The 288,358-nt window shown below is 43.2% G+C and overlaps 6 protein-coding genes across 10 annotated transcripts in view; 3 read left to right on the forward strand and 3 right to left on the reverse strand.

Annotated features, from left to right (window-relative positions):
* The first annotated feature begins 7,555 nt into the window (after positions 1-7,555).
* On the forward strand, positions 7,556-83,729 carry FAF2 (Fas associated factor family member 2). 2 transcript variants are annotated; one of them, XM_043985937.1, is made up of 11 exons: positions 7,556-7,791; positions 29,992-30,060; positions 40,851-41,033; positions 43,857-43,933; positions 46,095-46,233; positions 48,778-48,863; positions 48,957-49,048; positions 53,107-53,284; positions 54,119-54,290; positions 66,131-66,274; positions 80,442-83,729. In XM_043985937.1, the coding sequence occupies exons 1-11, from the start codon at positions 7,729-7,731 to the stop codon at positions 80,622-80,624; spliced, it is 1,386 nt and encodes a 461-aa protein (XP_043841872.1). In that variant the 5' UTR covers positions 7,556-7,728; the 3' UTR covers positions 80,625-83,729. The 2 variants fall into 2 exon arrangements, with proteins under 2 accessions (XP_043841872.1, XP_043841873.1); XM_043985938.1 differs by having other exon boundaries at positions 7,560-7,791; positions 40,851-40,985.
* Positions 83,730-92,059: 8,330 nt separating this feature from the next.
* Positions 92,060-124,322, reverse strand: RNF44 (ring finger protein 44). 4 transcript variants are annotated; one of them, XM_043983663.1, is made up of 11 exons: positions 124,135-124,322; positions 103,337-103,509; positions 102,483-102,699; positions 102,077-102,244; positions 98,227-98,400; positions 97,845-98,006; positions 97,609-97,745; positions 97,279-97,366; positions 96,941-97,062; positions 95,896-95,995; positions 92,060-95,482 (listed from the first exon to the last, which is right to left on the reverse strand). In XM_043983663.1, the coding sequence occupies exons 2-11, from the start codon at positions 103,441-103,443 to the stop codon at positions 95,420-95,422; spliced, it is 1,338 nt and encodes a 445-aa protein (XP_043839598.1). In that variant the 5' UTR covers positions 103,444-103,509; positions 124,135-124,322; the 3' UTR covers positions 92,060-95,419. The 4 variants fall into 4 exon arrangements, with proteins under 4 accessions (XP_043839598.1, XP_043839599.1, XP_043839597.1 ...); XM_043983664.1 differs by lacking the exon at positions 124,135-124,322 and adding an exon at positions 114,581-114,756 and having other exon boundaries at positions 102,483-102,651; XM_043983662.1 differs by lacking the exon at positions 124,135-124,322 and adding an exon at positions 114,581-114,756.
* Positions 124,323-124,717: 395 nt separating this feature from the next.
* CDHR2 (cadherin related family member 2) lies at positions 124,718-213,726 on the forward strand. The gene is given in 35 exon segments (XM_043980764.1): positions 124,718-125,124; positions 172,931-172,992; positions 173,879-173,950; positions 175,029-175,168; positions 177,954-178,007; positions 178,752-178,841; positions 181,211-181,300; positions 183,220-183,342; positions 183,585-183,716; positions 183,836-183,911; positions 184,328-184,443; positions 190,005-190,051; positions 190,053-190,208; positions 190,210-190,234; positions 190,662-190,817; positions 191,247-191,277; positions 191,280-191,324; positions 191,327-191,405; positions 192,359-192,602; positions 193,630-193,869; positions 196,847-196,916; positions 198,160-198,771; positions 198,935-199,006; positions 199,608-199,657; positions 200,154-200,305; positions 200,751-200,859; positions 201,011-201,099; positions 201,546-201,617; positions 204,055-204,132; positions 204,294-204,354; positions 204,589-204,713; positions 204,830-204,943; positions 207,493-207,573; positions 207,808-207,886; positions 211,542-213,726. Coding segments are annotated over 34 exon segments (3,858 nt in total). The 5' UTR covers positions 124,718-125,124; positions 172,931-172,946; the 3' UTR covers positions 211,674-213,726.
* A 25-nt stretch (positions 213,727-213,751) lies between these two features.
* Positions 213,752-229,401, reverse strand: GPRIN1 (G protein regulated inducer of neurite outgrowth 1). The gene is made up of 2 exons (XM_043984977.1): positions 229,208-229,401; positions 213,752-216,794 (listed from the first exon to the last, which is right to left on the reverse strand). The coding sequence occupies exon 2, from the start codon at positions 216,743-216,745 to the stop codon at positions 213,893-213,895; it is 2,853 nt and encodes a 950-aa protein (XP_043840912.1). The 5' UTR covers positions 216,746-216,794; positions 229,208-229,401; the 3' UTR covers positions 213,752-213,892.
* A 15,850-nt stretch (positions 229,402-245,251) lies between these two features.
* Positions 245,252-252,343, reverse strand: SNCB (synuclein beta). Its single transcript, XM_043988431.1, has 6 exons — positions 252,210-252,343; positions 251,094-251,225; positions 248,230-248,271; positions 247,884-248,002; positions 246,713-246,802; positions 245,252-245,953 (listed from the first exon to the last, which is right to left on the reverse strand). The coding sequence occupies exons 2-6, from the start codon at positions 251,212-251,214 to the stop codon at positions 245,921-245,923; spliced, it is 405 nt and encodes a 134-aa protein (XP_043844366.1). The 5' UTR covers positions 251,215-251,225; positions 252,210-252,343; the 3' UTR covers positions 245,252-245,920.
* Positions 252,344-284,680: 32,337 nt separating this feature from the next.
* EIF4E1B (eukaryotic translation initiation factor 4E family member 1B) overlaps positions 284,681-288,358 on the forward strand; it is a 4,863-nt gene continuing 1,185 nt past the window's right edge. Inside the window, exons 1-4 of the mRNA XM_043988740.1 lie at positions 284,681-284,701; positions 284,890-284,990; positions 285,370-285,465; positions 287,976-288,039. Coding sequence (XP_043844675.1) covers positions 284,681-284,701; positions 284,890-284,990; positions 285,370-285,465; positions 287,976-288,039 — 282 coding nt within the window. The remainder of the gene's footprint in view (positions 284,702-284,889; positions 284,991-285,369; positions 285,466-287,975; positions 288,040-288,358) is intronic.

The following is a 288,358-nucleotide window of genomic DNA, read 5'->3' on the forward strand; positions in this document are numbered from 1 at the left end:
GAAGAACTACTAAATACCCAGTTAAAGGTGATTAGATTTTAGTCACACCTGGCCTGCCTTGTTAGCCACCTAGTTTAAATTTAGCCAACCCTGAGGAAAGTGTGTTCTCAGAGGCTATGGACTGCGACATCAACAGGAGACCTCTCTCAGCCAATCAACTTGAAGAACCTTCCCTTTCTGGGGGGAGGACAGGAAGTAGGAAGCTAAGGCTGGCAGATGGATCTTTCTCTTTTGGTTCTAGACATCGGCTTAGTGGTGGAACTTAATGTGGGCTGTTAGGAAAGCTAGGATTTTCCATGCTATAAGGAATCTGTTCTCAATCTTTCTCTCTCTTTGCTATCTTATAATATATATTTTAATAAACCCTTAAAAGCCTAAACTATTGCTGAATTTATCAGTGATTTTAGCCAGTTTTCCCCAAAAACTAGGGGGACAGATTAGAACCCACATTTAGATTTTAAACACAGTATCTTAAACTTAACAAAGAATTTTCTTCATAATAGCCCAGCAAAGTAGGTACCATACATTTTGCCATTATAATCAATCATCATAACTATTTCCCTCCATCCTATTCCCTTCCCATGTTATTTACTCTATTTTCTATCTTCTTTTAACCTATTCCTCCTCAAAAGTGTTTTACTTCTGACTGTCCCCTCCCCATCTCTGTATTGCCTTTTTTTACCCTTCCCTCCTTATCCTCTTCACCTCCTACTTTCCTGTAGGATTACATAGATTACTCCTCCCAATTGGGTGTGAATGTTATTCACTCCTAAAGCCCACTCTGATGAGATTAAGTTCTTTGAGCTAATTCTGTGTTCTAAATTTTTCTTCCTCCCTCCTCAACCCTCCCTATGAAATCAAGCAATTCAACATGTCATACTTGGGCAGTAATGCAGAACATCTTCACCTTCCTCAAAAGTGTTTTGCTTTTTACTGCTCTCTCCCCCAATCTGCCCTTCATTCTTTCCCCTCTTCTTCCCCCACCCCCTTATCTCCCTCCCCTCTCTAAGGGCAAAAATATATTACTATACCTACTTGAGTATGTATGTTAATCCCTCTTTGAGCCAATTCTGATGATATTAAGGTTCACTCACTCCCCAACTCCTTCCCCCTCTTCCCCTCCCCTCCATAAGCTTTTTTCTAGTTTCCTTCATGTGAACTACCTCTCCCCAGACCATCTCTCCCCTTCCCCCTCCCCCAGTCTATTCCTTCTACACCTCAACCCTATTTTAAAGATTTATGACATTACATTTAAAAACTAAGTCAATATAGGGCAGGGATTTTCATGTTGAGATTAGTAGTCATTTCTAGTTCAGTTTGACACCACTGCCCTAAAGAACAAAAGACTTACAAAGCATGTGATAACTGTTTTCAAGTATCTGAAAGACTCCCATGTAGAAGAGGGATTAGATTTTTTTTTAGCCCTTGAGAAGAGGACTAGGAAGATGGAAGAGTGAAACCAGGAAGCTGCCTGAGTGCTCCTACATTTCCCTCAAACAATATTAAATTAAGCTTCTCAACAGATTCTGGAGCTGTAAAATCTGCAAAAAACAAACAAAAAAACCTAGAGTGAAATAAATAATCTTCTGATTTAAGATAACCTAGAAGATCTTCAGGAAAGGTCTGTTTTATCTGGGTAAAAGAGGAGTGCAGCTCAGTGCAGAAGGTGTCTGGATGAGCCAGCAAAAGGCTCTTACTTGCAGCACATACGAGCATCTGAGGATCCACTGTCCTGGCACAGCAAGCTAGTGGCACAGCAGGTCAGTTGTGAGGCCTGCAACCCCAACACATAAGGCAATCTGCAAGCTGGGGTATCAGCTACCCAACAAGCCCAAACAAGCTGCGCCACTCTAATGCAGTGAGAAGCCACAAGCTGCTGACATCTCAGAGCAGAAAGCTGGTGACTTGGCTCCCAACCCCCAGCAAAAGAAGCCCCAGACAGTGCACACTGTACCGTAAGAGCAGAACTCAACATTAAAAGGTGTGAAAGAAGCTTAAGTAAAAATAAAAATATGAATAAGAAACAAAAAAGAACCCTCACCATTGACAGTCATTATGGTGACGGAGAGGATCAAAACATAAACTCAGAGGAAGACAACAATGATAAAACTCCTACATGTGAAGCCTTAAAGGGTAAGAAGAATTGGTCTAGAGACCAAAAAGCCCTCCTGGAAGAGCTCAAGTAAGATTTTATAAACCAATTAAGAGAGGTAGAAGAAAAATTGGGAAAAGAAATGAGAGTTATGCAAGAGAGAGTCAATAGCTTGGAAAAAGGACAAAAATCGACTGAGGAAAACAATTCATTAAAAAATGCAATCAGCCAAATGGAAAAGGAGGCGCAAAAACTGATGGGAAAATGATTCCTTAAGAATCAGGATTGGACAAATGGAAGCTAATAACTCAATGAGATAACAGGAAGAAGTAAAGCAGAATCAAAAGAATATAAAAGTAGAAGAAAATGTAAAATACTTCTTCTGAAAAACAACAGACCTGGAAAATAGATCCAGGAGGGACAACCTACATATAATTGGATTACCTGAGGACCATGATCAAAAAAAGAGCCTAGACAGTATATTCTAGGACATTATCAAGGAGAATTGCCCCACTGTCTTACAACCAGAGAAAAATTAGTCATTGAAAGAATCCCCATATCACCTCCTAAATGAGCCTCAAAAAAAGAAAAAGTCAAGGAATATTCCAGAACTATCAAGTAAAGGAGAAAATACCCCAAGCAGCCAGAAAGGAACAATTTAAACATCAAGGAACAACAATAAGAATTACATGGGACCTGGGAGCTTAAACATTAAAGGATCAGAGGGCCTGGAATAGGATATTCCAGAAGACAAAGGAACTGGAATTACAACCAAGAATGTACTACCAAGCAAAATTAATCAGAATCTTTCAGGGGAAGAAATGGACATTTAATGAAATAGGAGACTTCAAAACTTTCCTAATGAAAAGTCCAGAACTAAAAAGAAAATTCAATCTACAAATACAAGACTTGAGACACATGAAAAGGTAAAAAGGGGGAAAAACATGTTATTCAGTAAGGTTAAAATGTATGCATTCCTACAGGAGAAGAAGATACTTGTAACTCTTGAGAACTGTGTCTTAATTAAAGCAGATAGGAGTACACAGGGGTGGGTATAAATGGATTCTGATGTGATGATATTAGAAAGAAACTTAAGGGGAAACAAAAAGGATTATACTGGGAGAAAAGTAAAGGGAAGACAGAATGGGATAAATCATATCACATGAAAAGGCACAAAAGACCTTTTATAATGAGGCAAAGAAGGGAGGGTTGAGCATTGTTTTGACCTTACTCTCATCTGATCGGGCTCAAAAAGGGAACAAGTACATACTCAATTGGGTATTGAATTTTATCTTACCCTATAGGGGAAAGAGGAAAGAAAAAGGTGGGGTGCTGATAGAAGGGAGGGTAAAACTAGGAGGCAAAAGGGGAAAGGAGAAGAGGACTAGGAGCAATTGAAGGAAACTTCAGAAAGACAAATTTCAGCTCAGCTTGTGGAAAATATTCCTAACAATTAGAGCTACCCCAAAGTGGAACAGGCCTCTTTAGTAAATAGTGGATTCCCTCTTACTAGAGGCTTTTTTTTTTTGCGGGGCAATGGGGGTTAAGTGACTTGCCCAGGGTCACACAGCTAGTAAGTGTTAAGTGTCTGAGGCCGGATTTGAACTCAGGTACTCCTGAATCCAGGGCCAGTGTTTTATTCACTGCGCCACCTAGCCGCCCCCACTAGAGGCTTTTAAGAAGAACTTGGATGAAGGGGCAGCTAGGTGGCACAGTGGATAGAGCACTGGCCCCAGATTCAGGAGGACCCGAGTTCAAATCCAGCCTCAGACACTTGACACTTACTAGGTGTGTGACTCTGGACAAGTCACTTAATCCTCATTGCCCTGAAAAAAAAGAAAAAGAAGAATAAGAATTTGGATGAGCCACAGACATGGATTTTGCAGAGGGAATTTCTCTACAGGAAGAGGAATCTGTACAGGATTGCCCTGTATAAGGAGGAGAAAAACAAGGAGATAGGACTAACTGTCCTCTCAGTTCCTTTACAAATGTAGCATTCCATGTCTTTTCTTTTTTTTTTTTGTGAGGCAATTGGGGTTAAGTGACTTGCCCAGGGTCACACAGCTAGTAAGTGTTAAGTGTCTGAGGCCAGATTTGAACTCAGGTACTCCTAAATCCAGGGCCAGTGCTTTATCCACTATTCCATGTCTTTTTTACTTTGTTAATCAATAATTATTTATTAAGTAGCTACTGAATGTGGGGCTCTGTGGTCATTGCCTGTTAAGGGAAAACTTTCCCATGCTTTCTCTTCCTATCCTCTAATCCCTATCCAAAGCAGCCCTATTCCTTGCCAGCTCCTATGCTTTCACTCCCCTTGGGAACTCCTATTTTACTGTTAACAAACTCCCCTTTATCCTGGAATCCCCCCCACCCCCCAACTTTCCATCTTCTTTCATTCACAGAAACATGGCTTTCTCTAGGAGACACTTACCCTGAGCTATCCTTTCCAGGGCTAATTACTTCATCTCTCATACTCCTCAATACAGTGGACCAGGAGGTGGCATATTCCTTATGTCCTACTTCCACTTCTAGACCTTTCTCTTCCACTGTCATTTAGTAACTCTTTTTGTGTTTCTCTACTACCCTATTTTAATCTACTAGCCTGCATGTCACCATCCTTCTTTCTCAAATTCATTAATCAGCCCACAGTTTTACTCTTTATCCCAATTCCAGCCCTCATACTTGAGGACTTCATTATAAAAATTGGTATTGCTTTGAGTATCCTGGCCTCTCAGTTAATTAACCTCCTCAACTTCTATGACCTATACCATCACTCTACATGTCACCCACAGGAATAATACCTTAGATCTGAGACTGACTAGCTATGCGATTCCGGGCAAGTCACTTAACCCTGTTTGCCTCTGTTTCCTCAACTATAAAATGAGCTGGAGAAGGAAATGGCAAACCACTCCAGTATCTTTACCAAGAAAACCCAAAATGTACTCATGAAGAGTTGAACACGACCGAAAAACAACTGAACTGCTGAACCTCAACTTGGCCTTCATGCTCTCAGAAGTTATTCTTTTAAACTCTCTCCTCTCTTGTACTCTCTTTAAGTCCCAATATCGTTTCTACCCTCAACTCCTCTTGACAGATATCTTTGCCTCCTTTTTTTTTGGTGGGACAATGAGGGTTAACACAGCTAGTAAGTGTCAAGGATCTGAGGCTGGATTTGATCTCAGGTAGTCCTGAATCCAAGGCCGGTGCTTTATCCACTGCACCACCTAAGCTACCCCTTGCCTCCTTCTTTACTGAAAAAAATGACAGTAGCAGTTGTGAGTTCTCTCATGTCCCCTATTCCATATCTCAAAATCTTTTTTCATCTTTACCCACCTTCTCTTCTCTTTCTTTAGTCTCTGAGGAAGAAGTAGCCTTTCTTCCTAACAAGACTAACCCCTTTTACTTGTGCCCCTGATTATCTTTCAGTATCTTTGTTCTTTAATCATTTCCTCTCTTCTTCAAACTTTTCTTTTTCACTGGCTCCTTCCCTGGAGTCTATAAATAGCCCCAACTCTTTCTCCCCATTTTCCAGTCCTTAGAAAATCTTCATTTAACCCTGGCAACTCTTCAAGGTATAACCGTATACCTTTCATTGCCAAATTATTATTATTATTTTAATAACAAACATTTTTAGTCATAGTTTTGAGTTCTAATTTCATCCCTCCTTCTCTCCCTCCCCTCACCCCTCCTTGATTCAGTAAGCAATCAGATATGGGTTATACAAATTCATTGCCAAATTCTTAAGAGGGATTTATACTTAATGTCTTCACTTTCTCATAACCCACTCACTTCTGCAATCTGACTTCTGACTTTACCATTCTATGGACATCGTTTTTAACTGTTAAATCCAATGGTGACTTCTTTGTAACACTTCATATAATTCAGTACTCTTGCCTTCTAAATATTCATAGGATCACAGGTCACAGCTTTAGAACTGGAAAGAGGGGCAGTTAGGTGGCACAGTGGATAAAGCACAGGCCCTGGATTCAGGAGGATCTGAGTTCAAACACTTGACACTAGCCATGTGACCCTGGGCAAGTCACTTAACTCATTGCCCCGCCTCCCCCCCCCCCAAAAAAAAAAGTGTAGGTTGGATTAGATGAACCATTAAGTTTTTTTCAGTTGTGAGACTGTTTTCCTTAGGAGCTAGATAAATTGGGAGGGTTGGGGGAAGGGGGCACAGAAGTGGGGCTGAAGGCTGATGTTAGAAGGAAGGGAAGAATACACTGGGGCTTATCCAGACTCCTAGAGAAGGAAACAGCAAACCACTCTAGTATCTATGCCTAGAAAACCCTAAATGGGGTTATGAAGAGCAGAAGAGCCAGACACGGCAAAAAGAGTTCACTTTGCTTGATGGAACGCCCATTCAATGATTGAGGATAGGTTAGATAGGCAAAGGAAGCCCTCTTTTACTAGTTAAAAAAAAGACCCTCAGGTTTTCTGACCTAAAGAGATACAATTGCTACTTAGGCCTACTCTGAGCCAAGAAGAGGCCAAACAATGGCAAAACAAGGGGAGGGCTGAGAGCTATATTGTTGGTGGATCAATGACGGACAGTTATTTAGGTTTAGGGAGTGGTCCTTAGATGACAACTTGCAGGGGGCAGCTAGGTGGGGCAGTGGATAAAGCATGGGCCCTGTATTCAGGAGTACCTGAGTTCAAATCTGGCCTCAGGCACTTGACACTTACTAGCTGTGTGACCCCGGGCAAGTCACTTAACCCTCATTTCCCCCCCCCCCAAAGAGACAATTTGCAGGTAAGCCCCAAGGAATCTCATGAGACTTCTGCAGATAAATTTGTATTATCAAGAGGCTGAAGAACTAGAGAAAGGCAAACTGGGGAAGGAGAGACAAATGCCCAGCCAACACAATGGAGGAGCTGTGGAGGTTGACTACAGCTGCTTTGGGGCATAGTACACCCACTTTTAGAGCAATTTAAAATTTGCAAAAAGACCCTACTCCACAACCATATATGAAATGTGGGGAGTGCAAGGATCACTATGCCCATTTTACAGATAAGACAACGGAAGGCTTCCCTCCCACCCCAAGTGAGATGCATGCGTCACACTTTCAAGGGTTGAGGCTGCAAATCTAAAACATATCTTCTTATTCCCACATACTGGCTAAAGCCAAGAGACACAGCTGGGGAGGAGGGGTCTGGAGAGGTTGGATAAGCCAGCGAGGCTGCAGTGCGAGGGACACTTCTCGGCCTTCCCACACACGTGGGATAGCCCTCGAAGAAAAAAAAAAAAAGGCGCCTCCAGCTTTAATGCGCTTCCGGTTCTTAGACGGCATCCAGGATTAGCCCAGAAGGACTCGGGAACTTCCGGAATCACCCGCGATCTATTCGGGTGATTGGGGGCGGGGGTGGGTGGGTAATGCGTTGAGCCTCGTTTTAGTAAAACAGTCACGTGGGCTACCCGAGGGCCTTCGGGAATTTCCGGAAGCGTAAGGGGCGTGCCTTTGAGAGGCGGCCTTCTGCAGCCGCCCCACCAGCTTTTAGGTTGCCGCCGCGGAATCGCGAGCCCGGGACTAGACGACCCGTGGTGGCGGCCCGGGACCGGAAGCGGGTACGGCTGAGGTAATTTCCGGCGGGTGACGGTGCGGACGGGTCAGAGGCGTAGAGGCGGCGGCAAAATGGCGGCGCCTGAGGAGCGGGACTTAACCCAGGAGCAGACGGAAAAGCTGCTGCAGTTCCAGGTATTTAGAGCTCGAGACCACCAACGCTGCTGCGGGTCGGGAGCGGAGCCCCGTGTCCTCCCTCGTTTTGCGGGGAGACGGCAGCACCTGTCAGTCACGGCCCACGGGGACTCCCCCCTCCCTGCAGCCAACTGCCCTCGGGTTTCCCGGGCCCTTCCACGGACCCTGCCGCGCCCCCTGGCTTGGCAGCAGCCTGGTCTTTCGTCGTCCCTTGGCCGGGGATCCCGGTGCTCCCCCGTCTTGCTCTCTCTAGCTTCTCCTTCCTCCCCGTCTCCCCCATTTCTCCCTCTCCCCTTCTTTCCCTCCCTTTCTACCCCCTTATCTTTTCCTCTCTTCCTCTCGTCTTTCCTTGTCTTCCTTCCCCACCTTTCCTCATTTTGCTCCTTCCCCCAATTTGTCGCTTTCCCCCTTCACCCCACCCCTCACACTTAGCAACATCCCACCCCCACCCCCCGCAAATATTTGACCCAGTGTTGTCAACCCTAACTTCTTGGTGGAGCCTACTCTAGTTTACATCCTGAATCTCTCTACCTGCTAGTTATCCCTCCTCCGTGGGCCTGTAGTGTAGGAGGATTTGTTCTTAAAGTGATCATCCAGCTAGTAGCAGCTAAAGGCATACCTACTTTATTTCCAATGTCCTGACACAGAAGGATCAGGGTGGTTTTCTTTGGGGGGGATTATGGTAAAGAGGCTGTTTAACTCTGAGCTGAAAATCTAAGAGGTGGAGGGTGGGAGTAATGAATGGTGTCCATTAATTTTAGAATGGTTTTCTAAAGCTAATAACACTTTTCCTTCCTAAATCTTAATGAATAGATTAGTGCCAGGTTAGAGGAATAAAAACCGGGTGACATTTGCCTAAAGGATTAACCATCCAAAATAATACTTCTAAGTGATTTCCATCAATAAATGTCGTAATTTTCAAAATAATTTTTAATGGGGTGATGGGTAAGAATTGTATAACTTGGAGTTCTCTGTATAGTTCACTTGAATTTTTAGACTTGGTAAATAAATAGTTTTTAGTTGTGAAATTAAAAATTATTTATACTGAACAGAAATATGAGCATAGAAATCTGAATATAATTTGCCTAAAACTTAGTAAGCATTGTATGTAAGCCTGAGTGAGGAAAATTGATGACACAGCAAACAAGAAAAAGATTAGCAAACAATGGTCACCTAGTCTCAGTTCTGAACTGGTCTGAAGTCACTAACTTTTCAGTGTGCTGTTTCTTTAACTTTGGTAAACCATCAAACCTCTTTGGAGGTAACATACCTGAGGCACTAAGCGCTTTAAGATGCTGTAAGTTCTTTTAAATTATTTTTATCTGTGAATCTTAATGTGGTACTGTGAAAGCTTGTGTATTGAAGTGACTGAGGAAGATAGTAAACCTATTTAGTTTGCTGGAGTCTTATCTGCTGTCTGAGAGTGTCTAGATTAGTAAAAGCCGAGTCAGATAGGGACTTTAGTGTAGGATGAACTTGGTTGGAAGCACTGTACTTCATTGTTATTTGTTCATGATCAGATTCACCACTTTCTGGTTTGTCTTATCTTTCTGTATTGTAACATTAAGCATTGATTTTTTTTCCCCGAAGCTATAATGTGCTTGAAAGTCTAAAGCAAGGTTTAGGTCATAAGAGAACTTCATTTCTCACATAATAGGCATCAGTTTCTGGTTTTTATTGTTTAGTATGATTTCGATATTTTGAGAAAGCAAAATATTTTAGATATGTTAGATTTCTTCCCTCCTACTTAAAATTTACAGTAGTTTTTTATCTTTAAGACATCTTGAAATATCTCCATCAAGTGCTATTTTCTCATACTTTTTCTGTAGGTATAGGAAACTAATTTTGAGGTCTAATGTATAGTATCATATTTGAAACACATTGCAAAAATCCTCCTTTTTCTCCCGTGACATCTTTTTAATGTGAAGGGAGAAAATGATAATTTTTAGATATTGATATCTTGGCTATTAGCACCATCGTCTCTTTCTTTTTTTTTTTAGACTACTCCAAAACATGCATGAGAAAAAGAAACCTTTTGAAAAAAAGATTATAGTTTGTTTACTTAGAAGTCTTCATCAGTCTGACAAAAGCCTGTGATTTGGGAATTAAATTGTACCAATTATGAACTTTGTAGGTTTGAAGTGAGATGTATTTGTTGAGCACCGAATTGCTGGGATTTGTGCCATTTAAGATGCCATTTCAGCATATGGTTTGCTGTTTGATGAAAATTAAATCAATTGTATTGCTATATTACTAGAAAATTTATGGTATCTTGTGCAAGCATTTACCAAATGAGAATTTGCCTATTTCCTTTGAGTGTTTTGTATATAATTTGTATTTCTTTGAATGGTATAATTAATGCATATCATTGCATTTAGGGAAAGCTATGTTCCTTGAAATTGTATTATAAATAAATTTTCCAACATAAGTAATGTTATGAAAGGTTTTGGCTTTCTGACCAATAGCTTTTTGGCCAGTTTTTATAGAAATAACTTCCAACATTATAGTCAGTTATTTAATCATACGTGATATACCTATATTTTCTTATAGTACACACTTTCTAAAGTATAAATAAACACATTTACATCAAACAAGGAAATTAATCACAAATTTTTATTGAATATGATAGTGTTCATTAAATATTTGAATGTATTCTAGGAATCAGTCATTATGTTTAGGATCTTAATATCCATAGCTGATAGGAACCTCTAACTCCTCTAGTCCAATCCCCTTATTTTATGAATCATCTTCTTTTTTTGTTTGTTTGGGTTTTTTTTAGTGAGGCAATTGGGGTTAAGTGACTTGCCCAGGGTCACACAGCTAGTAAGTGTTAAGTGTCTGAGGCCGGATTTGAACCCAGGTACTCCTGACTCCAGGGCTGGTGCTCTATCCCTGCCCCATGAATCATCTTCTTAAAACTAATTCTCTTGATCAATTCCCAAGTTTTAGTGATTCTTCTTCTGCAACATTTCTTATACCTGTCCCATTCTTTCTAATCATACAACCTTTTCCACTTGCCTGGACTATTATAGTAGTCTCTTAATTGGTCTCACTGCCTTCCTCCTCTTCAGTCCATTCTCCACAAAGTTACCAAAGTGATGTCTATGAAATTCCAGTTGTCATTCTCCTTCACAAAAAGCCTTAGTGTCCCCTTGCTTCTAGGATCATATGCAAATTCCTTGTTTTTTTAAAGCTCTTTAAAATCTGGCTTCAGTCTATCTTTCCAGTCTTACGACACATTACTCCCACAAATAGAGCTGCTTGCTAATCTTCCTCATGCATAGCATTCCATCTCCTATCATCATGCCTTTGCATAGGCTGTTCCCCATGTTTTGGAATACACTTTCTTCTGTACCCCTTAGAATCCTTATTTCCCTTCAAAGTGTCATTTCGTACATGAAACCTTTTGTGATACTCCTAGCAGCTATTGCCCCTTTTCCCAAAATTTCTGTTTGTAAACTGTGCACATAGTTTGTATTTACTTAAGTGTACATGGTGCCTTCTCTGGTAGAGGTCAGGAACTGTTTCTTTTTTGTATTTCCATCCCCAGCTCCTAGCACAGTGCCCAGCACACAGGTGCTTAATATAATGCTGTTTTTTTTTGGTTGTTGTTGTTTTTGTCTCACAGCTAGTTAAGTGTCAAGTGTCTGAGGTAGGATTTGAACTCAGGTCCTCCTGAATCCAGTGCCGATACTTTATCCACTGTACCACCTAGCTGCCCTTATATAATGCTTTTTAACTAATTTAACTAATGAGGAATCTGAGGCTTGTAGAGTTTAAATACCTTGTCCTAAGGTTTTTATAAATTCAAGTGGTGATTTGATTCCAGGTCTTCTGATTCCAAATTCAGTGCTCTTGGCACAACACTCTTTCCCCTCCAACTCTCCAACTTTCCTCCTTTGGGAAACATTACCTTATAGCATCTGGTTGTGTTCCTTATGTACATAAGTTCTCAGTATATTTTGGGGGAGAGATGTGTACTTCCTACCAGATTGTAAGCCTCTTGTAGGTAGTAACTTTTATTCATTTTTGTATTTCCCTTAATGACATATAAAACATCTTATATTCATTTCATTTAATTTATTCAGCTGAGTTTTCTACCACGTATATTAGGCATGTAGCAAATATCTGTTGAAAGCCTGCCTTGTATACTATACAATTATATTCTACGTTTTTGTGCTTCTTTGTGATTCCTGTCTTATTTTTACTACAGCAGATCAGAAGGTAAAGCACATCTTCCTCAGAGTCACAATGCTTTGGAGAAAATTCCAACATTCTTCTCCTTTACACCCCATTTCACAGATTTTTTGTTAAGTATTTGTTAGGTATGAGGAACTGTGATTAATTTTACATCAGATACATATATAAAAAACTATGTCATGATTGACTGGTATCCTAGAGAAAAGGTAGTGTTTTAGAATTGTGGACAGAATGAGCATTAAGGGAGGTTTTTTGACTGACACCTTTGGCAATCATTGGGGTAGAGGGAACAGGAATTAAAAGCCATCTTATGAAATTATTTATATAAATGTGTGTATATGCAATGGGAAAAGAAAACTGAAAACTTAATCTGTAGCAAACACAGGTCTTAGCAATCAAAAACAGTATGGTGTAGTAGAAAAGTGTGACGAATTTGGTGTCAGATTATCTGTGTTCTAGTCTCAGCTTTGTTTCTTATTACATGTGACTCTGGAAAAGTCACTTCACTTATCTACTGGCTTCACTTTCCACATGTGTAAAGTGATATGGATAGACTGGATGAAATCTGGGGTCTATTTATATTACTAAATCCTTTAATTCTAAGGTTTTGGCTTTTTTGCTATCCTAAATGTTAGAATTAGTGCCTGCAGAACTAGTGTGGAATTGAAAAAAGAAGGCTAATACTAAAGATACATAGAGAATTGATCCAAATATATGATGAAGAGCCGTACCCCAGTAGACAAAAATGGTCAAAGGATATGAACTTAAAATGGACATAGCTTGTTTTTTTTAAAAAGATTATTATCAGGGCAGCTAGGTGGCGCAGTGGATAGAGCACCGGCCCTGGATTCAGGAGGACCTGAGTTCAAATCTGGCCTCAGGCACTTAACACTAGTTGTGTGACCTTGGGCAAGTCACTTAACCCCTGTTGCCCCGCAAAAAAAAAAAGTGATGGAGAAAATATTAGTAATACAGATTAATCTTTTTTCTAGGAGAGCTGATTGTTAAACATTTCTAAGCATACCCTAGTCCCTAAGCCTTCCTTATCTACAAACAGTACAGTGACCCAGGTGTAATGGAGTTGTATTTGGGAAGGATGGATAAAGCCGTAAAACATTATTTCTAATGTGGTTAAGCATTACAAATTAAAGGTTAGTTGTTGAGCTAGCAACTTAATGGAAGATGTATTATAATTCTTGAGGAAAACAGGCTACCTTTTCTCTTTCATTAGGATCTTTATGGACCTTAATATCTCCTAGCACTTTTTTATGGACCTTGATATCTTCTAGCACTTCCCTTTTATTCCCACTGCCATGCCCCCCCCCATGTTACTAATATTGTGAAACTATTTTAATTTCCCCATATTTACTGTTTCAGTCATGTTATGATTGGAGATACTCTATAATTTCTTAAAAGGCCCCCTGAAGAAAGTTCAGATAATTCTTAAGAGATCAGCTCTTAATGTCCATTTTAAACTGAGGTTTAAGGTCATACACAGAAGGGGATAGAATGGGATAGATGGGTTTCTGCTGCTGCTGTCATGCACTGTTTTTCAGAAGGTTCATGTCATGGCAAAACAAAAGGCCACCCACCTGCTTCACTTAACTGTACTTGCCATTGGAAAAATACAAAACACACTTATGAAGTTAAGCTAAAACAGTCTTGGTAAGCTACCGTGAGATGGTATGATACCTATAATGGTGTATCATAGATTGTGAGATTTGTACTTGAGACCAGTTGATAAATTATTGGAGAACCTACTGTGATGTGTCTAAAGCAGCGTAGGGACTACCTCATGATCTTTTACAGATTACCAGTAGTTAGAGGGCCATATTTTGTCATCCATTGCCTCTGAATTCTGGAATAATGAGGTTAAAGATAGCATAGTAGGGGGCAGCTAGGTAGCGCAGTGGATAGAGCACCGGCCCTGGAGTCAGGAGTACCTGGGTTCAAATCCGGCCTCAGACACTTAACACTTACTAGCTGTGTGACCCTGGGCAAGTCACTTAATCCCAATTGCCTCACTTAAAAAAAAAAAAAGATAGCATAGTAGAAAGAATATTGGACTGGAATTTTGTTTGGAGGAATGTTTTAGGCTTTGCCACTAACTGCGTAAGCTTCAATAAAGTACTCAATTACTATAGAATTTAGTCTTTGAAATGAAAATTTTGGACTAGATAATTTCTGAGGTTACTCTAGCTTTAACCTTGTGTGATTCCATAATGTATGTTTTTCTTCTTCAGTAGAAAGTAAATTAATATCTCTTTCCAATTAAAAAAATCTGGTGATGGAAGATCAGTTTCCAGAGAATTCGTTTTTAATTGAGCAATATCTTGTTGAAAGCTTCTAAAGTCTGTTGTAAATGACCCAAGTGATTTTGGGAACACATAATTAAATGGAACTAATGAGAGTGAATCTTAGTGTAAGGGCCAGAATGCAGGTCAGTATCTGTTCGTAGACCCAGCTGTCCTGATTGGTGAACCCAGTGGGCATAAACTCATATAGCTTACTATAACTAGCCCAAGACCTACTGGGCTATGTTTCCAACAGTTCTCTCTCGCCATCTTGGAATTTTTGAGCCATTGTACCACTGGCCCTCCAGAGACCATGCCCTGAAGCACTTAGTCCCACTCAGTTCTTGAACTCCCTTTCTGGGGTTCAGTTAGCCATTCCTTCTCCCTTGTATCTAGGCGTTATCCCCTCCTCCAATCCTTATTATGGAAATACTACTAAGGTACTACCATTGCTTCTAGAAAAAAAGAGTATCATCAGACTATCCTATGTTTCTACTTACCTTCTCTGTGGCTTCTTAGGCCAAGACACCCTACCCTGGGTATCACTCCTTTATATGTGTTACTTCCCCCATTAGAATGTAAGGGTTTTGATGGCAGGGGCTGTTTCAGTTTTGTATCTGTCTCTTCAGCACGTTTTAATGGTGCTTGGCACGTATTAAGTGCTCAATTTTTTTCACTCATTCATTTCCAAGGGACCTTGAAAGTAATACCAGTTCTGCTACTATAGCCCTCAACTAGAAAGACTGTATTTTCCCATTGTGAAAAGCAAAGCCACAGAGAACAATGTTATTTTGCCCTTGTCAGGTTTCTTGTCAGAAAATGAGAAACATGAGCATTTTCAGTCAGCAAAGTAAATCCAGTGTCCTAGATGAAATTTAGAGTGCTTCTTCCTCAGTTGAGATTTGAGACCTGTCCCTTAAGTCTTTAATCAAAAGGATGAACTAGGTATATTTGGGTGGTACTACATAGCTCTTCTGAATTACCTAATACTAAAAATGCTGTGAGTTGTATACATGATATCTTGTTACCTGTAGTATATGTACTGTGCATCTGAATAATAGACCAGGTGTCAACAATGATCCGTGCTATTGAAAGTGAGAAAAGGGGTATCAGTAGAAATGGTTGGGACACAAGAAGACACCCTGCATATTCTCCCAACTAGGGATTTATTTGGTTGTGTTCTTTTGAAATACACATAGCCCTAATAGAGGGTTAGACCTTTCATTTGCCCATATTTTAGTGTGAATTAGTTTATTTACAAACTAGGATTTAGTGACCCTTCATTATAAGGAAACCGAGAGATTATGTGTTTTGAACCCAGGACCTGTGTCTCGGGTTTGATTTCAAATCTAGTATTCATTCTATAATGCCATGTCCTCATAATCTAACACCTAGCAGAGATCCATACCATTGTGTGAACAGGAATTAGAAGAAAGGTAATTTTGGAGCATTGTGAATTTGGGGAAATACAAACCTGGGTGTTTGGAGGATGAACACTTAGGACAGTTATATGACAGCAAAAGAACACAGGCATGGTGTATAGGGGATGTGGGGCCAGGAGGTAGGAGACAGAAGGATCAAAGAAAATTTTGTTGAGGGCCGTTGAAAATTACTAGGTCTAAATGTATGTGTTCTACTTTTAAAACTACCTCATAGACAGATTCTGATGTCAGTGCTTAGATTCTTTATTTTCCCCACTTCTACTCCATTTGACTTCCTTTTATGAATGGATATCAAATTATCTTTTTGAGAGGGATGTGTGGGTCAGGGAAGATTAGCAGCTCTGATGTGATGGCTTGCTTGAGCCCTTTTCATCCAGTGCTCATCCATTCATCTGGGGCTCCAAGAAGCTGTAGCGTGCACCATGGCCACACCCCAGTAAAACTGTCTCTGCAGTTGAGTTAAACCAGGTTGAGGATATTTAAGGCCTCAAATCTGTTAGTAAGTTGGGGGAGGGGGGTATCTACTCCAGCCATGTGACTCCCTCTGGAGGAATGAGTAGTTGAGAACAATTGTTTTTCAGTGGCCACAGAGATAGCTAAAGCAGGCACTATAGTACAATTAGAGCTTGGTCAGAAAGAAACCAAGGTTATCCACTGCATCCAAAGCCATCTCCAGTCATCCTGACTTTTGTCTTGCCACTGGACTTAGATGTTTCTGGAAGAGAGTGAGGCTGATCACTTTATGCAACTCTGCCTCACTTAAATCTAATTCATCTGAAAATCAAAACATCACCCTGTGATATCAATTGATTCTGTTTGAAACAAAGTGGAGGGGCAGCTAGGTGGCGCAGTGGGTAAAGCACTGGCCTTGGATTCGGGAGGACCGGAATTCAAATTTGGCCTCAGACACTTGACACTTACTAGCTGTGGTGATCCTGGGCAAGTCACTTAACCCTCATTGCCCCACAAAAAGAAAACAAACAAACAAAAATAAGTGAGAAACAAAGGATGGATAACTTTTATAGATTTTATTACAGAATAATTTACAAAATATTTACAGAATATTATTTTATGGAGAAAAAATATTTTAAATTCTCTCCTAAATAGTTGGATAAGGTCTGGGAATGCAGTTTTAGGAACCTACTATTGATAGCAGGCAAGAAATGGAAAAGTTGAGGAAGGATCAGACTTTCTTCCCTACTTCCCACTCCAGTCATGAAGTAGACTAATTTCTAAAAGCTCTGGAACCAGACAAAGTTCTCAAAAAATATTGTGAATTTTCTCCTAAATTGGTAATTGGAAAAGATTTTGGGGAAACAGTCTTGGGGACTCCTTCTATTGATTGCAGAAAGGAAATTTTAAAAGCTGCTAAGTTAGAAACAGAAAAATAGGCCAGTATTGCTCACTAGTTTGTTATGTGCAAATGTGTCCTGAAAGAAGAGTGTGAGCTTCTTGAAAGCAGGTACTGTCTCCAGTGCTTAGTGCAGTGGCTTGGCATATAGTAGTTGCTTAATAAAAGCTTTTTTCATGTATAGGATTTTAAAAATAGACAGGACCTTAGAATTCATTGTCTAAACCTTTATTATTTTAAAATTTTATTCCAAATTTTATAGCTATCGGCAGAACCAAATTCAAATAAAAGAATGATCATGTGTGAAATTGATGAATTATTATTTAGTGATATGTGTAACCTTAAACAATAACACCATTCTCTTTGCTTTTCCCCCCTTCTAAACTCTTACAAATTCTTTGGGGGTTTTCTGTATCTATATCCTTTAGTGTTGTAGTCAGGGTCCTCTATGTGTTATTTAAAATATTAGGGAACTAGGCTGGGTTTAGCTAAATTATAAATGAATAGCTATTACATCAGTTTAGGTATTAAGTATTTTAAAGTATATGAAATATTAGTAAACAGTTGATCGTGTAGCATTTCCCTAACTTCACTAGTCACAGCCTAAACAATTACATACTCAGTGTATTTGGTCAAGTGAGAGAAAGGAGAGGGCCTGTGGAGAGTTCAAGAGAGTCCCAGGAAGGAGAGGAAGCCTCCTGTGGTCCAGTCCTCTTCCTCCTTCTGATAGAGGCAGCTCTTTACCCACTGATCAAAGTCAATTGGTCAGTGTCATTCAATTCCATTGATTGGTGTAACTTGAGGGTGGTCCATATTAAAATGAGCTCTAGAACGATGACATCAGGGTCTAGTGGAAGACAAACCCTGAGGAGCAGGGGTGCATTGAAAAAGGTGTGGTTTTAATCTCCTTACTCACTGAGCTAGTCACAAAAAGTCTTAACTGTTATACCTTTGGGCTGGCTCTGAAAGAGACCCATTGTGGCTTTATTGTTAAGGATATAACAACAATTCTTTTTCTTTGTCATAAAAGTATTTTATTATTTTCTAGTTACATGTAGAGATAGTTTTCAACATTTGTTTTTATAAGATTTCTAGTTTCAAATTTTTCTCCCTCCCTCCCCAAGACATCAAGCAATCTGATATAGGTTATATATGTACAGGGGTAGCTAGGTGGCGCAGTGGAAAAAGCACCAACCCTGGATTCAGGAGGACCTGGGTTCAAATCCAGTCTCAGACATTTGACATTAGTTGTGTGACCCTGAGCACTTAACCCCAATTGCCTCACCCAAAAAAGGGGGAAAAGAGGTTATATATGTACAATCACATTAAACATATTTCTGCATTAGTCATGCTGTGAAAGAAGAATCAGAACAAAAGGGAAAAACCTCAAAAAAGTAGGAATAGTATGGTTTAATCTGCATCTAGATTCCATAGTTTTGTGTGTTTTTTTTTTCTGGATTTGGAGAGCATTTTCCATCATGAGTCTTGGAACTATCTTGGACTATTGTATTGCTTGAGAAGAATCAAGTTTATCACAGGTGATCATCACACAATGCTGTTGATACTGTGTACAATGTTCTTCTGGTTCTGCTCATCTCACTGGGCATCAGTAAGTCCATGCTGCTTTCTCTGAAATCTGCCTGCTCATCATTTCTTACAGCACAATAGAATTCCATTACATTAATATACCACAACTTGTTCAGCCATTCCCCAATTAATGGGCATCCCCATAATTTCCAATTCCTTGCCACCACAAAAAGAGCAGCTATAAATATTTTTGTATGTGTGGGTCCTTTTCCCTTTTTTATGATCTTTTTGGGGAAAAGACCTAATAGTGGTATTTCTGGGTCAAAGGGTATGTACAGTCCCATAGCCCTTTGGGCATAATTCCAAATTTGTCTCCAGAATGGTTGGATCAGTTCACAGCTCCACAAACAGTGCATTAGATAATGAACACAACAGTTCTAATCCCTCTTCACATGACAACTTTGAAGTACTTGAAGCCAATCCTGTCCCTCTTGAGTCTTCTCTTTTGTGGACTCAATATGATATGCAGTTCCTTCAGTCAGTTCTCATGTGATATGCTCTAGATCCATCATCTTTTCTTTGTATACTCTAGCTTATCAATATTCTTAAACTATAGTTTCTAGAGTTAAAACACAGTCCTCTGGATGGGATGATGAGGGCATTGTATTTTGGGACTATCATCTCCCTATTCCTGAAAACAGCTCCTCTTAAAGCAGCTTAAAGAATGCATTAGCTTTTTTGGCATCAGACTGCTAACTAATATTGAGCTTAGAGTCCACAACATTACCCCTTTAATCCCCATCTTTCAGAATATAACTGTCTCCAATGGTACCTCTTCAATTTTGTACTTTGAGTAAAAAAAAAATCACTTTCATAAGTACAGGATGGGGGAGGCACAGGCTCATATAAACAGTTCCTTTTTTGTTCTTTACATATTGAACGTGTTTGATTTCTAAGTTCATTGAAAAATGACCTGTGAACTTGTTAATTTAAAATTGTACATTTAATTTTTAAAATAGTAACAAAAATATGTTCCCTTTTGAACCGTTTTTGGTCAATTGCTGTTTTGAAGGATTTCTAAAATCCTTTTCAGATTTCAATTCAACAAGAGCCCTCGTATTGATTTCTTTACAGTGCTCATGATAACATTTTCAAAAAGACCACTATTAAAATAATTGCAGCTTATATATGACATCATTTTCCAAGAATGAGGAGATGAAGAAATTCTATGAAGAACTTGATAAAAACTGTTCAGATAAAAAAAAGATCAGTGTATAGTTTGATATTTGGTGTCTTAAGTGCAAAGGAGGACATTAGGAAGATGGTAAAAAAAGTTGGAAAATATCATTATGAGTTATCAACTTTTATGAGTGATGACTTATGAGTAAAGAATTGAAAGTAGCAGTAGAATACAAAAAAGCATTATGCTTATGGTACTTTCTTTGAGAAAAGAATCAGAAGGCACTTTACCAGAATAAGACCAAATATTTCCACAAAGCTTGAAATTGGTTAGATTTTGACAGACAGGAAGCAGTTTATTGCTGTTGTGGGAGTTATTCCTGAATCAGCTTTCTATACAGTCAGACCCATCAACTTGTTAGAACAGAGGACAAAATTAATACAAAATTAGAATTAAAGAAGAGAAGATAATGGTGTTGATTGAAAGCAATTCTAACAACCTCTTTAAGTATATTGACACTTAAAAATGGGAAACAAAAAATTTTTTTTTTTGGTGAGGCAATTGGAGTTAAGTGACTTGCCCAGGGTCACACACCTAGCAAGTGTTAAGTGTCTGAGGCTGGATTTGAAGTCAGGTCCTTCTGAATCCAGGGCCAGTGCTCTATCCACTGCCCCACCTAGCTGCCCCCAAAATGGGAAATGAAGAAAAGGTGATCAACATCAATTATAGCAATTTTTCTTACGTTTTAAACAGATCCATTGCCACATCAAGGAGAACAAAGACATAGCATTTCAGCCAACAAACACTTGAATTTGCCAAACAGACTGATTTGACAACATCAGTTGCAAGAATAACATTAATTTAGGATATAAACTTGTTGGTAAAATGTTACACAACAGTAAGGTAGAAAATTATGAGCAATGTCATCTCACAATAATAAGCAAGAATCAGTAGAAGGAAAAATAAGTTTAAAGAAATTTTGGTGATATATTCAACTCTGCAAAGTTAATATCCCAGTCTGTGTCTGCCATCTGAGGAAGTAGAAATGACACTGAAGAAAACAAAGATGGAATAAGTGGCTCTAGGCACACATGAGTTCATTCTGGGTCATTTTGAGATCACTGAGGGATCATTTTGATGCATATGAAAGAAGAGAGCATGTCAGAGGTGAGGAAAAAATTTTTGAACTATAAGCCACCCAAAAAAAGTGACAGTATCACCAGATGCTGATCCATATGTCTTCTGAAGAGGCAGCTGGGTGGTACCGTGGAAAGAATGCTGACGTGAAACAGACATGAGTTCAAATTCAATCTCAGACATACTAGCAGTATAACCCTTGGCAAGGCACTTACCTTTCACTTGCCTCAGTTTTCTCAGCTGTAAAAATCAGGATCATAATAGTAGCCTCACTCTTAGGGTGGTTGTGAGAATCAAATGAAAACATTTGTAAAGAGCTTAAGGCACAGTTCCCTCCTCCTTCCCTTTATCATTCATATAAAATTTTATGAGGCATATATTAATTCTTTCCTGATTAGGGCATTAGAAAGGGACAGGCAAGGTTTTCAGGTAATATTTCACAGACCAAATCCTCACAATAACACAGCTGATTGAAGAGTGTAGAGAATACTAGACAGCAGCATACATATGGCTTGTTGATTATAAAAAACAGTTGATTCAGTAGAGCAAATAAATACTGCCTTAAAGGTTCCTTTCCAATGAAGTGTTTTCCATATACATGCCAATATCATTTAAGGATACCTTAAAAGATATTTCATCACATAACTATAATCAACCTCATTAGAACTTTTTTGATATTACCATAACAATTACACTTATTAATTGCTTGCTTCACATGTTATTTCATTTGATCCTCACAACAGCCCTGTGTGGTAAATACTACTATTTTCCCCATTTTGCAGACGAGGGAACTGAGACTGAGAGGTAAAGTGTCTAGAGTCACACAGTAGGTAAGTATCTCTGAGGTTGAATTTGAACTTGTTGTCCTAACTCCAAGTCCAGCACTCTACCCATTGTACCACCTGACTGCCTTTAAGGGACACGTGCTCACCAAAGGTATTTCTCAGTATTATGGAGAAGGTTCTGTGCAAAGTCCAAGTTGAAGACAGTTCCTTATAGTTTAATGACAAGCTCCATTTTCTCCAGTTTAAAGATGACATTGTGCTGTTTACATCAGCTCTAGAACATTGTATTTTCCTGAAGATTATTCATAATCACTCAAAAGAATTTGGTCTAAATATCTACACAGGAAAAAAAATGATTGAAGAATGACATTTTGTTCATGCTATGATATGCAATTAGGTATACATAGAACTTTTTCATTACTACATATATGTCTAGGATAGACATTGTAAATAGCCCAGTGCCATAGGCCCAGAGTTGTATGGGAGCCTAGTGGGTTGGATTGCCTTTGGGAAAATGCTCAATGTTTTTAATGACCTCAAGCTTATTTCCCAAAAAAAGGCCCATCTTTTTTTTTTTTTTAAAGTACCATTTAGGGGCAGTTAGGTGGTACAGTGGATAGAGCACCCGCCCTGGAGTCAGGAGGACCTGAGTTCAAATCTGGCCTGAGACACTTACTAGCTGTGTGATCCTGGGCAAGTCACTTAACCCCAATTGCCTCACCTCCAATCCAAAACAAAACCATTTAATTTTCAATTGTATCTTTTCTTCTTAATCATCCCAGAGAGCTATCCCTTATAACAGAATAAAGGAAAGAAAAGAGTTAAGCAAAAATAACCAAACACATCAACTAGGTTCAACATTATATCCAGTATTCCACATTCATAATCCTTCACCTTTTCAAAGAATCATCAGGGTTGTGCCTTCTTTTAAGCTCTTTGGAACTAATTTTTGTCATTATAATTTCACAGCATTTGGTTTCAATTATGTTGTTTCAGTTTACATTGTTGTAATCATTATATATGTTATTGTCCTGGTTCTGCTTTACTTAAATTTTTTTTGTTGTTCAGTACTTAGGCACCAAAAGAACAAAAATGGCATTTCCAAATGGTAGAACAGGAAAAAAAAATTGTTTTATGTGAATCCAGGAATCTGTTATGTATAGCTTGCTTTTTTTTTTTTTTGGAGGCAGTTGGGGTTAAGTGACTTGCCCAAGGTCACACAGCTAGTATGTGTTAAGTGTCTGAGGTCGGATTTGAACTCAGGTCCTCCTGAATCCAGGGTCAGTGCTCTATCTATCCACTGCGACACCTAGCTGCCCCTATAGCTCGCTTTTTAAAAAAGAGTGTTCAATAAATTTACCATGTTAATTTTAAAGCTGTCCTATTTCTTTCCTTCTGAATTTCTTTCTGCTCTCTCCTGTGCATTTTCTTTTAAGTTGCTTTAATGACTTTTTAACTTCACTTTACATCCATTCATGTGTCTCTTTTCATGTGTCTTTGTGTTCTTCACAGACATTGTTTTCTTTAGTGCACTAGTACTTTATTCCGTTCCATAAGTTTAGTCATTCCTAAAATCAGTGGGCATCTACTTTGTTTCCAGTTTTTTTTTCCTACTGCAAAAAGTATTGCTATAAATATTTTGGTGTATATGGGACATTTATTTTTAACCATTGACTTCTTTCTTTGGAGTACATACCTAAGAGTGGGATTATAAGGGACATTTTAGTCACTTTTAAAAATTATAATTCCAAATTTCCAAAATGGTTAGACCAATTTAATGCTTTGCTAATAGTATGTTAATGTGTGCCTGTGTTTCCTTTGTCCTTCCAATATTGACTATTCCCATCTCTAGTTATCTTTACCAAATTGTTGGAAGTGAAATGAAACCTTAGTTTTCTCATTTTTATTTACTAGTGATTTGTAAATCTTTCATAGTTTGTAATTCTTTTGAGAACTGTTTATATCCTTTATTTACTTCTCTATTAGGAAATGGTGTTTGGTCTTATCTAATATGTTAATTGTCTATATGTCTTAAGCATCACAGATATTTAATGTAAAGAATTCTCTTAGGCTTCACCATGGAACACAATTTTCTGACAGACCTTTCCAAGCTGTAAAGGCTTTGGAATTGTGCCCAGTAACAAACTGGCCTGTCATCTAAGGTCTAGCTTGGCTGGTTCAGGAATGCTTATCACCATGTTGGATTCAAGGTAATCCTTGTTTCTGCCACAGAAACTCTCACAATTCTTAGGTGTGACTTTTTTCTTTTTTTTTTTTTCACAAGGCATTTGGGGTTAAGTGACTTGCCCAGGGGGCAGCTAGGTGGCACAGTGGATAGAGCACTAGCCCTGGATTCAGAAGGACCTGAGTTCAAATCCGACCTCAGACACTTGATACTTACTAGCTGTGTGACCCTGGGCAAGTCACTTGACCCCAGTTGCCTTACCCCCCCCCCCCAAAGTGACTTGCCCAAGGTCACACAGGCTGGATTTGAACTCAGGTCCTCCTGAATACAGGGCCAGTGCTCTTATCCACTGTGCCACTTGGCTGCCCCTGGATTAACTTTCACAATTCTTAGGGTGTTTGTTATAATCAGAATTGATGAAAGAGGGTTCTGTCCCTACACCTTCTTTATTTATTCTCCCTTCATAATCTCAGTGATATCATTAGTTCCCATGGGTTTAACTCATCTATGTGTAGATATTTTACGGATTTATATATCCAGGCCCAGGTCTTTCCCCTGAGCTTTAATCTTACATCGCCAGTTGCCAAATTGGACATTTCAAACTGAGATGTGTCTGAGACATCTGAAATTTAATATGACTGAAAGTGAACTCATTATCTTTCCATTTGAAACCCTTTACTCTTTCAAATTTCCTTATTTCTGTCAGGAGTACTACAATGATCAGTGTTGACATTCTGTACTCCTTACTTTCCCTTCCGTATCCAATCCTATGTCAAATTTTGACTTTAACATATTTCACTTCTGACCCATTCAGCTATAAGGGTAATTCAGGTAATCATTACCTGTCACTTAGATGATGAAAATGGCCTCTTAATTGTTCTCCATGCCTGAAGTCTCTCACTACTTTTGAGTATTCTACATACTGCTGCTAAAGTAATTTAATTTCCTTACCTGCAGATTTTCGAGGTGACTCCATAATTCAAGCAGCTAGAGTGGCTTTCTTTTGCCTCTAAGATAAAATGCAAATTCCTGTTTAGTTTTTAAAGCCCTATACAACTTGTTCCCAACTTACCTTCTAGCCTCAGTGGACATTACTCCCTCTTCCACACTTGGAGATCCAGCCAAACTATCCTTCTCCCTGTTCCTCATTCACTTCACTTCATCTCACTTGCCCTTTGGGTTAGTTGTCTCCCATTCCTGGAATGTCTATTCCATTCCTCCTTACCTCCAGCTCAGAGTTTCTCTCTTCCTTTAAGAAGCAGTGGAATTACCATCTTCTATACGAATCCTGAGTCTTGAAACTGATAGTGCCCTCCTTTCCAAACTATCTTGTATTTAACTACTTTGTATTAACTATACTTACGAGACGCATTTTAATGTATTTTTGTCTAATGGGGAGATCCCAATTAGAATGTGAGCTCATTGTGATCAGTAATTGTTTGATTCTTTGTATTTGTATCCTCTTTAGCACAGTAATGAAATCACACTCTTGAAGTGTGAAATATCGAAGTACTTACATGCCCTATAAACTTGCCGTGGATTTTGGGGTGAATATTTCTGTCCTGGGACTCATCAGGCTGAACCTGGGTCAGTGAGTTGAATCTTGCCTAATGGTGGCTCTAAGCACTGACCCCAAAAGAGAAAACTTGGAAATGTACAGGAAATGGGAAAGATACTTGTGTCAGAGCTAGGAAGAAGCACGAATCTGTCTTCTAAGATACAGCATGATGGTTGGCCACATGGAAGAGACAGGTCAAAAGCAAGTTAACTTAGAAACCTATTATGCAGTCCAATTTTGATTAGATCAATTTTGTGTTTAAAAATTTTTTTAAAAAAAATCTTATTCCCCCGAGTTTGCTAAGATTCTTTTTAAAAAATCTAGTGTCCTTTTGGAGAATATGAGGAAAGAAAGGGAAGATATATGCCCAGGCCAGCCATTGGGCTTTGTAGCAATTCTATAAAGACAGAAGGGACCAACATCCCAATAGCTCTGCAATTCAGAAATAGTTGGAGTAGGGGGCAGCTAGGTGGCACAGTGAATAAAGCACTGGCCCTGGATTCAGAGTTCAAATCTGGCCTCAGACATTTGACACTTACTAGCTGTGTGACCCTGGGCAAGTCACTTAACCCTCATTGCCCAGCCAAAAACAAAAACAAACAGAAATAGTTGGAGTAAAGAGAGGAGAGAAACCCAGCTACCTTGGCCCTATTCTTGCCTCAGGTCTTTTTCATGAAATTTACCTCTCTTCTCACTTCCCCCTAAATAAAAAAACCTCACACCCCAGAACAAAACAAATTTTATACTAAATTGAATAATCTATTCTCAGGTCTTTAGGTTTAGGTCTCACTAAAGCTGATTGTGGGTAACAGAATTGTCTGCTTTTTGACTTTGTTGTTTTATCATTTGGTTGAGGTGTTATTGAGTATGGGAGTGACTGAAAATCTATAGGGATGTAGAGAAAGAGTGGCCCCATTCTGGATACTTAACTATAGCATTCATGAGAAACATTCATGAGAACAATGAAAACTTATTTGTTGATTTTTCTTATTTATGATTCTTTAGAAGACAAATGTAGGGAAGAATTTAAAGCCAGTGTCTGAAGTAAAGTTGTTTGCTGTTTCTCTACTTAGAGTATAGGTATTGAAGGATAGATGTTTTGATGACACAGGGACCCTTGCCTTAATGGGTCTTGTGATGTAGTAGTGGAATAAGATGTGGACAAGTTTTCATGATAGAGGACTGAGCTGTAAACATGCTTCGTAAGGCGGAAAGTCATCACTATGTCATCACAGAAAGCTTTCTGGAGGATGCAGCATTTCAGTTGAGTAGGATGAGTTTAAATTCATCAGGGCAAGGAGGGGCTGGAAGACATGTTAGTTACCCAGAACAGTGTAGTATGAACAAATGCGTGGAAACAGAACAATAACACAGAGTATGTTTGGAGAACCAGAAAATAATGATAGGGAGTTATGAAATAAGGAGGAAAAGGTAAGATTATTCAGATTGTGGAGGGTCTTACATGCCAAGGAAAGGTATTTTAACTTTACTCAATAGGTAGTAGAGATCACTGATTTTTGAAGAGAGAAATGACATGATAAAGATGGATGTGTAGCTCTTATTGCTGGGGAGAGTATGAGAAGGAAGGAGAAGCTGCTAGCCAGTAACAGTACATTTCCTGGGCATAGTTTTTACTTGTACATCCCTTTGCTGAAATTATAGCAGAAAAATAAATACTAGCTTCCAGAAACCTGTAGCTTTGAATGTAGTAATCAGTACAAATATTGGTTAAAATTTTTTTTTTACTCAAAATGCAAATATTTTATATTGGCTTGTGCTGAGTATTTTCAGCATATTTGCTTGTTGCCTGTTTTAGGATTGGCTACTGGAAAGTATTCTGATCTGCATTAAGGCTGTGTACTATGGTAAATCTTTTCCCATATTATGTGTTGAGTAGTGACTTGCCTTTCTTTTTGGCCAGGACCTCACTTTCTTTTTTAATTATAAAAGTATTTTATTTTCCAGTCACATGTATTGACAGTTTTCAACACTTGTTTTTATAAGAATTCTAGTTTCAAATTTTTCTCCCTCCCCCCCTCCCCCCCCAAGACAGCAAGTAATCCAATATAGGTTATATATGTACAATAACATTAAACATATTTCTGCATTAGTCATGTTATAAGAGAAGAATCAGAACAAAAAGGAAAAACCTCAAAAAAGAAAAACAGCAGCATCAAAACCCAAAGAAATAGTATGATTCTATCTGCATCCATATTCCACAGTTCTTTTTTTTTTCTGGATTTGGAGAGCCTTTTCCATCATGAGTCCTTTGGAACTATCTTGTACCATTGTATTGCTGAGAAGAATCAAGTCTATCACAGTTGATCAACACATGATGTTGATGATACTGTGTACAATGTTCTCCTGGTTCTGCTCATCTCACTCATCATCTGTTCATGCAAGTCCTTCCAACCTCATTTATTTTTAAATACCTCTTTGTACTTGAAATTAATTTTTTCTACAGAGATGTTGTATTCCTGGGCCTGGGATCATAGGATTTTATGACTATATGATCTACTAATACACCCCCCCCCAATGTCTCTCCTGATATATGACTCTTCAGCCAAATGTCAACTATTTTCTTCCCCTACGCCTCTACTGCAATTGTTTTCTGATTGGTCAGTGATAATTAGCAATGGGCCTTGATCCTTTGAGCATTCTCCACTTATATTGACTTCAAAAGATATTTTGTTCTCAGGTTAGACAGTAATGTCATGGGGAAAAAATGGGGTAAGGGGTGCCAAAATGATATGGGGAGAAAGCACGTGGGTCCTTAGGATGCCTCTGTAAAGAATTACTCTCGCACAAGTCCTATTTAGGAATAAAAGAACAGGTTTATTGGGGTCCAAGAGAAACTGGCCAGGAGGAAGGTTTTGGAGAAACAAAACACTTTCCTCCCTGACTAACTTGGGGAGCACCCTTTTATAGGGTTCAGATGGCATGGGTAAGAATGTCCCTTATTGGGTGATGGGATAGGGGTGCTCTGGTGGTGGGCTGAGGTAGGTGATGATGGGTCTGGAGCAATCTTGGGATGGGCGTTAACGTTAACTCCATCCTGGTGGGTCCGAGCAGTCTGCTGGTGGGTGGTTCCAGGTGGTCTTCTCCTGGTGTAGTCATTCCCGACAGGATTACCTCATCCAAATGGTTAAGAGGGCTGGAATGGGGGAAGGAGGTGTCCTGGAGTACGTATGTCCTTGATTGAACTCAAGGAGAGGCCTCCTTGATTTCAAGGGAAAACTCCTGAGGTTTCAAGGAAAAGGTTCCTTGACCTCCCCAGACAACTTTCGGGGTAACCGGGGCCCATAATCTTCCCATAGCATTAATGAGTACTTAATTTCATCAAGGTTGCCTTAAGTTCTCCTTTATTTTGCTCATGACATTTATTTATTTGTTTACTTATTTTTATTTATTTATTTATTCATTTTTGCGGGGCAATGAGTGTTAAGTGACTTGCCCAGGGCCACACAGCTAGTAAGTGTCAAGTGTCTTAGGTCGGATTTGAACTCAGGACCTTCTGAATCCAGGGCCGGTGCTTTATCTACTGCACCACCTAGCTGCCCCGATATTTATTTTTTGTAAAACTAAAATAGATTTTAAACAATAGGACTTATTTAACAGTATTACCCTTGTTTTGTAGATGAAGCTACTAAAGCTCAAAAGGGTTTAAGTAATTTGTCAAGGATTATTCAGATAGTAAACTATCAGAACCTGTACTCTTGACTCTTAAGTTTAGGACCCTTTCCTCTGTATCACTTGGTGTCTCTGGACCTCAGTTTCTTCATATATAAAATTGAGGGAATGGGAGTAAATGATCTTTGAGGTTCCTTACATCACTTGCCTTTTGTGGACCTCTGTTTTCCCATCTGTTAAATAAGACCTGTAAAGTATTGAATAGATCCAGCAATGGGTTTTGCTCACTTGACTTAAAGCTAATCTAAATATAAAGGATTGATTATCTTATAGATTTTTTTTAACAACCCCATTTTACCAGTGTTATGTTGGGCAAATCATTTTACTTCTTTGGGCCTCAAGTTTCCTTATTTGTAAAACAAGGGGCTGGACTAGATGACCTCTGAACCCCATTCACCTCTAAATCTGTGATCCTGTGAACTCATAAAGGCCATTAAACTAAAGTTTGAAGGAAACTGAAATTTGCCCTAGTGATCAAGGAATACTCATACATTGAAATCATAGATATTTGAAATATTGAAAGTGGTGACTTGCTTTATTATAATTTATCATATCTTTATTTTTATTTTTTTGCAGGGCAATGAGGGTTAAGTGACTTGCCCAGGGTCACACAGTTAGTAAGTGTCAAGTGTCTGAGTTCAGATTTGAACTCAGGTCCTCCTCAATCCAGGGCTGGTGCTTTATCCTGATCAACTTTTTTAGTACAGTGTACCTCATAGGGTTGTGATTTTTAAACTATAAAGCACTATATAAATGTGAATTACTTTGATATCTTTCTAATCATCTCCAGGTGGGTAATTACTCAATATTTTTTTCAATGTAGTAACTTGACTTTTTACTTTGTCCTTTAGGATTTGACTGGTATCGAGTCAATGGATCAATGTCGTCATACCCTGGAACAACACAACTGGAACATAGAGGTACACTGACTGGAGACTCTTGGGCAGGTTTCTTCTTCTCTAGTCTTATGAAGAATCAAAAACAGTTAACATTTCTCTATAATGCCTTCCTCAATGCCTTGTTTCCTTTCTCACACTTGGTAACATCTATTCCATAACTTTAATTCAACAAACATTTTAAAAGTATTTTTCCAAGGCACTCTACTTGGTGATGGATATATATTAAAACAATAATTAAATTAATTAAAATTTAATCACTTTTATCAAGGGAATCAATGAAAAATGCAAAAGAAGGTGGTCTAGCAGTACCGGATCTCAGACTGTATTATAAAATATTAATTATCAAAACAATCTGGTACTGGCTAAGAAATAGAGAGGTGGATCAGAAGATGTACAAATTACACTATAGTAAATGACTGTAGTGATCTAATGTATGATAAACCCAAAGATCCAAGCTTTGGGAACAAAAACTTTTGGGAAAACTGGAGAACAGTATGACAGAAACAAGGTATAGACCAACATCTCACACTATATACTAAAATAAGGTCAAAATGAGTACATGATTTACACATAAAGGATGATAACAAGCAAATTAAGAAAGCATGGAATAGTTTTTCTGTCAGATTTATGGATAGAGGGAGGATTTAGGACCAAAGAAGATACAGAGAACAATACAAAATGTAAAATAGATAATTTTGATTATATAAAATTAAAAGGTTTTGCACAAATAAAAATAATTTAACCAAGATTATAAGGAAAGTAGAAAACTGGGAAAGCTTTTGAAACAAGTATTTCTAATAAAGGCCTCATTTCTCAAATATATAGAGAACTGAGTCAAATTTATAAAAATACAAGTCATTCCTCAATTGATAAATGGTCAAAGAATATGAACAGGTAGTTTTCAGGCAAAGAAATCAAAGCTATCAATAGTCATATGACAAAGTGATATACATCACTATTGATTAGAGAAATGCAAATTAAAACAACCCTGAGGTATCACTTCACACCTATCAGAGTGGCAAATATAACAAAAAGTTGTTTTTTTTGTTTGTTTGTTTGTTTGTTTTGTGAGGCAGTTGGGATTAAGTGACTTTGCCCAGGGTCACGCAGCTAATAAGTTAAGTGTCAAGTGTCTGAGGTCGGATTTGAACTCAGGTCCTCCTGAATCCAGGGCCGGTGCTTTATCCACTGCATCATCTAGCTTCCCCTGTGCATAGCTTTTGATCAATACCACTGCTAGGTTTATATACCAAAGACATCCCCAAAAAGAGGAAAAGACCTATTTATACAAAAATATTTATAACAGCTCTTTTTGTGGTGGCTAAGAATTGGAAATCAAAAGAATGCTAATCAATTGGGAAATGGCTAAACAAGCTGGGGTATATAATTGTGATGGAATATTATTGTACTATAAGAAAAGACAGGCAGCTAGGTGGCGCAGCGAATAAAGCACTGGCCCTGGATTCAGGAGTACCTGAGTTCAAATGTGACCATAGACACTTGATGCTTACTAGCTGTGTGACCCTGGGCAAGTCACTTCACCCTCATTGCTGCCCCCCTTCCCCCCACAAAAATGACAAAGCAGGATAGCAGGATGATTTCAGAAAGGCCTGGAAAGACTTAGATGAATTGATATATAGTGAAGTGAGCAGAACTAGGATAACATTGTGCACAGAGACAGCAATATTGTTTGATGAAGAACTGTGAATGACTTAACTATTCTCAGCAGTACAAGGATCTAAGACAATCCCTAAGGACTAATGATAAAGCATACTATCCACCTTCAAAGAAAGAACTGATATTGACTGAACACAAACTGAAGCAAGCTATTTTCACTTTCATTGTTTTCTTTTATTTAAGTTTTCTTATGCAGAATGACTAATGTGCTTTTAATGTGTTTTACATAATTGCACTCATACAACCTATATCTGATTGGGAGGGAAGGAGAGAATTTGGGATTCAAAACTTTAAATAAAAATGTTTATTAATTTTAAAATCACTTTTCCTCTCAGAGGGTTTACAGTTACTTATAATACAGGGAATTAAACATACATAAATGTATACGACATAATAATAATAATATAAAAGTATAGCAGAAAAAAACTATAAGAAATGTGAGGGAAGGAGTTTCTAGCTAGGGGTATTTGAGGATGATTTTATTGAGAAGATAGCATCGGTGTAGTATTGAAGAAACAGAAGGATTTCAGCAGGTACAGTTGTGAAAAAATAACATTCCATGAATGAGAATAAGATTAAAATTGGGGAATGCCTAATAGTCCAGTTTGGCTAAATTGAAGAGAACATCAAAGGGGAATAGGCCAATATAAGAATGAAAAAGTAGTTTGGTACCAGATTGTACAAGGGAGGGTCTTAAATTTCCAGCAAAGGAATCTTTATTTTATTTTAGTGCCATTAGGGAATCACTGAAGATTTCTTTCTTTTTCTTTTTCTTGTTTTTTGTGACTTGCCCAGGGTCACACAGCTAGTGAGTGTCAAGGGTCTGAGGTCAGATTTGAACTCAGGTCCTCCTGAATCCAGGGCCGATGCTCTATCCACTGCGCCACCTAGCTGCCCAGGAGATGAGATTTCTAAGGGAGACAGTGTAAAACAAATGAGTTGAGTCCAAAACCTTGGGGAACAACTGTACTTTAGGAATGAAAAGAGAGGGAAGATAAACCAGTAAAGTAGCCCGAGGACTAGTAGACAGGTTGAAGGAAAATCAGGAGAGTGCAGTTCCATGGAAACTGAGGGATGAAAGGGGATATGTTGGTTGACAGCATTATTTGCTGCAGAAAAATCAAGGAGAATGAAGCTAGGAAAAGATCATTAAGAGGGCTCTGGTGACATAAAAGGGGATCAATATCAATGCCCAGAAGTCTGGAGACTATAGGGCATGTGGAAAAGCCCAATAGTTTTCCATCTTAGTGTGGAAGTATTGTAGTTGTTGATTACCTGCTTATCCAAGCGTTGTGAGCAGACATGTCTGCCTGACAAAGGTTGGATCTAGAAGGTCCTGATCTGCCCCTTTTGGGAAGGGGGAAAGTGTGGGGTTTTGAGGATCAAGGTGGAAGAGTGAGTTGGTGGGAGATCCTCAAGCAGGGATGAGAATGTGAAGGTGCATCATCCATAGTGGAGGGGGGCCGGGGGAGGTAGGAATGGGGAAAAGAGTTGGGTAGAAGAACTCCCTCCAGTACTGGCTTGGTTTTTTATTGCCTTGATGGCTGGAAAGTAGACTTGGAGATCCTAGGAATACTGTAATCTCTGTGAAGGGAGGACACCTGTTTTATCTATATTTTATGCTTACCACAGTGTTTTGCATATAATAAAGGCTCAATAAATGTGTGTTGAATTGAATACCTAGTTAGATTGGGGGGGGGCAGTGAGGGTTAATTGACTTGTCCAGGGTCACACAGCTAGTGTCAAGTGTCTGAGGTCGGATTTGAACTCAGGTCCTCCTGAATTCAGGGCAGGTGATTTATCCACTGCACCACCTAGCTGCCCCCTCCCAGTTACTTGTAAAAACAATTTTTAACATTTATTTAAAAAAAATTTTTTGAGCTCTAAATCCTCTTCCCCCCCCCATTGAGAAAGCAAGTAATTTGATATAGGTTATACATGTGCAGTTATGCAAAATATATTTCTATATTAGCCATATTGTGGAAAAAAAGTAAAGAAAAAATATGCTTCATTCTGTTTTCAGACACCATTAGTTCTTTCTCTGGTAATGGATAGATAGCATTTTCCATCATAAGTCCTTCAGAATTGTCTTGAGTCATTGTATTGCTGAAGATAACTAAGTCATTCACAGTTGAGCACCATATAGTATTGTTGTTACTGTATACAGTATTCTTCTGATTTTGCTCATTTCATTCTGCGTCAGTTCATGTAAGTCTTTGCTTTTCTGAGAGCATCCTGCTCATCATTTTTTATAGCACAATAGTATTCCATCACAATCATACCACAACTTGTTCAGACATTCCCCAGTTAATGGACATCCCCCCCCAATTTCCAGTTTTCGACACCACTAAAAGAGCTATTATAAATAGTTGTGTACGTATAGGTTTTTTGTTATTTTTTTTTAGCTCTATAAAATAATTTTTAGGTAGTCTGATCGGTGGTATAGCACTGAATAAGTAAATTTAGGTAGAATTGTCATTTTTATTATATTAGCTTGGCCTATCCATGAGCACTTGATAGTTTTCCAATTATTTAAATCTGATTTTATTTGTGTAGAAAGTGTTTTGTAATTGTGTTCATAGAGTTGCTGGGTTTGTCTTGGCAGGTAGACTCCCAAGTACTTTATATTGTCTACAGTTAGTTTAAATGGATCAGCTTGACATTTTCAAGTCCTTCACAATCTTGCTCCAAGTTCATTGTCCTCTATTCCATACCACATAGTCTTATATTCCAATCATATTTGCCCAATTGCCATTCTTTGTACATGAAATTACATCTTTTCTCTGTCTTTGCCCAGGCTCTGTGCAATACCTATAAAACACATCCTACTCCCTTTTACCTCTTAGAATTCCTCCCTTCAAGGCTTAATGCCCCAGGCCTCTCCTTCCAGAAAGCCTTTGTTGTTCTTTTGAGTTGTTCTCTCTCTCTTCCTCAAATTATCATGCATAGGTTTTTTGTTTTGGGGTTTTGGTTTTTTTGGTTTTTTTGCAGGGCAATCAGGGTTAATGACTTGCCCAGGATCACACAGCTAGTAAGTGTCAAGTGTGTGAGGCCAGCTTTGAACTCAAGTCTTCCTGAATCCAGGGCCGGTACTTTATGTACTATGCCACCCACCTGCCCCTCAATAGATTTCTTTTTATATGTCGTTTCCCTGAAGTACATTGTAAGCTCCCCAAGTGTAAAGGGACTTTTTTTGTCTTTGTATATACACTGCCCCACTTGTATTTCTACATGCAGTGCAGTGGATCACTCAGAGCCCTGAAAGTTCAAACAGCCTTTTACTATGTATATTCCAATATCCTAGAGAGTTAAAGCAATTCATAAAAATCAAAACAGATAACTGGTTCTCAAGAAGGTTAAAAGGAGGTTCCCTGGGGTCTCAGGAGCTCCTCACCAAAGATCTAAATTTTCTTTAAAATTCCTCTTGCTCAAAAGGCCTAAAGATGAATTTCATAGCTAGCCACCTGACAGCAAAGTTAACCTAGACTGCCCACAACTCCCTTGCTTAAAATTACAAACTATGATATCAGAGATCCCCACCTCCTGACAGAGAGGTGAAGGACTAAATAGGTAAAATGAGACACACAGTTTTGGACATGGACAATACAGGAATTTATTTTGCTTGACTGTGCTTTTTTTTGTTTTTCAGTAGGAGGGGAGATGGAAAGAGAAAATAAATTCTTGTTAATTGGAAAATTTTTAATGGTCATTGTGGGGAGTTAACTCACACTTCCTCAGTTCTACCATATTCTTTTTTTAATTTTGAGGGTTAGTGAGGGTTAAGTGACTTGTCCAGGGTCATACAACTAGTGTCTGAGGCCGGATTTGAACTTGGGTCCCCTGAATCCAGGGCTGGTGCTTTATCTACTTCCATCTAGCTTCCTCCAGTTCTGCCATATTCTGGCCCATAACACTTAATGTCTCACCATCAGTAACATAGATGTCAGCTTTATAGCATATAACAACCCACTCCATCATCCTTGTAACAAAGCTGAAGTGGGCCCTATCAAAGAGCAAAAAGAACCTGCATGAGTTAATCCCTGTGCCTAGTTAGCTGACTAAAATACTTTTTCTGCTCTTGGTCCACCTGGCTGGCTAGAGGCTCACTCAGGGTACTTCTAGCCTGCTTGACCCACACACTTCTTGGCTGCCTTCCCACATAAGCTGGGACCTGCACTCCTGTCCCCAATGTGGCTATAGTCTGTAAACTAGGGTGCTGCTGTCCTTTTCACTGTCTCATCCAAGGTGCTATTGGAGCTATTACCTGCAGGCTGGGTGTTGCTTCCAATATCACCATCCCACAGTTACCGGTATAAATCATGCCAGTGTGTCATTGTTTTGTCATTGTTTTCCCATTATTCTGCTATCATCTACCCAGTGCCTAGTATATTACCCTGCACATGGGTGCTTAATAAATACGTATTGCAGTGGATGACAGATTTATCTGGGCCATGGACCTTTACGTTCCCAACCCTTAGTATGTAAAGAGAAGAGAAGGCATTGGCATAAGGATAAAACTTCTAAGGAAACCTAAAAAGAAGTATAAGGTGGACGTGAGAGAGGAATTACTGAGGTGGGGGGATATATAACATATCCGGTGTCATATAAACCAAATGACAGGAGAATTGCAGAAAGGAACTTTGGTTTGACTAGTTATAGTCAGAAAGGATGAAGCTTGAATAAAAACCACTTGATTTTAAGAAAAATAGACTAAGGTGGGCCAGGAACATAAAGAACCATTCAATTTGATTGGAATGGGGGGGGGGGGCGGCGTGTGTGACAAGGTCAGACCAGTACTTTAGGAAGATCAGTTCATAGAGGTAGAAAAGTGCAGAATGACATTTAGGGAGTGTCCAGGAGTCTAGTTTGGCTAGAGTGTGGGATGGGATGCATAGTGTGAAAACTAGGCTTAAAATGTAAGATAAGGGGGGCAGCTAGATGGCTCAGTGGATAGAGCACCGGCCCTGGAGTCAGGAGTACCTGAGTTCAAATCCGGCCTCAGACACTTAACACTTACTAGCTGTGTGACCGTAGGCAAGTCACTTAACCCCAATTGCCTCACTAAAAAAAAAAAAAATGTAAGATAAGGTGTGTGTGAAGGTAGAAGGGAAAACAGCTGTGAAGAGGGAGCAATTGAAGAGGCTAGAGATGGAAGGGGTTTAATTGTGAACCAAGTTCAGAATAATCAGGAAGGTCTGGTATTAGCTATGTTGAAGTAGCACTGTGAAAGTGTGGGTGTAGATAAACATGTGCTAGATGGCTTAAATCTTTTATGAAGACTAAGAGTCCTTGAAAGCCCTTGTAGGAAAATCTTTGTTCAGAGGGAACTGAAATTGTGGAAGATTTAATTTCAAGAGTTAATGCCAACAAACAGCACTTTAGTAAAAAGGGAAAATATTTAGAAGTAGAAAAGCTGAGTTTTATCCTTATGTTTGCTACTTACACCTGTATGACCTTGGGCAAGTGACTTAATTTCCTTAGGCCTCAGTTGTAAAATAAAAAGACTGGATGGGGGCAGCTAAGTGGCGCAGTGGATAAAGCACCAGCACTGGATTCAGGAGAACCTGAGTTCAAATCCAGCTTCAAACACTTGATACTTACTAGCTGTGTGACCCTGGGCAAGTCACTTAACCCTCATTGCTCTACCTCACGCCCCCCCCCCCAAAAAAAAAGCTGGATAAGATGATCTCTATGGTACTTTTTAGTTCTAAATCTTCTGATTTAGATGTATGTATTCCATCTTTTCTGTTATGTCTGTTGGTTTTGTCTTACTGTTTCTTTTTATTATGATGAAGGGACATTATTAGGAAGTGATTCAGTTTAAAAAAAAATCAATAGATAAAATACCTAAAAACAAGAGAACCTACCAAGATTTATAGAACCTGTTGATTTCTATCCCCTGATGCATGGGGGAAATACTATTACCAGAAGAAACCTAAACTGACTTTAATCAAGGACTTGGAGACACAGTGTTTTCAGCTCTTCCAATTAAAGTGTGGAACCTAGGAAGGTAAAAGAACCTGTGGGAAGTGAAAAATTGCATAAACTAATAACTCAAGAAAGTAGAGTACACATTTGGCTAGGGGTAGAATGTCTCATGAGTACTGAGAGAATTCTTTGTCTAGAAACTTACTGATTAATTCAGAGAGGAATATGAAATAGAGGAAACTGGATATATATAAAGACAAATTCATGCCCAGATAAAGCTTTAAAGAGTGTATAAATTATGTGGAGGGCAAGTAATTTGACCTAAAAGGAAGAGTAATGGTGAAGGAGCTAACCATTCATAGTAGAAAATATCTGAGAAGAGGGAAGAAAAAAATATAGTCTCACGTAATCTCTGTACGTAAAATATGAGTAATAGATAAAAAGAACATGAAATTTTAACTCAAGGAGATAAATATAACTTTATAATAATTTCTTCAGGACCTGGTGATATGAAACCTTCATGACGACTATGCCAGTGTTCAAAAGACAGTTTTCATAGTAGTGGCAGCAGAATTTACACACATTTATACTGGCGTGTAATTTGGGGGAGCATCCAAAGAGAGAGAGAGATGACATGATACCGTAGTAGAGCCTGGACTATATAGACTGCTTAGCCACAGCTAAGGCACAAGACTGTTTACTTGATACACATCACAAAACTGGCACAAAGGCATTGATATAGTAGTGACTGGCGGGGGAGTGGGGCTGATTAGCTGTTGAAGTTCTGTTCTTTTAAAAGTATAGTATCTAATATGTACTCACTTACCAAGCAAACATTTTCATCTCAGAAGACAGAGGAATTGACAAAGGGAACAGCAATTCTGTGCTCATTTCTAACCAACAAGGAAAGTATTCCATGAAGTAGAAGCAATGGGGAACCTTGGGATAAGGTGACCATGTTATCTTAGAATTTTTACTTTAGAGCCAGGAAACTGAACATCATGTGTCTTAGACTTTAGGAAATCTGACTTCAAAAGGTTTAAAGAAGCAAACATGAACTCGATCAAAAAACTAAATTGAAAGACTCATTTAGAGGAATTTTTTATTTTTAGCATTAAAAAGAAAAATATTGAGGCCAGTAGGACTGGGAAGGGGAAAAGTGTATAGATTATTTGCACAAGAACTACAAAGAAGGTAAAGTCCCACTGCTAGGGGGCAGACTGTATAATGTTAACAAAGTGAAAGCAGAGCGGCTCAAGTCTTATTTTGCTTCTGTTTTCTCTGTCAAGGAGAATGATCTTCACACTGGAAAGGGTGAAACAAACATGGTTAAGGGGGAATTGAAGCCCAAATTTAGGTAAGGTGGTAGGAAGAGAGCACCTGACTGCTTTAAATCAGTTCATGTCTCCTGGTCCAGACAAATTGCATCCTATTGTATTGAAAGAATTTGTCAATGTGATTACTAAATTTTTGTTGGTAATATTTTGACGACTGGAAAATGGGGAAGGTGCTAGAAGACCAGAGATGGGCAGTGTCTTGATTTCCTAATTCCAGAAATTATCAGATAGGTTTGACATCAGTTCCCAACAAAGTTCTAGAAGACATTAGATGGATTGTGAAGATGTCAACATTAATTTTTTTTGTTGTTGTTTTTTTGGGGTGAGGCAATTGGGGTTAAGTGACTTGCCCAGGGTCACACAGCTAGTACGTGTCAAGTGTCTGAGGCTGGATTTGAACTCAGGTCTTCCTGACTCCAGGGCCAGTGCTCTATCCACTGCGCCACCTAGCTGCCCCTCAACATTAATTTTTACCAACAAGAAGTTATGTCCAAAAAAATCTCTTTTCCTTTTCTCAGAGGGTTATTATTGCCTGTTAGGGAAATACTTCCATACCAGTCATATCTGTATTTTATCAATACATTTGACAAAGTCTTTTGTGGCATTCTTTAGAAAAGGATGGAGAGATGGATTGTGTGATCTTTTTTTTAAGTATTCTAATTACATATTAAAAAGATAATTTTATATAGGTTATATATACACAGTTGTTCAAAACATATTTCTATATTAGTCATGTTGTGAAAAAAATACAGACCCAAAACACAAACCAAGAAAAATGAAGAAAGTTTTAAAAATAATATACTATGATCTGCATTCAGACTCATCATTTTTTTTCTCTGGAGATGGATAACATTTTTCATCAGGTTGCACACTCTTTCATTTAATTTGATTTGAAGCTAGAGGAATGTCTAATCATACTAGAAGAATATTAATAGTTCGTGTTAGAAAGATAGATATTGATTGGAGGGTTTCATGGCTCTATATCAGTCTCAGACAGATACTATTTGAATAGATGGAAGGGGAAAGGGTACTTGGCCTTGTCTCTAAGATTTGTCATTGTCTTAAGTGAAAACTTAAAGTAGTACTGCTTATTCAATTTTTGAATGAGATAAGAACTAGGAAGAGTGTGACAATTAGGATTTAACAATATCTCAACAGCCTGGAACAAAATTAGTTTGATAGCGCTTTACATGTAAGAAATTTAAACATTTTACTTTATTGAAAAGTCATCAAGAGTCAGTAGTGCAATATTGATGGTTCCTAAAAAAAAATTATGCTATAAGTTTAAAAAAAAATGTAAAATACATTAAGAGAAAGTGTCCCAGGAAAGGGATGTAATAATCCTCCCCTTTTTTCTATTCTGGTTAAAACAAATTTGGAATATTGGGTTCAGTTTTAGGTACTACATTTTATGAAGAACATTGACAAATAAACTGGAGGATGTCAGCAGGCATAGCAGAGTGGCACTTGAAATCATGTCATATGAGGATGGTTGATTAAACTAGAGACAAGTTGTGGATAGGTTGTAATATATATCTTTAGAGGGAATACTCACACTGATAGTATTAGAGATTCACTGAAGTATTGAAGGGTAAATTATTTATAAATGTGTATCCCACTTAATTTTGTTTTAAAAAAGTCAAAAGACAAGGCCAAAAAATGCGTTTTAATTGAACTACTTAACTTCTGTGTTGTATACTTTATCTTTGAATGTGAAACAAGTTGTGTTTCATAAAAGAAAAACTTAGGTATCGTTGTTAGCTATTGTAATTTGCATCCTATTTTGAAACCTGAATCCATGATGGCTTCACCCTTCTGGGTTGACTAAATTATTGAGACTTTTCCTTTGCTTTGTGTTTTCCTCTTCAGGCAGCTGTACAGGACAGACTGAATGAGCAAGAAGGTGTACCAAGTGTCTTCAACCCACCTCCGTCCCGACCCCTGCAGGTTAATACAGCTGACCACAGGATCTACAGCTATGTTGTTTCAAGACCACAACCAAGGGCAAGTTATTTTGCAGCTGGGGATATTCTTTCTCCTCCATTTCACAAGGTCATTCATGTAACAGCATTTGTTTGCTGTGTGACAACCTTGGGGAAAAACAGCCAAAGTGTATAATAATGGACTTTTGTTGATTTCCTCAGTATATTTTTTCTTGTTTGCATCATGAATTGATAGGAAAACAGTGTAGCTGTCTAGTTTAAATTTTTCTTCAACTTTGATATGTCTGTTATTTTGAGATATTTTCTTATCCTTTAGGAATATACAACTGGCTTATTTTTATGTGCCTTGTAGTTTAGCCATGATAAAAATGTTTCTTTTGTTTAACAAATCTTCAGAAGTATAATGGGAAGAGAGCTGTGAACTTGAAATCAGAAGACCTAGGTTTGAATCCCATCTTTTCATTCTTCCTGCATATGTGATTTACTTCTTTGAACATTAGTTTCTTTATCTCTAAAATGGAGATAATAATACTTGCAAAATAGAGGGGCAGTCTTGGAGTTAGGAGAAACTGGGTTTAGGTCCTATCTCTGCTATACTTATACTACCAATGCTCCAACTCTTTGAGACTGTGAGTTATTGAGAGATGCTGATCTTTTTTTTTTTTTTTGGTGGGTCAAGGGGGTTAAGTGACTCGCCCAGGGTCACACAGCTAGTGTCAAGTGTCTGAGGCCTGATTTGAACTCCTGAATCCAGGGCCAGTGCTTTATCCACTGCGCCACCTAGCTGCCCCCTGAGAGATGCTGATCTTCCTTGGTAGAGATAGTTTCTACACTGAGAGCTCCCATACAGTGAAATCATAGGGCTGGACCAAAAAATAAGAAAGCTCTGAGATTTGTTGTGACGAAAATGCTTTTAAAATATTCTTCAACTTTGAAATGAGGAAGTTGATCTAAATAACCTAAAAAGTCCCTTCCATCTCTGAATCTATGATCTTATAAATTACTGTTAAGATTTAATTCCTTATCTGAGCCCTGTTGCTTCAGGTTTCTCTCCCCCCCCCTCTCCCCCCCCACTCCCAATGTCTCTTTAAGATGAAGTTACATGGGGCAGCTAGGTGGCACAGTGGATAAAGCACCAGTCCTGGATTCAGGAGTACCTGAGTTCAAATTTGGCCTCAGACACTTGACACTTCCTAGCTGTGTGACCCTGGGCAAGTCACCTAACCCCCATTGCCCTGCAAAAAAAAAAAAAAAAAGATGAAGTTACTGCTTGCTAAAAGTATAAGCATAAGACTTCTGTGTCTTTGGCCTGTCTGCAGTTGTTGTAGGGGGAAAATTGGAAAGCAATGACAGGACTTTAAGCCCTTGATTCAAATTAGGGTGTTTAAGAGTTTGTAGGGAATATGGAATTTACAATTCCAGTTTTCCTCTTCCTAGTGTGATGTGTCTGTCAGTGCTTTGCAATTTTGCAATGTGAAATTGTGAAAACTGAGGTTTTTTTATAGTAACTTTTGATATTTGGGATTGGTGAAGTCAGAACTCCTAGAGCCTCTGTGTAGTAGCACAGCAATATAGGGACAAGGCTATCATTTTCATTGAAATGGTGGGCCTTCAATAACAAACAAAAAAATGGATCTAGATTACCCCATTAGCCATGAGCTGTTAACCTGTTGAAGACAAAAGAAAATCATAACATCTTCATGTCAGCATTACTTTTATCATTTTATCTGTGTGCTAACTATAATGATGTCTGTTACTCATTTAATAATTTTATATGTATGACATAGGTCATAAATAAAAGAAAGGAAATATTTCAGGGCCATGTGAGAGAGGAATTAGATTTATTCTGCTTGGTCCCAGAAAACAGGCAGATACTTGGTTAATGTAACAAAAACTTACCTTACAATTAGAGCTGTCCCAAAGCTTTTGAATTAGAGCATATAGATAAAGGAACAGATAGGCACGAACAGGAAATCACATTCCAGGAGATGGAAATGGACTTTTATTGAGCAGGGAGAATACAGGGATCAGTTAGAAATAATGGAAAAGAACAAGGAGTATACATATTGTGTTGAGTCAACACTTTTGTTCTGAAGGTTAGGGGACAGTCCCTCAGAATCATAGAATTAGAAGACTCTTCATCTGGTGATCTAGTCCAATTCATACCTAAGTAGCAAACCTTTCTACAGCTTATTAAACAGGTGGTCATCTAGCCTTTCCTTGCAGCCCTTTAGCAAAGGAGAGGGCAGTGTGTCTGAAAGCAGCCTATTAAAGTCCTTTCTAAAATGTGGCATCCAGAATTGAGCACATTCTTCCAGATGTGTTCTCAGCAGGTTATACTTTCACTCTGGACACTGCTGCTTTTAGCGTATCCTGATCTTGCATTCACTTCTGATCTGCTTGTGCAAAAGCAGAAACAAAAGAGCCCCAATCCTTAAGGAACTTAAAACTTATGTATGAATATAAGGGGTTTTAGCCCAGATGGATGATTTCATTGGTGTAGGGAACTCTTGGTAAGGAAACTCTCTATCAGTGGCGATCTGCAAGTGTTACACAATTTAGTCTTAAGAGTTTGCTGCATTACTAGCTGTGTGACCCTGGGCAAGTCACTTAATTCTCATTGCCCTGGGGGAGAGGGAGGTGCTGTGGCATTGAAAGGTCAGTCGACTTGCCTAGCTAGGATCACATGCCTGGGATGGGTCAAGCACTTGAACCTATCTTCCTAACTCCAAGGCCAACCCTCTACTACATCTTTCACAAATACGGTACAAATACAAGATATGTATCTTGGTGATTCATATTTAGTCCACTGAAACCCTAAATTTTTTTCAAATAATCTAATGTCTAACCAATACCTTTTCTATCTTGTACTTGTAAAGTTGATTTTTAAAAAAAATTCAGCTTATATTCTTTAAATTTTTTTTCATTTCAGGGATTACTAGGATGGGGTTATTACTTGATTATGCTTCCATTCCGATTTACCTATTATACAATACTTGATATATTTAGGTGAGTACTTTACTGTGGTAAAATTTCAGATTTATATAAATAGGTTATAATTAATATGTGTACTGGTTGTACATAGTAAATGTTGGCTATAGAGTTTTTGCATTTTGAGTATCTTATAGTTCAGTACTTTATTTGGGCAGTCTTCTTAACAGTATACAAAAATATTTTATGGTACATGTATGTAATTATATATTATTAGAGAAATTCTTTAAATTTATTTTACATATAGCTTTTAGAGAACCATTAGCTTCATCTGCATCTCCCCATTGCCCTCTATTATCTAAATCACTATCTATTCCACCTAACCATTTTAAATATTCTTTAGTTTCTCTGACCCCCAGTTTTTCTACTTTTACCTAGTTCTCCTGTTATTCCCAAATCACTCCAGTAGCTCATCTTGATTATATTCACCTAGCTCAGATGATGTTCTGTTGCGCTCCTCCTAGACCACCATACTCCCTGAGCTATTTCTTTTGTCTCTCATCCTTACCCTCAGTCATTTCATAAAGACACAGCTTTAAGGAAAACTAGAAGTAGTGGTGATATCTGAACTGAGTGCAGAGCAAATAAGCTTTCTTAAAGGAAGCTGGGAATGACTGCCCGAGGTTGAAAGTAGCACACCCCATCAGTCAGTAAGTCACAGTGCACAGATTGTCTAAGATGGCACCTTAGACCAGGAAATATCAGCTCATTGAGCTCCTATTTTATAGGTGAGGAACCTGATGCCACAAGAGAGGAATTTCCTTGTTCAGGATCACACAAGCCAGTTGAGGGGCTGTGCCAAGGCTAAAGCCTTGCCTTCTTGACTCCTCATTTGTATGCTTTTTGGCTTCATGCTATTTCCTTTGGCAGTGATGTTTTCAAACTTGCTTGCTGCCATCCTTGTTTTAAGTAATTTTTTTCTCAGCCCAAAGTCAGCAGAACCTGTCACTTCTTATTTGATTGAAAACTAGTGTGTTTACCTATTTTTATCATAGACTCTGAGGTGGAAGGGGTTCTGGTCTAACCCATCACTAAGAAGGAATTGCTTTTACAGCCTCTTTGACAAGTAGTCAAGAAGATGTGAATTAATTATTTTCATTTTTAGGAAAGTTTTATCATTCTTAAATATTCTGCTTTGCAGAAATTTGCATGATGAATGTTACCAATTTTAATATTATTGCTTATCCAAACAATTTTGGATTTTATGTGACATACTGATTTCTTTATCCCTGACTCATTGATGTCTCAGCTTTTGCATAGAGAGGGTCTATTAAAGATTAGAAAAAGGTTGTAGACACACAGGCCTTTTAGAATCTGGTCTTTTATTGTATTTTATTTTTGGCGTGGCACTGAGGGTTAAGTGACTTGCCCAGGGTCACACAGCTAGTAAGTGTTAGGTGTATGAGGTCGGATTTGAACTCAGGTCTTCCTGAATCCAGGGCCAGTGCTTTATCCACTGTGCCACCTGGCTGGCCCAAGAATCTGGTCTTTTAAAAAGGAACTGCCACCAAAACAGTGTGTTTCAATAAAAAACTTTAAAAGTGCTACTTAAATGTCAGTGGTTGTTTACATTATGAATCCTTTTCATTATTTCCTCTTCCTCTGTGTGCTGTCAAAGACAATTTTTCTTCTCCTTTATGGAATAAATGAAGGAGTAATTGAAAAGCACAATTGGAAGTTGATGCTGCTAATAAGAAATTCAAATCAGTTTTTGACTGGATTGGATAATACATATATAAACCTTCTGCACATATTGTGCATATGTATACACTAAAACTTTTACAGAACAGAAGAAAAGCATGGGGGAAAGAGTGGAATAAACAGAAATAAGCACTTTTTTTGTTCTCCTGGCCCAGCACTGCTTTATCTCATTGTCTCGTCTTCCTTTTCCTTACTAGTTCTTGTAAACTGTCTTATTCCTACCAGTACCACTACTGTATTCACCCTTGGATACAGATTTTTCAGTGCAAAAATACATAGGGTATAGTGTTAGAATTTGTGATGCTAATTTGCTTCTTTGAAGGGACAGGGAAATTTATACTTGAAAGCAGATATTATGGTTCTAGGTCCTATTGAATGGCTCTGTAAGACTGGTTGATAATGTCTTTTGCTTAAACTGACTATATCATACAAAGGTTAAGTAAATGGGATTCATGTGACAAATGTCCTTCCTCCTTAGGTTTGCGCTTCGTTTTATACGTCCAGACCCTCGAAGTAGGGTAACTGACCCTGTTGGGGACATCGTTTCATTTATGCGCATATTTGAAGAGAAATATGGGAGGACACATCCTGTCTTCTACCAGGGAACATACAGCCAGGTCAGTGGCAGAAACAGTACAGAAGTTACTTTGATGTGAATCCTTCCTTGGAGAAAACTGAAGAGCTTTCCTTTTTTTTTTTTTTTAAAGTGCTTTTTCAGTGCAAAGTTTACAGTTCAGTTTGAGCATGGTTTAGATCTCATGCTCCAGGCATCCCTTTTAAGTTCCCCAGTCAAAAAACTGGTCACCATCATTACATTGTAGATATGTTACAGAATTCTGTATATGTAGATACCTTGGCATCTTTTTTTTTTTTTTGGTGAGGCAATTGGGGTTAAGTGACTTGTCTAGGGTCACACAGCTAGTAAGTGTTAAGTGTCTGAGGCTAGATCCGAACTCAGGTCCTCCTGACTCCAGGGCTGGTGCTCTATCCACTGCGCCATCTAGCTGCCCCCTCCATATTCTTTTACACCTGGTACAGGGTAAGGAATATCTCAAGATATTCTCAAGAATTTAATGTTAATACAAGTCAGAGTGGGGTGAGCATGGGGGCACTGATACAAGGTCAATTATTCTTCCCCAAACTACTTTCCCCAATACTGTACCTCACTGTCCCTTGTCACACATATCCAGTCAGTTGTCGAATCTTGCATTTTCTACTTGCATAACATATCTACCATCTAACTCTCTCCAACTCAAACAGCTACTACCTTTAGTTCAGATCTTCATTACCTCCCACCTGGACTATTGCAAAATACTCCTAATTGATCTCCCTGTCTCTAGTCTCTTTTCACTCTAATCCATAATTCATCTTCCAGTATAGTTGCCAAAGTGATTTTCCTTAAGCATAGATTTGACCTTATCACTCTCCTACTAAGTAAACTCCAATGACTCCCTACTGCCTCTAGGATAAAACACAAATTCTTTGTTATTTATTTTTTTATTTTTTGGTGAGGCAATGAGGGTTAAGTGACTTGCCCAGGGTCACATAGCTAGTAAATGTCAAAGGTCTGAGGTAGGATTTGAACTCAGGTCCTCCTGAATCCAGGTCCAGTGCTTTATCCACTGCGCCACCTAGCTGACCCCAACTCTTTGGTTTTTAAAGCCATTTACACCCTGGTCCCAATCTCTTTTCAGCTTTCCCCCTTTTCAGTCCAGCCAAATTGATCTTCTCTCTGTTCTTCACATGTGGTATTTCATCACTTGTCTGGAAGGCACTCTTTTCTCACCTCTTAGAGAATCCCCCTCATTTCCTTGAGTAATTTGAGCAGGGATGGTTTCTTTTGGTTTTTCTTGGTTTTGTCTTTGTACTTCCAGTTCTTGGCTCATATTGCTCACTTAACAAATGCTTATCAATTTATTTCTATGATAGAACTTTAAAAGATGAGTTCAAATCCCAGTGCTTCTACTTCATAGCTTTGTGGCCATATTAAAGTCACTTTACCTAATTGTTGGGCCTCAGTTCCCTCATCTGTAAAATGAAGAAGCTGAACTAGATGTTCTTTAGTGTTCCTTCCAGCTTTAAATCAAGCTAAGTGTGGTCATATTCCTGGTACATCTGGAACAGTAGAGAACTACTATTCTGTGCATTGGAGGAAGAAAGGTTACTCAATACTATGTACATCATGTGTACTTCATGATTTCCTATAGTCCAAATATCTGGAAAGGAAAAATACCTTCTTTTTCTCTTTTTTTCTCATGTTCCACATTTCTCTTACACTTTCACTTGATACCATTATCCTTCTTGATGGTACTTTTTTCTTCTCTGTGTAGCATTTAACAAGTATTTCAGCAGCCACCCTTAATTTGCCTGGCACTTTATTGGGAACTGTAGGAGCTACAAAAAAGTGTAACATGGTCTCTTACCTCAAGCATCTGGCAGTCTTTGCTGTTTAATACCTTCAGTGTATCCCAGAATATGCCCTTGCCAGGGGAGCTGCTTGGGTTATGCATTTAATAGCTTTGTTTTGATTGCAAGAATGGGACAGGTAGACTACAGCACAGTACTTACCACTTTTTCATGTGGCCAGAGAATAATTTTTTCTTCTTGATAGCCAATGATGTTACTAATGCCTCATGCGCTTAATAGATTGGAGTAAGTGTTCAGGAGTAGCTAACATGGCTTTTTAAAAAAATCTTTTATATATATAAATCTTGTTTGTACACAGTTATTTGTTGTCTTTCCATACCCATCCCCCTCACCACCCTTTCTTGAATTAGAATGTGAACTTCAGGAGGGCAGGGGGACTGTTTTTGCCTTTCTCTGTCCTGGCACATAATAGGTGCTTGTTGACAAATTGAAAAATTCTTGAGAATTTTTATTAGCTTTTTTTGCTTTTGTGTTCTTGGTGCAATTTAAAACCGTTTAGTGGCTTTTCTCATTAAGAAATGTTAAAAATTAATTCAGGAAGCAGCAAAACATGAGAAATAGAGGTGTGTGTTTAGTAGGAATTTTTTTAAGGGTCATGAAGGTAGATCACCCATTCTAGGTGTTTTTTAAAATTCCTTATTTTTATTCCCTTATTCATATTTGCCCTGAATTTTGTGAAGGATGCATTGGTACAGTGTCATGTGTAATTAGTTGTTCATTTCTGTTTCACAAAGGCACTAAATGATGCCAAGCGTGAACTTCGCTTTCTGTTGGTCTATCTTCATGGTGATGATCATCAAGATTCTGATGATTTTTGTCGGTAAGTAAAAATATTTCTTTTTTACCTATTTTCTGTTCCCTTAGTTTATGTTTTCAGTCAACATCTTTATATTTGTGTCTTTCCTCCCAACAGCAATACTCTTTGTTCACCTGATGTTGTTTCGCTTATAAACAATAGGATGCTCTTTTGGGCATGTTCCACAAACAAGCCTGAGGGATACAGGGGTAAGTTGAGCCTCTTGCTTTTTCTCATTTCTTTCGTTGAACTTACCAAATTTCTTCCTTTGGCATTGTCATGAATAGATAGTGAAGAGGAAATAATACCACAAATCCCTCTTTGTTATTGGTGGAGCCTTTTTTGGTTTTGTTTTCCCAGCATAAAATTATAGCTATCAGCTAGCTATAGTCTTAGTGAACTAAGTACGCCGAATACCTTGAGGGGTCATATTCATTAGGGATACTTAGAACAGGGACTCTTAGTTGGAGGTCTTCTTAGAACTCAGCATTTAATGGGTTGAAGAAAAAATGTTACTTTCAGGCACTTCCTATGAACATGCTCTACAACTGTGCGTTTAATATATTTATTTGTTTGTTTATTTATTTATTTTAGTGGGGCAGTTGGGGTTAAGTGACTTGCCCAGGGTCACACAGCTAGTAAGTGTTAAGTGTCTGAGGCCGGATTTGAACTCAGGTACTCCTGACTCCAGGGCCGGTGCTCTATCCACTGCACCACCTAGCTGCCCCCATTTAATATATTTATAATCTTGTTTTCTTATCTTCTGATCCCTTAGTACTGATTTCTTAACTACTTAACAAATTCAATGTACATTGGCTCTGTTGTGGCTTCATAAGGCCTGGATCTGTCATTTTTCCCCCCTTTTAAACCAAATGAACAAATGCAGATAAAATTCTTATTACAATAAAATCCTTGCTGTTCAAAGACTGTTACCCTTCTTCAGGGGCAAACAGCCCCTGAGCATCCAACAACAAAAATTACAACGGAGAAGACCCAAAGATTGTATCCAATATTCTATAGTTGAATGGTTACTTTGTCAGTGAAGTAGATAGAAGAGTACTATGATTAGCTTTTGATGTTTGTAGAAAACTTGAGAAGAATGGGGAAATTAACAGAATATAGAAAAGCAAATTTATAAAGCCGAAAGGAGAACAAAACGGATAGTGAAAAAAAGCAGCTGCTCTCACAGTAGCAAAGAAAAGAGTTAGCTGTGGAGAGACAGAAAGAATAACTTTTTTCTGGAATAATAGGAATAATAACCTGTTCTTTATCACTGTAATCCTTGAAAACAGCCCTATTGTTTCTCTGGAAGGAAGGACCAACTACCTGTTCTTCAGTGCAGTATTTGAAGGCATAAGAGATCTCTGCAGTGACAAATAACTATTATACTACATAGCACCATACACCTTACACTGACTGACACAAGCAGCAACTATAGGGTTAGAGGCATCAAGCCTTTCTTCAATATAAATTCCAGTCTTTTGGGGGGGGGGTTGTGAGGCAATTGGGGTTAAGTGACTTGCCCAGGGTCACACAGCTAATAAGTGTCAAGTGTCTGAGGTCGGATTTGAACTCAGGTCCTCCTGACTCCAGGGCCAGTGCTCTATCCATTGTGCCACCTAGCTGCCGCCTTTTTTTTCTTTTTTTTCTTTTTTTCTTTTTTTTAGTAAAAATGTATGAAGATTAAATAATCTTAAAAGAGAAATGTGGACCACTGTATGATTTGACAAGGGGAAGAAGTACTGATAATGTTGGTGGATCAGTACAGTATTGGTCCATCTACCCTCTGATATCCAGGGACTTAAGAAAAGACGACTGTTGAGATTCTTTCTAGCTCTCCTAAAATGCCATGTGATTCACCTGTCTAAATTAGAAGACCCAGGCCATGTTCTATATGAGTGGTTCTCAGTAAATAGTTCTGTGAGTGCTCTTATCTCTGCCATGATACTCATTAAAAATACATGTTTTGTATAAGTAAATAGAGTTGACTGCACTGGATATATTTTCAGAAGTGGTGCTTTTGGCATTTCAAACTAGGACAGTATTAGGATGTTCGTTGTTATGCAGGCATCAAATCATGGTGCTATAGAGTAATTATATGGCTTTTTCATTGTATTTGATATTCAGTATGGTTTTTCCACTAGTGAGACAGGTTAGTTTTGATAATGTTTCCTAATTTCTGCTCAGGCTGGTGGCAAAGAAATTGCTTCCTCTTTGTTTAAAGAGAGTGATAAGTTGACTGTTCTTACAGGTGCTGATACTACAGGTTCCCATAAAATAAAACATTTGGCAGTTGGAAAATGTCATTGCCCTATAGATTTCAGAGGTGTCACACTTTTATATGTTGTTAATAATACAAGCCAAAATGAATGGATGGATGGAATAATTTTTTTTATTTGTTTTATCCAACAGCCATTTATTAAGCACCTGCTATATGTAAGGTACTGTGCTTACTGTCACTGAGAGATTGTTTTGGAATTATAGTAGTCCAGTGAAAGCAAAACTGCTGCATTGCTAAACAGAGGTGGTGATCACTCTGAGTAAGCAAGATTAGTTTCTTAATAGAATTTTTAATGGTATTTTTTCCTGCATTGTCGTTACACTGATTCAACCTCTGGGCCAAGGGCTCAGTATAAGATATTATTACAGAAGAGATTTCATAAGAACAATGAACCATTCTGCTGATACTATGTAGAGTGTGCTAGCATAATGAATCAGCTTTCTCATGAAATCTCTTCTGCAATTACGTTTCAAAAAGGCAGAGTAGCGTAGTGGATAAAGAGCTAATTTTTGTGTCAGGAAAACCTGTGTTCAAATTTCTACCTCTCACTTGTACTGGCTGAGTAATCTTGGGCAAGTTAGTTAACCTCTAAGTGGTCTAGGCAGTTCTCTAAGACTTTAAGTTGCAAGGAAGGCGCTGCTCTGCATTAGTAGTTAGTTTCCTCATCTAGAGTTCTCAGCATTGAAGAAATCACTGTTCCAGAAAATGTAAATAACATTTCAAATACTGACCAATTTGTCCCATAGGTTGAATCAAAGATGCAGTTTGTGATGTTGCCTGTACCTGGAATTCCGTTCAACACCAAACATTGAGGAGTACTTATGTTCTTCATACACTACGAATAAATTTAGTGCAAATGGAGATAGAAGAGTGGGTGCGAGCTGACAAGGACCTTTGACTAATGACCTTTGGTCCATTGTTAGTGATGCAGCAATCAATGTGAATGGTGCTGCCAAGTCAGAGCAAATGATCAGTCAGTGTTTTCATGTAGAAAGCAATATAGGTGTAGAAGTCTGGAGACCTGGGCTCTAGTCCTGGTTCTGATGACTTTAAGCAGTTCACTCAGACTTCTTGTGCCTTAGGTTTCTCTCCTATCAAATAGGGCATGGTACTTTCCCACTTAGCTCCCATGATTTTTGTGAGAATAAAATGAGATCATAGATAGGAATATGTCCAAAAATTAGAGGTGTGAGAATATTAATAGTGTTTGTAGTGAGTAATGAGAAAGATCCTTTGTTATATAAGACTTGTTGCAATTGAGTTACTATAGTATTATCACAGGGCCATCATTCATGATGTGGAAATCATTTTATTATCCAGAGTCCATTTCTTAAATGAAATATTTACAAAGATGATCTTTGGAGGAAAGGTATTTTATAGTGTTTTGTTTTGTTTTTTATTTTTATCTTAACTAAAGCTCTTTTAGTCATTAAACAGAACCTAGGGGAGGAGTACAGTTCTTCTAGCCGATTAGTTTGCTTGGTTCTGAGGTAAATATTTACATGCATCTAGATCCCTGCCTGGGATACTGGCTTATCAGGATCTACATGAACAGAGAAACCATTGCTTTGTGATCTCTTAGACTCCTTTTTTAAATAGCAGAAATAAGCTTCATTAACTAAACAGTGGTGCCATCACTTCTCTGAGGAGAACTAAGCAAAGAGGTTTCACCAAGATTCTGCTTTTAGTTGTACTGTATGGGAGCAGAGTTCATTTAAGAGCTTGGATGGAATGCTGTGTACCTCAGAGTTCATTATTTGCTGGCTTGTATATTTCAGAATGGTGCTGCTTAGACCCAGGTTCTAGCTTCTGCTCCAATAGCCATGTGACTTTGAGGGCAAGTGACTGAAGTTCACTGAGCCTCAGTTTCCTCATCTATAAAATAAACTCTACCCTACCTCTCTCACAGTGTTGTGAGGATTATAAATGATATTACTTGTGGCAGTATTTTGAAAGTTGTATCCTTTTCTCTTTGGTCTCCTCCAGTGTCCCAAGCTTTGCGAGAGAATACATATCCATTCCTAGCTATGATCATGTTGAAAGATCGGAGAATGACTGTGGTCGGTCGGTTAGAAGGTCTCATTCAACCTGATGATCTCATTAACCAACTGACATTCATCATGGATGCAAACCAGACATACCTGGTTTCTGAACGCTTGGAGAGGTACTAGTTATAACCCCATATGGGCCAGCTATTGTACAGATCATTTTGAGCCACATAAGTGTATGGTAAATGTTGGCTACTTGCTTACTGTTGAAGTATTTGAATACTATTAAAGACCGTGGCTGCTTTCTCTACATAGATTAATATTGAGCAGTTCATGTTTTGTCTCTTTGGTGCATATTTACATATATACATGCTGTATATTCTATTTTCCCCTATATAACTTATGCTCCTTTAGGGCAGGGACTATTTCATTTTTGTCTTTATATTCCCCTTGACTTGCATGCTACTTGCCATAGGAAGGCATGCTTAAAAAAATGTTGATTGGTATTTGGCCATATTCAGTTTTCATGATTCACATGGTGGCATGAAATATTATTTTCAAACTATTTTGAAAAAGTATTCCTATTAAGATTACTTTTCTTTTGCTCTCAGTGTCCCCTCTGTTTAAAATGTAGATTTCTTCTCACCTTCCACCTCCTAGAACCCCTCACTTCCTTAGATGAGACTCAGGCATCTCCTTGAGCACCTTGTTCTTGTCCATTCACCATCCAGTACTGCCCTGCTTCTTAAGCCACCTCTTCAACTATTTTATATTAACTCACTTGACGTTTATGCTGTATATGCATGTATATGTGTGTGCACATGCACATGCACATGCGCATGCACACGCACACACACATGCACACTTGTCAGCTCCCTGTTAAAATGCAAGCTTCTTGGGAGTTGAAATTAATAGATTGTCTGTGCTCGTACCCCTAGCACTTAGCCCATAGTAGGCACTGATGGAGTACTTGTACATTCATTGACTAATGCCTTTTGACTTAACTTCAGGGAAGAGAGAAACCAGACTCAAGTGCTGAGGCAGCAGCAGGATGAAGCATACCTGGCTTCCCTTCGGGCTGACCAGGAGAAAGAACGGAAAAAGCAAGAGGAGCGTGAGCGAAAGCGACGAAAGGAGGAAGAAGTACAGCAACAGAAAATGGCAGAAGAGAGGCGACGACGGGTTAGGAACCTTTGTGCTCTTGTTTCTAACACTATAGTATAATACATCAGAAGCATTGTGTTTTTATCTGTGATGGCACTTCATATCTTAGATGATTTAATCAGTTGCTTTGTCTGAAAAAATTCACCTACTAGAGGTAAATCCTTTAGTGATAAGCATATCCTCTCTTACATAGTCTTGTTCTCATCTGACTAACACAAGTCTTTGGGCTTATGAAACAACCCACTTGATATAATCCCTGTCAGTACTCATACTACTGGGTACCTAGTAGACCTCTTAAACTCAATATGTCTAAAAGAAAACTCATCTTTTCCCCATAACCTCTCTCTCCTACATTCCCTATTACTGTAAGGAATAATACCATCCTCCCAGTTCCTTAGGTTCACAATTTAGGAGTCCTCCTGGATTCCTCACTATCTCTTATTCCCATGACCAAGCTGTTGTCAGGGCCTGTTGATTTCTTTTCTTTTTTTTTTCTTTTTTTCTTTTTGGTGAGGCAATTGGGATTAAGTGACTTGCCCAGGGTCACACAGCTAGCAAGTGTTAAGTGTCTGAGGCTGGATTTGAACTCAGGTCCTCCTGACTCCAAGGCCGGTGCTCTATCCACTGTGCCACCTAGCTGCCCCAGGGCCTGTTGATTTCATCTTTGCAAACATCTCTCAGACACGCCCCCTTCTCTCCTCTGACACTGCTACAACTGGGACAATCCTTCATCACCTCATACCTAGGTTTTGCTGGTACGTCTACCTTCTTCAATTCATTCTATGCTCCAGTCCATCTGCTATTCTGACACTAACGTGATTTTCCTAAAGCTCAGGTCTAACCATGAGTGACATAAATTCCACAATAAGGCAAGAAGTGGTAACTGTTTTGAAGGGCCTAGGAACCAAGCATAACTAGACTGCATTCATGTACACTTATTTCTTGCTCTAATGTCTCAAGTCATTTGCTTTCTGTTTGTTAACAGTGAAGAAACAGGAAGAAAAACTCTGTACTCTGTTTTATCCCAAGTCTCTCAGAGACAGTTTATTAAATAAACAAGAATTCCTGCTTGAGTTGAAGTCCAAACTCACAAAGTTTCCCCTCCTAATTTAGAATTCTCTCTGACCATTCCTTCCTTCCTTCCTTCCCTTCCTGTTTTCTTTTTCAGTTCAATTCCAATTTCTCACCATTCCCCCCATTTCCCTCCTCTACTCTCTTGAGACCAGAAAAACAACTCATCGTAAATATATGTAGTTATACAAAAAAAATTTCCACATTAGCTATGTTCACAAAAAAACTTTAAAAAGAAAGAATATATGCTTCAGTTACCATTCAAAGTCTCATATCTGGAGGTGTGGATAGCATGTTTAATCTAGTCCATTGGAATTGTGGTTGGCCATTGTCTTGATCAGTTACAATGTAGCTATTGTTGCACAATTTTTCTCCTGGTTAAAGGGACAGAAGACAGTCCCTGCCTCAAGGAGCTTACTATCTAATGGTGGAGACAACATGGAAACAAATATACACAAAGCAAACTATATACAAGATAAATAGGAATTGATGGAGGGAAGGCACTAGAAATAAGGAGGAATTTGGGAAGGCTTCCATTAAAAGATATGATTTTAGGGGCGGCTAGGTGACGCAGTGGATAAAGCACCAGCCCTGGATTCAGGAGTTCCTGAGTTCAAATCCGGCCTCAGACACTTGACACTTACTAGCTGTGTGACCTTGGGCAAGTCACTTAACCCCCACTGCCCCGCCAAAAAAAAAAGATATGATTTTAGTTGGGTCTTAAAAGGAAGCAAGGGAGGTCAGTTAAAACAGAGAAGGAAGAGCATTTTGCTTTTATAATCCAGGCATGGTGATGAGGTGTGAGATTTAAAATTGGATATTAGATCATAAATCTCCCCTACTTAACCCTTCCCTTAATTCATCTCCCAGACTAGTAAATGGAAGAAGCTTCTGGTTTTCTAGATAGAGCCTTTATTGTATATAAGGTGTTGTTGATTAGAAGGATAGGAAAACAGAAATACAGTACAAATCGTCTTAAATCTAGGCTTAGTCTATATTCCTTATAAAAACTCACCAAACCGATTTAGGCCACCTTTGGAGTGAGTCAGACCGTCTGTGCCGCGCCGCCCGGAGTCCCGCCAAGCCGGCAAAAAAGGCTACTCCCGTTCTCTCCACCCCGGAAGTCAAAAAACCCGGCAGGCAGTCTGACATGCGCAGCAGGCGGACTGTACCCGGCAGGCAGTCTGACATGCGCAGCAGGCGGACTGTACCCGGCAGGCAGTCTGACATGCGCAGCAGGCGGACTGTTCATCTCCTCCCCAAAAGGGTGGTCCTTGAAAAACTGGCGTCTTTCAGTTATCCTAACCGACTGTTAAAAACTTTCATATTTTACCACATTTCCCCCCTTTGCTTCCTCAAGAAATGGAATGTTTCCTTGATGGAACAGTAAAAAGAATATAATAACTTCTGCTGACTAATAATATGCGAACAACAATACAGAAAAGGAAGAGAGGAAAGTTTTGTCCAGAGGGGCGATTTTTTTTCTTTCCTCATGAACCGACGCTTTGACATTAGTCTTGCAAAGGGAGAGCCTCTGCAGAGAGTACATGTTACAGATAGTATATAACAGAAAGGAGATAGTAAAAGCTAATAAAGCAAAACAGTTCATATAAAGTCTCTGAGTTCTCTTGTCTTCTTGAAGTGGTAAGATATCATCAGGAGGAAACTGGATTCTGGTCTGGAAAACTGGATTCTGGACTCTGGTCTGGATTCTGGATTCTGGACTCTGGTCTGGAAAGCTGGATTTCTTCTTTAACTGTTTGAATTGCTGTATTTTTTTTTTTTTTTTACTAAACCTTAGCATAGCATTTTGCAATCAGTAACACTTTTTACCACCATGTGTCTGGATCAAAGTCAAATTTAGTATGTGTTCATGACACCTGAAAATGTTATGGAAAGGTTATCATACCATATCTCATGGTTCCGAGACAGCCAGTGATTGTGCTAGGCCACAGGTGAATTCAACTGAGTGAGATAAAAAGATAAGTAAGTTCAGTTAAATTAGGTTAAATTAGGAGGGAGAGAGGATGAATACTGGACTGTGCCTAGTAATTGTGCTCTACATAGTCACCATCATAAGCAAACCATGGACTTATGTATACCTGTCTCTCCTTTTGTTGCACATATATTCTCTCCAGGGCCTGAATCAGAGTTCACAGCAAGTTAGTCTCTGAAATGATAAGTTTCCATATTTCTGAAATCTCATTAATTTCACCAAAGACAATATGATGGTAAAAATGTGTGCTATGCTGCATAACTGAGAATATATTAGTGATATATACAATAATTCCAAACCATACCCAGAGTATAATGACATATAAATAATAAACGAATGTAAATAGCTGATTATATTAGACATTGTTACATAATCTTCTTTTAGACATTATTACATAATCTTCTTTTAGCAATTAGACCACATCATCTTATACATGAATTCTCTAGTATAACAGTAGCAGATACTTAAAGTGGTGATTAATTCATCAAAAAGAAATAAGACTTCAATAAGCAAGATTCAATATTCAATAGCATATACTTAAAATGCCTTTGAAAAGTCACTTAGTTTACAAAATCGGGTTTTTAAAGAAAAGCAAAAGAAACAAAAGTAAAAAAAAAAAAAATACAGCAATTCAAACAGTTAAAGAAGAAATCCAGCTTTCCAGACCAGAGTCCAGAATCCAGAATCCAGACCAGAGTCCAGAATCCAGTTTTCCAGACCAGAATCCAGTTTCCTCCTGATGATATCTTACCACTTCAAGAAGACAAGAGAACTCAGAGACTTTATATGAACTGTTTTGCTTTATTAGCTTTTACTATCTCCTTTCTGTTATATACTATCTGTAACATGTACTCTCTGCAGAGGCTCTCCCTTTGCAAGACTAATGTCAAAGCGTCGGTTCATGAGGAAAGAAAAAAAATCGCCCCTCTGGACAAAACTTTCCTCTCTTCCTTTTCTGTATTGTTGTTCGCATATTATTAGTCAGCAGAAGTTATTATATTCTTTTTACTGTTCCATCAAGGAAACATTCCATTTCTTGAGGAAGCAAAGGGGGGAAATGTGGTAAAATATGAAAGTTTTTAACAGTCGGTTAGGATAACTGAAAGACGCCAGTTTTTCAAGGACCACCCTTTTGGGGAGGAGATGAACAGTCCGCCTGCTGCGCATGTCAGACTGCCTGCCGGGTACAGTCCGCCTGCTGCGCATGTCAGACTGCCTGCCGGGTTTTTTGACTTCCGGGGTGGAGAGAACGGGAGTAGCCTTTTTTGCCGGCTTGGCGGGACTCCGGGCGGCGCGGCACAGACGGTCTGTTCATCTCCTCCCCAAAAGGGTGGTCCTTGAAAAACTGGCGTCTTTCAGTTATCCTAACCGACTGTTAAAAACTTTCATATTTTACCACAGAGGGTTTGCACTAGAGTGATGGGAGCATCTTTAAAGGAGAGAATGGGCTGTATATAAGAGATGTTAAAAAGATAAAAGCTTCTGGACTTGGCAACAGCTCGATTATAGGGGGATGAGAGAGAATGAAGAATGTAGGATGACTTCTAGATTTTGAGCCTGAGGGATTGGACTGGGAGGGTGGGGTTGTCTTTTACAATAATAGGAAAGACAGTGAGTTCAATTTTAAGCATACAGAGTTTAATATGTCTGCTGAATATTCAGTTCAGGGTATCTGAAATGAAAAGTTCAAAAGACAATTTTTTTGTTTTGGGGTGGGTTTTTTTTTAATTGTTTTTGTTTTAATCCTTAAGTAGTATTTTTTTCCCAGTTACATGTAAGGATGGTTTTCAACATTCATTTTTATAAGATTTTGAGTTCCAAATTTTTCACCTTCCCTCCCACCTCCCCAAGACAGAAAACAATCTGATAAAGGTTACATATGTACAATCACATTAAACATATTTTGGGGGCAGCTAGGTGGCGCAGTGGATAAAGCACTGGCCCTGGATTCAGGAGGACCTGAGTTCAAATCTGGCCTCAGACACTTGACACTTACTAGCTGTATGGCCCTAGACAAGTCACTTAACCCTCATTGCCCTGCAAAAATTAAAAAAAAAATTAAAAAACAAAACATATTTCCACATTAGTCATGTTGTGAAAGAAGAATCAGAACAAGGGGAAAACCTCAATAAGAAAACAAAAGAACAAGTAAAAATAGTATGTGGTTCAATTTGCATTCAGATTCCACAGTTCTTTTTCTGGATGTGGAGAGCATTTCCCATCGTGAGTTCTTTGGAGCAAAGTCTGTCACAGCTGATCATCACATGGTGTTGCTGTTACCTTGTACAAAGTTCTCCTGGTTCTGCTTACTTCACTTATCATCAGTCCATTTAAGTCTTTGCAGGTTTTTCTGAATCTGACTGACTGCTCATCATTTCTTATAGCACAATAATATTCCAATATATTCATATACCACAACTTGTTCAGCCATTCTTCAATTGATGGGATCAATTTCCAATTCTTTGCCACCACAAAGTGAGCTGCTATATTTTTGTATATGTGGGCCCTTTTCCCTTTTTTATGCTCTTCAAGGGACATATAATTTCTCAGTAATCAACAATCATTTTATTAATTTTGGCTAGTGAATAGTTAATAAAAGGATGGTAGTTTGACATTCTCTTGTAAACCGAAGAGGAATCATGGAGGAGGCTACTCACACTTACGTACCCTTGGAAGAGTGGCTGTTCCCAACAGGTGGAAAGCAACTCTAATTGGTTAACAATTAATGAGGGGCTGCTAGGTGGCACAGTGGATAGAGCACCAGCCCTGGAGTCAGGAGGACCTGAGTTCAAATCCGACCTCAGACACTTAACACTTACTAGCTGTGTGACCCTGGGCAAGTCACTTAACCCCAATTGCCTCACCCCAAAAAAACCCCCAAAACAATTAATGAGAGGATGAATATTATAATGAGAGGTAGGCCTATTCTAATGATACTCTGGAGGAAGTGACTTTGATTATGTCATTCTTACTCCTCTCTATCCAGGCTAGCCCCAGTGTTGGGCAATCTAGACAAAAGGATCTACCTCTACCCAAACTTGTTTGAATAGAACACAATGGGTCAAAATTCACCTAGATTAGGTTCTCTTTTGTATTTTTCTAGTTGGGTGGGTAAGAATTCTACCTACATAAAATGGTGCAGGTACAGTAAATTTTTGGTCAAAGTCACAAACTCCTTTAGAAACTAGACTTTGAGGAAATAGGAAGAAAAAAAAACGACTTGGATCTCCCCCACAAATTATTGGTTGTTAATACAAGAGAGAAATGATCCTTTCTCTCAGGGCAGGATAGATTTGAGAGTCATCAGTATAGTGATGGTGGTTAAATCAGGGGGAATTGATGAAATCACCAAGTGAAGTAATATGGAAGAAGAAGAGGTCCCTGGACTGGACCCTGAGAGACAACTACAGTTAGAGAATGTGATCTGGAAGAGGATCCAGCAAAAGAAACAGAAGTAGTGATCATGTAGGTAGGAGGAGATCCAGGAGAGAGAGTGTCCTGAAAAGCTAGAGAGGAGAGTATCAAGATAGAGAGTGCGAGGCCAAGAGGTCAAGGAAAATGATTGAGAAAAGGCCATTGAATTCAGCAACTAAGATCATCAGTAACTTGAGAGAGACAGCAGTTTCAGTGGAATGATAAAGTCAGAAGCCAGATTATAAAGGGTTAAGAAGAGAGTGATAGGAGAGAAAGTGGAGGCACTTATTGTAGATGGCAGAAGAGATGTAGAATGATTGTAGTAATAGAAGAACCTAGTGAGTTTTTTCAGGGTGGGTGAGACATGGACATATTTGTAGGCAGTAGGAAATGAATCTGTAAAGAGAGAGAAAATAATGAAAGAGTGGGGATGACAGATTCCTTGTAAGGGATGGTTTGAACAAGTAGAGGGATTAGTTTTGATAAGGAATAAGGCCATTTTGACATGTGAGACAGGGGTGAAGGAAGAGTTAGCTACAAAAGGCTTCTGAGTGATAGGAAATAAGGAAGAGGGAATTAAAATTGAATGGCTTCAATTTTTTCATAAAATATGAGGCAGGAGTTTCACCTGAGAGATTGGGAAGAAAGGGAGTAATGGAAACTTTGAGGAGGAAATGAAAAGGTTTGCTGTGGAGAGTGGGATAGTGAGTAAGATTGCCTACCCCCAGAAAGGGCCTATTTGAGGTAGTAATTTGTGGTGGACCCCATCAGAACAATTATGTAATTTTCTACATCTTCATTCAGTATAACATATGTAAGAATGAAGGTAGCTAATAGTGAGAGTGATCCAAGGCTGAAGCTTGGCTGGGTATAAATTGGTGATACAAGGGACTTAGGGATTCAAGAGAGGAAGACAGTATAGTGTTGAATTGGTTCACCAAAGGGTAAAGATGTAGAGAAAAGATTGGGAGAAGAGAAAGTGGCTAGTGCAGGAAAAGATAGCCTGGGAGGGAATTTAGGGGTCAAAGGATTGGAGATCATGGTGCAGAGGAATTGTAGAGTTTTGTAAGGGAAGGCAGAGGGAGAAGTAAAAAGCCAATAGATTATGGTTGTATATGGGGATTTCAGTATTCTTAAATGTAGAGATAGTACATTTGTGATCAAAGGTAGGACCGTCTTTGTGTGTAATTGAGGTGGGGTAAAGGAGTAGCTCATGGAAAGTGAGTAGGCAGAGAAACCCATTGGTTATTAGGTTATTTGAGAGAGAATTAATATGTATATTGAAGTCCCCTACTATTAAAGGAAAGGAGTTGTAGAAGAAAGAAAAATTGTGGGCCTGGTACTGGACTTGTTAAGGAAGGAAAGTGAGCACCGGCCCTGGAGTCAGGAGGACCTGAGTTCAAATTTGGCCTCAGACACTTAACACTTACTAGCTGTGTGACCCTGGGCAAGTCACTTAACCCAATTGCCTCACCAAAAAAAAAAACAAAAAAAGGAAGGAAAGTGACCTGGGGGGGGGGTCTATAAACAACTACAGGATTTTGATTGGATAGTGGATATATGAATAGTGTGAAACTCAAAGAAGAGAGGTTAGTGAGTGACGGAAGAAGGGGGAGAACCTGGAAGTGGCAATGGGGAGGAAGGAATGTTCCAATGAGATATCCCCCTGCCTTAACCAGTGAGCCAAGGAGAATGAGTAATGGTGCAACCAGTACAGGAAAGGGTAGCCCATCAGGCTGTATCATCAGGGGGATCCAGCTTTCAGAGCCAATAACCAGAAGGCATGAGAAAGGACAAGATTTAAGATAAAGAAAGTTTGTTGCTTATGGAACAGACATTTTAGGGGGCACAGAGGAGGGGTTGGGTGGAATTAGGTTCAGACTTTGGAGTGGGAAGGTTGAGGGGGATGAGAATGGGGAGTTGGGTATTGGTAGGTGAAGAATGAGGTTTGAATGATAATCTAAAGTAATTCAAATCACTGGATTATGACCAAGTTTGAGAATATTCATCATTGAGTGGAGGGCACCACTCCTCTTCCCTAGGAAGTAGGAGATGGGAAGTACACGGAGTCAGATGAGAGTTCATCACGTTTATATTGCATAACTTATTTAACTATTTCCCAGCTGATGGGCATCCCTACAATTTTCAGTTCTTTGAAAAGAACTGTTATAAATATTTTTATACATTGGGATCCTTTCCTTTTTTCTTTGGTTTCTTTGGGGTATAGTAGAATTTCTGGATCAGAGGGAATGCACAGTTGAATAGTTTTTTGGGCCTAGTTTCAAATTGTTTTCCAGAATAGTTGGACTAGTTCAAGGTTCTGCCAAGTAGTGCAGTAAAGAACCTTTTTTTAAAAAATTTAAATTAATAAAGTATTTTCTTTTTTTCCGTTACATGTAAAGATAGTTCTCAACTTTTGTTTATACAAGCTTTACAATTTCAGATTTTTCTCCCTCCCTCCCCCCTCCCCTAGACAGCATGTAATCTGATATAGGTTATATATATATATACACACATAATAACATTAATCCTATTTCTGCATTAGTCATGTTATAAGAGAAAAAATCAGAGCAATGATGAAAAACTTCAAAATAGAAAAAAACAACAGCATCAAAAACAAAAGAAATAGTATGGTTCATTCAGCATCTATACTCCACAGTTCTTTTTTTTTCCTTGGATTTGGAGATCCTCTTCCATCACAAGTTCCCTGGAACTCTTGTGCCATTGCATTGGTGAGAAGAATATAGTCCATCACAGTAGATCAACACTCAATGTTGTTGATACTGTGTACAATGTTCTTCTGGTTCTGCTCATCTCACTCATCATCAGCTCACACAAGACCCTCCAGGTTTCTCTGAACTCCTCCTGCTCATCCTTTCTTACGGCACAATAGTATTCCATTGTATTCATATACCACAACTTGTCCAGCCATTCCCCAATTGATGGGCACCCCCTCAACTTCCAATTCCTTGCCACCACGTAAAGAGCAGCTATAAATACTTTTGTACATGTGGGTCCCTTTCCCCCTTCCATGATTTCTTTGAGAAAAAGACCCAAAAGTGGTATTGCTGGGTCAAAGGGTATGCACAGCTTTATCACCCTTTGGGCATAATTCCAAATTGCTCTCCAGAATGGTTGGATCAGTTCACAGTTCCACCAACAATGCATTAGTGTTCCAATTTTCCCACAGCTTCTCCAACATTTATTATTTTCCTTTTTTGTCATTTTAGCCAATCTGATAGGTGTCAGGTGGTACCTCAGAGTTGTTTTAATTTGCATCTCTCTAATCATTAGAGATTTAGAGCATTTTTTCATATGGGAATAGATAGCTTTGGTTTCTTCATCAGAAAACTGTCTGTTCATATCCTTTGACCATTTCTCAATTGGGGAATGACTTGGGTTCGTAAAGAACCTATTCTCCCACATCCCTTCCAGCATTTTTTATTTTCCCTTTTGTCTTCTTGACCAATCTGATGCATGTGAGGTTGTATCTTAAAGCTGTTTTAATTTACATTTCTCTAATAATGATTTGGAGTATTTTTTCATGTGACTATTGATAGCTTGGAGTTGTTCCTCTGAAAACTGCTTATTCATATCCTTTGATTTTTACTTTGAGAATGGCTCTTTTTCTTGTAAATTTGACTTGCTTCCCTCTTTATCTTAGAAATTAGATCTTTATCAGAGCAGTTTTCTGCAAAGATTTTTTCCTCCAGTTTCCTGTTTGTCTTCTAATTTTAGCTGCATTTATTTTGTGCAGGGGAAAAAAGTTATGTACTCAAAACTGTTCTTTTTACCTCTTGTGACCCTCTCTAATTCTTGTTTGATCATGAGCTCTTCTACTGTCCATAGATCCAACAGCTGATTTCTTCTAATTTGTTTATCATGTCTATGTTATATACCTATTTTTGGCTTCTTGGTGTATGTTGTAAGATATATTGGTCTATGCCTGTTTTCTGCCAGATTACTTTCTATTTTTCTCAGCAGCTGCCCCAGTAACAAGGATCTTTGGGTTTACCAAACACTAGGTTACTGTGATCATTTGCTTATTGATATTGTGTATCCAGTCTGGTCCAGTGACCAACCTTTCTATTTCTTACCCAGTACCAGATTCTTTTGACAGTTATTTCCTTATAATATAGTTAGTTCCTTCCTTCCTTCCTCCCTTCTTTCTTTTTTCATCAATTTCCTTGTTTTTCTTAACTTTTTGCTCCTCCAGATAAATTTTATAATTTTTTTCTAGCTCTGTAAAGTAGTTCTTTGGTAGTTTGATTAGCATGGTACTGGATAAGTAAATGAATTTAGATGGTATTGTCATTTTTATCATATTGACTCAGCCTATCCATGAGTAATTAATATTTCTCCAGTTATTTAGATCTGCCTTTATTTGTATAAAAAGACTTAAAAATGTGTTTTAAAAATTTCTGTATCTTGACTCAAACAGTTTTTGTTTTGGGGTGTGTGTGTGTGTGAGAGAGAGAGAGTGTGAGGCAGTTGGGGTTAAGTGACTTGCCCAGGGTCACACAGCTAGCAAGTGTTAAGTGTCTGAGGCCGGATATGAACTCAAGTCCTCTTGATTCCAGGGCCGGTGCTCTATCCACTGTGCCACCTAGCTGCCCCGACTCAAGCAGTTTTAATTCATATTTTGCATAATCAAACAGAAGACAGAATTTTAGACCAAAGTAAAACAAAGGAACTTAATTTTAGTTTAGGTAGTTTACCAAGTAGAACTATAGTAATGCTCTCCTTGGAGAAAACACCTTTCTGAAACCAGTCACTTCCTCTAACCACTGTCTCTAAGGATTCCCCTGTTGTTGGCTAAATGTGAATGGATATAGCCTCTTTTGATTAGATTAAGCAAAAAGAAATTCCCACTTGTAATTTAGTTGCTATAAATAAGACAAACCCCAGTAATCTTAGTTTCAAAAAATTAATTCATTTGAGGAAAACTAATTGGGTCTTTGAAACAAAACCAAGAATCTCAGACCAGACTATCAAAATGTTATTTCTCCGGACAGCTAGGTGGCGCAGTGGATAGAGCACTGGCCCTGGAGTCAGGAGGACCTAGGTTCAAATCTGGCCTCAGACACTTAACACTTACTAGCTGTGTGACCCTGGGCAAGTCACTTAACCCTAATTGCCCTGCCCCCCCCCCAAAGTCATTTCTCAGTATTTTATAACATAGTGCTATATACTTCCATAGTAATTGAGCTAAATTTAGACAATAGCTTATGAATATGAGCAAATAAATGTTCATGACTTTTGTTAAAATAATCTAAAACATTTAATTTTTTCTGACTGTGTGACCAGGTTCTTTTGATCCTTCATTCTGAATGGCCTTCTTTAACTAAGAACTAACCTTTGCCCTTTCTTTTCCCAGAATCTACAGGAGGAGAAGGAGCGGAAGTCAGAATGCCTACCACCTGAGCCACCACCTGATGATCCTGAAAGTGTTAAGATCATTTTCAAGTTACCCAATGATTCCAGAGTAGAGAGACGATTCCATTTTACACAATCTCTAACAGTAAGCACCAGCAGGGCATTTTGGACTTAAAATTTGGGATATGGATTTGAAAATCTTTGTAATTCAAGGTAATAGAGCTCTTTTGGGGGTATTACAGTACCCTGACTAGCAAAGAGGGAGGAAATCAGATATGGTTACAGTGAAGAATCCCTGGCAGTAAAAATGCAAAGGCTCTTAGAATCATGCACAGAGTTAAAGTGTGGTAAAATTCCTTTCTCCTGACATCTTCAGAAGGCCTGCAATTGGCCTGATTGAAGCCATCTAAAAGGAAGCTTTGGGGTACCATGATGTGAACTTTTGAGAGTGTTTACTTTTATCCGGATAGTTCCCTTGAACATGAAATCTTCTAGTCTTTTCAGCATGTTTATTTTAATGAGCACTGTTTTGTCTCTAGAATCAGTGACAGAAACTCTAATTTCATCTGTCTTTAGTGCAGCCAACCCTCTCCTCACCCCAGTCTCTTTTTTTGGCCAAGACTGGCTGCAGGTTTAGAATGATCTTTAAATATTTCTTCCTTTCCCTGGATTTGTTATATTTTTTGAATTTTGAATCCCTAGAAAGAATTTTAAAAAAATATTTGTGATATTTATACTGGTTTTATTAATGTTTTTATTTTATATCACATTTGTTTCTAAATATATCCCTCTTCCCAGTCCTACACAGCAACATTTATTAAAAAGAGAGAAAAATAGTTGAGTAATCTGTGCAACACATCAACTGTGAATGTTAGTATATGCCAAATTGCACATCTTTAGTTGATGACTTCTGTAATAAGGAGAGGAAAGTGGATTTGAAAGGGTTTTTGTTTTTTGGCTAGGTGAGTAAAGGAGGTTACTGTAGCAATCTAAATGGTTGGTAATGAGGGCCTCTTTAAGGAAGTGGTGGTAGGAGGACAAAGGAATGCATTTTGTTTGTGTTTCTTAGTTGAGTTTGACAAGACCTGATACCTGATTGGATATGAAAGTAAGAAAGAAGGAAGAAGAGTAAAATATAACTCTGGGTTTGTGAACGTTATTGGATGACCCCTATCTAAACCCATCTGAGGAACTGGCTAGGGATGGTATTTGACTTTCTGACTGCAAAGATTCCTCCTGACTTTTTAGGTTCACAAAAACTAATTTCAAATTCTTTGCTGTTTTCATGGAGGTCCTTGGCTGCTGTTCATGGAAAAACCTGTTCTCACAGTCTCATTTCTTACTGCCACAATTGTTTTACCTAAAGTGTATATTCACTTGCTTGTTGTGAAGGCTGATTTCTATCCATAGGTGTAGTTCAACCGTTTTCATTTCTTGGCCTAATAACTGTTCTTACCAGTATTAAACTGCCTTTATGCCTACCCTTCCTTAAATGTTATTACTCCCTGTCAGAACTCCACCTAATTAGTTTTCTTTTCCTGTTTGAAAACCTATGCCTCTTAATGTATTTCCCATTGCTGCCCACTACCTATGTAACCTTGAACAAGTAATCTCGCCTGTTTGAGCCTTATTTTCCTCATCTGAATACAGCTAGGACCCAGTGTGTAAATGATGATTCCTCTGAAGTGGTTGCATTATTTAAGTTTGTGTTGCTTCTTTCCACCCGTCTGGGACCAATTACCATATTTAATATAGTTATAAACATCAAATAGTGCAAATCTGAATATGTCCAACTACTTTGGGGATTCATTATTTGCATTTATTGGGATCTGCCTGTTTGGTAAAGGATTTAAACTAGATCAGTGGTTTTCTTTTTTTCTTTTTTTCCTTCTCTCCTCTGCTCCCCTCTGCTCCCCTTCGCTCCCCTCCCTTCGGTCAGGCAATCAGGGTTAAATTACTTGTGCCCAGGGTCACACAACTAGTAAGTGTCAAGTGTCTGAGGTTAGATTTGAACTCAGGTCCTCCTGACTCCAGGGTAGATCATTGGTTTTCAAAGTGTGCTCTGGTGACCCTTGGAGGTCCCAGAAGTCAAAACTATTTTCATAATACTAAGAATTTAAAAATTTTTTAAATTAAAAAAAGAATTCTAATTTGGCAAATATCAATAGATTTTTCTTTCATAAACAATATCTCTTAGGGCTTAAGAGACCAAAAAGTTTAAGAACTCCTGGACTAGTTGGTCCATCAGATCTCTTCTTGGATCTCTGACTCCAGTAATCCCTTTATACATTTCAGGTTCTGGGATGCTTGCATCATCTCGCTTTAGTATATTTGCAGAACTGAAATAATGAAGACATCACCTGAACTCAATGAGTGACCATGACACAACCTCCTTTCCCCAGAATCTTTTGTTGCCTCACAATCCACATACTTGCCAGAAGTTATAGTGTGATGGAAAATTGTACTAAGCATAAGCCTTAGCTCTGCCCCACTTGGACCTGTTACCTTAAGCATGTCATTTGGACTTTAGTTTTATTATCTCATAGTATGGGGACAGGAGAGTTTGTATTAAATGTTCATTAAGGTCTCTTCTATCTCCAGTCTGATTCAGTGAATTATGCAGAATTATGAATATTTTGTGCATCTGTTTGCAATATAGATAATACCTACCATAATAAGGCAATAATTATAAGATTCAGAGCTGAAAGGTTTAGTACAATGCACTCTTTACTGATGAGGCAACCAAGGCTCAAAGAGGTGGTGATTTGTGCCTCACAGATAGTAGTACAGTGGAGACAAGAACCTCTGACTCCAAATCCTTTCTACTATCCTAGACTAGCATTTCATTATGAATGCATCTGAGAATTTTGAAGGAACTTAAGAGTGAAATAGGAACTCTTGGTCAGAACATAAAGCCTTTTTACTTCAAATGGCCACTGTTTATACACTTGTGGATTGCTGATGGAAACCCCTAATAAGGAAAGTAGTTCAGGGACACTGTAAACTATACATCAAAGAGTCTTATTTCCATGTTGACCAAGCTAGATAAAACTTTTAAAAAGAGTAGGATTACAGAACACTTAAAACATAAACTTTTGGGGGCAGGGGCTAGGTAGCTACATGATTTCTCCTAAGAAAAAGTCTTGCCCACCTGATCTGTTAAATTATTTAAGTGGGTTATTGAGATATAATATACTTTGTCATTCAAAAACTTTTTTTTTTTTTGGTGGGGCAGTAAGGGCTAAATGACTTGCCCAGGGTCACACACAGCTAGTAAGTGTCAAGTGTCTGAGGCCTAATTTTAACTCAGGTCCTCCTGAATTCAGGGCCGGTGCCTTATCTGTCCACTGCGCCACCTAGCTGGCCCTCCATTCAAAAACTTTTTGTTTGTTTGTTTCTCTTGTTGTTTTTTTTTGCAGGCAATGAGGGTTAAGTGACTTGCCCAGGGTCACACAGCTAGTGTCAAGTGTCTGAGGCTAGATTTGAACTCAGGTCCTCCTGAATCCAGGGCCAGTGCTTTATCCACTGTGATACCTAGCGGGCCCCCCCCCCCCAATTCAAAAACTTTAAACAAATTTCTGTACCAAAAACTGTTGTATTAAAAGAAATTGAATCATAATCCCTTTACAAGAGTCCAACTCTGGTGCCTCACCATAGCTCGATGTAACCCTGGTTTTTTTAAAGGCTATGCTAACATTTCAGGCTTTGATAAGTTCTCCCTTACTGGAAAGTCTTCGAGTATGTTTCTAGTCACAAACCTGTGTTAGCTGGATGGTTCAAGGAACAGCCCAGTTAAGTTCACAGAGCTAATCACAAATAATTTGATCACTAGGCAGGAAATTATCTGGCTGTGGCAGCCTGTGAATCATTATAATACAAAATGGCCCTTGAATGTGTATATTGTACTACTTCTGTTGTGAGAGTGAGGGAGTGGCAGAAAATGAAACATGAGTTCCTTAAAATTAGTTTTTAGGCTGCATATTAAATTTTAATTTAACTCTTAGCACTCTAAATGTTAGATCTTTGTCTAAAGAACTGGACCAGGGTCAACTAGGTGGCGCAGTGGATAAAGAACCGGCCCTGGATTCAGGAGGACCAGAGTTCAAATCTTGGCACTTACTAGCTGTGTGACCCTGGGCAAATCACTTAACCCCCACTACCCCATTAAAAACAAAAACAGAAAACTAAAGAACTGGACCACATTAATATCAGTATCTTCCATATAAATGAAAACAGAAGACATAAAGATGTGTCTCAATGGAAAGATGGCTCACGGGTTCTTAATAAGACAACTAAAGGAGATGATGATTTTTGGTTTTGTTGTGCGTACAAAAGCAACAAGAAACGTCATTTCATGACATGCTTGGGTTGTTCAGTGAATGTAAGCAAAAATACCATCATGAGAATAACTGAAGTATATATACCAACACTGCATATTGAAGAGGACAAAGAAGTAGAAAAATGCTGTGAAGAACTAAACAAGGTTCTCCAAACCAACTTAACATACTTTGAGTCTTTTTTCCTACATTGCAAAGATGAGCACAGGGAACAATGGTGGAAAATACTAGAAAATATATTTCATGATTAAGGAATTGAAAAGAGGCCAAAGGTTGGTATCATGGCTTGACTCTCCTTTCCGCACCTGCTGCACTTTGGAGAACTCTCCATACTGAGGCCCTCCTGTCCTGATTGGTGATTCCCTCCCTAGGGCTACCATTTTAGGTAGAACTCCAGCTGTGCTTCACTCACACCTGTACTGTCTTCTTCTCCAGGTGCATTATGCCTTTGCTACAGGTACCTCCCAGCCCTTTGCTTTCCAGCTCCCCTTTATGTGTTGCCTTCCTTCATTAGAATAAAAGCGCTTTGAAAGTAGGAACTGTTGGGCTTGCTTTTATATGTGTCTCCAGCACCCAGCACACTACCTAGTGCACAGTAAGTGCTCAAAATACTTTACCTCTTCAAGGGCAAGGACTGTCTTTTACTTTTTTATCCCCAGTGCTTAGCACAGTGCCTGGAACATAATAGGTGCTTAAAAAATGCTTAATGACTGACTACTCAGAAGACTCATGCTTACATATTATGAATAATTGCTTCAAGAAGAAAGAACTAAATATGATTATCACCAAAAAGCATCACAAAATTTTGTTGATTTTCAGCAGACAGGAAATAACTGGTTCCTGATATGGGAGTTATTTATGAATCAGCTGTTTGTGTTACAAACTACTGATTAATTAGAAGAAAAGTAAAAATCAACATCAAACTAGAAGAAAGGATAAAGATAAGAAACAGTATAATTTACAGTATGTGTAATTTAAGATTCTAAATGTGGATTCTAATATGTTCCCCCAGTTTTGGGGGAAACTGACTAAAATCGCTGATAAAACGAGTTTAGGTTTTTTAAGGGTTTATTGGAAAATAGAAAGAAAAAGATTGAGAACAGAATTCCAACAGCCTGGCATTCCTATCTTTCCTCAAATTTCCTGTGAAGTCCTCTGCCGCCACCACCACCATCAAGTCAGGAACCCAAAAACGCGAGGGCTCTCCCGTGTAGGCTCCCTTTCCTCCTTCCTGTCTCCTCCCAGAAAATAGGAGGCTCCTCAAGTTGATTGACTCATAGCCTTGATAGACAGCACCCATGAGCAAACATCATTTCCTGACGCCAAGGAAAAGCCACAGTGCCTCTGTGGCATTTTCCTCATGGCGGAGCTTTCCCACAGCAAGTCTCCAGTAGGTGGCGTCATTCCAATCATTACAAGTAGCTCCAACCAGATGTTTTAAGTGGTCTTTTGATGCCAAAAAAATGAGAAATTGATAAAGATAACTTTGATTATCATATCTCTTAGAAGCGTCAGTGATTTAAAGTAGCCATCAGAACAAGGAGTCCGAAAAAGCATGAAAATTGCCAACAATTGATCTCGTCAAGCAGAAAGATCCTGCAGTCAAGGACAACACCATTTTAGAAGACAAACTATTTGCGAGATACTATAAAGGTTGATATGAAGGGGGGGAAATCTTTCAGTAAGATTAGTATGAGACTAGACTGAGTCAGATCATCTCAGGACGTTTATTGATGAAACTGGAAGGAGATTAACAAATGGACAAAAAACAAAATACATTGTATATGCCCTGCCCCCAGATTTTAAAACAGTAATGAATAATGGGAGTGATGTTCCATATATCTCAGAGGTAGAGATGTCAAACAGTTGGGAAAGATGGATTATGGATACCAAAGAATATGATTGAAAAGACATTAGTAATTATTGACCCATAAGCCAAGTCTTATTTTTCTACAAAGTCTAAATGATCTTTACAAATATAAAGGGTGTCCTTGATTTAAAAAATGAGGAGGGCAGCTAGGTAGCACAGTGGATAAAGCACTGGCCCTGGATTCAGGAGGACTGAGTTCCAATCCGGCCTCAGACACTTGACACTTAACTAGCTGTGTGACCTTGGGCAAGTCACTTAACCCCAATTGTCTCACCAAAAACAAACAAAACAAAAAATGAGAAGGAAATTGATAAAACTTTAGAGATTATATTTATAGCAAATTATATCTGCATAATCAAAACTGTTGACTCAAAAGTCCAGCAATACAAGATATTAATGTGTGTGTGATTAGAAAAAAATTTGACTTGATAGACCAAAATGCAATAAACATTCTACAGGGTGTTTTGTGCACATGTGAAGATCATACAATATTCCTTGATCAGTCTACCCACAGAGATGAGATATCTTTTGTTTATTGGCCCTCTGATTACCAGTATCAAGTGAAGCATGAAACAGGGAGATATGTGCTTGCTTGCCAAAGGTATTCGATACTGTCAGCCAGGATCTACTGGGCAGAGTCCAAATGAAAGAGGGTGAACTCCTTTAATTGTTCTTAGCTGTAGATGATAGTGTGCCGAGAAAAATATATTTGGACACTACAGATGGGCAATGGACTGATGGGAGGAAGGTACATTCAGATCACCTTCTGCTGCAGAATGTGAAAGGGTTAATCTAGCCCTTAATCCTGGATTCCTGTTTTTGCTATCTTCAAGAGAATAATGAATCTTCCCTCTGGCTCTCTTTAAGCTTTGCATCCCCAGCTTTGTTCATTCACCCATTGCTTGCTTCTGTAGCACATACAGCTACTTTTCGGCTATAATGCTTAGCTGATTCTGATTAAACGTGACATTCTTCCCACGTTCCTTCAAACCAACTTACCCTTCCTGTGTATGTGCTTCTAAAAATTGTCACTGGCATTGAGAAGAAACTCAAATCATCAAAGTGGAGTCACCTATATAGAAACCTAGTATCTAGGAATTGTATGAACAGGCTCTAAAAACCATAAACATTTATAGACCATTAGCAAAATAAGCCAGTATGCACTGAGCTTTTTGGTTTTTTTTAGTAGATTTCTCTTTCATTTATCTTACTGTTTTTGAGTGTTTGAACCTTGCAGGCTATTAAGTTTACTCAAAACCTAAAGTATGAAAAGCCCTCAGTCATTCCCTAAAGGTTGTTCCTGTGAGTGGAGGTATTTGTTACCACCCAGTACTGACTGGACATTGTTAATATTTTTCACCTGTAGCAACATCATGACCCAAATAATCAAGGGCATAAGAAAACTCAGCCCTGGCTACAGAAGGTAGCTTCCATAAGCCAACAAGCTTCTGTAAATATTCCCACTTCTACTTTACTTAAAAGGAAGCATGGATGAAAGTATTTTATCATTTATGTTCATATGTGAGAATTGGTGACTTTGATTTGACAAGCATCCTTTAAATGCTTATCCTATGTAAGGCTCTGGACACTAAAGATACAAAGAGGGGCCTGCCTTCAAGGTGCTTACATTCTAGTGGGGAATACAACATTTATACAAAGAATAAATAGAGTAATTTCAAAGGAGAGAATGCTAACCAGACCAAGAAAGACCTCTTGTAGGAGGTGATACCTCAACAGTCTTTTGAAGGAAGCCAGGGATTTTACAAGGTAAGTGAAGAGAGAATACATTTTAGACATAGGAGGCAGGAGATCAAATTTCATGAATGGGAAATAACCAATGGACCAATTTAACTATAACGGGATAAAGTGAACTAAGACAGGATTTGTATTGTGGAGAACCGTAAATACCAGGTCGAGAATTTTGTATTTTCATTAAAGGCATAAGAAGCCATTGAAGATTTTTTCAGTAGGAGATGATGTGAATTTGTGTTTTAGGGATAGTAATGTGGCAGTTTTGTGGAGAAACTGCAGGCAGGCAGAACAATTAGGAGACTGTTGTAAATAGTCCAGAAGAGAAGTAATGAGAACTTAAATTAGGGTAAAGGTTGTGTGAGAAGGGAAAAGGAAATCAATGCAATATGTGATGTAGAAGTAAAATCAAAATTTTGGCTGTTGATTAAATACAAGAATTGAGGGAGATGAGAAGTGACTCTCAAGTTGTGAACCTAAGTGACTGAAAGGATTGAGGTGCCATTTGTCAACTAACAAACATTTATTAAATGCCTATTATATGCCAGGTACTATGCTGAGCTCTGGTAAAACAAAGCAAAAATGACACAGTCCTACCCTCAAAGACCTTACATCTTAATCAGGAGAGATAACATTCACACATAAGTATTTATAAGAAACTTTCAGAGGGAGAGGGGCAGGCAGGCAGGCAAGTTTGGGCTATGAGGAAAAGGTGTTTGAGCTGACATTGAAGGGAACGAACAATAGGATTCTTAAGAAGTGGAGTTGGGGGAAAAAAGGGGGAGGGCAGCTAGGTGGTGCAGTGGATAGAGCACTGGCCCTAGAGTCAGGAGTACCTGAGTTCAAATCCAGCCTCAGACACTTAACACTTACTAGCTATGTGACTCTGGGCAAGTCACTTAACCCCAATTGCCTCACTTAAAAAAAAAAAAAAGTGGAGTTGAGGAGGCAGTTCATTCCAAGGATGGTAGATCGTTTAGTGTTATAATCCCAGGAACTAGAATGTCATAAAGGAGGAACAGCAAGAAGGCTAGTTTGGCTGCAGAGTAGAATTCTTGAAAGTTGGTAATGGATAATATCTTTGGAAAGGTAGGTTGAAACCAGGTTTTGAGAGTCTTTAAATACCAAATACATGAGTTTGTATTTGAAGTAGAAGTTTGTATTGTAGAAATAGAGAAATAATTTGCTTGGTTCTATTCTTTAGGGGAACATCATTTTGGCAGTTGTGGAAATAAGATTGACAGGGCTTAATTTGTTGGCTATGTCAGATGAAGGAGATTGAGGAGCCAGTTATTACTCAAGGGTTATAAACTTGGATAAATAGAAGGATGGTGGTGCTCGCATCAGAAATAGGGAAATTTAGAAGAGAAGTGGATTTGGGGGCCTATATGGTGAGTTCTCTTTTTTTACATGTTCAGTTTAAGGTTCCTCTGGGACATCCAGTTTGAAATGTCCAGTAGGAAATTGTTGATGCAAAACTGGCTCTCAGGAGAGAAGAGACATGGGCTATATATAGAGAGAAGAGATATCTTGGTTGGTATCATCTGTTTAGAGATGATAAACCCATGGGAAGTGGTAAGTTCGTCAAAAGAAAGCTCTAGAGAGAAGAGAAAGTGTCTCAGGAGATGTCCACACTTAATGAATGGTTCCAGCAAAGGAGATGAAGGAGCTGTCTGACATGATGTAGTTGAAACAGTGGGGAAACAGTGTCACAGAAGCCAAGGGAGGGAAAGGAGCAGTGAACAGTTTTACAGAGGATAAAGACTGAGAAAAGAATTTAGGAGTAAATCCTTTGGAAATAGGATTTAGGAGTTGAAATATCATTGACCTTGAAGAAAGCAGTTTCATCCAGGTGGTGGTGCTTAAAATCCTGCACATGATCACTTTTATTTTGTGGTAGCTACCAGTTCAGCATGTTTACCACTTAGGTTTCTGAGGTTTTTCCCAGGCCAGGACCCTGTAGTCAAGTTGCCCAAGGTTGTTTACTGAGCCTATCAAGTCCCCATTTACTATGAATGGACCTCTGTCACTAAAAGTCAGAGGCAAGTCATTTCATCCTGCCAAACCTTTTTCTTTACCAATAAGGCAGGATATCTGATACTTGTTTTACTACTTTTCATCAGTATTGTGCCTTGGAAACTATAAAGTGCTATAGAAATGAATTGATATTAAGAGTAATATCATGGGAGCCAGCTAGGTGGCGCAGTGGATAAAGCACCAGCCCTGGATTCAGGAGGACCTGAGTTCAAATGTGGCCTCAGACACTTGATATTTAATAGCTGTGTGACCCTGGGCAAGTTAAACCGCATTGCCCTGCAAAAAAAAAAAAAATTTTTTTTTAAGTAATATCATGAACTTGGCCCTCTCCCATATGTAGAGTGCTGCCTTTGTGTAATACAGGACTGATAAAACCCTCCATTTTATCCCTTTTTCCAGGTACCCCTTAACCACTGAGACAATTTATGTTGGGTTTTTTTTCCCCCAGAATTTTGTTGGGTGCCATGGCTTGCCTTTATATCTTGTTTCCAAACTGGTCTCTCATTTCATTTTTTTATACTGGATTGTATTCTTTACTACTAAGAAGTTAAGTTTCCTCTTTCTACAACATAGTACTCTTATTTGGGCCAGATATATTAATTGCACTCTTAAGAAATTACTTAATTGCTGCATTATCAGAGAATAAAAACTCACCCTATGCTCTGCACTGCAAGGTAGAATTCTAGTGTTTCAGTCCTTGCATTCATTCAGAATACTAAATTCCTTACAAACTACAGCTTTTACACCCATGTTTTCTCTGTCTCTAATGACCTCATACTGAACTACTATTTTACCAAACTGAATACAACATGGATGGACATTTAGACCCCTCTTCAAATATCTGTGGCTTCCTACAAATAGACAAGGAACCTGTATCAGACTCTTTAAGAAATACTCCTGGGGCAGCTAGGTGGCGCAGTGAATAGAGCACTGGCCCTGGATTCAGGAGGACCTGAGTTCAAATCCAGCCTCAGACACTTAACATTTACTAGCTGTGTGACCTTGGGCAAGTCACTTAACCCCAATTGCCTCACCAGAAAAAGGAAATACTCCTGGTTGAGAATCACACAAATATATCTTGGTGAAAAGTGCACTGAATTTGAAATAAAAGAACCTGTTTAAGTCTCAGCTCTACCACTTCCTACAGATGTGACCTTGGTCAAGTCACCTCAGCCTCAGTTTCCTTATCTATAAAAATGTGGGGATCGAACTAAATGAACTTTCTGATTCATTCTAGCTCTGAATGCTTTGTTCTGCCCACTTACTGATTTAAAAGTCATACTTTTAGGCCCTTTGCCATCAGCAAGATGGTAAGCCTAATGGCTTTTCATTCTGCAAATCTCAGCATCATCTTGTATTCTTTTTTTTTTCCCCAGGGAAATGAGGAGTAGGTGACTTGCCCAGGATCACACAGCTAGTGTCAAGTGTGTGAGGTCAGATTTGAACTCAGTTCCTCCTGAATCCAGGGTTGGTGCTTTATCCACTGTGCCACCTAGCTGCCCCCCATCTTGTATTCTTGAATGCTCTGTTGTTCCTGCTTGCCTCCTTGTACACCTAGATGATAACCTTTACCCATCAGCTCAGCTCTTCTGCAACTACTGGCCAAAATAGATGTACAGGAAGTTTTATGACAGATACTGAATATTTAATGGAAATGTGGCTTACTCTAGTACTTCATTGATTAGAAAGTCAGTCTTCTGACTTTCATTGACTAGAAACCTGTCTTTCTGTGCTGATAGTGGTATGAATATTCTGCAAACAGTTCCTCAACAAGCATGTACAGACAATAATGGGGCAGCTAGGTGGCGCAGTGTATAAAGCAGTGACCCTGGATTCAGGAGGACCTGAGTTCAAATTTGGCCTCAGACACTTGACACTTACTAGTTGTGTGACCTTGGACAAGTCACAACCCTCTTTGCCCACCAAAAAAACCCATAAAGAAACAGACAATAAGTAGATAACCTGGGGAGGGGAAGAGTGCATGGATTCTGGTATCCAGTAATTATAGACATTTTGAAGATTTGGCCATGTAAATATTTTGCAGAGAAATGGTCTACTTGAATGATTGCAAACTGGCCCTCAATGAACCATTCCATCTCCTGTTTGATTTGATTTTCCTCATCTTTCCTAACACTTCTGACATCTTGTTGCTCAGCTTCTCCTGTTGTCTACTGAATCCAATACTCAGCCCAGCCTATAAACCTGGGCTCCTATTAGCTTCAGTGGCATAATGACTCAACTCTTTGACTCTTTGTATTTTGACCCTTAGCTTCAAGGTGGTGGTGGTGGTGGTGGTGGTTGTGGTGGTGGTGATGGTGGTGATGATATAGTGAATCATTTCAGTCATCTGTCTCTCCATGACTCCATTTGGGGTTTTCTTGGCAAAGACACTTGAGTGATTTGCCATTTCTTTCTTTAGCTCATTTTACAATGAGGATATTAACACAACTTTGATCTCTATACTTATAGCAAAAGCCTTCTCCCCTTCCTCCCCCCACCAAATTCTGTCTTATTTACAAATCTAGAACCCAGCTGACTAGATAGAATACCTTTTCATACTTGCTTTTTAGGATCTAAGAGAATGCATGATGACAGCTTCGAGAATGTCTTGGATGCTAAACTTTAAGGGATAACTAAAGCCACATCCATAAGGATGAACTGTTGGAAAGGCTATATCAAGCTTATGTCAATGGGCAGGAAAGGGGGGTAGACCATTAGGCAAATGCATTTGGGGGGAAAAAATCCCAAGTTATAAGACAAATTACTTTAAATTCCCAAAATTGTGGTATACCAACCTAGAAATTTGAGAGAAGAAAGTTAGCCAAATAAAGGCAAGTAGACTTCTGGATTTTTTTTTCCAACACAATATGGTATAGTGAAAAGGTTTGGGACTTGGAAGCTGGGTTGGGGGGATGTGGGGAACCTGGATTTGAATCTCAGCACCAACGTACTAGCTGAATATCCATGGGTAAATAACTTCTTTTATCTGACCCTTAGTTCCTTCATCTGTAAAGTAGGAATAACAAGTACTTTACCTACCTCACATTATTGTTGTGAGAAAAGCCATTTGTAACTTTTTAAAAGTTTAGAAATGTGAGCTGCAATAATAATTATTACTCCAGGAGAGATAGTTTGTTTTTGCATTTTTTACTTCTAACAAAAAACTCCAACCCAAATCCAGGAAGGTTTGGAGAAATTAATGAATGCTAATTAGTCTCATCTTTGGCATTATTACAACACTTACTTTTAGTTCTTCTTTTTTCTTTCTTGTTTTATTTTTTTGTTTGTTTTTGGCGGGACAATGAGGGCTAAGTGACTTCCCAGGACACACAGCTAATAGGTGTCAAGGTCGTATTTGAACTCAGGTCCTCCTGAATCCAGGCCGATGCTTTATCCACTGCGCCACCTAGCTGCCCTCTGGTTCTTCATTGACAAGACAGCCTGGCATATTGAAGAAGAGTGCTGGCTTTGGAGCCACTAGACTTGAATTGAAGTGTTGGTTCCCCTACCTCAGAGATGGATGACCTTGAAAAAGTCCATTAATCTCAAGGCTTAATTTTCTTCAGCTGTAGAGTGTACTATTTACCTCATGTGATTATTGAGGAAAGTGCTTTATAAACCATAATACTATATAAATGTATGTAAAAGTTATATTACTAGAAAAATTCTGAGCTCAGTGTACACAATGTTCTCACATCTGGAATTGAACAGCCTAAAGACATGGGATTAAACACTATTTGAAGTGCATGGTCACTTATTTACATTTTTTTTTTTAAGTGAGGCAATTGGGGTTAAGTGACTTGCCCAGGGTCACACAGCTAGTAATTGTTAAGTGTCTGAGGCTGGATTTGAACTCAGGTCCTCCTGACTCCAGGGCCGGTGCTCTATCCACTGCACTTATTTACATTTTAACATTTTTCAGACTAAGTACCACTGACATTCGATTCACCTCTTAATCATAATCTTCTCTCAAGATGAAGCACTGGGGCTCCAATTATAGTTTCATCCGTCTATGACACTCTTTTTTACCAGTATGTAAATTCAGAAATATTGAAGGCAGCTGTTAGAAGAAGAGCATTTTACTTTCATCATTTATATAAATAATGGTCATGGACTATCTTGGTAAATTTCCTGTAAAGTTTTCTTGAAGGATGGTTAGGACCAAGAGTCCTGAGGATGTTTCGTATTTTGAAATCATAACTGAAAGACCTTTGTATTTCCGAGTAGTAGTAGACATTGGCTACGTGTTGTCTTGAATAAATGAAAGTAATCCATGCTTCTCTCTCATCTCCTTCCCTTTTTCTGTGTAATTATTACAGGTAATCCATGACTTCTTGTTCTCCTTGAAGGAAAGCCCTGAGAAGTTTCAGATTGAGGCCAACTTTCCCCGACGGGTGCTGCCCTGCCTTCCCTCAGAGGAGTGGCCCAACCCCCCCACGCTGCAGGAGGCTGGACTCAGCCAGACGGAAGTGCTTTTTGTTCAGGACCTAACAGACGATTGACGCTTTTGCCCTCGGCCCCACTCCCTCTATCCCCAAAAGAAAACAAAATGAAAAAAAGAGAAATTCATATTATTATTATAATACAATATTTTTTTTAAAAGACTGCTGCATCCTAAGAGGGCAGGGGTGGGGGGACTGGGGATCAGAAACCATGCTGCCTGTATCAACCACAACCTGTGTGGTTCGTGAGAGAGGGAACCAGCAAGTACGTCTGTTCTACAATCCCATTGCTTCCCTCCTGCCTGTGTACCGAGCCCCTGCTTTCCATTCACAGGGAGGGATACGAGAGAGAATGCCTCTTCTGATCGACCCATAACTCTTTTGGTGGGATGGGACACTCCCTCACCAGTTCTCATTCTTTATAGCTTTTATAGAAAAATAATAAAACCACCAACAACCAACTATATCCCAACGTCTACTGAAGAATTGCTCCTCTTGCCTCTATGGAGAGGAGATTCAGGGAAGAGAAGGGACAGACAGAGGTGTTTCTTCAATTTCCCACTACATATAAATCTTTTTTTTTTTCTGTTGCTTTGTAATGACCAAAGGAATGGGGCTGACATTTTTTTCCCTTGATTTTATTTGCTAAAGAGCCAAGCGTTACCAGATAAATTTTTGTCCCGGGTCTCTTATGTAATAAAGGCTTAGTGGGTTGGTTTGTGTTGATGCCCACTCTTGTCCTCTACAGCTCTCCACAGAGGCTGTTGTAGTCTACATTCTTGTACTTAGAGCCCACTCCCATGCAAACACTGTTGTGTGTGAATCAATGGGTGAACTCTGTAGCCCACTCAGCATCTATGTAATACCACACAGAATACCACTACACACAAGTGTAGCTTTTTCAGAGGTCTCAATCAGATGGTTAGTTTGGAGTCTGAACCAAAGGATGTTAGCTTTTCTTTCCTGTTGTCATACAGGAATCCTCACTTCCTCCTACCCCATTCTCTACTCCTTTCTCCCCAGAGATTTCCGGTTACAGGGTTGAGCCTACAGAGAAACAGGAGTTACCCTGTTTGTGTGTAAGTGTGTTGCGGTGTAACTTTATTTTTATTTTTAAGTACAAAAGAAATAAAGGCCTTGAAGGGAATATGGGCAGGAATTATATGCCTAAAGTGGAAGGCATGTGTGTTTCTCCTGTAGATGCTTGCTTGAGGCAAGCAATTATTTCTGTCCCCTGAATGTTGTGTTGAAGTCATAGGGCCCTTGGACCAGAGATTAATAGGCTGTGTATTACATACCTGAAGCTCTAGCCCAGACGTTGAGTTTATGATAGTGAGAATCTAATTTAGGGCGCTGAGGTCAGTATGAGCTGATGGGTAACCCAAACTGTTCTGTAGTGAAACTAATGGCTACTGGGGATAGAGATGCAACCTACTGAGACTGCAGGCCCCAACGTGCTATGGGGCCAATGTATTCAGATCAAGATAGGACTTAATTTGTTGGACCTTCAGACTCCAGAGGCTGCATCTCTTATTTAACTTTAACTTAAGGGCAGCTATTTTATGTTCCACATTATCAGTGTTCAGTTCATCCCTCTCATCAGGGATGTCACCAGTGAGGGCAGAGTACGGGACCACTCAAAAGTCACCAGGAGTTCTGTGAATATCTCATTGGCTTTGACGTATGCAACCATATCTAATTCATCAACTCGAGTAGAGTTAATTTTTTTCCAAGGACTTATTACTTTTCAGCCTAATTTCCTACAATTTCAGGACTGGATTAAAAAACAAACCACAAGCATATATCTTAAAAGCTGTCTTCACAGGGACCTTAGAAAGACAAGCCAAGTTCTTCATTCAACCCTATATGAAGTCTGTTAGTGTCAGACTAGATAGGAGATAATTTTCAATTTAATCCTGAGCCACCCTCCCTGCTTGGAGTAATACAGGTATATCCTCTCAGCAGGACATGGAAGGTTAGTAAATACCTTAATAAATTCTCATGTTTTTCAAAGGATAGTGTTATGCAGAGATGGAGTCCATTTGATCTCATTTTCTTTTTCAGTCATTTCCCTCCAGTTCTTTATTAAACCTCTGACTTGGTTTAGAATGCTCCCCTCCTGTCTCTCTTGCTTTTTGATAACTGTGTGATTGGGTGGAAGGGATTGGGTTGGGGACAAGGCTCTAGATAGCTGCTACTTTGGGGAACACCTTGCCTGTTGTGTTTGCCTTAAGGAGACTACCTGAACCCCCTTCTCCTTCCTTTTCAAACTTAGCCTCTAATTGAGGTTAACACTTGTTCTACTGTCTCTAGGTACAGTCTCCTTCCCTTGAGTTTTACACTTGATGCCAATACAATATTACTAAAGTGGAACTCGGGGCATGGGGGTGGTGAGTGGTTGAGATGTTCATTGAAACCTACAAGAGAATGGTGAACAGTGTCCACATAATCTCTGAGGTCTTTGAGCAGTTGTTTACAAGAGTCACACTCAGCAGCTGGGGGGGCGGGGGCAGGAGAATGAAGTTCAGTTCAGGTCTAAAGAACTCCCAATTTTGAGGTTGCCGATTCAGCTGAACCTCAGTTGGAACATGACTAAGCAAAGATACCTGAATTGAAGTCTCTTGGATTTGTGCAGCTTAAGCATTCTGCCCTCCAAGCCTTTCCTTACATATCTGCAGAATATCCGCAACAGATTTTTCTTTCTCTCCCCTTGTTTGAACCTGGTCAGAAATTTGTGAGATGACATCGGAGAATCTTTCAAAACCAAACCAAACCCAACGAATGCAAGAACCCTAAAAAGAACTTGGAACCTTCGACTGAGCAGTCATTATGAAAATTGCAAATGGTGCCAAGGCCCAAGAAAAAGCTGCAGAAAGTGACCAAGCAGGGATTGAAACCTCTGAATGCAGAATTGATGGAATGGAGTGTTGCCATCTTGTGCTCAAACAAGGGGCCCCACTTAACATCTTTTTTCATCATTATTAAAGACTTGTGAAGAATGCAGCAATGGGAAACCTATCCTGAAAAGGATGTAATGACCCTACCTATACTGCACCTGAATAGTTACGTGGTCATTTACTGAATAAATCTAGTGTACTTAAAATTCTTTTCATAAAGTTTACATTGTATTGTAGGTTAACATTAAATGTTTTATAACAAAGTGCACAAGTAGCAAAGGATCCTTCTGTCTGGGAGGGAAGGGGTAGATGTGTTCTTTTGGGGGCAGTGGGAGGATGACTTAGATTCAGATTATCTGAGTTTGTATCTTAGCTCTTTTACTATCCTGTTGGCCTTTGGAAAATCATTTCCCTTTTCTGTGCCTCATTTAAGAAATCTTAGATAAGTTCATCTCTAAGGACCTTCAATCTCTAAGTCCTATGACAACCTACAGAAAGAGTACCTTCAAAAAATTTCATCTGCTCCTTAAATCATTCCCAGTAATGATGAACCTCATTTCTTTCCCTCTAATGAACTTTTTGATGGGATGTAATTTGTGTGTAGGTTAGTCCCCCATCATATATCAAATTAAAATCTGAATTTAATTTCCCCCACTTCCTTACCCCTTTGTTTCTATTCCTTGCAATGATCAATGAGTGCTGCCAGCTGCTAGAATGGGAACATGAGTTTTTTTGAGATGAGCTTGGTTGTAATCTCAGCTGGTGAGAATTCACTGCCTAGGACCAAACTCTTGACAACAAGCCTTGACTTTCTGAGAATAGTTAAACTTGCTTCTTTGCCTGGTATTCTTGTGTTTTCTCTTGTGCTGATGGCCTTGTGAAAGAAATTTGCTTGATTGAATCTGAGCTAACTTTTCCCATTGATACGTTATATATACACTGAAGGACCTGGGACCTTGATATTTTCTGTTAGTCTAAATCAGAGCAGGTAGCCCTCAGATTTATCATCTGGGAAGATGATTGATGGGCTTTCAGTAGGTCAAATAGCTAAACACTGTTATACCAATGTAAAAGCAATTTAATGATTGATGGCATTTTGGATTCAATGTTTGACATCCCTTTATAGGGCTTAATTTACAAAGCATACCCTCTAGAGCAGAGTTTCTTAACCTCTGGTTATGAATCCTTTTGACATTTTGATGTGAAGTCTTTGAACTCCTCTTTTAAGATGTGTAAAGCAAAAATTCTTAGGATTATAAGGGAAACCAAGAGTTATTGAAATAAAGATGTAGTTTTTCACATTCAAATTCATGTACTTCTTGAGAAAATTCCTACTCTACAGGCTGGTTGGTTCCTCCTGAAAATGGGGTTGCCACCAGGTGTTAGGGTAGCACTGATCCAGGTGAAGAGATTGAGGAGGAAAAAGCAAAACTGACTAGATTTTTAAAGAAAAAATATAGTATAAATACTTGATTAAACATTTGCCATCCATCTTTGTTATTCAGTACACAAAAGATCATTTTATCGGTGGGGTTACTGTACAGATAGAAATACATCATGCTGGGGGCAGCTAGGTGGCGCAGTGGATAGAGCACCGGCCCTGGAGTCAGGAGTACCTGAGTTCAAATCCGGCCTCAGACACATTATAAATACTAGCTGTGTGACCCTGGGCAAGTCACTTAACCCCAATTGCCTCACTAAAAAAAAAAAAAGAAATACATCCGTGCTATCCAAGGTAGGCTTGCTGAGTTTCTGTGGGCAAAAATAATCATAACTTGATGGTTCTCAGCACTTTAGTAGTTTGGTACTTCGGTAGGCTCCTTGAAACCTTTTCATCTTGATGAGCCTACCATACCTTGCTCTGCTAGAATGACCTTCAAAAATTTAGTTACCTCCACACCACAATAAGACATTGGAGTAGGACCTTAGGTGAGGATATTTGTATGTTTACTGTAAGAAAAAAATATTTGAAGTAAGATCAGAAGATATAGTAACTAATAGCTGTCTCATTTTTACTCATTACTCTGCTTAATGTATCTTACTTTTGAGTCCTGAAATAGCTCTACCTACTCATCTTATTTCCTTGTGCAGAGGTGATCCTGGGTGCTTGAAACCTATACCAACAGAGAAGGTTCTGGAAGGTAAGTCCTACAATGCTGGAAGGGCTCTCAAATATTCTGATTGCAGAAGGCTCATCACCAGAAGGTTTACTACCAGGTAACTTTTTGCCCATAGCAACTCAGGAAATACTGTCCTTTAAGGAGTGAAAACAGTAGTAACCGTACTGATGAAGTTATGGATCTTTCGAGTATTGAAATCATAGGTAAATGTAGATAATGCAGTGTTTAAGCAATATTTGTACATCAGCTGCTTGCCATTGCCCACTTCAGGCATCAAGCATTTCATTGGTCAGTGTCCTCTAAACTGAGGTATCCTGACCACTGCATGGTGATGAGCAGCAAATTATGGCCCTTGGAATAGTGTGAGAAGAAAAGAGACAAAGTTTTCAAGTAGCAGCTGAAATAAATAGCAGATTGCCCAGTTTATTTCTTTTTTTTTCCATTTTTTTCCAGTTTATTTCTAGACAAATCACTTTACCTCAACTGTACAGAGGCATGTGGATTTTGAACCTAGAAGGATTGTCTTCTTTGAAAATTGTGATCCTAATTCAAGTTACTGATTTACTGTTTGGCTTTATGTGAACCACTTCCGTTCTCAGGGGTCCTGTTTCTTCTGTAAAAATAAGAGAATTGGTCTCAACCAGGGATTCTTAACCTGTTTTGTCAAGAACCACTTTAGTACTCAGTGAAGTCTTTGGATCCATCTGAATAATGTTTGCAAATGAATGAAATATATAGGATTACAAAGGAAACCAAGTATACTGGAATACAGTTACAAAAAACAAAACAAAACATGGGCCCCAGGTTGTTTAGCTTGTTTATCTCAAAGCAACCTGGGAGCTGGGAAATTTTTTAATTTTAGTTGGGGGATGTGGCCAAGCTCAGGAACAAGTCCCAACAACTGCTACTGATGTGCTGTGTGACTCCAGGAAATTACTTTCTCTTTTGCCCTATTTCCTAATTTGTAAAACAAGGGTTGAGTTTGGACTAGATTTTCTAAGGTCTCTTCTGATTCTGTTAGGATTTTTTTTTTTTTGCATAATTTTAAGGGGTGGGGAGACAGCCTGTTTCATTATGAAGGAATTTGGTTCCCAAATTTGTTAATTAAGGTATCATTAATTGTATACTATGTTCCCAACACTTTGCTAAAACTGCACAGAGGAGCTGTAGTGCAGGTTCCAAACACAAAAGCTCCACATACCTGCGAACAAGTAATGAACAAGCTAATATATCTGTATTGCAAAATAGACTTTCTTTTTCTTCCACAGATAGGGCTTGGGGATTTCTGTATGGATAGTGGGGGTGCGGGGAGTAGGAAGACAAATCTCTCCCACTTGTAGCCAGCACAAGTCTCAAACTAAGCTGTTAACAATCCCAGAGAATGGGGGAAAGTCCCTTGGGTGGGTGGGGAAACAACTTTAGAAATTGAAGTTTCCAGTAACTGGGCAGTTCGGTGTCTTTGCCAAAATAAGTTATGAAAGTATATCTTGTATCTTTTGGATTAAAAAAAAAAACAACAAATCCGCACAACTATTAGACAATGCATGTGGGAAAATACCTGAAGGTTTTAGTGGACTGGAAGTTCTATTGGTCAGTGTATTTAATAGGCAGCTAAAATGGCTAATGGCACCTTAGGCTGCATAACTAGAAGCAAAATATCCCATACGGTCCCACTTTTCTCTATTCTGCTCAGACCACACACATCATCTGTATTGTAGTCAGTCCTGAGTACCACATTTTAGAAAGAACTGTGAAAAGGAGAGTGATTAGATAATAGGAAAACTAGAAAGTACATCTATGACCATCTGTATGGTGTAAAGAACACTGGACCTCAGTTCATTTTCCAGTTTTCTACCATTTAGTAGCTGTGTGACAGGCAAATTCATTTCTTTTGGTCCTAGTTTCCTCATCCAGAAAATAAAAATGTTGGGTTGGATCAGAGGTTCTTGACACTGTGTATGAGCTAGAACTAGAACCTCTATGTGAAACAGCACCAACCAGTGACCATCCCTTCCCCAACTTGTAAACCTCTTCACTTATAGCACACAATAGGTGGAGCTCCCACTGTGGATCTCTCAGTTCCTTACTACGCGTCTTCTTTAGGGACTCTTGCAGCCTTTCCTCCAGTCCTCAGTTTCCAACAGATGGTGCCAGACATCTTCGTTTTCTTGCATTGACCTGCCTTAGTTCATCTCTGCTTCTTCATTTGGCATTCTCAATGTCCTCCCCTATTACTCTTCACCAGTGGTGCCCCTGTCTGGCTGCCCCACAGGTCGGGTTTTGTCTTGGAGGTAGGGATATGCTTCCAGAGCTCCTTTGAGGCAGCTAAGCAGAGCAGTGGGGATAGAGTGCTGAGCCTCGAGTTAGAGAGACCTAAATTCACCCTGGGCAAATCACTTAAACTCTATTTGCCTGTTTTCTCACTTGTAAAATGGGGATAATAATAGCACCTACCTCTCAGTCGTTATGAAGAGCAAATGAAAGGTTGTAAAGTACCAGTGCCTGGAACATAGTAGGTATTTAATAATAAATGCTTGTTCCTTCCAGCTCCAAGACTGTGCTAATGGAAGACGCTGATCTAGTTTTATCTTTTATGCTTACAGTTTTGTCACCCTCTTGCTTCATGAGAATGAATCCAGTCTTCAGTACTACTCAATAAAGAGCTCCCTGTTTGTCCTGTTGTGTCTTGGGGGCCTATGTGTCCCTTTTCATCAACTGTTTAGCCTCTACTCGATCCCCTTACAGCTTCTCTCAACATTACCAAATTGGAGAATTGGGGTGGAAATGGGGATAGAGGTGGAGGAAATCCCTGTAATCCTGGGAAGCCATGTACAGTCCATGGAGCAGACAAATGGACGGGTAAGGACCAGCAAGGCTTCCTATTCCAAATCTGGCTATACACAACTTTGTATTATAGTTATTTTCATCCCTGTTCTCTCCTTTGCTAGACACAGGGAAGAGACTAGGTTTTATTCCTGTCTCCTTCCTAGTTTGGGCCCTGAAGAAGAAAGTAAAGCTATGATAAATGACTTTTAAAGGAGCTTGTTGAAAGGGATTTGATGAAGATAGAGTGACATTAAGGGAAGTTGGATGGTCTTAAATTATGGTTTTGTCCTATATGAGAGAAGGAAGAGTCTGAACTCTGACCATGACCTCTTATCCCCAGCTTGATTTAAGGGATTTGCAGACAAGTCTTCAACAGATTTAGATACTGAGCACAGACTCATGTCCTCGGGGTGGGTGGGGTGGGGTATGGGGTGATTTAAGGTTATAGGATTTAGAACAGGAGAGGCCTTAGAGATCCAGCTCAAGCCCTTCATTTTCTAGAACAAGTTGAGAACTAGAAGCTTAAATAGCTTTGCTCAAGCTTACAGAATGGCAAAAGCTTACAGTGGCAAAGCCGGGTCCTTTGATTCCCTTCCCAAATGCCTAAAGAGGTTGGTACTGGAGTCTCAAAGGCAGGAAGTCATCTGATGTCAAAACTGAAAGGGGGGCAGCTAGGTGGCACAGTGGATAGAGCACCGGCCCTGGATTCAGGAGGACCTGAGTTCAAATCTAACCTCAGACACGTAACACTTACTAGCTGTGTGACCCTGGGCAAGTCACTTAACCCCAATTGCCTCACCCCCCCCCAAAAAAACACCAAACAACTGAAAAGGGTTCTAATTTAGATTAATATCCTTATTTGATAGGGAGTAAACTGAGTCACAGGAAAAGTGTTTTCTCCAAGGCTGCACTGCAGATTTGCAAATGAGCCTAGATTTGAGCCCGTGTTTTCTGATTCTATACTAAGCAGCCAGAGGGAGAGATTATGTCCCCCAAAGGCCCTCCCTTGTGTGTACTCGAGAGTTCTCACGTTCTGAGAGGACAAATCTAGGTACCACAAGGAAGAGCCCTACCCACCAGCTGAATCAGGACCAGTGTTATGAGGCTTCTCCACCTATCCTCCAGGGTACCCCTGTCTTTCCTGAAGGCATCTGAGAGGACAACAATAGAGTACAGACCCATGGGGATGGGGAGAGAATTCAGTGGAATAAAATGTGGCTGACTCTACCAGATCAGCTCACAGAAAAGATACTCATGCTGGATCTGTGTAGGGCCCTAGGCAGTGCTCCCAATGGGAACTTGGAGGACTTCTAGTTAATGCCCGAGGCTATTTGTTTAAGTCACTTCCCCATTCCTTATTTCCTCCCTCCCCTTTCCCTTATTCTTCCAAACTGCTCTTTACCCTATGCCCTTGTACCCCACTCCATACCTTCTTCTGTTTCTTCTGTTCTCTCTCATCTCTTTCTTTTTTTTACAATATTTATTCTGCAATCTGTATTATAGGATAGATACCACGTATAGGCTTTTTTGTGTGTTTTTATAATACATTGTACGGGATGTTGGGTAGAGAAGCTCCCTGACGTTTCCTTCTGGCTGAGACAAAGGAAGTATGGTACTTAAAATGTAACCCTGACCCTTTGGCTGGAATTCTGAACTTCCATATAGCCAGGCAACCACCCTATCTCCTGGCTGCTGGGGCGAGCACCCTGTCTCCCAGAAAGTGCTGGATTAATTCAAACCAATCTTTTGTCACCAATCACCCTTTTTCTTCTCAGCCATCCTTTTAAAAAATATTTTGAAAAAATTTAAAATTCAAGAATTTACCATCCCATGTTCTCTAATGCGACCTGTTTGTTTCCAGTTTGTTTTCCTTTAAATTAGGATAGGGACAGAAACCAAACCTGTGATTTCACTGGGAGAGAACTCCCAAACAAGAAAACTATCAATTCAGGCCTGCAGCTTTGCTGCAGTTTACTTTTTTTTTTTTGGTGGGTCATTGAGGGCTAAGTGACTTGCCCAGGGTCACACAGCTAGTGTCAAGTGTCTGAAGCCAGATTTGAACTCAGGTCCTCCTGAATCCAGGGCCAGTGCTTTATCTACTGCACCACCTAATTGCCCCCTGCAATTTAGTCTTAAAGAAATTCAGGGGCACTGAGAAATGACTTGCCCAGGGTCACACTGCCAGCCCATACCAGAAGCAGCCCCAGTGTGTGGAGAGGCAGCCTCACTGGAATGCATCATTCAGGAAGCCCTAGCCTTATCAGCAGCCCATGTTACCTGACATCTCCCAGCAGGGTCACTTAAATCTCATATAATATTTCTTTTAAAATGAACACAAGGTAAGTCACTTTACTTTGAGGCTTCATTCACGTTTCCTCATCTGTAAAAAATGACACGGGGCCCAGATGATCTCTAAGGTCTTCTCCAGCTCTGACACTTGGGGATATTTGTGAGCTTCCATTTCAGTGGCGAGAAGGGGCTTCCTGTTCTCCAATCCCCAAATTCTGTGTGCCTCCAGCCTGGGAGTTCAGAAGAGTGACTTGAGAAATCTTTTTAGAGATAGGGTTTTAGCTGACTTGTATGCTAACTAAGTGTAGAATTTGGGGGAGGAAATGTGAAGACATTCTAAAGGTGGAAAGTGTGGGAAAGAAGGCAGCATGTGAATGAGTGATGGGAAGTGAGGAGGGTTGATCTTTTCACCTAGAGCAGGTTTGTGTAAGGGGGTAATGGGAGATAGGGTTGGGGCCAGACTGTGGCGGGTCTTGAGGAGTCAGATTTTATTGTAGAGGGAATGAATAAGCAGAGCATGATCAGAACTGGACTTTACAAAAGGTAATGGTAATCTTCACAGGATGGATGGATGGGGACACATACAGGAGATCAATAGGTAACAGCAATCACCTAGACATCACATCTCGGATGTCAAAGCTGATTCTCTCTCTCTCTCTCTCTCTCTTTTTTTTTTGTGGAGCAATAGGGGTTAAGTGACTTGCCCAGGGTCACACAGCTAGTAAGTGTCAAGTGTCTGAAGCCACATTTGAACTCAGGTACTCCTGACTCCAGGGCTGGCACTTTATCCACTGCGCCACCTAGCTGCCCGAAAAGCTGATTCTCTTGACCTCTGACCTGCTCAGCCATCATCTGGAGGGGGGTGTTCAATTTTAGGTAAATTTTTAGGGAGAACATACTGACTCATATTCAGAGAAAGGAGACCAAGTTGGGGAGGGGGCTGGAGACTATGATATCACAACATATAAATTATAATGAATGGGCACGTTTAACCTGAAAAGATTGGGGGGGGGGAGAGATGATTAAATCCCTGTTTCCAGTGCTAGATATATGAAAGGCTGTGATGAGGAGGTAAGATTAAACTTTCTGTTTGTTCCCAGCAGATCTTGAGGTCTGCTGGGAGCCAGATTTTCCTAATGAAAAATGGGTCATCTTGGGAGGTGAAAAGTTTCCTGTCCCTGGCAGTCATGGAGCAGAGGCATTAGAGACATCGAATGCCTATCCAACCCACCCCCTCAGTTTATAGACCAAGTTCCAGTGAGAGGTAACTGAATTGAGGTCAAACACCTAACCAAACTTGGACCCCAGCCACCCCTCCCAGTCACACACATACACACAACACACATTCAGCACAACGGGGACGTTCCTTCTGTATTGGTATACATCATACATTTATTAGTGAATATCCCTGTTAAATCAGCCACAACATTAAAAAAAATAATGATTGCACTACTTGGTCAAGCAGAACTAGCAACTTTCCTTTTAAAAAAAGTACAAATCTGTTAAAAATTTCAATCAGTATCCACATATATAATACAACATACTAGTTATGGTAAATGCTACAAACCAAGATGGGTCCAATGGAATGGAAGAGAACAAAATTGAAACCACACGTTTAGAGCTTTTTAAGAACCATTTTTTCTCTATATATTAGCATTTTTTTTTCAAATACATACATGGGGAAAATGAGGTAACTGTAAAATGTGCAAGTAACAGAGCCAAAAAAAATTATATATATATTTATATATATATATAGATATTTATATATATATATAAAAACTTTCTAACACAGAACACGGGCCCCAGGCAGGGCAGGTGGGCAGAAGGGCTGGCCCTCAGCCGCCGGGCCCGGGGGTGCGAGAACTTAAAACAGTAAACAATGCACCATCCCCACCACAGGAAATCATTGGTAACAGTGGCATCTACAGCGCGGTCAGCAAATCACAAACATCCTAAATATTGGTTTTTCTCTTTTTTTCCTCTTTTTCAAGGATCTCTTTTAAATTTTTTTTTGTTTGTTTTGTTTTTCTAGCTGCTCATCAGGATAAATTCTGCAGCCCCAGGAGCTGTGAGCCTTTCGATCCGCCTGCCAGGGAAACCGTAAGGGGGCAGGGAGGGAGTGGGTTAGACTCCGTGAGGGGCTTGCCTTTCGGGGTCCAGGGTGGGGTCAGGGGCGAGGAGTGAAACAGATGGGTTTCTCAACACTGTTGGCTATAAATATAGAAATGTCACCTGGCATAATATATATACAGTAAGACTTTGGGTTCTCTGTGGCAAGCGGTGGGGGTAGGGGAGGAGAGGAGCTGGTCCCAGAGTTCTGGGACACAGCACATGGACCCCACCCAGGCCAAGGGGGAGGGCCGCTGTGTTTAAGAGAACGCGGTGTTTGGGCCATTCCTGAGGCAACGGGAGCCTGGGGAGGGGGAGGCTGAGGAGGGACAGCCTGCTCAGATGTGCCAGGCCCTACACACAGTTCACTTTGCACGTGGTGTCCTGGTGAGCTGGGGGAGGGGGAGGTGGGGCTGAAGAGAGGGTCTGGGTTGGCTGCCATGGAAGACCCATCAAAGGGAGCCCCTAGAGGCACCATGCTGTTCCCCAAAGATGGTCCCCTAAGCCAGGAGGGAGACAAGCCTCCTGCCTCAAAATCCCAAGAAGAGCGGTAAGTTAGGCTTTCTTCCCTGCTCCCCCTAGAGGGAAGCTGAGCTTTCTCATCCCCCCTAACCATGGGGTCCTTGGAGCTGCAGGCCTGATTATGCTGGGGGTGGAGGGCATTGTGAGCCTTAAGTCTCAGTCACTAACCCTTCTCTCCCCAGGGCCTGGCACGCCCCCACCCTCATCCCTCTGTTTCTCCACCCTGGCTATGTTAAGAAAGGGGGAACAGGAGAATAAAATGCCCGGAACGGCTTGGGGTCCTGGTCAGGCGTCTGTGGACATGTGCAGTACAATGCATGGCAGTTATTGGCTGAGCATAGACACCCCGCCCTGGCCCCCGTGCCCCATGCCTGCCCCACAGTTGGCTGGGCTGGGTTAGGCTGGCCTGGGCACACACGCATGCATATTATTGGTGAACATTTACACAGGTTACAGGGTTAGGGGTAGGGCCTCCTCCTCATCTTCCTTGCACTAAATGCTAACACTTGGTTTTTGTTTTAAACCCCAAAAGAAACAAAAATGGGGGGGGGAAACAAACAAAAAAACCAACACCCCACACACGATTTTGGAAAAAACTGCTGCTTAACACATCATGCAAAAAGGCTGGGGAGAAATCTGGGAGCTGCGGGACAGCTCTCTTCTCTCCTCCTGCCCCTGCCTTGAGCCTCCTCTACACGTCCTGGAGGGGCTGCCAGAGGCCCCTGTGCCGGGCAGCCCACCCCATGCACCACTCCCATTCAGGGACAGGCCCAGGGCATACATTCTCCTGGAGATAGGGGAATCCCCTGGCTCACCTTGCGAGGAGGGGGAAGACCTGCCCTCCACTACAGTGCTTTGCTCTCTGTTGGTTGCCCCAAGATGGACAATCTTTCCAGCTGCCTCCAGAGCCAGCCTGGATTCTCTACTGCCCTGGAGCTGGGGGGAGGGTGTCAAGGCCAGGCTGGGCTGGAATGTAGTGACCGGAGAGAGGAGGAGGGAGTGAAAATGATGTTTAGCTCTCCTGTACCTTCCCTTCTCCGCCCCTTCCCTACCTCCCAACTGGGTAACCCTAGGGGTAGGGAAGGTGCTGAGGACCTTCCTGCCCTAACCCAAGGGCCCAGGGGAAGTGGAAAGATGGGTGAGAACAGGCTTCTCCTTTCTAAACCCAAGGCCATGCTGGGTGGAGGTCACTGGGGGCGGAGGGAATCCTCCCCAGCTGTGGCTGGTGCAGGGAGTGAGGAAGTCTTCCCCTGCCTACCCCAACACTGCCCTGTTCCAAGGGCAAGAGAGAGACAAGAAACTTCTAAACCCATCCTCTCTCATCCGTAAAACCCGGGCAGACGGGCAGGCAGGTGCTGGCCAGAATCCACCCCATTTCAGTGCAAAAGAAAGTTCATTGGGGCAGACAGGAACTCAGTGGCATTGACCCTGGCACACTAGCTTAGGTCCTATTCCCTGTGGGCCAGCCCCATACACCTGTCTGTCAATGTTTAGGGGGGGGGTGAAGGGAGGGGCGGCCAGCGCCCCATCTGGCCACCAGCTCCTCCCTGTTCTCTTGCATTCTTTGCAAGAAGGAGGAAGGGAGGGGAGGGAAGAAACCAGGTGCCCCTCTGGTGGAGTGGGGAAGGAGAAGCCAGCCAGGTGTGGGGAGGGGCAATAGCCTCCAGATCTCTGAGGATGCCCTGCCCAGAGGGAGGGAGGGGAGAGAAAGAAGAGGCAAAATGAGACAGACCCGAGCAGGAAACTCCACGAGTTTCAAATACTGAGGCAGCCCCGCGGTGGCGGCAGTGGCAGCAGTGGGCGGGAAGAGGCGGGAGGAGTCTTTGGAGGCTGGTAAACATGTGGGTAGCAGCTCTTCTCCTCCAGGACAGGGCTGGCCAGAGCCCAGACCCCGCTCTGGGGGAACAGGTGGCTGTGGCCCGGCCTGGCCCAGAGTGGGTGGGAGTCCAGGGTCTGACGCTGTCCGGCTTCTTAGCCAATCCAAGGAGGGGCTCCGGGGGAATGAGGGAGGGGGGGTACAGAGCTTGGGCCCTTCCCCCACTCCTGGGCCAGTGCCCAAGATCCTCTGGGCCTCCAGGGCTGTGGACCGAGCTCACTCGGCCTCCCGGTGTACTTCTGAGGCATCTGCCCGGCAGATGGGGCAGGTCCTATTGGCCTGAAGGGGACAGAGAAAGGCCAAGAGAGCCTGTTAGGGAGTGAAGGGCTGGGGGTGCCTGAGTGTCTGTGGCCTGTCCTGCCCACAGCATTAGGCAGGCTGGGTTGGCTGATCTATGCTGTCATCTGTCACTTCGGTCTGTCTGTGCCAATTTCCTAATGCTGCATTGGCATTCATCTGCCTATAGTCAATGTTTCCCTCCCCATGGCGAAGGGCAGTGAGAAAAGTCCTGGGTCTGGAGTCCAGACTCAGGTCTACACTTAGCCTTTCCCTTACACGGTCTTCTGGACACGAGAGATTAGACTCCATGGCCTCTAGGACCCTTTTCAGCTCATTCTCAAGGCCCTGTGGTCACATTTTTATCTGTGTGCTGAGGGGAGGTGACCCAGGGGAGTGTGGCCCCATGAATTCACCTTTAACCATTTGTCGACACACTTGGCGTGGAACTCGTGGTTACAGGGGAGGACTCGGAGAAGCTGCCGGGCCTCAAAGTCACTGAAACAGACGACACACCTGCAGGACAGAGAATAAAAGAGATCCAGTTTACCCTGAATTCAGAGACAAGTGGGCATGGAAGATGAGATGCCTGGGTTGTACTCCTGGACTTCGTCCATTCCCAGCTCCAGGCTTGTGGTTTCATGCTGAATGCCGGCATTTATTCTGGCTGAGGACAGAATCCGGGCCACAGGCTCAGCTAGCAACAGGCCAGACTGGAGTGAGGAATGAGGAAGAAGTGCCCCCAGCGGGAGTGCTTTGTGGCACCAATGACAGTGGGAGGAAAAGAGAGGCACAGTGCGAGCCCATGGTCCTCTTTACTCATTGGGCTGCCTTAAGGAAAGTGGGGGAAGAAGCATTTGTTAAGCACCTACTACATGCCGGGCACTGTGTTCAGCACTTTACGCCTCTCATCTCATTGATCTTCATTCACAAGCAGGGGACGAGACTGTGGCAGTGCGAGGTTAGGTCACTGCTCAAGGGTTACACAAACAATAAGCATCTGAGGCTGGCTTTGCACTCGAGGTCACCCTGATTCTAGGCCCAGTGCTGTTACTGTGCCACCTGGCTGCCTTCTCTCTGAAGGTTCCCAACAACTTGGAGACTCTTCATTCTACAGCCAAGGGTTCTTTCCACCACTAACATTTTGGGACTCTCAAAGCACAAATATTTGTCTCTACTGCACAGAAGGGACGGCCTAAGGAGCTCTGCTTGGGCAGATAAGGGAGAGATGAACTAGGGGATTTCTGAGTGACTTGCCCAGTCCCCCAGCTTTCCTGACCCCAGCTCAGCCCTGTCTCCCCCCTGCCCTGCGGACGACTCTTAGTGCTGAGGTTATAACCGCCTTTGTAGACCCCAAAAGACCCTCTCATAGGCCCATTCCAGGAAAGGAGAAGATGGGGGGCAGGGGCACACTCTGTGTTTCTTTCCATGGATACAGCCTAATAAAGATAGGACACTTACAGCGTCTGCTCTGACTGGTGGCTCTCAGGGTTGAATCGGTAGGACGGAAGTTGTTCTATGTCGGCTTTGGTGAGTCCCCTGGGCTTGGCCTCTCCCAGCCTCTCTGCCAGGTTCAGTAATGCCTGAGGGGTGGGGGGGGGTGCAACAGAGAGAGGAGAGTTAGCAGCCTCCAGACCCTTTCACTCAGGAAAGGTGACCAGGTGCAGATTGACAGGTATAAGCACAGGTCTGGCACACTACTTTTTGATTCTTCTCTATTCCCAGAGACTTGGGGGAGCCTACTGCATTCCCCCAACCCCACCCAGGAGCCACATGCACCCCAGGTCCTAGATCCAGACCTCATAATTCTCCATCTCCACATCATCCACATCTAGGTCCAGGCTGATCGTGGGGCCCACGGCTGTTGGGGACATGGGAAGCATCGAGCTGGGAAGAGAGAGACTGGTGAGTGACTAAGGTTTTAATGCCAAGAGATGTGAGTCAGGGAGGTGGCTGAAAAAGGCCTGTGAGGGCCAGAGGGTCAAGGCCAGTAAGAGCTTTCAAGGGCATGGGGCCCCAGGGGAAGGTCAGGTACCTGGAGAAAAGCTTTCCCTTTTGTGGTCCCAATTGGGTTTGCCCCAATGCTGGACTGGTCAGGGGGATCACTGGGGAAATCACTGGGTACTTACAGGAAGTACGGCAGGAAGCTGGGGTAATAGGTAGGTGGTGGGGGTGGCGGTGGCGGTGGTGGGGGCGGAGGGGGCAGAGGCTGCTGAAGTCGGTATCTCTGGGTGCTCAGCCTCCGGGGCATCATGTGAGGGTATGGCTACAAAAGAGGGAGCCAGAGTCACTGGAGACCTCTATAGGGAGGGGATGCCCCACAGTGCCGTTCCCTTCCCCTTTAGCCCCTTAGCATCCTACTCACCACACCAAATGGCAGTTCCTGGTGCAGGGGCTCATGAGGGAGGTAATGCAGGGGGACAGAAGGGGAGAGGGCTGCGGTGTGGTGGGAGGCAGGGTACGTGAAGCCCCCAATGGGGTGCTGATCCCCTCGAAGATCCACATCATTGTCTATCCTCTGCAAGGGCTGGAGAAAAACCAAGAGCAGGGGTTGGTGTGTGTGTGTGTGTGTGTGGGGATACAGTGAGAAAAGGGGACCACAGGGGAAGAAGGGGAAAAGGATGAGGCTCCCACTGAGGGGAAAACAGAAAACGGGGAGACAGAATGCAGGAGACTTCTAGAGGTCTGGGCTCCCTTGGCTTGAACTGTGGGCAAGGAAACTGCATCCTTCCCCTGCCCACACTTACCATTCGAGGGTGCTGGGCTTGGAGGGGGACAAACTGGCCCAGAGGAGCCATGTGGGTAGCCTGGTGGGGGGGCCCTGGCGGTGGTGGGTGCAGGATATAATGGTCACTGGAGATGAGGGGGGGGAACGCCTGGTAGGAGACGGGGAGCTGTTGCATGGCACACGCCTGGATCAGCTGAAAGAGAAAAAGACGGCTGCACAGAAGCCTGGGCTATGTGCGGGCAGGGGCCCTCTCCTCAGAACCCCACGCCAGGCTGGGTGGCGTCTGCTTCTACTGGGGGCAGGGGGAATTCTGGGATTTACAGCTGGAAAAGACCCGAGAGACCTTTTGGTTTAATCCCTTCATGTTTTTACTTAAGGTCCAGGTGATTCCCAACACCAGCTAACACATGGTTTTATCAATGAAGATGACATTAAAGAGGATGCATTACCATTCACCTTACTGCTCCACTCTGAGCACCACTGAGTCCTTTCTATCTGCCCTGAAGCCAAACCTCACAATACCATCTCCCCCTATTATACAGTCAACTTCCCAAGTACAGGGACCGTTTTGATTTTCTATCTGTACCCCCAGTGCTTAGCACAAGTAATCACTTAAGCCCTTTCCTTCAGTCATAAGAAACTTTAGGCCTCAAGAGAAAATAATTTGCCCAAAGTCAAGCTGCTATTTGAATCCAAGCCCTCTGGCTCTAAATGTAATGATTTATCAAATAAGGTTAGGTAGGCACCCCCAAGGACTGCCGGCTGCAGGGGCCGGAGCCATAGCCTGTCCACAGGGGAGATGCTGGAGCAGAAAAGACACAATGGGTTCCCATGGCCCAGAGCCACAGACTCTTCCCCACAGCCTTCTCTTCTCATCTGGACTCTCACTCTTCCTCCGCCATCCAGCCTCCAACCTCACTTAGCTCAAACTGCTCTGCCCAAAGTTGCCAATGCTCTCACAGCTGCCAAATCCAATGACCTCTCCCCAATCCTCATGCTTCTTGACCTCCGACGTGGCTGCCCACTCTTCTCTCTCCCTACTTGCCTACTCTTTTTCAGTCTCCTTTGCTGGATCTGCATCCACGTCACACCCACTGACAGTATTGATGCCCCAAGGTGAGATCTCTCCTGGGCCTTCTCCTCCCCTCCCTATGTTCTTATCACCAGGTCCTCGCTTCAACACACCCAGCTTCGACGATGGTCATCTCTCTGCAGACAATTCCCAGATCTCTGTATTCTGCCCTGAGCCCTCTCCCGAACTGCAGTCCTGTATCACCAACTATCTACTGGACATTCTGAATGAGAACTATCTCTTGTACATGTTCCCCTCTCTCCACATACAGTCACAGTCTAGTGTAGGCCCTAATCACCCCTCCCCTGGACTACACAACCGTCTCATTTCCTCCCTACCTCATTTCTCCTCCGACTTTAAGCCCTCCCTCCCACAGCCCCCAAAGTGATTTAGGTGAAGTGCCCGTGGGACCACATTACCCACCCCCCACGCCCTGCTCAGCAAGCGCCAGCAGCTTCATTGTCTCTAGGAACAAGCCTCAGCTCCTCGGGTTTGGACTGAAAGCTCTCTACCACCTGGCTTCCTTTCAACTTTTCTAGGTATCTTACTCTTGACTCTCCCCTCCAGCATGTCCTGACAAAAGCCAACCCTGCTGGCCCACCTGCTGCTTCTCACACTTGTGCCCTGTGTCTTTGCATTTAATACCCCCCATGCTGGAAGGTCCCAGAGCCTTACTTAGTTCTGCATCAGCTGCCTTTCGAATAATGCCACCTGGGCCAGCTAGGTGGCGCAGTGGAAAAAGCAGCGGCCCTGGATTCAGGAGGACCTGAGTTCAAATATGACCTCAGACACTTGACACTTACTAGCTGTGTGACCCTGGGCAAGTCACTTAACCCCCATTTCCCAGCAAAACAACAACAACAAAAAAAAACGCCTTTCAAATAATGCCACTTTTGGCAAGAGACCTTTGCTGGTTCCCTCAGCTGCTCTAAGGTTACCTTATGTCTACTTCATATGTATCTTGTGTGTAGTGTGTGTGCTCCACTGCCTGCCCAGCAGAATGTTGTACCCCAGTGCCTTTGTATGGTGGCTGGCAAAACAGCAGGTACTTAATCAATGCTCACTGATTAATTAGAGGGAATCCACCATCTCCTAAGATAGCCCATTCTACCTTTGGACAATTCTGATTCTCAGGAAGTTTTCCTTTAAATTGAGACAAAGTCTCCACCTGCAACTTTGTACCCACTGCTTTCAGTCCCCTTTGGCCCTGGGAGGCAGAACAACTTTACTCCCTCTTCTGACCCTTCAAATACTTGAAGAAGGGGATCATGCTCTCCCTAAGCCTTCTCTTCTCCAGGGTAGGTGTGTCTAGTTCCCTCTACTAATCCTCATATGGTGTGATCTGGAGACCCATATTATCCTGGTCCCCCTTCTCTGGCTGGTCCTGATCCATTGGGACTATAATTTATCAATGTGCTTCCTAAAGTGTCTGATCCTGGCAAAGGACTGGATGGGTCTCCCCATCTCATTTAGGATGCTATACTCTTTTTTGGGGGGCAGGGCAATGAGGGTTAAGTGACTTGCTCAGGGTCACACAGCTAGTGAGTGTCAAGTGTCTGAGGCCGGATTTAAACTCATGTCCTTCCTGAATCCAGGGCCAGTGTTGCACCCTAAGTTCTTATTAGCCTTGAGCTCATAGTGCATGAAACCCCCCAGATCTCCTCTGCCTCCCACTACCATTTACTTACCCAGCCCACCCTTGTGTAGGGGCTTTTCTGAAACCCAGGTGTAAGACTCTGTAAATCCCTATTAAATTTCCTCATTCATTGTATTGAATTCAGCCTGCCTTTCTGGCCTGTCTTCACTGCCATCTAATGTGTTAGCCAGCCCTCTTAACTTTGTCTCCTCTGCACATCTGATAAGTGGGCCAACTGTGCATTCATCCCAGTCACTGATCTAATATTAAGCAGAAGGGTTGCAACCAAGGAGAGGCCCCTGGGCCAGTCTATCAGCGACCCCACTCCATGCTGACATCTGTGGCCTTTTACTGAGGATTGCTACCCTAACAGTCTCTCTCTGAACTTGGTACTGGGGACCGGGCTCAATGAAGATTTGGCCCATGTCCTGTTACACGAGGTGCACTGAAGCTTTGAGATTCTGGCTGGAGGGGGCGGCTAGGTGGTGCAGTGGATAGAGCACGGGCCCTGGATTCAGGAGGACCTGAGTTCAAATGTGGCCTCACACACTTGACACTTACTAGCTGTGTGACCCTGGGCAAGTCACTTAACCCTCACTGCCCTGCAAAAAAAAAAAAAGAGAGAGAGAGAGAGATTCTGGCTAGAGGGAGGCGAGAGGGGGTAACAGGAAGCAGCCTCTGGCACTGAAGTCCTGGTAGCTTCTAGCTCCACCTCCTGCTCCCCTCCCCAGACTCTGGCAAAGGAAGGTTCCATCAAAGGATTTAGGGCTACAAAGCACTTTTCTGACAACACCTTGAGGGGAGTAGTAAATATTTTCTGGGCATTGAGTTTCCACTTTGGTAAAATGGAAAAACTGTCTTGCCCAAGTTCATTCAGGTAATAAGGGTCAAGGGTGAAGAGTCCAGCCCAGGGCCCCTGACTCTAAGCAGAGCCTCTTTCCCTTAAAGGACAATGCTGCCAGCTATAAAGTGCAACCCCCTCCCCCCAATCCCCTACTACTCCTTATACCCCCAAAGCTGTGCCTCAACCAAGCTCCGAGAGTCCTGGTGGAATGGCCTGGGCCCAGAGCAGCAGTCCTATGAGCTCCAAGATCAGACCCTACAGAGACACAGCTGGCAACCCCCACCCCCATCCCAGGGTCCTCTTTCATGTTCACTCACTGGGGGTGGGAGGCAGCAGAGGGGGTAGTGCTGCCCGCTGAACATCACGGAGCATGCTGGGAGCTGCTGTGTGTTGCAGCCAGGGATATGCTGGCCCGTGTGGAGGGGGAAACCTTGGGTCGTTACTGTGGTGACCGTGTAGGATAGAGGGACGGCCCCCTGATGCACCTGAAAAAGGAAGACAAGAAGCAACTCTCAGGACACTCTGCCCCAGGCAGGTGGAAATGACTTATTCACACAGGTCAGCCGGCTGCTGGTTCAGGCCTCTTCTACCACTGCTCCTTCATGGGCCTGGGGATGCCAGGGTCTGAGGTCAGAGATGGTCTCCTGTCCTCTTAGGGGATGGGATGGGGACAATGAGGACTCCCCATGGGGACCCTCCTCCCCATCACTTGTCCCAGCTTACCTGCTCGTGGAGATCAACCATGAATGGGGTCTGCTGGGCAGCTGGGTGGAGCATTCGGGGTGATGTGCCGGCGAGGGCAAAGGCGCGAGGCTCCTCTATGGGGAGGTGCTGAGGCTGCAGCTGGGGGGGGAATGCCGTCGACAGGAAGCTTTCATCCTGGGTGAGGAAGCTGGGCAAAGGGCGATCGCGTCGTCCCCACTGACGCCGCGCAGGGGGGCTGCACCAGAGACGAGGCCCCAGCTAGGACCGCCTCATCTCCAGGGGGGTGCCCAGGACAGGGGGATGGCAGTGGGTGGCTGAGGTAAACTGCTTGTTGGCTTCCCCATGACTCCTAAGGCCCCCCTCCTGTGGGGAGTGGGGGGCCAGTGCCTTTTGCCTCTGACCTAATCTCAGAGATTCCACCCCTCTTTCCTGCAAACTCAGGGCAGGAGGGGACACTGAGGTCACTGACCCCACTTGGGGGGACATCATAGATTCATGAGATTTTGAGCCAGCAGAAAACTTGCAGATTCATTTGTTAGAGAAGCAGACGACAGACCCAGAGTAGGGTGCTGACTTCTCTAAGACCACAAAATGAGTCAAGAGCAGAGTGAGGAGGAAAGCCCCGGGTCCTGCCTCCTCCTTCATAGGATTTAGAGCAGGAATCTGAATGCTTCAGAGGTCACCTGGGGCCCAGAGACTGGTGACTTGCCCGGGGGCACAGAAGCAGAAGAGCCAGGATTTGAACCTGGGTCTCGACTCCAAATTCAATGACCTGCTCACTACCCAGGGTCCCCTTTGGGTGCCCAGTCCTAGAGACGTGGATTGGGAAGGCCTCCCTGTCCTCCTGTGGTGAGAAGCAGCAGGGCTCTTACCTTCGCCTGAGGTGTGCTGGGCTACCACAAGGTCCCCCGGAGAATCGACGCTGGTTGAAGGGGGCTGAGGGTGGCCACCTATTCACTACCAGTTCCCATGGTCGCATTGGTGACGTCGGGAAGGAGGGGGAAAGAGCCGGACCTCAGTAGTGGGGCACAAGGAAGGGCCAGATCTGCAGTAAGGAAGCAGAGGGATCAGGTGAAGCCCAGCCCTGGCTGCTGGGGAGCACACAGACGAGGAGGAGCCTTCCCAGGATGCTTCTGGGTTAGAAATCTCAACAGCTCACAAGGAGGGAGGCAGCCAGGAGGCCTAGTTTCAAATCCTCGCTCTAGTACTACCTGTATGATCTTGGGTAGCTCACTTCCCTCTCTGCACCTTGGGTTCTTTCTCTGTAAATTGGAGATAACATTATCTTACATAACCGTGATGAAGAAAGTGCTTTGTAAACCACAAAGCATTAGAGAAATGGGTGCCATCACCGGCCTTCCATGGGAAAACTTGGCCAGAGGGAGCCCACTGGTCCTACTTTGCTCTCAGCAGCACATTCCCTGAGTCTCCCTAGTCGATTTATAAAGTGCTTTAGAGCTGAAAGAGGCCTTAGGGATCGGTGAGTCCAAACCCCTTCTTTTTCAAAAGGGGAGATCAAGGTCCAGAGAAGGGAGTGACCTGCCTGAAGTCACAGAACTCCTCAGGAACATAGCTGTGATTCAAAGCCAAGCCCTCTGAGATCCTCCTAACAGCCCTGGGCATGCTCCACTGGGAAAACTGAGATTCAGGCCAGGGAAACAGATCTGCACCAAGCTCACACATGCTAGAAAGCGCACACAGGAGGGACTAGGCCTCAGCCCATGTCATTCCCCCATGACAGGAGACAAGGCTCCCTACCCCACCAGAACGACTTCTGGTTTGTTTGGTCCCTCCCTATCTCTTATTTGTTTGTGTGTGTGTAGTTTGCCACTAGAAGTGGCTTCAGAGCAGGGTTAGCTCCACTCTTCCCTATGTCCCCAGCCTAGCACTATGTGCCTGTCTTGCACATAGTGGGTTGCTTAATGTTAGTTGAATCCCTAATTTAAAAATTCAGTTATTTTGGGGCAGCTAGGTGGCGCAGTGGATAGAGCACTGGCCCTGAAGTCAGGAGGACCTGAGTTCAAATCCAGCCTCAGACACTTGACACTTACTAGCTATGTGACCCTGGGCAAGTCACTTAACCCCAACTGCCTGACCAAAAAGCAAGCAAACAAACAAAAATTCAGTCATTGTAATTGAATCCACAGTATGGTGAAACAGTAGAGGGCAGCACTTCGAGTCAGGAAAACCTAGGTTCAAGTCCTGCCTCAGATACATCCTGGCTAACCAGACACGGAGCCCTGGAGAGCTTAACCCATTCATCTCTGGAACCTCCCCCACCCCCAACTGGTGAGAGCCTCAGTCCCATAGGACACCCAGGCCCAGTGCCGGCCAGACTTCACTACCATTGCCTTGTACGGTTCCCTCATCGTAAAAGGAGGAGCCTTCCAGTTCTGACGTTCTATAATCCTAAACCCAGACTCTTCTCTCAGACCTCAGTCTCCTCCTTCATCAAATGGGGGCAGAAATACTGGGAGGATCAAAGGTGGGAATGGGAAAGGGTCTGGGGAACTGGAGAAGGGGGCCAGGGAATGAAGGGACAGAGAGGAAAGGGACTGTCGTAGTTCCTGGGGAAATGGCAGACACTGAGGGCGTTATGCAGAACTCAGGACCTCTTCACATTAACTGGCCTGCAAGTCAACCAACAAGCCTTGTGCTGGGTAGTGAGTGACCTGGGTGTGAATCCTACCTCCTTCCCCCATTTGCTACCCCAAGTTTCCTTTGTATAAGGAAGGGTTGGGCTAAATGAACTCTTGGGCGAACAGCTCACTGATCACTTTTTTCCCAGTTCAATCTGTCCTCCCCACTCCTGACAGCCTGCTCTGGGCTGAGTGTGCTGTGGAGAAGCCAGGAAAGTTGTGTCCCAGTGCCTGTCCAGAGAATTCACCTGCCTGCCTTCCCAGAGGTCTCTGCATGAGAGAGTAGAATGGGAGAGTAGGGGAAGCATAGGCATTAACATCAAAGGCCCCAGGGGCAAGTTCTAGCTCAGCCCCAGCACTGTGTGACCTTGATTTATAAGTCATTTCTGGGGGGCAGCTAGGTGGCACAGTGGATAAACCGTCGGCCCTGGATTCAGGAGTACCGGAGTTCAAATCTGACCTCAGACACTTGACATTTGCTAGCTGTGTGACCCTGAGCAAGTCACTTGACCCTCGTTGCCCAGCAAAAAAAAAAAAAAAAAAAAAAAGGTCATTTCTTTGGATGATCTCTCCAGCCCTGATGTTTCTGGGTATTGTGCCTTAGTCCTAAGAGTCAGGAGATCTGAGTTTGAGTCCCCAGACTTTATACTTCCTGCCCTCATTCTGGCTAAACTGTAAAATGGGGCAAGTCATCCTTGAACTCTGGAGCTTCAAAAGGGCCACTGGGAGAAAAACCCTGTAAATCTTCAAATGCCAAAGCACAGGGCCCTGCCGACACTGTGACTGGATGGAAGCGAAAGCTGAGGTCAGAGGCAGAGCAGGGGTGAACAGCAAGGCTTCCCCCTCCTGTCGTACAGGCCCACGATGAAATGGGACAGCTTAATTTAAGGACCAGCTGGCGGTTGGGATAGATTCGGGCTGGGTTAGGGTCTGAGTATGGTGGGAATGGGGAAAAGATCCAGGGGCTAGAATGGTAAAGGCTCTGAGGGTGTGGGATGGGAGCGGGAGCCAGTCAACCCAACTCTAGGACAAGATCTTGGAGATCATCTATACCTGAGGTGTCCAACTCCCTTCCAGCAAAAGCAGATGAAAATGTAATTAGGAAATGTTTAACAAGATAAATAATAATATAATACAACATAATGAGACCAGCAGGGATCCACAATCATCCCCAATACACACACACACACACACACACACACACACACACACACACACACACACACACACAAATACACATCTGGGGTCCAAAGGAGGATGAAAGATGAGTGAAGTCTCTCCCCCCACCCCCTCCACAGGGTGAGAAAAGGCGACCTCAGCTTTAGGCCTTAACAACTTTCAAGGCTGGTTTCCAAAGCTGGAGGCTGTCTTGGAAGGTGGCATACTTGCTTGTCCTGGTCTGGGGCAGTGGTGTCAAAATCCAATAGAAAAGAGCCACTAATCTGTACATAAGGATCCCTGGGGGCTTCAGATGACTGAGTTTTAAATTTTATTACCTGTGTCTTATTGTATTTTTATTTATTTTTTTTGTTAAATACTTCCCAATTACATTTTTTTTTTTTTTTGGTGAGGCAATTGGGGTTAAGTGACCTGCCCAGGGTCACACAGCTAGTAAGTGTCAAGTGTCTGAGGCCGGATTTGAACTCAGGTACTCCTGAATCCAGGGCCAGTGCTTTATCCACTGCGCCATCCAGCTGCCCCCCCAATTACATTTTAATTCGGAGTGCAGGCCCCATCTCTAATCTAGATCAAGGCCCTATTTTTGCGTGGAGGACACGGAAGGCCAGAGAGGTGAGGGTCAGACCTCCCCTAAATTCAATGCTTTTTTTCTTGGAATCCCCTCTTGGCAAACTCAGAGCTTGGGTATACCTCATTTTCCTATTCCCTCTCTCCTCTCAACACAAGTGCCCGGGGCTAGAAATACAAACGGTGTCATGCTAGGTTTCAGTACGACCACCGCAGAGTGAGGGAGTGAGAAGGTGGCAGAAGGAAGCCCTGAGTCACCTGGGGATACCTGAAGAAATGTGTCCACCTCAGCAGCCTCCCCATTGACAACAGGAGTCTTGGGCTCCTGGTCAAGAGGGATTGTCAGGGTGACCCAGGAAAACAGTTTCTAAATGTTTCTTTGAGGGAAACTTAGGGGCTCATTTAACCTGTCCTAAGCATCAGAGGTATCCCAAGGTGGAAGGCTGACGTGGGAGGCCTGTCCTGAATGGAAAAGCTGGTTGGACTCAGAAATGGGCAGAAGATGGCTACTGAGTTACTAGGCCTTTAATGAGATCCCAGAGAAAGAAGCCCTTTAAGGCCTCAGGCAGAATGTTCCCACAGGGTGAGGGAGGTGGAAATGGTCACTCTTTGCTCCCCACCCCAGACCCTAGGTGTGTGTTGGTTGGGGTTGACTGTCAGGGCTCTGAAGGGTCCTTGGGAATCATCTGCTATAATCTTCTATCAATCTCCTTGGAGGACTTGAACCCAGATCTCCCAAATCCCAAGACAGTTCTTTTCTCAGGGGTTATTCTTTTTTTGCACCAACAGGGGAGCACTTCCTCCCAGGAAAGGGGCCTCGTCTTTTATTCATTTAATAATCAACAGGCATTTATTTATTAAACATTTGCCATATGCCAAGTACTATGCCACATGCTGGGGAGACACAAACCGGTGTTCTCAGCACTTACATTTTCTGGGGATCAGATACAAATGAGCAAATAAGAAGTAAATACAAAATACTTTTTAGAGGGGCTGGGGGAGGTATGGGAGGAGCAACTAGTAATTGGGAAGATCAAGAATAGTGTCGCATGCTGAGCCCAGAAGGAACCTACTGGTTTTTAGAGGCAGAAATGAGGAGACTTCCAGGTATGGGGATGGAACCCAGCAAGGACATTCTGGCTCCATAGCAGAGTACATGAGATTAACAAGCAACAAGCATGGACCAATAGGTTCCAGGGTCTTAAATGCCAAATGGATGAGTTTATATTTGAGGGAATACGTAGGAAGGGAAATCAGTGACATTTCTTGAGCATGGCAGGAGATGGTGAGATCTTTGCTTTAGGAATGATCACATTGTTGGCTGTGTGAAAGATTAATTGGAGAGGGGAGGAAACTGCAGGCATCGAGACCAATTATTGCAATAGTACAGGTGAGAGGTGATGAGAGTTTGAACTGAGTCCTGGTCACGGAAGTGGACAGAAGAGGATGGTTTTCTAAGCCACTGGTTAAAAGGAAATTGATGGCATGTTTGGGATCAGGGGCTCCAGGTGCCAATGTTTCACCATTGTTAAACGGAACCTAAATCCTAATGTCCCCAGGGACTTTCCTCTGCAAGTGCTGTCTTTGCCCCCTAAACTGAAAACCTACAAATTGGCCATGAGCCAGCAGTGGAAAACGTGCGAGACTCAGGGAATTAGAAGATGCAGTTAGGTTTGTGTCCCAGGTCCAGCACTTCTTGGGAGCTGTGAGACTCGTGCAAGTGCTTTTTCTCCAGATCTCAGGTGCCTCGTCGACAAAATAAATGACGGCTGAATGTGACTGAAAGTGGCTGTTGGGGCTCAGTGATCACAGAAGGCTTCCTTCTGACCATCTGTGAGTCAGTGGCAGAGGCCGGGTCTCCTGACTCCAAGGTAAGAGCTCGAGCTACCTAGTGTGAGCTCTTGAAGGTTCATTCATTCAACCACCACTGTTTGGGGAGGGGGGAGGGGCACGTTGGGGTGGGGGGTGTCGATGGGAAGAAGATACACTAGCCAGAGTCTAACAAGGAATGGCTTCATTAGAAGGAATGGTTAGAGAAACCACGGGAGTAGAGTAGCCAGGAGGAGGGGTGGTGACAAGGTCAAATGCTGCAGAAAGGTCAAGGAGGATGATGACTAAATGAAGAGTGGATAACCCAATGAATGGCTTCTCAAACACCGGTTGACAGGGTTGAAGTTAAAAGGGCGGGGGTGAGAAGTGGGAATACTGAGCAGTCTACTTTCTCTGAGAATCTGAGAGCAAAAGAGAATACAGGGCAATAGCTTGAGGGGATGGCAGGGTCAAGGGAAAAAGAGGTTTTTTTTAACAATAGGGTAGAAGAGGCATTGGTAGGCAGTTCCGGCAGCCAGGAGATAAGGAGAAACTGAAGATAAGAGTGGGAAGGAGTCACAGAGGGGCAGGCTTGCCCAGACTGAAAGGATGAGACAGAGGGCTTTAGCTTGGAAACTAGATGTTATCCACTAGTTAACTTTCTCTGAGCCCAAAGCAAAAAAAGGAAAGGATAGTTGAAGATGTAAAGAGATTCTAGGGCTGGCTAGGTGGCCTGATGGATAGAGCACCAGGAGTCAGGAAGACCTGTGTTCAAATCTGGCCTCAGACACTTCCTAGCTGTGTGACCCTGGGTAAGTCATTAAACTTCTGTTTGCTTGTTTCCTCATCTCTAAAATAGGGGTAATAATAGCAACTACCTCCCCATGGTAGTAAGGATCCAGTGAGACTAGAGTGCTTAGCGCAGCACTTGGGGCATATTAAGTGCTATATAAATGTTAGCTATTATTATTATTCTGAGCTAAGGGAATCTAGAAGAGGAGAGAGAATGTTAAGTATGTATGGCTTTGATTTTCTTAGTCCAATAGGAGGTAAAGGAAGCTGAAATTGTTTGCATTGGTGGTCACTTGTTAGGGTGGTCTAGAGCACAGAGGAAAAAATGGAGCAAACCGCCTATAGATAGGGAGCACAAAAGTCAACCAGGGAATAAAAAGACTGGGGTAGAACAGCTGTGGTCTGGACAACATGAATTCGTCATGGGTTCAGTCACAGCAGAGTGGGGACTTCCTCCAGTTGGATCCAGCAGCTCAGGAATAGGGGGCAAAAAGGAGACTAAGGGTGGCACAGGGTCCAGGACTGGTCGGGCAAATGACTCAAAGGCTGGAGGTTGAACGAAGATTAGCACAGGCTAAAAAACCCGAAGGCAAAAAACCAGGCCTGGAATCCTAATTCTGTTATTTCTTAGCTGTACGATGATGGCTAAGAAACCTACCCTTAGGGGCAGCTAGGTAGCACAGTGGATAGAGCACCGGCCCTGGAGTCAGGAGGACCTGAGTTCAAATCCGGCCTCAGACACTTAACACTTACTAGCTGTGTGACCTTGGGCAAGTCACTTAACCCCAATTGCCTCACTTAAAAAAAAAAAAAAGAAACCTACCCTTAGTGCCCTCCTTCTGAGATGACCTCTAATTTATCCTGCCTCTGTCTTGTTTGTGCATGGTTGTTGCTACAAGCATGTGGTTCCCCCCCCCCCCCTCTGACTGTGAGTTAGCTCCTTGACACTGATAGGGACTGTTTTGTTTGTTGATTAGTTTGTTGGGGGAGGGGGGGTTGCCCTTCTTTCTACCCTCCGTGATCAGCATAGTGTCTGACACATAGTGGGGGCTTAATAAATGCTTTCCTCTGAACCTCACCTTCCTCATCTGTCAAATGGGGATAATCGTATTTATACCACCAAACTCACAGGCGTTGCTGTGATGAAAGCTATTGGTAAAAAGTGCGACAGAAATGGAAGCCAGGACTAATATGTCTATTTCTAAATCCTCTCTGCTTTTTATTCACACTCAACCAACCTTCACCCCATGGCAACCAGGCTGGGGGAGGGAAAAGAAAGCTCAGAGAAAAGAAATCCACAGATAACAAGAGAATGCTATTTTAGCCAATGATTTTTCTTCCTCCTCCCACACTTCTCCTTGTGGCCTCGGTGGGAAGAGCCCTGGCCTAGGAGTCAGACTTCCAAGCTAGTCCTGGCTCTGCCCTGACTCACAGATCATCAGAGTCATAAAGGCCTTCAAAGATCAGGAAGTCCAACCCTCTCATTTTGCAGAAGAGAAAACTAAAAGCCCAAGGATGGAAGGGAATTGTCCAAGGTCACACAGTGGCAAAGCTAGAGCTTACTCTAAGGCCAAAGCTTCCTTTGCCAAACCGTGTTGCCTTACTGGGTGACATTGGAAAACCCAGTCTATCAATCACTAAATATTTATTAAGTTCCTACTATGTAGCATGCACCATGCTAAGTGCTGAGGATACAAAGTAGAGCAAAAAAAAAAAGAAATAAGTTTCTGCCCTCAGGGTGCTTACAATCTAATGGAAGGGGGGCAGCTAGGTGGGGCAGTGGATAGAACACTGGCCCTGGATTCAGGAGTACCTGAGTTCAAATCCGGCCTCAGACACTTAACATTTACTAGCTGTGTGACCATGGGCAAGTCACTTAACCCCAAATGCCTTACAAAAAAACCCAAAAAACAAAACAATCTAATGGGAGAAAAAACATGGAAACAACTATGTACAAACAAGATACACACATATAGGACAAATTGTGGGGTGGGGCCAAGTTTCAGAGAGAAGGCACTAGGATTAAGGCGGACTGGGAAAGACTCCTTACAGAAAGTGGGACTTTAGTTGAGATTTGAAGGCAGGAGGTGAAGATGAGGGAGAGTGTTGTAGGAATAGGGAGACAGAAGTGTCTTATTCAAGGAACAAGGAAACCTCTTTTCCTTTTGGAGCCTAAGCCTCCTCAATCTTAAAAAGCCAAGGGGGTGGACAGTCTTTTTTTTTTTTTTTTTGGTGAGGCAATTGGGGTTAAGTGACTTGCCCAGGGTCACACAGCCAGTAAGTGTTAAGTGTCTGAGGTCACATTTGAACTCAGGTCCTCCTGACTCTAGGGCTGGTGCATGATCCACTGCGCCACCTAGCTGCCCCAACAGAGTCTTTAAGAAACTTAAAGTCTGAGAACTCAGACAAAAGCCAGGAGAGTAGACAGATTGTTCTTTCAGAGTCCCACCTAGTCTAAAAATTCATCGAGAACAGGAGGATCATGCTCTGGGCTTGTCTGATTGAGAGATTTAAGCACCCTAGATGATCATACAGAAAGGCTCCAGCAAGGAGTAATCAATGAAAACAAACCGATTTGCTTTGGGGTTAGGTGGAACTGGGTTTAATTCCCAATTCTGGTGCTTACTACATGTGGGACCGTGGGCAAATTTTGGCCTCACTTTCCTCATCTGTAAGATGAGAGGGATTGACTAAATGGCCCGAGGTCCCCTTCTGCTCCAGATCTATGTCCCTGTCATTTGTTTCTGTGAATGCCCTGCCCAGACCTCTCTGTGGGTAACAGAAATAATACCAGGGAGTTTTCTAGTTCTACTTTGATTCTCACAACAAACCTGGGAAAGTTTGGGGAAATGTGCTCTTCCCATTGTATAGGTGCAGCAACTGAGGCCTAAGTCATGGAAGGAAGGGGTAGCAGAGACTAGATCCCAGGTCTCCTGACTTCTCTATTTCACAGAATAGGAAAGACCTTAGAAATCATCTTTTTGAAGATGAGGAACATGAGGACCAGACCAGGGAAATGATTTGTTTAAGTAACTAATATTATTACATAGTTGTCAAGTGGCCAAGTTAGAGCTAGTGACCCTCTGTACTCTTTCCAACCGGAGCCAAATGGAGGCTGGTCAGCGTTTCCATCCAGAGCAGGACAAGACAGACTAGTCCATATAAGTGACTGATGTGGTTGAGCAGCTGTCTGGGCCTTCTGGAAGAACTATGGGAGTCGCCTATGGTTCCTATGGGGAATCAGGATGCATGAGGGTCAGTCACTGCATGACTGTTTCAAAGTATGATATTGAAAAGTTTGTGTCTCAGGATCTGTGTTCCAACCAAGGTTCTGGCACTGACACTGCTTTACATGGGGCATTCTATCACTCTTCAAACCTCAGTTTCCTCTATAAAATGGACCTCATAATACTTGTCTCATCAGGCTTTTAGGCAGTATGAGTTGCTCATGGGAATCAGCAGACGTGGATTGAGCTTCCAGCTCTATCAAGCTCCTGACTAGGTGTGCCCTTGGACAAGACCCTTCCTTCCCTGGGCCTCTCCTCTGCTCCCTCAACAGTAAAAACCTGGGAGTTGGACTATGAAATAGCTTTGAAATGCCTCCCACCTCTGACATTTTGTGGATTTAAGAAAAAGGGAAGCAAAGTATCTCAATTACTGACTCATACAATTTCAGATCTGGAAGAACTTTGGGGCATTCAGTCCCAACTTAGGCAACCCACAAATCACCTCTCCTAGAGGTCATCTATCCTTTAAATAGACACTTCCAAGAATGGGGGAAGACCCCGGCACTACTAGGAAGCCCCATTCCAAGTTCTTTTAATTCAGTCTTAATCTGCCTTCCAGTAGCAGAGTCCTCCCAAAGCAGATCCTGGTTCTGACCCCTGGGGTCAAATATTTAAAGACAGCTAGCTATCAAGGCCCACACATACAGGATGTGGAGGCCACTAAGTGAGGTCCACAGAATGGGATTCTTATAATCCAGCTAGTTCTTCCAGTTCAGCCAGGAATTTCTCCCTTTTGGGGTTTTTTGATATAACAGTGAATCCGAACACCAACTCTGCCGAAGTTGGGTAGGAAAGAACGCCTATTTATACAGCCCTTCAAGGCTCCCGCAAGGCTTTTCTTTAGATTAGCTAGATGGAGTAGGTAATGCAAGCATTATTCCCCTATTTCAAATGAGAAAACCAAGAGCAAGAGAAGGAAAAGAACTTGCCTAAGGTCACACAGTGAGTTAGTGGCGGGGTCAGCACTGGAACCCAGGTCTTTTGACTCCCCCAGTCCAATGTTCCTACTACCGAATTGGAAATTGGCCTCGGGCTCAAAGTAGGAGAGAGAAGGAGTCGGGGAGCTTGGGTGTCTCTACTTTCTCTTCCCAAACTCAGGCCTTCTAATTCTCTGATATTAACGACCTCCACCCCCAGCCCCCCTCCCCGGGCTTCGGTGGCACAGATGCGGGGGGGGGGGGGGTGGCAATCCAAACCGCCTTCCCGGGGGAGGCGGCTCTCACCCGCCCACACCGGGGCCTCCCAGAGCCCAAGCCTTTGTGCTTGGAGCCCGGCAGAGCCTGGCTCCCCGGGACGGGGAGAAGAAGGAGTAGCAAAGACGCCCTGGGGGTCTGGGCCCGGGCTGAGGGAGCTGTGGCTTTAAGAGCCGCGGCTCGAAGACCATGTGCTCGGCGTCAAACAAAAGCAACAAACAAAGGAGCGGGAGGCGGCGGCGGCTGCGCTCCGGACGGTTACATTTCCTCACAGACCACGGGGGAGGGGGTCAAAGGGGGAGGGGGAGAACGCCCCCAACACTCCCTCTGTGCCCAGCTCCAGGGGCCGGAATAACTACAGCTTCTCCAGCTAGCCTCACTTCTGCCAGGGTCGTTGAAGAAGGGAGGAAGGGAAAGGATGAAGCGGGGATTCTCTACACACCCCCCCCCCGGGATGGGACCAACTTTGACTCTCCGGCCTTACCCCCCCCCCTCCCCGCGACCCACAGCGCATCTGGAATTAACCCCTAAAAGGCCAAGCCACTGTGCCCCCTTCTGCCCCGGGGCAAGGGCTCTAGGGGGCTGGGGCTCAAAGGGCAGAGGCGAATTGGGCAATAGGTAGAGGTGGAGAAGTGGGCGAACTCACTCACCTGCGGAGCGGAGAGGCCAAGCGAGGCGAGGCGAAGCGGCCGTTCAGCCTCCCGGCTGCAGCCCCGGGGCCGCTTCCCTTTGTTCCCGAGCCTGGACGGCTGGATCCGGCCCGAGAGTGGAGCGAGGCTGGGGGCGCAGCTCGGCCCCTTTAAGAACCCCCGCCCTGCGGAACAATGTCTACCGCCCTCCCCTCACCCCTCACCCCCGCCCCCCCGCCGGGCTTCTTCCGGCGACTCTTTGTTTTCTCCGACGACCGCGTACCCCCCTTTCCCCCCCACCCCGAGCGAGCCCGGGGCTGGGGCTGGGGGGGGGGGGCAGCGGGCCGCGGGCCGATCCCCAGCCGGGGCCGCCGCCACCACCGACTCCTGATCTCTATTCCGGGGTAACTGGCCCTTTAAGAACTGTCCGCGGCGGCGGCAGCGGGGGGATGGAACGAACCAAACATTTGATTCACAACATTCGGGGGCCGCGAGCGCAGCGGCGGGAGCGCGCGCTAGGGCTCGCGGGGGAGGGAAGACGGGAAGGACACGGGAGCGCGCTAGACTCTAAGACTTCCCCCCCTCCAGCTCCGCCCCTCCCACTGTGTGTGGGAGGGCTCAGGACCCCTCCCCCTCCCCACGGAGCACGTGATTCCTGGGCCCGCCATTTTGGGCAGGGGGAGATTGTTTTAAAAACCCTCCCCTCTCCGCCCCAACTCACTTTTTTCTCTCCCCCTTATCTTTCGGGTCCAGAAGTGAGCTAGGACGGGCTGATTATTCGTTACGCATTGAGCAGCCATTGGATCTAGCACTGGGAAAGGTTGGACTACATTTAGGAAACATCAGATCTAAACTTATTTTTACAGAGTGGGGAAACTGAGGCTCGGAGAACCGAGATAGGGAAACGGATTGCTCGAGGTCACACAAGTCAGTGGGAAGGCTGGGATTTAATTCAATTCACCAAATATTTTAAAGTATTTACTGTTGTAATTGGGGGCTCATTCCAATAAAAATCTCAGCTTTGCCTGAGGGTCAAGTGAGAGGAAGGAGGAAGCAGCCATTTGGGGCTATCATGGGAGTGGGGATTAATTAATTAATTAATTGTTAATTGTGGCACCTTTTTCTTGCAAAGCCCACCAGAGCAGAGGTTCCTTTATAACCCGAGGGCCATTGAAGGAAATTCCCTAGTTAATAGAGAGCTGGAAGAGACCTCAGGGGCCATCCTTCATTTTACAAACTAGGAAATTGAGACCCACAGAATTTAAGTGACTTAAATTTACTTGCCCAAGCCAGTAACCCACGAGATCCGAGATATGAACCTAACTCCAGAGCCAGTACTCTTTCCACTTTACATAGTTCAGTGCCTTTCTTGGAAATGCTTTGGAAAGAATCCTGATTACTTATTACTTGGGCAAGTCACTGTGGGTCTATCCTTCTTTCTAAAAGTAGTGGTATGGATTATGTGATTTCTGAGACTCCTTCAAACTATAAAAAGGTCAAGTCACTTGTTCTATCTTGTAATTTCTGAGTTCCTTCTAGCTATAACAACCTTTAAGGTTATAAAGGACAAGGAGTCCTTTAAGGCTTACACGTTCTTGGCACACAACACCCCTGTGGCAAGCAGTATCTCTGCCCCTTTTACAGAAGAAACAGACTCCCGAGAGAACTTGACCAGGGTTCACAGTATGTGTCTGACTTGATTCATGGGACCTCGAATTAGGACACATCTTAAAACACTGATCTCATTCAAAATGAGGAAGTAACCAAAGAAGGGACAGGATTTTCTCTTAGATCAGCCAGGCACCGGACCTCCGTAGGACCCAGGTGTCGCCCAGTGGGGAGTGGAAACTCCAAAAGCCAAGTGGCCTGGAAGAGCCATTTCTAGCGATGACGTCACTTTGGGCTTCACTGCACCGCGATGACGTCAGGCTCTTCCACCCAGAGTTACTTCTCCACCGTTTAGTGTTTACAACGGGGCCCCTTTAAGAAAAAGAACTTGGGGCACGGCCAATGAGAGGCTCCGGATGCAAATTAGTTAACGTCTACTTAGTGCCGATTGGCTGTACCGAAGATTAGGTCACAATCCTAGCTTCCCTCTCCTTTCCCTCCTCCCCTACCCCAGGTTTATAGTGGGCGATCCCAACAGCGAAGAGGAGGAGCCGAGAAAACTTTATGTGCCGATGCCCCAGGCAGAGGCGCGGGGGACGGCGCCCAGCTCGGCACGGAGAAGCGTGCTCGCTCGCTCCATTCCTCCCGGACTCAGGTCGGAGGCCTCTCCCCTTCGGGGGCTTCCGTGCACCTGCTGTGGTCACTCGTGGAAGGGACCTTACAGACTGTCTAGTCTTAGCCACAAATTTTTACAAAGAAAATAAACCGAAGTCCAGAGAGCCTGGGGCTCGCCCAGGGTCACGGAGCGGTTGGATGGCAGAATCCCGATTGAAACCCAGCGGTCCTAACGCCCGTCTGCCCTGTCCTGGGGCCCTCTCTGGGGAGTGGAGCTGGCCGGTGGCCATAAGCCTTGGCCTTACCCCCAGTTCTCAGAGCATATGTAGGAGTATGAAGCTTTCAGAGCAACCCCTCTCTGCACCTGCCAGCCCTACTCACGGCTTCTCAGGCCTTAATTGGTGAAAGAAACCGGCCCTAATCGTGCTGCTGCCCCGCCCAGCCTCCTCCTTCCCCACTTTTGGGATAATGGATTTGCAGTCTTGAATCTCACTAACCCGTAGCGGCTCAGCGACCAGACTAGTGACCTTGGGACAAGTCACTTCCCTTCTCTGGGGCAAACTTTTAACAAATGAGAGGAGTTGGACTACAGAGGATCAGCACCCCCTACCTCCGGATATTTTATGTCCTAAGGTTCCCTACGTTCTGAGGCTCCTCTGACCTCTGACTTTCTGTGTTCTATGTTCTGAGGTCCCTTCCAAGTCCCACTTTTCTGTGTTCTAGGATCTCAAGTCTTTTCTTGTTCTGTCTAGCGCTGACATTCTATGTCCCACTCAAATTGGCTTCCTCCATGGGACCTGGACCCACCTAGATCACTGATCAATTGCTAATGCAAATCCAAAGGACAGGGCCTAGTCCAGTGATTTCAATGGCATGTCAAACTCCCTCTACTAATGCAGATCCAGCACCTTCTTGTCCTAGTCTTAGTTGCCTAGGGCCCTGAGAAATTCGGTGACTTTGCCCAAGGTCATACAGCCGGGATGTGTCAGAGGGGGACTTGACCCCAAGGGATTCCCTGGATTAAGACCTGCTCTTTGTCCCCTTTTCCATACTGCCTTTCTACATGTCTATATTTAAAAATCTTAATCATTTTTTTCCTATGCCTTTGCCTAGGCTAGATACAATCTGAATTCTGATTGCCATTCAAGTCTCCACAGTCGGCCCCTTTCCTACCCAGCCAGCCTCGATTTGGCTTCTAAGTTACACTGTATACTCCAAGAGCCCTGAAGGGAGGGCCTGAGCTTAATGTACTCTAAGGGCCCTTCCAACCACAGAGCTTGCTACTGGCCTCTGCAAGCACCCACTGGGAACTGGAAGGCATCTCAGCTGAAAGGATCCAGAGGCACAAAGCATGACTGGATCTGATCTCAAAGCCAGCACTACTGCTTGCTCCCACATTGGCTGTGTGAGGATCCCAGAACAGCCAATCCTTGAAGCCTAATGAAGACAGACACCCATGAAGAGCCACCTGATGATATCACAGCCTGGGGATGATACAGGGGAAAGGGAGATCACCTTACTGAGCCTCCTGACCTTTTCTATTCTCTCCCGCAGTCATGCCAGGTCACTAGGACTTATATGTTCCTAAAGTGTGTGTTCTAACACTCTCCATACCAAGACTGGCCCATCCCACTTCATCTTGTGGCTATATTGCCCACTTCCTGGTGCCCCAAATACCCTGGTGGGCCTACTATAATCCATCATTCCCTCCTGAAATACCCCTTCAGGTGTGAGAGACATGGAGGGAATTTCCCTCTGCAGCATCTAGGAACTTAAGATCTCCAGCTGGGAGGCACCAGGAAGATCATTCAGTATAATTCCCTCATGTTACAAGATGGGGAACTCAGGACCACCTAGAGAATCAGACCGGGATTCCAATCTAAGGACTATCCAATCTCTAGCATTCAGTGTATAGATGAGGTTACTGAGGCAGGTCTAGAGAAGGGAGAGAAGTGATTTGTTCTCTCTGCTTGGCCCCCCTCCCCCCTCCTCCCGTGGCCCCAGGCTCAGGAGCTTCAGAAACACTTAGAGAGTTCCAGGATCGCCCTAAGGACTTCATAGGGCTAAATCCCTTCCAGGTCTGATATTGTACACTGGATTCTACGCTTCCTTCCAGCTCTGGCATTCCACATTCTATCTTCTAAAGTACCCAGCGACTCTAACATCCCATAAGTTATGATTTGCTACTTGCTTCCCCCCACTCTAAGCTCAGAGGAGTTTCTGTGGCCACGATCTAGGGTCTCATCTGAGCTCCCTTTATTGCCAGTGTTCATCATCACCCACCTTAAATACAAAGAGAAACCTCCTGTGTTACCTGGTATTCAGGAAGAGCCAGATGTTCTGGAGAGACTGGTGCCACTATTTACTATGAGTTTAATTTTGTGTGTGTTGGGGGAGGGGGAGGAAGGAAGGGTGCAGGGAGAGGAACAGCAAGAGGCCAGCCTGGTGTTAGAAGGAGCTAGCCTCCAGCAAGGCACCTCTGTGCAAGGACGGAAAGTGTGGGTGCTTGCAGAGGCCAGCAGCAAGCTCAATTTCCTGCTTTTGAACCACATCTGCCAGAGTGGGGACTGGGGATGGGTGGGGAGGCCACCTCTCCCTCTCCCCAGCAGCATCTACTCCCCTGAACTCAGAAAGTATCTTTCTTCCAGGGCCCCTTCACACCACCCCTTCCACACAGGCAATTTCCCCTCCATTTTCTCACTAGGGGAGCTGCTGCCCAGAGAGGTTAAGCGGTTGGCAGAATCCACACAGCACAGCAAAACCCAGCCAGAAATAGTTTTCCTGAAGACAACAAATGAGACAGCATACATGAAGCACTCTCCAAACCTTAAAGTGCTATATAAATGCTAGCTATTGTCCTCTGGGGAGCTCAGACCCCCAGGCCTCAAAGGAGAGGATGGGAAAACCTTTCTTCTAAGTATCCTTTGAAAGATCTGGGGAGGTTTAGAATGGAGAAGAGAAGACTGAGGGGAGATATGATTATTTTCTTCAGGAATTTGAAGGGCTATCACTGGGAAGATAAATTAAGTTTGTTCCACTAGGCCTTGAAGGACAAAACTAGGAGCACCAACTAGGGGGAAAAACAACTTGTAGACTGGCTGTGACTGAGAATAAGGAACAATGTCCTAATGGTCAGAGCTGTGCAAAAGGGAATGGGTTGCCTGAGGAAGTAGTAAGGTTCTTCATTGTCCGTGTGTGTGTGTGTGTGTGTGTGTGTGTGTGTGTCAATTGGGGTTGTGACTTGCCCAGGGTCACACAGCTAGTGTTAAGTGTCTGAGGCTGCATTTGAACTCAGGTCCTCCTGACTCCAGGGCCAATGCTCTACCCATTTTGACACTAGCTGCCCCGGATAGTAAGGTTCTTAAAACAAGAAGTTGGGTGACTGATGGGAATGTTGTAAAAGGGGTTTCTCTTTAGGCATGGGTTGGATCTCTGAGGACCCTTCCAAATCAGATTCTGTGACATTCAGTGGAGAAGAGTACATGCTTGTTGGGTGTTGGGAGCAGAAGGGTGCCTGTGGAAACACTTCCCTTCAGTCTAGGATCTTCTCTTCTAGGGATCCGACCCCCACCCTCCAACTCCCCTCCAGTTAGAATAACTAAGAGTTTCTTGGCGCTCCACCTAGGTCTGCAGTCTGCATTGTGTATATAGATAACTGTGCTTGCATCTAAAGTTCATACTGCCTAAAGGAGGAGACAGCTGAACTTCAACTTGAAGGTAACTAGAGGTTTCAAGAGGTGGAGGTGAGTACAGAGAGCATCCCAGGCACAGGACAGCCTTTGCAAAGGCAGGAAGGCAGGAGATGGGATGTCCCAAAGGAGCAACGGCTAGCAGAACACATACACGGACACAGTCTGGGAACATGGGAATACACACAAAATGAATAGAATGTGATTTCTGATAGGGGTACTAACACTTGGGGGAAATCAGAAAAGATTTCTTGAAGGAGGCGGTCTGAGCTAAGCCTTAAAAGGAGTCTGTGGTTCCGATGAAGGGCTAGCATCTGAAGCCCTCCCTAATCTGATACCACCTGACCTTTTTAGGCTTATCTCCAATCAAACCAAGAAGCTTCCAGCCCACCTTTCACAATGTATCCTGCAGCTAAAGGGTCACCTCCTTCAAAAGACTGTCTGATTCCTTCTGTTGCTATTGCCAACCCCCCAAATCACTCTGTGATATTTCTCTGTGAACGTGTTGTACCTGACCATTAGCATATGAGGGCAATCTCTTTTGTTTTTGTATGTTCTGTGTACAAAGTAGGTGCCCTGCACATAGTAGGAGCTTAGTTCATGGTTATCAATTGATTGTGTCTGTGCTATAGAGGAGGCTTTCTGGAAACTGGGTAGTCTGGACTTTTGATGTTCATCCCAAATGACTTTTTGCCTATCTATTCCATGATCATGCTTATAGGATCATAGGTTTGAGGGTTGGAAGGGATTTTAGAAGTTGTCTAGTGCAGTCATTAATTGATAACCTCCAGCAGCAGAAAAGGCACTACTTTTCAAGGCAATCCATTCCATTATTGCATAGCTCAGATCGTTGCCCCCGGGGTCTCCCTTATAGATCCCATGCAGGTAACAGTACTGGTGACACTACCCTTTTTTCTCCCTTCAGTGCCTGTAGGGGATATTCAGGAAGCACAGTTCCGTTTATGGGAAGAAGAAAAAAAATGAGGCATAGAAATGTATCTTAGAAAAAGTCCTGAACATAAAGTCAGATGACATGGTTTCAAGCCCTAGCTCAGTTACTTATTAGCCATGAGTTGTTTCTTCATCCTTAGCTGATTCCTATGGGCCTGAGTCAAATTTGTCCTGGCTTTCACAGCATCACTTTGTCTAACAGCTCATAGCTGGTGTTTGATAGGTGTCTGTTAGGATTGATTGTATCTCTGAGGGAAATAGTGAGACCTTGGGGACTATCTGCTCCAGGGAAAAGGATACAATATGTCCTTATGGATCATTTATCCCAGGAGTGGAAAGATGGTGGCTCTTTGGGGATTGTGTATCCCAGGAGAAAATTTCTGACAGACTCTGTTCAAGGAAGAGGGCTGCTGTGAACTCTTAGGAAGTATTTTTCTGGGGGAAGGGAGAGTGGGTCTTCAGAGACCATCTGTCCCAGAGAGAGTAGATAGCTTTTTAAGATCTGTCTGCCCCAGAAGAATAAAATAGTGGGCAAATCACAAATAACCACTCTGCTCCAAGAAATCCCAGGAGAGCAATTGCCCGGGCCCTTCTTTGGCCTGTGGGGTGTGGGGCTGAAAACCATCATAAGTTCTTCATCACAAAATTTAGAGCTAGAAGGGGTCTTGGGTGAGATTAGCTAGTCCAAACCCCTCATTTTACAAAGGACAGAACTGAGAGGTCCTCTGACTCCCCAATCCACATACGAAGCAACCTCTCTATAAATTGACGGAGAACTTCTTTCCTTCAGCTCAATGGAAGGTTAGAAGTGACTTCTAATAGCCTATGTTTTTCAGTAATCTCTCCCACCCTTCACCCAATGCAGGGCTCTTCTGCACAGCAGTCCTGAAAGAACTTCCAGCCTCTTCGGGAGAAGGCTGAACGGTCTCTCAGTCACCCCCCCCACACACACACACATTCTCTGGACAGCGCTATAGTTTAGGAAATTCTTCCTCCTATGGAGCTGAAATCCAGCTCTCTGTGATTTCCCCCTAAAGAAGAGCAAGAATAAAACAGGTCTCTTCCCCGCCCCCACTTCAGTGTTTAAATAGTTTTTCCCAAGCATTATTATCTGTTTTACAGAAGTGGACTCTGAGGACCCTGGTCTCAGAGAGTTAGGCTAGGGGCACACCCGCGACTCCAACTCGGCTGAGTCTGAACTCGGAGTTCAAGTCTCTTTTCGCAAATGCCGAGGAAGTTTGGGGGTGGGGGAGGAGGCCAGTTAGTCGGGAGAGCGCTCAGCCCGCGACCGAGGAACAGCGTCCGCTCTCAGTGTAGCCCGAGTTTCTCGATAGCGAGCGTGCTGCTAGGAGCGATGCATGCTGGAACTTGTAGTCCGGTAGATGGCGGAGTTGGTAGGAGGCACGCCTCCTTTGCCAAGCTATGTTGTCCCAGCACAGGCTGCAGCAAGTGGTCTCACGGGGAGGCCAGAGGCTGCGAGTCCGCGGGTAAGGGAAAGCGTCCTGAGGCAGGAAGGGGGAGGAGGGGCGGACTCGGAAATCCGAGCTCCCAGCGGAGCTTCCTCGCTCGGCTCTACTGGGGAAGTTCGCATCCGGTCCGAGTGCCCGGACAACACAACCGTCCGGCGCTCAACTTAGGCAGCACTCTATACTGGAAAGGGCGCAGAATTTGCAGTCAGAAGACTACGGTTCGAATCTTACCTCTGCTACTTACTTTGTGTGACCTTGGGCAAGTCATTTAACTGTGCCTCACTTTGCTCATCTATAAAATGTGGATATGAGACTAGATTGTTCCTAAGAGGCGTTCCAGCTCTAAATCCCGTAGAGTCTGCAGCCGGGCGAGGGGGCTCAGGTGCCGGAGTACGGCGAAGGGGGCGGCGCTACGGCAACGAATGGGAGGACAATCCCCTCCCCCTCCCCAGAGAAAGGGAGACCCAGCTGTCTTCCTGTCCCCAAGGCGAAGCTCCCACCCTGAGCCAGAGCCTGAGCCAGAGTCTCGCCCGGCCACCTATCTGAGGGGACCGCACCCACAAGCTCAATGGAGATATCCTACAAGGGGCACCAGAGCCCTTGAACGGCCCAGCATCCCTTCTCCCTGCCTGGGGGCACAGGGATACAGCGCGCACCCTCCCCTTGCTCCTTACGTAACCATCCATCCTGTCTGGTAGTCCCCGGAGCCTCACAGGGGGCCCTGCTTTTAGCTAACTTCTCTCCCGTCCCCTCCCCAAATAAAGCCCCTCCACTTCTGGCTCCCCCAGAGCAGAGCTCACCCCCATCCCCCACCCTTCAGTCCCCGGCAGCTTCCTCCGCCTCCACACCTTCCCAGCCTGGGGCCCGAACACCAAGCGGCCACTCCCCCTCCCCGCTGACCTGCCGACCTCGTGTATCCAGGACCCCGGGACTTAGCCCTCCTTCTCCAGCTCTTCTCTTCCTGCTGCACCCCGGAGCTCAACCCCCTCTCCTGCATGGTCCCGGGGTCTGGGTGGGTGAAGGCAACTGCGGGAGACCCAGCTGCTGGAAGGAGAGACCCCAGTAACGGCCACTTTCCCTTCTTCCTTTTCCCCGGGGCTAGGAGAGAGGCAGCCAGTCCTGGAGCATGGGTGCACCAGGTTCCCGGAGCTGCAGCTCCCGGGGCGCACGGGGCAGGGTCCGGGCGCAGCGCTCCCCGCCCCCCCCCCTCCTGGAGCACGGAGGCCAGGCTCGGGTGCCTTACCTGCTGCGGCTGCGGGCTCCAGTTGCACGGATCCTCCGGTCCCCAGTGCGTCCCTCGGGCTGTGTGCTCGCGGCCGCAGCGCCCCCGAGTCCCGGTTCCTCTCTAGCCCGCGCGCCACCGCGCGCTCAGCCTCTCGTCATGTTGCCTCGGCAGCCCTGTTGCCAGCCGCCCCCCCCCACCCCCCTCCCCCAGCAGCCCGCTACCTGCCTCCCTCCCCCCCTCCGGCCGCCGCCTAGTGGAACGGTCCGTGGACCTCACCATCTGCTCCTCGAAGCGCGGGGCCTCGGTTCCTGCTGCGCAGCCCCCTCAATCCCACCCCGTGCTCCCTACAGAGTGGAACGGTCTGTGGGCCTCACCATCTGCGTCCCCTGGGAGAAGGAGGGGGGCAGGGGAGGTCAAAAAGATGTTGCGCTTGGTCTCCTGCATACGGCTCCCCAGTCCCACTCCCTCAGCCCGGAGTTTGCCTGGATACAGCTGCAGAGGTCCACCCCAAAAGGGCTGGGCCGAGCTGGGAAAAGGGCAAGCGCCAAGGGCATCGGTGTAGAGCCAGTAATGGGGGCTGGGATGGACGAGACAGGGGGCACTGGGGACTTGCTTTAGAAGTAGATGAGGCCTGGAACCCTTTAGGGCTAGCACTGACCTCTGCAATACCCTAGATGGGGATCAGGTCAAGGCTGGCCAGCGTGACCAGGCACTGGGTATAGAGAAACAAGTGTGGCTCAAGAGCGGTAATCGGTAGGGAAAGACATTACATGATCATAGGATTTAGAGTTGGAAGGAGTTTTAGTCTCGCTTTAAAGATGAGAAAACGGGCTCAGAGAGGTACTGTGACTTGCTCAGAGTCACACAGCAAGTTAGTGGAAGAATTTGGATTTGCACCAAAATCTTTTGACCTCAAATCCAGGGCCGTTTGGGGGAAGCTGCTAGAACTTTATCTTTTACTTTCTTCGTCATCCCAGGAGAGGGCATAGACCCCAGCCACTCCTCCAGGTGAGCACTACAAGAGCTCTAAACAGAGTTCTCCCCTCCACTGCCCTCCCCGTTTCCAATTTAGGGGCTGACCCTTCGGCAGTCCCAGCGCTCAGATCCCACCTTCCTTTCGCCCTTTTCAAGGGCAAGCTCTTCATACTGAGGCCCGGGCCCTACTGAAGCCCCTTATCCGAAAAACCAGACAAATGCCCACGTTGGGCTGGAGAATCTTCGGGTGGCACCCAGGCAGCGGATAACCAAGAGAGGGTGTGGCCCTTCCCTTTCAGCAGTATCTCGCAGGGGGTGGGGTAGGGAGAAAGACAGCCTGGAGAGTCACCCGCCCCCAAGAACCTCTGCGGGCCAGAAGAACTACAAATTCTAGCGTGCATTGGGCTCCCCTCCCTCCACTCCGTCCCCCCCAACACTCCCGCCCCGCCCCGCCCCGCCAGCGCCGGCCCATTGCACACCGGGAGATGTAGTGCCCGCAAATCATACCTCGGAAGGGATCCGATTTAACGCTTCAAGGAACCTTATGAACGATCTAGTTAAACTCCCTTATTTTATAGGTAAACATATTAAGGTCCCTGGAAAAGGGGAAGTGATTTGTCCATGGTGACACAGAATTTCAGAGATGTTAGTGGGCAAGTTGTCCAATTACTAAATAGCCCTGACTGGTCCTCCGGCTATTCCGGAACCCACTGAGTCCAGAGGCAGCCCATTCCGCTTTGGGTGGGCTCTAAAGCATCGCAGTCTGTTCCTTACGCGGAGCCCAACTCTGACTCAATGAAAAACTTCCACCCATTGTTTCTAGTTCAATCCAATTTAATAAACCTTATTTACAAACCCCGAGTAAGACAAAACCGAAGCAGCCCTTGGTCCTAAGAGTTTATTTTGCTGTGGGGATACTACACGTACGGGATTAAAGACCAGGTAATCTGACACCAGAAAGTGCTAACAACTCGGGATGGAGGGCGGATCTGGGAAAGCTTCCTGGAAGAGCTAGCACTTGAAGCTTCAAGGAAGACGAATGTGGTGAGAACTGGAGAAGATAACGTGAATTCCAGTCTGCAGGACCGCTTGGAAGAAAGTACAAGGGTGGAAATTGGAATGTGGGGCACAGGAAGCCGCCGATATCCCATTCGGTAGGAATGGAGATCGTGTGAAAGAGAACAATGTGAAATACGGCTGCAGAGGTTGATTAGGGTCGGATTGTGGAGGAGTTTAAAAACCTGGCTGAGGAGTTTGCATCATAGGAGGCCACTAAAGATATTGGAAAAGATTGATTTCTGCCCTATGGAGCCAAACAGAACAGGTCCAATACCTTCCCATTGCAGTTCTTCAAATATTTGAATTCAGCAATCATGAATGAATGAATAAGCATTTATTAAGATTTGGCACTATGTGCCAAACACCATACTGAGTAGTGGGTGGGTGGGTGGGGAACAAAAGAGAAGATGGTCACTGACCTCACAGTCTTTTTTCATGTTAAGAAATCTCTCGGGGGCAACTAGATGGCGCAGTGGTAAAGCACCGGCCCTGGATTCAGGAGTACCTGAGTTCAAATCCGGCCTCAGACACTTGACACTTACTAGCTGTGTGACCCTGGGCAAGTCACTTAACCCCCATTGCCCTGCAAAAAACAAAACAAACAAAAAAAGAAATCTCTCTTTTTTTGGCCATTTAAAAATAATAGCTATTGAAAGTTCAGAAAACCAAATTACAAAGAAGAATCAAAGGGATCACTTGCTTAAAAAAATACAAAGCTTGCGATCTTGCAACAAGACAAGCACATATATGCAGTTGTATTTGGTTTAAGGTAGAAACCCTTAGTCACTAAATAAAATCACTAAACGTTTAAAATAAAACATCATCCGATATGTTTTAGATTCTCTCTTTACCAGGTTGTTAGAAAGCAAGCTACTGGGGGCAGCTAGGTGGCACAATGGATAAGGCACTATTGGATTCAGGAGGACCTGAGTTCAAACCCAGCCTCAGACACTTACTAGCTGTGTGACCCTGGGCAAGTCACTTAAACCCCATTGCCCTGCAAAAGAAAACAAAAAAGAAAGAAAGAAAGCTACTTCTTCAGTCATCTAGTGTCTCAGCATAAACCTTAGGAGATGGTTTTGTTCCTAAACAAGAACCCTCACTAGCGGCACTTTTGTGTATACTGGTTCAAACAACGTTGTTGATGTTCAATTGTTTCAGTTGACTCTTCCTGACCCTATTTGGGATTTTTGTGGCAAAGATACTGGAGTGGTTAGCCATTTCATTTTACAGATGAGGAACTGAGGCAAATAGCAAACAGGGTTAAGTGACTTGTCCAGGCTCACACAACCAGTATGTGTCTAAGGCTCCATTTGAACCCACGAAGATGAGTCTTTCTGATTCCAAGCTCATTGCTCTATTCACTGTGCCACATAGCTGCTGTGTGGTTCAGGAATACATAGCAACTAAATCAGAGAAATGAGGGATTTGATCTCAGAACTCAGTACAGCCAGAGTAGATACAATATCCAAATGGGATGCGGTGATTCCCATGGGAGCTGGCCTTCCTGATTTCTCTCCACTACCTTTCTTTGACAAGGGCAGGTCCTTTTGCTCTTCCACCCCAGAATTGTGTCCCTTTTAAGAAAGGTATAGAATTCTCAAGGATCCAGAGATTCATTCCATAAACTTGACTTATTTTTCCCCAACCCCCAACATCCTCAGGTTGGCTCTGTTCTAATCAGTTATTCTGACTGAATGTTAAGGCAGAGGTTATAACCAAGATGAGCTTTAGGATTGGGGCACCAGGAAAGAAAATGAATACTTTTCATCATGCTCCTGGCTGAGTCTCTCCTACAATGCCAGGCCTGATCTGGTATTGTAAAGGGTACAGGGAGCAAGTGAGTCAGTGCTGGGGCCAAGGTTAATAGTTTCCCAGTCAGGATATTAGGAAAATGCACCCAAGTTATCCTTTCAAAATCCACTTGAGGGTGATCATACATTGGGAATGGCCAAACTATGTTATATGAATAGAATAGAATAGCACAAGAAACTATGAAGGGATGGTTTCAGAAAAACCTGGGAAGACTTATGTGAACTAATACAGAGTGAGGTAAGCAGAGCCAAAGAACAGTGTATACAGTAACAACAGCATCGTAAAGACAAAACACTTTGAAAGACTTAAGAACTCTGATCAACATGATGAGCAGCCATGCTTTCAGAAGTTTCGGAGTGAAGTAAGCATGCTGCCCATCTCCTGACAGAGAGGTGACAGACTTGGGGTACAGATTGGGACAAATGGTTTTTTGGACATGACCAATATTTGACTGGATATTGTTAAGAGGGTTTTCTTCTCTCCTGGAGGAAGAGGTGGAAGAGAAAAAAATTTGATTTTTTTATTAATTGAAAAAAAAATTTAGAAGGATCAATTATTTTAACTTTAAAAATTACAACTTGTGGGGCAGCTAGGTGGTGCAGTGGATAGAGCACCGGCCCTGGAGTCAGGAGCACCTGAGTTCAAATCCCCAATTGCCTCACTAAAAAAAAAAAAAATTACAACTTGCATTGATATAATGTTTTGGGTTTTTTTGTTTGTTTTGGTTTTTTGCAGGGCAATGAGGGTTAAGTGACTTGCCCACGGTCACACAGCTAGTTAAGTGTCAAGTGTGTGAGGTTGGATTTGAACACAGGTCCTCCTGAATCCAAGGCCAGTGCTTTATCCACTGCGCCACCTAGCTGCCCCAATACAATGTTTTGAAGTTTGACAGTGGGGATTTGTGATGGTTCTTAGGTATTCCTCGGTAAAGAATTACACTCTCTCACACAGTCCAATTAGAATTAAAGTAGTTTTTATTTGGGGCTAGGGAAAGTGACTGATAGGCAAATCAAAGACTTCACCCCTAGGGAGGAGGGCTTAGAAACATTCACTTCCTCCCAGGACAGAGGGAAGGCAAAAGCTTTTATAGAAGATTGATGGGGTGATCACTTGAAACTGGAAAGTTCCCCTTTGGGGTGGGGTGGGGAAAGCTGATGGTCCTGACCTTTGAGGTTATCTCTGTTTCCTAGCTCTAAGCAGATAGTAGACATGCCTAATTAATGTTCCTGCTACAGAATTTTATCTCCACTTACTTCTTCCGGACATCTGTTCACATATCTAGTTGGTCAATCTAAACTTTAATAGTCCCTTGATTCCTTGATATGTCTCTTCTGTTATCTGATCATCTTTGGTTTTGCTTCTCACAAGAGAAATCCTTTCTGATTGATTCCAAGCCCATGTCATTCTAAGCCTATGTCAAGTTTATGAAACTTTCTTTACAACAAGCTGGTTAAGTAGGTCATGCAGTTATTACATAGCTTACATTATAATGGGGAAAACAACACATATGTCGAGAGGTGGATGGAGAGTACTTTTGTTTGGAAAGTTATAAGGATCATGAATGGAATTGTAGGGGAATAGACTGACACTCCCAGTAACAATGAATAAGTGAATGAAAAAGCATTTATTAAATTCTTGTTATATGTACCAAGCTTCATGCTAAGTCCCGAGGAAGTAAATACAAAAGCAAAGAGGCCTTGCCTTTTTAGCTTCCATTCTAATGGAGAAGACTACATATATAGGATAGAGAAATAGTGACCAGAGAAAGGCAGTTTGGTCCTCAGAATGTTACAAGGAGTAGGTTGACATGGGACAATTGACAGCATTGATTTGATCAAGGTTCCAGAAGCGCTTCAGATAAGGGGGTTGGAGAGGAGGGGGCGAGCCTGGCTCAGGGGAGAGTAGGAAGTAAAATGAAGCTTGGCTTTCTTGAAATACTGGGCCAAGAGAGTCAGTCATTAATCAAGATGCCCTGGTCTGTTGTATAATGGTTCCAGAACTGGAAAGCAGTGGGAAGGGGAAAGGATCCTAATCATGGTGAGATAAGTGGGGAGAAGGTAGTGGCGAAAATCATGTGCCATGTCCCCCAACCCAAATCTTCCCAAGAATCCTCAGTTTTTTTAAAGTATACTGGGGTAGCATAGTCTCCAGTCTCCTCCCCATTCCAGTGTCTTGCTCTGTGACATCCTGAGGACATTATTATATTGTCAGAGTTAAGAGTATTTGTAGTCAAACGTTGAGTCCCAGGAATCCTTACTGGGTGGATGTCTCATAGAGTCCAAGCTGGAAGGTCACTGAGCTGCCCTGTTCCCTGGAGTCCCCTTCTTTGACTGAAGCTGAAATCTGAGGCTGAGAGGGAAGATAGTGTGGGGACAGTGAACTTGGCCTTGGGAGTCAAGGGAATCTATGTTCTAGTCCAGAACAGTGATGTCAAATTCAAATAAAAATGGGGTCATTCTACCATACATGAGGATCCCTGCAAGTCAGATGTTGACTTGGTTTTAAAATGTAATGTTTTTTATGTTTTATTGTATTTTTATTTATTTGGTTAAATCCTTTCCAATTATATTTTTTTTTCCGGGGCAGTGAGGGTTAAGTGACTTGCCCAGGGTCACACAGCTAGTAAGTGTCAAATGTCTGAGTCTGGATTTGAACTCAGGTCCTCCTGAATCCAAGGCTGGTGCTTTATCCACTGTGCCACCTAGCTGCCGAGCCCCCCCCCCTCCCCCTCCAATTACATTTTTTTTTTAGTGAGGCAATTGGGGTTAAGTGACTTGCCCAGGGTCACACAGCTAGTAAGTGTTAAGTGTCTGAGGCCGGATTTGAACTCAGGTACTCCTGACTCTAGGGCCGGTGCTCTATCCACTGCGCCACCTAGCTGCCCCCTCCAATTACATTTTAATCTGCTTCAGGCTGTACTGGGAAGTGGTACAGGCTTTAAGAGGGCCTCATGTTTGACTCCTCTGGTCTAGAATCTCTCCTTGATTCACTGGGTGACCTTAAGTGAGTTGCTTTTCTCTAGGCCTCAGTTTCCCTATTTATAGAATGAGACTGGTGGGCTTGGCTAGAAAAAAAGCTTAATGACCATGTAAGTACAACCACTTCACTTTTTCAAGGTCTCCAAACTCCCAAACTGTTGCCCTTTCCATTTCATCATACCCCCTCCTTTCTTTTCTCCTATACCTTAGTTTTCCCACCTATGAAATGGAGACAGAAAGCACAAGGACATACAGGACTTTAGAAGTCATCATTTGTGGTTAATGTATTTGTTCCTACCAGTTAGTTTTTAAGTAAATAGTATTTTATTTTTTCCAATTACAACATTCATTTTCTTTTCTTTTTCTTTCTTTTTTTTCTTTTTTTGGTGGGGCAATGAGGGTTAAGTGACTTGCCCAGGGTCACACAGCTAGTAAGTGTCAAGTGTCTGAGGCTGGATTTGAACTCAGGTCCTCCTGAATTCAGGGCTGGTGCTCTATCCACTGCACCACCTAACTGCCCCCTCCCAGTTTTTTTTTTTTTTTAAGTGAGGCAATTGGGGTTAAGTGACTTTCCCAGGGTCACACAGCTAGTAAGTGTTAAGTGTCTGAGGCCGGATTTGAACTCAGGTACTCCTGACTCCAGGGCCTGTGCTCTATCCACTGCGCCACCTAGCTGCCCCTCCCAGTTAGTTTTTAATAGAGTTGATGACAGATAGGTTCAAGAATTCATCATAGGGTGTTGCTGTCCTGTCAGGTCAGGAAGGGTCATGGTGACTGAGGAGCAGGAATAGTCTGGCAAATAGATCTTTGGAAAGTATATCTCACCATCAGGCCCTTTTTTGTTTCTAGGAGCATAGGGGGAGGGGAAGTCACTTAAGCTCAGGTCTGGGGCAACTCTAGGCTTCATGCCAGAGTTGTGGGGATCTGGGAGAGCTCATAGTTCTTGCCTGGACTTTGTAGGGAAGAGGAGATAGTTGAACCCTGGTGTTTCTTCTGACCTTTGTCTGGAAGGCTCTGGAGATGGGGGAATCTCATAGTCCTGAACAGGCTTGTGTTGGGGTGTCAGGGATGATAGGATGGAGGGCTTCCAGTCACAGATTGGATTCTCAGGGAGGGGGAAGATAGGGAAGATCACAGCCCCAGAGCATGCTAGAATGGGAGTATTCTAGTCAATTCTATAATTTTATTAATTATCTACTATGTACAAACTAAGGACTATCCTTCATGTTGGATATGTAAAGATTAAAAAAAAAAAAGGACGTCCTTGCTGTCAAAGGGCTCAGGTTAGCGTAAGAGGATAGGGTACAGACAGAAATAGGAAATGAGGTAGGACAAAGAAGATATCTTAGAAAGGTGCTCTAGGAAAATTTGAAGGCAGAAATAAGGAAAAGGAGAGACAAGAACTAACATCTAGGAGTTAGACTTTAATGGGGTCGATGGCTGGTGGGTTCAAAGACAAAGGCACTAGAGAATGCCCAGGAGAGGGGGAGGAGAGGACTGTAGCCCTAGTCTGGGTTCTGATGGGGGAGGAGGGAGAAGGGGGAGAGAGATGAGGAGTGTCCTCCCCTGACCTGGGGGAGTGAGGGGAGCTGTCAGGGGCTGTACAGGACAGAATGCTGCATTTTGAGTCAAGTGACCTGGGTCTGACTCATTTCTCTGGCATTTACTACCTATGTGATCTTGGCTTTAAACTCTGTGACTTGCATTTTCTTCCTCCATGAAATGAAAAGGTTGGACTAGATGACCTCTAAGGTCCCTTCCCCGAGTTCCTATTTTCTGGGAGTGCATGGTCTTGGCTAGGTTGTGCTAGGAGTACTAGGGGTAAGGGCAGTACTAGGGGCAGGACGAGAGTTGGCAGGACTGAACTGGGCTCTGCTGGGGGGGTCCAAGTTGGGTGGGTGGGTGGGAGGACCTGAGAGACTTAGGCAAGTGGGGTTGCTGACTGGAGGCCTCGGGTGGAGGAATGGAGAAAGGCAGGACTTTTCTTCAGGATGGTTTGGTGGGTAGTGGGGGAAGACTTTGAAGAGAGAGAGAGACCGCTAAGCAGCTCACTAACCTGTCCTGGTTTCCTCCAAGGGAAATGGGCTACGGGGTCCAAGCCAAACTCCCAATCAACCAATCAACAAGCATTTATTAAGCACCTATTAAGTGTCTGCCGTAATGAAAGGAGCTGAGGACTCAAAGTCAAAGGCAAAACAGTTCCTGCTCTCAAGGAATTTACATTCTAATGATGATAGGAAATGCCCATTAAGTAGGAATACTGTATATAAAACATACCTGGGGAGGGGGGGTGGGGGTATGGGGGCTGAAGGCACGTGGTGGCAGGTTGGGGAGGTAGCCCTGGTGCTGAGTCATGAAGGAAGGCGGGGACAAGGCAGAGGGGAGGTTCCTGGGAGCCCCCAACCACAGACTTGTCAGTGCTGATAATGAATCATTCTGTGCTAAGGCCCCTCCTTTGACATTTTAGGCCACTTGGAGAGTCCCCCCATTCTCACCCTCTTTTCCTCTTCCTGGGAAGCCAGACTAACCCTAGATGAGCTGGGGCATGGGATGGGGCTGTTTGTCTTGGGTTGGCTTCTCCATTCCAAATAATGAGCAAACATTTCACAGTCAGAATCGCGGAGCTGGAAGGGACTTCAGAGTCTCTCGGTGTCTCTGGCGCTCTCTCCTTTGCCTCTTTTCATCCTCTCATGTGTCTCTTTTCTGCCTTTCTTTATGCCCCCATTCACTTGTTTCTCTCTCCCTCTCTTTTATTATTTCTCTCCTCGCTGTTTGCGTAACTCCCTCTTTCCCTTTCATTGTCCTCTCTCCTTAGCTTCTGCTTTTTTATAAACCTATGTACAGATGTTTATATATATCCATATACATAAACATTCCCTCCCTCCCCCTCCTCTCTGTCTCTCCCTCTCCCTCCCTCCTCTTCTCTTTCCCTTTCTCTCTCTCTCTCTCTCTCTCTCTCTCTCTCTCTCTCTCTCTCTCTCTCTCTCTCTCTCTCCCTCTCTCTCTCTCCCCCTTCCTACCTCCCTCCCCCTCCCTCCCTTTCTTCCCTCTATAGCATCCCTGATAAGGGGTCAGTCAGCCTCCACTTGAAAATCTATAGTGATAAGAAGCTCCCTCCTTATGAGGCAACCCTCATTTCACTCTGCTCCAGCTGCCATGTGAGGAAGCCTCTTTGGAAGAGAAGCCTGGCTCCCAATTTTCTCTGCAGTGCTCCAGAAAGTGCTCTTATCCTGGAAGTCTGATGGTTCCCCAGGCTTCACACTTTGGAAGTGCCCTGTACTCCTTTGGCTACTCTCTCTGATTGGCTAGGGACCCAAACTATCTCTGGTGCTTTCTCTGATTGACTGGGGGCCCAAGCCATCTCTGTCTTTATTCCTCTCCAGGCTGCATTTCTAACTGTCTGGGACTTTCTTTTTTTTCTTTCTTTCTTTTGTTTTTTTAGTGAGGCAATTGGGGTTAAGTGACTTGCCCAGGGTCACACAGCTAGTAAGTGTCAAGTGTCTGAGGCCAGATTTGAACTCAGGTCCTCCTGACTCCAGGGCCCGTGCTCTATCCACTGCGCCACCTAGCTGCCCCTGGGACTTTCTTTACAACATCCCCTCTGCCTTCCTCTTCCAACTCCCTTTGATGTGTTGTCTTCTCCCGTTGGAATGGAAAGTCTCTGAGGGAGCTGCCTATATTTGTAGTGCCAGCACTTGGTATAGTGCCTAGCACATAGTAAGTGTCTAATAAATGCTTAGATTCCTATAACTTCTCCCTGTTGTTTTTAGCTTTGGCCACTGTTGCCAAGTAAAACAGGTCTGATTTCTCTTCCCTTCAAAAACCTTTAAATACCAGGAGGCAGCCATCATTTCCCTCATAGGTTTAACATTCCCAGCTCCTACAAAGGACCCTTGTCTGACATGGTTTACTAGCTTCCCACCATCCTGATTGCTCTCCTCTGAACATTCTCCACCTTGTCAACAACTTTCCTATAATATTCCACCTGTCACTCAATAGCCAATAGTCAATAAGCATTTATTAAGCACCTACTATGGGCTAGGCACCGTGCTAAGCACTGGAATGTGGTAAGATATGAGGGTAGCTGCCAGATGAGTGTCCTAATTTTAGATACCCTACCCTTATTAATACAGGCAGCTGGGTAGAGCAGTGGATAGAGCACTGAGCCTGGAATCAGAAAGATTCATCTTCATGAGTTCAAAGCCAGCCTCAGGCACTTCCTAGCTGTGTGACCCTGGGCAAATCACGTAACCCTGTTTGCCTCAGTGTCCTCATCTGTAAAATGAGCTGCAGAAGGAAATGGCAAGCCACTGCCATATCTTTCCCAAGAAAAACCCAAATGGAATTGATATAGGATGGAATTAGGGTCAAAATGATCATGAGTCATCCCAAAAGAATTACAAGACTCAGTGACTCCGTTTCCCAAGTTTTATTGCAATACCGTGAGTGACCACAGGGAGAGAACTGGAAAAGTGGAAAGGTATCTATCTCTTGAATAGTGAAAGAAAAGACAGTTATATTTATATTATGGATAAATCGATTATCAGTCTCATTATAATAATCTCCACTTTAGGGAGGTACAGGGGAGGGGTTATCCTAATTTGGAGTTCCTGGGGTCCTAAGCCAACCCCTGAGGCAGGTACCTTTTTCTGTGGAGGTGTGTTTTTGAGGTTTACACAACATAAGGTGAATCTGGGGACAAATTTGGCCTTTTCTGCTCATGTCTCTTTCTGGTTCCCATGCTTAGTTTCAAAACATCTTCATTTATCATTTATTTCTAGTCTAAATTTCTTTTCTTTTCTTTTTTTTTGGTGAGGCAATTGGGGTTAAGTGACTTGCCCAGGGTCACACAGCTAGTAAGTGTTAAGTGTCTGAGGCCAGATTTGAACTCAGGTACTCCTGAATCCAGGAACGGTGCTCTATCCACTGCACCATCTAGCCGCCCCTAGTCTAAATTTCTATAGCCTGTCATTTAGTCTAAGGTCTTCATGGTCTCTCTCCCTGTGTTCCTGTTATGGGTACTGATTTCGGTGGGTAAGAGAACTTAGCATCCTGACTTATAAGTTATCCATTAACTGGGGTCTGAATCCCTCTTAGAGCTCATATCTGAATTAGAGCTTGGGTCTTAGGTTTTTCTGTTAACCCCTTTTTGCTTCCCACATCAGAATCTTGAAGAGGTAGACACAACTGAACAACAGTAACAACAACACTAATGATGCAACTTATGATAATAACTTCTTTTGTCTATAAGGCCTCACTGCTGGATGTGACTAAAGGGGCTGTGTCCCTTTTCACTCGAACTACTTGTTCTCTAGCTATCACTTCCATCTTATACTTATGATTCATATCGATATCAAAGTTCATGCTTGCCATAAACAGGGAGGGCCCTGTGGTAGTATATGGTGATGATAAGGTAAGAGAAGGATTAAGTTGATATGTTTAACATGATTGTAACATATAACCAAATCAGATTTCTTCCTGGCTTTGGAAAGGGGTAGGGAAGGGAGAAAAATTTGGAACTCAAAATCTTACAAAAATGAATGTTGAAAGCTATCTTCACGTGTAATTGGAAAGAAATAAAAACTATCCTATTAATAAATCACTATTCTTTCCATCCTCAAGCTACCAATTTGCCAGAGGGATGAGAGCATGAGAAACAGTCAGCTCAAAGGCAAATTGTGATTGGGGTGTGGATGGCACAACAGGAGTTAGAGAAAGGAAAAAGACTGAGAAAAGGTTTCTGGAGAATTGTTAGAAGGGGAGGGGTGGGACTCTAGGTTGGGGGAATGGCATGAATTAAATTAAAGTCAAGGGTTGAGGGGTCAGAGGAGAAGAAAGAGACCAGCCTGACCAGAGTACAGGGTAGGTGAAGACTACCAAAATTTAGCTCTTAGCTCTTAGCGCCCTTCTCCATTTCAGTGGGACCCATTAGGCTTTCATCACACTAACTGTGGGCCAAGCAGTACAAATATCATTATCTCCATTGTATAGGGGGAGGTAGAATTCCAAAATGGCATAATTAGAAATTACTTTAGAACCTAGAATATCAGAGATAAGAAAAAGCCTAGGACACAGAATGCCAAGAATGGATGGGACCTCAGAAAGCTGAATTTAGGACTTGAAAGGCATCTCAGAACATGGAATATTATCCCTCTAAGGGGCCTTAGAAAACAAATTGTAAAGAACTAGAAAATAGTCTTAGAGTGTGTACATTGCATGTAAGCTGTGGTTTTACAGATAGGAAAACTGAGGCTCAGAGAGCGAAAGAGCATGGCCACACTCATCTGTGAGCAGGACTAGGACTAGACCCAGGTCAGATTTCCTGACTCTTTCCACTACTGTGCTGGATGACTTTGTTTTTCCCCCGACTATTAGTTGCCCACAGTGGGCTGGGCCTGGGCGTCTCCTCACCGTCATTCTGAGAACTAGAGATAAGGATAAAAAAGATGAAAAGGGCTACCTGGGACAGTTCTAGGTGAGGAAAATGAGGGGTAAAAAGGTTAGAACCGTCATCCTTAGGTTAGTCAGGGTAATTGTGGCCGGCTCCAAAGGTCTGGGTGAGACAAATTGACCACGATTCTAACACGCTAATATGAGTCCAGAAGGTCAGCATATTAGAAAAAGATGAGAGGTCAAAAACTATGCAGCCCTTGTCCACCTGGGTGTCTGTGCTATAGTGGAAAAGTCTTTTCTGGGCATTCTAGGGGAAGGACTCTACATGAACAAAGGCTTAGAGGCAAGAAAATGCAGAATATTTGGGGAGAGCAGTGAGTTTGTACAGTTTGGCTAGACCGTAGGAAAGGAAGTCATGGGATGTGCAGCTGTAAGGATAGATTGGGCTCAAATTGTGGAAAAAGAACTAGTGATAGTTTAAATGCCTTCCAGCTCTAAATGGATGATCCTATTGTTATGGGGGGAACAGGTGGGGGTGTGGGATAGGGCTTCTTAGGAATTCCTCTTTAAAGAATTACACCCTCTTGCACACAAATCCTTGGACTTCTCATGGGGAGAAGGCATGACACAGAAGCGTGGCTCTGAGATACCTATCTCCTCTAGCAGGAGACAGGGAAATCCTTTTATAGAGAATTGATGGGGGTGATCATCTGACTGTGGAAAGTTCCCTTATTGGGGGAGGACCATCCCCCACGGGAGGTGGCTGGGGGAAGTTGGGTGAGGGGCAGCTCTGGCTCTCTAAAGCCATCTCTGTCCTCCTCATACCAAGAAGGCAGCAGCCACACCTAATCTTATCTCCCTGAGGGGTGTGGGAGACTAGAATGAAGGATGGTGGTCCTGGAGCTAGCTCAGTCCCGATCTGGTGCCGCTTATCTCTTTAGGTCTGTCTGTCCTTTGGTTTAGTTTCTCAAGGAGAAGGTTCTTTTGATTTACCCCACAAAACTTCTGGGGTACTCAGGGACATTCAAATGAGGTACCCAGGTCCATAACACTATGGCTCTGTGAAGATGTGACAGAATCAAGGATATACAGGAAGCAGTGAAACCTGTTAAGAGATAGCTGGTTGGGGCAGTGGATAAAGCACCGGCCCTGGAGTCAGGAGTACCTGGGTTCGGATCCGGCCTCAGACACTTAACACTTACTAGCTGTGTGACCCTGGGCAAGTCACTTGACCCCAATTGCCTCACTAAAAAAAAGAAAAAAAAAAAGAAAAAAAGAGATAGCTGGTTGGGGCAGCTAGGTGGCACAGTGGATAGAGCACTGGCCCTGGATTCAGGAGGACCTGAGTTCAAATCCAGCCTCAGATACTTAACAATTACTAGCTGTGTGACTGTCGGCAAGTCACTTAAACCCAATTGCCTCACCAAAAAAAAAAAAAAAAAGATAGCTGGTTATTAGTTTAGCTGGTAAGAGAAGAGCATCTCCACTAGGCTATTGTCTACGGAAGTGAAGAAGAGGGGCAGCTAAGGAATGAATAGGTCATGGACATGAAAGGTGAGGATGAGGAAGGGATATGAGAGAACTTGGTAGTTTTGAGAGTGAGCAACAGAAGGGATCATAACTGTAATTTTCATTCCTTCAGTCATTGAAGGTTTTATAACTCTATGAGGTTATGAATGAAAATACAATTCCTAAAAGGTTTGGAGGTTCCCTGAAGGACAGCTAAGGGGAGTCCCTTGGATTGCAGACATGTGGGAAAAGCTAGTCTCTCACATGTCCCTCGTTCCCAAACACCTGCAACCCCAGAGACTACAAAGAAAGGGCTTCTTTGCTGAGATCCATCTCTCCTTTAGTTGAGATATTGTCTTGCTCTTAACTTGAGTCCACTTACTCTTTTTTATTCTATCTTCTATCCTAATCAGTGGAACTTCAATTTCTATTGTATGGATAAATATGTTTCCTCATTGTTTTTTGTTTGTTTTTTGCAGAGCAATTAAGTGACTTGCCCAGGGTCACACAGCCAGTAAGTGTCAAGTGTCTGAGGGCTAATTTGAACTCAGGTCTTCCTGAATCCAGGACTGGTGCTTTATCCACTGCATTGTTTTTGGTGCCCAGTGAGAGTAAGCTATTACTTTTACTTTCCTGGTCTGGGACAGGACTAATTCCTACCCAGGGTGACCAAGGAAAAGGGCTTTAATCCTGGACTTCCAAAGAGCAAAATACTCCCACCTTGCAAATATATGATGGATAGAAGGTAGATATAATCCCAGCCTAATATCCTTCTTGGAGGCAAAAGGGTGGAGGAATGAGTGCCCAATAACTTTTGTCTTATTCCATCAAGAGGTGGAAAATCCAGTCTCCACTGGTGACATAAGATAGGGCTTTATAGGTCCTCTATCCTATTTATATATTAATAAATCCCTTTTGGAATGAAGTCAACAGAACCAGGAGAACATTGTACACGGTAACAACAACATTGTTTGATGATCAACTGTGATAGACTTGGCTCTTCTCAGCAATACAATGATCCAAGACAATTCCAAAGAACCCATGATGGAAGATGTTCTCCACATCCAGAAAAAAGAACTGTGGATTCTGAATGAAGGCTGAACCATACTGTTTCTACTTTTGTTTTTGTTTTCTCTTTCTGGGGGTTTTCCCCTTGTGTTCTGCTTCTTCTTTCACAGCATGACTAATGCAGAAATATGTTTAATGTGATTGTACATATATAACATATCAGATTGCTTTCCATCTTGGGGAGGGGGGAGGGAAGGGAAGGAGGGAAAAAATGTGGAACTAAAAATCTTATGAAAACAAATGTTGAAAGCTTTCTTTACATGTAACTGGAAAATAATAAAATAATTTTTATGATTTAATAAAAAAATTCCTTTTGACCAAGGTTTAGATGGTCATACTACTCAATACTATTCTACCAATATTTCCATTTTGTGGATCAGGAAACCTCAACAGAGGGAGGCAAAGTAAGTCATTCAGCATTGCACAATTGTTAAGTATAAGAATTGGGAGGGGGGTGGAATTCGGATCTTCTGACTCTAAGCCCAGGGCATTTTCCACTCCAGTGTCCTGTCTCCTGCTGATAATGGAGAGAGGATGTTGGCACCATTAAGAGAGAAGGAGGGGCAGCTAGGTGGCACAGTGTATAGAGCACTGGCCCTGGATTCAGAAGGACCTGAGTTCAAATCCGACCTCAGACACTTGACACTTATTAGCTGTGTGACCCTGGGCAAGTCACTTAACCCTCATTGCCCTTCAAGAAAACCAAAAACAAAAACTCATAGGAAGCAGAATATCAGAGCTAGAGGGTCACCACTGGAAAGGAGAAAGGAAGGAAGGAAACAGGCATTTATTAAATACCTATCATGTGCCAGGCAGCTAAGAGGCCTATCATGTGCCAGGCAGCTAAATGTTTCAAGGGATAGAGCTGTGGGCCTGTAGTCAGGAAGATTTGAATTCAAATCCAGCCTCAGACACTTACTAGCTATTTGACCCTGGGCAAGTCACTTAACTTCTGTTTGCCTTAGTCCACTAGAGAAGGAAATGGCAAACCACTCCAGTATCTTTGCCAAGAAAACCTCATGGCCAGTATTAGTGTGTTGTAGTTCACAGACACCACTGAACAACAACAATGAGCCAGGCACTGACCTAAGCTCTTCATAAATATCATCTGAGTTGATCCCTCATAACAACCCTTTGAAGTAGGTGCTATTTCTACTCCCCTTTTACAGAGGAGGCAGGTATAAGTAAAGTGGCTTGCCCAGGATCACACAGGTAGTGTCTGTGGCTGGTATTTGAACTTAGGTTTTCTTTGACTCCAGGCATAGGACTCTATTCATTGTGCCACCTAACTGCCTCTAAGAGGTAAAAGGGGTGAATCATTGATTTTTTGTGTGTGTGAGGCAATTGGGGTTAAGTGACTTGCCCAGGGTCACACAGCTAGCAAGTGTTAAGTGTCTGAGGCCGGATTTGAACTCAGGTCCTCCTGAATCCAGGGCCAGTGCTCTGGCCACTGCGCCACCTAGCTGCCCCGAATCATTGATTTTTTTATGGATTTGGAAACAAGCCCTTCCTGTGACCATTTTGTGTGTGTGTGTGTGTGTGTGTGTGTGTGTGTGTGTGTGTATGTATGTGTGTGTTGACCTATGATATTATCAATGTAGAGAATTCCCAGTGTGTGAACTTCTGCTGGTGCAGATTGCCAACTCATCTGTGACATCTAGTCTCAGAGAATTTCCTGGAACACTGAGATCTTAAGTCACTTGCCATGGTCACATAGCCATCATGGGTCAGATACAAACCATGAAGCAAGGTCTTCCTGGCCACAAGGCTGACCCTCTATCTGCTAGGCCATGTTCCTTCTCTTTCCTTACAGAGTCTTTTTTTAAAAAATAAAAGTATTTTATTATTTATATATTTATATAGAAATATATATTTATATATTTATTATTATTTATGTAACTGGTTACATGCAGAGATAGCTTTCAGCATTTGTTTACATAAGATTTCCAACTTCAAATTTTTCTCCCTCCCTCCCCCCCTCACCCAGACAGCAGGCAATCCTATATAGGCTATATATACACACACACACATACACATACATAACAACATTAAACATATTTCTGCATCTGTCATGCTATAAGAGAAGAATCAGAGCAATAAGGAAAAACCTCAAAATAGAAAAACGACAGCTTCAAAAACAAAAGAAATAGTATGGTCCAATCGGCATCCATATTCCATAGTTCTTTTTTTTTTTTCTTCTGGATTTGGAGACCCTTTTCCATCACGAGTCCCCTGGAACTCTCTTGTACCATTGTATTGGTGAGAAGAATCCAGTCCATCACAGTTGATCAACACTCAATGTTGATGATACTGTGTACAATGTTCTTCTGGTTCTGCTCATCTCACTCATCATCAGTTCATGCAAGTCCAGGTTTCTTCTTCTTCTTCTTCTTCTTCTTCTTCTTCTTCTTCTTCTTCTTTTTTTTGCGGGGCAATGGGGGTTAAGTGACTTGCCCAGGGTCACACAGCTAGTGTCAAGTGTCGGAGGTACTCCTGAATCCAGGGCCAGTGCTTTATCCACTGCGCCACCTAGCTGCCCCTACCAAGAGTCTACTTACAGAGTCTTTTATTGAATACCATGTTTTACCTGTAATCCTGAGTACTCATAAGTGCAATCATTGGGTACCCTAAGGATTGGTAGATACTGAATTTTTCAGGTTCCACCTGCGTGGGTAGAGGAAGCCAGAGGTTTGTTTCCCCATGCCTGGAATGCTCCCCCTTCTCATCCCTACCCTCTGACTTCCTTCAAGTCTCATCCAGAAGCCTTTTCCCATCCCCCTGAATTCTAGTGATTTCTTTCTGCTAGTTATTTCCTATTTATCCTGTGCATAGCTTGTTTGTACTTAGTTATCTCTTCTGTTAGACTTTTACTTTTCTTTGTATCCCCCAAATTTAGCACAGTGCCTGGCACATAGTAGGCACTTAATAAATGTTTTTAATCTCTCCTGACACCATATCAGTCTAGAGCCTCTGATACAAGGCTTATATATCAAAGGACAACTCATTCCCAGCAGCATCATGGCCAATGGGTTCTAGTCCTGCCTGGATTTGTGACTTCTCTTTTTTCTAGGCCATTCCAAGACCTCATTTTCCAAATGGGGGTAGCTCTGTGTACCTTTGCTTAGGTGATCCAAAGAGAGTCTCCATTATTTGGGGTATTAATGCTCCTTCTACCTTGACAGTTTCCTATTCCACCTCCTCTTCTTCATCCATTTCTCCTCTTTCTCTTCTGCACTGTTTCTAGGTGATTAGTGACTTCTCAGGACATTCATCTGGTTCCATGGTCTTAGGCCTCCTCTGGCCTCTCTCTGCTGACCTGTAGCATACAGAGTTGATCAGGAAGTGAAAGATCACTTGGATTGATCCTCCAGCTCCCTAAAACCTCTCTGAGCCAGTCTTGAATTCTACTTGTCAGAGGCAGAGATGTGTCCCCAGTGGACCTGGGGAAATGGAAGGAGCTCTGCTCAGGACATCAGGTTTGACTCCAATTTGTGCCATTTACTAGCTAATGCATCACTGGGCAAGGCACTTCTAATTGAATGCTAGTTTCTCTTCCTCTTAAATGAGGACTTCTGCCTCATTCTTCCCTACAACCCTTGGGAGATATTCTCTGCTATGGATGAGATGGAAAGGGGCCTGGATTTGAAGTCACAAGACTTGGGTTTGAACCCCAGTTCTTAAACTTATTGCCTGTGCAATTTTAGACAGGTCACTTAACATCTTTGGACCTCAGTTTCTTCCTCTGTCGAATGACCTTGGATGAGCATCACATTTCCTGGACCATAGGACATTTTTTGTTTGTTTGTTTGTTTTTGCAGGGCAATGAGGGTTAAGTGACTTGCCCAGGGTCACACAGCTAGTGTCTGAGCAAGTGTCTGAGGCTGGCTTTGAACTCAGGTCCTCCTGAATCCAAGGCCAGTGCTTTATTCACTGCGCCATCTAGCTGCCCCTCATCCTCATAGGACATTTTCAAGGGCCTTCATCAGGGGAAGAATTTTTGTCTCATCCCCTAAGGCAGTTGAAATTAGCATATGATCTGCATACAATTTGCTTGGAGGAACTGCCACGTGTACTCAATTACTTTCTCTCTCCCCTGAAATAAAGAGGGGGTGGAAAGAATCCAGGGCTAGAAGTTGGGAAACCTGAATTCTTGTTCCAACTCTCTCACCAAATTGCTAGGTGATTGTAGGAAGTTACTTTCCTTGTTCCCCATCTGGGAACTGAGAATGGTAACAGTAACAACGCTTCACCTTTAGATACATAGAACTATAGATTGCTGGTGCTGGAAAGGACCTTAAAAGTCAGTTAGGCTGATCCCTTCTTTTTTCACTTAAATAACATTTATTAAGCTCTTGCTATGTGTAGGATTTTGTGTAAACAAAAACCCCAAAATGAACCTGACCTTGAAGAGTTTACATAATTAATTTCCCTTTTTGTTCCCCAAAGCCAATTTATTTCTCAGGAGTTACCTTGTTGTTTGTTTGTTTGTTTTTTTCAGAGAAGGAAACTGAGTCTAATAGAGGTTCAAGTGACTTGCTCAAAGTCACACAGGTGGTATGTAGAATTCAAACCCAAATCCTTTGACTCAAAAAGATAGGGTTCTGGGGCAGCTAGGTGGTGCAGTGGATAAAGCACCGGCCCTGGATTCAGGAGGACCTGAGTTCAAATTCGGCCTCAGACACTTGACACTTATTAGCTGTGTGACCCTGGGCAAGTCACTTAACCCCCATTGCCCTACAAAAAAAAAAAAAGATAGGGTTCTTCTCTTTATAGTATGTTGATGTTAGAGCTGGATTCGACTAATCTTATTCCTTAATTTCACAGACAGGGAAACTGAAGACAGAGAGGGGGAATCATTAGTGCAAAGTAATGGAAAATTAGTGGCAGATCAGTAACTGGAACACCTATCTTCTGCCTTTCAGCCCCAGTCTCTTCCCACATTATCACATTGTCCCCACACCCTTTCTCAGTCCCTCTCACCCCTGCTTGTACTGACCCATGCTCTCCAGGGAGATCGAGGTGAATCCAGAGCCCAGAGCCTGGGGCCCATGTCCCCTTCTCTCGCCCTCAGTCTGCCCTCAGACCCTCAGCCGGCCTGCTTCCGCCTGGGTGCCCCCTGCACAATGCCCAGTCTGTCTACAAGAGGATCTAAAGGGCTGGGCCCCACACTCCCATTTCTAGACCCTGGGAAGTTCAGCCAGGTTGGGCCCAAGGCAAGGGGAAGAGGCTGGATCCTCTCTCTACCACTGCAGTTGACCACAGAAAAAGCTAAGGAATCCTGAGGTAAGCTCCCCTCCTAGCTCTTCCATACCCCACCTTGGTCCTCCTTCTCTTCACCAACCTTGGGCTCTTGTTTTCTGGAACACAAATGTGCCCCAGATAGGGATTTATGTATCACAGCTGATCCACAAATGGTCGTCGGATGAAAGAATTGAAACAAGGACGCTTGGACCTTTTTGCAGGTCCAGAGCTGGAGGGAGCTAAGATCACAGAACTCAGACTAGCAGGGCTGGAATAAACCTTAGAGATCCAGGGGTTCTTAACCCATTTTGTGCACTGGACCCCTGTGGCAGGCTGATGAAGTCTAATGCTCCTGTGGTTTGTTATCTACATTTCTTTCTTTCTTTCTTTCTTTCTTTCTTCTTTCTTTCTTCTTTCTTTCTTTCTTTCTTTCTTTCTTTCTTTCTTTCTTTCTTTCTTTCTTTCTTTCTTTCTTTTTTGGTGAAGCAATTGGGGTTACGTGATTTGCCCAGGGCCACACAGCTAGTAAGTGTTAAGTATCTGAGGTTGGATTTGAACTCAGGTCCTCCTGACTCCAGGGCCGCTGCTCTATCCACTGCACCATCTAGCTGCCCCAAAAAACCCTAATTTAGTCCAAACTCTGTTTATTTTTTTTATTTTTAAGGCAATCAGGGTTAAATGACTTGCCCAGGGTCACACAGCTAGTGTTTGAAATAAGATTTTAATTCGGTTCCTTCTGACTCCAGGGCCAGTGTTCTATCCACTGCACCACCTAACTGCCCCTCCAATCTCTTCACTTTAAACAGGAGGAAACTGAGGTCCAGAAAGGGATTATATGATCATTGATTGAGAGCTGGAAAAGACTTTAGAGAACATCCCGCCCAACCCCTTCCTTGAACTGATGAAGGTACTGAGGTTCAGAGAGGTTAAATGACTTCTCAGGGGTCACATAGCTGGAGTGTCAGAAGCAGGATTTGGACTCAATTCACTAGACCATGCTTCCACACCAGACATGCCCAAAGGTCAAATAGCACCAGTGTCAGACCTGTAACTTAGGTCTTCTGACTCTTAAGTCCAGAGCTTTTGCTCTATGTTACTCATCCCCAGACCACAGGGGAGGGAAAGCCACCAAGTTCTGGCCCCCTCAGTCATTCTCCTTCCTCCTTTCTCCTTTTTGGCTTTAGCCATGGAGCTGTTGGCCAGTTGGGACCCAAGACAGAGAAGTGGCTGCTGTATGGAGTTTTTTGGGGGGTTAGGATGCTGACTCTTCAGCAGAGAGTGTGGGGTAAGGGCAGGTATGGAGGTAGACAATCTTTACAGGTATTTCCTTTCCAGGAAGAGCTTGAACCAGGGGCAGGGCAGAAGCATGGTGAGGGCTGGCCCTGGGGGCTGGGAGAGGTGAGGCCTCCAGTGTAGTCTCTGGGCTTTTGTCTAAGAGTCTTTACCCCTTCACCATTTCTTTTTCTTTTTCTTTTCTTTTTTTTTGTGGGGCAATGAGGGTTAAGTGACTTGCCCAGGGTCACACAGCTAGTAAGTGTCAAGTGTCTGAGCCTGGATTTGAACTCAGGTCCTTCTGAATCCAGGGCCAGTGCTCTATCCACTGCACCACCTAGCTGCCCCCTTCACCATTTCTTATTAGGCCTTTCCTTTCAACCTCTGTCTTTAGCATTCAATCCCTACCCTTCCCAGAGACCCCTTTCTTCAGGGCCTGCTGTTGGTTCTCACTATTATGTCAAAAGTCCCAGGGTCTCCCCTATAAGTATTCTTTCCTTGCTCCTGAGAACATGGAGGGAGGGCTGAGAAGGGCCGGGCAGGAAAGAGGGCCACTGGCACTGTTAATGATTACCAAGGAAAGGAGTAGAGACAAGGAACCAAAGTCTGTCTGCTCACAGTTCCGTAGTACAAGGCAGGACCAACATCCACCAGAGCTGGGCCTGTGCTTCAGGTATGGCACGGACATGCAGGGGGGACTGATGGCCAGCTTCTTGTCTGGCTAAGAGGGCCATGGGAGAATTCCCAAAACTGACTTCCCAAGGCCTGGACTTTTAGGGGGCACCTGGGCAGTGATGGTACAGAATGGTGGTGTGAGGGCTGGCTGGGTGAGCTGCCTGGGGCAGGAGGAGTCATGGGTGATATCTGGACAGAGGCTGATACTGGCTTTAGATCTACAGGGATGGTGCCACAGGGCCATAGGCTGGTCTTTCCGGGGGGTCGAGGAGACGGTGCCCTCCCATAGTGAACTCTGATGATTGTACAGGGGTCTTTTGGTTTATTCTCTGGTACTTGCTCTTTTCCACCTTTGCCCTGCCGGTGATTCCTCCTCTCTTCCTGCCTTCATCAGGGAACCCTTCAGAGCATAAAGAGCCAGATGGGGCAATGGGAATGATAATAAATATGAAGTTAAAGAACCAGGTGCCATCTTTGCCACTTACCTAGGTGACTGAGCAAATCATTTTCTTTTCCTAGTAGACCTCAGGTTACTTTTCTGTAAAATGAGGAGATCAATGGTTCTCAAAATGTGGTCTGGGGGGAAAAAATAAGCAAAACAAAAAAAAAATTTGGTCTGGGGACCTCTGGGACTCCCTGAGACCCTTTCAGGGAGTCTGCTAGGTCAAAACTCTTCTCATAATAATATTAAGACATTTTAATTTCAAATATGGTTAATATCAGTAGATATAACACATGCAAAGCAAAGCTGCTTGGTGGGATCTGCAATAATTTTTGTATAAATATATAATTTAAAGGGGTCCTGAGACCAAAATGTTTGAGAACCACTGGATTGGAGGATTCTTAAAGTCCCTTCCTATGAATGAATTTCACCCCTGAGGTATAGAAAGGGTCAGGGGAGAATATCATAGGAAGTAAAAACTTGCATTTCTATAGTATTTTAGGGATTACAAAATGCTTTCCTCACAACCAGTCTGTGAAGTAAATGAAGCAGCCATGACCATCACTCCCACTTTGGAAATGAGGAAACTGATGATCAGGGCAGGATAGGATAGTTATCCCCAGGATAACACCATTGGGGTTAGACCAAGACTCAAGACTAGCACATTTTCCACTCCACCAAGCTACGACATCAAGGAGTGGGCAGGAGCCCTAGCAACAGCAGCCGGGATGTTTGGTTCTGTCCTTCAGCTGTGGGCTTGATAGTCAGAGAATCATACAACAACCCTGGAGAAGCCCAGTGTTCTATGGGAGGTGACTTTGGGCACCATTGGAGAACTGTTATGCTAGTAATATTTTCCCTGCAAATGTGTTAAATATGAAATCCAATCTGAATCAGAAATATTTATTAAGCGCAGTAGTTTTTTAGGAAAAACCCACCTGGATATATTTCTTTTATTTTATTCTAAAAATTTTCTGTGCTCCCTTTCCTCTCCAGTGAGCATTTGCAGACCGGTATTTATGACCCCTCCACATGTTTTTTGATTTGGGCTTATGCTTTCATTTTCGAAAAGGAAGAGACAAAAGCCCAGGAGAAGTAATTGCTCAAGATCATATAGCAATATAGTAGAGTAAGGATTTGAACCTGGATCTCTTAATTTCTTGGCTAAAATTCTTTCAGATTCAGCAAAGCTGCTTCTCTGTTTCTGAGTCTCCTGGTCTGGAGTATGTAATAAGGCACAGTAGGAGGAACACTGGGTTTGTCACCAGAAGACAGTTTAGACCTGTGTTTGGATCTCAGTACCTGGCTGGATGGCCTTAGGCAGGTCATTTCCCCTTCTCTGGTCTTTGGTTTTCCTCATCTGTAAATTGGAGACTGGGGGTGGGGTTAGTTGGATGATTTCAAAGGTCTCTTAATTTTGAAATCCCATCCCCATAGCCAGGCCTTCTCTCCTGGTCGTTGACTCTCCCTATCCTTTGGTAAGGTTGGCCAGGACACCCATAATCCCAGCCCTCCTTAATCTTAGTGCCTTCTCTCTGAGATTACCCCCAAATTATCCTGTCCACCTCTTGTCTGTACATAGCTGTTTTCATTAGACTGTGAGCTCCTCCAGAACGGAGACTGTTTTTTGCCTTTGTTTGTATCCCCAGCACTTAGATAGTGCCTAGCATGTAGTTGGTGCTTAACAAATGCTAGTTGATTGACCAACAGACAGCAGGGCAGGCATGGTCCTCCTGAGCTGACGGTCATCTAGAACAGTCTAAGTTTTCCTGGACCCTCCCCATTGTTCTAGGGGGATATAGTCCTGGACTTTCTGTACTTTGGTGGTGGTGGTAGAGAGGCCAGGGAGCTTGAATAGTCACAGGTCCCCGAGTAGGGGAGTGGCAGCTTCCTGTTGGTAACTGCCTTTAGTTTATTGCACTGAGGGTCATAAATTACTGGCACTACACTAATCTAAGGGGAAAAACAACATTATTCACCTGGCTTGAAGGTGAGGTATAGCTGTCCTCATTCACCAGGTCTTGAGTTGAAAGTTCCCAATGTCCCAATAGGTCCATCATTCCTGACTAAAGCAGCCCCCACAGTTCAGTGATAAGCATCAGAGGCAAAGCTCAGGCATTACTTTTGTAACGTTGGAGAGGAAGTTTCAGTAGAATGATGGGGTGAGAGGCCAGGCTGCAGGAAGTTTAGAAGTAGAGGCATTTAATGTAGATGGCTTTCCCAAGGAGTTTAGCTACAAAGAGGAGGAGTGATATAGGATGAGAGCTAACAGGGATGTGTGGGATCAAGTGAAGATTTTTTTTAAGAATGGAGAGAGGGAGGGGCAGCTAGGTGGCACAGTGGATAGAGCACCGGCCTGGAGTCGGGAGTACCTGAGTTCAAATTCGGCCTCAGGACACTTAACACTTACTAGCTGTGTGACCCTGGGCAAGTCACTTAACCCCAATTGCCTCACTTAAAAAAAAAAAAAGAATGGAGAGAGGGGCAGCTAGGTGGTGCAGTGGATAAAGCACCAGTCCTGGATTCAGCAGGACCTGAGTTCAAATCTGGCTCAGACATTTGACACTAACTGTGTGACTCTGGGCAAGTCACTTAACCCTCATTGCCCTGCAACCCCCCCCTAAAAAAAAACCCAAACAAAATGAAGATAAGAGAAAGCGTGATGTTATAGTGGGGGCAATCTTCTGGAGAACTTGGGATAGGATGGGATCAAGAAAATGGTCTACTTTATTATCTGAGACCTAAAGTATAAGATGGTGTGAGAAAATGTCTGAATGATGTGAGATAAAGAGTAGAAGAGAACAGGGAGCTTTGGGTGAATGACCTTACTTTTTTTCTTTCTTTTGACCTCACTTTTTCTAGTGAAGTTTTAGCTAAAGTTCTAGGCCAAGTGGTTGGGAAGAGTGAATGCTCAGGGAGGCTTGAGGAGAAATGAAAAAGTTTGGAAAAGTTCCTGTAGTGAATGGAAAAACTAATTGAGTTGTTTTTATTTTCCCAAACTTCCAGTATATACTATGGACCAAAGAGCACACAATCTTATTGTTAAAATGTTTGCCCTATTATATAGCAAGGGCCTAGCTGAGATTAGATGACATCAATTTGTAGTGGACCCAGTCAACACAGTTTTGTGATTTTTCTCCAACTCTGTCAGTAACACATGAAAAGGAGCAAAGTGGGTGGATGGTGGGAATAATCCAGAGGTGGGGTTTGGCAAAGTGTGAACAACAATGGAACAAAGGGATGAGAGATTCAAGAGTGGAGAACAGCATCAAACTGGTTCATCAAAGAGTTGAGATAGGGAAGGAAAGAGAGTGTAGTATGTGGAGGAATGATGACCTGGGAAAGAATTGAGGGGTTAAACAATGGAAGTCAAGGTGAAGACAAAAATAGGTTAGGAAGAGTAATGATACAATATTATAAAGGAATTTCATAATTCATGGATAAGGGAGTAGAACACTTATGAGTGATGGCAAGATCAAGATCAAGGATGAAACTGTTTCTCAATTTAGCTGAGGTGGAGTGGAGGAATAGGAAATGAGAACTGAAGGGATTAGTTGGGATGTCTTTTGAAGCCTCTTTATTATTAGTGAATTGGACCATTTTTTTCATATAGTTGTTGATTGCTTTTCTTCTGAGAAAGACCCATTCATATCCTTTGATCATTTATGTATTGGGGAATAAACTTTTGTTTTTATATATTTTAATCCATTCCCTCTATATTTTGGATATCAGACTTTTATCAGAGAATTTTTATGCAAAGTTTTTTCTTGTAATTGATTCCTCTCTACTTTTAACTACATTGATTTTGTTTTTATAGGAGGCTTTTCAATTTTGTATGTAATCAGAATTGTTCATTTTATCTTCTGTGAGTCTCTGAATTAATTTTTGGTTAAGAAATCTCCTATTTATGATTGTAAAAGGTATTTTAAGTTTTATATCTATACATCTATATACATTTGGAGCTTGCAGAATATGATGTTAGAGATTATTTACTTTTTTTCATCGTTACCTTGAAGATTCTTGATCTTTTGTTCTCCTGAGTAAATTTTGTTATTTTGTTCTATATAGGGTCATCCTTTGGGTTTTGTTTTTCTTTTAAAGTGGGTTGGAGGAAGTGGAGGGAGACAAAATAGGGAGTTTGTGAATTGAAAAAATAACAAATCTTAAAAAGTAGCCCTTTGGTAGTTTGACTCGTATGACACTGAGTAAGTAAATTAATTAGATAGTATTGTCATTTTTATTATATTATCATGCCATAGTCATGAGCAATCCATATCTTTCAAATTATTTAGGTCTTTATTTCCATAAAGAGTATCTTATAGTAGTATTAATAGAATTCATTTTGTGTATTTTTTAGTTATTTTGTATGAAATTTCCTTTTTTATATCCTTCCTGATTTTTAAAAATAATATACAGAAAGGCTGATGATTTATGTGGGCTTATTTTATATTCTGCTACTTGTTGAAGTAATCATTTCAATTAATTTTTAGCTAACTGTATTTGAATCTAAATAGACTATCATATCATTTTCAAAAATTTTGATAATTTTGTTTCTTCTTTCTTTATTCTCCTTTTTCTTATCTTAATACCATAGCAAGCATTTCTAAAACTATCACATAATAGTGGTAATAATGGGCATTCTTGTTTTGCCGCTGATTTTATTCGAAAGTCCTCTAGTGTTTTTCCATTAAATATAATGTTGATACAGTGGATAGAATGTTGAGCCAGGAGTCAGGAAGACTCATTTTCCTGAGTTCAAATCTGGCCTCAGGCACTCACATACTAGCTATGTCACCCTGGGCACAACCCATTTAACCCTATTTGCCTTACTTTCCTCCTCTGTAAAATGAGCTGAAGAAGAAAATGGCAAAGCACTCTAGTATCTCTGCCAAGAAAACAACATATGGGGTCATGAAGAGTTGGACATGACTGAAAAATGACAATAACAATAAACAACAAAGCAAAATTATATTAAAGAAAGACATATATATGTATATATACATACATATATATATATAAAATTTGGCTTTTTTTGCAGGGCAATGAGGGTTAAGTGACTTGCCCACGGTCACACACCTAGTAAGTGTCAAGTGTCTGAGGCCAGATTTCAACTCAGGTCCTCCTGAATCCAAGGTCTGTGCTTTATTCCATTGCGCTACTAGTTGCCCAAGACCCATATATTTTAATGCCTTTAAATGGTGGGGGATTTTTTTGTTGTTTGTTTGTTTTTGTTTTTGTTTTTGTTTTTTTTGCAGGCAATGGGGGGTTAAGTGACTTGCCCAGGGTCACACAGCTAGTAAGTGTCAAGTGTCTGAGGCTGGATTTGAACTCAGGTCCTCCTGAATCCAGGGCCGGTGCCTTTAACCACTGTGCCATCTATGCTGCCCCAAAGATGGTGTTTGTTGTTGTTGTTGTTGTTGTTGTTGTGTTGTTTTAGTGAGGCAATTGGGGTTAAGTGACTTGCCCAGGGTCACAACTCTATTAAGTGTTAAGTGTCTGAGGCCGGATTTGAACTCAGGTACTTCTGACTTCAGGGGGCCCGTGCTCTATCTACTGCACCACCTAGCTGCCCCAATGGTGTTTTTTTTAAAGAACAGAAATGGTTTGATACATTTTGTCAAAAGCTTTTTCTATATCTATTGATATGATATTGATAATATGTTTTTTTCTCTTTTGATAAGATTATTTATTGGTTTATCTATTTATTAATTTAAAAAAGAAATCGTAACTCCAATTTTTACTTAACAGCTCTTTCTATCTTCTTTTAATTTTGTTAATTTTTTTATTGTCAGAATTTCTATTTTTGTGTTTAGTTGCTTTATTATTTATTGGGTTTTTTTAAGTTTTTTTTTTAGTTCCATGACCAATTAAATGATCTATTCTTTCTCTCTTTTCTTGATTAAAATGTTTAGTGATGTAAAATTTTCTCTAAGACTGTTTTGGCTGGTGATGTTGTTCTTATTCATCTTTATTTCCCCATCAAGGCTCAGCACAATGCATTTCATATACTAGTTTGTTAAATGAATGTGAGAGTAAATGAAGTGAGTAAATGAATATAAAATAGACTTGTACATTAGGAAAATTTCTCTGGCAGCATGTGCAGGATGGAATAAATGCAGGAACACCTGTTTGGAGGCTGTTCTAATAGTCCAGGTGTGGTATGTGAAAGGGTCAAGTAGGGTAAAGATATAGAAAATTTGATGAGAACAGGACAGATGCAACAAATTTAATGAAGGTAAAATCAATAGTACTTAGCAACTAATAGGTTATGAGAGGGAGGGAAAGGAAAGTCAGTCAGACTCCTTGATATTAAGCTAAAATCTGCTTCTTTAAACTTCTGTCAACTATTCCTTCCTTTGCCCTCTGGCATCAAGCAGAACAAGTAGAATCCCTTTTCCACATAGCTCCTTTTTAATCTATAAAAGTATTTTTATTTTTCCAATTACATGTAAAGATAATTTTCAACATTTGTCTTTATAAGATTTTGAATTCCAAATTTTCTCCTCCCATCCCTCCCCAAGACAGAAAACAATCTGTTATAGGTTATATATGTACAATCATATTAAACACTGCATTAGTCCTGTTGTGAAAGAAGAAAAGGAAAAAAACCTCAAAAAAGAAAAAACAAACATAAAAAGAGTAGAAACAGTATGGTTCAATTCGCATTCAGATTCCACAGTTCTTTTTTCTGGATGTAGAGATCATTTCCCATCATGAGTCTTTGGAATTGTCTTGGATCATTGTATTGCTGAGAAGAGCTAAGTCTATCAGAGTGATCATCACACAATGTTTCTGTTTCTGTGTACAATGTTCTCCGGTTCTGTTCACTTCACTTAGCATCAGTCCACTTAAATCTTTTCAGGTTTTTTCTGAAATCTTCCTGCTCATTATTTCTTATAGTACAATAGTATTCCATTATGTTCATATACCACAACTTGTTCAGCCATTTCACCCAATTCATGGGCATCCCCCTCGATTTCCAATTCTTTGCCACCACAAAGAGAGCTGCTATAAATATTTTTGTACACATGGGTCCTTTTGCCTTTTTTATGATCTCTTTGGGATACAGACCTAGTAGTGATATTTACTGGGTCAGGGCAGCTAGGTGGCTCAGTGGATAGAGCACCAGCCGGATTCAGGAGGACCTGAGTTCAAATTTGGCCTCAGACACTTACTAGCTGTGTGACCCTGGGCAAGTCACTTAACCCCAATTGCCTCACTCCCCCCCCAAAAAAGATATTACTGGGTCAAAGGGTATGCACAGTTTTATAGCCCTTTTGGGCATAGTCCCAACTTGCTTTCCAGAATGGTTGGATCAGTTCACAACTCCACCAACCAATGCATTAGTGTTCCAATTTTTCTACAGCTTCTCCAACAATTTATTATTTCCTTTTTTGTCATATTAGCTAATCTGATAGGTGTGAGTAGTACCTCAGAGTCAAAACACTTCTGATATGTGAACACAGCACCATGTTCCCCAACTCTTTCCTTTTCTAGGTTAAACATTCCTGATTCCTACACTTTTAATGCTATACCAATCAAATTACCAGGAAGATAATTTACAAAACTTGATAAATTAACAAAATTCATTTGGAAAAAACAAGAGCTTGAGAATATCAAAGAAATGATGAAAATAAGTAAGAATGGGGGCAGCCTAGATGGCGCAGTGGTAAAGTGCCGGCCCTGGATTCAGGAATACCTGGGTTCAAATCCGGCCTCAGACACTTGACACTTACTAGCTGTGTGACCCTGGGCAAGTCACTTAGCCCTCATTGCCCTGCAAAAAAAAAAAAAGAAAGAAAAGAAGTAAGAATGAGGGAGGAATAGTACTTCTATACCTCAAACTATATTATAAAGCAGTAGTCATTAAAACCATCTGGTACTAGTTAAAAAATTATAGAAATAGATCAATGGAATAGATTAGATAAGGGAGATTCACAAGCTATCCAACTCAATAACCAGTGCTTGATAAACTGGAAAACATAAGTTGTCCATGGAAAAATTCCCTATTTGATAAACTAGAAAGGCAGTCTGGCGAAATTAAGTTTAAAACCAACATCTTATTACCACACTTTACAAGGACATGTGGCCTCAAGTAAGATCATGCTATTAAAAATTAGAAAAGAAACAGATCATGTGCCTTTCATATGAATAGAGATGTATTCTTAACCAAATGAGAGATAGAGGCAATTACAAAAGATAAGAAGATAACTTTGATTCCTGAGACTGAGAAGCTTTTGTACAGACAACATAAATACATCTAGGATAAAAAGGAAAGTTGTTGAAGAGGAAAAAAATCTTTGTATCAAATTTCTCTGATAAGGGTTTGGTATCAACATATGTAAATGACAAATAAATAAATAAACAACAAGTAAACAAACAAACACATAAATAAATAGACTAATAGGTTATTCCTCTATAGATAATTGGTCAAGGAATATGAATAAAATAGTTCCAAAAGAACTATGAAGTATTAACAACCACATGAAAAAATGTTCCAAATTATTAATAAGAGAAATGCAAAATCAAACAATTCTGTTTTACCACACACACTGAAACTGCCAAAAATTACAAAAAATGGTAGCAGTCCATGTTGGAGGAGTTGTGAGAAGGTGGGTACATTAAGACCTTGTTGGTGGAGTTGTGAAATGGTACAATCATTTTGGAAAGCAATTTGTAATTATGCAAATAAGGTGACTAAAATGTCTATACCCATTGAACCAAAGATCCATGATGGGCTTATATCCCAAAATCCATCAATAAGAAGTCATATATATATGTACACACACACACACACACACATATATACTATATATATATTTACTCCAAAATATTTATAGTAGCACTTTTGTGATAGCTGGAAATTTGGAACAAAGTAGATGTCCATTGATTGGGGAATGGCTAAACAAATTGTTGTATGTGAATATAATGGAGTACTATTGTAAGAAATGATGCATGTGATGAATACAAAGAAACTTGGAAAGATCTATATGAATTGATGCAGAATGAAGTAAGCAGAGCCAAGAAAACAACATACACAGTAACTACAACAATGCAAGTGGAAAGAATGACCAGCCAAAAAATCAAAAGTAAATGTAACAAAATTATAAAAATCAGCAGGACTCAAATGAAGAGGAAAAGTAGACATCCCCAACTATCCTGTTGTGGACGTGGGAAGATCCATGGGTGTTACACATTGCACATGTTTTCAGACTTTCTCAATGTATCAGTCATTTATGCTGATTTTTTTCCTTTCTATTTGTCTTATGGGATGACCCTCAGGGAAGGAGAGGAGGAGGGATACTGGGATACTATGTTGATGTAAAGAATCAGAAAATATCAATAAAACTTTTTTTTAAAAAAGTACATTCCCGGGGCAGCTAGGTGCACAGTGGATAGAGCACCGGCCCTGAGTCAGGAGGACCTGAGTTCAAATCCAGCCTCAGACACTTTACATTTACTAGCTGTGTGACCTTGGGCAAGTCACTTAACCCTAATTCACACACACACACACACACACACACACACCACACACACAGAGTACATTCCCAGTTTCTTAAACTGATTTGTGCATGAACATAATCACCCTCCTCTGAATATCCTCCAGCTTATCATACAATAGGGCAGTTAACTGGAAGGTCACATTTGAAAAGAAAGACAATGAGATCATTTTGGGCATGTTAAATTTATGTAGGATGTTGGACAGTAAAATCCATTGATTTTAGCCCATAGGTTTCTTAGAACATTTTTGGTGGAGTGGTGGGGGCAGACACTAGATTTCAAGGGGAAGTATTGGCTGATTAGGAAATGAAAGCATATGCTTGGAAAACTCCTTTAGAAAACAAAGTGTTTGTTTTTTTTTCTGGCAATGGGGGTTAAGTGACTTGCCCTATGGTCACACAGCTAGTAAGGTCAAGGGTCTGAGGCCAGATTTGAACTCAGGTACTCCTGAATCCAGGGCCGGTGCTTTAACCACTGGGCCATCTAGCTGCCCCGAAAACAAAGTTTTAAAAAAGAGTTTCATTCTTTTTTTTCCCTTTTGGTTTTATTGATGCTTTTGTTTTTACATCTAGTTTTATTTATATATATATATATATATATATATATGTATGTATGTATGTATATACTCCACTCCATCCTCTGCCCAGTGAGTCTTCTCATATGAAAAAGAAAAACAACTGAGTAAAATCAACTGACATAGCAACTAGGTATACAGTCAGTCAACCAGTATTTGTTAAGAGTTTACTATGTGCTAGGCACTGGTAATCTGGAGTACAAATACAAGCAAAAAGAAAGGACAGTCCCCCTGCTTTTTCTAATGGGGACGATAACTCATAACAGAAAAACTAAAAACGGGTGAGAGGATCAAGGTGCCAGGTGTGTGTGTGAGGAGCAGAATATGGTAGAGTAAAGATGAAGTGTAGCCTGGTGAGAAATGAAGGCATGGCTAGTCTATGTGCTCTCCTTAGATGGAAGTTCTGGGAGCTGCCATCCAAATCAGAGAAGAGATAGAAGGTCCTTTGAGGTATGAATCCAGAGAGCAGTGATCTTCCAGGGTTAAGAGGTTTCTGGGGGAATACATGTACAGACCAGGCAATTGATGCCTCCTGTACTCTAGGACCCCAATATCTTTTCCCTTCTCTTGGTGTCTTCATGCTCCCATGGGCACAGTGTCTCTTCTGGACAGGTTGTTCAGCTAGACTCCTGAGCCTTCTTTTTCCTATGGCTTTAACTCCCAACTACCAAGACTAATTCTCTGTTAAATTCATACTTGGCTCTCTTTGCAGTGCAATTGGGTCACTTTCCTTGGAATTGCTTCCATTGACTGTAAGTCTCTACTGGATGTGTCATCTCTTAGAAGATGAATAGTTCTGATGAAATGTTGGGGGAGGGAAGGAAGAAATTCCCTTCCTCTGCTCCTCTGGTAGAAGGACCAATATAAAAGGCTAAAAGTGATCCTCTCTCAAGAGTTGGGTTCTTCTTCTCTAGCTGGATCTCCTCTAGATTCGAGAAAGTCACATTCTTTAAAGATGGACCAATCCCAAAGATGGCAAGCTAGCTTTTCAAAGAACATCCTATCCTCGGTCAGTTCAATTTCATTAAATAGCACTTGACACTCATACCCAATTATTTCTCTTACTGGTCCCTATCAGAATATCCTAATGGAGGGACCATTTTTATTTCTAGGTTTGTGTTCTCAGTGATTAGCACAGTGCTTGCCACATATTAGACCCTTAATAGATGCTTATTGAATGAATGAATGAATGAAAGAAAGAAAAGTCTTCTAATGTTTCTCAGAATTCTTCACATTTGTCATTTCTTGTGGTGCCATGATATTGCAATATTGCATTATATTCATGTAGCACAATTTATTTTATCATTCTGCAATCAATGGATACTTCTTTGTTTCTAGTTCTTTTCTCCTTCTTTCTTTCCTTCTTTCTTCTTCTTTCTTTCTTTCTTTCTTCTTTCTCTTTCTTTCTTTCTTTCTTTCTTTCTTTCTTTCTTTCGTGCTGGGCAATGAGGGTTAAGTGGCTTGCCCAGGGTCACACAGCTAGTGTCAAGTGGCTGAGGCTGGATTTGAACTCAGTCCTCCTGAATCCAGGGCCGGTGCTTTATCCACTGTGCCACCTAGTGTCCTCTATTTCTTTTCTATAAAATACACTGCTATGAAAATTTTCCTAAGCACAGGACCTTTCTTTTTGTTTTTGAACTCCTTGGATGATGTTCTTGGGGAATGAGATCTTTCAGGCAAAGGTTATAAACAACTTAGTTACTTTTCTCAAAAATTCCAGATTGTTTTTTCAGAATGATTAAATCAATATGCAGCCCCACCTACTGTGTTTTAATTTTCTTTCTTCCTATGATGCCTCGAACATTAATCCCATCTTTTTATTTTTACAATTTGCAAGGTGTGAGTTAAAACCTCAGAATTTTTATTTGCTTTTTCTTATTATTAATAATTTTAAGCATGTTTTTGAATGATCACAATAGTTTTAAAATTCTTCTTTTGAAAACTGTCTTTACATCTCTTTTGACTGCCTATTGTTAGCAATGGCTTTGCCTTATATTATTCTAATACCGACATATTTTAGATATCAACTTTATCTGAGATATTTGATATGAAGATTTTTTTCCTGATTGATAATTTCCTCTATCTTAGCTGCACTGATTTTGTTAGTGCAAAATCTCTTTAGTTTTATATAATAGAAATTGTCTTTTTAAAACCTTTTAAAAATTAGCTTTATTCATTGTTTAGTTCAGAATTTTCCCCTTACTAATAATTTTGAAAGATACCTCCTTCCATTTTCTTCAATGTTTAAAAAATTATGAGACCTTTTATATTTATTTTGAGCATGTATATTTGGAATTTATTGTGATATATCATGTAAGATACTAGTTTAGATTCCCCCCCCCCCCCGCCCTGCCACCAACTGCTTCCCAGTTTTCCTACCAGGTTTTTGGCAACTTTTCCACCTGCAAGTATGCAAGGGTTTATCAAATGGTAAACCACTGATTATGATTCTTTTTGATTATGGTTTATCTAGTCTGTTCCATAGATCTACTCTTTTTTTCTTTTTAAAGTAGTACTAAAATAGCTTAATAATTACTGCTTTATAATATAGTTTGAAGCCTAGAAGTGCTATTCCCTTTTCATTCCCTGCTGTGGAAGTATATATTTTAAAAACCTCATTTTTTAGTTTCTCTAGAAATATTAAGAAATAACATTTCTTTAAGACACTTTTCAAAATTTTTGGAAAAGCCCCTAGGAAAAGAAGGTGATAGTTCCAGAGAAAAGAATTATAAAATTGTCTAGGAAAATAGATTATATAACCAGTTTAGCTATTGCCTTGGTCTTGTTTACATCTTTATCTTCCTCCTACCCCTGAAATGATATTGGTAATTGACCCATCTAAAGGCTGGCAGGAATCCTCTCTTCTCCATTGAGAAAGGATTAAGATAGAAATGGAAGACAGTCTTTTTGCTTAATTGCTAGGGAGTGAGGAGAGCTGTCTGGGAGGAATGGGATTGTGACTTTATTGTTCAATTATGGGATACTAACTCAAGAATATAGGGGCAGCTAGGTTGTGTGGTGGATAAAGCATCGGCCTGCATTCAGGAGGACCTGAGTCAAATCCAGCCTCAGACACTTCCTAGCTGTGTGATTCCTGGGCAAGTCACTTAAACCCTCATTGTGTGCCGAGAGAGAGAGAGAGAGAGAGAGAGAGAAGAGAGAGAGAGAGAGAGAGAGAGAGAGGAGAGAGAGAGAGAGAATATTAGAATATCCTTCCCTTGTTCAAGATTCCTAAAACTATATATATTTTTTTGAAATTGTCTTGTATAAGACATATAGACTACTGTTAAATAAAGCTGTTTCTGTAGGTTGGTACCCACGTGAAGAGTAAAATGTTAGTATTAATTATTTTCTTGAGATTCTAGACTTTTGGTTATTCCAGATAAGTTTTGTTGTTATTTTGCTAATTCTAGAAAGTAACATCTGGGTAGTTGAATAATAAAACACTGATTTTTTTTTTTTTTTTTTTTTGGTGAGGCAGTTGGGGTTAAGTGACTTGCTCAAGGTCATACAGCTAGTAAGTGTCAAGGGTCTAAGGCCAGATTTGAACTCAGTTCCTCCTGAATCCAGGGCTGATGCTTTATCCACTATGCCACCTAGCTGCCCAAAACACTAAATCTTTAAACTAATTTTGGTGATATTGCCATTTCAACTATATTGGCATGACCCCATTCATGAACAATGACTACTCCTACAATTATTTATCTTCTTTTGTTCTTTAGAGATTTTTCAAACTTAAGTTGGCTCTCATTACAGCTAGGCATTCTACTATGCCTCCCTGATCAACTCATTATTCTACTCTTCTCAGTGGCTTTTCCAAACCTTTTTCGTCCCTCCTCAAATTTCTCATGACTCCCCCTGCCCCTACTCGGGGGGAACCTTGTCTCAAATTTTAAGAAAAAGATTGAGGTAATTTTCTGTGACCTTCCTTTTCTCCTATCATCATCAACAACAACATCACCACCATCATATAAGCTAACATTTATATAGCACTTACTATTTGACAGGCACCTGTACTAGATGCCTTTACCAATTAGTATCTTATTCTATTCTCACAACAGCACTGGGAAATAGATGCATTCAAAGCCCTTCACAGCCCAGCCCCCTCTTATGTTTCCAGTCTTTTTACCACCTTATTCCCACATGTTATTTTTTGATCCTGTGAAATTGCCTCTTGGCAATTCCACAAATAAGATCTTCCATCTCTATGCATTTTTCTGACTATCTCCCATGCCTGGATACTCTCCCTCTTCTGATCTACCTACTGACCCTCCCTAACTTCTTTAAATCCCAACTAAATCTCTTCTTTTACGGGAAGGCTTCCCCAGCCCCTTTTAATTTTAGTGCCTTTGTTCTGTTAATTATTTCATATATAACCTGTATTTAACTTGTTTTTATATATTTGTTTATATGTTGTATCCCTTGTAAGCTCCTTGATGGCAGGTGCTATTGTGCTTCCTTTTGTGTTCTCAGAACTTAGCACAATGCCCAACACATAGTAGGCATTTAATAAATAATTATGATTGATTGATGGTACTTTAATTTATATTTATTTTGAGTTTGACTTGGTAGATGACTCTAGACATGTTATCTTTTCATAGATTTTTTTGGGGGGGGGTGAGGCAATTGGGGTTAAGTGACTTGCCCAGGGTCACACAGCTAGTAAGTGTCAAGGGTCTGAGACCGGATTTGAATTCAGGTCCTCCAGAATCCAGGGCCAGTGCTCTTTCCACTGCACCACCTAGCTGCCCCTCATAGATGTTTTAAATAGAATTGGGGTTTAAGTGACTTGCCCAGGGTCACACAGCTAGTAAGTGTTAAGTGTCTGAGGCCAGATTTGAACTCAGGTACTCCTGACTCCAGGGCCGGTGCTCTATTTCACTGTGCCATGTAGCTGCCCCAAATAGAATTTATCTGAAATAATTTTCTCTTGATTTTTGTTATTGCTATTTAGAAATGCCAATGGTTTGTGGATTTATTTTGTATCCTGATATATCAATTTTTTTTTTTTGGTGAGGCAATTGGGGTTTAAGTGGCTTGCCCAGGGTCACACAGCCAGTAAGTGTCAAATGTCTGAGGCTGGATTTGAACTCAAGTCCTCCTGAATCCAGGCTGGTGCTCTATCCATTGCACCACCTAGCTGCACCTGTATCCTGATATATTATTGATATTTGTATCTCCATATATTTGCTGATTCTCTAGGGTTTTTAAGTAAACCTCATATCTGCAAACAGGGATAATGTCTCCCTTTTGCCAATATTTATGTTTTTTATTTCTACCAATAGCATTTCTGGAATTAAGGCAAATCATAGTGAAGATTGCATTTTTGCTTTGCTGTATAACTCTTCAGAATTTGGCAGTGAAGGTGGAGGGCCTAGGAAAAGGTGGTTTTTTCGGGGGGTGGATTAGGGAGACCTGACTGTATCTGTAGGCAGAAAGGAAGGAGCCAATACATATAGAGGGAGAAATTGAAGTGTAATTGAGAGATGAATGATGAATGGATTGAGGTCAGGGAAAGGTAAAAAGATATTGGATTGGGGGCAGCTAGGTGGCGCAGTGGAAAAAAGCACTGGCCCTGGATTCAGGAGTACCTGAGTTCAAAGCCGACCTCAGACACTTGACACTTACTAGCTGTGTGACCCTGGGTAAGTCACTTAACCCCCATTGCCCTGCAAAAACAAAAACAAAAGGTATTAGATTAAGGGACATAATTGGAAGGGTTAGCTTTGGTTCAGAGGAGGAGAGGAGTCCCCTCATCTTTCAACACTGAAAAAAAGGACCAGTGAGTGATACCTTCAATAGGAAATAGGAAGTCTAGAAGACTTGGAAGGAATTCCTTGGATGGAATCATGTGTTTTGTTTTAGACACCTGTGAAAGCTTCTCATTACTGAATACCTCCCTTGGCTTCCATGACTTGATTTATCTTTCTTGGTTGTCCTTCTACCAAATGATTCCTGATTCTGCCTTCTTTGTTAGATCGTCATTTATCTCTTGCCTCTTTAATAAGGGTGCCCCTTTGCTCTGTCCTGGACCATCTCTTTTATCTATACTCTCTTCCGGGAAGCAGAATAAATTCAGTTCTAGACTTGGAGTGGGGCAGTCTTGAGTTCAAATATCATCTGATACTCTATCCTCTGAGTCTCAGTTTCCTCATCAGTAAAATGGAAATAATAATATCTGTAGTACTTCTCCCACAGGGTTATTGTGAGGATCAAATAAAATAATACAAGTAAGGTATTTTGAAAACTTGAAAGCACTATTAGACTTCAGTCTCTGAAGACAGCCTTTTAAAATGTTTGTTTTTGTATACACAGTGCCCAAAAGAGCACTAATAGGTACTTAATAGTCAGCCAATAAGCATTTATTAAGTGCCTACTATGGGCCAGGCACTGTACTAAGTCCTTGAGATATAAAGAAAGTTAAAAGACAGTCCGTATTCTCAAGGAGCTCACAATCTAATAGGAGAGACAACAAGCGAACAGATTTGTACAATTAAGCAGGATAAATAGGAAACAATTGGCAGAGGGAAGAAACTAGAATTAATAGGCTTCTTCTAGATGGTGGGATTTTATTTGGAACTTGAAGGAAGCCAGGGAAACCAGGAAGTGGAGATAAGGAAATAGAGAGTTCCAGGCATGTGGAATAGTCAGAAAAAATGCCTGGAGCCAAGAGACAGAGTGTCTTATTTGTAGAGCTGCAAGGAGGCCAAAGTCCTTGGATCTAAGAGTACATGGAGGGGTGTGAGGTGTAAGAAGATTGGAAAGGTGTGTGTGGAGGAGGAGCTAGATTATGCTTTTTTTTTTTTTTTGGTGAGGCAGTTGGGGTTAAGGTGACTTGCCCAGCGTCACACAGTAGTAAGTGTCATGTGTCTGAGGTTGGATTTGAACTCAGGTCCTCCTGAATCCAGGGCTGGTGCTCTATCCACTGCGCCACCTAGCTGCCCTGAGGAGCTAGATTATAAAAGGCTTTGAATAGCAAATAGAAGATTTATATTTGATCTGGAGCTGATAGGTAGCCACTGGACTTTATTGTGTATAGGGGTGATATGTTTGGACATGCAATGTAGAAAAAGCATTTTGCTGAATGAATAAAGGATGGACTGGAGTGGGAAGAGACTCGTGGAAAGCATACCACCTAGCAAACTATTGAAATAGTCTAGGTGTGAGTTTGCTGAGGTCCTGCACAAGGGCGGCAGCAATATCAGAGGACAGAAGAGGGGTATATTCAAGAGATGTTCCAAATGAACAGGTCCTAGCAACAGATTAGATATGAGGGGTGAAAGACAGAGAGGAGCTGATGAGCCTGGAGGACAGGGGGATGGTGGTGTCCTTGACAGTAATAGTGAAGTTTTTTCAAGGGGAGAGGGTTTTTAAGAGATAAGATAATGAGTTTGGTTTTGAATATGTTGCATTTAATATGGTGACTGGATATCCAGTCTGTGATCTTTCCAAGGCAGTTGGAGATGTGAGTTTGGAGGTCAGCAGAAAGCTTAGTAAAGGCTTGTTGAATAAATTAATGAATAGGTTAATTTCACTGGCTTCCATGGGTTCAGTTATCTGCCATGGGTTCTAATCGCTCTTCTGAACTTCAGTCCAACATCTTTCACTGTTGGATAGCTCCACCTTCATGTTTTGTAACTCATTATCTTCACTTTTTTTTTTTCTGGTGAGGCAATTGGGGTTAGTGACTTGCCCAGGGTCACACAGCTAGTAAGTGTTAGGGGTCTGAGGCTGGATTTGAACTCAGGTCCTCCTGACTCAGGGCTGGTGCTCTATTACACTGCGCCAGCTAGCTGCCCCTATCTTCATCCTTTTCAAGCTTTCCATACTTCTATTGAAAGTGCCATTGTCCTGGACCTAACCTCTTTGACTCTTCTTTTTTCCCCTTTTCAATTATTTGTCAAATCCAGTATGTTTGTCCTCTACAATATGTCTTGAATCATTTCTTCTCTTCACTCACACAACCACCATCCTACCTAGTTCAGAGGCTCATTACCTGCCATTGCGTCTTACAGACCATGTCCTACTCAAGTTTGTCCAGTGATCCAGGTTTGGGATTGGAGCAAAATGAAACACCCTCAGACACGTACATTAAACAAAAAAAATTTATTCTGTGTTATGAACTAGAAAAGTATCTATGAATATGAATACTTCTATATACAGGGGCCAGAAAGTTAGAATAGTATAAAACTGTGAATTGATAACATAGATTTTTATTAAAGAATATTCTAATAATGTAAATTATATGAACATATATTAAAGGTAGCATGGAGAGTCAGCTGAGAACCAGGAAGACCTGGGTTCAAATCGTCTCTGACACACACTGGCCATGATCCAGGCCAAATCATTTTAACCTCTCAGTGCTCTAGGACTCTCTAAGACATATGTTGCAGAAAAGGTGTTGACCTGAATTGTTAGAGTTTCCTCAGATGAGAATGTCCCTCTGATAATGAATTTCAGGTTCAGGTCCTATCCCTAACACTGTATTAAATTTAATGTGACAGTGCCATCATTGTTCTTCTTGGTTGTCTCCTGTTATTCCTCCTGTTCTCTTCTGTGTATATTAAAATATGTTTTTTGATTACCTTTTATTTCTCCTCCTCTTTCCTCCTTCCTCCTCCGCATCCTTCTCTTCCTCATCTTCCTCGTTCTCCTTGTCCTCCTCCTCCATTCTTTCTTTTTTTCTCCTCCTCCTCCTCCTTCCTTCTTCTTCCTCTCAGTCTCTCTAATCCTCTATCCCCAGTAAAAGTCCTCACTTATAACAAAAATATAGTCAAGCAAAACAATTTGTATTGCAAGTGGCCACACCACATAGTCCATCCCCTCTCCACCAAGAGGTGCATCATCAATCCTCTGGAGTAGGATTGGTTTTTGCACTGATGGGAATTCTTAAATCTTTCACAGCTTTCCTTTATAATGTTATGGAAATGGCATATACTGTTCTTGTTCTGCTCGCTTCACTTTACATCAATTCATATAAGAGGCCCCAGGTTTCTCTGAATGGATCTCCTGTGCCATTTCTTTTCTTTTTTTTTTTCTTTTTTTTTTGCAGGGCAATGAGGGCTAAGTGACTTGCCCAGGGTCACACAGTAGTAAGTGTCAAGTGTGGAAGGCCAGATTTGAACTCCAGGTACTCCTGATTCCAGGGCCAATGCTTTATCTACTTCGCCACCCTAGCTGCCCCCTCCTGTGCCATTTCTGAAAGCTCATTAATACCCTATAACTTATTAGTCATTCCCAAATTAATGAGCACCCACTTTGTTTCCAGTTCTTGCTTCAATAAAAAGTATTGTTATAAATACTTTGGGTATGTATAGGTCCTTCTTTGATCTTTTTGAGTATATATGCTTAATAATACCAATATCTAGCTTTTATATAGCACTTTGAAGTTTCAAATGCTTCACATTTATGATATTTCATTTAATAGTGGCATTGCTGAATAAAATATAACATTGAACAAAATTAGTTTACCTAATGATAGCATAGCAAGGATATTCAGCAAGAATATAATATTCCACGTTTTTTCCCTTCCTCTCCCATTCCCCCCTCCCTAAGACAGTAAGCAATCTGATATAGGTACACATGTACAATCATGATTGAAACAGATTTCTGCGTTAGCTATGTTTCACCCCCCCCCAAAGAACCCAAGAAAAGTAAAGAAAGGAAAAATTATGCTTCAATCTACATTCTAAGTCCATCAGTTCTCTATCTGGAGCTAGATAGCATTTTTCTTCATGAGTGTTTTGAGGTTCTGGTGGTTCATTACATTGATGAGAGTTATTAAGTCTTTCATAGTGGTATATCTTTACAATATAGCAGTTACTGTGTACAAGGTTATCTTGGTTCTGCTCACTTCATTTTGCATCAGATGTTCACATATAAGTCTTCCTAGGTTTTTTAAAAAATCATTCCCTTCATATTTCTATCATGCCATAGCACAATAGCATTCTATCACATTCATACACCATAACTTGTTTCCAATTCTTTTCCACCAAAAAAAGAGTGGCTATACATATTTTAGTACATCTAGGTCCTTTTCCTTTGATCTCCTTAGGACATACACCTTGTAGTGGTTTTGCTGGGTCAATATTTAGACACAATTTTGTAGCCTTTTGGACACAGTTGTAAATTGTTCTCTAGAATGGTTGGACTAGTTACAGCTCCACCAACAGTGCATTAGTGTGCCTATTTTTCTACATCTCTTTCAGCACTTGTCATTTTCCTTTTCTGTCATCTTAGCCAATCTGATGAGTGTGAGATGGTACCTCAAAGTTCTTGTAATTTGTATTTTTCTAGTTATTATTGACTGGGAAAATTTTTTTTCGTGTGACCTATTTAAATTTTTTATTATTTATTTATTTGCGGGGCAATGAGGGTTAAGTGACTTGTCCAGAATCACACAGCTAGTAAGTATCAAGTGTCTGAGGCCGAATTTTGAACTCAGGTCCTCCTGAATCCAGGGCCAGTGCTTTATCCACTGTGCTACCCAGCTGCCCCTTCATATGACTATTGATAGCATTAATGTATTCCTTTGAAAATTGACTATTCATATCCTTTGAACATTTATCAACTGGAGAATGAGTTATAAATTTGTCTCAGTTCTCATATATTTGAGAAATGAGACCTTTATCAGAGAAATCCTGTGACACTCCTCCCACACTACCCCATTTCCTAATTTTGTTTTAATTTTGGCTTTCTTGGTTTTGTTTTTGCAACTTTTTTTTTTAACCTCCCATGAACCTCTTTATTTCTTGTTTGGTAATGAATTCTTCCTCTTTTCATAGATCTGTTTGCCTTTGGTTTTAAGATACATACTGTTTAGGATTATAGGAAAAGTTCTATTATTTCCTTTGCTTTCTAATGTTTTTTTTTAATAGGAATGGGTATTGAATTTTGTCAAAAAGCATTTTATGTATTTATTGATATATATATTGATATATAACATATATAATTGATATATAATTTTTCTTGTTTTTGTTATTGATATGGTCAGTTTTGCCTATAGCTTTCCAAATATTGAACCAACCCTATTATTTCTGGTATAAATCCAACTTGGCCATAGTATAGAATCTTTGTGATATATTGTTGTAATCTCCTTGCTAGTATTTTATTTTGAAATTTTTTGCATCAATATTCATTAGGGAAATCAGTCTTAAGTTTTCTTTCTCTGTTTTTGCTTTCCCTTATTTGGGTATTGAAACCATATTTGTGTCATAGGAGAAATTTGCTGGAACTCCCTCTTCAGAATTATTGTAATTAATTGATCCTTTTTAAAAAATATTTTTACTTAAAGTTTTGAATTCCAAATTCTATTCCTCTCTCCCCCTTCCTCCCCCCCCTCCCTAAGGTGGTAAACAATCAGATATAAGTTATATATGTGCAATTACGTAAAACATTTCCATATTAGTCATTATGTATAAGAAGACTAAATAAAAGAAATAAAAGAAAGAAAATAAAAATAGCATACTTCAGCCTATATTCAATCAATATCAGTTCTTTTTCTGGAAATGAAGAGTATGCTTTGAATTAATTGATCTTTAAATGTTTGGCAGAATTATCTTGTAAATCCATCTTGTCTTGTGTGTGTGTGTTTTTTTAATTTAGGGAGCTCATTTATGTTTTGTTCAATTTTTTTTTTTTAGTGAGGCAATTGGGGTTAAGTGACTTGCCCAGGGTCACACAGCTAGTAAGTGTTAAGTGTCTGAGGCTGGATTTGAACTCAGGTACTCCTGACTCCAGGGCCTGTGCTCTATCCACTGTGCCACCTAGCTGCCCTCAATTCCTTTTTTTAAAAATAGGTTTATTTATGTATTCTATTTCCTGTTCTGTTAACCTGGGCAATTTACCTTTTAGAACTATTTATCTGTTTCAATTAGATTGTCAGTTTTATGAGAATATAGTTGGTCAAATAGTTCTTAATAATTAGTTTAATTTTATCTTCATTGGTGGTACATTCACTCTTTTTATTTTTGATACTGGTATTTTGGTTTTCTTCTTTCTTTTGTAAAAAATAAAATTAACCGATGGTTAAATCTATTTTATTTTTTCTCATAAAGCCAGTCATTTGTTTTATTTATTTATTCAATTAAAAAACCATTTTATTAATCTCCCCTTTGATTTAAAGATTTCTATTTAATAGACATTTAATTGGGGATTTTAAATGTGTTTTTCTAGTTGTTTTAGTTGTTCTTTCTCTTCTTTGTAGGCATCTAGAGATATAAAATCTCCACTAACTACTAATTTGGCCACATCTCATAAATTTTGGTATATTGTCTCATTATTGTCATTATCTTTAATGAAATTATTGTTTCTATGATTTTTCCACTCATTCTTTAAGATTGGGTTACTTAGGGGATAGCTAGGTGGTGCAGTGGATAGAGCACCGGCCCTGGAGTCAGGAGGACCTGAGTTCAAATCCGGCCTCAGACACTTAACACTTACTAGCTGTGTGACCTTGGGCAAGTCACTTAACCCCCATTGCCTCACCAAAAAAAAAATTAATTACAAACTAAGTAACCCAATCTTTTTTATTTTTTTAGAAAAACAAAATACCATTCTATCCCAACATAATTGATTTACATTCATAACTTCTGTTTAAGTATGCTCCTTCTAAGTGTCTTAATGGTAATGTTCTTAGTGGTTACATGTATCATCTTCCAGTAAAGGAATGTAAACAGTTTAACCTCAAGTCCCTTATGATTTCTCACTCATGTTTACCTCTTTATGCTTTTCTTGTGTCTTGTGTTTAAATGTAATGTTTTCTATTCATCTCCAGCCTTTTCATCAGCAATGCTTGAAACTCTTCTATTTCATTAAATATCTGTTTTCCCCCCACATGTATGATTATAATCGATTTTGTTGGGTAGGTTATTCTCGTTTGTAATCATAGCTTCTTTGTCCTTTGGAATATCATATTCTAAGCCTTCTGCTCTTTTATAATGCTATGTGATAAACTTGTGTTGTCCTGACTGTGGCTCCATGGCAATTGAATTATCTCTTTCTGGCTGCATGTATTTTTTCTTTGACCTGAGAGTTCTGGATTTTGGCTAAAATATTCCTGAGAGTTTTCATTTTGAGATTTCCTTAAGGGAGTGACTGGTGGATTCTTTCAATTTCTACTTTGCTTTCTAGTTCTGATATCTGGGCAGTTTTTCCTTTATAATTTCTTGAAATATGATGTCTAGGTTCTTTTCCTGATCATGATTTTCAAGTAGTACAATAATTCTAAAATTACCTCTCCTTGATCTGTTTTCCAGATCAGTTGTTTTTCTGATGAGATAATTCACATTTTATTATTTTTTCTTTTTTTTAATACTTTGTTTTATTGTTCTTTCAAGTCACATGGAGTCATTGGCTTCCACTTAATCTATTCTAATTTTTAAGGAGTTTTTTTCTACATTTTTGTGCTTCTTTTACCAAGCTGTTAATTTTTTTCATAGTTTTCCTGCCATAGCTATAATTTTTTTCCATTTTTCTTCTACCACTCTTATATGATATTATCTTTCTTTGTTGGGCTTGTGTCCCATATGCATTTTTTCTTGTGAGGCAATGAGGCTTAAGTGACTTGCCCAAGGTCACATAGCTAGTAAGTGTCAAGTGTCTGAGGCTGGATTTGAACTCAGTTCCTCCTGAATCCAGGGCCAGTGCTTTAGCCTTGGCACCACCTACCTGCCTCCATCTGCATCTGCATTTTTCTTTGAGATTTTGCTGGTAGATGTTTTCAAGTCATTGTCTTCTTCTGAGTTTATGCCTTGAGTTTCCCACATTAGTTTTTTATGGCTAGGTTCCTTTTTTGTTGGGGGACTTATTTTTTAGCCTATCTTTTTTTTTTTACTTTGGACTTTATGTTATGAGCTCTGCTCACCTTTGTTGGGGGGATGAAGGGGATGACTGGCCTGGTCTTTCATGTCCTTCTGCTGTTTTCACAGCTAGTTCTAGGGCCTGTAAGTTTTTCGTGCTTCCAAAGTGGTATGATCCAAGGAGAGGTCTCATCACAGTCTTCATGATCTGTACTCTGGTCCTTTTCAAGAAAGGGCTGGGGCAGCTAGGTGGGCCAGTGGATAGAGCACCGGCCCTGGATTCAGGAGTACCTGAGTTCAAATCCGACCTCAGACCCTTGACACTTACTAGCTGTGTGACCCTGGGCAAGTCACTTAACCCCAATTGCCTCACCAAAAAAAAAAAAGGGCCACTGCACCTTTACAATGGCATCCACTTTTCCTTATCCTGGAACTATGACCTAGAACTGAGTAATGGGTAAGAGGGCCACCAAACAATGCCTGATTTTGCACTTAATGCTAGCACAGGTATTCCCTAGGATTTTTTTCTGATTAGGTGTTCAATACCCCTACCATCCTGGGGAGCTCCAGGTGTTCCCTCATTGTTGCTGCTACCCCCCAGGCCCATAGCTGGTGTTGCTGCCACTGAGATGCACTCTCAGCTAGGCCTCACCTTACAGACCTATCTTTCTGTGTTTATCAGCTGCCGTGGGCTGGAAAAATGACTTACTGTGACTTTTTGTTGTTTTTTTCTTTTCTTTTTTTTTTTGTGGGGCAATGAGGGTGAAGTGACTTGCCCAGGGTCACACAGCTAGTAAGTGTCAAGTGTCTGAGTCCAGATTTGAACTCAGGTCCTCCTGAATCCTGTGCTGGTGCTTTATCCACTGTGCCACCTAGCTGCCCCCCTTTGTTGTTGTTGTTGTTTTTTTCTGCTGAGAATTCAGTTAAATATATTATTCAAGTAGGTATAGAGGGGTGTATTGGGAGAACTTGGCAAGAATTCTGGTCTCATTCTGCCATCTTGGCTCTACCCTATTTCCAGGAGGTGCTAAGTTAATATTTAATTGAATTGAAGAAATGAGCAAGGATTTCCCCTGGACTTTGTAATAGAACTCATTTAACAAAAGAAACTTATTTAACAATATCATAGAAAAGATGCAGCAAAGATACAGTGTTATTTCAGTTGGGTGCAAATCCCCACCCTCCTGGAGGTAGATGTTCTTGGGGTATAGGAGAGACTATGGTAGAAATTGAGTGACTGTGTCTTTGAAGGATGGGGTGAGCCTAGGACATTGTGTTCTCAGTGGTAGAGTTGAATAAGAAGAATTATATCTGGGTAACTTTATTGGTTTTTTTTTTTTTTTGATGGGGCAATGAGGGTGAAGTGACTTGCCCAGGGTCACACAGCTAGTAAATGTCAAATGTCCGAGGTCGGATTTGAACTCAGGTCCTCCTGACTCCAGGGCCGGTGATTTATCCACTGCGCCACCTAGCTGCCCTTGGTAACTTTATAGAATCCTTTTCTTTTCTACAGGTTGCCCCAGGACAGGATGGCCTGGAGCCTGCTGATCCTCCTGCCCTGTCTCTTGGTCTCTGGTAGGAACTTCCCTCCTGTCCTTCTCTTCTCCCCCATCCTCTGTGACTGGTGGCATACTGATGCCTGGAGACATTGTTCTCCCATTGGTGTTCCCTCTCTGGTCCAGTGAAGCCCCCGAGAGTCAGTGTCCAGAATGGGAAAGTTTACCTGAGAGTTCTGAAATTACTAGTGCCCAGCCCTCTAAGGGTCTTCTGGGAAGGGCACTGTTAATTACCCTGGTCTTGGGATTCCCCCCTTGGCCTTGGACTTCATTCTAGAGCCTTTACTTTCATATAGTTGCTAATGGCCCAGTCCTATGCCCAGACTGTGAAGCTTATAGGACAGGGTGATATCCATGTGCATGCCCATGGGAAGAGGGTGTATCAGAGTTGGGACTGGGAGGATCATGGGTGAAGCTGGTGCTTGGGGAGTTATGGGTTAGAGGAAGATGGGGTTCAACTCAGGGTTAGGATCAGGGTTGGGGGTGAGATTTGAGGAGTCATGAGCTAGAGGAAGCTGAGACTCAAGGAGCAAAGCTGGTGAGCGGTCAAGATTATGACCAGTACTGAAGCTTGGGATTTGTGGAGGCTGGGGATCAGGGTGAGGGGCTTCGATTGGGGGGGCCCAGAACTCAGGGCAGGTAGGATACCAGGATAAGGGTCAGGACAGGGGACTGGGACTTGGGCATTCTGAGGCTTTGGCTTAGAGCTCAGAGCCAGGGCACAGGGTTGGTTGGGAATTGGGAAGGCAGAGGCTCAGTGCTCATTACTCAGAGCAGGAAATTAGATGAAGGTTAAACTGGGCTTGGAGTCTGGTGCTTTGGGGTCAGGGTTCAAGGTTGGAGATTGGGTCTTGGGAAGCAAGGTCTCAGGTCACAGGGCTCAGGGCTCAGTATTGCCTTTACAGTTCATGGAAACTCGGCTCCAAGTTTCACCAGAAACATGACTGTAGTTACCCTATCTGAAGACATGCCTGTGGGTAAGTACCTGTTGTGTCAAGGTGGGAGGCTTGGCCCAGGGTGTAGGCCTATGACAAGGGACTGAAATGATCTCAAAAGAGATAGGACAGTGCTGCAGACCTATGTCCATTTGTACCTGAGCTGTTGACTGAAAAAAATCATTCCTACTTCTTAGCCACAAAACAGTAGACTTTTATGTCTCAAGAGACCTTAAAAATGATCTGCCTCAACTCTCATTTTACAGATCAGGAAACTGAGGCCTAGGGCAAGAAAGGACTTGCCTAAGATCCCAGGCTTGACACCATGTCCTCCAACTACCCATCTCCCCAGTTGCTCCTTCTGCTGTCAAGTTTTTAATATATTTTTCAGTTTGGGGGTTTCTAAATATAATTTTCAAATGTGTCCCTCCAGGTACCTGCCCTTGAAACATTTTCATGAAGTGACTTCCATGGAAAGGCTAGCTATGGGCTTCAGTTAACTCAAAGTTTTACCATTGGTCTCTGCCCTTGTCCTCTCTGTGCCCATAAAGTAGTAAAGATGGGGCAGTGGCAAGAGCACCGGAATAAAAAGCAGATGACCTGTGTTCAGGTCCTTGCTGCACTGCAATACTGCTATACGTTACTGTGCTATACTGCTATACACTCACTCTGTCACCTGGAGTAAGTTGCCTCCCATCTTTAGGCCTCATTTTCCTGATCTGCAAAATTAGGAGGTTGGACCCAAATTTAGGGCACTAGATGATGCCTAAAGCACTTTCCACCTCTGACATGCTATGTCCTAGAATCCCTTCTGACTCTGCCAGCCTGTGTTATTTGTTCCAACACTGAATCAAACCATCAACCCATGCACACTTAATAAGTGCCTGTTCTCAAGCCGGAACGCCTAGATCTGACATTCTAGAATCTGTTGACCTCCAAGGTTCTTTCTAACCCTGATAAGCCATGTATGTCTGCAAAACCTAGGTAGCCCCAGAAGTTCTTCTAGGGCCATGCCCTGCCTCCCACTCAGGCCTAAGGGTCAACTATGAAGAAAACGCTGTGTGTGTGTGTGTATGTGTGTGTGTGTATTATCAGGTCTCTCTTCTCTCTCCAACTCCAGGGCATACAGCTTTCTGGATTACAGCCACGGACCCAGATAATGACCCTCTGACCTATGATATGAGTGGTCGTTATTCCTATTTCTTTGGGGTCAACAAGAACACAGGGGAGGTGGACCTGAGCAGTCCTTTGGACTATGAGGTAAAACCTTGGGAATAAGATGGGAGCAGGTCAACATGAGCTGAAACTGGAAGGAAGAGAAGAGGAAGTCCTTTGGAAAGACAGCACACAGGACATTAACATCTAGGGACTATATACCATGAGAGGCAGCACGTATTTGGATTTAGGAAAACAGGTTCAAATGTAGCCTTAGTCACTTTTTTTTTTTGGCAGGGCAATGAGGGTTAGGTGACTTGCAGAGTCACACAGCTAGTAAGTGTCAAGTTTCTAAGGTCGGATTTGAATTTAGGTCCTCCTGAATCCAGGGCTGGTGCTTTATCCACTGCATCACCTGGCTGCCCCACCCCTTAGTCACTTTTAAAGAAATTACTATTAATTTTTTTTTTTTGTGAGGCAATTGGGGTTAAGTGACTTGCCCAGGGTCACACAGCTAGTTAAGTATTAAGTGTCTGAGGCCGAATTTGAACTCAGGTACTCCTGACTCCAGGGCCGGTGCTTTATCCACTGCGCCACCTAGCCGCCCCTACTATTCATTTTTAACATTCATCTTTTTAGAATTTTGAGTTCTGAATTCTCTTCCTCTCTCCTACCTCTCCCCCACCCATTGAGAAGGCAAGAAATGTGGTGTCAATTATAATGTGAAATCATGCAAAAACATATTTCTATATTAGCCATGTTGCCAAAAAAGGTAAGAAAAATAAAGTGAGATAGTATGCTTCAATTTGCCTTCAGACTCTGTCAGTTCTTTCTTTCTCTGGAGGTGGATAGCATTTTTCATCATAAGTCCTTTAAAGTTGTCTTGAATCATTATATTGATCCAAATAGCCAAGTCATTCACAATTGACCAGTGTGCAATATTGCTGTTATTTTGTGTATTTTGTTTTCCTGGTTCTGCTCACTTTACTTTGCCTCAGTTCATGTAAGTCTTCCCAGGTTTTTCCTGAAAGCATCCTGCACAATAGTATTCCATCACAATCATATACTATAACTTGTTTAGCTATTCTCCAATAGATGGGCATCCCCTCAATTTCCAATGCTTAGCCACCATTAAAAGAGCTGCCATACTGAACAAGTTGTGGTACATGAATGTAATGGAATACTATTATGCTGTAAGAAACGATGAGCAGGAGGAGTTCAGAGAAACCTAGAAGGACTTGCATGAACTGATGATGAGTGAAGATGAGCAGAGCCAGGAGAACATTGTACACAGTATCAACATTGTGTGTTTGTTTTTTGTTGTTGTTGTTTTGTTTTTAACATTATGTGTTGATCAACTGTGATAGACTGGATTCTTCTCACCAATCCAATGGTATAAGAAAGTTCCAAAGGACTCATGATGGAAAAGGCTTGGGGCAGCTAGGTGGCACAGTGGATAGAGCACTGTTCCTGGATTCAGGAGTACCTGAGTTCAAATCCAGCCTCAGACACTTAACACTTACTAGCTGTGTGACCCTGGGCAAGTCACTTAACCCCAATTGCCTTACAAAAAAAAAAAAAGAAAGAAAAGGCTCTCCAAATCCAGAAGAAAAAAAAAGGAACTGTGGAATATGGATGCTGATTGGACCATACTATTTCTTTTGTTTTTGGTACTATTGTTTTTCTTTTTTGAGGTTTTTCCTTTTTACTCTGATTCTTCTCGTATAACATGACTAATGCAGAAATATGTTTAATGTTATTTTATATATATATACATATGTGTATATATAAATATAAATATAAATAAAACCTATATCAGATTACCTGCTGTCTAGGGGAGGGGGGAGGTAGAAAAATTTGAAATTGGAAATCTTATCTAAACAAATATTGAAAACTAAAATAAATAAATAAATATTTTAAAAAAAGAACTGCCATAAATATTTTTGTACATATAGATCCTTTTCCTTTTTCTTTGATATTTTTGGGATATGGACCTATTGTTGGATCAAAGTTTATGTACAGTTTTATAGCCCTTTGGGCATAGTTCCAGACTGATCTCCAGAATGGTTGGATCAGATCACAACTCAATTAACAGTACATTAGCGTGCCAATTTTCCTACATCTTCTCTAATCTTCTCATTTTCCTTTTCTGTCATATTGGCCAATCTGATAGTTGTGAGGAGGTATCTCAGAGTTGTTTTAATTTAATCTTTCTATAGTTAATAGTGATTTAGAGTATTTTTTCATATGACTATAAATAGCTTTCATTTATCAGAAAATTGCCAGTTCATATCTTTTGACCATTTATCAATTGGGGAATGACTCATATTCTTATCAATTAGAATCAGTTCCCTATAAATTTGAGAAACAAGGCCTTTATCAGAAAAAAAGTTGCTGTAAAAATACCAAGGACACTTATTAGATGTGTCACCCTGGGCAAGTCATTTGTAAGATGATGGCATTGGACTAGATGATCTCTAAGGCTCCTTTTGGCTCTAAATCTATAATTATAATACAAGAATAGTCCTCACTCTGTAAATTAATGTAGCAGGTCAGTAGATAACACATTTGGGTAAAGATTAGGGGTATAGATTAGGGGATCTGGGAAGATGACGTGGACTGAGAAATCCAGGTCAGAGGGCACAGAATGAGGGATTCTGGGAGAGATATAGATTGGGAGAATATAGATAGATCTGGAAGGGAAAGGGACACATTTGGTAACTTGAAGAGCTCAAGCTGGAGGAAGGAACAAAGGATATAGCATTGGCAGGAGTGTGGGCACTGGATAGGTGACCCTTCACAGTTTAACCCCCTGAAATCTGTGGTTCATACTCAATGGGCCCACACTGGGTCAGCTTTACATCACATCTCCCTTCTTGCTTTTCCACAGACATTGTACGTTTTCTCTGTCACCATCTATGTGTGGGATAACATAAATCCACAGGTATGTTGGGAGAATGCCTAGGGCTTGAAAAGTTGAGGTGGAGATTAGGAGTTGAGGTGGGTTAGGAGTTCCAGAGGACCAGTTTAGGACACAGACAACTCTTGCGTTTGTGATATTCTATTTTTTCCCTAGGCATGGCCAACAGGTGGTTAGACAAACTTCAGGGTAAGAAAAGAGGAATCCCAGGCGGGGGCATAAAAGGCTATATTTGGGAGGTGAGCAAGAAAAAAACAAAAGCCAGGCTGGGTTGGTACCATGGTGTCTGAAGATCACCGAGATCCCAGCACTTGGGTAGGAGAGAAGATGAGTTGCTCAACAAGAGACTGAGGATAGGAAGTCATGTGACATCCACATGTAATATCAGAGCATGCCATATCATTTGTCAAGCTTGATCTATTTCCTAAAGTCCCAGACTTTTTCTGAGAACATCTGGCATTTTCTGCTTCTCTCCTTATCCCAGAACCAAGATGGTCAGGAGTGGATTCATGTATGTCCCTTCCTCACTCAGCTAGACCTATCAAATTGTGGCTTAGGCACAGGGAGCCTAGCTGCACTGAACTTTAAGAAGGTTCTGTGCTGTGGTTAGGCAGCTCTCAGAATGAAAGGAATTCAATTTAGCTAATATTTATTAAGCACCTACTATGTACAAGGTATCACATTCTGGGGTTACACATATGCAAATGACATGGTCTTTACCTCCAGGGATCATACAGTCTAATATGGGCCTCCTCTTCCCTCATAAAGGTGCAGAAAGAGCTACAAATCGTCGTGCTTGATGTAAATGACAATGATCCAGTCTTCCAGGATACACCCTATTTTACTAGCATCAATGAGGTAGAGTATGCTATGAGCTCAGGAATCTTGGATGGAGGGCAGTGGGATATTTCTAGTGTAAAGGTCAGGACCAAGGAAATTGGGATCAGAACCAAGAAGAGAGGACCAGCCTCAGGACCAAAGAAGGCATAAACCTTGGGGTTAGGATCGAGGAGAGAGGGCTCTGAGTGAGGACAGGGGTCTGAAGTAAGAACCAAGAAGAGCAGAACTCCACATTTGATCTTTGCCATTTGTGGGCTTGGGGAGAGTAATGGTGCTGGTGGTGTTGAGACAGAGAAGAATAACATACCATTCTTACCATCCAGAATTTTCCATTCTGTCCCTTCCTTGGGGCATCATATGTCAGATAATTCTGTAGTGATTAAAAATGTGCAAAGTACTTCATGGAAACAGGTAAGTATTATTATCTCTATTTTCCTGATAGGAAAAAAAAAAAGTCAGAGAGATGAAGTGACTTGCCTTGGTCATACAATTTGTCTGTGGTAGAGTCTAGATTCCAAGTTAGGACTCTTGATTCCAAATATAATGAAAGTCTAAAATCAGGATTACCAGTCAGGAGACTATTGGAGTAATCCAGGTGGGAAGTGTTAAGGACCTGAACTAGACTGGAGAGGTGGGTATTATGGGGTAAAGGAAAGTGCACTAGGTCACAACTTAGGCCTAGGTTCTAGTCCCTGCCATTAATTAACTATAACCTTGGGCAAGTCAGTTGCCATTTGTGGGCCTCAGTTTTTCCAACTGTAAAATATGAAGTTTGAATTCATTATCTTCAGATGCTCTTTCTAATTCTATTAGTATGAGTCAAAAAGTCTAAGAGAAGATGGAATGGACGAGAGATACAGTGGAGGTAGAACTTGCAAAACTCAGTGACTGATTAGATGTAAGGAATAAAAGAAAGAAAAATAATTTTCCTGCCCAAGTAGTAAGGAAGATGGTGGAAACAGTAACAGGGAAGTCAGGAAAGGGGGTTGATTTTGAAGGGAAGATGAAGTTAGTTTTGAATATATTGATATCCAGAGGCAACATCCAGGCTCAGATATCTAGCAAGCAGTTGGAGAGGATGGATCTTCAGAGATGCCAGGGTTAGAAATATTGTTTGAGTAGTTAGTTATCAACACAGAAATGAACATTGAAATTGCAAGTAAATGAGATTAGCAAGGAACAGAGAAAGAAGAGAACTGGACTAAGCATTGCCACTTTGGAAAGGTCTCTTCTAAGGACATGGGAGGAGGAAGTGTTAGTTTCAGAGACAGAGACTGAGTCATAGGGGAGGTGGGAGGAGAACCCAGAGAGGGCAATATTATAAGAGACAAGAGAAGAGAGAGAATCCAGGAAGGGGTGGTTGTGAGTCAGATGCTTTGGAGAGGAGGGTGAGGTCCGAGAAGATTGGATTCGATGACTCTGAGGTCCCTGGTCACATTGGGAAGAGCAGTTTCAGGTAACTGGTGAGGCTAGAAGCTAGATTTCAGGGGCTGAAGACAATGAGTGGACAGTATATGACTCAGGGTACATGGACTGTTCTTTCCAAGAGACTGTCAGAGAAGAGAGATGGTTCAGTAGCTTAAGTAGGCTACAGAAAAGGCTTATTTCTTTTTTAGGATTAAGGTGTCTGGAATATGTTTATGGGATGAAGGAAAGGAGCCAAATGAGGAGAACTTGAAGAAGCAGGAGAAAGAGAGGAACGATTAATAGACTAAGGCTCTTGAGGAAGTGGGAGGGAATGGGATCAAGGGCACAGGAAGAGAGGTTCATCTTAGTGAAGAGGGGTGATACATCTGAGGCCTGAAGGAAGGAAGAGAGGACAGGTGAATATATACACACACACACACACACACACATATATATATATATATATATTTGTAGATGGAGAAGGAGATTTAAGTCTAATTAATTTGCTCTTGGTGAAGTAAGAAATGAGATAATCTATTAGGAGTAAAGGGATAAGGGTGAGAAGGAAAAGTGAGAGAGGCTTGATGGTTTGAGGGAGAGAGAAGGAGGTTTGAAATAAGGTATGGAAGGTGGAAGGGAAGGGAGCAGTAATGAGGAAATAGCTCCCCTCAAATGTCCCCCATGAGTTTGGCCCCCAAGACCTGTTCTCTTTGGGCTTGTGCCAGTCTTAGAGAGCTGGATGGAGCCCATGGACAACAAAGGAGAAAGTTCTAGATTCAGTTCCTGGAGGAAGAACTCATTCTCTGGAGGGAGAACTTCCAGGTCTCAGAAGCTGAGAAGGCCTGAGTCTTCACTCACTCCTGCCCCCATGTCAGGAGGGTGGCTCAGGTCCCCATGACTGGGGTTTTGAGCCGATCCAGAACTGGGGGTGATATGTACAGCCCTTAAAGCTCCTGATCCTTCTCTTCCCTATGTTATAGACCCTGCCTGTGGGCTCTCAGGTTTACACAGTGAGAGCAGAAGACCCGGACACAGGGTTAGGTGGCCTGGTGAACTACACCATTCTTGAGGTGAGTCAGGCAGGGATCAAAGTCATATTGGTGTTCTGAGATCACCTAGGGTGGAGGGTCATTCATGGGCTATGGATCCATGAGACAACAGGTATCTTCTGATGCCTTCCGGATCCAGAGACTTTGGGCTGTTCTAGGAACCTGAAAGCGGGATTGCACCTTGGATGGCCACAAGAGGGCAGTGTCTTCTCACAGAACTAGTTGGGACCAACCTAGGCGTGTGGAAGGGGAAGAGGCACTGGGAGATGTCCCTTCCCCCTACATCGGACAGCTTTGGGGCTATGAGTGGGCAGGGAAGAAGGAGGAGGATCTGTTGGGTGAAACAGAACAGCTCAGGGGAGATGGACTCTAGCACCATCTCTCACTCCCAAGCCTACTCTTCTGAGCTGCTGTTTCTCCATCAGTATAAGGAGGGAGTTGGATTAGTCTCTGAGGTTCATCCCCAGCCTAACATTCTGGGTTTTTATTCCTTTTTTTTTTTTGCGGGGCAATGGTGGTTAAGTGACTTGCCCAGGGTCACACAGCTAGTAAGTGTCAAGTGTCTGAGGCCGGATTTGAACTCAGGTCCTCCTGAATCCAGGGCCGGTGCTTATCCACTGCGCTACCTAGCCGCCCCTGGGTTTTTATTCTAACGACTCTGGTACCTCTCATACACCATAATTCTATCTTTGTTTTCTGAGGGGAAAGTCCCTAAAAAATATCACAGAATCATCCACCCTCAGAGTAGGAAGGACAGCAGCTAATCCAATTAAGTGACTTCCCTGGGGTTACAATTTAGATTTGAATACAAGGCAGAGGGTTTAGAGCTAGAAAGGACCTTAGAGACCTCGGACCTCTTTATTCTACAGATGAAGAAACTGAGGTACAGGGAGGGGAAGGCGCATGACAAATCATTGGCAGAACCTGGACTAATGCTCAAATCTCCCTATTCCCAGCCAAGGCTCAGAGTAGCGGGACTTAAGTGGGACCAGAGCCATAGGAATTCGTGTGTGTGTGTGTGTGTGTGTGTGTGTGTGTGTGTGTGTGTGTGTGAGAGGGCAGGAGGACAAATTAAGTAGTGGAGGGTGGTGAGGATAGGAGTGGGGCAGAGGACAATCCAACTTCAAGCACAACAGGAGAGGGGATGTCCTGTTTCCTTAACCCTTTCCCCACCATGATTGTGGGGATAGCCCCCCGGGGAAGGAGGCTCCACTAAAACTGGACTGAAAGAGTTGTACTCTGAGTCAGTTCAGACAAGCAGAGGTGCCAAGCTGAAATTTGGGGAAAGGATCAATTCTGGGGGGAAAACCCCAAATCCATCCCTCCCAACATTAGTTCCCCAGCTCCAAAAATCGGTTAGGTTGGATGGTTAGTTATGACTCTAATCAGGACTCTTGTGCTTTTGTCTCAGCTCCGGCTGGAGGGCACATGGGCCCTCTAATTGCTCCCCTAATAGCTTGGGTTCAGTGTGGGTAGTAAACATGGTTGCCAGTTGTAGGAGGAAGGAATTGACTGTGGCTCTCTGCTCAACTTCAGAGATCCCTAAGTGCTAGATGGAAGAGATGGAGGGCAATGTGTTGGGTGGGAGCAGAACTAGAGATGATGAGCCTCTGGGGAAAGAAGGAAAGGGAGGCCAGGACACTTGGGAAGCCTCAGAGCTGACTCAGCTGGGCCCAGGCCTACCCTCCTTCAGGATCCAGAGCAGTGGCCTGCCCTTGCCCTATCAGTAACTGGGCTGAGCTCTCGTTTGATCTTTTTTTTTTTTTTTTTGGTGGGGCAATGGGGGTTAAGTGATTTGCCCAGGGTCACACAGCTAGTAAGTGTCAAGTGTCTGAGGCTGGATTTGAACTCAGGTACTCCTGAATCCAGGGCCGGTGCTTTATCCACTGTGCCACCTAGCCACCTCTCTCGTTTGATCTTTATTCCCACCCCTATGTCAGGTCATCCCCAATACTAAAGGAAACCAGCTCTTCTCCATCTTGTTAAACGGCACCATCATCCTTGAGGGTCCCCTCAGCTACAACAACAAAAGCACATTCTACCAACTGAAACTGCAGTCCTGCGTGAGCACAGACTCTGGTCTGGGGGAAGGGAAACTTTTTGGGGGAGGAGCAAGGACTTCCTAGGGATGAGGGGAAAAGGGTCGTTCTGGGAATAGGGGGGATTTCCTGTTGAGGAAGGAGAAAGGAGCCTTCCCAGGGCCTGATTAGAGCGTTCTGGTTGGAAAGCTAAGGAGAGAGGAGGAAGGGGAGGGGGTCGAATTAAGGAGGTCTCACAAACAGATCCGTGCTGCCATTCTCTGCAGGACCAAGATACGGTTAAACCACGGTGTTCCCAACCAGTCTTCCTGTCAATCACAGTGATTGACCTTCCAGATCTGGACCCACAGTTTCTTCAGGAGCCTTACACAGCTTCAGTAGGAGAAGATGCAAAAGTGGTGAGGCAGGGAATGGGAGTGGGGGGGGGAGGAATCTGGAGAGGGATTAAGGAATCTCTGGTGGCCTACATCTTCCTTGGGATGGTCCTTCTGATCAGGTCGATGGCCTCTCCTTCCAGGGTACCTCAGTGTTGACCTTGAAGACTACGGATGGAGACAAAGGCATTAATGATCCGGTCAAATTCTCTATCACTAGTGAGAAGACGGGGCCTGCTGGGTCTTCCTTTTCTTTCTTCCTCTTTCCTTTACACCTTCTCCTTTGTCTATTTCTTTCTCCTCTCTTCCCTTTCCCTCCCCTCATCCCCTCTTCCTTCATAGACTAGAGCTGGAAGGGAGTGGAGTGGAAAAGGGATGGCATTGAAGATACCTTCTTAGGATCATAGAGTCTGGATCACTGAGACTTTGAGAAAAGAAATTAGAAGAGAAATGAGTTGCCTGAAGTCACAGGGCTAGTTAGGGCAGGATATCTCCCCCACATGCCCAGGATTTTGAACTTGGCTTCAGGATGTGTACCCATGGTCCTTCTCTCTTGAGGAGTCTGTTTGGTCTGGGATGGAGATGGGGCCCTCAGCCTGTCAGTCCCTTTCCCTTATCCCAGTCTTTTTGCTCAGATTTTACAAGGCCTTGGTTCAGCATCGGGGAGGATAATGGGATTATCACGGTGAGAAGTCCTTTGGATCGGGAACTACTGTTAGATGAGGATGAAGAGGTGCTCTTGGAGGTTACGGTAAGCTCATGGATGAAGAAGGGACACAGACCCCACCCAATACCAAATATAGTTCTGGTTACTGGAATCCTTTTCTCTTTTCTCCCCTCCCCTTCTCTTTTTTCCCCCCTCATCTCCCTCCACATCTCTCTGTGTCTGTGGGTATTATTGTAGATAGGGAGATAGACGGATAAATACGTAGAGCATTTAAGTGCTTACCATATGCTAGGTACTCTGCTAAGAATTGAGAATACTAATAAAAGTAAGCAAGACAGTGTTTACCCTCAGGGATCTTGCATTCTAATGGAGAAAACAACACATAAAGGGGAGCTGGAAAAGGGTGGGGGATACACACCTGGTGACCTAGCATAGAAATGGATGTTCTGGGTAAGATAAGGCAAAAACTTTATCTATTAAAAGCTAGGGTCCCAAGGAGTGGAGTTCAAGGTTCTGGAAAAGAGAGTTAAAATCTCCAAGGACACAGTGTAAAAAGAACATTGTCCACTTGTGGGATGGTTGGAGAAAATTTCTTTTGGGGTAGGATTTGAGCTATGTATCTCTGAGGTAGTGGTAGACTTCCAAACATGGAAGACTGGCCCCATATCTTGGTGGGAGGGGTCAGCTTCTACCTCACTTCCTTCTATCCCCTCTGCTCTTTGGATAGGAAGGACCTAAGATTGGAAGTGGCGTCACTAGAGGGCAGTGTTACACACCCAGGTCAGACTAAGTGCCTATTAGATATGGGGAGGTCTTTGGAGCCCGAGAAGTAGGCTGTCCAAATTGAGAAATCCTGGGATAAGGTACTGGCCTTGTGTATTTCAACACTTCTGTGGTCCCTAGGCTTTCTGTAGTATAAAGTCCATTCGCAAAGCCCACCTTTTGTACCTGGGGAGCTAATCAGAAGGAAGTGGTCATTCAGATCAAGCTAGATGTAGATTGCTGGCAAGCTGAAGACAGATTTTCTTTCTTTCTGTCTTTCTGTCTTTCTTTCTTTTTTCCTTCCTTCCTTCCTTTCTTTCATTCATTCAACTTTTATTAAGAGTATGTGTTGGGCAGCTAGGTGGCGCAGTGGATAGAGCACCAGCCCTGGAGTCAGGAGTACCTGAGTTCAAATTCGGCCTCAGATACTTCTTAACACTTACTAGCTGTGTGACCCTGGGCAAGTCACTTAACCCCAATTGCCTCACCAAAAAAAAAGAAAAAGAAAAAGAGTGTGTGTTCACAGAGGGGTAGTTAAAAAGAAATCCCAAACGTCATAATTAACAATTCAAATAAGCAAACATTTAACAAGCAACTGCTTTGTATGGACCCCTGTGCTGGGGACTAGGGAATGATTTAGATGAGACATGGTCCCAGTGCCTTTTTTAAAAATTATTTTTTCCTAATGAACAAAAAGCTATTTTCTCTCTCTCCCATCTTCCCCCCTTCCCTATTAGAAAAAGAGAAGAATTAAACAAAATCACTGCAACAAATATTCATAGTTAAGCAAAACGAATTACTGCACTGGCCATGTCCAAAAAATATATATGTTTCAATCTGCACCGAGTCAGTCATCTCTCTGTTAGAAGTGTAGCAAGCTTCATTGCTGGTTCTTTAGAATTGTGATTGGTCATTGTTCTTAATGAAATTTTTCCAAGTTGTTCATCTTTACAATGTAGTTATTGTATAAACTGTTCTCCTGATTCTGTTTACTTCATTCTACATCAGCTCATACAAGTCTTTATAGGTCTCTCTGGAATCATCCCATTCATCATTTCTTATAGCACAATAATCCATTAGATTCATATACCATAATTTATTAATCTATTCCTCAATTGATGTTCATCCATTGCCCCTTAGTTACCAGTTTATTGCCACTACAAAAAGAGTACTATAAATATTTTTGTATATTTAGGTCCTTTCCCTCTTGGTTCTTTTTGGGGTATAGGCCTAGTAGCAGTATTGTTGGGTCAAAGGGTATGCACAGTTTACTAACTTTTTGGACAAATTGCTTTCCAGAATGGCTGGACCAATTTGCAGCTCCACCAACAATACATTGTAATGTCTGTTTTTCTATAGTCCTTCCACCATTTGTCATTTTCCTTTTTTTTTCTGGTGGTGGTGGTGGAGTCAACTTTGCTAGTCTCACAGATGTGAGGTGGAAACATGGATTTGTTTTAATTTGCACTTTAAAAATGTATTAGTAGGGGCAGCTAGGTGGTGCAGTGGATAGGTCAGGAGGACCTGAGTTCAAATCTGGCCTTGGACACTTGCCATTTACTAGCTGTGTGACCCTGGGCAAGTCACCTCCCAATTGCCTCACCAAAAAAAAAAAAAGGAAAAAAATGTATTAGTGATATAGAACATTTTTCACATGGCTATTGATAGCTTAAATTTCTTCCTTAGAAAACTGCCTATTCATGTCCTTTGACCATTTATCAATTGAGAAATAATTCTTATTCTTATAAATTTTAATCAATTCCTTATGCACCTTGGAAATGAGAAATTGGAGCAACCTGCTGCAAAGATTTTCCCCCCAGTTACCTGTTTCCCTTCTAATTTTAACTGTATTGATTTTGTGTATGCAAAACATTTTAAATTTTATATAATAAAAATTATCTATTTCATCTTCTTTGGCCCTTTCTATCTTTGTATGGGGTCCCTGTGCTCTTGAAGCAGGAAGATAGGACACAAATAGGTAACTGTAATAATATACAATATCACATGTGAATGTACTAGAATGAATAGGAATTCAGCAAATGAAGAAGGGAGATGGAGGGCATCCCAGGTACAGAGAACAGCATGAGTAAAGGTTTGGAGTCAGGAAGAGACTACAAAAGATTAGATCTAGAGTGGGAAGGGACATTAGATGCCATTTCGTCCAAACCTCTTATTTTATAGTTGAAGATAATGAGCCTGACAGTTTTCAGATGAAGAAATCAAAGCTATCTATTGCCATATGAAAAAATGCTCTAAATAATTATTGATTAGAGAAATGCAAATTAAAACAACTCTGAGATACCACCTCACACCTACCAGATTGACTAATATGACAAAAAAGGAAAATAATAAATGTTGGAAAAGCTGTGGAAAAATTGGAACACTAATGCACTGCTGGTGGAGCTATGAACTGATCCCACCATTCTGGAGAGCAATTTGGAATTATGCCCAAAGGGCTATGGGACTGTTCATACCCTTTGACCCAGTGATGCCACTGCTGGGTCTGTATCCCAGATCATAGAAGAGAGAAAAGGACACACATGTACAAAAATATTTATAGCAGCTCTCTTTGTGGTGGCAAAGAATTGGAAATTGAGGAAATGCCCATCAATTGGGGAATAGCTAAACAAGTTGTAGTATATGAATGTAATGGAATACTATTGTGCTGAAAGAAACTATGAGCAGGAGGTTGTCAGAGAAACTCAGAAAGACTTCCATGAACTGATGCTGACTGAGAGGAGCAGAACCAGGAGAACATTGTACATAGTAACAGCAACATTGTGTGATGAACAATGGGGATAGACTTGGTTCTTCTCAGCAGTGCAATGATCCAAAACAATTTCAAAGAACTCATGATAGAAAATGTTTTCAACATCCAGAAAAAAAGAACTGTGGATTATGGTGTTTTGGGGTTTTTTGTGTGAGGCAATTGGGGTTAAGTGACTTGCCTAGGGTCACACAGCTAGTGTTAAATGTCTGAGGCCGGATTTGAACTCAAGTCCTCCTGACTCCAGGGCCGGTGCTCTATCCACTGTGCCACCAGCTGCCCCCTGTGGATTATGAATGTAGATTGAACCATACTGTCTCTACTTTTGTTTTTGTGGATTGTGGATTATCTCTCACTGATTTTGTTTATATCTTGTTTGTTCTTAGTTGTTTGCATGTTATCTCCCACATTAGACTGGAAGTTTCTTGAGAGCACAGACTATTTTTTTTAACCTTTGTACCCCACTGCTTAGTATAGTACTTTGCACAAGTGGGTGCTTAACAAATGCTTGTTGACTTACTAACTGTAGAATATAGTTCGTGGAGGGGAGTAATATGAGATAACGTTGGAGGTAGTAGGATGGTACTAGATTGTGGGATACTTTGAATTCCTTGTTGAGGAATTCGAACTTTATCCCCAAAGAATTGGAGGCCATTGATAATGTTGGAAGAAATGGATGTCATGACAAGGTGAGCAATGCAGAAGAGGTTTTGAAGGCAAGCAGGTTAGTAGAAAGAGTTGAAACTCTAGTCAGGAAGCAATCTGGATGATTCTCTTTTTTCACAGGCTCCCACACCCTCTAGCTCATAGGATCATGAGATTTTGAATCAAAAAAGACCTTGTAACACAGGATGTTAGAAAGGGGGGGGACCCTAGAATACAACAGAATGTCAGAGCTTTGGGAGAACTTGGAACATTGAAGGTCAGAGCTGGAATGTTAGATACCCTTGAGTTTAATGCTTTCGTTTTATATGTGAGGAATTAAGACCTGGAGAGAGGAAAGTAATTGACCAGTGTGCCACAGAGAGTAATTAGCTGAGCTGGGATGGGAGTTCTAAGTTCTTTGGCTTCAAAGTCAGTGTTCTTTACTACGCAATATCACTATGCAATACTAAAGACCTTTCCAACTCTAAAATCCTACCCTAAATTAGCAATCATTTGTACAAGCCTCTCTCCTCTTTGTTCTTTCCTTAAAAAATGATCCATATCTTCTGTTTTTATATCACCTTTATCTCTGAGCCTATCCCTCTTCCTCCCCTCCCATGAACATCATACTTGTAACAAAAGAAAAATAAGAGAACAAAAAGCAGTTCAATTGAGTCTAATAGTATATGCCCAATTCTGTACCTAAAGTCCCTCACCTCTGCAAAGAAGGGAGGAAAGTTCATTTTCTCATTTTGCTTAGGAGACAAGCTTGGTCATTTTAATTACATGCAGTCAGGCTTTTGTTATTGTTGTCACTGTTTTCTTTAAATTTTATTACATTGTTGCCTCATTTATTGTTCTTTTTTTCCTGGGTCTTTGTACTTTACTCTGTATGAGTTCCATAATTCTTCCACTTCAACTCATAGTTCTCATGTGAAATTGATAATGAGAGGCAGCTAGGTGGTGCAGTGGCCAGAGCATGGCCCTGGAGTCAGGAGGACCTGAGTTCAAATGTGGCCTCAGACACTTGACACTTACTAGCTGTGTGACCCCTGGGCAAGTCACTTAACCCTCATTGCCCCGCCCCAAAAAGAAAAAAAAACACAAAATTGATAATGAAAATATTCTTTAGGACACCCAAAAGATCTAACACTGCCTGGTGTGGCTCACGTGCTGGAACCAGGAAGAACTCGAATTCAATTCTGCCTCAGTCACTTACTAGCTGTTGCGATCCTGAGCAAGGCATTTAAATTCTGGTTTCCTTATTTGTAAAATGAGAACTGAACTAAATGGCATCTAAGGTCTCTTCCAGATCTGCATCCACTATTGGAGATTCCATTTGTGTGGGAATTTATTGTACTGACACAATCTCTGTACTGAGTGAAGTAGGTGGGAGCGCGCCATCTTGTGGTCAACCTTCACTTCCCCCCTGCTCTGCCCTCTCTAAGATCTCCCCACTTTTTCTATGCAGGCCACAGAGACCCCATCTCAACATTATGGGCAAGAGGCAAGGCCACGACTGGGTGACCATAACGGTGAAAGATGTTAATGATCACAATCCCCAATTCTACAACTGCGTCTTGCCTAACTGTGATTTCTCTGATGATACGGTGGTATCCAATTTTAGTGGCTATGTGGCTGAACACTCTTCTACCCGGGTGCCCATTAGCAACTATCATGGTGGCTTATGATCCAGACAAGGTAGGTTGCTGTCCCTAGGCTGCCAGCCCAACTATATTAATGGCTTCCCTCTGTTTTTGCCTTGAGCTCTCTTTCCTGCAGCTCCCTCTGCTTCCCACTGAACTGCTAACCACTCCCTTCATGTGAGGACCATGCAGCAAGTCAGGGGAGGGCTAAGATCTTTGGAAACCCGCTGGACGCTCCCTGGTGAAGTAGATGTGATGGGGTGGAAATAAATGAAGCTTTTATGGGGGTAGATGAGAGAGGATGAAGATAGATGATGGTGAATGAATGGTGGATGGCTAGGATATGAGGTGAATGAGAGTGTATGGGTGTAAATAAAGTTAATTTAATTGATTTGGATAGAAGTGAGATTCCATTCCTATTGTTAAATAAGGCATGGCAGGGAAGGGAAGTAAGTAGAGAGCCTTTATCTTTCTTGTTTCAGGGCCTCAATGGCACTTTCCTGCTCTCCCTGTCTGGCCCTTGATCACACGGCTTTTGCTGTGTCCCCTGAAGGGTGGCGAATACAGGAGAGGTACCAGTGTTGGTTCAGCAGCCTAACCTTGTGGATTTTGAGCTGAAGCAGATAATGGAGGTGGAGGTGAGAGATGGCGGGATAGCTAAGAGGTAGAGAGGCAGCATTCAACACCATAAAATCATGGGTTTTAGAACTGAAAGAGGGGCAGCTAGGTGGCACAGTGGATAGAGCACCGGCCCTGGAGTCAGGAGGACCTGAGTTCAAATCTGGTCTCAGACACTTAACACTTACTAGCTGTGTGACCCTGGGCAAGTCACTTAACCCCAATTGCCTCACTAAAAAAAAAAAAAAGAACTGAAAAAGACCTTAGAGATCACTTAGTCACCCCTCCCCCTTTTTACAAAGGGGATAATTGATGCCAAGAAAGAGTGATTGACCCTCCCAAGCTAAGTAGCAGAGTCAGGATAAGGTTCAGATATTTCTGACTACACCTGCGGTGCTCTTTCTCCTTCATTGTGCTACTTTCCTTAATACTAGTCTCCCCTGAGGTAGGTCATAGCCAATGACTCTAACAGCCACATGACCTCACTGCAAAGGTAACAATCTTCGTGGAGGATATTAATGACCATGCACTGAGTTTGAAAGAGCCTGTACAATTCTCTATGTATATGAGCACTGCCAGGATGGCACGGTGGTTACCAGCGACATAAGGTGAGGATGAAAAAGAGAACCAGGGATATGGGGACAGGATTCTCCCAACCCCTTGGGCTAGCTGGGCTAGCATTCCCATTTAGGAACAAGAATCAGTATTTCTCAGAGTGTCTATGCATGAAAAACATGGAGCAGTGTATAGGAGAGAGAGAAAGTATGAGCAAGTGTGTGTGTGTGTGTGTATCTGTGTGTGTCTGTGTGTGAATGAGAGAGAAAAAGGCAGCAGGGAGATAGAGCAGGAAAAGACAGACAGGCAGACTCAAAAAAGAAGATAGACTCATAGACTCAGAAGGGGCCTCCAAGGACAATGGAGATGAAGTCCTCCCTGAGCAGAGATTCCATCTATAACATTACTAATAAGTGGTCATGCAGCCATCGCTTGAAAACTCCAGTGATGGGAAGATCACTCTCGTAGCAGTCCATTCTACATTGGCACAGCTTGAGTTGTTAGGAAATGTTTGCTTTTCAAGAAGAGAAATCTGCCTCTGATCTCTGGCACCAAGCAAAGTGAGCACAGACTTTCAGATATTTGAAGACCATAATTATGTCTTCTTGCTCCAAATTTTCTCTTCTCCAGGCTTCAGATAACCAATGTATGCATGATCTCCATCTTTTCAAGCATGCTGGTCACCCTTTTCTGTACCTACTCTAGTTTTCCAGAGTAGAGGAGGGAGTCATTCGGGCAATAGGTATGGGAGATTTGGCTAATTGATAATACTCCCTGGATATGTTCATCCAGGCAAGGACCCTGACACTGACTTCGAGGACAGATCACTTACCCAACTGACCTCAGGGAACAGGTATGTACTGCCCTGCTTCATGGAGTTAGTGGGTTCAGGACTCGAGTGGAGCTGGTCCTTCAAGCTAATGGCAATCCTATGGGTGAGCAAAGGTTAGGTCTACCTTATTCCCAGCAATCTTCCTCTTCCCCCCTCTAATCTGGCCGCCCACAGTGCGGATATCTTTCAGGTGAACTCCACCTCTGGAGTGATAACAGTGAAGAATGGCAGCCTACTGGACCGGGAACTGCAATCTGTCTACTACCTCACACTGCAGGCCACAGATGGAGGTAACCTCACAGGCTCCACCCTCCTGCAGATCATCCTGCAGGACATCAATGACAATGCCCCTGTGGTTAGAGGTTCCTACGACATCTTTGTCAAGGAGATGACGGACAATGTCTCAGTGACCATCCAGGTGAGGGCTTAGGGTGGAGAACTGAAATGAGCTCAGCAGTGGATACTGGGATAGAGAAAGATCCACTGCTGGGGAGAAGAACATGAACTCTAGGGACTGGACTTTAATCACATTGAGAAGAATTTAGGTTAGACGTTTAAAGGAACCATGGGATTCTCAGAGTCCCTTAAGCTCCTTGCAGAAGGGTAAACTGAGGTAACACAGTTCGGTGGTCCAGTAGATAGAGCATTGGCCTTGGAGTCAGAAGACCTGAGTTCAAATTTGTCCTGTGACACTTTCTGGCTATGTGGCCCTAGGGGAGCCACTTAACTGCTGTCTGCCTCAGTTTCCTCATCTGTAACACGAGAGTAATAATAATACTTGTCTCCTAGGGTTATTGTGAAAATCAAATAAGTTAATATTTGTAAAGCACTATGCAAACCTTTAAACATTACATAAATGTAAACTATCAAACTGAAGTGTGGTGAGTCCAAGAAACTTGTCCATTGGCACTTGACTGCTGAGTTAGGATTCTGACCATTGACCAATGTTAGCCTTATTGCTGGATGGGCTTTTTAAAAAATTTATTTTTGCATTGAGTTGGTTTTTACATTATTTAAAAAAAATAATAGGGGGCAGCTAGGTAGCACAGTGGATAAAGCACCAGCCCTGGATTCAGGAGGACCTGAGTTCAAATCTGGCCTCAGACACTTGACACTTACTAGCTGTGTGACCCTGGGCAAGTCACTTAATCCTCATTGCCTCGAAAAAGAAAAAGAAAAAAAAAAGAAAAAATAGTAAACATTTTTATTTATAGTTTTGGGTTCCAATTTTTGTCCCTCTTTCCCTCCTTCCCCTCTCCCTTCCCTAAGGTGGCAAACAATTATATATGGGTTATACATGTATGATTATGTAAAACATTACCATATTGGTTTTGTCCTTCACATGAGACAGTTAACAGGTGGGTGACCTGGAACATAATCAGGCACAGCCATGGTTATGGGTGATGACCTCTCCTCTCTTCCTTTCCTCTGTCCCCACCTTGAAGGCCTATGACAATGATGAACCCAACACTAACAACAGTGAGATCCGTTTTAAACTCCTGCCTGGGCCATATAGTGACAACTTCACCTTGGACTCAGTCACTGGATTACTGACAAACCAGGGGCCCCTGGACCGTGAGGCCATTGACCCCAAGCTGGAGGGAAAAATTGTGCTGACTGTCTTCGTCTATGACCTAGGAGTTCCCTCACTCAACACCACAGTCAATGTCACCATCAACGTAGAGGTAACAGAACCCAGGGAAAAACCACCCCTCCCCTCCTCCCACCAATTCTAGGCTCCTACAGCCTTCTTTAGACTCAGTACCTTCCATTTTCTACCTATAATTTAGAGGTTCTTGGGAGGGGATGGGAGAGAGCTCCTAATTGCTTTGGCCTTAAAGTGTCCTAGATGTTCAAGAAGGTTCTGTGAGGTCTGGGACAGGAAAAGACATCTTGAGTCAGTTCGGCTCTTGCCCAATTTCCATTTCTTTTGTAACCCCAGTCCCCAAACCCATTGGGCTCTCTCCAACTCTGCCACAACTCTCATGTGGGACAGGGTATTTATATGTACCAATGAGGAGAGAGTCCCATACCAATGGGTTTTAAATAATAAATCAATAAACTCAACTCACTTATTAATTTTATTCATTAATCACTTTTATTAATTTATTAATAAATATACATATACAATATCCTATGCTATTCACTGGGAATACACAGACCATAATAAAGCCATACGTTGCCCTCAAGGGGCCTTCGTTTTGCTGAGAGAAAGCAAAATGGATGCTGATAAGTATACATGGGGATAGACAGTAGAAGGTAATTTTTTTTTTTTAGTGAGGCAATTGGGGTTAAGTGACTTGCCCAGGGTCACATAGCTAGTAAGTGTTAAGTGTCTGATACCGGATTTGAACTCAGGTCCTCCTGACTCCAGGGCCGGTGCTCTATCCACTGCTTCACCTAGCTGCCCAGAAGGTAATTTTAAAAGCAAGAGAACACTGACAACTGGGTGAGTGGGTAGGTGCCAGGAAAGGCTTCACAGAAGAAGTGGCATCTCAGTGGAGCCTCCAAGGAAGATCTAAGATTTTGAAGGGCAGAGATAAGTAGGGAGAACATTGCAGCCTGTGTGAATGTGTGGAGATGGGGGTGGGGAGGGTCTCATGTCAGGTCTGGAGAACAATTAGTATTCCAGTTGTGCAATGAGGATAGAAAGGAGGCACTATCCAAATTGTAGAAGATTTTAAATGTCTCCTTGAAGAGTTTGCATTGTATTCCAGAGGTAAATAGGGAGCCACTTGAAGGTTTTTGAACAAGGGAAGTGATGTGGTCAGACTGGTACTTTAGGAAGATTATTTTGGCAACTGTGTGGAGGATGGATTAAATAGAGAAGACACTGGAAGCTAGGGGACCAGAGGCCATAATACCATAATAGACCATAATAGTCAGTATGAGAGGGGGCAGCTAGGTGGCACAGTGGAGAAAGCACTGGCCCTGGATTCAGGAGTACCTAAGTTCAAATCTGGCTTCAGACACTTGACACTTACTAGCTGTGTGACCCTGGGCAAGTCACTTAACCCCCATTGCCCTGCAAAAAAAAAAAAAAAGTCAGTATGAGAAAGGCCTGAAGTGCGTCAGTATACATGTAAGACAGAAGAGAAGGAGATGTAAAATGTATTGAGGAGGTAGCTTGGAGGTGCAGTGGGTGAAAGCATTTTACTTAGAGCCTGGAAGGCCTGAGTTCAAATCTTATCTCAGACACTTATTAGTTGTGTGAGAATGGGCAAATCATTTAATTCCTCTCTTAGCTTTGATTTACATGTCTATAAATGGGAATAAGAATCTAACCTTCCTCACAGAGTTGTTTTGAGAAGACAATGATATATTTGTCTAGTGATTAATAGATGATAGAGTGCTTTGTAAATGATAGTTATTATTATACATGGGTTAAAGGGAAGATATTTTAAAATATTTTATTTTCCCAATTACATGTAAAAATAATTTTAGCATTCTTTTTTCAAATTTTGACTTCCAAATTCTCTCCCTTTCTCTCTTCCCCTCCCTCCTTGAGAAGATAAGCAATTCAACATAGGTTGTACATGTGTAGTCAAGCAAAACACATTTAATGGGAAGATATTTATATTCTCAACAGAAATTGGGAAGTTGGGAGGAAGGGTGGGTTTTAAGAGAAGATAATCAGTTTCATTTTGAACATGTTGAGTTTGACCTATTTACAAGATATCCTGTAGAAGATATGTGGCAGAAAGCTGATGATGTGAAATGAGAGTCTAAGAGATTATGGCTGAAGATATATAGATATGGAAGGCACGAAGAGATGATTAGTGAACACATGGGAACAGATGAGAATATCAAATGAAAATGTAGAGTGAGAAGAGAACTCATAACAGAGCCTTGGGGAACCGTCACTCTTGGGAGGCAGAAGGTACATGATGTTGCAGCAAAAGAGTCTAAGAAATGCTGGTCATGTAGGTAGGAGAGCCAAGAGAGAGCAATATCTCAGAAGCAATAAGAGGATTGAATGCTCAAAAGGAGGGACCTCAGGACAGATGAGGCCAATTCTCTCAGTAAATGCTTCAAGTGTCCACAATGTTCAGATAATACATAGTCCCTGCCCTCACAGAGTTTATGGTATAAAAGAGATGTGAGATGTAATCACAGTCAATTATAATATACTCAATCTGCTACCTGTGTTCTCATAGACAAGCCACTCAAATTTTCTAGACCACAGATTTTTTTCTAGATCACCTAGATCTAGAGCTTAATTTTTCTAGATCCCCTATAGAATGAGAGGGTGGAGCTAGATGATTTTAAAAGTCTCTTCTAGTCTTGCCATTCTATTTTCTAATTTCCAGTACTGAGCTATAATAAATGTATTATAGAAAGCTTGGGGGAAGGTTGGGTGATAAAAAAGTGGTCATTGAGGGGGTACATATTCTTCTCTTTCTCTCCCCACTTCTGAGATCCATTCTAATCTCCCTATCTCTGATCCTGGTTCCTTTTTGGTTTTCCTAGCGGTGTGGAATACATAGAGTTGGTGGGGATTTTAGAGCATTGGCTGATGGCCAAGGGGAAAGTGGTTGTTGGAAATGAGGTGAGGTTGGATCCCACAGCCTGCATTTGGTCCACAACCTCTTCTATATGTTTCTACTTTGCTAAATATAAACTTTATCTACCAGTTACCCCCCAAACATCCTCTATCTGCAGGATATCAATGACAATATACCTGTGTTCAATCGTATCACTTATGAGTTCTACGTAAAAGAAAGAGTGATGGGTGAGTATTATTTTCCCCCCACCCCTCCCCTCACCACTTCCAGAATGAAGGGCATATAGGTGTGTGTATAAGAGAGGGATCAAGGAGGGGTGGGGCAGTAGGCACTGCGTGGGCAGTGTGGTATAGTGGAAAGAGCCTCTGGATTTAGAATCCTTGTACCTTGGACCCAGAAGTGATTTGTCCAGAGTCACCCAGTCAGTATGTGTCAGAGGCAGGACAGGATTTCAGTACAACTGCTATTTATTAGCTGTGTGATCTTGAGGAAGTCACTCCCTCTCTCTGAGCTTAGGTTCTCTTATCTGTGAAATGGAAATGGTAACAACTGCATTACTTATTTCAGTAGAGTGTAGTAGGTAATTCACTTTGTAAACCTTAAATGTCTCTAGACATGAGAGATATTCTTGTTTAGTCATTTCAGTTGTGTCTGACTGACCCCATTCTGTGATGCCATTTGGGGTTTTCTTGGCAAAGATACTGGAGTGGTTTGCTATTTAGTTCTCCATCTCATTTTACAGATGAGGAAACTGAGGCAAACAGGGTTAAGTGACTGGGCCAGGGTCATACAACTAGCTCAGGAAGATGAGTCTAGGCTTGGCATTCTATTCACTGTGCCACCTGGCTAAAAGATATAATAATGTATACTAATATTATTATATAATATAATAATAGAGAGACTATGGCATAATGGCTAAAGAACCAGCCTAGAAGTTGGGAAGCCCGAGGTTCAAGTCCTGCCTCTGACACATGCTGGCTGAGTGACCGTGGGCAAATCACTTAATCTCTCTGGTATCTAAGTAACTAAGTTGCAAAGAAGGTGCTGACCTGCATTGGTAGAGGAAGCTTCCTTTACCTATAACAATGAAGTCATAGGTCCAGTCCCTATCTCTATCCAATATAATAAACAGGAAAGTCAAATCTCATCTTTCTAAGTCCTTGGGAGCTCAGATATCTGCTATCCCTTCAACATTCCCAGTTTAGCACATCTGGGCTCCTTACACACTTAAAAGTGCAATTGCTTTGAAATTCCAAGATTGGAGGTGGAGGATGAGAAGGAATGACATAATTTTTGGGCCAGGGATAATCTCCCAATGCCTTAGGTTTGGGTTCAGGGAGTGCTTCTCAATGGCTCCCAATGAAATCTATCCCAAGGGACCAGGCTTTGAATCAGGGGGTGTGTACCAACAAGCAGGCTTAAGGTCTTTGGAGAGAGCTAGAGGCTCAGTTTCCTTCTTGGGTCCGACAGGTGCATACTTGGGTTTTGTGGAGGCCTGGGACGCCGACCAGACAGATGTCAACAACCGTGTCACCTTCAGTCTGACTGGGGATGGAGCCAGCAACTTTGAGATCCGCTCCATCTTCCTGGGCTCAGGCTGGAATCAGGGGAACGTGTCCCTGGTCCCAGATGTGAGCCTAGACTATGAGAGGCCACCCAGCAACTTCACATTGACTGTGCTGGCACAGAATGCAGCTGAGAACAAAGGGACAGGGTCTGCCACGGTGTTGGTGATCACGAAAGATGTGAATGATGAAGCCCCAAGCATCCTGGCATCCTCTTTGCAGGAGGTCCATGTATTTGAGCACGAAGAGAAGGATGATGAGCTTGTGGCTCACGTGGAGGCCCAGGATCCTGACACAAATGCCTCGTTGGAAATCCGTCTTCAGAACATAAGCTGCTTCAAAAAGGGGGTTAGCGTGGGTACTGTGTGCCAAGACTGGTTCAAATTGGTCTCCAATGGTAGTGTCTATATCAATAACGGCTTGGCCATCGACTATGAAGTCTGCGACCTCGTCAGATTGCTCGTCCAGGCCTGGGATCTCAATACAGCTGAGGGCTTCCCTGCCAACAGCCCCAATGGTGAGGGCTCTGCTCAGACAGGCATGGGGAAAATGGTGAATGGGAGAAGCTTAGGGTGAAGTAATGCTGGAGTGGAGAGAGAAGAGAAAACTAGGGAGCCTTGGGGATATCAGTTTTAGCCTCTTTCTGTAGGACTAAGTCTGTATGTCTTCTGCTTTTGCAGAGACTCTACCCATCGCCATCTTGGATGTGAATGACCACCCACCCCAATTCCTGCCTTTGGATGAGACATTTGGTGAGGAATAACCACTTTCTCTCTGTGCTGTGGGTCTTTATATCTGAGTCCTCTTGCTGTTCCTTGGAGTGGCCTCAACCTGATTAGTCCAAAACCAGGGAACTGTGATGAGGAGGCAAATTTCAGGACCTTCCTTTCCCCCTTGGCCCAGTCAGGATTACCTACCTCTTCCATACACAGGCTGGGTGACCCTGGAGAAGACAATGAACTTTTCAATTCTCTAGGTAACTCTTTAAATAGTAGAGAAGGGGGGCAGCTAGGTGGCGCAGTGGATAGAGCACCGGCCCTGGATTCAGGAGTATCTGAGTTCAAATTCGGCCTCAGACACTTAACACTTACTAGCTGTGTGACCCTGGGCAAGTCACTTAACCCCAATTGCCTCACTTAAAAAAAAAATAGTAGGGAAGGTAGGAGCCTACATTAATAAAGGGAGTTTCCTTAACTTAGAATTCCCCATATTAATGAAATCACAAGTCTAGTCTCTATCCATACCACTATCCTCTCACCACCATCTCCTTGCTCTCCTAATAGTTTGCCCCTTTCATCTTGTCCCCAAGACCTGATATCTGCTGATTTTACTCATTCTGTCTCTTCTCTGCAGTAATTGTACCAGAAGTTCTTTCTCTGAATCAGCAAGTGGCTTCTGTGAAGGTAAGAGACCATTCCTTGGGACCTCTGGGCTTAGACACTTGTTTTTCTAGGAGATGACATGATGGATGCATGGGAAAGGATTTTGGCCTAGGACTTAAAAGACCTGAGTTCTAGCTCCCCTCTTTCATTGATTCTCTGTGTGATCTTAGATAAGTCATTTCCCTTTCCCTCATCTATTAAAAAAAGGATTAGATTTTTTTTTTTTTTTTAGTGAGGCAATTGGGGTTAAGTGACTTGCCCAGGGTCACACAGCTAGTAAGTTTTAAGTGTCTGAGGCCGGATTTGAACTCAGGTACTCCTGACTTCAGGGCCGGTGCTCTATCCACTGCGCCACCTAGCTGCCCTGATTAGATTTTTTTTAATCTTTGGGTTCTCTTTCAGTTTCTAGGACAACCATGGAACTCTGATTATCTGGCCACTGTCCTCTGTCCCTAGTGTTTCCAGGTCCAGACCAGAAGGCCCCAGACTAGGCCACTCTGTGTTGTTCTTTTCACAGGCCACAGTTATGGATGATGGCGTCAATGCAGTCCTCTCCTTCTTCATTGATGAAGTGGAATTCTCTCCAAGATGGTTCCAGAGCCCTCTCTGGAGAAACTGTTCCGAATCAAGTCTTCATCCGGAGGGCGACATATACACAGGCAGCGTAGAGTAATATGGGGAAGAGAGTCTCAGACTTGGGAGCTGAAGAGGAGCAAGCAGCTTTGTTGTGGGGGAGGAATAATCAGAGCTTTGCAACAGTGGAATGAAGGGGCAGTAGTTGGTCACTGATGAGGCTTTCAGCTGAAGGCTGGATGACCACTTTTAGGGGAATGCTCTTCCAACTCTGGCATTCTTTGGTTTGGGGATGCTTTGGTGGGTAGTAAGCTCCCTGCAAACACCCTACCAGAAGCTAGGATACCTGCTGAGGGTGTCATCAAGGATTCTCCTGCATTGGGTAGGACCCTGGACTAGGCCCCTTCTAGCTTTAAGAGTCTTTCATTCTAGGTGGGCAGAGGACCGGGGAGGAGGAGGGGGCTAACTGTGAAAGGGGGTGTTTTCTGAGCATGGTGGAGAGGAGTTCTCAGCCCTAATCCTGAGCTGGAATTTTCCCCAGGGTGATGACTTCCCTTGACAGTTCCCTCCAGGGAACCTACAAGCTAACAATCAGGGTCCAAGATAACCCTACTACCAATGCCCCTTTGACAGCAACCACCTCCCTGAATGTGAGTATATGAGCCCTCAGTCTCCCTTGCCTTACTTCCCTCCCCAGACCTTTGGACTGCTAGCTCTTTAACCCCACCCCAGGCACTGTCTAAGTGGTTAGCCCCCACAAGCCTTCAGCATCCTCGTCTTCTCTTTCCTGACCCCCTTTAGATCTTCACTGTGGATCAGAGCCATCGCCTACGTCTTCAGTTCTCAACAGATGCAGCAGAAGTGGGAAAAAATGCTGATGAAATCAAAATGTATGGTTTGGGGCCAGCCTGCAATCTCAGGGAGCCTTGGGAGGAAAGGGCACCAAGGAGAGAAATGGGACCCTGTTTCTGTGTGTCCATCCCTGAACTGGCCTGGATAGACCCGTGTATCAAAGCCAATCTTTCTCCCTGTCCTTACCCTTACTGCTGTGCCTCCTTCCCTGCCCCTATCTCTGCTCCTCACCCTGCCCATGTTTCTGTTGATTCTCCATCCCAGGCCTGCCCTTGATTCAGTGTCCATCCCCAGTCTTGGCCCTGTCTGTGTCTCTGTGCTTATTCCTGAGCCTGGTAGTGCCAGGATCAAGAGGTGGCTCAGGCCATTCAGGGCCCAGTCAAGGTGGCTCCCTGGCTGTGAGCTGGGATCAGGGCTAACTCTGGAGGGATTAAGGGAACACAAGCTCCTTTTGTCTCTCCATTGGTCTCTGCTTGGCTTCTAGTGCCCTGATAGAAGCAACCAAGACTACAGTCTACATCGTAAGCATCAAGGACCTTGAATCCTCAACCTTAAGGTGGGTGCTTCAAGCACAAAACAGGGTGGTTATAGGAAGATCATACACAGAAGGTGGGCACCTGGCAGCTCATAGGTGATGGATAGAGTCTGGAGACAAGGTGGGGAGGGGGAGACAGTGAGCCTCAGCCCAAGACCAGGATTTCCAATAAGCAATGCCAACCATTGCTTCCCTTCTTCTTAGGGCTTTCTCAGGATCTCTGTCCATGGGGAAGGTTGGCCCTTCACACTTCTCAGTAATTCATTTTGGAGGGCAGGATTCATTCCCTATAATTTTGGGTTCCAGCTTGCTTCTAAGCTGGTCACTATGGCCTGGGGCAGCTTTAGCTTCAGAAACTTTACCAAGAGGCCTCCTCTCTACATACACTAGATTAGAAGTCAGAAGGTCGAGATACAAATTATAGCTCTATTATTTACTACCTGTGTGGGGCCTTAACTAAATGACTTCATATATCTGGGCTTCCATTCCTTTCTCTCTTTCTTTCTTCCTTCCTTCCTTCCTTTCTTTCTTTCTTTCTTTCTTTCTTTCTTTCTTTCTTTCTTTCTTTCTTTCTTTCTTTCTTTCTTTCTTTCTTTCTTTCTTTCTTTCTTTCTTTCTTTCTTTCTTTCTTTCTTTCTTCCTTTCTTCCTTTCTTCCTTTCTTCCTTCCTTTCTTTCTTGTGAGGCAATTGGGGTTAAGTGACTTGCCCAGGGTCACACAGCTAGTAAAGCTAGTAAGTGTTAAGTGTCTGAGGCAGGATTTGAACTCAGGTCCTCCTGACTTCAGGGCCAGTGCTCTATCCACTGCACCACCTAGCTGCCCCCCAAAATAAGCATTTCTTAAATACCTCCTGTGTTTGGTACTGTGCTAAGTGCTTTACAAATTTATCTCATTTGATCCTCATAGCACCCCTGAGAAGCACTATTATTATCCCCATTTTGCAGATGAAAATGGAACAGACAGAGGTTAAGTGACTTGCCCTGGGTTACACAGCTAATAAGTGTCTGAGGTCTGATTTGACCCAGGTTTATCCTGACTCCAGACCTGATGTGCTGTCTGCTATACCACCTAGCTGCCTCTAGGGGGCAAAGGAGATATCCAGGCACAGTTATCTCCGAAAGCTTGAGAAAAAAGGATGGTTTCTTGGCTACCACTTCACAATGGTGACTCACTTTGAACTTGGAATCCACTAAAACCCTGAATTTCTTTTCCCATGAACTGTGGGGTAGCCAAGCTACTTTCCCCATCCATCACCAGTTCCTCTTCCTTTCCCAAAGGCCGTGGGTGTTATAAGACCCTGCCAGAAGAGTCCCCCAAAGAGACAGGATACCTTCCTGAGCTCAATTCCTCCACTTGAAAGAGAGAAGTCCTGGATCTCACATGCCACCTCCTGGATCCTCTATGATTTCAGTACCTATCTTAGGCACTTAATTAGCTGCTCTGTTCCCTGAAGACCCTCAGGAGTCTTTGGATGCCTTGCTAGGGTCCTAATCTAGCCCTAGTGCCAAGAGTCAGTTCTTTACAGGTCTTACTACCAACAGTATTAAACTGTCCCTGCCCTCATGATGCTTATAGTCCAGTGGTAGAGATAAAACAGAGGCATAAATAACTAGCATAAGACAGAACAAGGAGGCATGACTTGGTAACTGTCTATATGAAAAAGACCTGGTTGGGAGGAGAGTCTTACTACGCTTCAAGTTTCATGTAACATTTAAAAGGGGAACAGATGAATTCAATTTTAGGATAGATGAATAGAGGTGTCTTGTCCAGAATGAGAGAGGCTATTGTCCTGATGTTCTCTGACTTGGCCAGAACACATCTGGATTGTCTTCGGTTCTAGGAAGAACACCGACAAATTGGAGTATGTAGAGGAAAGGGTAGCCAGAATGATGAAAGGAATAGAGACCATTGGTTGAAGGAACTGGGGAGGTTAAGCTCTTAGAAGACCAGGATGGGGATTGGGGTCTGATAGCCGTCGCACCGTGTTCTGAGGGCTGCTGTGAGGGGAAAGAATTTAATTCATCCTGTTTGGTCTCTCAGGCCAGAGCTAGGAACAATGGGGTAGAAGAGAGTAGTTTAAAGCTAGGAAGAAGGAAGAACTTCCTAACAAATAAGATAGGAATGGTCTAACTTGGAAGGTAGTGATCTTTCTTTCTTTCTTTCTTTCTTTCTTTCTTTCTTTCTTTCAGTGAGGCAATTGGGGTTAAGTGACTTGTCCAGGGTCACACAGCTAGTAAGTGTCAAGTGTCTGAGCCTGGATTTGAACTCAGGTACTCCTGACTCCAGGGCTTGTGCTCTATCTGCTGTGCCATCTACCTGACCCCACTAGTGAGCTTTCTTTTACTGGGATTTTTCTGCAGAGCCCTTTGACCTCTGAGGACCCTTCCCACCCTTACATTCTAGAATCTTCTGACTCCCTTCCCATGTTGTAACCTCCTTTTGTCTGTGGTTTTCTCAGAGCTAAGGGCATATCTTATATGGATGCCTATTTTGTGTACAGCAATGGAACAGCCTTGGACCTCAGTAATCTCAACATGTGAGTTGCATGGGTGATTCAGGGCTATGGGGATGGTATATTTGTGGAGGGGAAAAGAAACAGGTCTTTTTGGCTTCTGGGATGAGATCCAACTTCCTGCCTTAGGGACAAGCAGTCTCCAGTCCCTTGAGCAGGAGCCTAACTAGTCTTCTCCTGGCTAGATTCATCCGGAGTGACTCGGAGGTGTTATCCAAACTGCTACAACTTGGGTTGGTGGTGATCGTGAGTACCTTTAGTCAGGAAGAGAGGAGGGAAGGGTTGGAAGCTAGGAGTTGGAGGGGGCAGAAAAGGGGAGATAGGAGCTGGAGGGAGGAAGAGGGGCTAGGATATGGGAATTGGGGAGTAGAGGAAGGTTAGGGATTGGAGCTAATGGGATAGATGGTATAGTGAATAGGATGAGTTGGAGAGAGATGGGGAATGGGGGATGGGGATAACAAAGTCCTTATGACCTTCCAGGGTTCTGGGGAGGAGACAAAGCAAGACAAGGAGAAGGAGCTCCTCAGCATCATTGCTGGGCTGGGGGGTGTCTTGATCATTCTTATCATCATCATGGCCACATCGTTGGTGTGCACCAGGAAGAGGTACCCTGTGACCAGCAGCCTTGGGAGCCCTGGGTTGTCCCTGTTTCCCATCTGCACCATCTGCACATCAGCACACCTCTGGCTGTGACCCAACTCCTTTCTCTCCTGCTCCTCAGCTACAACAGGAAACTTAGAGCCGTGAAAGCTGCTAAAGAGGCCAAGAAGACAAGCTCTGGACTCACCCTTCAGGGCCCTGGAATCCCTGGGACAAACCTGTTTAATTCAGAGAAGTGAGCAGCGTTGCTAGACTGACTGGGTGACAGCGGTGATGGGATTGAGGGCAGGGGTGGGGATTGCTTAAAATGTTCCCTTTCCTGACCCTGGGAAAGTGACTAGAGGAAGGGTTAATGAGGATTGGCCACTAGGTGGCTCAGTGGATAGAATGCTGGACTTTGAGTCAGGAAGACCCAAGCCCCCAGGTAGAAATTTAGCTGTGAGGCCCTGGGCAGTCACAACTTCCTCAGTTTCAGTTTCCTTATCTATAAAATGGGGATAATAATAACATCTCTGTCTCTGTCTCTGTCTCTGTCTCTTTGCCTGTCCGTCTGTCTGTCTGTCTGACAGTCTATTTCTCTCTCCCTCTCCATCTCTGTCTCTGTCTCTTAGGATTATAGTGAGGATAAAAAAGAGATGGCATGTAAAGTATTTTTTAAAACCTTATATGCGGGGGGCAGCTAGGTGGTGCAATGCATAGAGAACTGGTCCTGGATGCAGGAGGACCTGAGTTCAAATCCTACCTCAGACACATGACACTTACTAGCTGTGTGACCCTGGGCAAGTCCCTTAACCCTCCTTGCCCTGCAAAAACAAAACAAAACAAAAACCTTATATGGCTATATAAATACTAGTTATTATTATGAAAACTGAGAATAGACAAAGAGAAACTGTTCAGTTCTAGAAGCCAATATACTGAGGCATAGTAATACATAGTAATACAATAAGACATTTTTATAGCCTTTGAATGTTTGCAAAGCACTTCACAAACATCTCGATTCTCACTACAACCCTGGGAAGTGGGGTGCTATTATTATCCTCACTTTACAGATGAAGACACTGAATGTCAGAGAAATCAAATGACTTGCCCACAGTCACGCAGCTAGGACTAGTCAGAGGCAGCAGGATTCCAAACCAATCCATTGCTTCCTTGCTCCAAGCATGCTATCTTTGATTGTTTGCTTGTTTTTGTGGGGCAATGAGGGCAATGAGGGTTAAGGGACTTGCCCAGGGTCACACAGCTAGTAAGTGTCAAGTGTCTGAGTCTGGATTTGAACTCAGGTCCTCCTGAATGCAGGGCCAGTGCTTTATCCACTGCGCCACCTAGCTGCTCCCAATCCCCCATCTTTGAATTAGGAACCCTGAGTTTTAGTCTTAGGTCCAAATGGAATCATAAAATTATGGAGTTCTGAGCTGGAAGGGACTGTAGTGCCATCTAGGCCAACCTTTTCACTTTAGAGAAGAGGAAACAGAGACTTTAAAAACACCCCCCCCCACACACACACACACATTTGCTTTGAGATGTACTGACTTCTTCCCAACCCATTGAAATGCAGATATTATTACCCCCATTTCACAAATCAAGAAACTAAGGGCTCAGTATGAGAATCATCCTTATTTTACAAATGAGGACCTGGGTCCTAAAAGGTTAAATGAATCCTCTAAAGACCCACGGGTAGCAAGTGTTAGAACCTGGGTTTCTGCTTAAGATCTCTTCTAACTCCAGATCATGGGCTTGTGCCGCTGGACCATTTCTCTGAGATTTGGGACCAGTCCTTTCCTCTCCTTGGGCCTCTTTATGTATATAAAGAGGGCGATGGGTCAGATGGAAGTCCCTTCCAGCTCTGAAATGTTCCACATTTGAAGCTGGAGCTCACATAGAAAAGGGTGACCAGGATCGGGACAGGAGATCTCGCCATAGGAGAATCTATTGAAAGAAGTGAGGGATGTTTAGCTTGGAAAAGGGAAGATTTGGGGGAGACTTTGTAGCTGTCTTCAAGTATTTGAGGAGTGATCATGGGGAGGAAGGATCAGACTTGGTCTATGGGGAGGTAGATTTTGGCTCAATAAAAGGGAAGACTGATTTGATAGAAGGGAAGAATTCCAATAAGTAGAACTGAAGCAGTTTGGCATGGTGTAAAGAGCACTGTATGGGAGATCTAGGTTCAAGTCACAGCCCTGCCACTCACGGCCAATGTGATCTTGGGTAAATCAGCATCTTTATCTGATACCTGGTTCTTGGGAAATGTCCAAACAGGAAGCTTCCACCACTTTGGGTGGATGCTCTGGAAGATTCAGAGGCACATGATAGGATTTTGTAGCTAGAAGTAGAAGGGACTTCAGGGGCCATCAAGACCAGCTTCCTCATTTTGTAGATGAAGAAACCGAGGCCCAGGGAAGTTAAGTGACCTACCCAAGGTCATGCAGGCAGTAAGCATCAGAGTCAGGATTTGAACCCGGACCTTATGATTCTAGAGCCGAGTGTTCTTTCCAGTGTTCCATGCTGCAAAATGGTGGTAGAGAAGGGGAAGAAATGTATCAGTTTCCTTCTAGCTCTAACACTCAATGATTCTATGACCATTGTCATGTGAGGAAGTTACTCACAAGGTAGTAAGTTGCCTGTTGCTAAAATGCCCAAGCAGAGAGGCTGGATAGCTATCTGTCAAGGAGATTTTTGCACTAGGGGAAGGCTGTAGTAAGATCACAGATTTAATACTGGAAAGGACTTCAGGGGCAGTTAGCCACAGAGCTCCTTGCAAACTCTCAAATGCTCTCATTCCTCCAGAGCCAACCCCATGCTCAATCTCTCTTCGATGGATCTGGGCTTTGAATCTCTTTCCTCCCATAATGACGATGATGTTGCCAGGTAAGCAACCCTTCCTCTTGTCCTTATTGCCTGAACAGATCACTTTATGCTGAATCTACTCCTCCTGAGGTACTCCTGAGGGATTTATAGAGCTAATCTGCCCCCGTAAGGGACTGGGCTTAAGGAGATACCAGCCCTGGGGCATCCCTGGGGTTCTGTTTGTCAGGGAGAATCCCTTCACCCCAGCCAAAGGGTCTTGCTCTGCCCCCCCTGGAGCTCAGCCTTCTCTTCCAGCATCAACTCCCTGGATGAAAACAAGGTGGATTCCGACATGGACAAGGTCATGGACATGGACCAAGGGAAGAAGCACGAGGTGAGGAAGGGAGGGAGGTGAGGACATTCCTAGTCCTTGGGATTCCATGTAGCCCTGGTCTGCTGGGAGATCAGGGAGGAAGGCAACAAAGGCTTTCTTTACTCAGGATTGGCCCAGTGACTAATTTGGCTGGGGTCCAGCAGGCACTTTTACAGTCCAGTCATGAAAGCCATTGTGGTAAAAATCTTTTTCACCATCATTACCTTCAATGATCACCATCAGCATCATTATTCAATTCAATTCAACAAGCGCTTATTAAATGTCTACTATGAGAAAGACCCTGTGCCTATCCCTGGGGAAAATAAAAAGGGAGGAATGCCTCATAATTCTTCCTATGGGGGAGCTTGTGATCTAGTAGAGGGTTATGCCCCCATCCAGAAATAACAGCTACACAAGGCAGTGTCTTAGTCTTCTCATCTGTCAAGTGAAGGATTTGGAATAGATGAACTCTGAGGTCCCTTCCAACTTTGACATTCTGGTTTATATGTTCTAATAGAATTGTCCTCAGAATTGATAGTCTGTGTTCTGTGGAAAGACCCTTCCAGCTGTGACAATCTATTCTAAGGTTCTCCTGCCCTGATCATTTATATTCTAAGGATTCTTCAAGTCCTCATCCACTACACCTCTGTTTTTCTACCTATTTGGCCCAGATAGAGACAAGCCTTTTCCCCACTATCATCCTTAGTAACTCACATTTAGGTAGAACTTCAGCATTTGTATAGAACTTATCCCACAGGATGGATCCCTAAGAGGCGTAGTTAGAACAAACTAAAAATCAGTATTCCCACCCCCATTTTACAAATGGGGAAATGAACTGGAATCCAGCTCTTTTCATTCCAAGTCCTTTAGAGTAGCTGAGACAAGAGTGTTATTTTTTGGGTTTTTTTTTGGTTTTTGTGGGGCAATTGGGGTTAAGTGACTTGCCCAGGGTCACACAGCTAGTAAGTGTTAAGTGTCTGAGGCTGGATTTGAACTCAGGTCCTCCTGAATCCAGAACCAGTGCTCTATCCACTGCACCATCTAGTTGCCCCAAGAGTAGTATTTTTTAAAGGGGACTTTGACTAAGAAACAAAGGAAGGAAAAAATAAAACAATCTCACAGATATTTCTAGAGCCCGAGTTTATGCTCCTCGGCAGGCTTGGCCTGAGCAATAGGCTTCCCAGCTTAAATTTTCAGGCTTGGTATCCTGGATTTGAAATCAAAAGACCTGAGGTGAAATTCTGGCTCTGCTGCTTAGGTTTGGATGGTACCAAATCATCATTCTTCTCTGGACCTCAGTTTCCTGATCTATAAAGTAAAGAGAAACTTTCTCTCTTGCTCTAAATTTTACAGTCTCTTGGAGGCTCTGGTCCCAGGCCAGGGCTCTTTCCACTGCACTCCACCAGACTCCCCAGAATCCCCCTATGGATCTTCTATCTCAGGCCCAGAGCTCCTCCTCTAGGGAACTGGACTGGGTTGGGCTGGGGAGGGACCCTTCAGGAGCTCTGTGGCATCGGAGATGGAGAATCTCTTGAGAAAGTCTCTTACCTGCTCTGGGCCTCAGTTTACTCCTCCGTTGAATGATGGTTTGGAGTTGGATGGTCTCTAAGGTTCCTTCTAGCTCTGACAATCTGTGTTCAGGATGGGGAGGGTTGCTGCTGGGGAGAAGCCAAGGGAATTCTGTGCAAGGTTTTAGCCTTTGGGTTCCTCATGGGGCCTTCAAATGTTCCACTGTTTATCAGGGAATGGAAAAGTCTCAGTCAGGAAAGAGTCCAGCAGTAGTCTGGGGATAAAGAGAGGGAGAAGGGGGAGGGAGAGATAGAGAGAGGGAGGGAATAAGAGAGAGAGAAAGAGGAAGAAAGAGAGAGAAAGGGAGAGAGGAGGAGGGGGAGAGAGAAAAGGAGAGGAAAGAGAAAAGGAGAGGGAGGGGAGGGAGGGAAGAAGAGAGAGAGAGACTAGAAGGGGATTATGCTATGTCTGTGCATACATGAGGGCATGTTTGTATGCCATGCTATATTGCATGTGTAGTAACTGTGTGTGATAATGTGGGTGTATGTGGTGATGCCTGTGATGTCTGATGGATGTGTTTTTGTGGGGCTGGGGAGGGGAGAGGGAGAGAGAGAGGGAGGGAGGGAGGGAGGGAGGGAGGGGGAGAGGGGAGAGAAAGGGAGAGAGGGAGAGAGGGGAGGGGAAGAGGAAAGAGAGAGGGGAGGGAGGGGGAAAGGAGAGAGAGGGGAGGGAGGGGGAGAGGAGAAGAGAGAGAGAGAGAATAGAAGGGGGTTATGTTATGTCTGTACATACATGAGGGCATGTTTGTATGCCATGCTATATTGCATGTGTAGCAATTGTGTGTGATAATGTGGGTGTATGTGGTGATGCCTGTGATGTCTGATGGATGTGTTTTTGTGGGGCTGGGGAGGGGAGAGGGGGAGAGAGAGAGAGAGAGAGAGAGAGAGAGAGAGAGAGAGAGAGAGAGAGAGAGGGAGGGGGAGAGGGGAGAGAAGGGAGGGAGGGAGGGGGAGAGGGGAGGGAGAGAGGAGGAGGAGGAAGAGAGAGAGAGAGAGAGAGAGAGAGAGAGAGAGAGAGAGAGAGAGAGAGAGAGAGTCTCTCCTGGAAGGCCCAGAGACATTGAAAAGCTCTAGGAGAGGGACTGAACCACTTTGATGTCGCCCCCAAGCATGAGGGCAGTACCTAGATCATCCTAACCACCTCGAGTGGTCCTGAAATTTTCAGGTGAGAAAACCATGAACACATACAAGCTTCATTTTAAGAATATTTTTATTCTCAAAACAGAGAATTGACAAAACAGATTTTCCTTTTCAGAAGAGCTCACTACTATCCTCCTTTAAGTAGCAAGCTCCACTTGTACATTTAAAATGGGGTTTGGGTTACAAACACTTGATTCACATAAGTAAATACTGTATTTTTTGCTTAGAGCAAGGCACTCCTGCACACGTTCTTCCCCCTCCCTTCCTGCCTTTGCTCTATGCCTACAATCTGGATCTGCTGAAATCTTCTTCTTCTCATCCTTCAAGGTTCAGCTTTAACTCTTCCTCCTTCAGTAAGCCTTCCTTGAGAGCCCTGTACACCTTATGTTGACACTTTATATATTTATTCCTTACCACTGTGTAACATACTTGTCCTCCATGACATATCCCCTCTACGAGTCCAGGCATCACTCTCTTCTTTATTATTGTCTTCATCCCCTACCCTCACACCCATCCCTTCTTGGCTCCTACTTATTGTGCATAATCAGATGCAAGAATCGTTTGCTGATTGAGTTCCCCAACTGAGCACCCTGGGCTGGGGGTAGGAGTGATGGGAGAAGGGCCAATGCATTAAGACCAGAAATGACAGTAGAAAGAACCATTCTCACAAGCCTTGGTCCTTGGGGTGGGTTGCAGTGTGGCAGTTCACCAGGACCCATTTCCCAGCGGGTCCCCTATCTCTTTCTATGTGCCCCATTCCTAGCTATCACCAGAATCCTCAAATCTGTCCTTCCAGATCCTAAAGCACTGCCTACGAAGGGGACTAGGTTTTGTGGGTCTGAATGTTTTCCACTCCCCACCCCAATCCTGCTACTACCATGGAGATCCCAGTCTATCTTCTCAATGGGCAGGTCAAAGGAATGGGAACCCTTCCTCACCCTTGATTGGCAACTGCCCTGTCTCTCTAGGAAAAACCAGATTTGGACACTGAACCGCTGACCGAAGTGCTGAAGTCTGGAAAGGGCAAAAACAAAGAAAAGGACAAGATGGTGCTGAAATTGGGTGACGTCAACAGGGCTCTGGATACCACTGACCTCTGATTCTGCCTATACCACATGCCACCCTCCCACCCCACCCCTCTCTCACTCCTCCTCCCCCCAGAGCAGGTATCATGAGCCCTAACCTGTTGGTGACCTACATGACAATTTGTGAGTCCGGACCCATCTGCCTTTGGGATGAAGAGCCACTGAGACTCAGTGTTTCACTGTTGTCTTTTCTCTCATTCACCTTACCTGTGTGTACCTCAGGACTGGTGGCTGGCCTCAGCATGTGTCTATAATAAATTAATTCTCTTGTATGCCTAGTATAGTTTCTCTTCCTTCATCTTGCTTTCTACCCCCACCCCCAATTCAATCCATCAGGTCTCAAGTTTGGGGAAATATTTTATTACCAATGTACAGGTTGACAAATTGTACCTCAAAACAATGGGCAGGGGGAGTTGGGGTAGGACAGTTGTCAGGCACTGGAATGAGCAGTTACGGTTCAGTCACTACAGATAATAGGGCGAACTCACACCACACCCAGGAGACAAGAGAGGACAAGTAAGGGAAAGGAGAGAAGTGAGGAGAACCCAGGACAGGGAGTGATTTCATTGAAGGAGGTGTGGGATATCTTTAAAAGGATAGCTGCCTTTGCTCAGGGCTTAGGGGTTTTATCAGTTTTGAATCCTGACCGGTTTATTCCCCAACCAATTTGTTATCTTACTTTGACCCCTGACTAGTCTGTCCCTCCCTGACCCATGAACCTTTTCCTGTCTGTGAACCCCTACTTGTTAGTAACTCTAGACTGTCTACATTCTCATAATTCATCTATGACCCATTATAAGCTTATAACATGCTTAACATATTCCTCTCACTGCCTGTGACCTCTGGCTTGTGACCCCTTAGCCAGTTTATAACCCCTGGCACCTGTATGGGAGCTATCTATGAGCCTCCCCCTCAGTGGCCTTGGGCACAGCAACCTGGGGGAACCAGGCTGTCTTAATAGCAGCTCCCTTTAAATGTCCTAGGCATTTAGAAATAAATTTTAATTGGAGAAAACAGGGGAAGGTTTGGGGAGTTTCCCAGCCTCTCTAATCAGGAGGAAATGGAGGTCAGAAGAAACATCTGGTGCCTCCCAGTCCAAACTTTGTAGCATAGACTCAGAATAGGTAAGAGGCCATTCTAGGCCCTATCTGCTCCTTCAGGGGTTCTGCCATCAGCTTCTACATCCCATTCTTTGAATATGCCAGATGTGGCCTGGCTGCTGAGAGATTCAGAAATGGGGACATATTGGCCATTAGGGAAATACTGGTAGCTTTGAGGCAGTGTACTTGGGGACTTACACACTCAGAGCCTCACACACTTGAGACCTTACACACTTGCTTGAGGTCATGCATCAGGGCTCCCCACATGCATAAAGACCTTGCTACCCAATCGTCCCTATTTCTCATGCATTGCCCCATCTAGGGCCCTGTGTGAGAGGCAGTGTGGTACTGGGTTTGGAATCAGGAGACACCTGGCTTCCAATCTTGCCTCTGACACTTCCTCCCTGTGAGACTCAGGGCAAGTTACTTAGCTCTCTGAGATTGTTTCCTCACGTGTAAAATGGAGATGATAATATCTGTGGTCCCTTCTACCTCACAGGGCCACGGTGAGGGCCAAGAGAGGTCATAGATGTGAAATACTTTGCCAACTTTAGAGCACAAGAATATGAATGCCAGCTATTATCAAGGTGTTGTGGTCCCAGGGTAGCAACCACAGACTCTCTTCTCCCCTCACTACCTTTGGGGAGGGGGCAAACCTGGGATCCAGAGGACTGACTGGATCCAAGGCTACCTCCAAGATGGGGAGAAGAGAGCCTGGAAGGCTAGTTGGGCATTGGGATCAGAGACACACCAGGGGCAGGTACTGGGGAAAAGGGAAGTGGGGAAGGTACCTGGGGCCCAGGCTGGGGGTTCAGGTTGAATGGGTTCCCACTGGCCCCTGGGCTGTTTAGTTCCTTGGTGAACCCATTCCTCCAGGACTGAGGGAGGCAAAAGGGAGACCCCAGGCACAGTGGGCAGGGATGACTCTGGGTTGGCCCAAGGACCTGCCCTAGGTAATTTGGGATCAGTCCGCCTCTGACCCCCATTGTGGTTCTGTGAAAGTGAGGGATTCAGGTGAGATTGGGGGAGGGGGAGGTGGGAGGGGAGAAGTTGCCTGAGAAACCACAAGACACTGGTGTAGATTTATAAAAAGGAATAGGGAGGACCCAAAGCTAGGGTAAGGTGAAGGGTGGCTCACTCGGCTGTGGGGCCGGCCCGGGAGCAGCACCGGGGCCTCCGCATACTCTGCAACAGGGCCCTGAACAAGCTGGGAGGGCGTTTAGCTTCTCCGGGCCGGGGGCCCCCTCTGAGAGAACCAGCCCGAGTGTTAGGTAGCTGGGGCCCGGACGGTGCCCCTTGCCGCCCATGCTCCTCGATCTGCTTTTCCAGATGCTTCTGGATGGCCATGCCTAGTACCTCTACCTCCATGGAGGCCCCGTACACCTCCCACGTCATGCCCTTCTCATCCCAGCTGACCTCCCGCACAGGCTCTGGGGCTTCCTCAGCCGCTCGCACCTGTACTTCTGGATATGAGGCCTGGGGGGATGTGGTCACTGGGGTCATGGGGCCAGTGGCTACCGACCGGGTCTCCACACCCATGGACACCTGCATCTCTACATCCTTCTTGGATAACAGGAGGCCAGGACTCCGGGAGGCTGGAGCGCTCTGAGCAGTAGGCTGGAAGCTGAAGGTTGTGGGGCCTGAACCATCCTGGGGGGTCATGGGGCTCACTGCCACAGACACACAGACAGCACGTGTGTCTGCCTGGATGCCAGCATCCTGCTGTGGAGCGCTCACATCCCAGGATGGTGCCTTGGTGAAATTATCCCTAGTCCTGACTTCCCTCACTGGAGTTGGGCCTACTTCTTTTTGTGGGGCTCCAGGAAGCTCCTGGACCCCCTCTGGGCTCAGTGGGATTTCCTCTGCTCCAGCCCTGGCAGGGTCAGCCAGGCTCATCTTCTGCAGGGCTGACTGGGGAGAGCGACCTGATGACCATCCTTGGCTTGTGGGTGCTGACATGGTTTTTTGTGATTCTTCTGTGGCTGCTTGGGTCCCAGGCACCAGCACTGAGGGGGTCCCAGATCCAGTAGCAAGGAGAGCCGCTGCTGACTTATGGCTGAAGTCAGCTTGGGTGTCCTGGGATGCTCCACAAACAGCCATTTCTTTGTTCAATCTCTGGGAGTCAGAGGCAGGCATTATCTCCGGTTTGGGGCAGGCTGAGCTCTGACTCGAGTTTTCTGGGAGAAGTTCTTTTGAGGATAGAGACTTCTTAGAGGACACAGGGCCTGCTTTTCCCAAAGACATAGCATCCAGTTCCTCCCTGGCCACGGGATTTGCCTTCCCCAAAGGCTGGGGATCCACCTTATCCAAGGGCAAAGGATACAACTTCTCTGAAGACACAGAGTCCCCCTTTCTGGAGCATGTGAGGGCTGCCTTCTCCAACGGTAGAGGATCGGCCTTTTCCAAAGGTCTAGAATCTGTTTTCCCTGAGGATATTGAACTTATCTTCCCCAAGGACACAGGATCTACCTTGTCTGATGGAACAAGATCCACCTTCCCTAAGGAGACAGAGTCTGTCTTTCCCAAGGACGTGGGCTCCACCTTGTCCAAGGAAACATGATCCGCCTTCCCCAACGGGACAGCATCTGCTTTCCCTAAGGATGTGGGCTCTTCCTTCCTCAAGGATGTGGGATCTGTCTTCCCCAAAGGGATGGGATCTGTCTTCCCTGAGAGTATAGGCTCTACCTTTCCTGAGGGAATAGGTTTTGCTTTCTCTGAGGAAACAGGATCTGCCTTCCCTGAGGAGATGGGATCCACATTGCTCAAGGGCACAGAATCCACTTTCTTTGGAGAAATGGAAGCTGCTTTTCCCAAGGACACTGGATCAACTTTTCTTAAGGATGTGAGATCCACCCCCCCAGAGGACATATGATCTGCCCTCCCCAAAGGTACAGCATCCACTTTCCCCAGAGATGTGGAAGCTGTCTCCCCAAAGGATGCAGGATGTACCTTCCCTGCAGACATGGGATCTGCCTTTCCTGAGGCAGTGGCATCCTCCTTCCCCAAGGCCCCGGGGTCCACTTTCCCCAGGGACATGGGATCTGCCTTCCCTGAGGCCACAGAATCTACTTTCCCTGAAGACAAAGAATCTGTCTTTCCTGAAGCAGTGGCAGCTTCCTTCCCCAAGGGCAGAGAATCCGCTTTCCCTAAGAACATGGGATCTGTCTCCCCAGAAGGCATAGAGTTTGTCCTCTCTAAGAATGAAGAATCTGCTTTCCCTAAGGAGATGGATTCCATCCTTCCCATGGACATGGGACTTGCCTTCCCCTGGGTCGAGAGATCCATTTCCCCTGAGGATACGGGATCTGCCTTCTCTAATGACACAGGACCACCCTTCCTCAGTGATGCTGGGTCTGATCTTCCTGAGGACAAAGGATCCTTCATCTCCATAGAGGTGGAATCATTTTTTTCTGAGGACATGGGATCCATGTTCTTCAAGGTCACAGAATTTCTTTTCCCCAAGGATATGGGATCCTTTTTCTCACAGGACACAGGATCTGGCTTCCCTGAGGTTGAAGCTGGCAGCAGGCCTGAAGTCTCTATTATAGCCTCCTCTTGGGGGACTGGTAGACCCGAAGTGGCCTCTTCTCCTGACTCCTCCTTTCCCCTGGTGGCCCAAGCTGGAGAGGGGCTGGAGCGCTTGGAATCAGAGGAGCAAACCAGGGATCCTCCAGTAGGACCCAGTTCTTTTGGACTCAGTGGTAATTGTTTCTCTGAGCCAGATGCCAATTCTGTAGGCCCAGAAGGGTGGCTAGGTGCCAGACTCACCTCTGAGGCCTCCTTCTTGGGCTGATCTTGGGGCTCAGAGCTGGCTGCTTCAAGAGGGAGGCCCAGCTCACTCACACAGCAGTTCCTCATGGCCAGGTCTGAAGTTTGGCAGCTCCTAACCTGATCGCAGAGAGAGGCGGACTGAGCAACCTGTGGCAGGTGGGGTCCAGGCTCTTGATGCAACAACTGCAGGCTGGCTGTCTCTTTAGTGCTGCCCATCTTCCCATAAGCCCTTGGCCATAGTCTATCCAATGGCTGTCCAATGGTTCTGAAACAGAGGGCAGAGGAGGCTATTCAGACTTAGACACCTGAATAGTGAAAGAATCATCCAAATCCTACTTCCTCCTTCAAAGCTCACCTCCTCCTTGAAGCCTTCTCATCCTCCAGCCCACACTGATCTATTTCTTTTCTGACCTCCCACCTAGCTCAATCCCATACCACTTAATTTGTCCTTTGACTATAAAGTAATGGTGGGCCAACTAGGTGGCAGAGTGGATAGAGCACTGGACTTAAAATCAGGAAGACTCATCTTTGAGTCAAAATCTGACCTCAGACACATAGCTGTGTTACCCTGGCAAGTCACTTGCCTCATTTTCCTTATCTGTAAAATGAGCTGGAGAAGGAAATAGAAAACCACTTTAGTATCTTTGCCAAGAAAACCCCAAATGGGGTTTCCCACAAAGAGTGGGAAATGACTAAAATGATTGAACAACAACAAATAAAATAATGGCAGGTAGGTGGTGCAGTGGGTAAAATGTTGGACCTGGAGTAAGGAAGGCCTGAGTTAAAATCTGACCTCAGACATTCACTAGCTGTGTGACCTTGGGCAAGTCATTTAACTTCTATTTGTCTCAGTTTCCTCAGCTGCAAAATGGCCATGATGGCGGTATCTACCTCCCAGAGTGGTTGTGAGGCTCAAATAAGATAATATTTGTAAAACACTTAACAGTAATACATATACACAGCAGATGCTGACTAGTAACTTTAGTCTGGTCATCTGTATTACCTATAATACCAGGTCACATTTCTTTCTTTCTTTCTTTTTTGGCAGGGCAATGGGGGCTAAGTGACTTGCCCAGGGTCATACAGCTAGTAAGTGTTAAGTGTCAGATGCTGGATTTGAACTCAGGTTCTCCTGAATCCAGGGCCAGTGCTTTTATCCACTGCGCCACCTAGCTGTCCCCACCAGGTCACAATTCTACAGTACTTTATAGACATTATCTCATTGGACCCTCACAGAAATCCTCTGAGGGAGGTGGTGCAACAGGATTTTGAACTGGAAAGAATCTGCAAGATCATGTAGTCCAGGAGTTCTTTATCTGGGGCCCATGAACTTAAATAGATATTTTGATAACTATATCTCATGTAATTGTTTTCCCGTGAAATCCTATGTATTGTATCTATTTAAAGACATTACTCCCTGACCAGGTTCAATCTTCTAAATGAACAAATGCAGAAAATAAGGTTGGGGGGTGGGGGGAAGGCCTTGTCTAAGGTCACACTGGTGGTCAATTGTAGGCAAACCAGGTCCTAACACCCTAAGTTCTTTTCCTTGTTGTGTGTGTGTATGTACACACAGAGATACATATATACACATGTGTTTTATAGATACTTATACATATATACATATGTGTGTATGTGTGTGTGTGTATATATATATATATGGTATGGCTGCCTCTTTGTGTCCTGTATAGATACATACCTGAGTTCAAAATCAGCCACAGATACTTCCTGACTGTATGATCCTGGGCAAGTCATTTGGCCCCTGTCTGCCTCAGTTTCCTCATCTGTACCATTGGGTAACAACAACACCTACCTCCTAAGGTTGTTGTAAAGACCAAATGAGATAATATTTATAAAGTACTTTGTAAACTTTAAAGCAGGGCTTCTTAAACTTTTTCCACTTGCGACCCCTTTTCACCTGGGAAATTTTTACACAAATCTGGGTATACTGGTATATAAAATAGGCAGACAAATCAAATTTTACTGCTAAATTTTTTGTGACCCCCACATTCAGTTACATGACTCCATAAGGGGTCATGACCCACAGTTTAAGAAACTTGGCCTTAAAGAATTATATAAATGCTAGCCATTATTTTTATTCTATTTATCTATCATAATCCAATTCATTCAAAGGAAGAGGAAGTGTGATATAGTGGAATGAATACTGGCTTTAGGGGACCTGGGTTTAAATCTTAGCTCTGTCACTGTGTAATACTGGGCAAATCACCTAATCTCTTTGGGTCTCCATTTTCTCATCTTTTAAATGAAAAGCTTGGACCAGCAGGAGCCCAAATAAGCAACTCTAGTATTTTGGGAGCAAACAGTGAGAAAGTTACTCTCCTATTGACTTTTATGTCAAATTCAGTTGTGGGGGGAGGGGAAGATAGAGACCTCATACTTCAGTGCACTAGGCCCTGTGGGGATCAGGGCGGGAATAGATGCCTAAACCAGACAATGGCTGGGTGGAGAAGGCAAGAGAAGGGTATAGGATGAAAGTCTGGGAAAGCAAGCACTGTCAGCTTCCTATTTGAACTATTATTTTTAACTAGGTTCTAAGCTCAGTTATTCTCCCTTTGAAAGAAGGGAGAGTTCTCAGCACTCTAGATTTTGGTTCCCTGGCACAAAACCCTTACTCAGAACTATGCTTACTGTTTTTGGAGGAGATGAGCCCAGAGGTCTCTTCCTATATCCTCTCATTCTAAACATTTACTGAAGCCGACACATACATACATAGGAAATCTCAGACTGAACACAAGCGATGATGCAAAGAAGTATGGGATGAGGCATCCGGTGCATGTGCCATGCATGACCCTCTCTTGCTCAGACATTTAGAGTCAAAGCACTGTGAGTTTCAGGGGGATGAGCGTGGGCTCTGTAGCTGGTCTGTGGGCTCTGATGCAGTTAATGAAGCAGTAAGTGATCATATCCTCTACTAAAGGATCCCTTGAGTGTTGTATCACCACAGGTCTGATGGTGTCACTCCCCTACTCAATAAACTCCAGTGGCTCCCTGTTGCTTCTATGATCAAACATAAACTCCATTTGGCTTTTAAAGCCCTTCACAACTTAGCCTTAACCCTCCTTTTCAACTTCATTAAACATTACCCTCTTTCAATAGTCTAAGGTCCAGATAAATGGGTCCTCTTCTCGTTTCTCCAATGCGACACTCCATCTCTTATCTTTGCACTGACCAGCCCCTGCAATGATGCTTTCCCTCCTTCACCTTCATCTCAGAATCCTTTATTTTCTTCAAAACTCTCAAGTTCCTCCCCACCCCACTCACACGAAGCCTCTCCTGCTGCCCCCAGATGCTATTGCCCTTTAACTTACATATCTTTATACATGCTTCTTAATGTACATGCTACCTTTACAATAGAATAAAAGGTTCTTGAGGACAGCACTGCTCCTGACACAGCGCCTAGCATTGAGTGGGAACTTAGTGAATGCTTGAGTGACTTGTCATCTTGGCACAATCAAGGCTCTGATAGCAGAGCATAGACTCTGGCGAGTCTTACCGAGATGGAAAGACGTCTGGGCTAAGATCTGTGTATCTGTTGTCTGTCTGAAGCTTAGCTAAGTGTGGAGAGGCTCCTCTCCAGAGGGTTGGCCCCAGGGACTCACCAAGAACTGTCTTCTAAGGCAAGGAGGAGTTGAGACCTGCTCCTGGATGAGGAGGACCAACACCAGTGAAATAGCAGGTCTTTCACGGTACTGAGGTACTGATCATTGGGGGACTATGCAGCCCCATCACCAAAACCCAAGGATGGGAAAAACTCCTGGGTCAAATGTGTCAGATGTTAGGAAGTCTTTCCTGAATAAACAATAGCTAACATTTGTATAGTGCTTTCTGTGTACTACATCTCCTGGAAATAGACCAATGGGTCACAGCAAAGGGAGTCAGAAGTTGGGAGAAGCTAAAATTGTACTAGGACAATTATATTCTCTTCTATAATGGGAGTTTTGAGGGGAAGAGACCCAACTAGGGTTCTGCTGAGGCCTCTACTCAACCAGAATGGCATCTATGCCACATGGTACCAACTGCCTGGTGAGGTAGAGGACACTCTGATAGATAAGGACCTGTAAAGTGAGATCTTGCAAGAGCACTTTCTATGCACAAAGAAGCCTTGTTTCTTTTAATCTTAGGTATTAATTTATTCTTGCCCTAGTAACAATTTGTTTCCCTGCCTCCAGTCTCTCCCTTCTTCAGTCTTCTCCCCTATTACTGCTGATTGATATTCCTAAAACATAGGGTCCCATCCTCAAAAATCTTCATCCTCAAATCTTCCTCTTGTCTCTGTTAACTTCTAATCCTGACATTTGGTAGCCCCATGTCCTCCAGCATGATTCTCACCTACCTGTCCCATCTTATTTCATATCCCCCCCTTCACATACTTTCCATTTCAGTCACACCAGCGTGTTGGCCATTCCCCATTCACGACACACAATCTCCCTCTTCTGTATGTTTGAACATATGATCCTCTGTATCTGCCCTCTTTCACCTCTACCTGTCAGAATCCCTAGGTTTCTACAAAGCCCAGTTCAGCCACCTTCTCTCTCCCTGCCCCTCTTACTTTGTATTACTGTGCATATACTTTTTATTTACTTACTTATGTACATTTTAGATCCCCCCAGTAGAATGAAAGTTTCTTGAGGACAGGTACAGTTCATTTTTGTGTTCCTATCTTCAGCTTCTAGTACTTAGAGTCTCCTGCCAGCACCTAGTAACTTATATTAAGTGTGCTGCATTTGCACACAATTGATATTTCACAAATGATTATGGACTTGATCTGAGTAATAACTCCAATGTCTACAGCCCTTTACAGTTTGCAAAGCACTCTCCTCACAAGTGGTGAATGAAATAGGTCGTGCAAGTATTTCAATGCCACTTTACAGATGAGAAAGCTGAGGGTCAGTGGTTAAGTGACCAGCCTGGGGTCCCACGGCTAAGTAATTGTCAGAACTGGAACTGTAGCACAGCTCTGAGGTTAGCACCCCTTCTTACTATAACTCCTTCTACCCCTAAGAATGACTTCAAGAGTCTGCAATGTCTTTGATGTGGCCATTCCCTTCGCTGATACAGATTGCATCTCCTGTATGCCTGAGTAAGATGCTTGAAAGAGTTGCTGGGCCAAAAATAATTCATCCCCTGTGGCTTCCCTTCTGGGGATGGCCTCTCCATGGTTAGCTAAGATGGTCCTCAGATGACCAATACGTAGCTGCTCAAAAAACCCCACCTGTAAATAATTATCTTCCCAAGACACACAAGGGCTCATGAGTTCATATGTGTGTATGCATGCAACTGTGTATGTTCATGTATATGCATGTATACTTGTGTGCATATGTGCAAGTGGTGTGTAAGAGACAGAGAGCTCCAGAAAGAGAAAGAAAGATAGACAACTCTCTCACTGAATGGGTGGTGAAAGTTGCTAAATGCTAGGGTGGGAAACCTCTTGGGTAGGAAAAAATGGCTGGACCAAGGAAATAAAATGAACCTAGTCAGGTAGAAATACGTAAATGACCCAGCAGGCTCTGCAGCCATTGCTGACAGGTTTTGGAGTAGTTGGGGTGTTTGTCTCCAGTCGTAAAAAGGCAAAGGGAATCACTAGAAACTGTCCCTGTTTCTTAAAAGCTCTCAAATTAAAATTATATAGAATGCCGGAGTTGGGAGGGAACTTAGAACACGGGATGTCAGAGCTATAAGGGACTTTGGATCAAAGAACACAGGATAACAGAGGGACCTTAGAATATGGAATGTCAGAGCTGGAAGGAATCTTGGACCCTAAACACAAAATGTCACAGTCAGAAAGGACCTTAGAATTTAGACTATAGACTGCCAGAGCTGAAAGGAATGCTAAAAACTAGAACATAAAATGGTTTCTTTTTTTTCTGTTTTCTTTTTGTCTTTTTTGCCTAGCATATTGCCTTCACATAGTGCTTAATGATATTGAATTGAATTGAATCATAGGTAGGAAAGACCTTAAAAACAGAAAATAGAATGACTGAGTTGAGTGGAACCTTAGGATATAGAATCTTAGAGCTGGAAGAGAGCTTTGAACATAAAATGCCAAACCTAGAAGGAACTTTAGAACATGATCATAGCTTACATTATAATGAACCATTTATATAGTGCTTTGTTGTTCAGTCATTTTCACTGACTCTTGGTGACTCCATTTGGGGTTTTCTTGGAAAAGATATGAGTGCCATTTCCTTCTCCATCTCATTTAAAAGATGAGGAAACTGAGGCAAACACGGTTAAGTAACTTGCCCAGGGTCACACAGATAGTGTCTGAAGTCAGATTTGAACTCAGGAAGATGCGTCTTCCTGACTCCAGGCCTAGCACTCTGTGCACTATAGGGCCATGTAGCTGCCTTTGCAGAGTCGTCTTACATTAGTCAACCCTTCAAGGATTTAGGATTTCATCAGTATGGCTATTTCCTCCCTCAATATAGATTGTGACCTCTCCATGACTTAGATGGCCTTTGAGAGTTTCAGTGACCAAAAAAGAAATCACCATGCAGACAACTTGACGATAGTCCACTTCAAATGGAGCTAGGTTGGTCTTTGGACAAGACATACCATCAGTACCTGACATTTTTCCATCTTGGTGGAATTTGTGCTTTACTTTTTTGGTCTTCAAGAATCCATGGTTACATGTACAGCACTAAGAGGTATAGGACTTAATTAGAAGCACATGATCATAGCTCATATGCTTTGAGGTTTATGAAGCACTTTCCTTATAATAAGCCTATGAGGTAAAGTACAAGTAGTATTATCACCCTTTTACAGAGAAGGAAATTAAGGCTCAGAGGTTCAAGCTCGCAAGCTAGTTTTGGAGGCCTAAATTTCTTATGTTAAGATCTGATTTCGTTCTTTTTAGAACATCAGAGTTGGAAGAAACTTTAGAGATTATGGAGTCCACTCTCTCTCCCCCACCCCTATTTCACAGATGAAAGACTTGGGGTCCAGAGAAGGGAAGGAACTTTTCTAAGGTCATCTGGCAAGAAATTAACAGAGATAACCACATGACCGTGGCATGTGTAAATCCTCAACCTAGGATTTGACCAAGGCACTAAAACCTAGAATCATGGTTTTGCTGTTTTGGGGGTAGTGTGGGGTGAAGTTGCAGCTAGATCTGTGATTTCATTATTTTAGGGAACTTCCAATGACCCAATTCCTCCTACCAATGAATATTGGCACTTCCTCTAGAACTCAGAGCCTTATAGAGTTGCCTGGGGCATGGAGAGGTTGCATGACTTGACAGTGAGAATACAGGATGTCCCAAAAGTCTTAGTGCGATTTAAAGCTATAGTAGTTTTAAACCGCACTATGACTTTTGGATCACCCTGTATTTCAGAGTCAAGATTTGAACATGGGTCTTCCTGACTCTAAGAATATCTCTTTCTATGCTTTGCCATGCTGGTTTTCCACCTAGAGATTGTTGAAATAGGTCTATGTGATTCAACCAACCAAGACTTTTCCTGTGGCTTGATTTCCTCTTTCCTCCTCCACCCCAAAAGAATTGCTTGAATTCTTGAGCCCCCAGGGAACATATTTTAAAAGATGGAGCCCAACCTAAAGGCAACAGACTTTCTACATTTGTAAAATGAAGTGATCAGACTCTACGATCTCTATGGTCCACTTCAACTTTAACCTCCTAGGAACTTCTGCGTGAATCTTTGCTCCAATTTGATCATAACTAAGTAGATCATTTGGGGCAGGTCCTTCTGTGTCCAAACTGTCCTGGGCCTCCTTGATCCCAGCTCTATACTATGCCTATGGCAGAATAAAGCTCTCATCCTATATACTTCTCCAATCTGAAATTCAGCACTGGTCAGCAGCCTTTTGCATTTTGACTTATGGGAGAAAGGATATCACAAAGTTATAAAATTTAGGACTGGACAGAAGTGTTAGAGATCATTCTCACTTAACCCCTTCATTTTAGAGATGAGGAAACTGATACTTGTAGAAGTGAAGTAACAGGTGCTTGGTGTAAAGGAAGTATGGTGTAGCAGAAAGAACACCAGCCTTATACTTAGAGAACCTGGGTTCAAATCCTGGTCAAACTACCACTTGTGTGACTCTCAGAAAGTTTCCTCACCATTCTGAGTCAGCTGTTTACTCTGCCTTGGAGTCCTCACAGGACTATGGAATAATAATGATAGCACATCTTTAGATAGCAATTTAGGGCTGACAAAGAATTTTCCTCACAAAACCCTTTGAAATAGGCAGTGCAAACATTCTCATTTTACAGATGAGAAAGCTGAGGCTCAGAAGAGGAAGTGACTTGCCTATGGTTACAAAGATAGGAAATGATGGAGATTGAATGAGGTAATGGAGGTAAAGAGCTTTGTAAATTTCAAAGTGCTATGCAGAGTGTTAGCTATTATTAGTACTATTCAATATGATCAATCATTGGGCCCCACTTAGTGATATAGCTTACTCCTTCACCTCACAGTAGTCAAGCATGGAATTTCTCTCATTGGAAAATACTAATGAACTAGAGTAGACTATGATAGGAGGCTGGTTCTATAAAAGACATGGGGGTGGGTGGGTATTAGTGCACTGCAAACTCAATATAAGTCAATAGTATGATACAGTAGTCAAAAAATAACTACAGTTTTTAGATGGTATTAACAGAGGCACAACATCCAGAACAAGGGAAATGGTTAGTCCTACTGTCATCTGCCCAGGTCAGAACACATTTTATTAAGGACAAGAAGAGGGTGGTCAGAATAGTAAGGTGATTCAAACCCATGCCTATGAAGATTAGCTGAATGAACTGGGTATGTTCAGCTGGGATGCAAGAAGACTTTGGAGGGAATCTCTGTCTACAAATATTTGAAGTGCTCCATGGGAAATAAGGATTTGATATGCTCTGCTTAATTCCAGTGGACAGAACCAGGAGCAATGTCTGGAGGTTGCAGATAGGCAAATTTAAGTTTGACATAAGGACAAAAATTTTGAGCCATCTAAAAGAAGGATGGGCTGCCTCTGAAGGGAGTGAGTTCTATATCATTAGAGAAATGGTTGACCCTCCATCAAGGAAATTGTGCCTTAAATAATTTTGTGCCTTGCCCAACATCTGGCATAGGGATCTATACATCATTGGTGTTTACTAAATGTTCATTGAACTGAAGAAACCAAAATGATATGAACAAATATGCCAAAATACGATGTTTGGAGTTGAGCTATAATTTCAGCTGGCATTAGCACAGATTTATGTTAGTATTCTCTTCCATGTATCTACTTTTTCCTTCCTTCCTTTGTCAGTCCCTAGTTCCAACCATCCTCTCAATGACCATCCTCAAAAAACTGGAGTTTAAGGGGCATCTAGGTGGCGCAGTGGATAGAGCACTGGCCCTGGAGTCAGGAGTATCTGAGTTCAAATCCGGCCTCAGACACTTGACACTTTGTAGTTGTGTGACCCTGGGAAAGTCACTTAACCCCAATTGCCTCAAAAAAAAAAAAAGAAGAAAAAACTGGAGTTTATTCTGGGGAAGACAACCACTAAAGTAAGATACTTAGAATAAGGTGAGACTTGTCATACAGGGAAGGAAAAGATGATGGTTAGCCTGGTGAAGAGAAGGCTCATCTTCTAATTTGTTTTCATCATAGTCATGATTTAGAATCATAGAATGATAGATCTAGAGTGAGATGGACCTTAGAGCTCATCTAGTCCAACTTACTCATTTCATTTGATGGATGAGATCCAGAGAGGGGGAAGGATTTTCCAAAGGTCACAAAGTAGGAGCAATCAGATTCAAAACCATGTCTTCTGACTGTAAATTTAGCCTTCTTTCCATCATACCACACTGTCTTCTCTCTGAAGGGCTGTCATGCAGGGAAGGAAAAAGGTTTATTCTGTTTAGCCCCAGAGGGGAAGTTGAGGCACAGTGAAGAGAGACAGAGTTTGACTTGGTGTGATGATGAAGTTCCTAACAATTAGAGCTCTCTTGAAGAAATAGGCTTTCCTCTCAAGGTAGAGAACCTTGCCCAATATTGCAGATCTTTAAGGGGAGGCTGGATGACCACTTGTCAGGGGTGTTGTAGAATACGTTAAATATATGCATCCTTTGAAGTTCCTTCCAGTGCTGAGATCATGTAAGTCTATGATTCAACTATTCCCATCCCTTCTATCACTCTTCCCTTCACGACAGCTCAACAGGTCGTGCTCTTAAAAAACAAAGTGTTTGACATCAAGACACTGTAAGGGAAGTCTTTGGGATCCATTTCCTTAAAGGTTCGATGACCTATTAGCTTCCAGAAAGCTTAGGGCTCCTTTTGTTCCTCAGTTGGGTGACCCTTGGCTAACCATTCCACCTTCAGGGACCCTGAGCTTCCTCATCCATCAAATGGAGGTACTTCTGACCTCCCTGAGGTGCTACGGAGGAAACACCCTGGAAAGCTTAAAGAGTTGTAGAAATATATACTCTTATTATTACTCTTATCCTTTGCTTCTAAGATTCTACATTCCCCCCACTTCTCTATATAGCTGGCTTCCCAGCCCCACCAGGCATAGCAGCCCAAACCTGTCCTCTCTTGGGAGCCTAATTCTACTGGTAACAAAGACCTGAGTAGAGAGCAGCACTTGTGAGTTTTTCTTAGCTTGCCAGTATGTGGTAGATGGGGGATAGGGCCTAAGGATCCTCAGGAAAGGCTCAGAGCAAAGGCCTCAAGCTTCTTTCAGGAGGCCTGGTGACCTTCTGAGTTTAAACTCTAGAGAGCTCTATCTAGCCTGGAGTGTGGACCAGACCCTATCTTGTGGGCATGAGATGGAATGTATGACTATGCATATGAGTGGGTGGGAGAAGCTTACTGTCTGTGTGCATACATGTTATTGTTTGTGTAATTTTGTGGATGAATATGTGTGGAAGAACATGTCTATCTGTGTACTTGAGCCAGGAGTATACTGTGAGAGTATATGTGGATGTATGTGATAGTTGGTAATTGTGTATATGTATATGGGTCATAGTGAAGGGGAAAAGTGTACATGTGATAGTCTGTGTGTATGTGACATAGAATTTAACCATCTGTGAGATGGGTATATGTAATGAACCCATAGGATGGATCTGTAGCCATCTATGAAGATAGATAGTGTGATAGTGTGTGATAACATGAAGGGTAGAAACACATATGTGACTGTGTGTATGTGTCATGGTGTAACTAAGTGTTAAAACGAGGATCAGAAGCATCACTAGGAAAGGATGTATAAATGCATGTGACAGTATGACCCCTCTATGAGGGGTAGAAATGTGTGGAACTGAGTAGGGTTGTCATGGTGTTTACAATTTTGAATGTGAGTGACAGCATGAGAAGGGTGGAAGTTAATCATGATTTGAGGTGTGTGTGTGTGTGTGTGTGTGTGTGTGTGTATACATGCCTATGATGGGGTTGGAGAGTGTGTTTTTAAAAATGATCATGTGCTTGTATATAGGAGAATGTAAGCCTCTAAGTGTGAGCATATGGGTGTGAGTAAACCCTGCTTAAAAGATATACAAGAATTGTGAGCCCATTACAGCGTGAGTGTAGCTGAGAATGTGAGTGTACCATAGCATGCAGCTACATGTATGTGTGTAAACCTATGAGAATGTGGACGTGTGTATGAGTGTAAGTACTGGAGAGCAGGAGCTGGTGTGTGAGAGTGTGTAGATGAATCCCCACCCCCAACCGTGAGAAGGGGCTGATTTCCCTCCCCTGTCCGCCCCTAAGGTACTGACAAGTTGGGGACCAGCCCCCTGCCCTCCTTTCCTACGCACCCCTTCCCCAGAGCAACACACTGAAATAAGTGCATGGAAAACAAAGAAGGAGGGAGAAGGGGGGTAGTTGCCACACATGTGTGCGCCATCCCTGATACTGGATTGGGGTGGGGGGGGAGACAAAGAGAGCAGCGATGCTCTGGGCTCTGGGGCGGAAGCAGCCCCGGCTTGGGCTAGAGGTTTAGCAAGAAGGTCTGGAAGGCTGCATCCACCAAAATTGCCCCCTCCCAGGCCTGGAATCCCTCCCTTTCGGCAGCTCTCGAGTTCACACACGTGTGCACATGTGTAAAACGCATAAGGCTAAACCCAACACCAGCACATATATGTGTCTGCACACAAGCACGCACATGCCACAGATCGCTAGCCTAGGGCTCTAGCTTCTGTTCCACACACAAGGAGTTGGGGGGGAGAGGAGGAGGAGGAGAAGAAACGGGTTCTCACCCCCACCTTCCTATCATCAGAAGGCAGGCAGCTGGGGCTGGACCAAGGGCCCTCCCAACTTTCAAGGTGGGGAGGGGGAAGAGGAAGAGTGTCAGGGGGAGGGGGTACCAAAGACTCAACCAGGACACATGGCTCCCCACCCTTCCCTAATAAACAGGAGAGTTCAGCGGGGCACTGAATCTTGAGGCTAAGGAAGACAAGACTCTGGGGGAAATAAAGTGAGGTTATGGCCACGGAAGGGGGGGGGGCTGATGTTGCGGGCATGGGGGTTGGGGGAGATTGAGCTGGGGAGAATTGAATGGGGGGTGTAACTGAGCCTTTGGAGGCCTGGGTGGGTCAGGAGCAGAGCTCTCACCCTCCACTCTAGCTCGGCCCACCTGTCCAGTCTGTGAGGGGACCCGGATAGGGGAGGGGGCAAGGGACAAATGGGGTGGGGGAGTAGCGGCAGAGTGAGTTAGGGCAGGGGCTGGGATAGGGTTACCTGTGCCCCCTTGGAGCAGCCCTTCCTCCTCCACAGGCCGCCTCCACTGGGGTCTGGGAGCAGCGCCCGTCTCACCCGTGCCCAGTGCTCTGCGCCCCGCGCCCGCGGTCGCCGCTGCGCTGCTTCCTTCAGTGCCCGGGCTGGCGCCGAGCGCAGCTGTCAGCCCGCGCCCTCTGATGGAGCATGCGCGGGAAGCCGCTGCCTCGGAGACGAGCAGGACAGACGGGGGAGACGCGGGAGAGACTAGAAGAGGGAGGGAGGGGAAAAAGGGAGGGAGGGAAGGAGAAAGGGGGGAGGGAGGGAAGGAGAGAGAGAGGTGGGGGGAAGAGGGGTTTAAAAATGTGGAGGGGAAAGAGAGACCGACGGAAGGATTGGCAAGAAAGGGGAAAGAGGGATGTATAGAGAGAGCAGGAGAGAGGAGAGGAGGAAGAGTGAGCACCAGGGGAAGGGAGAGAGGAGAAGGGAGGGAGAAGGAGACAGAGGTCTATTTGTGACCCTCTAAACCAGGACTGAGTTCGGAGGAGGCAGGGGAAGCAGCATTTTGGATCTGTACTTCTATAGAGTCATACCGCTCCCCTCAGGCAGATACCCCACCCATACTCCCCTTTGCACCACTAGGGTTTTCTACGGGGTAAGAAAGAACTCTGTGATACTGGCACAGGGTAAGAAATGCGGTGAAGAGATGATATGAGTCCAGACCTGCTTACTGGATATGATTTGCTTGACATCTGCTTCACTAACTCTTCAGCCACTTCCAAAGGAGGACCATTGAAGTTATCCATCTGGCTCCATCCTCCCCCCCCCCCATATATTTGGGGTCTGTGACCAAATTTAGGGATAAGTCTGTGAGTTGATTGGATTCATTCTGAAACTGAGGTTAGGACTCTCCATGGCCAAGGTCAGGGCTGTCTGAGACCAAGATTAGGGCGTCATCCCTTTACCATGACCCTAACTCTCTAACCATCTCTGCCCCACTAGAAATTTGGAATCTACTCCCTAGGTCTCCAATTCTGAGAGGTGAGCTTTTAACTTCTCTTGCTGTGCTCCAGACATTCATGATACTTCCAAGCCATCTCCTCACCATATCCTGGTGAAGTTGCTCTTTTCTCTTCTTCCTCTTCCTCATCTTTTCCAGCACTCCTTTAATGTGCTATTCTCCCCATTAGAATGTAAGCTTCTTGAGGGCAAGTATTAGATCACTTACTTTGCATCCACAGCATTAAGCATAGTGCCTGGCACACAGTATGCATTTAATAAATGATCTATATATCAATCTACCTATCTAACTAGCAGGTCTAGTGTATGCCTGGTTAGGGTTCAGGCTAGAAGAAGAGTGGGACTTTATCTGTGACTGGGGTGCAGCATATTTCTGTGTGACAGTTATTTAACCATGAAGATATGCAGCCTTCGACCTTGGCCTTGTTAGGGAAGAGATCTGGCAGCTGAGCTGAGGGGCCCAGATGGTTGTCATATCTGCAGTTCCCCCCCCCCTCCCCACTGCCCGCCAAGGACAGGGACATTATCTTGGCTGTAAATTTTCCTGTACCCTTCATAGGGATGGTCAGAGATAGGGATGAGGCTATTGATCTGGGGCTCCGGTGTTGCCTAGTGAGCAGAAGACTAGTGAGGGGGTAAGTGGAGGGGCAAGTTGTGAATTAATTCTGAGTGGTGTAGGGTTCGACTCAGCATCCCTGAAGATGTTGAAGGTGCTTCAGACTCCTGCCCATCCTGCCCACCCCCTTCATACAACATCAGCATGGACTGAGACAGGGTCTACTTGGGATTTACAGATGGTCAGATGAGAACTTCCAGATGAATAATAATAATAGACAGGACAAAGGATGGGGTCTAGAAAAGGTATGGGGACAGATGGGAGGATCGAGGAAGGAACAGAATGGAAGAGGGATGGGGACAGGAATGGGAATGAGACTGCATCCAGGAATTGAGACCACAGAAATAGGGAGGGGGGTGGGGACCAGGGGTGGGAGAGCAAAGGAGATGGGAAAGGCACAGGGAAAAGACACTTAGAAGCTAGAGCCCAGAGTGAAAGTCCAGGGTAGTCCTGAAGACTTTTGGGGTGCTCGGTTTAGTCAATGGCACTGATCACAGAAAGCAGCCTCCAGAAACTCACACCTTTTCAATTCTCCCCAGGGTATCCTCTGTATTCCTCAGACAACACCACCTTCCATACACTTGCCCGAGGATCCCCTCAGATTTCTGGAAGACACTCACCATACACCCCCCACTCCTCTTAGAAACACCTTCTTCAGGCACTTTCTCTCCATCTTCTTTCTGCTCTGGACCCACACAGACATGCAGATTTCAGAGACAGCCCTCCACCCTGCCATCTTTCAAATACTCCTCATATGCTTTCTTCACATCCTCACATACACTGATCCATCAGAGATTTCACACACACACACACACACACACACACACACACACACACACACACACACACCATGCATTCAAACATGATGGGGAAAAAGACAACACTTGTCACACACAGACAAATGATTCCTCTGAATCCAGGTTGGCGTCCAAGGAAGAGGAAGGGGGGAGTTTGGGAGTCTATGTTGTTGGGGGTGGGGACTGAATAAACAGTCATGGCTGCTTTCTAAGCTTGGGAAATGTGAAGCTGTGGTGGAGGCTCCATGGAGACAGGCTGTATTAGAGAAGAGGCTAGAGCAGACCCCCCTCTCCCTCTCCTCTCCTGCTTCTTCTCCCTGCTTCCTACTGTGTTCCTGGCCCTGGTCTGTGTACAGGCACACACACATACACACACTTGCTTTCACAGTCAGCCATCACACATAGCCTAAGTTGTTCACTGATCACCTGCGTTGAAGGTATCTCACATAGCACACAAGTATCTCCTCTCTCAACTGTATCACACAATCACTCTCCTTTCCTTACACTCCCTCTCTCTCTCTCTCTCTCTCTCTCTCTCTCTCTCTCTCTCTCTCACACACACACACACACACACACACTCACACACTCACACAATATCTGTCTGACTGACTCTCTTCTCTTTTTCTCTCACCCATGCCCTCCGTCTTTTGACCCCCACCAATAGATAACACATATGAGAGGAGGTATAGCCAATTGGCTGAAGTAAGGTAGGGCCCCCAGCAGAGCCCATTCATCTGCCCTTCCTTAATGTGAATAAGCAAAAGTAAACATGCACATACATGACAAGTACACACACAGATAACACACCTATGAATGATATGTTTATGCATACACATAGGTACATTCTCTAATAGATAAACACACATATGTAAATTCATTTAAAAATTCACAAAGATACACAGGCACATGGGCTATATATTCAGATAAACATAGACATGTGCAGCCCAATACACAAGCACAGACTAGTATATTTGTGATATATATGCCTTGGGGAGCCCTTCTCAACCACCCATCTTCCTCTCTCTTACTTGTGTATACACACACATATATTTATATGCATACCTACATACAGACATACATACCAAGGATATATATGAGTAGATACATACACTCATTCACACTGATAAACAAACATACAAATATATACATCTATGCCTATCTACATACATATACATCTATAAATGGAGACACATGGAGGTAAATGAACACACAAAGACACACAAGCACAACATAATATACACAGACCCAGAAAGAGACATCCACAAAGACAGGCATGATTAAAGAACTACTGGAAGGATGAGCATCTTGTGCCATAGAAAGCAGGACAAAGATAATGGATAAGATATACACAAGCACTGCCAGCTCTGCCAGCTCCTTAATTCTCTTGTGGCTACTCACATACACAGGCAAACATACATAGAGACACACAAGCATAAGAGAAGCCTAGCAGGCAGCCCTAAACTGGCCTCTGGATGGAGTGGGATGGGGTGGGCCAGGCCTTGGGTGAGTGAGTTTAGGCTATGACTCACACATGAATCATATCTCCAAGCAGTTGCTAATCTGGCCACCTTTGATTCCTCCAAAGAGTGGTTCCACCTCCTTCCAGCTGCTGGGGCAGAGGCTTGTCAAGAGTGAAGAGAACTTGGTTGGGGGGAGGGGAAGAAAGACACAAGTAAGAGAGAGGAAGATGGGTGGTTGAGAAGGGCTCCCCAAGGCTCAGGCACTACTGTAGGAATAGAAGTTTGAGTGGAAAAGGGCTTTTTTCCAATTCCTCTCCACCCCCAACCAGTATAACTCCTGATCAGATGCTTAGACAGCTCCCCACAGGGCAGTGGTGATGGGGGTGGGGGTGGGAGCGGAGGTGCTGGTGGTTTGACAGGCTGTTTATTTCATAGTTAACCCAAAGGAAGAGCTTGTGCATCTGTGCCTTTGTCTCTGTCTCTATATGAACTTGTTTATGCCTATGTGTCTCTTTGGTGCCTCTATGTGTTTGTGTGTCTATATTAGCCTTTTTTTGTGGGGCAATGAGGGTTAAGTGACTTGCCCAGGGTCACACAGCTAGTGTCAAGTGTCTGAGGCTGGATTTGAACTCAGGTCCTCCTGAATCCAGGGCCAGTGCTTTATCCACTGGGCCACCTAACTGCCCCCAATATATTAGTCTTTTACAGACGACATGACAAAGACCCAGAGAAGAGAAGTTCCTTTTAATTCAGTCCAATCCAAGCAACATTTATTAAGCCCTGAAATTTGTAAGATACTGTACTTGGCATTTGGGGAAATAAAAATAAATTAGAAGAAAAAAAGTCCCCATTCTCAAGGAACTTACATTCTACACTTCATGTAGTGGGTCAGTGGAGAGTCAGGACTTAATACAAGCCTCTTGATTCCCAGTCTTGGGCCCTTGCCTCTGAATTTTGGCTGTATACAATGGAAGGAACTGATTTTATTTTACACATTTGGCACTAATCCCATGCAAATCAATACAGATTTATGTAAAGTGATGCATAAGTGTGTGTGTTTGTGTGTGTGTGTGTGTGTGTGAGAGAGAGAGAGAGAGAGAGAGAGAGAGAGAGAGAGAGAGAGAGAGAGAGAGCAAATGAGAATGGAATTTTAGTGTCCTAAGGTAGGGGTCCCCATTCCATTTTGTTTCTCTCCTAGGTGCATCTCTCTCTTATTGTATGCAAGGGCCACAGATCATGAAGTTTAGTCACAAGTTCAGAGACAGACTAGTCAGACCATTTTTCATCACTGACCTCTAAATCCCTCTGGGCCCCCGCACATAAGCACAGAGTGTGAGGCCCCACAGGGGAGTACCACTCTCCTGAGGAACAGAGTGGAAAAGACACATCTCCCCTGAATCGGAAACCAGGGTTCCAACTGGGAGCAAAACTGGGAAGTGAAGAGCTGGCTGCAGGCACTATGGGGACAAGGTCTGAGGCTCTACCAAGTTACTCATATTGCACATGCCCAGAGTTGCCACTAGGAAGAAAATTCCCCAGATGAGGAGCAGCTGGTGTCCAGATAATAATAGCTCCCATTTCTATGGCACCTTAAGGTTTAAAAAGTTCTTTCCTCACAGCAACCCTGTGAGGCTGAAGGTGTATATGTTATCATCCCTATTCATGAAATTAGGAAAATGAGGCTCCAAAAGATGAAGAAACTTGACTCAGATCAGAGATATAGCAAACGGAAGAATCCAGTCCCCCAAATCTAGGGCTGTTTGTACTACATCACAATTTGGTACTTTTTCATTTATGTGGGAGGCCCTGAGAGTCCTGGATTTGGGGTTTAAAGACCTGGATTCAAATCCCAGCTCTCCTACTTAATATCTATTTGATATTGAGCAAGTTATTTTTACTTCTATTAACCTGAGGTTCCTTATCTTTAAAATTAAGGGACTGGGCTTGCTAATCTCTATGGTCCTTTTCAGCTCTAAATTCTATTATTCTGATTGGGGGGAGGTATCATACTTGTGAAAGGGAATGTGTTGTAGGCAATTTGCTTTCAGAAATTCAAGGAATAATAATCTCAAATTCAGCACTATGGACAGCCCCCAGCAAATGTTAGAATTCTATCATCTCAGAGCTAGAAGGGACTAGAGGATTCCAAACCCCTGCTTACTGCTCTTCCACAGTATTTCTCACAGGGGGTCATCAAATTTTGCTTAGCAACCTTCATTGCTGGGAAGCAAAATAACTTATGAGAGAGGCCATTTAGCTTTTGGACAACTGTAGTTGTTATAAACATTTCCCTTTTGTGCAACCAAACTCTGCCTCCCTGCAACTTCCCCTAATTGCTTCTTTTTGCCTTAAAGGGTCAAATAGCACAAGTTTAATCTCTCTTCCACAAAAGAGTCCTTGAGATATTTGAAGATAGTTAAGATAACTAATATGTCCCCAGAGTGTTTTCTTTTCTATGATCTCTGGTCTCTCCTGGAAGGTGGAGAAAGGAGCCCTTTTCCACTGAACTTCTCATAATGTCTTCTCTCCATATTGACCACACTTCTGGAATAAAATCAGTTACCTAAGAGGAGAAGAAGCATTGTACAGTGCAAAGAATGTGGAATTTGAATTCAGATGACCTGGGTTCAAATCCTGACTCTTCCGTTTAATAGGTAAATCTCTCAACCTAGGTAGTTGAATTAGATTATTTATAAGGTCTATTTCAGATCTACATTTTGCTATTTATGAGGAATTGTCCATTAAAATCTTCAAAACTGCTTGCTGTTGGAAGCCTGGAATCAGAAGACCTGGGTTCAAATCTCTACTCTGTGCTTTATCTGCTTGACAAAGGGCAAGTTACTTCTCTCTGAGTCTCAATTTTCACATTTATAAAATTTCTTAATTTTAATTAATTAATTTTGAACTAAATATTCCTGCAAGGTCCTGTTCAGTTCTAAAAATGTCATCCTATAATTCTTTCTCAGGACTGGGCACACAGTAGGGACAAGGAAGTGCCTTGGAATGAGAGTCAGATGACCTAGATTTAGGTCCTAATTCTGCCCCTGAACAGCTTCATGACCTTTGTTTCTTTTCCCAGTGGGTAATCACTCAAAAAGAGATAGCACCCCTTGTATTGATTCCCTCCAAAGGTTGCTGTGAGAATCAAGTAAACGCATCAGTGATCGTTCTTTGTACACCCCAAAGAGCCATTTTGAGATGAGGAGGAGGTAATTTGTAAATAAATAAATGCTGAGCAGAGGAGTGAATGATTGGTCTCATTAATTCACCTAGAAGAGGCACAGGTTTAGATGAATTTGCATGGCATAGCACTTTACAAACATGACTGAAACACCAAAATAGGATATCTTGGACTTATTGGATGTGTCCAGTTTTCCTCATTCTTTAGTTCCATTTAATGCCATGGAAAAGTGGAAAGAACATTAGATTTGGAGTGAGAAAACCTCCACTCAAGTCCTGGCTTTGACACTACCAGTATGACGTTGGTCATACCATTTCCCCTCCCTTGAGCTTCAGTTTCTTTTTAAAAAAAAACACAACAGGGGCAGCTAGGTGGCGCAGTGGATAGAGCACTGGCCCTGGATTCAGGAAGACCTGAGTTCAAATCCAGCCTCAGACACTTAACACTTACTAGCTGTGTGACCCTGGGCAAGTCACTTAACCCCAATTGCCTCACTAAAAAAAAAATAAATAAATAAAATTAAAAAAAACACACAACAACATGACAACAACAAGGTGCTTGGACTAGATGTTTTCTAAGGTGCCTTTCCAGTTTGTTGTTCTGTAATCCAATGAACTGGTGTCAGCCTTGGGTAGGATAACATATAATTAGAGCTTATTCTTACATAGTGCTTTAAGGTTTTACAAAGCACTTCACGACATTCATTATCTTATTTGATGCTCACAACTATTTGACATAGGTGCTTTTATTATCCCCATCTTACCAAAAGAGTAAAGTGAAGCTCAGAGATGTTAGATGATTTGATAATGTTTAGAGTCAGGATTTGAATCCAGATTTCTCCCATCTTCAAGTCCAGCCCTAGAATTCATTTTTAGAGGATGGGGGGCGGGGATGACATATTTTGCTTGTACATCACCTTAATTTATAAACATCTCCCTCCACCATCGCCTATTTAGCAAGTTTATCCTTATACTAAGATTTTAAAAGAAAAAAATTGTTTTAAAAAAACCCAACCAATGTAGTGACATTATGTGGAAGCACATGCAATAATCCATGACCATATTCTACTACCTTTCTTTTATTTTTGGCCATATAATGAAGTACTTTATTTTTTATCTTTTATTTAGTATTTTATGTTTTCCTAATTATATGTAAAAACAAATTTTAACATTTAACATTTAAAAAACTTTCAGTTCCAAGTACTCTTCCTACCCCCTCCCTCCCCTTTGAGAAGGCAAACACTTTGATATAGGTTATACATGTGTAGTCATGCAAAACATTTCCATATCAGTCATGTTGTGAAAGAAAACAGACAAAAAACATCAAGAAAAATAAAGAAATTCCACTACCTTTCAATGGAGGGTAGCAGGTGCAATTTCTCATCTCTTTTCTGATGCCAAACATGGTCACTGTGATTACACAGCTTTCAGTATTGTTTCATTTTTTTGTTTGTTTAACATTGCGTTGTCACAGTGAATATTGTTTTTCTGGTTCTGCTTATTTCTCTCTACATCCCTTTATTGCCTTCCCATATTCCTCTGAATTTCTCATATTTACTATTTCTTATAGCGTGGTACTATTCCTTTGCATTCATCTACCACATTTTGTTTAGTCATTCCCCAGTCGATGGATGCTTACTTTTTTTCCAGTTTTTGGCTACCACAAAAAGTGCTGCTATGAATATTTTGGTGTATATGGGCCTTTTCTTTATGTCTTTGACCCCTCTTCAACTCCCACTCCTGAGAAATAGGGTTAAGAATGAGATCTCTGGATCAAAAGATATGGGCATTCTAGCCACCTTTTTTTTTTAAAAAGTATAACAAATTCCACAATGTTTTGCCAATTTACATCTCTGCCAACAGTGTATTAAAGCCACACTCTTCTCAGGAAGTATACCATACTTCCTGTTCTTTTACTTTGCTTTCAGCTTAGGTTTAAGTTTACCTGGAGAAAGCCCTGGCTGAAATAATTGGGAATTGGGGACCTGAGGACACTGATGTAGACTTCCAAGGGGGTTGGATGAAGAGGAAGGAAAATCCTTCCTTCTATCTCCCTTGGTCCCAGTGTGTGTAAAAATGTATATGTGCATGGCATGCGTGCTCGATCCAGGCACAAACTCCCCCCTCTCCTCACCCAGCCCCACTTGCCCAGCTCCTGTTCCTAGGCAACTGGGATGTAGGAGACGATTTCTTCCTGCAAAGTTGGGGAGGGGAAGAAGCTATAAATAGGGAGGGAGAAAACAAAAATAAAGTCATGGTTACGGATCGGCTGCAGCTGGTCTCTGGGCTAGCCTTCAGCTCTTGTTGGGTTGGTGACTCAGGGCAGCTTGATTGGTGGGGGTGGGGGACTGGAGACTGGGTAAGTTCTCTCATTCCTCACCCAACCAGCCCAGGGGAGGGTTGAGAGGCAGTTGGTGTTGTGTACTAGTTTTATAGTCAAAAAACGTGGGTTGGAATCCCATCTGCTACTTACTACCATTTATGACCCCAGCCAAGTCACTTCTCTTTGGAACTCAGTTTCCTCCTTTGTAAAATGAGGTAATTGAAATAGATAACCTTTAAAGACTTTTCTAGCTCTAAATCCTATAGGCTTTTGCACATGCCTCATGAGAACAAGCAGGGTTGAAGATGTGATGTTGATGGTTGGAAAGCTGAGGGTACTGACATCATCCTTACTAGAGGCTGGGACTAACCTTTGTGCTCCTCCCCACCTGTATTTGTTGGGAGGCCTTTATGCTGAAAGGCAGCTACCAAATACATGTCACTCCTACCTTCCAAAATGTCTGACTCCTGACTTCTATAGGGATCCTTCCTATATTAGCTCCACCTGCCTCCTGTCACTACAGGAACCTCTTTACCCTTTTCGTTTTGTTTTGTTTTTGTTTTTGTTTTTTATTTTTTGTGTTTAGTAAGGCAATTGGGGTTAAGTGACTTGCCCAGAGTCACACAGCTAGTAAGTTTTAAGTATCTGAGGCCAGATTTGAACTCAGGTACTCCTGATTCCAGGGCCAATGCTCTATCCACTGCGCCACCTAGCTGCCTGTTTTTGGATTTTTGTGGGGCAATGGGGGTTAAGTGACTTGCCCAGGGTCAAACAGCTAGCAAGTGTCAAGTGTCTGAGGTCGGATTTGAACTTGGGTCCTCCTGAATCCAGGGCCAGTGCTTTATCCACTGTGCCACCTAGCTGCCTCCCTCTTTACGCTTTAAAAAAAAAAATCTTCCTCAACATCACCCTGCCCCAAGTATGCACATAGCCCAGATAGCCCAATAAGTGAGACTAAGACAGGGCCAAAGGAACTGAAATAAGATGTGGTGAGCTAAGTTAGCTCCAAACAAAGAACCCTTAAACCTAACCTCAACCTCGAACTGAGACTCTAACTTCTGCCACAGACAGATCCAAATTCCAAAACCTTTTCATTTGATTGGAAGATTCAGATTCACTCATTCACTCACTCATTCAATGAACATTTATTAAATGCCTACCACATGTGGGTCACTGGGCTAGGCATTGGGAACAAAGACAAAAATGAAATATCCCTTCCCCTCAAGGGACTTACATCTTTTTGGAGGAAACCAATATGAACACATATGGATAAATACATGATATATACCAGGTAATTGGTGAGGATTCCACTAAAAACATGGGTGTATGAGGAAAGTCTTTGTAGCTGAGCTGAGTTTTGATTAAGGATAAGGATTTTAAGAGTCAAAGGAAAGGAGGGAGAACATGGCAGGTATACATGGGGGACAGCTTGTCTCAGACACCTACTAGCTATGTGATTTGGGGCAAATCATTTAACCTTGTTTACCTCAGTTTCCTCATCTGTAGAATAAGCTGAAGAAAGAAATGTCAAACCACGCCAGTATCTTTGCCAAGAAAACCCCAAGTGTGATCACAAAGAGTTGGACATGACTAAAAATGACCGAACAACAATATTGGCTGAAATGTGCAGTGCTGTGAGGAGTAAATGTGTAATCACCTTGGAAAGATAGGTTGGACCCAAATTGTAAATGTGTCTAAAGGCAACTAGTGGTGCAATGGATAGAACTCTGGACCTGGAGTCAAGAAGATCTGAGTTTAAATTTGACCTCATACCACCTCACACCTATCAGAATGGCTAATATGACAAAAAAGGAAAATAATAAATGTTGGAGAAGCTGTGGAAAAATTGGAACACTAATACATTGTTGGTGGAGCTGTGAACTGATCCAACCATTCTGGAGAGCAATTTGGAACTATGCCCAAAGGGCTATGGCACTGTTCATACTCTTTGATCCAGTGGTACCACTGCTAGGTCTGTATCCCAAAGAGACCAGAGAAAAGGGAAAAAGACCCACATGTACAAAAATATTTATAGCAGCTCTCTTTGTGGTGGCAAAGAATTGGAAATCAAGGGAATGCCCATCAATTGGAGAATGGCTAAACAAGTTGTGGTATATGAATGTAATGGAATACTATTGTGCTGTAAGAAACGATGAGCAGGAGGAGTTCAGAGAAACCTGGAAGGACTTACATGAACTGATGCTGACTGAGAGGAGCAGAACCAGGAGAACATTGTACACAGTAACAGCAACATTGTGTGATGAACAATAGGGACAGACTTGGCTCTTCTCAGCAGTGCAAAGATCCAAAACAGTTTCAAAGAACTCGTGATAGAAAATGTTTTCAACATCCAGAAAAAAGAACTGTGAATTAGGAATGCAGATTGAACCATACTGTTTCTACTTTTGTTTTTTTCTTCTTTTTTGAGGTTTTTTCCTTGTGCTCTGATTCTTCTTTCACAAGATGACTAATGTAGAAATATGTTTAATGTGATTGTACATATACAACCTATATCAGACTGCTTTCCATCTTGGGGAGGAAGGAGGGAGGGGGAGAGAGGGAAAAAAATTGGAACTAAAAATCCAGTGAAAACAAATGTTGAGGGGCGGCTAGGTGGCGCAGTGGATAAAGCACTGGATTCAGGAGGACCTGGATTCAGGAGGACCCGAGTGGCGCAGTGGATAAAGCACTGGATTCAGGAGGACCCGAGTTCAAATCCGACCTCAGACACTTGACACTTACTAGCTGTGTGACCCTGGGCAAATCACTTAACCCCCATTGCCCTGCAAAACAAAAACAAAAACAAAAACAAAAGAAAACAAATGTTGAAAACTATCCTTATATATAATATGTAACTGGAAAATAAAAATTAATTAAATAAATAGATTCAACCTCAGACACTTACTAGCTGTGTGATCCTGCTCAAATGATTAACCTCTTTTTGTCTCAATTTCCTCAATTGTAAAATGGAGATAATAGTAATACGTATCTTACAGGGTTGTTGTGAGGATCAAATGAAATAACAATTTGCGGGGGTGGGGGGGCGGCAATGAGGGTTAAGTGACTTGCTCAGGGTCACACAGCTAGTGTCAAGTGGCTGAGGCCAGATTTGAACTCAGGTCCTCCTGAATCCAGGGCCAGTGCTTTATCCACTGCACCACCTAGCTGCCCCCACCTTTTTATTCCCAGATATCTGCTTTCCTTCTTTTTTTTCAAATGAAATAACATTTGCACAAAGTGTTTAGCATAGTGCCTGGCACGTAGTAGGTACTATATACATGTTTATTCTCTTTCCCCAAAGACAGGAGTATGTATTTTGTTGCAGAGACAACAGGGAATCATTGTAGTATGTTGAGTAGGGAACATGGTCAAATCTATGCTTTGGGAATATTAATTTACCAGCTAGATGGAGACTGGATTGGAGAGAGATACCCTGGAGGCAGCCAAGCCAATTATGATGCTATTGTAATAGTCTAGGCAAGAGGTGATGAGAGCTTGAGTTCAGTGGTGGCTATGTAAGTACAGAGAAGGGGATGTATTTGAAAAATGTTCTATAGGTAGAACAGAGAGTTGGCAACTGGTTGGATATGGAGGGTGAGGACTGAGGAGAATCAAAAATAACTTGAGGCTGTGAAACTAGGTAACTAGAAAGATGGTAATGCTTTTGAAAGAAACAAGGAATTTAACAAGAATGTTGGGTTTTGAGGAAAAGAGAATGAATTCTATTTTGGATTATTTTAAGTGTGAGATGCCTATGAGACATCCAGTCTGAAGGGTCCAAGACTTAGTTGATGATATGATACCGGAACTGGTGAGAGAGACTGAATCTGGGTATATAAATCTGGGAGTCATCTGCTTAGATATGATAACTGAGCCCATGCAGAGTGGGTGACATCACAAAGAAAGGGCATAAGCAGAGAAGAGGGCCAGGGAAGAACTGTGGCCAGGGTTCATAAAAAGGAAGTGAAATATGGGTGAGAATCTAGGAAAAGAGCAGGGGTGGCTGGTTGACTGAATGTCTGTCATCTCTGCTGCTCGAGAGGCTGAGGTTGGTGAATCACTTGAGCTTGGGAGTTCTGAGCTGCAAGAGAGCTAAAACCATCCCTTCCAAAGCCAAATCCTATGGGCCTAGAGATTTGGGCTCAAGTCTTAGCTCTGACAGGAAGTAGTTGTATGAGCTTGGGCAAATGAATTAACTTCTGTAAGCCTTGGTTTCCACTTTGTAAAATGGAATGATAATAATAATAATACTTATGATACTTATAGTGTTGGTATGATGAAGGCACTTTGGCATCAGTAAAATGCCTTATAAGTGTGAACTGTTATTTTTTAAATGAACAAATAACTCTCAGAGCAGACAACTCAGAGTTCCTGGTGATATAATAGGCATTATATAAATACTCCTACTTGAATGTAGCAATCATAGGGCTAATAGGTTCATTAATCAAGGGAATAAAACATTAAGGTATAGTAGAAAGAGTGCTAGAAATCAGGAGACCAAAGTAGACGCCCAGATCAATCCATTAACAAACATTTATTAAGCACCTAATCTGTGCCAGGCAATGTGGTAGAAGGTGAGTATAGGAAGACAAAAATAAAACAGTCCCTGCCCTCAAGAAGCTTGTGTGACAAGCTTATGTGAAAGTTACTACCCTCAGAGACTTAGTTTCTTTATTTGGGAAATGAGATTGTTTATGTGTGTGGGAGGGAGTCAGACCCTGAGCTTCCATGCAAGGGACTAGCTTCCATCAGCACACCCATATAGAAACACTTCCTCTTGGACGTTGAGACATTTCACCTTTGCAATGGGGTATGTATGGCAGGAAGTACCTGAAATTCTGCCCATATCCTTCTTGACTATGCCAAAGTCCACTCTGTGAATATTGGTCTTAAAGCTCCCATAGGCATCCAGTTGCCTGCAGGCACTGTGAGGCCAGAAGAGTATGCTATGGGGACAGTTCCTTCTCCCACTCTGAGTGCCAGGTCCGGGTGGGCTTTTTCACGGGGGTCTCAAGGGATGAGGTGTCTGCTCTATTCTTCTGCTCCCTGTCCCCATCCTCAGCTCAGAACCCAAGTCCAGGTGTGTGTGTGTGTGTGTGTGTGTGTGTGTGTGTGTGTGTGTGTGTGTGTGTGCCCGCACTCGAGGGAGCTTCAGAGAAGGTAGAGGGGTACCCACCCCCGCTCCTGCCTCGGTTACCAAGACAACTGCATTCGAGCAGGGCGGGGTTTCACAGCATCTGTGGACAGAGCATGAGTGTGGGGGCGGGGTGTGCGTTTGTATGTCTGTGCCAGTGCGCGGCATGTCTAGGTCTGCGTTCTCGTGTTTCCGAGAGATGAGCGGTCATGTGTGCATGGAGGGGGTGGCTCTTGTGTCCCAGTGTGTGAATGGGGGGAGGGGTCAGGGAGGTTGGATGCATAAGTCAATGTCCGTCTCTGTGTGTTGGAGGAGTTGGAGGGGGATGGGGACGTGCAGTCGTGCACGAATTGTGTTGTGTGGGGGTCTGTGTGTGAATATAGGCGGGCAGCAAATCTGTTGTGCAGTGGGGGCGAAAGCGTACAGTGTTTTTTGTGGAGGGGAGCTTGCGAGTGTGTGTGGGTGGGTGGTGTGCTCGTGCAGGAATGGGGGGGGGTGTTGTGTGTCTATGTGTGAATATGGGGGGAGGAGGGTGTCTGTGTGTACCGGGGGTGGAGGTGCACTCTGCGTCTGTACGCGCCGCCAATGTAGCAAGCTCCCGCCAGCGTCCCTCCCACTCCCCAACCTCCCATAGCCCCTCTCGGGAGGGCTGCCTCATCTCTTCCGGGGGTGTCAGCCTCTCCCGTTTTATCAGAGCCGACCAGCGGAAGCGGAGATGGAGGATGTAGGGCCTTGGACTCAGACGCTTGGATAATGACTCTGAGATCTTCTGAAGAGGAGGGAAGGGGCGGCGTGGGTTCCCGGCCACCCAGCTGCGGTTCCCAGCAGGCCCTAAGCGCTGCTCACCAGCAGGTGGCATCTGGAATCTTAGAACAGCGCATGCCTCCCCACCAAACCCCCTCCTACCATCCCAGCATGATGCCCTCCATGGTCCCTCCAATCCAGTTTTTGGTGGGGCCTGGCACATAGAAAAATAGGTCATCTGCCTGAAGTCGGATGGGAGGCGGGGCAGGAGTGTCTTGATCTCCTAAAACCTTGCTCTGACCAGGCACGATAGAAATTGAGAAAGAGCTAAGAATCCCCCAGAATCATAGGAACTAACCCTGGGATGACAAGCTTCACTGACCCTTGACATAGCAGGACTTGAGAGGGAGGAAGGGGGAGGTGAGAGCTTCAAAAAGGAGAGAGGAGACAAAGCTAGGCATAGCAGGTTCGGGGGGAGGGGGGGGGGATTCCATTTCTAGGGAACAGGTGAAAGAAACAGTTTCAGCATAGAAAGGAAGTCTCCCAGAGTTGTGTCTTAGGTCTCAATAGATAGATATTGCATTTGGGTCCAGGGTCCAAGGAACAAGGATCAGGACCAGGAACAAGTTAACCAGGCCAAAACTGGTCACAAACAAGGGCCCGGGACTAGCACCAGGACCAAGATCAGGTCCCAGAGTTCTGTTCAGGGATCCAGGTCAGGAGCCAAGAGCCCAGGCTTGACCAGAGTGGGGCTGCAAGTGTTCTGGAAGGGGCTGAGGCCAGCACAGGATAGGTACAGACAATTGGCTTTATTTATGGACACACTGGGGAGTCCCGGGATGGGGGCAGCCCCATGACACACACACAGGAGGGGAAGGGTGTCTCCATGCCACAGTCACAACACACACCGCCCAGGCCGGGTCAGGTTGGGGGTGACTCCAGTGAAATTTTCAAAGGGAGGGCAGGGGACTGAGGAACTGGAGGTAGGGGATGGAAATCCATGGCCTGGCTCCTGCTTTGGGTTCAAAACACAAGTTCTTAGGTCCTGGAGGGGGTCTAGGCTACTCTGGGGAGCCCCAGGGACCCAATTATAGGGAGGAAGTCTAGAGGACCCAGGCTCACCCAAGGAGCCCCAAGCCAGGCAGGAAGTACCTCAGTCTTAGCCTAGGCCAGGATTGAGTTTGCCTAACTTTGTTTAAAAACAAAAGGGCCATGCTGTATCCCACCTTGGGAGAGGGGGTGGCTGGGGAAGGAGAACTGGGAGGCTTCCAGGCTCTCCACCCTGCCCGCTGCCCCCAGGAGGGAGGGAGGGACAGACACCAAACACAGACTTCAGGGAAGGGGAGAGGAGCTTGGGTCAGGAAGGTCTTTTGTTGAAGGGAATGGAAGTAGGGATTAGCCCTGGCTCTGGGGGTCGGGAGTCGGTTATTGTGCTGCTGGTGGGAGGGCCAGAGCCCGGCCCATTATGCTTCTGGTTCATATTCCTGGTACTCCTCCTGTGGGGGAAGTTGGGGTGGGGAAAGAGATGGAAAAGAAGCAAAACAGATTTTAGACCAAGAGCCATAACACTGGAAGATTCCCTTCCTTTTCCCCTGTTCAGGACTTCTCTCCCCCAGGAAACCTCCCTCCTGACTCACAAAAGCTGAGTCTTTGGTCTTAGCACTGCCACTAGCTTTTGGAGACCTTGGCCAAGCCCTCCCAGGGCTTTTATTATTCTCTTCTGTAAATGAAGGAGCTCAAACTAGATCGGGGTTCTTAATTTTATGTCTTTGGCAATCTGGTGAAGCCCAGGAACCCCTTCTCAGAATAAGGTTTGTAAATGCCTAGAATTACATCTATAGAATTGCCAAGGAAAACAAGTATACTGACATACAATCATCAAATTGTTTTTAAAGTCCCACCAACCCTAGGTTAAGAACCACTGGACTAGATGCCATCTAAAGTCCCTTTTCACTCTAGCATCTTGTGTTCTGTGTTCTTCAGTCCCTTCCAGGCCTGACTTTCTGCGATTCTCCCCATAAGCAGAAAGCCGAGGCACCAATTGGAGGCAGGAGGGTCCCACATCCCCCATGTCCTTTCCTGGAGGAGGAGAGAGAACTGTGGGGGCCTCCATGCTGCCAGGAACTCCACTCTCCTCTTTAGCCTAGGCTTCCAAGGATAGGGCAAGAGAAGGAGTTCTGAGTCTGGGAAGCTGGTCCCTGAGAATCCCATTCTCCCGGATAGACTTCAATGCCTACTTCTAGTGCTGAGCTTACCTGGGGGGGCTCTTCATAATTCTCTCCTTCAGTATCCAGCAGTGGCTCAGCCATTGGCTCTTCCCCAACCTCCTGGCCCACTTCTTCTGGCTAGAAGAAGAAACAGGGGAACAGAGGAAGGGGCTTCAGTACCCTCTCAAGACAGCTACACTGACCCCAGGAAGGAGGGTAGGAAATGTAAGAAAAACAAGGACCAGACTGGGTATTTCTCCTACTTCTTCCCTTATACAACCCTCCCTCTCCTACCTCAAACTGGCAAAGGGGAGAAAAGGCATGGCTGTGGAGGTTGGGGGCATCTCTTCCTAGAGACTGTCCCTCGATCTGCCCTGCCATGAGCCCCCTACTTTGCACTACTCCCCCCCCCACCCCCCTGTGGCCTGGTTCCTTCAGCTGCTGCTATTCTGGGATAAGCTGGGAGGCAGCCGCTGAATGGTGAGATCCAAGACTCTCCCCCCTCCCCCTTCCCAGCTGCCACCCAGACCCAGGCAAATACCAACAGACAAAAGTGTGTCTGCTGACCACTGCTCCCCCACAGGGCACATATGTGGTTCAATTGCATGAAGATGCACAGATATCATGGGGTACATAATGTAACCTGACCGGACAGGACTAATACCTATGACACATAGGCCCGTATGTAGTCACACGTATAGCAAGCATGCCTGAAGGCTTTAATATGTCTCTGCTTTATATACCTGGGTGACACATTTTATGGACACAGGGCAATTGTAGCCATGTGTAGCTTGCTTGTGTTTTTAAGGGTACCTACATACACCCGAGGGGACACCTGTGGAATGCACAGAGGGGTACCCAAGGATCATGCACACATATAGCACATGCACTAGACTAGTGAATAATATTTTCACCAATTATGTGTGATTTGTACACTATTTGCAGATAGCATAAGAGACTCATGGGATTAGAGCTTGACTCTACTCACCTAAGGTCGCATCTGTGCAAACACTGATGTGCAAACACAAGTCACACTGATATGGAGATGCCACCCTTGCATACAAACATGCAACAGTACAGACATGCTCTCATGCAAACGCAGAGGCCACTAGATGCTGCCAGGGTGTGTCTGAAGTGGGGTGGGGCTGACAGGGCCGGGCGGGGCCTGGTTCTCCCAAATCCCTCGCAGATCCTGGGCCCACCTGCAGGGGGCGCTCACCTTCAGGTCGGTGGGGAACTCCTCTTTCTTCACCAGGCCCGTGGCAGCCGCGATGTTCCCAGCCCCGGAGAACACCGCGCCTCCTAGCTGGGATGCTTGCTCCTTGGTCTTCTCGGCCACTGCAAGGTAGCCCGATGGGGATCAATGCATCACCCCAGTGTGGTCAGGACTGGGAGAGCAGGCCCCTCCCCGCTCCCACTCAGACAGCTGACCCTGCCCATTCTCTCCCACAAGACTGAGTTACTATCCCTCCCGCCTCCCAGGATAGCATGCTATCGTAGGGTACATCCCAGGCTTCCCAGGGCAACACCTGGGGCAAGGGCAGAAGGGAGGAGGGGGCTGGTACCTGATGTGACGCCTTGTACCACACCCTCCCGGGTCTTGTTTCCTGGAGAAAGAGAAAGGTCTGGGGTCAGAGAGTGCCCTCTAGTTCAATAGAATGAAAAGAGCAAACTGGCCCTAGAATAAGAAGACCTGAGTTCAAGTCCAGTACCTTAGAGTCATTTCCTTTCTCTGGCCTCTTTTTGTCCCTTTGTACCATAAAGGGCTCAAATTATTTGATTTCCAAAGTCTCTATGGCATTTTATGATTAGGGGAGGGGTACAGAGAATTCAACTAGTAATTAACCCACCCATCAGACCAATCTGGCTCCAAATCCCAAATCTGCCCAAGCTAGGGAATCCTCCCCTTCAGGTGTGTGTGTGAGAGAGAGAGAGAGAGAAAGAGAAAAGAGAGAGAGGAAAGAGGGAGTGAGGGAGAGGGAGAAGGAAAGGGAGAGGGAGGGAGGGAGGGAGAAGAGAAGAGAGAAGAGGAGAAGAGAGGAGAGGAGAGGAGAAGAGAGGAGAGGAGAGGAGAGGAGAGGAGAGGAGAGGAGAGGAGAGGAGAGGAGAGGAGAGGAGAGGAGAGGAGAGGAGAGGAGAGGAGAGGAGAGGAGAGGAGAGGAGAGGAGAGGAGAGGAGAGGGAGAAGGAAAGGAAAGGGAGAGGAAAGAGAGAGAGAGAAGAGGGAGAAGAAAGAGAGGAGAGAGGGGAAGAGAGGAGGGAGAGGAGGAAAGAAGGGAAGGAAAGGGAAGGGGAGGGGAGGGGAGGGGAGGGAAGGGAAGGGAAGGGAAGGGAAGAGAAGAGAAGAGAAGAGAAGAGAAGAGAAGAGAAGAGAAGAGAAGAGAAGAGAAGAGAAGAGAAGAGAAGAGAAGAGAAGAGAAGAGAAGAGAAGAGAAGAGAAGAGAAGAGAAGAGAAGAGAAGAGAAGAGAAGAGAAGAGAAGAGAAGTAAGAGAGAGGAGAGAGAGAAAGGAGAGGGAGAGGAAAGAGGAAAAGGAAAGAGAGAGGAAAGAGAGGGAGGAGAGGAAGAGGAAAGAGAGAGGAAAAAGAGGAAAGAGATGAAAGAAAGAGAGAGGGGAAAGAGGAGAGGAAGAGGAAAGAGAGGAGTCTGGGGTTCTTGAGTTGGACCTGGGAGAGCTTCCTCAAGATCAGGGCAGGCCTTGGATGCCAAGGGAAGCCAGGTGGGCCTTTCTTCAGGAGAGGGCAGCTGGACAGACTAGGCACAGGCAGCCACAGCCCCTGATAAGGCCAGTCTTGTCCTTGTTCTCCCTGCTGCTGTCACCTGGTGGTCCTGAGGTAGAGAAGCAGGTCTTTCTAGCCACCAACAGCTCCCAAGAGCCCTCATCCCACTGATTCTGTTCTATGGTAAAATTTCCCCTCCTACAAAAGAGAAACAGACCTGAGGCTGTGGGCATCACTAGTGAGTTAAGTATTTTGGAGGTTTAAGGGGCATTTGTTAACAGGAACCTCTACACTGTAGCTCTTGAAAAGGAGATCTTATCAAAGGAATAGGATGGTCCAGGGCTCCTTAAGCCAAGAGAGATGAGCAAAGAGTACCTCAGGGAGAGTTAGAAAGAGATAAGAGCAGGCAGGAACAAGACAAAAACAAAGGTGATGTTAAATTGTAGAGAGGCTAGAAAACCAGCCTTTAAAGAGGATCTGAGGGAAAGATACATAATGAATAGACAAGAAATATGTGGGTCGTACCCCAATCTGACAGAGAACCATGAAGGACAGTAGTTTTCATTAGACAACAAAGGGGATGGGGAGCTGGGCACTGAGCAGGTGAAGAAAAAACAAAGGAGGTTCTAGGCAAGCCTGGCCCTTAGCCTAAGGGGTGGAAGAGAAATGATAGGGGGAACGTTGCTCACCCAGGCATGAATCAACATGCATTTAGAAAGTGCCTGTTATTTGCCAGGCACAGTGCTAGGCTCTGAGAGCAGCACTTTAGATTCACTGAATTCAACTTATAAGGGACCTTAAAGATTTTCTAATACAATTCCTTCATTTTACAAATGAGGAACTGAGGCACAGAGAAGGAAAGTGACCCGCTCAAGGTCACAGAGCTACAAGATGGAAGAGTTAAGCTTCAGACCCAGCTTCTCTAAGTCCAAGCTTCCCAGACCCCTGTTCTCTTGGCTGACACACACTTTTCATTGCACTCCCCTCTCCCCCCTTAGAGATTCCTCTCAGTTTCTCTTAAGTCTAGGAATCTTTTCAGACCCTTAGATCTGGTACCAATACCATGCTGACTAAGGAGTATGATGATGAGGAGAAATGAGGAGATTCCTCAATAACTAGAGGGCAGCATGAAGGGGTAGATGGAGAAGTAACCAGGAGATACACAGTGTCACCCACTGAATCCCTACTGACCCCTGCTTACCCCCCATTAGTCCATCATCATAATAATGATGAGGCACATTTCTAAAAGGTTTATAAAATACTCCCTACAACACCTCAGTGAGGTAAGTAATGCACATATTATTATTTCTCTTTTAAAGAAAAGGAAAATGAAGCTCAGAGACAATTCCTGAAAGTCCTAGGATGCAATTTAAAGGCACACGGCTAAATTGTTCTGTCTCCATGTCCAGAGCTCATCCCATGACTCCACACCACCTTTGACTGCTCCAACACCTGAACCCTGATCCCTCCCATAGTGATTCCTTCTGTTGACTCATTGTTCTGCTCTCTCACCGTTAAGCCACTTACTCCTGTTCACTCCCTCTTTACTCTTCATCTCACTCCCTCTCTACCCCTCTCACTGACCCATCCTCCACCCATGACTTCCATACTCCAACCCCTGCTGCTCCACTGAGATGGTGTCCTGGGTAAAGCCTGGCTAGTCTGCCTAAGTCAGACCAGGTCTGCCTGGGTTCAGGGGGACAGTTCTCACCGACGTAGAGAACACCCTCCTTGGTCTTTTCTGCAGCCTCTGTGACCCCCTGTTTGGTCTTCTCTGCAGCAGCTACCACGCCCTCCTTGGCCATGGACAGGCCCTTCATGAACATGTCCATCTTGCTGGAATCTGTGGGGCAGGACACAGATGACCTGTTGACCTCAGAGTGAGGTATCCTGGGGGAAATCCCAAAAGTGGGGAAGGGGAAGCCCTTCCCTTTCCCCTATGCCTCCCTTCACAATGCCTCCTCTCTGAGGCCCCTACTTTCCTCAATCCAGTTCCCTGGGGGAGGCCCCTAACCCTTCCTATTCACAGTGGGCCAAAGTCCCAATGTCCTTGAAGCCCAAGAAATCGGGAGGGGCTGAGGATTTCTTTATGGGGGCTTTAGTGGAGTCAGAACCACGGCACCGACTGGGGGGCCACACACATTGACCCACAGACGTGCACTGACGCATGCTCAGTCACATAGGGACACACGAAGTCACACGCGCAGGCACACACGCACCCATGCCATGAAGTGGGGGGTTAGAAAATCAGAGAGGAGAAATGAGGTTGGGGGCTGCACGCTTCGCTTCTACGGAGATGCATTTCAAGCTTTCTCCTATTCCCCACTTTTCCCCAAAGCCCCAGTACCCTATGCTCCCTCCTCTCCACCTCCCCCAGGGAGCTCAAACCCCTCCCCCAGACCTAAGGCCCTGTTCCCCTTCCTCGTCCACCTCCAGACCCCAGGCCCTGTCTCCTCCAATACCTTTTCCTCATCCCCAATTCCCTTACACCGCGAGATACCCCGACCTCATCTCCACTTGCAGCCCAGAGCCCTGTGTCCCTCCCTCCCCCAGCCCCAGGGTGACCTATGATTCTTCACCCCCACCCCCAGCCCTAGTACTCGGTCCTCCTCTCCCCCCAAATCCCTTCCTTTTACAACAGACTCTCTCTTCTCTCCCTCCCCCCCCTCCATCCCGCAGCCCTCTGCTCTCCCTCCTCCCAAGCTCCAGGGCACCTTTTCTCCCCCCAACCGTCTCCAGCTCCCCAGCAGCCCTGGCATAACCCCCGACCTTCCCCCCACCCCGCAGCTTTTTCTCTAGCCCTTCTCCGGGCGCATGGCTGCCTCACCTGGGCCCGGCTGACCGGGCTGGGGATGGATGGGTGGACGGATGGATGGATGGATGGAGAGAGAAAGGGAGGGATGCGGCGGTGGTTGGTGGATGGAGGGGCGGCGATGTCTCTGCGGGAAGGGCCGGAGCCGAGGCAGGGGGGCGGGGGGCGCTCAGATGTCTCCGGACTGGCAGAAGGGCTGAGCCATGGAGCGTAGCGCGGTCCGAGTCCGAGGTGACAGCTTGTCCCCGGCCTTCCGTGTGCTCTCCCAGGTTCTGTTTGTCTCTCGATTCTCCCTCCCCAGTGTCTGCTCCCAGTTCCCAGCTCCTCTCTCGGCCGCTGCGGCAGCTATGAGCTCTCGGCTCCCCCCTGGCGGCCCGAGCAAGCCCTGCTTCGGGGAGGGAAGGGGAGGGGGTGGTGAGAGGGGCGGGGCTCGGCTCGGCTCCGTCTTCGTGACAACTTGCCCAGGGCGGGGCCAGGTCAGAGGGCCTGTGTTCCTACTTCAGAGTCAAAATCTGTGTATCTCTATGCATTATTAGAGCTGGAAGGGGAGGTTAGAGGGGAAAAATAGGATCGTAGACCCAGAACAGGAAGGAGTACAGCCAGTATAACTTCTTTATTCTTCAGGAGGAAACTGAGACCCATAAAGGTTAAAGGCTTCACCCAAGGTCACACCGGCAGCACAGCTGTAGAATTAGCATTCAAAGCCATAATTTACCACTTAAAATGAAAGCTTTCCCCACTGCTTCCATACTGGAGATGATAGGACTTACACCGAGGAAGGATCATGTATTAGAACTCCCTTATTTTACAGATAAGGTAACTGGTAGAACCAAAAATAGGCAGAGAATCTCCCCTAAGCTCCCACAGGGGATAAAGAGTAGAGTCAGGATTTGAACTGAGGTCCTCTGACGTCAAACAGGGTACAGTTTCCGACACTTAGGCTGTTGCTCTGATCCCCAGGATGGGATCCCCTTTTGTCCCAGTTTCCTGCCCAGTGTTGGGTATGAGCTCATGGGTTTGGAATTAGAAACATCCTCTCCTCTCCCTTTTCCTCAGGCACCAAGATATAGGGGGGGAAACATTGTATTTAGTCAGAACACGGCTTTTGGTCCATCTTCTGACACATTTCCTGGCTGTCCCCCTTGCCTGAAATTCTCTCAATCCTCATTTCTGTCTTCTGACTTGCTTCAGGTCCCAGCTAAAATCTCACCTTCTGCAAGAAATCTTTCCAGGTCCCTCTTCATGCTAATTCCATTCCTCTGTTACTTATCTCAATTTATCTTGTGTTTACATCTTGTTTGTACAGTTGTTTGCATGTTGTCTCCCTGATTAGACTAAGAACTCCTTGAGGGCAGGAATTGGCTTTTGCCTTATGTTATGGGGGAAATTGATGGGGGTTTGGGGTAAGGGTCTTTAAAGAATTACACCCGGGACAGCTAGGTGGCGCAGTGAATAAAACACCAGCCCTGGATTCAGGAGGACCTAAATTCAAATCTGGCCTCAGACACTTGACACTTACTAGCTGTGTGACCCTGGACAAGTCACTTAACCCTCATTGCCCCACCAAAAAAAAATTATTATACCCTCTTGCACACAAATGCAATTAGAATAAAATAATAGTTTATTTAGGTGTTAGGGAAAGGAAACCAAGAGAGAAGTCCTTGGACTTTTTCTCATGGGGAGAAGGCATGGCCCAGAGGCGTGGCTCTCTGAGATACCTATCTCCTCAAGCAAGAGACAGGCAAATACTTTTATAGAGGACCAATGGTGGTCCAATGGGGTAATCATCTGACTGTGGAAAGTTCCCTTATTGGGGGTAGATCATCCCCCACTGGTGGTGGCTGGGGGAGGTTGGGCGAGAGGCAGCTCTCATCTCTCAAGCCATCTCTGTCCCCTTCATGCCACAAAGGCAGCAGCCACACCTAATCTTATGTCCCCGTAGGGTGGGGGAGACTGAAATGAAGGGTGATGGTCCTAGAGCTAACTCAGTCCAGATCAGGTGCCGATTATCTCTTTAGGTGTGTCTGTCCTTTGGTTTAGAAGGTTCTTTGATTTCCCCCAGAAAATTTCTGAGGTACCCCAGGCCCTTAACACTTTCTTTGTATCCCCAGCATTTAGTACAATGCCTGGCACATAGTAGGTGATTAATAAATGCTCGTTGACTTGACTGTGTAAACTTAATTAAGTCCCCTTACCTCTCTGAGTCTGAGTTTTCTCTTCAGGAAAAATATCTCCACTACTCACTTTACACAGTTGCTGTAAAGAAAATGAAATGGAAGCTATTCTTCTAGCCTTGATTTAAAGTAAGAAGATGTGGATTCAAGCCATGACTTTATCAGTGTGGCCTTCAGCAAGTCACTTCACCTTTCTGCAACTCAGTTCCCCAGTTTGAAATGATAATACTACAATTATAGACTTTGACTTGGAGAGGATCTTAGAGATCATCTAGTCCAACTTCCTCATTTTACAGATATGGAAACTGAGGCCCAGAGAGGTAAAGTAATTTGCTCAGAGTCCCATAGGTAGTAAGTATAGAGAAGAGCCAGGATTTGAACTCCAAATCTAGTATTCTTTGCATTGCATTACACTATCTGCCTATACTGTGTGAAAAAGTAATTAGAGGGCCAACTTTGGAGTCAGGATGGCCTGTGTTCAAGTATCTGACACATGCTGACTCTGTTACTGGGAGCAAGGTACTTAATTTCTCAATGCCCCAGGGAACTCTTTATGGCTATAAATTGCAGAACGGTTGGTTGCTCAACTGCATCTGTGGAGGGAGTTTCCTCACAGGCTCTCTCCACCAAGACACATTTTCCAAATCACAAAGCTGTTGTGAGGAGAGCACTTTGTAAACCTATATTGTTCTAGGAGTGTCAGGAAGAAAAGAGGCTCAGTCCTCATGCCCTTTCTCTCCTATCCTCTTAGACTACTGAACTGATGTACGAGGAAGGGTCTGAAATCCAGGATGGGTCAAAGTCAGGTTAAGGCAGGGGTCAGGGACAGAATTAGGGACAGATTTAGAATAAGAGTGAATGAATGAGCTGTGTGACCCTGGGCAAGTCACTTAACCCCTGTTGCCCTGCAAAAAAAAAAAAAGAGTGAATGAGTGGGGGAGTGGAGGGAGGCAGCTAGGTAGTGCAGTGGATAAAGCACTGGCCCTGGATTCAGAAGGACCTGAGTTCAAATCCGGCCTCAGACACTTGATACTAGCTGTGTGACCCTGGGCAAGTCACTTAACTCTCATTGCCTCACCAATTAAAAAAAAAGAGTGAATGAATCACTTCACTGGTTTCTGTATTAGAATGACACTGATTCCTATACTCATTGAATCTAGGGTTGTAAGGGTGCTTAGAAGTCATCTGGTCTAATCCCCTGTTGAATATTAAATATGGTTTTTGTACCCTTCCTCCTACAAGATAATAAACAGGTCAGAGAAATCAATAATATTTCCTACAATTTGTTCACACAGATCAGAGAAGGCTTTTTCTGCCTCTCCTACCAGAAGTAGGTACTTCACAGAAACCAGATCAGAGAATGGATAGGTAAAACACAATAATGATTTAATATTTTGTCCTGAGAGGAAATATATAACACATGATCATGTGAAGACTCCCCTCCTAAGAGGGAAGCTCAGAGACTCCCCATTTTTGAGGGTATATGTGGGGTTTTTTGTCCATTGATTATAGGACATTGTCAGTTTCAATAGTATGATACAGAAGCAGAGGCAATTCAATAATTTCAGTTATAACAAGTATGGAGGAAACACCAAAGCATCATGATAAGATTACAGGATTCCCAAAAAAAGGGTTTGGCAAGGATGAAGATGCCCAGATGTCACCATAAGATAGGGACTTACTATCCTGAGGGAAAAGAAGTCACTAAGTAGGGTCTTTTATCTTCTAGCTGTCTGAGTTCAGTTTCGAGTTCAGTTGAAGGACATTTTGCTCTTACATTAACCCAGGGTTTCTCATAAAATATACTTTTGGTGGCACAGTGGATAAAGCACCGGCCCTGGATTCAGGAGTACCTGAGTTCAAATCCAGCCTCAGACACTTGACACTTACTAGCTGTGTGACCCTGGGCAAGTCACTTAACCCCCATTGCTCTGTAAAAAAACAAAACAAAACAAAAACAACTTTTGGATAATAAGGTACCTCCATCAAATCCTGGTGATCCATATATTCATATTAACACCCCTCATTTTAAGGACGAGGAGACCAAAACTGAAGAAGGAAAAGTAACTTGCCCGAAGGCACACAAGTAAGTGATACGGCATTCTAATGTGCCAGACTGAGGCGCTCTCTCATATCATTCTATCTCTTCTAGTAAAAAACAAACCCTAACCTTCCTGAACACTGCGATCAGGGTCAGGAAAAAAATTCAGGCCTGAGATGGGGTTAGAGTTAAGGGTTAAGGTTAGGAATAAAGAATAAGGTCAAGGTTTGCTTCTTCCCCATGACAGATCTTTCAGACGTATGAAGGGGCCAGTTATGTCTTTTCATCTCATTATATAATTCAACCACTATTTCTTAAGTGCCCATTATATTCCAGGCACTGTTCTAGGCTCTGGGAGACAAAGAGACAAACATGAAGCCGTCCCCCTGGCCTCAAGGAGCTTACACTCTACTAGAAAGCAACACACTTGTGGCTTACAAAAATTCCAGTAGACATCTTCCACTCTCAGGAAAGCACTGCAGATTCAGAATGACAGAATTGCAGGCTCCCCTAGGTCTGGGATTTGTTTCCCTGATAATTCCATTGCAGGTTTCAAACAGGGCTAGAAGGTAGAACTGAGACCCTACCCCCACTCCTGGGGGTACTACATTACTGTTGGTTTCTGAACTCACTCTTCTGAAGATAAACTACTTTGGGCCAGCAACTTCTCCTTACCCTGGGACATTACCCCTAGGTTCAGATCACTTCCTCATCCACCCTCGATCTATGAGTGGGAACTGGGTAATGAATAACAGAGCTGTCAGTGGGCAGGTATATTAGCAACTTGTCCAAGACTGGGCCTCTGAGTGAAGATCTGCCCTGGTTTATATTTTCAGTCCTCTTCCAGTATGCTCTGTAAGGTATGCTGGTGGCTAGACACTGTCCTTCTCTGCCTATCTTCCTATGCTGACTGGATTAGAAATATGACTGGTTCCAACTAGTTTTTTTTTTAATTTACCAGTCAGGATTCAGTCTGGTACCTTTTCTAGATCTTTGTTCAGGATTTGTTTGGGGGAGTTCAGATATACTTCTTCCTACTTCTCTGCCATCTTGGCTCTGCTCGTAAGTCTAAACCTTTGTTATGTTACAAAAAATAAGAATTAATGTTCTAACAATGTCCTTGGTCTAATTTCCTGGGCTCTCTTGATTAGAGCCTAATCAAAATAGAAATTGTTCTTAATTCTCTGGGAAGGCAAAACTGGTAGCTAGATGAAAAAAGTAAGAGCCCCTTAGTTGATCCTTTACTAAATCAATAGCTCATTGTTGACCCAACCAATTGGTCTTCCCTTTCTGGGAAGACCAATATTCCCCTAGAATGGGCCCATAATCTTTGATCAATAATACAAAAACCCTAAATGAAAATCCTGTACTTTTTCATTTTTGCTTTTGTTGTTTTCCCCTATGGAATTTCTCCATCTCTTCTCCCCACCTCCCATCCCAATATTGCCATAAATGTGAACTGGAAATGGTTTAGCATGAATGAGAGATGATATTTTTTCTAATTAGAGGAGAAATTCTATTAGCTAGAATTTATCTTTATGCAAGTGGCATATACATAAATAAAATGTGCATCTAACATATTTTAAGTAAATGAAGGATGTACGTTGTTCTCCCCCACCCCCTCCACTTGGTTTGATCGATGATAAACAAAGGATATATTTAGTCACAACTAAAAGAACTTCACTGTCTTATTTAATATTCCCTATTTTGATTAGGTCTTACATTCATGGGAGCTCAGGAAATTGGACCATGGACACTGTTACAGCATTAATTTTTCATTTTTGTAACACATAGAGAATACTTGGGCTTCTACAATATTTTTCAGGCCCCTCACTATCCTGGCTGCCCAATTCTGAAAATATGCCAGTTTGTTATTTTTTTTTTTAGTGAGGCAATTGGGGTTAAGTGACTTGCCCAGGGTCACACAGCTAGTAAGTGTGTGTTACGTGTCTGAGGCCGGATTTGAACTCAGGTACTCCTGACTCCAGGGCCGGTGCTCTATCGACTGTGCCACCTAGCTGCCCCCAGTTTGTTATGCAAACCCTGGTCCCTTGACTCCAAGGTCCTTCTGAAAATTACAGACCTAGCACATAACACAAACCTTTGGATTTCCTCATCTATAAAATGAAGGGATTCAAATAGATGCTTTCTAAGCATTATTCTAGAACATCCCATGTTCTAGAATCTAAAGATTCATTCAGTTATGATATGCTGTGTTCTAAGGAATGTCCTTACCACCTCTGACTTTCCAGGGTCTATAGCCTTACATAATGTGTCAAAGTATGGATGGGTTAAAAGCTAGCAAGTTAGGCTAATGACGAGGAAGAGTAAGCAGAGAGGGCAGCAAGCTAAGGTGGCTTTATCTGGATATACCAAAATATCTGTCTTTCCAAATAAGCCAACTATTGTAACTCTAGCTGCAGGAGCCCCTGATCCTCAGAATCAGTTCTGTAGTTTCCATTTAACAAGAGGCTACCTTGAGCAAAGACTGGACCAAAAAGGGGAGGGAATGGAGACTGGAGGTGGAAAATGCCTCCCTTGTAGTGGAAGTTAGAAGACTTGAGGTTTGTTTGGTTTTTTTTTCCTTAGGTCTATTCCCAAGGTGCATAGTACCCATGCAAAGAATGTAGAATAGAGTGGCAGAATTGGCAAAGACCTCAGGAATCACCTAATCAAAGGGGATCAGAGGATTTGGAATCAGAAGGGAGTTGGAGAGCATCTAATCTCTTCATTTTACAGATAAGGAATATGAGTCTTGCTCTAAGTTACACAGGTAGTACAGCCAGGATTCAAACCCAGGTTCCCTGACTTCCAATCCCATGCTCTCTTCTTTTATCATTTTGCCTTTTTCATGAGGTGAGGAAGCTAAGACTTGTAGATGAGAAGTGATTTGCCCAAGGTTACCCAATGGGTCAATGGCAGAGTGGAGGCTGACAATCTGGGCCTTTTCCCACTGCACCCCACTTTTGCCTTATCTGGCATTCAGAGAAACATGTTCTTTTTTTTTTTGTGAGGCAATGAGGGTTAAGTGACTTGCCCAGGGTCACACAGCTAGTTAAGTGTCAAGTGTCTGAGACTGGATTTGAACTCAGGTCCTCCTGAATCCAGGGCCAGTGCTCTATCCACTGTGCCACCTAGCTGCCCCCAGAAACATGTTCTAAGAATTTATGTGTTAATTTTTGCAAAGAACTTAGACATTTTAAAATAAAAATTATTGCATAAATACATTTAAAGGAGAGGAAGGAACCCAATTATCTGGGGACCACTGAGTAGGGAGGGGGCATCTCCCAACTAGGTAGCCTAAGCCTGCACTGAGCCTTAAAGGAAATGGAAAATTACAAAGGTAGGGACTAAAAGGCAAACCGACTGTCAGAAGAACCTTCTACATACTGAGAGCTGTTGAGTACAATAGGTCTGACACTTGAATAAAACATTTTGTTGGAGTCAGAATTCTGACTCAGTTGATTTCCTCAGTTGGAGAGTTGCCATCAGGGCAAGTACTATCATCAGGGAGATGGTGATGGGGCATACAGTTGTCAGTAAGACCGAGGTTAGGAAAAACAATTATAGCTCCCATTTCTTGAGTCCTTTATGTTTTATGAAGTAACAATAATAATAACGATGACCATTTTGTCATGGTGTTTTAAGGTTTACAAAAGACTTTGCATATTCTTCTTAAATATTCCTTTTTTTTTTTTTCAGGGCAATGAGGGTTAAGTGACTTGCCCAGGGTCACACAGCTAGTAAGTGCCAAATGTCTGAGACCTGATCTGAACTCAGGTCCTCCTGAATTCAGGGTTGGTGCTTCCTTAAATATTCTTTTTTTTTTCTTCCTTAAATATTCTTATCTGATCCTGAAAATGGCCTTGTGAGGAAGATGCTCTTATTATTCCTATTTCACAGATGAGAAAACTGAGGTCCTTAGATGTTAAATGACTTGCCCAGAATCACACAGGTAGCAAGTGTCTAAAGCAGGGTTCAAACTCTGATCTTCCTGACTTCCAGTCTTCCATTTATCCAAAGAGCCACCTTTACTTTGCCATGAGGCAAAGACAGCGAACTTGAAACCTGTGTTTAAAACCCTGCTTTGCCACTAGTTTACTGGATGATTTTTAAGGGCTAGTCCTTCAAATTCTGACAGTATGTGACTCAATGAGACCTCTGAGATAGGTAATATATATATGATTATCCTCATTTTTATAGATGAAGAACGTGAAGCTCAGAGAGGGCAAGGGACTTCATATAAACTCAGAGTTGGAAGACATTTTAAAGGGCATTTATTCCAACCAAGATCTGAACACAAATCCCCATTGAAACCTACCTGACAAATGGTTATCCAACATTTCTTGAACATCTCTAGGGAAAGGCAACTCACTACTTTACAAAGAAATCTATTCTTACTTTCAAATAGCTCTAATGGTTAGGAAGGTTTTTTTGCAAGTCTAATTTTGCCTCTTTTCATCACCTACCTATCCTTCCTAGTTTCACCTTCCAGAACCAGTCAGAACAAATACAATACCTCATCATGACAACCTTTCAAAATACTTTCATCATAATTGTAATAGCTTAATATTTATGTAATGCAAAGCCCTTTGCACATGTTATCTCACTTAATATTGTGATCCTCCCAAGAACCCTGTGAAGGAGGTATTATAAGTATCCCCATTTTATGGTTGAGGAAACTGAGGCTGAGAAAAGTCTTACCCAGGGTCACAGAACTAATAATCATCTGAGGCTAGATTCAAATTTAGATCTTTCTTAATTCTGGTCCAGTGCTCTATCTTCTCTACTCCATTCAACAGCAATCATGGCCCACGGCCCCCCTCATTCCACCCCCACCCTTTCCTCTCTTCTAAGATCATCCAAATAAAAAATAACTAGAACCTCAGTCTTTTTAAAATTTGTCTCTAACTCTTGATGATGATATTAGGGTTTTGAGGGGGATTAGAATCTAAACACTTCATTCTTTTTTCATCTCTTTCAGTTGATAGCGCACATTTACTTTTTTATATTTCTTTTGACCTCTGTGTTTGTATTTAAAAATTTATATTTAGCTCTGGTTTTTTCATCAGGAATGTTTGGAAGTCCTTTATTTCATTAAAGATAAACTTTTCTTCCTGTAGAATTATACTGGTTATTTTGCTAGGTAAGTTATTTTTGGTTGTAAACCTATGTCTTTTTACTTTTGTAATATAATATTCCAAGTTCTTTGCCTCTTTTTAGTGGTGGCTGCTAAATTTTGCAGGATCCTGACTATGTTCCTTAGTACTTTCTTTTTTTCTTTTTCTGCTTATAGCATTTTTTTTCTTTGACTTGGAAGCTCTGAATTTTTTTCTATGATGTTCTTGGGAGTTTTCACTTTGGATTTCTTTCAGGAATTGATGGGTAGATTCTTTTCTATTTTCACTTTGCCCTCTGGGTTTTTTTTGTTTTGTTTTGTTTTGTTTTTTAGTGAGGCAATTGGGGTTAAGTGACTTGCCCAGGGTCACACAGCTAGTAAGTGTTAAGTGTCTGAGGCCGGATTTGAACTCAGGTACTCCTGACTCCAGGGCCGGTGCTCTATCCACTGAGCCACCTAGCTGCCCCATGCCCTCTGGTTTTAAAAAATCTGGGTAGGTTTCTTTCAGTTTCTTGAAATATGATGTCCAGGCTATTTTTTAAATCATGGTTTTCAGGCAGCTCAATTATTCTTAAATTATTTCTCTTGAATCCGTTTTCCAGGCCAGGCTTTTTAAAAATGTGAGATATCTTGCATTTTTTCAAGTTTTTTAAACCCTTTTAGTATTTCTTATTGGCTCATAGGATAATTCACTTCTGTTTCATTCATTCAAATTTTCAAGGTGTCTGTACCTTGGGCAAGGTTTTATCCTTGTTGTATTAAGCTTTAAAATCTTATTGCTGGGGGCAGCTAGGTGGCTCAGTGGATAAAGCATTGGCCCTAGATTTAGGAGGACCTGAGTTCAAATTTGACCTGACATTTGACAGTTACTAGCTGTGTGATCCTGGGCCAGTCACTTAACCCTCATTGCTCTGCAAAAATAAATAATTAATTTTTTAAAAAATCTTATTACATGTCATTCCTCCAGAGCTTTCATTTCTTTTCTGATTAATTTCATTTATAAAATAATTTTAAACATTTTTTTTCATTTTTCTCAGAAATTTGAGCTGAATTAGTGTTGAAGTTGTGTTTTCCTTTGAAGTTTTACTTTTAGATATTTTAGAGTCATTTTTTTCTTCAGGGTTTTTGTCTTGGGTATCCTTGTCACCATCATAGCCCTTTATAGTAGGATTCCTTTTTTGTTTGTTTGTTTACTCATTTTTCCAATTCTTACTTCCCCAAATGGGACTTTGTATTTGGGCCAGCCTCTGTATACTTCTGGAGGAATTGTTTTGGCTTTTCTCAATCCTGTTTTGTATTCTTTTGGGCATTTCTGCTGCTTTCTCTGGGTCTTGAATGCAGAAATCCCTGGCTGTGCTCTTCAGGGATCATAGAAATACCTCCATCTAAGAACTTGCAAGCTTTCAGTTTACCCAAAGCACTCTGACTGAAGGTGAAGTCTGATGATTACCCTTCTGCTCTGGGCTTTTGCAAACTCCTGATTCAGGTTTGGATCTGGGCAACACAGCTGAGGGCTTACCCCTGGTTGGAAAGCTCCAAGGGACTATGGCTGGTTTTTGCCACCATCAGCTAGCTAGAAAGCTTTACAGGTTCAGAATGACAGAATTGCTGGTTTAGGTTTGGTTTGAGCTCTCTGAGCTGGTTATTCAGCTGCAGGTTTCAGATGGGGCTAGGGACTAGAACAGAGATCCTGCTCCAGGGTCAGAATCATACAGCTGCTGCCCACTTCTGCTCTTCCTCCTTATCCAGCACACAGCCTGAAGCCCATGACTTATCCTTGCCCTGGTCCACAACCCTAGGCACAAAACCAAGACTATGTCCATTTTAAAATAGATTTTGCTGTTTAGTCTATTGTATAGACTGAAAATACAAAGAAAATAAAAACAGCTCAGACAGTCCTGGCATGAGACATGAAGAGACTCTCTCTTGTGTCTGAGTATCTTTTCTGACCTCTCTCAGACAAAACAGTCTTCTCTAAGGCTGACTAGATTCTTCGCTGCAGGTTACTCCTCCCATTAAAACATATGGGTCACGTTAAGTGCAGCAATTGAGTAGACTATGGTATGGGTCCTCCCCATGGACTTGGTTTTGCCAAAGCCCAAGCAGCTCTTCGCTCCCTGCATTCCTTAAGCCAGTCCCCTCCTCAGTGTGCACTGGATCTGAAACCAGGCTCTTGGATACAAGCCATAGAGTTGGCAGATGGCTCCCTACACAGCAGGCCCTTCTGTACCACCTCCATTGCCTCTTCTTGCCCAAGTGCCTAGGCTCAGGCCCCAGTTCAGTCATGCTGCAAGGCTCCATGGGTTATACTACTGGCTCATCCTGTCCCCAGTGTCCATAGCCCTCTCTTTTTCCCTTTGCTGACCCGTGCTAGAAAAATGACTCATTCTTTTCACTTGGGTTTTCAGATTGATCCTGGATCTGGATTTTGCTAGGTCCCTTTTGGAGTAGTTGTGGTAGAGAGAGATAGACTGTACTACTTTCTTCTACTTTGACACCTTAGCTGGTCTTCCATTTACTTGCCTATGTTCACCTCAGTAGAATGTGAATTCCTAAAAAACAGGGATTCTTTCATTTGCTTATTTGTATTCCAAGCACCTACCACAGTGTCTGGTATATAGTAGGTGCTCAATACATGTTTGCTGAATTGAATGATCTTGAAGAAGTCTTTCTCCACGTTGGTTGTCCTCCTCTGGATACTTTCCAGCTTATCAATATCCTTATAAAAATGTCACATACATGGCTGGAGGTCATCTCAGGGGGAGGCAGGACTTTAGCTGAGACTTGAAGGAAGCCAGGGAAAGCCAGAGGTGGCGATGAAGAAAGGTCAGAGCTGGAAAGGTCCTCAGAGACCATCTAGTCTAATTGTTTCATTTTTCAGAAAAGGCAACTGAGACCAAGAAAGGGGAAAGGAATGATCCAATATCACAGGGAAGGTTAGTAGCACCCCAAAATAGAACCCAAAGGCACATGGCTAATAAATGAGAGAGCCCAGACTTGAACCTGGATTTCCTAGTTTTCAGTGCAGTCACTGTTTCCCATGATGCTCCCCTTCCTGGATGAAGTTGTGGGGGGAGTGAAGGGGAGAGGATCTAGTTAGTTAAGTGATTCTTTAGTAGTATGGCTGACCACTTTGGGGAGGTTTCCTTTTTCTTCTTAGCTTCTGTTTCCTCCCCATAGTACCAGCAGGGGGACTGATCCCATCACTCAGTATGGCAGGATTCACAGTCCTAACCTCTGTGTACTTCCTTGGCAAAGTCCTTCAGTCCAGCATGGTGAATAGACCATAGGCCTCAGAGTCAGGAAGCCATTAGGGATTTAATTCCTGCCTCTGACACATACTGAAGGTGTGACCCTGGGTAAGTCACTTCACCTCTCAGTGCTCCAGGCAACTCTCTAAGGCTGAATAAGCTGTAGAGCCGGTGCTGATCTACATGGGTAGAGAGAGTTTACTCACCAGCTGTTCCATAAAACATATGAAGGGCAGCTAGGTGGCACAGTGGATAGAGCACAGGCCCTGGAGTCAGGAGTACCTGAGTTCAAATCCGGCCTCAGACACTTAACACTTACTAGATGTGTGACCCTGGGCAAGTCACTTAACCCCAATTGCCTCACTAAAAAAACAACAACAACAAAAAAAAAAACCATATGAAATTACAGATGCAGTGCAAAAGAAATGAGTAAAGCAGTACAACCCCATAATATCGTCTGAGCTTCCTGATTGGCTGAGAATGAACCTATGCTTATAAGAATGGGTCAATAGGGTTTATTTTAGAGAACCCAAGTGGAAAAAGCAAAATTCAACTAGGATATATTCTGAAGAAAATATCTCATCTGGGGCCCACTCCAGGCCAGAGTAATCAAACCCATCAGTTATACATCTACTTGGACAGGTGATTTTGTATTACTATGAGCCTAGGAGAACCTCAGGGGCCCCAGAAGACAGAGGGTCACCCCCTTTGAAACTTAGCAGATTTTAAAAATATGTTCTCCTAACAATATTTCCCTGGTGTTTCATTTCTGAATGTGTAGAATCTCTTTTCTTTTGTAAAGAGAATCTAGCAACCTGGCTGCTATTGCCATCTGTGGAGGCAACACTCACTGTGAGTTCTCTCACCTCATGCTACCCTCCACTGAAAGCTGTGAAATCAGCATCAGCTCAGTCCTTTATCACCAGTACAGACCCAGGTAGTTGGGGGCAGGGGGTACTGCTACAGCAGGAGGCACCTCCAGGACTGGGTCTACTCTGCTGCCCCAGACCCTTGATGGGATTTAAATGGCGAATGAAGTGCCGCATGTGCTGCCCAGGACACACCTAGACTTTACCATTCAATTAAATTCAACCAACTTTTTTTTTTTTTGGTGAGGCAATTGGGGTTAAGTGACTTGCCCAGGGTCACACAGCTAGTAATTGTTAAGTGTCTGAGGCCGAATTTGAACTCAGGTCCTCCTGAATCCAGGGCTGGTGCTCTATCCACTGTGCCACCTAGCTGCCCCTCAACATTTTTTAAGAAGCAATGTGGAAAAAAAAAAAAAGAAAAAGCAATGTGACATAGTATCAATAAAGTCCAGTAGCTCCCTATAGCCTCTAGGATCCCAAGGCCTCCTCTATCACATGACCCCTAGGAGCCCCCATTCTTCTATTCTTGCACCAGCAACTCCTCTCAGTTATTAAGACAGAAAGGGACAGAAGAGTGAGAAGCTTGGTCAGGTCTGTCTTTCTTTACCACACAATTTCCCTAACTGCCATTACCTCTGATCTTCCCATGCAAGCACAGCTAGGTGATGGAGTAGATAAGAGTCCTGGACCTGGAGTCAAGAAGATCTGGTTTTGGGGCAGCTAGGTGGTGCAGTGGATAAAACACCAGCCCTGGATTCAGGAAGACCTGAGTTCAAATCTGGCCTCAGACACTTGAAACTTAATAGCTGTGTGACCCTGGGCAAGTCACTTAACCCTCATTGCCCCACAAAAACCAAAACAAAACAAAAAAGAAGATCTGGTTTTCACTCCTTTCTCAGATACTTATTAGCTATGGGAGCCTGGACAAATTACTTAAGTTCTCCAGGCCTGTTTCCTCATCTGTAAAACAAGGGGTTGGATTCAATGACCTCTAAGGTCTCTTCCAGCTCTAAGTCTCTGATTCTATGGGCAGCCAAATCCCCACAACTGACAGTCACTTCCCCCCCCCCCACAACTTTATTAGCATATTTCCATTTCCCGTTCCCATAATTCCATGATTCAGAGTCCCCTTGAAAACCCCTTCCCACTATTAACTCTCCCCTTTCCTGCTCAGCCCTCCCCTGGTCCTGTCTTTCTCTGTCCTGTCTTTCTACTGTGTCCCCTGGAAACCCCTTTATCATTAATAGGTTCCCTTTCATCTTATTATTCTCACTCCTTTTCTTCTCACATCTTCTTCCTGTGTTCAAGGAAACTTGGCTTTTTTCCAGAAGATACCTCATCCTTTTGTGTCTTTTCCAATGCTGATGGCTGCCTTAGAGCACCTCTTCCTTCAAAACCCCCATTCATGTATTAGGTTAGGAAGAGTATATGTGCTCCCCACTTCCAGACCTTTCCTCCACCCCCTCAATCAGCACCTTCTCCTCTTTTGAGATTTCCACCCTTTACTTCTTTCACCCTGAACAGGGAGCCTTGCTAGCTCCCAGATCACTCTTCCTCCTCCTCCTCCTCCTTCTCCTCCTCCCCACCTTCTCTCTCCCTTATTCCCTCTCCTTCTCTCCTGTCCCCCCCCCCTCAAATGTATTCAGATCTATGATTTCTTTGGAACTCTTAGGAAACCCCTACCAATTTAGACCTGTATGTGCTTTGAAATGTATGATATGTGCCCCACTGTACTGAGAGGTTAAGTGACTTGCCCAAGGTCTCACAGTCATTATGTTTCAGATGCAGGAATTGAACTCAGATGTTTCTGACTCTCAGGCCAGCTTCCTCTTTTCCATTATTTTGATTCTTTCTCCTTCCTTTCTCAAAGACTTCACCATGGGGCACATGGTCTTCCTCTCCACCCTAGCCATCTTTGTATCTACCCTGCCTAAGAACCCTTTCCTACCTATTAATTTCCCCTATTAATTTATCTGTGTTGTCTTCCTCCAGTAGAATGTGAACTCTTTGAACTTAGGGACTGTCTTGATTTTGTATTGCCACCCTCAGAACTTAGCATAGAGCCTGGTACACAGTAAACACTTAACACATGCTTTTTTATTCATTCATTCATCCCAATTGCTGCCTTCTGTAATTTGGGACTTCAATATTTGGGACTCTGGATATGTCAACAGCCCTTTGAACCTCTGACTTCATTGTTCAGAAACCTTCACCATCCATGGGATTGGACACACTTAGACTTTACTGTTCAATCAAATTCAACCTACATATGAAGAAGCAATGTGACATAGTATCAATAAACTCCAGTAACTCCCTGTAGCTTCCAGGATCAAATACAGAATTCTCTTGTGCTCAAATTCCTTCATAACCAGCCCCTTTCCAGTCTTGTACTTCCTCCCTGCCAAAGATTCTTCAATCCTGTGGCACTGTGCTCCCTACTATTCCACGAACAAGACACTCTGGCTGCCGCCCATGCTTGGAGTGTTCTCTCTCCTCATCTCTGCCAACTGGTTTCCCTGGCTTCCTTAAAATCTCATCTAACATGCCATCCTTTCCAGGAAGCCTTTGCCAACCCCTCTTAATTCTAGTCCCTTCCCTCTGTTCATTATTTGCTATTTATCTTATATAGAGATTGTAGATATTTGTTTGCTTGTTGTCTCCCCCATTAGATTGTGAGGTCCTTGGGAGGGGGAGGGAGAGAACTGTCTTTTGCCTCTTTTTGTATTGCCTGCACAATGCTTGGCATATAATACATGCTTAGGAAATGATTATTGACTGACTAACCGTGAGACTAACCTGGCTTCAGAGTCAGGAATTCCAAGCTTCAACTTCCACCTTTGACACATACTGACTGACTGACCCTGATCATGTGGTTAACAAGTATCTGAGTCAAGGTTTGGACGCAGGTCTTTCTCTCAGTGACCCCCAGGCTCTATATTTCATAACAGGGGCTAGTTGACTTAGTGGATACAAGTCAACTCATCTTTCTGAGTTCAGATATGGCCTCAGACACTAGTTGTGTGACCCTGGGCAAGTCACTTAACGCTGATTCAGTTTCATCATCTGTAAAATGAGCTAGAGAAGGAAATGACAAACCACTCCAGCTTCTTTGCCAGGAAAACTCCAAATGGAATCATGAAGAGTTGGACAAGACTGAAAAATGACTGAACAACAACTCTAGACAGCTGCTGATAGGCATTGGGGTGGGGGGTGGGGGTGGGGGTGGGGGATTTCCTCACTGAGAATTCTCTACACTTAAGAAATCACAGATCATCTCTCTCCCCACATACATTTTTAAGGTGCTAAACACTTGAGATACAAAGACAAAAATGAAAAAAAAATAGCATTCTTCTCTTCAAGGAGGTTACATCCTACTAGGGAATATAGCCTATAAACAGATAAGCAAATACAAGCTAATTAGAGGTGGGAGAGAGTACTAATAATCCAGGGCAGACTTCCTGAAGCAGGAAGCCCCTGAGCTGAGGTTTGAGGGAAGCAAAGGATTCTAAGCAGCAGGTGGGAGGGGGAGGGCATCATCCCACATGGGTGACAGACAGCTTTTGCAAAGGTTCTGAGACAGTAGGAGATGGAGTAACAGATTTGAAGAGCAGTAAGTAGACCGGTTTGATTGCAGTAGAAAATGTGTGAAAGGAAGCCATTTGAAATGTCTAGAAATAGAGACAGGGGTTTCAGTGTCCAAGTGAGAAGTTTATCTTTTTTTTTTTCCAGGGCAATGAGGGTTAAATGACTTACCCAGGGTCACACAGCTAGTGTCAAGTCTCTGAGGCTGGATTTGAACTCAGGTCCTTCTGAATCTAGGGCTGGTGCTTTATCCACTGTGCCACCTACCTGCCCCCAGAGGAGTTTATCATTTAGCCTAGAGGTAATAGGAAAACACTCCAGGGTTCTGAGATGTGACACACAGAGGGTCCAGCTTGGGATGCAAACAACACATTATGTCAGCTGGGAGGAAGGAGGGGAGTGTCATCCTTGACATGTTCAGGGCCTCCTGCATGTCCAGTGTTTCTGGAAAATATTGCAACTTAAGAAGATGAGTTCAGGAGAAGCCTTAGCGTTCCTTAACATTGGTATGGTCATGTCTACTGAAGAAAAAGGTGATCTTGGTATCTCTGTGGAGGGTGGATTGGAGAGGGGAGAGACTGGAAGTGGGGAGGTTAGTCAGAAGCCTCTTGCACTATTCCAGGGGAGAAGGAAATAATGAGAGTCTAAAGGAGAAAGATGGCTATATGAGTAGAGAGAAAGGGAGGGACTTGAGAGAGCTTGTGGAGGTAGAATTTGTAACTTTGTCAGATATGGGGGAAGAGGGAAAGAGGAGGAAGAGTCCCCTCTGTCATCCTGAACTCTGAAAATTCCTCTCTAATCATAATTCCCTGATCATTCAACTTCTTCTCCCTTTGCCTAACTCCTAAACTTCTTATTTGCCCTCAGCTTGATCTTCACTCCTCTTTGAGGGACTCTTAGAGCCAAATGTTAGGTGGCTCAGTGGTTAGTGACTGAACTTAGTGTCAGAAAGGCCTGAATTTGATTGACTCTTGCCCAGATGTTTACTAGCTATGTGACCCTGGGTAAGTTATTTAACCTCTCAACCTCACTTCTCTCATCTGTAAAATGGAAATAATGATAGCACCTACCTCACAGGATTGTTTTGAGCAGAAGTATAAAAAAATGAGGTGTCAAACTGGTGGTTCCAAAATTCAGGAGTGAGGCTAGAACCAGATTAAAACAAAATTGTTAATATCTAACAACATTAACTAAAGTACAACAGAACGGGGGCAGGTAGGTGGCACAGTGGATAGAGTACCAGCCCTGGATTCAGGAAGACCTGAGTTCAAATCCGGCCTCAGACACTTGACACTTCCTAGCTATGTGACCCTGGGCAAGTCACTTAACCCTCATTGCCCCACCCAAAAACCCCCCACCAAAACAACAACAACAACAAATACAACAGAACATAGATAATGTTAATATGTGGTTTTCAAAGTCAATATGGCACCCATAGGGAACCTTACCTATGGTTTAGTAGCCCTGATTTCTTTCTGAGTTTGTCACGAGTGGTTGTAAGGATCAAATGAGATAACACGTGTAAAGTGCCTTGTAAACTTTAAAGAACTATATAAATATTAGCTATTAATAATAATAATGATTGTTAATTGACTGAGTTGTGGAGTGCTGGTCATATAACCATGCTAAGTGGGTCCACTGTAAATTCATATTATTTAGTATCAATATTTTCTTCACTACTATATGGTGATCTTTTGGGTCCTCCCTGAAAGACTTTTATTACATTAAGTCAGCTGTTCCAAAGCTCCTCCTAAAGTCTCAACCCCTTCTCTTTCAGCAGGTGACCTCGATTCCTACTCTTCTGGGAGAATCAAGGTCACTTGTGAGTTCTGACAAGTCCCCTAATCTATACTTCAGACTCCCTCCACATCTCCTCCCATCCTCTGTTCTTTGTTCTTGTTTCTGAAGTATCCCTTCCCCAGCCAAGGCCAAGTCATCTACCATGCCCCTTCAGCCCACCTCCTCCCACCTCTTTTTTTCTCATCTTTAATCGCTCCCTATCTATTGGCTCCTTTCCCACTGCCTAAGAACATGCTCAGGCCTAATGTAACACTCTTTGCAACAGCTTCCTGAGATGCAGCCAATACATGCTCCCCCTGCACTGTCTGCATATCGAAGGTACCAAAGAGAGGGGAAGTGTGGGGCTCTATGGCCTCAGGGAGTGACAGTACACTCAAGTGAGAGCTAGCACAAGATGTACTGTAGCAGAAGGACTCTGGGAAAAAGGACAGAGGCAGTGCTTTATGTAGCTCTCTATCTCTATCTGTCTGATTCTTCCTTTCTCTGCAACTCTTGTCTCTTGGTTCTCCATGGATTTGAGTTGGTAATTAAGGCTCAGCCAAAGGTCCTTCTTCAGTCTTGACAGCCTATAACTCCAGAAGATGAAGAGAAGGAAGGGTGACTGACCCATGAGGGCGCCAAGCAGCGGTCACCCTTTGGCTGGTTGAGCTCAATACCTGGGGTTCCTTGAAGGGTAGCTGCAATACCTTGTGAGATAATGATGCAGAGTTAAAGGCTGCCTAAGTGCCCTGGGGGCAAATGGCTAAGGTGTCTGCTGCCATATCTCCTGGGGGGCAGCTGGGATCTGAGGGCAGATCTATGAGAGCCACTGGTAGTGAGGTCATTCCTCCTTCTCCTCGGGCTCTGATGTTGGGGGATATTTGCAAACATTTTTCCATCAAAGTCTCTGGGTATGATACCTCCCCCTTCCCCAAGAGAGCAACAAAGCATGCCACATGAAGAAAGGGGCCACTACTGCTTCTGAGTTCCTTTAGAAATAGCACTTTGGGGCAGCTAGGTGGTGCAGTGGATAAAGCACCAGCCCTGGATTCAGGAGGACCTGAGTTCAAATCCAGCCTCAGACACTTGACACTTACTAGCTGTGTGCCCCTGGGCAAGTCACTTAACCCTCATTGCCCCACCAAAAAAAAAAAAAAAGATAAATATGATGTCTGACTACTGACAGATTAAGTCCTAGCCTGGGTGTCTGGCTTATGCTTTCAGGAAGAAGCCCATAAAGGGGTCTTGATTGGATTAGGGAGAACAAGTCTGGTTCTTTGGATGCTGGGAAAGATCACACTTGCAGTAAGTGGGGAATAATGCAACAGTCACACTTTAATAATACACAGAATACAGAGGCAGAAGATTCAAGGGCAGCTCGGGGAATGGGGTAAGAGAGGGACATAGCTGGGGAAATAGGCAGGGGAAGGGGAAGGGGACATTTGGTGTTGTTGGGTCGTTTCAGTCATGTCTGACTCTTTGTGACCCTCTATTGGGTTTTCTTGGCAAAGATACTGGAGTGGTTTGCCATTTCCTTCTCCAGCTTGTTTTACAGATGAGGAAACTGAGGCAAACAGAGTTAAGTGACTTGTAGAGTCACATAAAACTGCTGATTGGATATGGGAGCACTTGGGCAACATGGACAGGTAGCAATTGGAGGAGTATTCAAGGGGTAGGGCTTGGGGGTCTTATTCTTATAGGTTTCTAGTGGGGGAGGGAATGGACTAACCTTTATTAACATAATGCTTTTCTAGTTTTACTATGCATGTCTGGCACTTATTCACAGCTTACAGGCCAAGGGCCATTTTGTTGGGGCCTAGCTGGCTTCTCTGGATGTGGCCTGAATTAATTCAGGAGACAGCTTTGGCAAACAGTTTCTGTGATTCTCCTTATTATACGCTTAGTTCCTATTTCCTATTTATTACTGGCTACAAATACTTTAATACTGGTAGGGTGGTCATGGGGACTATAACAAAATACAGTCTAAACACAGGGTTTCTCTGAAAATGGCAAATCTGAGAAAATGCATGGACCAAGCAGGGCCCACTCATGTATGTTGAGTTGCAGTGAGCAGATGGCTGAAAACTGGAACCTGGAGTATTGCTCATCCCTGCGCATTGAAGGTGAGCCAGAACAGCATGAGATTGAAATGCCATCTGGTGGTAGGCATAGGCATTGCACTCTGAGTAGTTTCTCTGCCACTCTCCTTTAAATGCCAAAATAAAGCATTTGATCGTTTATGTGTGTCTGTATGCTTTTTGGTTTTTTGTTTGTTTGGTTTTTTTTTTTTTTTTTGCGGGGCAATGGGGGTTAAGTGACTTGCCCAGGGTCACTCATCTAGTAAGTGTCAAGTGTCTGAGGCCAGATTTGAACTCAGGTACTCCTGAATCCAGGGCCAGTGCTTTATCCACTGCGCCACCTAGCTGCCCCTGTATGCTTTTTATACAAAAAATAATCTTCATTTGATCATACCATCCCCTCAAGCTAATGCTCTGTATTTCTCCTCTCTTTCATTGCCAGATTCCCAGAATCATCTACGCTCTCTGACTGTGTTTTCTAACCATCTATTCATTTTTCAACCCCTTGCCATCTGGCTTTGATCCCACCATTCTTCCCCCAGAGATTCCCTTTTATTTGGGGGTGAATAAAACTTCTTGCAAATCAACTACATTGGGACTCCTTTTATAAACAAGGTAGATGAACTGTTCTTGCCATTACAAATACAAAAATCATAAATCATAAGCACTAAAAAGCACATATATGTATATGTACATATATATAATCACAAAGCATATGCAACCTTTTAAGTTTTTCCTCTGTAGTTAGTGCCTCCAGACTTCATTCTTCCTTCTCTTCTTTCCAAATTATAAAAGGCGTACAGTGTTTGCAAGTTCAAAGCACTTTCTTAACCTTGGTGGAGTTAATTGAGTTGCTTTGATGCCAGTAGCCACCAGGCTTCCCTATAGTTGTTCCACTACTCTTCTTCTTCTTCTTCTTTTTTTTTTTTTTTGGTGAGACAATTGGGGTTAAGTGACTTGCCCAGGGTCACATAGCTAGTAAGTGTTAAGTGTCTGAGGCCGGATTTGAATTCAGGTCCTCCTGAATCCAAGGCCAGTACTCTATCCACTGTGCCACCTAGCTGCCCCATTACTCTCTTTTTTTAAATTAAATTTTATTTTTTTCAATTGGAAAACATCCACCTTCTCTCCCTTCTTCTACCAAGTGAGAATGAAAAAACCCCAAAATCCCTGTTATAAATATGTGTTGTAAAGCAAAACAAATTTATTCATTGGCTATATCTAAAAGAATATATGTGTGTATCTATATCTACATGTATATATAACTATAAATATGTAATATATGTACACATATATTTATATACATGTCTTTTTCTGTACTCTGAGTTTTTTTATCTCCCCATTAGGAGGTGGATAGCATGTTTCATTATTAGTCCTCTGGAACCATGATTGGTCATTACACTGATCAGAGTCTTTCAAAGTTGTTTGTCTCTACAATATTGTTATCATTGTATAAATTGTATAATTGTATTAATTGTTCTCCTGGCTTTGTGAACTTCACTCTGTATCAGTTCATACAAGTCTTCTCAAGTTTCTCTGAAACTATTCTTTTCATCATTCCTTACAGCACAATTTTACTTCATTATACTTATATTTATCTACCATAACTTATCTAGCTACTTCCCAATTGATGTGCATCTCCTCAGATTCTCATTTTTTTCACCTTATAAAGAGCTATAAATATTTTTGTACATTCTTAGAGTTTGTTTTGCATAGGACTAATCTTAATCTCCTTCCTCCTTCTCTTTTCCTCTTATTTCCCCTTTGAGGAAAATGTATTTCTGTACCCAACTGTGGGCATTCTTCCTTCCTTTGACCATTTCAGAGGTTGAAGTGTCAGCTGCTCCTTCTTTCCTTGTTTCATAGACTTCTTTGTTTGTATAGACTTTTACCTGAATGCTTCAATTATGTGAGATAATTTCCCCTGACCTTCCTTTCCTTCCTTCTCCCCTTCCAATGTGTGCCTCTTCCTCTCTCCATTCTTCTCCTAAGATCATCAAGATTTAACACAACTACTTCCAGGCCTTCTTTGAAATTAGACTCTCTTTTTAACCCTTAATGATAATACAGTTCAGAGGGGACACAAATATCTCCCCATATTTGAATGTGAACAATTTATCTTTGTTTAGTCCTTTATGATTGTTCATTTGTCTTTACCTTCCTATATTTCTCTTGAATTCCATGTTTGAACTTCAGAGTTTCTATGAAGTTCTTTTCTTTTCACTAGGAATGCTTGGAAGTCCTCTATTTCATTAAAGGTTTAGTTTTCTTCCTGTAGGATTATACTCAATTCGACTGGGTAATTTATTCTTTGCTGCAAGCCTTTGTCCTTTACCTTCTGGAATATCATATTTGAAGCTCTTTGCTCCGTCATAGTGATGGCTGATAAATAGTGTGTGATCATTACTGTGTATCCTTGGTACTTGAATTCTTTCTTTCTGGCTCATTGCTGTATTTTGGCTATAAGGTTCCTGGGAATTTTCATTTGAGGGTCTCTTTCAGAAAGTGACTGGTGGATTCTTTCTATTTTCACTTTGCCCTTTGGTTCTAAGGGCTTTCTTTGAAGATTTCTTGAAATATGACATCTAGGCTCTTGTTTTGGTTTGGCTTTTGGGTAGGTAGTACAATGATTCTTTTTTTGGGAGGGGCAGGGCAATGAGGGTTAAGTGACTTGCCCAGGGTCACATAGCTAGTAAGTGTCAAGTGGTTGATTCAGGATTTGAACTCAGGTCCTTCTGAATCCAGGGCCGATGCTTTAGTACAATGATTCTTTATTTTTCTACATGCTGTATTTTCCAAGTTAATTCTTACTATAAGATACTTTACATTTTCTTCTCTTTTTTTCAGTCTTTTGACTTTGCTTTAATATATTTTGATATCTTATGGAATTATTGGCTTCTAAATGGTCCACTCTAATTTTCAGCTAGGTGGTGAGGTGGATAGAGTGCCAGGCTTGAAGTCAGGAAGACATCTTCTTGAGTTCAAATCTGGCCTAAGACACTTACTAGCGGTGTGGCCCTGGGCAAGTCACTTAACCCTATTGGCCTCAGTTTCCTCATCTATAAAATGAGTTGGTGAAAGAAATGGCAAACCACTCCAGTATCCTTGCCAAGAACACCCTAAATGGGGTCATGGAGAGTTGGACACAAATGAAACAACTCAACAACAACAATTTTCAGGAAGTCTATTTCTTGAATAAGATTTTGTACCTCTTGTTGCACACTGTTAATTCCCTTTCCAATTCTTTCTTCCACTAATATAATTTCTTTTCCATTTTTCCCTCTAGTGCTCTTAATTTAATTTAATTTAATTATTTTTTTTGCAGGGCAATGAGGATTGTGACTTGTCCAGGGTCACACAGCTAGTAAGCGTCGAGTGTCTGAGGCTGGATTTGAACTCAGGTCCTCCTGAATCCAGGACCAGTGCTTTATCCACTGTGCCACCTAGCTGCCCCTATTTCATTTTTTTTTTTAATTTAAATTCTCTTCATCTCTTTCAGGGACTTCTGTTGAACACAGCACAAGCTGTGTTTTGCTTGTATATATTTTGGAGTCATTTTCTTCTGGGTTTGTGTCTTGAGCAACTCTGTCACCATAAAAAGTTTTTATGCTGGGATTCTTTTTTGTTTGTTTATTCTTCCAACCTACTTCCTGACTTCAGCCATTAAAATAGGGCTAAGCTCTATAAACTTCTGGAGGGAAGGTCTGGGCCCAACTTGCTGCTGCTTTCTTTGGGTATTGTGTTATTCTGGAATCTCAAGAAAAGCCCCTGCTGGTGACCTGTAAATTTTCAGTGCTCCCCAAATGGTCTGGTATAGGACCCCATCTGATTGCTGCCCTGCTGGTCTGAGTTCTACAAGTTCCTGACCTGGGTTTAGGTCTGAGCAAAGGGCCTCTTGTTTTACCTCCTTTGAAGTTTCTGTAGGCTGCTGCTGCTAGACTCAGTCACTATCAGCCAGCTGGGAAATGCTGCTAGATCAAAGTGACAGAGCAACAGGTTCTGGGATTCCTGCCCTGGTTATTCCTCTACAGGCTTTTAGACTGAGTTAGAAGCTGCATCTGAAACCGGGCTCTGCTCCTGGAGTCTAAGCCACAGTTACTGCTTGCTTCTGAACTCATTCCACTCTCTGTTCACTGCCTAGGGCCTGCAACAACTCACCACCCCTGCTGCAGGTCTCTTTCTCATTCTGCTCTGGATTGGCATCCTGGAACTGGGTGGTGGGTGATAAAGCTGCCAGCTGGCACTAATTCTGGTACCCGGCGCTTCAGTATGGATCTGGGATCTATCTCATCTTGCCCTTGTGCATTGTCTCTCCCTACCCTGAAGTGCTCCAAGTGGTGTGTTCCTGGCCAGACCCTGTCCCTGTGCCCACAGACTTTTCTGAATCTCTGTGCTAACCTGGGCTAAGAAAATGATTGATTTGGTGTCACTTTTCCTTGGATTGCCCCAGTGGGATTTGGTCTGGTACATTTTCTTGATCTGTTGGAGTGGTTTGGTGGGGATGGTGGGGATTGGGGAGATAGGCTGTACCTTTTTGCTACCCTGCCTGCTTGGTTCCACCTCCTCAGTCTCCTAAACCACTCTCTTAAAGGTCACCAGTGACCTCTTAAAAAGTCCTTGGAGGGGCGGCTAGGTGGCGCGGTGGATAAAAGAACCGGCCCTGGATTCAGGAGGACCTGAGTTCAAATCCAGCCTCAGACACTTGACACTTACTAGCTGTGTGACCCTGGGCAAGTCACTTAATCCCCATTGCCCTGCAAAAAAAAAAAAAAAAAAAAGTCCTTGGACCTAAAAATCCTTAATCTCATTGTCTTTAACTTTTTTGCTGAATTTCATACTGATGACCCTCTTCTCTTCCTTTGGTTCTTCTATGACACTGCTCCTTCCTGGTTCTACCTGGCTAACCACTTCTTGGTCTTCCTCATTAGATCATTATCTCCTGCCCCCCAAATGTGTGTGTCCCCAAGGCTCTGCCTTGGTCTTTTCCCTTTCTCTTTCTCTACTCTCTCCCTCAATGATCTTGTCAACTCTCCCAGATTTAGCTAGCCACTCTGTTCATATGACTCCCCAGTTTATGCATCTAGTCCTATGAACTTCAATGCCTCATGGCCAGTGCAAGTGGCACTGTCTTTACCTGGGAGCTCCATCGGCATCTCAAACTCAACATGCAGCATGGCACAGTGGAGATGGAGGACCTAACTTCAAGTCCTGCCTTTCAATTTTTGGGGGTGGGGGTGGGGCAATGAGGGTTAAGTGACTTGCCCAGGGTCACACAGCTAGTAAGTGTCAAGTGTCTGAGATCAGATTTGAACTCAGGTCCTCCTGAATCCAGGGCCAGTGTTTTATCCACTGCACCACCTAGCTGCCCTTACGTCCTGCCTTTGACACCATCTTGTGACTTTAGGCAAGTCAATTCTCAGAACCTCAGTTTCTTCCTCTGTAAATTAAAAGGGTTGGACTAGAAGACCTGAGGATTCCCTTCCAGCTCTAATTATAGGATCCTATATCCAAAAGTAGAAGTTGTCTTCCTCTATAGATCTACTTCTCCTCCATGCTTTCCCATTTCTGTTTTTTGTTTGTTTGTTTGTTTGTTTTTAGTGAGGCAATTGGGGTTAAGTGACTTGCCCAGGGTCACACAGCTAGTAAGTGTCAAGCATCTGAGGCCGGATTTGAACTCAGGTACTCCTGACTCCAGGGCCGGTGCTGCGCCACCTAGCTGCCCCTCCCATTTCTGTTATAGAATTTCCCTTCCAATCGCCCAGGTGCACAACCTTGGAGTAATCCTTGACTCCTCCTTCCCTCCCCAGATCTAATCAGCTGCCAAGTCCTTTGGAACCTGTCTTCACAACTGTCTTGTTACTGTTACTATCTCCCCATCTGCCCTCATTCAGACCCTTGTTACCTCTTTTGTTTTTTTTTTTTTGTTTGTTTGTTTGTTTGTTTGTTTTTTAGTGAGGCAATTGGGGTTAAGTGACTTGCCCAGGGTCACACAGCTAGTAAGTGTTAAGTGTCTGAGGCCGGATTTGAACTCAGGTACTCCTGACTCCAGGGCCCGTGCTCTATCCACTGTGCCACCTAGCTGCCTCCCTCATTACCTCTTGAATGAATCATTGCATTGACACCTATTTGTTGCAATCTTTCCCCTCTCCAACAACCTTCCTGAGGCACCAATCTGATCACTTTGTCCCCCCTCCAAAAACTTTGAGTGACTTCCTATTGACTGTATGAGAAAATTCAAACTCTTCAGCTGCCATTTAAAAGCCCTCTATCTTCTGGCCCTTCCCTGTTTCATTTTAAATTACTGCCCTTTATGCACTCTATATTCTGCTAAGTTGTTCCCCAGAGTTCTATTTCCTACTTTTCTACATTGGCACAGACTGTCTGCATACCTGGACTGTACTTCTTACTTATCTCTGCTTCTCAGAGAAGTGTCCATATCTACTGGGAAATGTTACTTGTTAGGCCTTTTCCCTTTTCAGTTTTCCTTGTATTTTATTTATCTGTGCATATGTAAAATTCCTTCAGTGGAATGTAGACTCCCTGAGAGCAGACATTGTTTGATTGTGTTCTTCATATTGTCAAACTCTGAAAATAAATGACCAAAGAGCCACAGAGGTTATACTGCTGTTAACTCTGAAAAAAAATACCAGAGTTCGTGGAAGCAATCACAACTGTTAACTCTGAAAAATAAAATAGAAACAAAACCTATGAGCTAACAGTGGTTATAAGCAAAAAGTATTTTTTTTATTCCATTGGAGGGGGGAAACTAGATAGACGTGCTGGGGCCTCCTCTAGAGGGAGACCCACACTACAGCAAGGCCAAGCCTTGACATATATAACAGTGGCTACACAGTGAGCTGTAGCCATGACAATGAATGGTAGCAGCAACAATGAGACATTTGATTTATAACAGGGCTTCATGACCGGAACATGGTTCCTGCAGATGCTTGTCTGAGCCCATGGACCACGTGGGGCTGGTATGAAACAATTCTGGGATATTTCTGCAGCAGAGTTCATCCAGAGAGTGAGTACAAAGGATTGTTGTTGTGCCAAGCTCAGGGCAAAACTTGCGTGCTGAGCCTCAGATCTGGAAAACAGGGTGTCTCCTAATAGTAAAAAGAAAGGAATGGGGGCAGCTAGGTGGCACAGTGGATAAAGCACAGGTCCTGAATTCAGGAGGACCTAAGTTCAAATCCAGCCTCACTTGACACTTACTAGCTGTGTGACTCTGGACAAGTCACTTAGCCCTCATTGCCCTGCCAAAAAAAAAAAAAAAGGAATGAAGGGGGGGGGTGTTCTTGGCATGGGCATCTTGACTGTATTCTTTTTTTTTTTTTTTTAGTGAGGCAATTAGGGTTAAGTGACTTGCCCAGGGTCACACAGCTAGTAAGTGTTAAGTGTCTGAGGCCAGATTTGAACTCAGGTACTCCTGACTCCAGGGCCGGTGCTCTATCCACTGCGCCACCTAGCTGCCCAACAGTATTCTTAATACATAACCCTTGCACTGAGTGGGCACATAATAAATGTTCGTTGAATTGAATTGTAAGTATTGGAATCCTGGACCCATAGGGTTCTATGATTCAGAGCTGCATATCATCTCCAGGAGAATACTAATATTAAAATGCTGGGCTTTGTTGACAGATAATAGCAGGGGATCACCAAAAGTACCATGCACTTTCCCAAATATGGTCTAACTTGGTCTTCTCCTACCATTCGCTTTTAGACTCAGCTCTTTGCTCCATATTCTATGACTGTCCAAGATGCCAAGGGACTGTTCTCTGGGCTATTCATGCAACTAGAATATCATAAACTGGATGGTCTGCAGTGTTCATCTATTTCTTTTGTCTGTGTGGATTGCTAGACCTTTGGAGTCTATTGACATCATTGAGAGTTATAGCTCTCCCAAGGCTTGATACAGTTACTGAAATGTCATCCAGATTGAGGTCCTTCAACATCAACTTCCTCTTCTCCACCAGTCTCTGTCTCAAAACCTATTGTTGGGGCAGCTAGGTGGCGCTGTGGATAGAGCACCGGCCCTCGAGTCAGGAGGACCTGAGTTCAAATCCCGCCTCAGACACTTAACACTTACTAGCTGTGTGACCCTGGGCAAGTCACTTAACCCCAATTGCCTCCCTAAAACCAAACCAAACCTCTTGTTATCATCCCCCACTCTCTCCGTCCTCCACCAAAACAGAACTCATTTATTATCTTTTCTCTAGAGCTCCACCCCCCCCCTCTCATGGAACTTCCTTATTTCTGTCAAAGGCACCACCATTCTGGCTGAGATTTTTTGTTTGTTTGTTTGAAATTCCATTTAATTTGTGAACACCTATTTATGGACCATTTTTATAATCCTCTACATTTTCATGAGTCAGTCAATTCAATTCAATTTAATTCAACAAGCATTTTTTTCAGACTTTTTTTTTTGAGGCAATTGGGGTTAAGTGACTTGCCCAGGGTCACACAGCTAGTAAGTGTCAAGTGTCTGAGGCTGGATTTGAACTCAGGTCCTCCTGAATCCAGGGCTGGTTCTTTATCCACTGTGCCACCTAGCTGCCCCCAACAAGCATTTTTTAAAAGTAATAAACGTTGTTATTTGTAGTTTTGAGTTCCAATATTTATCCCTCTTTCCCTGCCCCTCCCCAGGTGGTAAGTGATCAGCCATGGGTTATACATGTATTATTATGTAAAACATTACCATACCAATCACTTTGCACAAGAAAATTTGAATAAAAGAAAAAAAATGAAAAATAGCATGTTTCAGACTGTGTTCCATCAATATCAGTTCTTTCTTTGGAAGTGGATAGTATGTTTCATCAATAGTCCACTGGGATTGTCTTGGATCATTGTATCGTTGAGAATAGTCATTCACAATTCCTCATCAAATATTACTGTCTCTGTGCACAATGTTCTTTTGGTTCTGCTCACTTCACTATACATCAGTTCATACAAGGCTTTCCAGGCCTTTCTGAAATTATCCTTCTTGTCATTTCTTATGGCACATAAGGAATAATTATATTATATTAATATAATATATTAATTAATTAATTAATTATAATATTCCATCACCATCATATAACACAGTTTAGCCATTCCCCAACTGATGAGCATTCCTTTGATTTCCAATTCTTATTGGCTGAGATTTTTTAACCCCATAGTTCTCAACTCAACACTTTACTTTAACATATCCAACCAACTACTAAATCTTGTCTTGGGGTATATGGGGAGTTCTAGAGGTGTGAGGGCTGCTCATCCACCTTTGGTGTTCACCCAATTCACCCAACTCTCACCTGTGGCTCCAAGAAGTTGTCCAGTTGCAGCCATACCCCAGCAAACTATCTCAGCTGATGGGATAAACCAGACTGAAGATAATCAACAGGCCTTAAACCTATTGGTGAAGTAAGGGAATGTTTGCCCCCAAGCACACGAAGACTTCCCCCTGCAGAATGGGAGGATGAGAACATTTATTCCAGTGGCCATGAAGCTGGCTTGAAGGATATGCTATGGGGCACTTAGAGCTTGGTCAGATATTGAAGTCATCAAGGTCATGCACTGCATGCTGGGCCATCAACAGTTGTCCTGACTTCCTGACTTTTGTTTTGCTGCTGGACTTTGATGACTGGAGGAGAGAGTGAGCCTAATGACTTTCTGCAGCTCTGCCTCACTTAAAGTGAAGACATCACCCCATGATGTCACTAGTCCTCTTCCAAAATGAAGGACAAACAAATCTTGCCGAAAGACCTTCAGTAATGATCCAGGTCACTTTTTTTTTGTAGGGCAATGAGGGTTAAATGACTTGCCCAGGGTCACACAGCTAGTAAGTGTCAAGTGTCTGAGGCTGGATTTGAACTCAGGTCCTCCTGAATCCAGGGCCGGTGCTTTATCCACTGAGCCATCTAGCTGCCCCCTTGACACTTTTGATCTGGGGAATCCCAGAGACAATAAGTTGATATAGTAGTTGATAGTAGTCCATTGACGTGCCCTTTGCAGAAGCAATAATAATATTGATTTGATTACAGATAACGACGGGGAGAGGCAGGATCCTAGGTCCCTATGGTAACCGGTAATACATGGGCCAGATCTGGGACTCACAAATGAGTATCTCATAATCTCATACACTCTACGTTGGTGGCTGTCTATAGAATCGTAGATCCAGAGCTGGAAGAGACTGAGCACTTATCTAGTTCAACCTCCTCATTTTACAGATGAGGAAACTGAGGTTATATGACTTACCCAAGGTAACATAGCTAATAAGTAACGGGCCCAGGATTCAAACCCAGGTCCTCTGACTCCAAAGTCAGGGGTTCTTTTAATCATTCCACTCCACATTTTTCTCTGTGGGTCCTTTACCCACCCTATTCAGAGTGCTGGGGGAAATACACAGGCAGGTTAAGTCACAGTATCTCCTCTCCAGGGTTCAGGGTCTAGTAGGAGGATAACACACAGATGACACCCATACTCAATATTACATGATGTTTGTACTTCTCTAAGTATAGAAGGAAGTACCTTGTAATAGGATCACAAATCTAGAGCAGAAGGGGACTTTAGAGGCCATTAGTCCAACCCCTTTGCTTTATTGGAGGAAATCAAAGACCAAGAAAGTTAAATGACTTATCCAAGGTCACATGGGTAATAAGTGGTAGAGCTAAGATTTGAACCCAGCTCCTTGAACTTTAAATCTAGCATTCTTTTCACTATATTATGTGAAATCTATCTGGCACAGTGGATAGAGAGCTGGCCTAGAGCTAAGAAGGGTTGGGTTCAAGTCCTGCTGTAATATATACTGTCTGTGTGACCCTGGACAAGTCACTTAACTTCAGTGCTCTAGACAGCTCTCTAAGACTATTAAGTAGCTGAGATTCAGTCAATCAATGAATATTTATTAAGTACCTACTGTGTTCTAGGTACAGGGCTAAGCACTATGGATACAAAGAAAGAAATAGTCCCTGCCCTCACAGAGCTCACAATTTAATGGGAAAAATGACAAGCAAACAAATAAATACAAACAGGAAAAGGTGCCAACCTGTATTGGAAGAGGGAGTTTCTCCCTGTGGGAGCTTCCTATATCAGTGAAATCACAGGTCTAGTCCCTATAGTTATTCTTATGTGATCCCTGAGGGGGCAGGTCTTTCCAAGGGGGCGCAGGGCATTAGAGAAGGACATGGTATTTGAGTTGAACTTTAAAGGAATTTAAAAGGCAAAGAGGTTGAAGGAAGGCAATCTGTCCAAGAGTTAGATGTCTGGAAAAGGAGAACGGTGCCAGCTTGCTGAGAGAGCCTTGAATGTTGGGAAACTGACTTAGTCAATAGGGAGCCAATGAAAATTTTCGGAGGAGGGAAGTGACTTCACTTGATTAAACATAGATTAATTCAGCTCCCACATGCCTAAGATGCTTTTGAGACCCTTTGGGTGCCTAGGGATGGGGAAGAGGAATGGAAGACAGGGCTGTGGAATCAATTCAGTCAGAAATACACCCTGCTTCAACTTTAGAGATGAGACAGCTAGGAGATGCTGACTGTTCCTTTAAGAGCCATGCCCTCCTTTGTGGTCAGAGGATAAATGGAGCTCCCTGGGCTGAGGTCTTAGGCTAAGCATGGCTACCGCTGCTCCAACTGTGAGTCTGATACCCCCACCCCCCACTTCCTATGTGTCTCTCATACCCCAACCTTGTCTTTACTCTGGCCATGAACTTGGCAGGGGCTTTATGCTTAGAGGGATGGAGGAGCAAAAGTGGAAGGCAGCCCATCAGGGAGTTTGACCCCTGTCCCCCTCTCTCCCTCCTTCCCTCCCTCTGCTGGCCAGGTACAAGATTTGCAGACTGAAGCCCAAATGCCTGAGGAGTCCCCAAGGGGGAGGAAGTTGTCTCTTGGGGAAGACTTGGAGAAGCATCCTCTGGAGAACAGGTACTGGTGGGGCTGCCCCTGTGCACTTGCCTCAGTTTATTAGTAAGGCTCTTTTCTTCCCTTCCTGCCCTCCCTCCCTCTGCTTCTTCTGCCCCAGGGCTTGGCTCCTAAGATTTAGAGTTAGGAGGTACTGAACTGTCTGGATGATTTAGCTCAATCCTTTTATTTTACAGAAGAGGAAACTGAGGCCCTTGGGAATTAAAGTGAAAGTCCTAGTCACATATTGAGTCAGTAGCAGAGCTATGATTTGAACCCAGGACCCTGGACACCAAAAAACGTTACACAACCTTTTCCCATTATACTTGTTTAATATGGTCTAACTGAGTTTCACGGTTTTGCTTTCATTCTGTCTCCCTTCCCCCTTCCCCACCCCCTCCAGGTGGGCCTTATGGTTCTTCAAGAATGACAGGAACAGGGCTTGGCAGGACAACCTTCACCTGGTCACCAAGTTTGATACCGTTGAAGACTTCTGGGCGTGGGTATCTGGGCTTTGGTGGAAGGAGTTTCAGCTGGGCCCAGGGAGGGAAGAGGGGGTGGGGTTGTGGGGAAGAAGTACAGTTTTAGCTCCCGATTGACTGAGCCATGCTCTGCTCACTGGCCAAGCTCTGCCAGTGAAGGAGGGGGAGCTCTGTCTGACCCTCATTCTCTCCCCTAAAAAAAGACCCTTCTTTTTCTCTGGAGGCTCCCCTGGGGGTAGGAATCCACTGGGAGGAGTAATCTGACACCCCTGTTAGCTCTTCTCTTAGTTCTACCTGTGACCAGCACCCTCGGAAAGATCCCACCCCAAAGGACAACACACTTTGCCATTTGAATGGGGTCTATTTCCATAATGTGTGTGTCTGCCCCTCAGAAATGGGGTCCTCATGCTAAGCTTTAGACTCCTTTGGGCTTGGGTGGGTCTAAATCACAGAAGTATTCTTGCTGCTGATGGGATCTCTGCAGGTAACACATGCCTGGACGAGAATCCTTTCTACAACATGCCTTAAGTGGTGTTCTGCCAATCTCCTTAAAGACCTCCACTGAGGGCTTCCTCTTGAGACATTGATGGTAGCTCTGCTTCAGGACAGCTCAGACTATGAGGAGGTTTTCCCTAACATCCAGGCAAAATGGAGCTCCCTCCTCATTCTGCCCTCTCAGGCCAAACAGAGCTAGTTTCATCCTTCTTTCACAAGACAGCCCTTCAAATCCTCAAAGACGGCTATCATGCCTCTGCTGAGTGTTCATCAGTGATGAGAGGCAGTATGGGGGAAGCAGAAGACCAGGGTCGAAGGTCCTGGCCCCAATATCTACAAGTTTGAATAAGCCAGATAACCACTGCGCACATAGGTAAAGTGACCGGTCTACAATGACAGAGGGCAGCTAGGTGGTGTAGTGGATAGAGCACTAGACCTGGAGTCAAGAAGACTCACCTTCTAGAGTTTAAATCCACCCTCTGGACTTACTAGCTGTGTGACCCTGGGCAAGTCACTTAACCCTGTTTGCCTCAGTTCCTCCTTCATAAAATGAGCTAGAGAAGGAAGTGGCAAACCACTCTGGTATCTTAACCAAGAACATCACCCCCACCCCCAAATGAGGTCATGGAGAGTTGGACATGACTGAAACAACTTAACAACAATCGTGACATGATGAGTTAATAGCAGAGCTAGTATTTGAACCCATCTGTAAAATGGGTTAATTACCAACTCTCCTATCTCCCTCCCAGAACAGCTGTGAAGAAAACAATTCATACATTTAGAGTTTGGTAAAAATGTGAATGAAAAGATCCCTTTTGGGGGGCAGCTAGGTGGCGCAGTGGATAAAGCACTGGCCCTGGATTCAGAAGGACCCAAGTTCAAATCCAGCCTCAGACACTTGACACTAGCTGTGTGACCCTGGGCAAGTCACTTAACCCTCATTGTCCTACCAAAAAAAAAAAGATCCCTTTTGGTTACTGGGGAAGAAGGTCTCTTTTAGTCTTGCCTGGCCCTGGATTTTCCTTGTGGCTTGATGCACATAGCTCTGGATTTAGCCTCAGTGTCTGAGTGTGATTCTTGATTGTTACTTTTTCCCTGTGTGACACTGGTAAATCTGTTATGTGGGTTGGATGGCATTTGCTAACATTTCTTGCCTTTGTGGGCCCAGAACAGATGGGCCCCTTAGTGGAAACGAAAGGGAAACAGCAGCCTGTTGGCCCAGAAGTGGTTTTTGATTCTGGACAAACCCACACATCTAACATTGAAGAACTGCTGGGGCATCAATGAAGAAACTCCCCTTTGTTTCACTTAATGGGCCTGGACCTTCAGATCTCTCACTTACTAGGGTCTCCTCCAAGCCTAGACATGGCCACCTCTAGGTTGATTGCTCAGCAATGTAATGAGGATAGAAAATCAAAGCAGAAAAATCGGCCAAGGGGTCCAGGTACAAGATTGAGTAGTTGAGTTTGTGCTCCAGGTAGAAGTGACCTTGGGATGGGGAAAGCCAACACCCCTTCTGTCTAGACAGAGTCTAGTGACCACTTGTGATAGAGTTGAAGGAACAGAGACAGAAGTCCTCCCTTCTTCTAATGGATAAAGCATCCTGTCCCTTTTCGATCGTTGTGGTGGGACACAACAAGAGGCTACTGGGCCATATCATACTAAAAAATCAAGTCCTTTCAAGGTCACCTTGTGGCCAGAACTGGAATTTTGAGGTGTCCATGAGTCAGGGAATACTTGTGCGTTCTCCGTATAACCCATGTTCTATCTATAGAATAAGGGGGTCAAAAGTGGAGAGACTCCAAGGTCCTCTCTAGCTGTATAGCCTGTGATCCCTTTTAGGCTTCTGCCCTAAACTCTTGCCCTTGGAGTTCCTCCCATCCTTCTGGTACTTGTGGCTGGGCTCTGGGACTAGACTTTTCTTCTGGGCCTTCTTTTTCACGTTGATAACACAGTTTCTACATAGCACAGGCCCCCAGCAGGGAAGGTGTTATGGTGTCTCTTTAGGCTTTCCCTACTTTCTTTTCAACAGGATCTACAGCCACATCCAACTGGCCAGCAAACTCTCCTCTGGCTGTGATTATGCCCTGTTCAAGGTAATACTCCTTACCCCACAGAACCTTCCACCTGAGGGATATTAGAGGAAGGGGAGGGAGAAAAACTCTTCCTATCTGAATTAACATCACCTGGATACAGTGTGGTATAGTGGAAAGAATGTTCCACTTGATTTCAGAAAACCTGAGTTGGCATTCTTGACTTTGGCATTAACTTGCTGTGTGAACATGGGTAAATTCTTCCCCCTTCCTGGGCCTCAGTGTCCTCACCTGTGAAATGAGGGGCTAAATTAGATCTTTAAAGGTTCCTTTTAATTCTGAAACCCTGCAAACCTGGGTGTCAAGGCTTGGCTAAGCTAGC

The sequence above is a fragment of the Dromiciops gliroides genome, chromosome 2 (assembly GCF_019393635.1).
Source record: "Dromiciops gliroides isolate mDroGli1 chromosome 2, mDroGli1.pri, whole genome shotgun sequence".
In the NCBI taxonomy this organism is placed as follows: Eukaryota; Metazoa; Chordata; class Mammalia; order Microbiotheria; family Microbiotheriidae; genus Dromiciops; species Dromiciops gliroides.

Excerpts from the sequence above, each read along its gene's own strand:
- FAF2 (XM_043985937.1), top strand. The coding sequence starts at position 7,729 with ATGGCGGCGCCTGAGGAGCGGGACTTAACCCAGGAGCAGACGGAAAAG. Across the intron at positions 46,234-48,777 it reads ACCAGGGAACATACAGCCAG|GCACTAAATGATGCCAAGCG; the intron begins GTCAGTGGCAGA and ends TGTTTCACAAAG. Across the intron at positions 54,291-66,130 it reads CAGAAGAGAGGCGACGACGG|AATCTACAGGAGGAGAAGGA; the intron begins GTTAGGAACCTT and ends TTCTTTTCCCAG.
- GPRIN1 (XM_043984977.1), bottom strand. The coding sequence starts at position 216,745 with ATGGGCAGCACTAAAGAGACAGCCAGCCTGCAGTTGTTGCATCAAGAG.
- SNCB (XM_043988431.1), bottom strand. The coding sequence starts at position 251,214 with ATGGACATGTTCATGAAGGGCCTGTCCATGGCCAAGGAGGGCGTGGTA. Across the intron at positions 248,003-248,229 it reads GGTACAAGGCGTCACATCAG|TGGCCGAGAAGACCAAGGAG; the intron begins GTACCAGCCCCC and ends GCTACCTTGCAG. Across the intron at positions 246,803-247,883 it reads AGTTCCCCACCGACCTGAAG|CCAGAAGAAGTGGGCCAGGA; the intron begins GTGAGCGCCCCC and ends TTCTTCTTCTAG.
- RNF44 (XM_043983663.1), bottom strand. The coding sequence starts at position 103,443 with ATGCGACCATGGGAACTGGTAGTGAATAGGTGGCCACCCTCAGCCCCC. Across the intron at positions 97,367-97,608 it reads AGCTTCCTGCCGTACTTCCT|CTCGATGCTTCCCATGTCCC; the intron begins GTAAGTACCCAG and ends CTCTCTTCCCAG. Across the intron at positions 95,483-95,895 it reads GTGTCGACAAATGGTTAAAG|GCCAATAGGACCTGCCCCAT; the intron begins GTGAATTCATGG and ends TGTCCCCTTCAG.